Source organism: Capricornis sumatraensis, chromosome 22 (genome assembly GCF_032405125.1).
Source record: "Capricornis sumatraensis isolate serow.1 chromosome 22, serow.2, whole genome shotgun sequence".
In the NCBI taxonomy this organism is placed as follows: Eukaryota; Metazoa; Chordata; class Mammalia; order Artiodactyla; family Bovidae; genus Capricornis; species Capricornis sumatraensis.
Genome location: NC_091090.1, coordinates 41,018,710 through 41,307,067, shown reverse-complemented (window position 1 = coordinate 41,307,067; position 288,358 = coordinate 41,018,710). Strand labels below are relative to the sequence as shown.

Below are 288,358 nucleotides of genomic sequence, written 5' to 3'. Positions count from 1 at the left end.
ATAGACATATTATATTCTGTGGTTATGTGTTCATCAACTCATTCAATCATTTCTCTACTAACGACAAGTGAGGTTACTTGTACTATAAAAGGGCTTCCAGTCGCTCAGCAGTAAAGAATCTGCCTGCAATGCAGGAGACAAAGGACACATGGGTTCAATCCCTGGATCTAGAAGATCCCCTGGAGGAGGGCATGGCAACCCACTCCTGAATCCTTGCCTGGAGAATTGCATGGACAGAGGAGCCTCTTATGGGATCACAAAGAGCCAGACATGACGAAAGCGACTGAGAACACATGCACACACTACAAAAAATACCACTATGAACAGTGTTGCTGAAAAATCCTTGTTTCTGTGTCCTTAAAAGCCGAATTTTGTTTCTATAGAATAGCTTCCTAAGAATGGCATTCCTAGGCCAATTACATGTATTTTAAAGTAAAAGTGATTAGTATGTATATTTAAAATGATATATTTTTAAATGCATGTAATTTTAATCGAAATAAATATTGTTAGATTGTTTTCCAAAAAGGCTATGGTGTTTCCCAGTCCCACCAGCAATAAATGGAATGCCCCTTTCCCCATTTTCTAACCAGCACTGAGTTTTAGCGCTATTTCTTAACTTCTGGCAAATAGTTGAGTGAAAAAAATTTTAATTACACTGGCACATCAGTTTGCATTTTCCTGATTACTAAGAAGATGGCTCATCTTTTCACAAATTTATTGGCCATTTGGACTTTTCCCCTATAAATTGTCCACTCATGCGTGCCCTTTGTCCATTTTTCTATTGAGATATTAAATTGTTTTTGCAAGTGAGTATGAGCACTTATATATTTTGGATGTTAACCCTATGTTATGTTTTTCACAGCATGTAATCTATCATTTGCCTTTCTTTTGTCTTATAAGTAAAGGTAATCTAATATATGCTCACCTTTTCTTTCAAAGCACTTAGTTCCAGGTACTATTCTAAATACACAAAAACCCAGGAGATGGGTAATCTTTCATTTTCACAGGAGCTCAGTGAGGTAGATAGAGTTGCTGTACAGAGAGGCAAAGTGGCTTGTCCCAGCCATACATCTGTTAAGTAATAGAACAGAGACTGGAACTCAGGCAGTAGGGTTCCAGAATCTTCATTTCTCTGTCATCCGGCCTCTTCTGCAGTTTTTACTTGGAATCAACCATTTTCTTCATTTCCATCTGACCCATTTCTGAATACCCTGCTTTTCCATTTATCCCCAGGGGCTGCTACTGGCACTGGGATGGAGGAGCCTGGTGGGCTGCCATCTATGGGGTCGCACAGAGTCAGACACGACTGACGCGACTTAGCCGCAGCAGCAGCAGCAGCTACTGGCGTTGTTGTTGGTACAGTTCTTCCTGTATGTGTCTTATGTGTATCACAAGTTGCTTTTTGCTATTTGCTAAGAACCTACCATGTGCCTTGGATCAGTCAGTGCTTTACACGTATTGTCTCATTTATTCTCACAACATCCGTATCATGTAGGCACTCGTGTTACCTCCATCTTTCAGCTAAGAAACCCAAGGCATAGATACAGTGTCAGGGCACACAGGTAATAAGTGGCAGGGAAAAAAAAATTCAAACCTAAGTCAGCCTGATTCCAAAAACTGCTCTGAGCCAGGCCTGTATACTCTCCCAACTTGCGAAGCTAGAGAATGCTCTGATTAACATCTGAAAGAAACTTGGCAAAGGCAGACCTGAGCCTCTCTTGTCAACCAGCTTCCTCACCCAAGCGAGCAGCATTGCACCCTCATGTGCCGCCCAAGCAAGAGGCCTGGGGTGACTCCAGGATTGCTCACCGCCTCCTGTCTCCAAGTGCACCGCTCATGTGCCGTGAAAGCCCTCTGCTGTTTTTTCCTCTCCTCTCACGGAGCTCAAGCCTTGGTTCCAGAGCCTGGTGCATCTGCCCTACATGGTCACAAGCTACCTCTCCGTGCAGTTACCTAAGAAATGTTTTTGTTCATGATGGTGCTGTATGACCAAGTAATATTTATTTATTTCCCTAGTGGCCGCTTAGGCAAAAGTACTCTACTATCTTTTCACTGGCATGATTTCCCAGGAAACATTTTATTTCACAAGTAGCAAAACTGGAGGACAAAGTCTCACCTGGATGAGACATTAATCCATAATTTGGATTTCTTTAGTACTTAGCTAGTTAAGATAATTTTGTAAAAATTACTGAGTCTTTCAAGAAGTTACTCTTCTCACATAGCACGTATTGCAGTTAATTCTATAAATGTGTGCAATCAGGACACACTGATTTTTAAAAAAATCTCAGAAGCACAAGCAGAATAGTTTTCACATCTCTTTATCACTAGATGTCCTTTTTTCTTTCTACTTATCTAGAGTCTTATACAAAAATTCATAAACAAATACTTGAAAAGTCCCAATGGAAGCACATTAAATGGTTTTACACTGAGAACTTGAACAAACTGGAATTTACACCCATATTTTCACATCCAAAAGTTCAGTTGTTCTGAACAAATTCCAACAATTGTAAGAACTTTGGAATGAAAGGAGTCAAAACTGAAACCTTGGACTTACATCGTCTGCATTCAATACGGATTCCCTTAGACTTGAAAAAAAAAAAAAAAATCCCACTCTATGCATAACGGCCCCATGGCTTTTATCTGATGCTAATCAGAAGGGGCATGCCTGGCAAGCCCATGCGTATGACCCTTACACCTCAAGGACAGGCCCAGTGACTTCCAGGCCTTCTCTAGGCAACTGGCACAAACATGCAAAAGAATGTTCTTTTCTGGACCTGTTTTTTAATGTATAGTTTTACTTATTTATTTACTTTTGGCTGTGCTGGGTCTCCCTTGCTGCACGGGCTTTTCTCTCGTTAGGGAGAGCATAAGCTGCTCTCTAGGTGTGGTGCCCGGGCTTCTCACTGCGGTGGCTTCTCTTGTTGCAAAGCTCAGGCTCCAGGGCTCAAGGGCTTCAGTAGTCGTGGCACGTGGGCTCAGCAGTTGCAGTTTCCAGACTCTAACGCACAGGTCCAATAGATGTGGTGCACATGCTTAGCTGTGGGGTCTTTCTGGATCAGGGACTGAACCTGTGTCTTCTGCACAGGCAGGCAGGTTCTTTACCACTGAGCCACCAGGGAAGCTCTAGACCCTTATTTTTTTTTTTTTTTAATGGTTCATTTTTTAAAATTTATTTATTTTAATTGGAAGCTAATTACTTTACAATATTGCGGTGGTTTTTGCCATACATCGACATGAATCAGCCAGGGGTGTACATGTGTCCCCCATCCTGAACCCTCCTCCCACCTCCCTCCCCCTCCTTTTTTGGATAAGAAAGCTGTGGTACATATACACAATGGAATATTACTCAGCTGTTAAATAGACCTATTATTTTTGATTTGTGTTAAGGCTAAATATACATGCTGCTGCTGCTGCTAAGTCGCTTCAGTCGTGTCTGACTCTGTGATCCCATAGACGACAGCCCACCAGGCTCCCCCATCCCTGGGATTCTCCAGGCAAGAGTACTGGAGTGGGGTGCCATTGCCTTCTCCAATGCATGAAGGTGAAAAGTGAAAGTGAAGTCGACTAGTGAACCTTAAAAGTAACAAAAACCAACTTGAATGATAATAATAAGCAGTAACCAAACCAATAAAATTGCTAGTTTATTCTCACTCACAGGCCTTTAGAAAATGACATTGTTGTTTGCATTTCAGGTTTGAATGTCAAGTGTTATATTTTATACCAGAAGCTGAAATGAATGAATGACTGCTTTTGTGATGGAATCCACTCTGCATTCTCCCTTCTGATCCTGAAATCCCCTCTATAGCTCTTTGAAGAGGTGGTCTCTTCTTCGGGTGGGCTTGAATTCTTCTAGTGACAGAGAATTTGTGTGACAGGCCTCATTATTTGTCACAGTTTAGTGAGTTACTATTTACCTTCTCGTACTCCTGTTGTTTAGTCACTAAGTCGTGTCCAGCTCTTTGAGACCCCATGGACTGTAGCCCACCAGTTTCCCCTGTCCTTGGGATTTCCCAGGCAAGAATACTGGAGTGGGTTGCCATTTCTCTCTCCAGGGGATCTTTGTGCCCCAGGGATCGAACCTGCGTCTCCCACATTGCAGAAGTATTTACTGCTGAGCCACCTCAGGGTTAAAAAATAGGCATAGTCTTTCTCCCACATGAGAGCCGGCATGTACAGGTATGTTCAGCTGTGTCTGACTCTTTGTGACCCCATGGACTGTAGCCCACTGTAGTCCCTGGGACTCTCCAGGCAAGAATACTGGAGTGTGTTGCCATGCCCTCCGCCAGGGGACCTTTCCGACCTACGGATTGAACCTGCATCATCTGCCATCTCCTGCATTGCAGGCGTGTTCTTTATCCACTGAGCCACTGGGGAAGCCCAAGAGCCTGCATAACTGGTACCAAAAGAGAATAGCAGCATTTATACCTAACGATGAAAAAATTTAATGGGCTTGTTTAAAGTTATTTCGTGAAAAAACTGAATGGGCTTGTTTAAAGTTATTTCATGGTAATGTCTTAGAAAAACAGAATATGAGGCCATTAGTCCACAAAGATGAACAGAAAGTTCACAAAGGTCCTTAAAGGTCCACAAGGACCCATGAAAGCTTTATTTGTCTCAGGATGTGGCTCCGCTGGTGTGTTTTGCTCTGTGATGGATATAGATGCAGGCTCTAATGTCTTTTCTGTGGCTCGGACTTTCTCTTCCTGTCTCTCTTGCTTTTCCTGAGACACTCTTTCTCTACTCCGTTTTCCTCCTTTTTCTTTCCTCAATCTTGAACTTTTAGGAAAACTGAAATTTAACATAAAATTTTAATTAATTGCGCTTAGTGACTAAAATTTACATAGTCTGATCTTAATGTCTGAGTGATTTTCTTCTTTAACAAGTTAAATTTTTAAAGGGTGGAAAATAAAGTCACAGATTTGGTTTTGTTTGTAATTGCACAAAGAAACTCTATAAATACACCTTAAAAATTACTCTAGAAATTCAACTACAGTGGGCAAGATGGAAAACTAAGCAGATGTGGGGAGAGAAATGGGCACAAGAGTTTCCACTGAAAATTTTATTTATTTTTTGGCTGTGCCGGGTCTTTGTTGCTGGGCTGGCTTTTCTCTGTTGCGGAGAGTGGGAGCTCCTCTCTAGCAGCCCTGGTGGCTTCTCTTGTCGTGGAGCACAGGCTCTAGGCTTAGCTGCTCCCCAGCAGGTGGAGTCTTTCCAGACCAGGGATCAAACTCATGTCCCCTGTATTGGCAGGCGGATTTTTATCCACTGTACCACCAAGGAAGTTTTGCTAAATTCTTTAAAATATTTAATTATCAAACTATACAAATGTATTCAAAAAAATGAAGTAGAAATATCAAACTAAGTAACTACACTTTTTCCTCTTGTCATTATGAACACCCTAAATAAATAATTCCCTACTTCTTGCAGACAGTCTGATTTTACATAGCATGTCTTTTTAAGAATCAGAATTGAAACAGAAGAGAAATCTATTATTTCCCTGATATCAAAATTTGCCAGTCTTATTTTTGCTAGAATATTTGCCTAGGTAAAATATATTGCAGCTAGATAAATATTTCCTCAATGAAAGCAATATTTTCGAGGTTGCCTAGAAAATAATGTCAGTGCCTATTAAACTGTAGTTAAATCAAGTGCGATGATTTCATTTTATGCGATGATTTAATTTTATGTGTCAATTTGTCTGGACCACAGTGCTCAGACATTTGGTCATTGTTCTGGATGTTTCTATAAGAGGGTTTTTTGTTTTTTTTTTCCTGTCCCAAGTCTTAGTTGTGGCTCTTGGGATATTTGTCACAGCATGTGGGATCTAGTTCCCTGACCTAGGCCCCCTGCACTGGGAGTGTGGATTCTTAACCAGTGGGCCACCAGGAAAGTCCCTACAAGGGTGTTTTTGAATGAGATTTACATTTAAACCAGTGAACTTTGAGTAAATCAGGTTGCCCTCCATAATGAGGATGGGTATCTTGAACAGAACAAAGGCTCCCTCTCCCAAGCTAAAAGCATTCTGCCAGCCTTTGGATATGAAATGCAAGTCTTTCCTGAGTCTCCAGCCTGCCAGTCCCTTCCATCAGATTTTGCACTTGCTATGCCTCACAATCCCATGAGCCAATTCCCCCACACTCTCCCCTGTTGGCTGTTTCTCTGGAGAAGCCTAACTAACACTTTAGGCTACTAAATGCATTTATTCAACATCTGTGATTCGTGTGCCAGGTGCTGGGCTAGGGCCGGGGCAGAAAGATGACTAAGAGAACCCCTGCCGTCAGGGAGCCCATGAGTCAAGTGAGGGAACGGGTTAAGAAATTGATAGGATGTTGCAGGTGCTACCCCTGTAGGGATTCCAGGAAGGAGCGGTTGGTTTGGGGGCTGGGGTTAAAGGAATGCCTAGAGAAAAGGACACTGAATTGATCTCCTTTTGCTCCTTTTTGGTGCAAGGCATGAGCAGTAATGATCTGCAAGGTCCAGAACCCCAGCCTGCTGACCTGGATTCAACTGCCTGCTTCATGCCTGTGGCCTAACAGCCACTCAGGAGCACTGTAAGGATAACCAGGGACCCACCTGCTGGGCTTTCAGTTTATCAGATAGGAGAATTCCTATAAATACCAAGTAGAAGTAGAATGAATAAATCACACTCCTTTCCTGTTTTTCTGTTTTCTGCAAAGTTAGTGAAAATTTTTTGCTAACTATCATGTCCTTTATATTTCTGGAAATCCAGCTCATAGTATATCAGTGCAATATTTATAAAGTTCATTTATCAGATCTATACATTTAGAAATAGTCACTGAAACAATTCATTAATTTTTAAACAGAGACAAATGGTACTTATTCATTATTCATTTACTTATTTACTTTATTAAAATTTTAAAATGAAAAAAAAACTACTATTTTTTTCTTTGCCGTAATGCTCTTATAAATCTAGGTGCCACAGAGGATGTAAAATATACACAGGGTGTGTATTTTCATAGATTATTAGCTGAGACATCTTGTATCTTTATAAGAAATTCATGAGAATGTACAGAGATCTTTACCACTCATGAGACAATTCTGGCCTAAATCTGTCTTCAGTACCCAAAACCAAAATATTTCCCCAAATCAAAATTCAGTTTGTGAAGGGAGATCTGGAATTCAAAGCAGAGTAAGAAAACGGAAATATGTAAAATGCGTTGAGGCTAAAAATCATTAAAATGGAGGGATTTTGACGACAACAACAAAAAGATGTGGAAAACAGAAAGCATAAGCTGTTTGATAGCAGGCTTTGATGCTGAATTTATAGGATGCAAACTGCCCGGCACATAAAGTTAATGAGAATAAAATATTCCCTAAGCCACCCTCTGAGAGTCATCGGTGAAACAGGACTGGGAAAAAGCAGAGCAGCACCAAACCAGCCTTCCAGGAAGTATGGAATAAGTCAGAGATGAAATGAAATACCTGCTTTCCAGCTGTCTGGTTCCTGGCTCCACCAAGAGAAACAACTCTTTTTACCTCAAAAGGCCCAGCCGGCTGCAGGATGAGCAATGCCCAGCTTCTTTCAAGCCAGAGCATCCTTCGGGCCGCCTTGACCCTCTCTTTCCAGTTAGAACTGGAAATGCACCGGGCATTTGCTTTGCTGATACACACTGCTTGGTGAGGTGTCCAGACCCTGAGATGGAACCAGGCAGGCGATGGATAAACTGTCGCTGGCTGCAGGTAGGCACATCTTTTTATCACAGTGAGTTGTAAGAAGTGTTCCGTTGGTGTGTATGTGTGTGTATTTAATGGTTTAACTATACTAAAACTAAGTATTTCCCACAAATCTCCAAAATGAAATCAGACTCATTAAAATAGTAAAAACAAGAGATAAGAACATTCTATACCCTTCAGTCAGTCCAAAAAGGATATTAACACTAAATATATATATATATATATATATATATATATATATATACACACCATGTATATATACATATATACACCTATATTTGTATATACCATGTTCAGATTTACAACGTTTTAACAAAGTAGATACTTTGATAAATTTTCATTCTACAGAGCTTATGGTTGGTTTGACTTTAAAACAGTGACATCCAATTTTAGAACCATGTGTGAAACAGCTTCTTTAGACCAGGTATGTGCTCACTGGTACCCTCTCTGCACTGCATGCTCCACGAAGCTGGGGGCTAACCTTGCAGATCCAACCTCTGGTGGGATGCTTAAAGAACCAGTCACTCCACTAGGCGGTCAGTAATCATTTATCTCACTTCATACTCATAAGGCTTTAAGTAGGTGGCTTTTAATCTCCCTTTTATAGATAAACAAGTTCAAAACAGTTAAATGTAATTAGTCACACAGCCAGTCAGTAACTAATGACACGGACTCCCCTGGCACAACCAAGGGTAAGAATCCACCTGCTAATGCAGGGGAAACAGGTTCAGTCCCTGGTTCAGGAAGATCTCACCTGCCTCGGGGCACTGAGCCCATGAGCCATAACTCCTGAGGCCATGAGCTACAGCTACTGAAACCCATGTACCCAGAGCCTGTGCTCCGCAACAAGAGAAGCCACTGCAATGAGACGCCCATACAGCCCTATAAAGAGTAGCCCCTGCTCGCCGCCACTAGAGAAAGGCCATTCACAACAGCCACACAAAAAGAGCAGCCAAAACTGCAATTAATGACACACATGACCATCTTTCTTCAAAATGCCAAACCCCCAGTGAGATTCAAATCCTCACATGAATTGTCCTCACCATCACGCGATCCTTGCCTTGGTGGGAGTTAATATCAGATCTTCACCTCGGGTGTGCTTAGTCGCTCAGCCGCGTCTGATTCTCCATTAGCCCCGTCGACTGTAGCCCACCAGGCTCCTCTGTCCATGGAATTTCCCAGGCAGGGATACTGGAGCAGGTTGCCATTTCCTCTTCCACGGGATCTTCCCGACCCAGAGATTGAACCCACGTCTCTTGCAGCTTCTACGTTGGCAGGTGGATTCTTTACCACTAGCACCACCTGGGAAGCCCTTCACCTCGAGTGATGGGCACCATTATAGGAGCTGTTGCATGTTCTGTGAATATTCTTAGAAGGAGAGATGCTGATGGCCCCACCAGCATCCTTGCTGCTCTGAAACCAGTGTGGTTTCAGGGTATTTACCTTCCTGAGCCTCTGAGGCCTTGTTATTATTATGATCAAGTCCAGATTGAGCAAAATCCCTGCTGGAGATATTTCTGATTGCTTTCACACTTCTAAGATTATTTGGGAGGAAATTAGGAAGCAGTAAGGAAAAGGATGGTTTTGAACTGCAGTCTTGGAGAAGACTCTTGAGGGTCCCTTGGACTGCAAGGAGATCCAACCAGTCCATCCTAAAGGAAATCAGTCCTGAATATTCATTGGAAGGACTGATGCTGAAGCTGAAACTCCAATACTTTGGCCACCTGATGTGAAGAACTGATTCCTTGGAAAAGACCCTGATGCTGGGAAAGATTGAAGGCATGAGGAGAAGGGAAAGACAGAGGTTCTGATGGTTGGATGACATCACTGACTTGATGGACATGAGTGTGAGCAAGACCTAGGAGTTCGTGGTGGACAGGGAGGCCTGGCATGCTGCAGTCCATGGTGTTGCAAAGAGTCAGACATGACTAAGCAACTAAACTGAACTGAAGGAAAAGGACCTAGAAAAAAAAATACAAATGGGAGAGGGCCAGCCCGCACATGGTAGCCAAATACCTAAAGACTATTGTCTGCCAGAAGATTTACATGAATCAACAGAGCTTTCCTGACATTGATTAGAGAGGTGAAAACTGGACCTCAAGGAAAGATTAAGTGGATTATTGTATCTAGGGAAGAAATGGTGAGGAAATGGAATAATAATAGTCTTCAGTTACCCAGGGAGATAAGTCTTCATTTCCACCAACCACAGAAAAGATAGAAAATAAAAAAGTGAAGTAAATCCATGCTGAAGCAGGAGGCATTGAGATTGCCAATAAGAAAACCTAATTTCATCCATACCCTGGTGATTCTCAACCTGTTTGGGCTTGTCATTCCTTGTTTTTGTTTGTTTTTGCAACAGAGTTTTGAAAATCACCCAAGGGGAGAAAAGACTGGGTGACATATGTACACACACATTAAAATTAATGGGAATTGAAATTAATTTTGTTGCTAGTGACCCAGCCAGGGTTTTACCGCCACAATCTGGCCGATGGGGCAGGCAGGCAGGCTTGGTGGGGGAAGGACATTTGAGATAAGGATGTCCTACCACGTTCTTGTCCGTAAGCTGAAACATTCAGACTGGGGCTTTGGGGACAGAAATTTCCAGATTTCTCTTTGCTTAAGAGTGAGTGGAGGCAGCAAGGTGCTCATGAAAGAGCACTGACGAGAGCTGGGCAGACCCAGCTTCGGATCCCTGCTCTTTCTCTTTGCCGTAAGACCTCGAGCAAATTATGTCGCTTCTCCGTGCCTCAGTCTTCTCAACTATAAAATGGAAAGATAGCCCCGGCCTTGTTGAGATGTGAGAATTGTATGAGGCCGAGCACAGAAAAAGCTAGGTACGCAAAGGACACTCAGTTATTAGCTACCTTCCTTGACCCTCCCCAATCTCTACTAAATTACCCCTGGGATGACCAGGCTCTGGGGACTGCCTGAGCAGAAGACAGGATCCTCATGACCCCAGGATCTTCATTTGTCTCTTGAAAATAGGAGTGAAATACTTGGGTTCTGCTTTGCCAACCAAGAAGGTGAAAAAAAGAATCAGTCTTTCTTACAAAAGACAATGGCTTAATGCAAAATACACATGGTTGGAGGGCGGTAATAAAAAAGCCTTCTCTGATTAAGGTTGGGGACCCACTAGTACCACAGGCTACTCACCACCCCACCCGAAGGAGGAGGAAGACAACCCAAATCTTAAGCTTCCCCACTAGGGTACTGGAGGTGTTTTGGCAGAAAATGAATCTGGAATTTGACTTCAACCTATCTCTGGGAATGCTTGTGAGGTTACCCAATTTCCGCCTCATAGCCAACTCTGCACACGTATGGATGTGCATTTTCACATGTGCATTAAGACGGGGACTTAGTCATGGATGAAGGCACTTTCATCGCACAGCTTCCATAGGTAAATCTTAGCAATGATTGAGTTGCATAAGCATCTCTCTCCCCAGATCCCTACAAATGATGCTATCTCATCTACTGCTACCTACCATGGCTGTACCCCAAATCAGTGTGCTGGTCCCTGAGACCAGCATCCCTGACCTCTTGTGAGGATAAGTAATTTGATTACTCACCAGATATTTGTCCAGTACAGATATACCATTTCCTTCAACAGGCAAGGGCTTCATATACTTTCTGATCATGAGCGTGTGTGCGTGTTCAGTCGTGTCTGACTCTCTGACACCCCATGGACAGTAGCCTCCCAGGCTTCTCAGTCCGTGGGATTGACCAGGCAAGAAATACTGGAGCAGGTTGCCATTTCCTCCTCCAGGGGATATTCCTGACCCAGGAATTGAGCCCACATTGCTGTGTCTCCTGCATTGGTGGGCACGTTCTTTACCACTGAGCCACTTGGGAAGCATTCTGATCATGAGGCCTCCTTCAACAGTTTGTAAGGATCACCTCCAGGACAGCAGTTATACTTTTGTTCTCTACTGAGTACGACTAAAAAGGACAAAATATAATCAATTTACCTAATCACAAAAGCACCTACCTCACGGAACCAGCCTTTAAGGACACTGTGCTGGGTCCACGGGGAATGGTGATGCTGCCCCCCTTACTGTGCAAAGCAAGTAACAGAAGCCTTCGTGACTAATGGACATAGCGAGCATTTTTAAAAATTAAATGTGATAAATTATCAGTTGGTTCACAATGATGTTAACCTGACATGAACTCAGCATCTCAACTTTGGTTTCAATTTGGCTCTTATTATCAGTGTTTCTAGGCAGCCTGATTGAGTTTAGATATTTATTTTTAATTTGGTTCTATAGAGCACTGTGGGATGAACATATTTCCCAAAAGGCAACAAATAATGTTAATTCCATGGGGCTTCACACTCAATAGCAAAGCGTTCTCTAAAATATGAGATGATAAAGGATACTGAAAACTTGTGTTCCTTTCTCCTGTCTCTCTGTAAAAGCTCACAGTGAGATGTGCTTCAGGCTCTTTTCTGGACTCACAAAGCCCTGGGTGGTCTGGCCTCTGCGGGTCGTTACCCTGCATTTCGCTGTTTATTTATACTGTTGTGCCGTCTTCACTCTTCACCAGTTTTCTCCACCCCTCATGTATACAGAGTGTCCCTCCCACCTCAGGCCCTTTCCGTATGCTCTTCACTTTACCTGGAATGCCCTTCTTTCCCCCATTTCACCCTGTTAAATCCCCTAAGAACTCAACTCAAAAGCTGGTCTCCAGGAAGATTTCTCTGATATCCCTGATGTGAAAGTGTGTGTGTGTGTGTGTGTGTATACTTCTGTAGGGTTTGTGGATGGAAAGAGTAGGGAAAGAATAGTTTCTCCTAACACCTGTATCTCTCATTTTCTTTGCACTTTTCACAATATCTACATTTGTTTCATAGCTGTTCTATTTTTACATCTCTGCCACTAAACTCTAAGACCAACATTAATGGAAATCATGTCTGTATTTGTTCACTAGTTTCTCTAATACTAGGAATGCTGCCCAGAGCATAGGAGAACCTCAGTAACATGAGACACCTCATTTGTTGAATGAATGAGTGAATATATTAAATATAATTATTCTCTGTATTTTAAAAATCATAATTGATAAGGGGAAAGGGAGAAAGTCACACTGAGATATCCTGGTTTAACTAAAGGCAAATAGATTAAAAAGCAGGAAAATGACTCGGGCATTTTCCAGCTGTGTGATCTTGAACAAACTATTTAATCTCTCTGAGCCTCAGTTTCTTCAACTGTAAAATTGTAATAATGTCAACCTCAAAATATTGCTTATAGCTTTAGTCTTTATAAGACTAAATAAGTTACCTATGAAATAAAAACTTATTGGTTCCCATTCCTTTTATTATCTTCTTATATTTGGCTTTGCAAAGACCAGGTGTTAAACTCAGCACCATGATATGCTCAAGGGAACCCGTTCAACTGGTCAGTGTTTAGAGAGCCCCTGTTGTATTCTGCTTCTCTTCACAGCTGAGTGGGCAGATTGTCAACAGAGCAGGACACAGAACAGAGTTTCTAAAGCCAAACCAGCCTTAGGAGTCAGAGACCCATGGTGGATGACTGTCTCCAGTTAAAGACACTTTGAAACCAGAGCTCTTTGTATAGATAACTCTTGTGGATTTGAACAGCACGTCTCATTTACCCCTGGTTTCCCTCTTTCCAAGTTAGTGTGTCCTTTTGGGAAAAGCTTCAAAACAGCTTTGAAAATAAATTTAAAATAGCATCCAGCAATATCATTTATTTTAAGTACACAAACAGGCAAAACCAGGCTGTCAGAAATGAGGGCAGTGGTAACCTTTGGGGATAGAGGGTGGTGGCTAAAAGGGAGTGTGTAGGGTGTTGGAAGGTTCTCTGTCCATGGAATTTACCAGGCAAGAGTACTGGGTTGGAGGTGCCGTTGCCTTCTCTGCCTGTCACCCTACCTCACTCAAACACACACACACACACACACACACACACTCCATTCACGCACAGAACACAGCTGGACAGTTCCAAGTATCAAGTCACTCCACTATGGACCGAACATCTGTGTCCCCCCCAAACTCATGTGTTGAAGCCCTAACCCCCGACATGATGCTCTTCGGAGGTAGGGCTCTCAGGAGGTAATTATACTTAGATGGGATCAGTGTCCTTATAAGAGGAGAAGAGATCAGAGCTCTCTCCCTGTGACACAAGGACAGGACAAGAAGGCAGCCGTCCATACACCAGGCAGAGGGTCCTCACCAGAACCCAAAGTTGGCACGCTGATCTCAGGTTTCCAGCCTCCAGAACTGTGAGAAATAAATGTCTATTCCTCTAGAATCACTCTTGGTACCAAAAGATGTCCCCCCCCCCCCCCGCCAACTTCAATGACATTCCACTTTTTTTAGAATAAAATTCAAATCCCTGGCCGCATCCCTCAGCTGGGACCTGGCCCTTGTTCCCTGGGTCATCCTCCAGCCCGGCACAGACACTGTAGCCCTCCTCCCCGGCCAGTCTCCTTGCTATTTCTCGCTGGCCTCTGGGCCTTGGCCCGTTTCTTCTGCCTGGACTCGAATCTCCATACAGATGGCCAGATCCCATCCTTGCAGGGGCAACACCAAGGGTCCTTCTGCTAGGCCTTGCTTACCCATCCCTGATGGCCACGTTCACCATTCAGTGTTCGTTTTTTAACAGTGCTCACCACTATCTGGTATTTTTCTGTTTTTCAGCTTTATTGGGGTGCAGTTAACAAATAGAAGTTGTATGTATTTTAGGTGCACAATGTGATGTTTTGATTTGGCTGATATTTTCTCAGTCATTGATTTGTCTGCCATATGCCTCTTTTTGCTAGAATGTGGGGGTCCATGAAGTTGGGGATCTTTCTTGTCATATCAGCCCTCCCCACCACCTCCCCTCTGGCCTGGCAGTGTGTCTGGCACACACCAGGTACACAACTCACATTTATGGAATGAGGGAACGACTGGGTAAACATCAAACCCTGTTTTATTCTTGCCTCTGCTTTTTCTCCGTAATCAAGTCCCCACCCTGTAACCCGGCTCATTGTCTGACACCCCCACGTCTGGGTCTCTGCCCTGAAGACCTACCCTGTTCTCTCAAGCCTGGCGGGGCCCACCCATCAGCCCTCCCATCGGCAGCCAGTCCAGGGAGATGCCTCTCGCCTGCCCCTCTCTTCCTGTGCTTCACCCCACCTGCTCCAGCCCTGCCCCTTCCCAACGCCCACCACCTGCCTCTGCTTCCACATGCCACCTGCCTCTGGATTCCTGCACAGCCAACCCCGCCCGCCAGCCTGCACGCTCCCTGCAGCCTGGCACTATTGGGTGCGGCCAGTAGTTTGGTCAGAGGTATCCTCATCCTGCAGTTCAAAGGACGTAGGGCTCCAGGTCAGACCATTTCCACCTGCTGAATGTCGTTCCACCAGCTCCCTCATCTCCCACGGCCACTCCCTTTATTGAAACCCCATCACTCCCCCAGGACTATGGCAATCACCTCCTCACCAGCCTGACTTTTCCTGTATCCACTCTTTCTCGCCTGCTCATTGGATGGCTTTCATAATTAGAAAAGCCAGCCATGAAAACACGGATTGAGCATGTATTTTGTGTCATGTACGATCAGACACTAGAAACTGGACATGATGGTACAAGAGATGGCTCTGTGCCACCACGGGCTTTGTGGTCTAGTGGGGCTGATGAACCAAGTGTACATGGAGTGTGCAAGTGAAATGTGGTGAGTGCCATGAGGAGGGAAGTAAGCAACACCTGCAAATAGAAGATTCAAAAAGGAATACACTGGAGACTGGACGAGTCTCAGAGACCAGAGAGGATGAGCCTTGGACTGAGAGCCCAGCATGCCGAGCCCTGGGTCCTCCATATGCTCCCCAGTGGCTCTGAGACCCAAACAGATTTTCTTGCCCCAAGTAGATGCTCAGTTTATTTTAATGCACGTGGAATGAGTAAGTGACTCTGGAGATGCTTAGTGCTGACTCACTCAGTCTTATCTGACTCTGCGACCCCATGAACTTTAACCTGCCAGGCTCCTCTGTCCATGGGGTTATCCCGGCAAGACTACTGGAGTAGCTAACTATTGCCTTCTCCAGGGAATCTTCCCAAGCCAGGGACTGAAACTGTGCCCCCTGCATCTCCTACAGGCTGGCACATTCTTTACCACTGTGCCATCAGGAAAACCCAAGTGACTCTAGTACAACCCACTTATTTTATATAAGAGGAAACTGAGGTCTCCAGGAATTAAAGAAGTTGTTAAAAAGTCATAGAACTGATTAGCGTTTGACCAAAGCCCACCCTTTGCTCGGCTCCGCCCTCCCCCGGCCCCACCCTCCCATAGCTCTTTGGTCTGCACTTGGCCTTTTCTTCTCTGAGCAAATACGGCCAATTTATTTTATCTTTTCTTTTAGGGTCATTTTTATATCCTCTTAAACATCTCCTGTAAGAGAAGAGCAGAGTAGGTAATTCTTGACATTCAAAATAAACTTTTCCCATGTTTGAAAAATTGATCATAAGAACACCATGCTTTACTTAGCATGTTGCTGATGTGTTTGATTATTAAATATGAAATAAATAGAACTGCATATGATGTCACCTTGCTGGAAAGAACACACACATTGATGCTCTCCTTTTGCCTTTTATCCTCTTGGCAGGGTGTCATGAACTAAAGTACAGCATTTCTCCAGAAGAATTCTATATCTCTAAAATACTGCATAATCTGCATCTTGTACGCTTTCAGAGAACACAAATATGGTTATGTGGTGTTTATTTTTATTGTGGTAAAATATACATAAAAATAAAATCCACCAGTTTATCCATTTTAAAATGTACAATTCAGAGGCACTTAAATACATTGACAAGACAACGGTGTACAACCATCACCACCACCCATCTCCAGAACTTTTTCATTTTCCCCAGATAGAAACTCTGTATCCATTAAACAGTAACTCTCCATCTCTCTTTTCCTCATCCCTGGCTACCACCATTCTACCTCCTGTCTCTATCAGTCTTAACTACTCTAGGGACTTCCTAGAATATTTGTCCTTCCTGTATGGCTTATTTAACATAATGTCCTCACGGTTCAACCATGTTGTAGCACATGTCAGAATTTCCTTCCTTTTTAAAGCTTGAATAATATTCCATTGTATGTACAGACCACATTTTGTTTATCCATACATCTGTGGAGGGACTCTTGGGTTGCTTCCACCTTTGGGCTAGTGTGAATAACGCTATGACTATTGAAGTCCCAGTATCTATTTGAGTCTGTGCTTTCAATTCATCCGTTTTGGATTTTTTTTTTGGCTTTTTGTTTTTAATAATTATCATCTTAATGGATGCAAAGTGGTATCTATCTCACTACAAGGTTTCGATTGCCTCTGTGTGTGTGTGACTTACTAAAGATGGAAAGAGAGTAACTTCCTCTCTTGGGGCCGGAAAAGACCTTTGTCATTAGATTCCAAGCCCCACGCTCTCAGTAAGGCCAGGACAGCAGTCCCCAGAGAAAGGACATAGCTCTTGATCTCAGCCCAAAGGCTGTGAGCAAGTTCACAAGCATGTTAGGCTGAGGCGCTGGCATCTTTCCATATCTTTTCAAACTCACTTCCTAAAGATTCTTCAGAAACTTGGAGGGAGAGGGAGTGGGATGGAGGGAGAGGGAGTGGGGTGTGTAGGGAAGAAGAGACAGAGCAAGATCATACATCAGAGCCCGGTGTGGCCCAGCAGAGGGACACACAGGCCTACGAGAGTCTCTATTAGGACACAGGATTGGGCCTTCTCACTGAGCTGCTGGAGCTGACTGTAGGACAGGCAGAGTCCAGCTCGAACTCCAAGATAGAATCAGATACGAACAGGGGAGAAATCAAGAATCCGGGTAAGGTTACCGGAGAGGTCAGAACCTCAGAGATTAGGATCTGGATTAAAGTAGAGGCAAAATAACAGGAAACAAGGTCAAAAAACCAGAAGGTCCAATTTGAGCTTCTAAATTGGGATCAGTTACACAGGAAATTAGAGGCAGGAAAAAAAAATGAGGTAGTAGGGTTCAAGGTCACTGACAAAGACCTGTTAAGCACAGAGAAGCAGATTTCCAACATGGCTTTGAGGTCCCCCAACTCCCTGGCTGTGCCTGGTGGCATGTCTTTTTCCACCCAGTTGACAGCTATTCTCATGAGCTCATCTTCTGTCCCTGTGCTCAGCAGCTCAGTCATGCCTGACTCTTTGCAACCCCATGGATCGTAGCCTGCCTGGCTTCTCTCTCCGTGGGATTTCCCGGGCAAGAATATTGCAGCAGGTTGCCATTTCCTACTGCAGGGGATCTTCCTCACCCAGGAACTGAACTCACGCCTCTTGCGTCTACCTGCATGGGTCAGTTGGTTCTTTACCACTGTGCCACCTGGGAAGCCCCTACTCACTGGACGGAGATAACACCCTTGCAGTTATTCCAAAAAGCTATTAAGCAAACCATTACATATATTTCTTATTTCTTCAGTGGAGTGAAGAGAGCACACAAAAAAGAGTTCTCCCCCTGGTCAAACTGGGTCTGCCCCTACCACCAAACATACTGGAGAAAGATGCTAAACCTGGTTATGGGGGGGGACGGGTCCTAGAGAAAAGCCAGCAGAGAATCTGGAGACTTGGGTGGTAGGTGGGATTCTAAGATGCCCATCTCCTGACATGCATATATAAACCTCTCCCTTTGAGCAGGGGTGGGACCAGGGAACATGATGGGCTATTATCCTAATATAAAAAGAGGGATGTCCAGGATGGGCTTGACCTAATCAGAGAAGCCTTTAAAAGAAGAGGAAGCCTCACAGAGATCTTCTTGCCATGGCCTGGAGGGAAGTGAGCACTGTGTTGTGAACTGCCTCGGGGAGGGCCACACAGGCAGGCACTACAGGCAGTCCCTGGGCACTGAGAGCCAGCAAGACGGGAGCCTCAGTGTTACATCCCAAGGGAGTGAATGCTGCCAACAACCCGGACAAGCTTGGAGGATGACCCGAGTCTCAGATGAGATCACAGTCCTGGCTGACACCTTGCTTTTCACCCGGACCAGAGGACCCAGCTAACCCATGCCTGGGCTTCTGACCCTGAGAAACCATGGTCAGAATTTGCAGCGGTAAAACCTGAATGCACCTTGCCTACTGAATGGAGGACATAAGTAGTAGGTGTAACCAGGACCTTGAATGTCTTTGATTCGCTCCTTGTAATGCACGACAACAGATCAGTCCTCACTTCATAGCCTCACAGCGTCATGTGAGGCCACACAGAACATCATTTCCAGCCCTCAGAGAGGCTTAGATGACTTGCTCAGGCCACTCTGCAAGTTAGAGGCAACTGCAGTGGTCAGGTTTCAACATGCCCTTACCTGGAAAGATCTGTTCCCAAATGGGTCAAGAAGGTCAAGAATGCAGAGTATTAGAAACTGCAAGAGTCTTCATCTGGGTGAAGCTCCCTGCATTTGAGACAGGAGGAAACTGAGGCCTGGAGAGATTGGGGGATTTGCAACATTCTTTCCAGTTCAGGAAGCTGTGGCAAAGCACAGGTTCTGCCACCTAACAACTAATGGCACGTGTGCCACTGCCCTTCCAGACAGAAATCCGTGGCATGTGCAAACAACTGATCTCCAAATTAATAAACAGCAAATAAGATGCAAAAGAGACACTCCAACTCCTCAGACAGCCAAGTTGCTCCAGCTCATACACAGGACATCGTTAAATGGTCACTAAAATGCTCAGGGCTTTATCCTTTCCAGGAAGCCTCAACTGCATTGAAAGAGAAAGTGGGGAGAAACAGGGACGGGCTTGTTAGGCCTTTTAATTTTTTTTAGAAGCTTAGAAACGAAAGTATTGCTGCTCTGCCAGTCAAGGACCTTTTGTGGAGGTTGATGTACGTCAGTCAGATTTGGGTGCATGTGTGTGTGTGTGCGTGTGTGTGTGTGTGTGTGTGTGTGTGTGTGTGTGTAACCGAATAGCCTGTCACAGCCTCATTTTCCACAAGGCAAGTCTCCTCTAACTGATAACACTCTAAATAACAGGTGAGTGACTCCTGGCTGGAAGGAGATTGTCTGACCTCATTGTTTGCCTTTTCCCCCCCTCTTTGTTCTTCACAAATAAAGGTTTTTTAATAAACTGAAAGGTCCTCCGCTCTTGCCTGATGATAAAATGAAAGGAACCAGTGAGGTATGGTACAACGTGGCAGCAAAAAAGGAGAAGCTCATCAGAAAATAACAAAGGTGCAAGTTAAAGATAAGGCAGCTGTCAGAGATTAATCCTGCCCGCCTGATTGTTTTCTTTAATACCAAAGCCTGCAATAGCAAGCGATAAGTTTGCTGAGTAATTTGGTTTTTGGTGAGGAAATAAAATTCAGGTAGGCCCCATAATTGATTTCCCTTTCTTTAGTTTTCTAAACATTAAACAACAACAACGAGCCTGACTTGGCTACACTTTCTTTCTTCCAGCTGTACTGGCAACGCCGTCCTCAGGCTCGGGCCCACCTTCTTCATCCTGAAAGCTTCCACAAAGAGGGTAGGAGTGAGCAGGAGACCTTCCCCTTGCCCAGCGACACGAGGTGCCATTTACATGAATCCTCACGCTCAGTGTCCGTCAGGGTCTGAACTGTGCCATTCCTCCCAGAAAAGATGCCGGAGCCCTTACCCTCAGAATGTGACCTTATTTGGAAAGAGCATCTTTGCAGAGGTTATCAAGGTAAAATGAGGTCGTTGGGGTGCACCCTAATCCAATCTGCCTGCTATTCTTATAAAAAGGGAACGTTAGACCCAGACATAGGTCCAAGGGGAGAATGCCACCTGGAGATGAAGGCATAGATCTGTGCGCTGCATCCAGATGCCAGGAAACCCCATGGTATTGGACAAACTGCAGCAGCCAGGAGAGAGGCAGGGGGCAGCTCCTCCCTCGGGCTCCAGAAAGACCCAGCCCAGCTTGATCTCAGACTTCTGGTCTCCGGGACTGAGAGAGGATACATTTCCGTTGTTTAAGCCACCCCATCAGTGGTGCTTTGTTCGGACAGTCCTAGCAAACGAACCCAGCATCTACCTCCAACACACCCAGGCATCAAGGAACCCTCACGTCTACCCCGAATGTCTCCTTAATCCAATTCCCCTCAATGTCTTCACATCCCCGCCCCTCTCCCCACGGTTTCTCATCACTTTAGGTGAAACTGTAAAGAAGGCAAAGGAGGGAAGGAAAACCCTGAAGGCCCAGCGCTATCCCCGCTTCTGAGGGTATAAGAGGCTCTGAGCCCTCCCACCTAGCACGCCAGGGCATTTATGGGTACCAGGTGCCTAGACCAGGGCTCTGGCACGCGTGCACACATGCAGCCGCTTCCCCTCTGTGGTCCCTGTTTGGTGCGAGCGCAGAGCAGCCACCCAGGGCCCATCCTCCAGAGGGACCCGAGGAGGGGAATGCTGCTTGGAAGCCCCGAACAATCAGACAGGATGTTGTATCTCCAGGTCCTCAGCTCCGGGATTTGCATTTGCGCACTTTCAGATCCGAGATCTTCCAACTTGAATGTGCGTAGGAGTGACTCGCCCGGGGATCCTGTTGAAATGCCGCCTCTGACTCAGTTAAGTATGGGGTGGGGCCCGCTCAAAGCTGCTTTACCAACGAGCGCCCGGGTGATGTCCACGCTGCTGGCGCGTGGACCACGCCTGGGGTGCAGAGTTTGGACTCTCACAAGGTGGAGGTGTGGGAAGGGGGCTTAGGACAGGGGTGGTCCTTCTTGGTGGCCCAGAGGCAAAGCTTTCAGTGGCCACAAACCTCTGAGGATTCCAATGTCTCTGGGCTGGAAAAACCTTCAGTAGGGTCAGAGGGGGAAACACAAAAGGAAGCATCCGAGGGGGTGCAGCTGGGGGAGGGGGACCCCCAAACAAGAAACGTGACGCGTTCCCGTGCTCCCAGACGCACGCTCACAGGCGGCGCCCACAGCAGCAGTCTTCTTTATTGTGATAAAATGAACAGCCCCCTGGTTGCTCGTCCTGCAGCTAATTTCTCATCTTATCTATTATGTGAATGAGATGGGAAAACAGTTTCCTGTTTCTCACGGATATCACTGACAGGAGAGATACTGAGCGAATTCCCTGGAAAAGCCTGCAGTCCCATCCCTCCGCGGGCGCGCTCGGTTCACGAGGAGGAATCCATGTGCCGTCTGGGCTAGCCCTCAGACGGAGAAACCATCATCGCAGATGCCCCTCGCTTCCCCCGCGTGAATATCACCTTGGAAAAGAGCTGAGGGGCCCGCAGGTCTTTTTCAGTTGTATTTCATAGCAGATAGTCCCTGAGGCCCAAATGACAGGCCTGGGAGTGGCTGTGTGCTGGCCCAAGGACCTCCGTCAGCCTGCAGCCACCTCCTGTTCCTCCCACCTGCCTTCCCACCCTTGCAGGGAGCCCCCACACCCAGTCCCCAAGATGCACAGATCGCAGATCTTCCCCCTGAGATGAAGGACAACCCTGTCCTAGAACAACTGTCTTGCCAGCCGCTCAGCGTCCAACTCTTTGCGACGCTATGGTCTGTAGCCTTGCCAGGCTCCTCTGCCCATGAAATTTTCCCGGCAAGAATACTGGCGTGAGTAGCCATTCCCTTCTCCAGGGGATCAGGGATGGAACTGGGGTCTTCTGCGTAGGCAGATGCATTGTAGGCAGATTCTTGACCGTCTGAACCACCAGGGAAGCCTGCAATGGAAGAATCTGCCTGCAATTCAGGAGACATGGGTTCGATCCCTGGGTCAGGAAGATCCCCTGGAGAAGGGAATGGCTACCCACTCTAGAATTCTGTCCTGGAGAATCCCATGGACAGAGGAACCCAGCTGGCTACAGCCCATGCGGTTGTGAAAGGTCAGACAGGACTGAGCCATGAACACTTTCACTTTCAAGCTTCTTGGGGAATCACAAATTTTCATGTACGTTTGGCTCAATTCTCTCTTATCATCAGTGAAGAAACTGAGGATCAGAGTGGTACACAGATTTGGGGAACGTCACCCAGCAGGGATATAGCGGAGCCTTTTGGGTCCATGCTGTGGTCAAGGTATGGCAGAAGGGAAATCTTAGACAGCAGTGTCAGTGGAGCAGAGCCCATGAGATACCCAGAAAAATCCCCCTAACTCAGGTTGTTCCAAGTTTTGACCTGGAAACACAACGCATCTGAGAACAAGTTCTGACTGGGAGAGAGAGCAGGCCCCACACAGGAGGGACCCAACTTGGGCTGCTCATTGTAGTCATTTGAGGGTTTTTTTTTTTTTAATGCTAATGACTGGGCCACACCTCTGACAACTTGAATCCAAATCTCTCAGGCCTTTCAGTCCCTGTGAGCTTGTCAGAAATGCAGACTCTCAGCCAGCCCCCACCCACACCGCTACCCTGCCATCCAATGGCATCAGAATCTGGGTGGTTCCTGTGCATGCCAAGACTTTAAGAAGCATACTTGGGCTACATGTTGGAACCACCTGATGCACAGGCCGCAGTCCAGGCCAAAGCAGTTATAGTCTCTGAGGGTCAAGGCCTGCCATGAGTGGTCTTTTAGAGAGGCGAGGACCTCAGAGAGGACTGCAGGGCACAAACTGTAAGTTCAAGGGCCTCAAAGACGTGTTCATGTGTATTCCAATTTGCAGAGGCCCAGGTGTCTTCAGGAAAAGGAAATGTAGGCGAGGAAGTGGAGCCCAGAGAGGTGGTCCAGCGCAGCTCAACTTTGTGTTGTTGTTTAGTCCTCAGTCGTGTCCCACTCCTTGTGACCCTATGGGCTGCAGCACACCAGGCTCTCTGTCCTCCACCGTCTCCCAAAGTTTGCTCAAACTCAGGCCCATTGAGTCAGTGATGCCATCCAGTCATCTCATCCTTTGGCAACTTTATGACCTGGAGCCAGTCGCAGCAGACTCCTGTGATCTCGACAGGAAGGGTGATGATTCTGGGTTCACTTTGACACAGGGCAAGAGCGGCAAGATGGCTCTGAAGTCTCCACGCACCACCCTGGGTACGTAAGGGAGGGGAGGGAGGGAGGCAGGATGGAATAGCTGCTAGAGTCAAAACTAGCTCTGCAGCAGCTCTGTGGCCTTGGGCAAATTATTTAACCTCCACGCCTCAGTTTGATCATCTATAAAATGGAGAAGATAGCAATTCATTCATGGAGCCATTGTGACCTGTCAGGAGCTAAATAAGGCTGTTGACATTTTGGGGTACGCAGGTGCAAAAACAGTAGCTGTCATTAGTAGTAATTCAATTTCAGCTCCACGGTCATTTTGAGGAAGATTTTTATAAGTGAAAGTGAAGTCTCTCAGTCGTGTCTGAATCTGAGACCCCATGGACTGTAGCCTACCAGGCTCCTCAGTTCATGGAATTTTCCAGGCAAGAGTACTGGAGTGGGTTACCATTCAGCTGGTAAAGAATCCGCCTGCAACGCAGGAGACCTGGGCTCAATCCCTCGGTTGGGAACATCCCCTGGAGAAGGGAAGAGTAACCCACTCCAGTATTCTGGCCTAGAGAATTCCATGGACTGTACCCTGTGCGGTTGAAAAGAGTTGGACATGACTGAGCGGCTTTCACTTCACTTTTCAAGGAACATTAACTGTAACAAAACTGTTTTTAAGTTAAAGACAGATCAAATGTGAACAATAATCCTTTCCTTACAGAATGAAAAACTAACGTTGTGGTTTATAAATAACTCCCCTGGCTATAAAAGACCACTATCTCTGTCTCCTCCAGGCAAGCCTAGATAAATTCACTGCTGTGGTTTCCTACAAATGCAAAAAGAAGCAGGATGACAAAGAATATACAAGAGCACGTGGAGGGCATGGAAATCAACAAGACGTCAACTGATAGGGAACAGGGAGCAAGGAACTAGGTTAAAATTATGCGGAAGACCCTCTAGATAAATAGCAGAGTGAAAAGGCAGCTAATTGAAGAATGAGGGAGTTTTCTTAACCAGTGCTAGCTGAGTAAAAATATAATTAGCTTTGATTCATGAAGATTGCTACAATATGACTCATTTACCAAAACAGTTACTAGCAGAATTACATTTGTTACTGTGAGAAGACCACGTGGGAGGGAGGGCTGTAGTAAATACCAAGTAATGTTTCTACTTTCCGCAGTGGCACCTTGGAAAAGAGTTCTGTTTGCTCATCAGCAGCTTTCTGTGACGCTGCCGCTCTGAGTGGCGCCTTTGGTGACCAGCAGGAACGCAGAGACCTTTCACAGAGACAGGAGATGCCAGCATCACTGCTCCCAACCAGGGCCTTGGAAAGGTCTCACTTTCCCAGCCTGCATTCAGCACTGTCTGGGTCTCAGACTTCTTTCCGCCAAGTGACGTCACAGCTCCTCCGCAGCCGTGCCCTTGGCGTTCATGCCTTTGGTGCTGAGGTCCCTCTCCTTGGAGATTCCTCGCAAACCTCTAAATCAGAAGACCTTCCTTCTGGTTGATTGGTTGTCTGATGGCTTTGAGAAGGGAAAGCCAGTGTTTTTTCCATTTCCATATTTTCTGTTTATTCACTGTGCTTGGGTTGGGCGCTCCTTCCCCTAGCACACAGTCCTTGAAAGATTCAAACTCTTATAATCAATTACGCTTCAGTCAGAAAAAGAAGAAAACAGGTTTCCTTTGCTAACCCTGGAGACATACCATCCAGTCTCTGGGTTTGGAGCCCTGGGCCCAGGTACACCTGAGGCCCTGAGCACCCGCAATTCTGGTGCCCCAGTTCCTGTTGCAGGATACTTACCGGTAAATCCTTGATTCACTGTGTATGTCTCCCCCCACCTCTACCTACCTCCTCCTCCCCCTGCCCTCACCACCCCCCACCTGCAAATTCAGACCTTCGGTGATCTGTGTGTGCAGTTCAAGGAAGATGCCGGCTAGGTCAGGGCACTAAAACAGGTGGGAAGACAGATGCTGGGTAGAGGGACTCTCAAGGGTCACGGAGATCTTAGATCTTAGAGAAGTCTTGGCCCAGCCTCTCCAAGGATGGATGTGCACCCAGGGAATATGTGTGTAAGCAATGAGAAGAGCCATGTGATTTCTAAAAACAGAACGCATGGCACAGGAAGAAATAAGATGCATTTCTCACACGGAGAATGAGCACCGCAGGGAGAAATGTCCAGAAGAAGGCAGCGGCAAACAGGTCTGCAAGTACAAGGCTAATGAAAATAAATACAGCTTACAAGCCTAATGAAGAAAATCTCAGAGCAGGTTGAGCCCCTAACTGATACAAATGAGGACATTATCTTGCCTGGGCTCTCCTGTTCAGTGTAGGACAAGAATCGTGCAAATAGAAGGAGATGACCAGGCCTGTAATGGTAGAATTATAACCCCACACCAGACCAGGGCCTCTTAATAAGAAGAGCCATTTTCATCCAGACCCAAATCCACTTGAGGGCCTGAAGACCATCAGTGTAAATGATGCTTAGCTGTCCTCATTGTAGGGTAATTAGCATTTGAAGAGTCACTCACATCTCTTTCCTCCAAATGTATGTCAGTGCGTCAGTACTTCCCTAAAGCCCAGAAGCTAAAAATGATTCCAGAGGTGATTCTCAGCCTGAGACCCACCACCACACTCTTTATTAAGTGCCACTGTTTTCTAGGCATGGGCTAAGTACTTCACATGCATTGTTTTATTAATCTCATCCACAGCCTGGGGGGTAGGTATTATAAAATACCCTTCATTATTTCAATTGAAGTACAGTTGACTTACAATGTTGTGTTAGTTTCTGGTGTACAGCAAAATGATTCATATATATTATGTATAAATATTCTTTTTCCATTATGGTTTATTATAAGATATTGAATATAGTTCCCTGTGCTATACAGTAGTACCTTATTTATTTACAATGGTTTCTATCTGCTAATCCCAAACTCCTAATTTATTCCTTCCCCACCCCCTTTCCCCTTTGATAACCATAAATTTGTTTGCTATGTCTGTTTCTGTCTCACAAATAAGTTCATTTGGGTCATATTATAGATTCCACATATTAGTGATATCGTGATATTTGTCTTTCTCTTTCTGACTTAACTTCACTTTAGTATAATAATCCCTCGATGCATCCAGGTTGCTGCAAGTGGCATTATTTCGTTCATTTTTATGGCTGAGTAGTATTCCATTGTGTGTGTGTGTGTGTGTGTGTGTGCGCGCGCGCGCACACACACACCACATCTTCTTTATCCATTTGTCTGTCAATGGACATTTAGGCTGTTTCCATGTCTTAACTGTTGTAAATGGCGCTACTATGAATGTTGGGGTATATGTATCTTTTCTAATTAGAGTTTTCTCAGGATATATGCACAAAAGTGGGATTACTGGATCATATGGTAACTCTGCTTTTAGATTTTTGAGGACTCTCCATACTGTTCTCTGTAGTGGCTATACCAATATACCTTCTTAACAGCAGTGTAGGGATTCCTTTTCTCCATACCATCTCCAATAGTTGTTATTTGTAGACTTTAATGATGTCCTTTCTGACCAGTGTGAAGGGGTACCTCATTATCATTTTGATTTGCATTTCTCTGATAATTAGTGGTGTTGAGCATCTTTTCATGTGCTGATTGGTCATCTGTATTTCTTCTTTGCAGAAATGTCTATTTATGTCTTCTGCTTATTTTTCAATTGCATTGTTTGCTTTTTTGTTATTGAGTTGTATGAGCTGATTCTATATTTTGGAAATAAGCACTTGTTGGCCTTATCATTTACAAATATTTTCTCCCAGCCCACAAGTTGTCTTTGTGTTTTGTTTATGGTTTCCTTTGCTGTGCAAAAGCATATACGTTTCACTGGCTTCCATCTGTTTATTTTTGCTTTTATTTCAGTTGCCTTGGGAGACTGACCTGAGAAACGTGGGTAGAATTTATGCTGGAGAAAGTTTTGCCTATGTTCTCTTCTAGGTTCATCCTATATTTAAGTCTTTAAGGTAGTTTGAGTATCAATGCTCTCATTTTTAAGAAACGAGTAACTGAAACTCAAGAGAGGCTGAGTAATCTGCCAAGGTCAAATAGTAAGTGATAAGTCAGAGATCGGAACAGAAAACCAGCTTTGATAGGTTATTTTTAGGGTCAGCCTCCGTGAGGAAATGAGAGATAAAACAGGCAGGTAAAGTGCATGCCCTGGAGAGACGTGTCACCTTAGCTTCACATACCATTGGCCCTGAAATGAGGAGCCCGGGCAGCAGAGGCCAGCGTGGTGCTCTTTACAGCACAGGCGCAGAGCAGGGCCCCTCTTGCCCAGGTCTATGGGTAGAAGAGCCTGACAGCCTCCATTTTCTTGGTGAAACATGAAAGAAGCCGAAGTTATTTGCTCAGACAGGTTGGGTGGAAATCCACTTAGAGGAATCAATGCCACCTTGACTGTTTGGTTCTTTTAACTCTTGGGAAACATAGTATCTAAGCAGTTTGCCAGGAGAGTTTGTTTCCTAGCTTGAGGAAGAACCATGCTCCAGGCAATCAAATATTGATTAGAGTCCCTAAGGTGCTACAGTTTATAGGCATTCACTTGATAGATTTTTTTCTTCCTACCAGCCAACCTCAATCAGCCCATAAAGTTTACTTTGTGACAAAAGGAGGAACTAGAAGGGGGAAAGAAAAGTACACCACACCCCCTACTTCAAAGCCAGAGAGCTATTAGACCTGATTTTGGCTCAGGAGTCCTCCGCAGTGTTGCAGGCAGGTCACCTTGAAAACAATCTGTTCATAACAAAGACTACTGGGCTTCGTTTCAGGTGGGTCTTCTCCTCCTGCCTTAAAGGCAAGTCTGAGTTCAGGTGACATCAATGGTCAACAGAGACGGGGGCAGCTGAAGGTGGGATGTCCAGAGACCATTTTTTATAGTCTTAAAATAATATGAACTTTCAAAGAAAATGAAATGCTTGAAAAAGGAAGAAGACAGTGTGAATCAGATAACACAGCAATGACTAAACACCAGTCATCTACTTTTAAAAACATCTTTATATGTTTGTGAACTGTTCATATTGTTGCTTTGAAGGAACTTGACATTCTCTCCCTATATATTATACCTGGGCATTGGCCAAATGGTGCTTTTTTTAATTATAAATATTAGGATTTCAAAGACCTTTCTACTGTTAATTTCCTATAATGGCTGCTAACACCTTATTATCTGCACTTTATTGCTAGGAAAACTAAAATATAGAGCAGTTAAGTGACTACCCAGTGAACAAGGGGCAGAATTGGAAATAGCACCAGTAATTCATCCTACCTGGGAAAACATACTTCCTGCTAACCTAGAAGTGCCTGTTTGCACGCTAATCCGCTTCTGACTCATGGCTGGTGACATCCTGTATGCCGACCTTTTAGGACTCTGTAGGCGGTCAGCACCTAGCTGTGTATTAGGTTAAATAATTTCATTATAAAAATAAGGGGAGATCAGACTTGAAACTTTGTCTTTGAGGACAACATAACTTATGACCTGTCATCCAATGGACTGCAAGCCAATAAAAGGAAAGCCTGGTTTTGAAGGGGGTGGAAAGGAAAATGTCCAAGGATTTAGATTAAATTTATGCACAATGTATCCATAATTTATGGCCTTATATTAAAAATCTTGGTTGAACATCCCTCCCCCACTTTAATTTATCTTTTCTCATAGCAATTATAATTGACTACTTTACATTTAGGTCCGTGATACCCTAGAGGAGGAAATGGCAACCCACTCCAGTATTCTTGCTGGAAAAAAAATCCAATGGACAGAGAAGCCTGGCAGGCTACAGTCCATGGGGGTCACAAAGAGTTGGATGCAACTGAACACATACAAACATGCACATTTTATTTTCCCTACTAAATTCTAAAGGCAGTGATTGTGTCTCATATGTTGTTTGTCCTCCATGGTACATAACAATGCCTTGCTCATGCTAGTTGCTCATAAGATGATGCTAAATTAAAAAAGAAAAGAATACTTTGGATTACATCAGTAACCTAAGATTCACATCCTGTAGAACTAGTGAAAGTGAAAGTCGTTCAGCCGTATGCAACTCTTTGCGACCCCATGGACTATACAGTCCATGGAATTCTCCAGGCCAGAATACTGGAGTGGGTAGCTATTCTCTTCTCCAGAGGATCTTCCCAACCCAGGGATCGAACCCAGGTTTCCCACATTGCAGGTGGATTCTTTACCAGCTGAGCTGCCAGGTAAGCCCAAGAATACTGGAGTGGGTAGCCTATCTCTTCTCCAGCGGATCTTTCTGACCCAGGAATCAAATGGGGGAACTCCTGCATTGCAGACAGATTCTTTACCAGCTGAGGTGCCAGGGAAGCCTGTAGAACCAGACCTGCTGCTGCTGCTGCTAAGTCACTTCAGTCGTGTCCGACTCTGTGCGACCCCAGAGACGGCAGCCCACCAGGCTCCACTGTCCCTGGGATTCTCCAGGCAAGAGTACTGGAGTGGGTTGCCATTGCCTTCTCCAGTGCATGAAAGTGAAAAGTGAAAGTGAAGTCGCTCAGTTGTGTCTGACTCCCTGCGACCCCATGGACTGCAGCCTACCAGGCTCCTCCGTCCATGGGATTCTCCAGGCAAGAGTACTGGAGTGGGTTGCCATTGCCTTCTCCGAGAACCAAACCTACCCATAAACTAAATCCTAGGTCAGAGCCATGGGTGAGAGGAATTGCAGGTGGAAACCAGGCACAATTCTCACCCTTCACGATTACAGGCCAAATGAGGGATTGTACATGAGAGGAAAACTGCTGTTGGAACTTAAAAAGAAAATAGATACAAATTCTTCAGTTAGTTTCTATTCTGTCTGCAAGGAAGAGGATCCATGTATTTCTCATCAAGCCCAAAAGACTACCTAGGTAAGAAACAGAAATCTTAAGGGACGGATGTCCATTGCAACTGTACGGGGAACTCCTTGATGGCGAACTTGTACTCAGGGAAAATCTGTTTATTGTGAAATAAATGGAACGTCCCAAATAATGAGGAAGCATCCTGAACAGGGGAAGAGAGAAAGTCAATAACAGTATTCCAATGTGTGTTGTATCTAAACTAAACTACAAAAGTAGCTTTTTACCATTGCATGCAAATGATGTCTGGAAACTAGCCTAGTTTGCATAATTGCACAGCTGTGGGCAGTCTGGCTTCCAGAATTCAGGATGCATCTTGATAGCATGTGTCAGACCCATAAAAGGGTTAATTTTGAAAACAGCCACTTTCCTATACAGATGGAGACAGAGTGCCATCATCAATGTTTAATCAATCAATAGGCATTTATTCCTGTGATATAAAGTTTACATTATCCTCCGTCTGGAGCAAGTAGAGGAATAAGGAAGGAAATCTGTCAAAAGCAAAATTACTTCTTGTTAGCTTTGCCCCTGTAATTTCAGTTCAGCTCAGTACATGTTAATCTTTTTTATGACTTAAATAAAGCAATGAAAGTGATTATACTTTAACCCTCTTGTGCATTTCTTAAACAGTTTAATCTAAACCCAACAATTTAGACCAGGCTCGGGATGAGCTGTCAGATCTCTGTCTCAAAACATGATCAGATAATTGGCCAGTTACTCTGTAGTTTCCATTTGTTTCCCAATTCTGTTCAACCCTGTAGTTCCAGATTTCTTCTCAACCCTTCTCTTTCTGCGCAACTCTGCTCTCTGTTGTAATTTCTGAGTTTACATGAGAGTGGACTTTCTGTTCAAATAGACACACATTTGAATTCTGGTTCCATGGAATTGCCTGTATGAGTCCCTAAGCAATATGTTAATCCCCTTAAGACTCAGTTTCTCTATCTGTAAAATGGTACAGTAACGCCTGTCTTGTAAAGTTGTGTGCACGCATGCTCAGTCACTTCAGTCGTTTCTGACTCTGCAATCCTGTGGACTGTAGCCCACCAGGCTCCTCTGTCCATGGGATTCTCTAGACAAGAATACTAGAGTGGGTTGCCATGCCCTTCCCCAGAGGATCTTCCTGACCCAGGGATGGAACCCATATCTCTTATGCCTCCTGCATTGGCAGGTGGGTTCTTTACCACTAGCACCGCCTGGGAAACCCTCTTGTAATCTTGTGGTGAACCTTAAATGAAATAGCGTGTATGAAATGCCTGGTACAGGCAGACCACTTAATTCATGACTACGATGTTTCCTTGCTCTCAAATGGGATCACTTGTTTCCTCTGCCTTGAGAATAGTGTTTTGTTAGTGTTGTTTGTTTGTTTCATTTACCAGACTGTGGCTCATTAATTCACGTGGTCAAAGCACAGTGCAGAAGCAGCAAATTTATGTCTTTCATTTCTGCAAAGGCTAATTAGTAAAAGGGGGTGGGAGATCAAGCATGCAAATGTGCTTAGTTGATCCCCAGAAAGGAAGATTATTTGTATATTTTTATTGTTATGTGTGTGGTAATTATCACTGGGATGGGTGGTGGTCAGTGAAAGTCTACACCCTCCTAACAGGACAGGTAATACAGAGGAAGCCATAGTGCCTAAATGCATGTATTACCGCACATGTATGCTATTCTCCATATATCTGATCTCCTAAATTTTCTTAGTAAAGAAAGAAATGGATGGGGATTAATAAATTCCCTCTGCGCTACTAGGATTTCCTCATTCATGCCTATCTATTAGAAACTCCTAAAGGAAGGGTCTCCAGGCTTCCTGTACTTCTGGTGACAATAATCGTCTATTATGTACAGAAGACATCCACGTAGAAAATAGAGACCTGCCACCACTATGCTGACGTTCTCAGATCAGCGTTGGCGTTTACGGTAACACAGAGTTCTCATTTCCGTATATTCTGTCCAGGGTGACGTGGGCAGCCTTTGGAATGCAGCATAAAATCAGTGAATACTAATGAATAATGGATAAAGGTTTACTCCCAAACCAGGCCGTCAGATGGAAAGTCTAACTTGGTTTCACAATCCAAACCATTGTTCACCCACTTGTTCCGCTTCTCACCGTCTGTCCTACTTTTCTGTTCACAAGCTGCTAAACCATTAAGCAAACCTATCACACATAACAAGTTCAACCTGCTTCTTAGTCTTCTAACCTAGTCTTAGAAATTCTTCAGTAGTAAGAATATAGAGCCCAGATCCTGAATATTTGGTAATTCTTAAGTTGTGAGGGTCCCACAAGGCTGTCCATTGAAGATGCTCACAGCATGAAATCAAGGGGTGAAATTCAGCATGAAATTCACCTGTCAAGGTGAAAAAGCAGTGGTTTCATTTCTGATAAGCCTTCCTGGGGAGGGGGTGGGGTGGGGGGAGATTGGATAGAATGTAGCCAATGACAGAGTGCAAGGAATCCTGCATTTCCTCCTTTCCCTTTAAATCAACCCAAGTCAGATTCTAAATTCCAGACTCTGAGGAATAGAAAAGTCAAATTCAGTCACTATGGGAGTGTCCCAGCTTCAGGCCACACAGGTCATGGCCTGAAGTCTGTGGACATTGCCTGTGTGCTTAGTCACTCAGTCATGTCTGACTCTTTGAGACCCCATGGACTGTAGCCCACCAGGCTCCTCTGTCCATGGAATTCTGCAGACAAGAATACTGGAGTGGGGTGCCACTTCCTGCTCCAGAGGATCTTCCCAACCCAGGAATCGAACCCACATCTCTTGCATCTCCTGTACTGGCAGGTGGATTCTTTACCAGTGTGCCACCTGGGAAACCCCAATGGGGTCTTAAGTAGGAGTAAAGGCCTTGAGACGTTGGGGGACACAGAATACCCTTGGGGACTCCATGGTCCCAGCCCCTCGGGATATGGCCGCTCAGTTGCTTCTGGTCCACTTATGGGGCTGAGAAAATCTTTGATGACCTGGAACACTCCACCCTGAGTCCTGCTGTGTGCATTGGCAGACAGCCTTCTGATAGCACTTCTTGCTTAAGCAGCTGCCACTGGGGTCTATGCTTCCCGTTACCACTGAAACTCACCAGCCTCCAACCTCCACACAGTCCATGTGAACCATCTCCTGCCTTCCCTGCCAGATCATCCCCATCTTTTCTGGGGACACCTATTTCACCTGAGATTCGGTTTCTACAAAAAAAAAAAAAAAGGAAGAGCTGCTACTGCTGAGGAAAGAGAATGACAAACTTCAGGTTTCTGTTCGAAATAGGAAGGGCAGAAGTGACTTGGAAAGAGCAAAACTGAAACCTCAGAAAATTATCCTTTCCTGTTAGCCTCATAGTCCAGCAGCAGACAAGAGTTACCCTTGACTGCTTGGCCTGGGAACTGGGTGGACCAAATGTTCCTGATAGAAAAGTAATTGGAGCCACAGTTATACGCGCCAGCTCCAGGGACACTGGCGGAGGGTGAGAACAGAAATACCCACAGGTGTTTCAGGGCAGCACCCTGGGCACTTCCAGCCCATCCCAGTGATTCTGGGCAGAGGTTCACACGTGTTGGGAGTAGGAGTGGACTCAGCAGAAGCGGGAAGATGAAATGAAGGAGTCCCAATACCAAAAGCGCGGCAGGCGTCTGCAAACACAAGACCAGCCTACCTTTGAACCTAAAACCCAACTGGATATTTGGAAAGGGGTCACTGCATCAGTGGCCAAAGGAATGACCACATCCAGGCCAAGAGGGGTGTCCAGGAGGAGGGACCTTGGGCTCAGAATTGCCCAGAGCTCAGTCACTGCCCAGAGCCAGCTTGTAGGGCCCCTGAGACCCAGCTGGACAGAAGAAATCAGGTTTCTACTGAGAGACCTGCAGGAGACACACAGACGGCAGGGCAGTGGGACGGGAAGACAAGCCAGGCAATCACACCCAAAACTCAGAGACTCTGCCAGGGAACTGGGGCCCCCCATCCAGGGACCCCACTGCTGGAGGTTCTAGAAAAGTCCACGCCTCCTGCATTGGCCCCTGGGAACAGAGTCTTCTCTGACCGGGCCTTCGGAGACTGATGCTGCCAAGAAAACTCCAGCTGCACTTTCAAACACAAGTAAAAACCTCTTCATACTGTAAAATAAAAGCCAGATAATCTTAAATGACCAGGTATCTGGATCTGGTGCCTCTGTGATTTATTGAGACTGAACTTCAGCAAATATTTATGGGAACAGGAGGCTACGATGAACAAATTCATTAATTCAGTGACGGCACAGGGTAGTTCCTCAATAAATGGTGGTTGTTGCTGCTGCTGATGATAATTAAAATCCTGTTTATAGATGGGTTGTGATGTATAATCATTTCATAACTATCTAAGTCCTTATGCCTTGATGAGAACTATCATTATGTGTAAATATTGACTAAGGCTGAGCCTTGAGCATGCCGTGGAAATTCAAGTTTATCATCTCCCACTAACCAACAGTAATGAACTAAACTGGGATGTCTCAGTCCAAACAAACAACTGGTTGCGTTGATGGGGGGAGTGCAGACGTGATCCTAGGTCAATACATCTTGCAGTCACTTTTTTCTACATTTTACACACAATCTGGGCATTTTGCATGAGACTTTTGGTATTTCCTCGTCATTTGGGGACTTTTAGGACTTCTAGTGGGGAAAGTCCTCTCTCTGATTCAGCCTTACAAAGTACCAGGAGGAGGTTGGGAGGCTAGGAGCTCCTGGAAGTTTCCATGGACGTGTGATATACCCAATTTCACCCCTGGGCATTTCCCTAGAGATAAAGAAGAGTAGTAGCTTTTTCTTTAGGAGACTCTCTTGTCCCTGCTGCTGCTGCTGCTAAGTCGCTCCAGTTATGTCCGACTCTGTGTGACCCCATAGATTGCAGCCCACCAGGCTCCTCCGTCCCTGGGATTCTCCAGGCAAGAATACTGGAGTGGGTTGCAATCATTTCCTTCTCCAACGCATGCAAGTGAAAAGTGAAAGTGAAGCCACTCAGTTGTGTCTGACTCTTAGCGACCCCATGGACTGTAGCCTACCAGTCTAAGACAGAGTGGCTGGCCTTTGCTGCTCCTGGTTTGATGACCAGTGAGTCGTGGCTGGTTGCAGCCAGCTCGGGGCAGGGGGGCTGATGTGCTAGTATCTACCACAAGTTTGGGCCATTTGGCCCTTTCTGAAGGTCCCTCCGTCCATGGGATTCTCCAGGCAAGAGTACTGGAGTGGGTTGCCATTTCCTTCTCCACTCTTGTCCCTAGAATGACCAAAATTTATCTATCTAGATGTCATCCAAAACTGGTAAGAACTGAAGTGCTAAACTGAGTTTGGTTCCAGTCCAAACATGTTCCTCATGTTCAATAGGAAATCAAAGACTGAATGGATGTACAAATGGGATTCCTTGAGATACTTAGCCACACCCAACACCCCCCACCATACACACACACACACACACACACACATAAACTATTTCATAATTTACCAGATGGAAACGATTTACAGGATACTCTTTGTGAGGGAATTAGTGTAGTTCAGGCAGCAACTTTAAAAATCAATAAAAGCAAGCTCACATTTTGTCATGTAACCCTTCATCACCATCCACCCAGACAAATCAGCCGAGGTATTGCAGACAGGACTACTAGAAAGTAGCATTTCCTCTGCATGGAGCTTGGGGAGCACGTGCGGAGGAAATGGTCTCCTTTGTAGGCATGAGTGAGATTAGTATGAAGGGGCCTATAAATATTAATACACTCTTCTCTTCTGCATTTCTGTATACATACTTTCATTTGGAAGTTTCTACCGAAGGGTAGGGGTAGGATAGAAACATTAAGTTTATTCAAGCAGAAATTCAAAGAGAAAGTGTATTTAGCCTTCGGCATTCAAAACTGAGAAACACAATAGAGTGAAAAATGGACTTGGTAGAGAAGGGGGAGAGAGAAAGCAAATTTTCTAAATTGTTTTAGTATACTAGGAACCAAGCCCAGGGGCTTAGATCTTGTATTTTTTCTCATAACATAGATAAGATTCCCCCTCTGCTATGATCATTGGGCCATTACATTTGTTGCCCTAAAGTAGAAAGGAGGGTATGCCATAGTGGGAAATGTGTAGATGGAAGATTCTGAGCTTTTAAGAAAAATCTGGAGGTTGGATTTTCTCAGAGGGACTCATGGGAATTGTTGAGAGACCCCAAGAAAGCAAGTTTCAACATCAAGATCCCACTCGTTATCCTTGCTGCTGCTGCTGCTGCTAAGTCACTTCAGTCGTGTCCGACTCTGTGCAACCCCATAGATGGCAGCCCACCAGGCTCCCCCGTCCCTGGGATTCTCCAGGCAAGAACACTGGAGTGGGTTGCCATTGCCTTCTCCAACTCATTATCCTTAGGATGCAGGAAATCTCTTGAAATGAGAAAGGTGTGGGAAATCCAGCTGACTCTGGGCTAGTGGTCAGTTCCCAAGATGTAGCAGGGAGGGCTGTTCCCCTCACCCTGGGGTACAGTGTCATCAGTGGCAAGGGCAAGACAGGTCTTCCAACATCCCCCTGCCCCAGGGGTGTACATAGGGATTCCAGAAGAACTTGGTGCATGTGTGAAGATGCAGAGGGGAACAGCACAGGCTCTCAGGGGGCCTTAAGAAAGGGCCAAATGGCCCAAACCTGTGGTAGGTACTAGCACATCAGCCCCCCCACCCCGAGCTGGCTGCAACCAGCCATGACTCACTCGTCATCAAACCAGGAGCAGCAAAGGCCAGCCACTCTGTCTTGGAAGACAGCTGGGCTACAGAGGACCTCACTTCCAGGAGGGCACATGCTGTCTGGCTGAGGAGCAGAGTCAGGGATGGGAAATCTGAGAGACCCAAAGAGGCAGCAGTCAACCTGAACATCAAATAGCTCAGAGGCTCTTACGAAAAGGAGAAGTCCCCTGCTCTCCCTGCCTGCACCACCCAGCAGATAGGAGCTCGCGACACAATAAGGACCATAGAGAGGTCACCTTTCCCTTGTGTAGCGGGAGCTCCACAATTTGAGATTCGGTTCCACTGGCTTCAGGAAAAGTCAAAGTCAGCTACACGTATAAATGGAAGTTTCTGAGCTTCGGGAAAAGTCGACATCCCCGATTTCAAGAGCATAACAGTTCATTCTTTAACGATGTTATTTTGTATCGTGGTATTAGTTTTATAGTGTTACATGTTCATGTATAATCTAGACATCTTTTACAAAATTTTCAGATTGACAAGCACATGTGGCAGGACGTTTTGTCTCCTCCTTCTTCCTGCCGTGTCTAGGTCATCCAGACACGTACCCGCCCTGGGGCAGGTCAGAAGAGCGCTCCTTGGCTACCCAGGAAGAGGCAGGAATCGAACCACTGGAGATGGGGTAAGAGAGGGCCACAGAGAGAAGGGGGCAGTCAGACCTGCAGGCGAGGGAGGAGAGGGGCCCTGTTCAGGATGAAGACTCTTCTCCTGAGGTCCAGAAGGGAGGCAGACATGCAGGTGGCCGCAGGAAGAAAGAGTGAAGGTGTCTGTGTGTGTGGGGAGCAGATGCCATCTGAATACTCTAGAAGCCTCTGCCTAGTCTCTGACAAAGGGGAATTATGGATTGCATGAGCCTATAGTGTACAGCCTACCAGATACTCTGTGTGTGTGTGTGTGTGTGTGAGTGTGTGTGTAGAGAGAGAGAAACAGTAAGACTGACTAGTCAGGTATTTCCTGGGAAAGGACATACTGTCCCTCTTCCCAACGTGAAAGGCAAGGTCACAAGTTTACACCACACAAAGAATCCCTGCAAATACATTTTATGTTAATCTTTTATTATAATTTGGAGCAATTTCCGCAGTTAAGTAATATTTAACTCTCGCTTTCTTTTCTAATAGGGAAACAAAGTGTATGCCACAAAGATACTGCCGGTGAGAAACAGAAATAGTGACACTTTTCAAAGTTATTTTAGACCAGAGCCATTGGCTTGTAGGGATGTGTTGTGTGTTCACAACAGCCATGCTCCCCGCACAAAGTAAAATACACTGGAAATGGGGGAGTATGGAGTACGGTGGGGCGAAGAAGAACGTGGCAGTGTTTTCAGTTCCTGAATAACAGTCCCCGACTCGCCAGTGAGACACTAGACCACAAGCAGGATGAATGTTTGGGTCTGGACAACCGACTCCGTTGGCTGATTTTGCTACCTTGGGCCAAACAAATGTGTCCACCATCTTTCTTCTTGCTCCTGAATCTCAGCGTGATCTAGTATCAAGAGACAAGCAGCCAAATGGAGCAAAGAGAAGAGCTCTCATTGCAAAGAATTCCTGTGGGGTTCACTGGGGTTTTCAGAAAGTAAGGGATGCCCATGGTTGTGAGTGGACGTCTGACTTACCTGCTGTGGGTGAAGGTGGTTCTTCCTACAGAACTCTGTCTCCAGAAAGACGTCCCCTCTCTGGGACATGAGGTGGAGTAGAAGGACTAACCATCTAAAATTGTCAGCTATGTAATTTCTTTTCAGCATTAACTCATTTCAGCCTGAAAATCTTGACAATGTGAATTTGTTCTCCAGCGGGGGAGAGAATGGGAGAAAGAAACAATATCCCTCCCTTTAATCTGGGGAGAATAATCAGGAAGGATGGGTGAGAGGGACCACGCGTTCTCTGCTGTGCTTTTGAAACGAGAACAAAACACAATGTCCAGAGATAAACTGTCATCATCTGAAGCTCCAGTTTTCTTACAAATTCTTAAGGAAATGTTGCCCCCTGCTGGACAAAAAGTACAATAGGCAGTCACCACAGCCTTGCCATCCAACCTGTTTATAAACTCATCTACCCGGGTTAGTCAGGAAGGGTTTTGCTCTGGTGTCTTTTCTGTCACTATGCCTCCACAACACTAATTCACTTTTAAAAAGTCACTATACAAGCACAAATCATATGCATAAGAGATCAGAAAGCCCATTTTACCAATTAGGCAGATTCTTCAAAACAGGAATAATCAATCACGCTGACAAAGTTTACCAGATTTTTTCAATCTCATTCATAGCCTCCTTACCTCCTATAGGACTTGAGGAGAGGTGGATAGTTTTCATTTATCTCTCATTGTTTATTTTATCATTTAGTTTTAAAATTAATACTCTCTTTCAAAAATGGGTTCAAATTAGGCGTTTGGGATTAACATAGACACACTATATATATAACAGATAGCCAACAAAGACCTACTGTGTAGCACAGAGAATTCTGCTCAGTATTTTATAGTAACCTATATGGGAAAAGAATCTGAAAAAGAATAGACATATATATGTATGGATAACTGAATCACTGCTGTACTCCTGAGATTAATATGACATTGTAAAGCAACTATACTTCAGTTTAACAAGATGGAAAGAAATGGCTTCAGGTTTGCCTGAGCTAAATAACCTTGAATTTGATTTTTTCCAAAAGATTTTATTATTTTAAAGTCATATACTTGGAGCATTAAGCTGATATCTTGACCCGAGTTATAAGATGCCCATGCTTCACCTTTGTAGCGTGCCCCTCCTGGTAGTCACTGCTCACTAGCAAACATGTTGTCAATACACAAGGCAATTGAATGCACGTGTTTTTCTATTTGACCACCTATGTGTGTGCTCCTCTAAAGAAAAATCAAAATCAAACAAGGAACCGGCACCCGGCCCAGGACTCGCCACCACCCCAAAAGCAGAAAGTCATCTTTCTGCTGTTGAAGTCGCTAACATGAAGAAGCCTGCAAGCCCAGAAAGCTTATTTCTCAGCTGAGTGACCACAGCAGAAAGGACCCACGTTCCTGTCTAAGCCCTGTAACTGCAGGCTTCTATGTTAAGGCCAATATCTGCCTTCATGCAGAACTGCCAGAGGGGTTAGGGAAACGAGATACCATTTCTCTGAGAAACTCTGCTCATTTCTGTGAGCCCATGATTGATGGTGATTGACAACTCTGCACACCTGCAATCAAGGATGCCCCGTATTTACCCCAGGGCAACACCTGTGGGGAGGCCGGTTCTCGCTCCCTGAGCGCGGCCGGCAGGCGGCTGGCAGAGCGTCTCCTGGTCCTCCCTTCCCTAAAGCTCCGGGAAGGTGGCCAGGAGCCCGGTCACCTCACCCCTGCACGGCAGTCCTGTCTGTGCGAGCTTGTCTCTTCTGCGCTCAGCCTCTGGCCGGAGGCAACAGCGGGGTCCTCTTTGTGAAGGAGGTAAGTGCAAGGGGAGGAGAGAAGGTGAATTGCTGCGACCCCCGGGCAGGCGCTTCTGTTTGTCGCCCCCCAGACCCTGCCTGAGGTAACTACAGTAAATATCACCTGCAAGGCCAATGGTCAGGGTGTGTGTCATGATAGGCCCACTGGGGGGTGCTAAGACGGGCACAGAGAGGCGGCCCCGACTGCCTCGTATAAATTTCAAATTACTAGCTGCACTGGTGACTTTAAAAGCACTATCTCAAAGGGCGACTTGCAGCCTTTCAGTGGCGCAGCTCTCGCGGAGGCCTCGAGTGACTGCTCGGAAAAGCACAAAGGGAACGAAGTGGAGTGGGATGGTGTTCTTAGAAATCCTGTTTTGAATTGGGAAGTTCCTGGTGCAGAAATGTGTTTGGCGCGGGTGATATTCTGGGCCTGCAGGCGCTAAATTGATTCACTGTCCTGCAGACACCCGGGGGCTGAGTTAAGGCATTCATCATGGCAGGGCCGGTGTGCCAAGGCGCAATAAAGACCGTGCTCCCCGCGGCGGGGAGCGTGGGGACCTCGGCGCACACCACACGCGCTGGAGCTGCTCTCGGAAGTCTCATTACTAAATATGTGTGTATGTAGCGGGGGGTAATGGAGGGGGTTCCATCTGACCTTCTCTGAAAACATGCATTTAGAAATAAATGTATTTACACTTCACTTTATGTTTTCAAAAAGGAGGAGGGTGGAATCTTTGGACCAGAGTCGTTACAGATTAAAAACACACACACACGCACCCGAACACAGACACGCGCATACACACATGCACGCACGCACAAAAGCTTTCAGGGAGAAACAGAAAATAATGTTTAGCAATTACGGTCCACAGCTGCTGCGGTTCCAATGTGCGCGTACTACACAGGTGCGGCCATTATAACAATGAATAGCGCGCATTAAAGGTGCCATCCATAGGGGTAATAATACTGGGGTTGAAAAGGTATTTTCATTTGCGGCCTGATGTTAGGCAGAAAATAAAATAAGGCGTTTCACAGCCAGCCTGATGGCTCAGCTGCCACACGGGAGGCCTGAGCCTGAGATTAATCTAGGACTCTTATGTGAGCAGCTGACGGTGGGAACCTGGCAATGGGTACCTGGAGGGACCAGCAGCTTGCTCCGCGATTCTTCAAAAAGCCTGCTGATTGGGGAAACTGAGGCACCCCGCAGTTTACAATGTGAGCGGCATCAGCCCGTGTGAGATCCAGCCCTCCCTACCACCTACTAGTCTCTGGATGCTGGAAATGTTGGGGAAAATATTAGAGAGAGAACGTCCGAATGGATGGAGGGGGAGAATGAATCCCGCAGGGGAGCGGGGAGGGTTCTCTTCCTCGGGCCTCTTCATCTCTGGCTGCTGTCTCCTACCCCCAGAAACGCCCTTCCCAGGGTCCGGCTTCCAAGGCCTGGGCAGCCTGCGTTTCTCACTTCTCCCTTTGAATGCCCAGCAGCAAATGGGTACCATATTCTACAGCATTCACTTGCCAGAACGTCTCAAATTGCTAAACTTGTCCACCTGAGTGGAAAAAAAAAATGTCTTTAGGCAATTCCTGCAGATTGATAACTGGAAAGCTGAGGAAGGGGTGCAGGGGACTGGGGTTGGGGGGAGGGTGGTGATGAGAGAGTGAACTCTAGAATCTGGGGGGAAAAAAAAGACCAGATCTCAGTGCCATCACATAGGAGCTCTGTGACCGTGGGCACCCTATGTCAACCCCCTGAACTGCTGCAAAATGGGGGTTTTAGGATCTACCGCAGAGGACGGTAAGAAGTTCCAGTGAGACCAAGGATATGAAGACTACACCAAGCCCAGACCGATAGTTGGTGAGTAGCTGTCATTTCTCCATGTTTATTTTCCTGAGTGAGTCTGTGGATAACTTGAGTGATTTTTGGCAAGAAATGGAAATCTACAACAAGCAGAAACAAAGACATTAATAGCAGTGTACATATTACTCAGTACCATAATCCACTTCAGAGCAAACATGGTAGGCTGCCTGGAGGTGGCGGTTTTTCAAGTTTAAAGCTCAGTGAAATCATTGTTTTCATCTTGTCTACTTTCAACAGGGGGTAAAAACAAACAATAAAATAGTACATGTTGTGGGGTGAATTTAAAAACAAAATGCTCAGTTTCCATCAGATCCGGGTGGGCGCTGGCCCGGCTGCCATGAACAGGGTTGGCTTTTCCAGGGCCCAAGTGAAGAGTGGCCTGGAAGCCCCCAGCCTGGTTTGGGGGAGGCCCAGGGACATGTGGCCATCCAGCCCCCAGACTGAGTGCTGTCCTAGGGAACAGGAAGGGCCTTGGTTCACCAAGGAAGGCAGGAAAACAACCCTTTTTAGAGGCCTTAAAAGTGAGAACAGGATGAAAATTAATTTGAAACTTCCCAGGAAGCCTGCATAATGAAAACAAAGCTCGATTGCAGTGCTGGCTGGCGCTCTCTGGATCTGGAAGAGCTCACACAGTAGAGCTCAAACAGATCGCTGAAGCCAGCTTGGGGGAATCAACATCAGTTACAGTGGTGGTGAGGATGGTGGAGAAGAGAGTCTTAGTCAAGCTCTCATGGACCACAGTTCCCTGAGGCTCATTCGCAGTGTGTTCATTTATTCATTCAGCTCAAGTTGAGGACCACATAGTATGAACTGGCACCATCCGAAGTCCATAATAAGACACCAGACCCCCTATTGATGAAGCTGCCTGTCTGAAAGCAGAGACGGGAATATCAACACATAATTATTAGATAGTTTGTGAAAGTATTCAGCAGAGGAAGAAAGGGGTGCTGGGTGCTTAATCCAGACAGGGGGTTTAGGAGAGGCTTTTAAGAGGAGCTGATATCCAGATGAAAACTAGGCAGGGAAAGAGGGAGGTGTGGATGCAAGATGCACAAGAGCCTAAGGGTGAAAGTGTGAGCCATTCTGCAAACTCATAACTGAAGGTTGGACGGTGAAGGGGGAAGAAGAGAGGCTGTGATGGCAGGAGCTTGTGCAGCCCTGTGTTCTGGGCGGACTAAGGAAGGCTGAGGGTGCGGGGAGACCTTTGAGCCAGAGTTATTACAGATGAAATACACACACATAATGGTAGCTAGACTTCAGGGTGGGAGGTTCCCACCTCCCAGGATTCATACTTTGGGGTAATTGCTTGACACACTGCCAGAATGGGTCTGTGTAATCAGTGGAATGTGACAAAGCAATGGTATGTCATTTCTGAGGTTAGGTTATAAAAGACATTGCAGCTTTGCTTCTCAGATCGCTACCCTAGGGTCAGCCAGCTGCCATGCCTTAAAGCAATCCCATGAAGATCCCCATGTCACAACAATCTGAGGCCTTGTGAGCGAGCTTGGGAGGAAATGCTTCAGCCCTGATCAGTCTCAAACAACTGTAGCCCTGGTTAACGTCTTGACTGCAGCCTCATGAAAAACCATGAACCAGAACCCCCAGTGAAGGTGTTTTTCTGACCCTCAAAACCTGTGCAATACCAAATGCTTGTTGTTTGCAGCTGCTAAGTTTTGAGCTAATTTATGACACAGCAACAGATGGCTAATATATCTGATAACATGGGGAAAAATATATGTACATTACTATGTGAAAGAGCAAGTTATAAAGAAAACAAGTTTAATATCCTGCTTTTTATGCAGTACACATTTGTATGTTATATTAATAATGGTGTTTCTTTTTTACATTTTTATTGGTTTACAGTGTTAGTTTCTGGTATACAATTTAGATCTACAGGTACTTTTTCAGATTCTTTTCCGTTATGTTTATTCCAGATACTGAATATAGTTCCCTGTGCTGTACAGTAGGATGTTGCTCATCTATTTTAATAGGTAGTAGTTTGTATCTGCTAATCCCAAACTCCTGATTTATCCCTCCCTACCTCCTTTACCCTTTGGTAACCGTGAATTTTGTCCTATGTCTGTGAGTCTCCTTATGCTTTGTAAATAACTTCATTTTTATCTTTTTTTTTTTAAGATTCCACATATAAGTGACATTATATACTTGTGCTCTAAGTTTCTTTTTTATTAATTATTATAAAAAACGAACCACAAAAGTAATCCTGTCTAAGGCTCCATGATAATGTCAATTAAGGCTCATAAGCAGCATGAAAAGCAGAGCACCAGAGGCGTTTTGAAATCACAGGCTAACTCTGGAGTGTGGTTAAGCCATAGAGAAGTCCTGCCCACTTTCTGCGCCGCACCACATCAGCAGGTGTAAGGTGAGGCATGGGGTGGGGAATAGAAAGGAAGTCACCTTCTCACCATGGGGTGGAGATGTTAACCAGAAGAGTAGGGTTTAAAAAAAAAAAAAAAAAAAGGAAAGGGCAGCCAGATCATTTCCAAGGCAGTTTTGGGGAGCTGCAGGGCAAGACAGATACCCAGAAAGGCTCCAGGTTATCCATAGAAGAAAGTGAGAAGGGGCTGAGTTGATGAAAGAGGAAAAACATACCAGCTAAAGGATTCTGAAGCTGGGACAAAGGCAGCCCTCACCGGCTGGCCTCAGCAGGACCAACCAGAAGTCCCAGCAAGTAGAAAAACATTTTCTCATGTAAATCATCCTGGGGACACACCTCAAGGGTGGGTCTGAAGGTGGTCCAGCATGCCAGCCTCTGGGATGTTACTCAGAAGCTGCTTGCCTTTTGCTTGCCTAAACAAGCTTAGCCTGATTGCCTTTTCCACCATGTTGGGCATGACAGTTATCAGTGAATTGATTAAAATTACATTAAATAGTTGTTTTCTTGCAATATTAATATCTTATCTCCTTAACATTTTTGTCATATATTAAAGAGTTTTAGAAAGTGGTATTTAAGGCCATACCAGGTATTTTTTTTTTCTTGGATGGGCATGGAAACAGGAGGTTCTTAATATGTATTAGTCACAGATGTTTGAGGAACTCCCCCCAGCAATGCCTCTGAGTGAAGAGGGACTGGTCTCAGGGCATTAGGGTAACAAATTCGTCAAGTTTCCAGTGCAGAGTAGAACCAACTGTTCTCAGTGGACAGGAGGCTGCCACGTTGTGGGAGGGGGCGAGCAGACTGCCGTCCCACACCCTGCCCAAGCAAAGACATGGAAAAGTGAGGCCCCATTCTGGTCTCTTCCCTGAAAAAAGCCCACTCACCAGTGGACCCCCAAGGTCTTTGGGAGTTTGAGTGTAGTTCTCAATGATGATGTCCACAAGGAAGAAAAGGTGAAGGCATTAGTTAGACAAGCATTGAAGAAGTCATGGAAACACATGCCTGGAGAAGATTTTATTAAATTTCTTTCTAGTTAACTATGATTAGAACAAAGCCACATTTATCAAATTAACTGAATCAGTGCCTGACTTCAATAAGCATTTGTCCTAAAGACCAGGCACCCAATTCAGTGTGTTTAGACTTAGACATTTCACCTGCCTGATTCTTTCCCACTAAATAGAGCCCCACTTGTTAGATATAAAGATGGCATTTGTTTTTACATGTGATAAAGCTGTTATTACTTTCAGATGGTGTCATGCTGACTTTTCCAGGGTACTGGGGAAGCCCTTGATCCCTGTAGTCTCAAGTATGTGCCACCAAATTGCCGTCCTCCTTTTTATGTGAAGGCGTTCCTTTTAGATCTTTCCCTACATGGAAGAGGTCCTTTTGTTCCAATACCCTCCATAAAATAGCACACATACAGTAAAACACAGTTAAACCACTTAAAACTTCAGTAACTACTTAAACAACTACTCCTGTCAACAGATGAATCACTAAGAGAAAGGAGGTCTTTGGCAATGTTGGCTATGGAGTTAATAACCACTTGAGTGAAAAAACTGTTCTTCATTGTATATACTATTCCTTATAATTTTTCTTTGACATAGACACCATCACTCACATATTCAGCCTTTATCAAGTCACTCAAAATTGACACGAGATCAACAGTACTTTTTTTTTCCACGTGTGGATAAGCTTCCAAATGTTTTTACTTTTTAGAGATGCCTAAAAGATACTGATAACTTTATGTTTAAGTGAAGGATAATTGCATTACAATATTCTGTTGGTTTCTGCCATACATCAACATGAATCAGCCATAAATATACTTCTGTCCCCTCCCTCTGGAACCTTGCTCCCACCTCCCACTCCATCCCACCCCTCTAGGCTGTTACAGAGTCACGGTTTGAGTTCCCTGAGTCGTACAGCCAATTCCCACCAGCTATCCATTTTGCATATGGTACTGTATATGATTCCCTGCTACTCTCTTCATCCGTCCCACCCTCTCTCTCCCCCACCAATATCCACAAGCCTGTTCTCTATGCCTGCATCTCCCTTGCTGCCCTGCAAACAGGTTCATCAGTACCATCTTTCATAGATTCCATATAGAGAGAGTTAATATATGACATTCGTTTTTCTCAAAAAGATGCTGATATATCTTGGAATTATTCTGACAAAAAGCTTAAAGCAAAGGAGACATCTTGCTTGATTCCAGAAACAGGTTAGTGGTGGAAACTGACGTCTGTCAAATGGCTTTTTCATCATTTGGTGGTGATCGTGACTACAGCAGGAAGAGGTTTGGTTTTGTGTCTTTAACCAGCCTTTTTGACTTTCAAACCTGAAATGATGATGAACATTCAGCATGCTGATGTATATCACCACATCTCTCCGTCTCATGCCTACTCCTTTGTTTTCTTTGATTACTATACAGTTCTCTATTATTGGCAAGGATGTTTGAGATAAACCATAAAACCTGCAGACTTTGTTAATCTGACGTGACATAGCAACTACTGGAATTCCTTAAAAAAAATAAAAATAAAACAAGCCTACCGTTAGTATGCTTGAAATAGATTTAACTCAGCTGGTAGTGAATAATGTTGGAGTCTGAAGGACGTGGCTGGAATGAGCTAAGTCTCTGCTTCACAAATGCTGGCTGTTTCTGGGAGGAGGTGCTTACTGACTTCAGCGCTGCTGCCTTCTGACACTGGTTGTAGATGCTTCCTGAGGCTTCTTACTTGTGCTGTAACTTTTGCAGATGACCCATTTAACCAGATTCTCAGGGCATCTGGGACTCACTGCCTCCTTGTTATAAGGTCCATTGTAGGATATTAAATTTTGGTATAAGCAGTTTATCAAAATCCTTTCTATAAAGCAGGTTTAGCAACAGGCTGACCTTTCTCCCCTAGCAGAACCCACTAGAAAGGTGTCACCACTTCTGGGTCATTGGGATAAACTTTGTGGGAAGCTGCTTGCTACTTAGTATTGGTTTGATGTATGCCTTGCTTTGACAAGCTTGTGTGTGTGTGTGGTTTCATTTAAAGATATTGAGACTTAATTCACATTTATTCTAAGAGGGGGTTGGGATGCTTATACTTCTATACTTTTGTTTGAATTGGGGTATACCCAATTAACAATGCTGTGATAGTTTTAGGTGGACAGCAAAGGGACTCAGCCATACATACACATGTATCCATTCTCCCCCAAACTCCCCTCCCATCCAGGCTGCCACGTGACACTGAGCAGAGTTCCACGTGCATTAAATTTGGGCAAGTCCTTACTACAGAAACCAAATGCTGCGTAATCTTTTGTTCAGTAAATTTTGAGTGTCAACTGTGTTCTTAGCAGAGTGCTTACTCTTGGTGAGAGGCAATGTGTTCTTAGCAGAGTGCTTACTCTTGGTGAGAGGCAATGTACGATGAAAGAAACAGTCCTGTCCCTCAAACAGTTTATAATGTAGGGGCAATGAGTACACACAGAAACCCATTAACAGTGCATGCAATCTCTGACTTAGTGGCCGAATGAGGGTCAAAGATGAGTGATGGACAGGTCCAGTAGAGAGCTGCATTAGTAAGGAAGGCATCCTAAAAAAGACAGCACTTGAAAACGATGGAAGGTGAGGAAGAAAGAGGGGGAAGATGTCATAACTCAAGACAACCTAAGTCAATGCAGGAATACATCTCCTTCACTCACCTCTTCCAGGAAGTTCTCCCTGGCTTCCCGGTCGCCCTACTGTGCACCTGTAGCAAAGTCTTTCAACCCATCATATTTTTAATGATCTGTCTTCATATCTAGAAGCCTCTCAGAGTCAGGGGCCAAGTCTTTTTCACCACTGCAACCTTTGGGGAACATTTCAGGTAATAAAAATGTATAGTAAGTAACACCTGTGGGCTTCCTTGGTGGCTGAGTGGTAAAGAATCTGCCTGCCAACGCCGAAGATGCGGGTTCAATCCCAGGATCGGGAGAATCCTCTGGAGAAAGAAGTGGCAATCTGCTCCAGTTTTCTTGCCTTGGAAATCCCATGGACAGAGGAGCCTGATGGGCTACAGTCTGAAGGGTCACAAAGAGTTGGACACAACTTAGCAACTAAACAAGTAATACCTAGCACTGTAATACCTGACATGCAGTAGAGATTCAATCAGTGTTTGTTGAATCTCAGTGTTAGATTTGAGAAGGAGAGAGGAATTCGAGAGCCTTTGTCACCAGTATCTAGAATCATTATGTCACTATTCATTACGTCATTTAGCTATAACTGAAGTCTGGAGCTGGAGATTTCCAGATACTGCATCAGGATTTTATCCTTTCAGTCAATTGGCAAAATTTCACATCATTGCTCACCGTTCTTGCAGCATCATTTTCCTCTCCTCTGTCCCACAAATGCAAACACTTCAAGTGTCTCCATAGACCGCTGGACAAATGAAATGCCCTGTGATATGAAAATTAATTACCACAATAGTCTCTGTCTTTCCAAATGCAGGCAAGAGCCTTTGACTTTTTGTTCTTCTCATCATTTCTATGAAATCCTAGACCATTATTGCTGACTTTTTAAAATCAATTTTTATTGGACTATAGTTGCTTTACAATGCTGTGTTTCTGCTTTACAGCAAAATGAATCAGCCACGCATACACCTGTATCCCCTTTCTTTTGAACCTCCTTCCCTTTCAGGTCACCACAGGGCATTAGAGTTTCCTGTGATATATAGTATGTTCTCAGTGGTTATCCATCTTATACACGGTATCAACAGCGTATATGTGTTCATCCCAATCTCGCAGTTCCTCCCACCCCACCCCCCTCTCCCCTTTGGTATCCATATATTTGTTCTCTAGGTCTGTGTCTCTTTCTGCTTTGCAAATAAGATTATCTAAAATAAAAAGAAATGAAATTGGGTCATGTGTAGAGGCATGGGTGGACCCAAGGAGTGTCATACAGAGAGAAGCAAGTCAGAAATACTGTATACTAACGCACATATGTAAAATCTAGAAAAATGGTACAGATGGTCTCATTTGCTGACTTTTTTTTTTTTTTAAATAGGGCACCCAGATTGAGAATTCATAAACCACAACATTCTAGAAATTCACTGGAGCCTGGGGGCTTCCCATTCAGCCTTTGTTCTTAATACTGCTTCTGCCTTAAGTTCATTGAGAGCTGCTTTAAGACAGTGCCCATCTTACCTTTTCACTTCATTACAGTCTGGCAAATCGGTTTCAGCATCCAGTTTTCTGGGTTTGGTGGTGATGGCTGTGTTGTGAGCTTTGGCAGTGTCGGCACTGGCAGCTGAGAGCCCCTGATTCACAGTCCTGTGCTTTATTTGCCAAGTGTAGACATAACCCGAAGCTAGAAGAGCCCACAGGAGGAGGGGGGAACGCTGGTAACCACCCCCCACCGAACATTGTGTGCTTTGCAGAGAGGAAATGAGTACCCATGAGGCTGGCTTGTTCCCCTCACCCTATCTCTTCAGTGCAGTTTTTCCAATAATTTAATAACATTCACAGGGATATTAGATTAATTGGATTTTAATTCCAAATGACTGTGAAAGCAGAGAAATGAGTCACCAGCTCATACTAATGAGAAGATCTATTAAAGGGCTCTTCTCTGATAGACACATACAGCAGGGTTATAAATATTTCATATCCAATTAATTGAATTTTGGCCCCTATATATGACACTGCCCTGAAACATCAATCAAAAGGGACCAGAGAAAGAACAGAGGGACGGAAGAAACACGAAACGCTTCTTTGGAATAGCAACTATTTCTTGGGTCCTTGCCCACCCTCCCAGCCCCATGACGTGCTCCCCGCCCAACCCAGAGAACCCCTGCCATTCGCCCAGGGCCTGCAGAGAGGAGCTGGAAGCATTCACACCAACTGCAGCTGCTTCCATACGGCGGGGAAATTAATGTTAATTAATCAGACAGCAGTTTTATACAGGGCTGTGTGCAGAAGGTTATTCGAGTCCTGCTGCAAATAGATTTATAGGTGTAATTGCCATGTTGAATGACCCTCTGTAAATAGGCTCATTAAACTGGCCATCAGTCAAAAAGTCTAATTGAAGCCATGCAGTAGCCTGCCATCGGGAGCAAGCGGCTCCTGATAAACAGAGCTGGCCCACAGCAGCCCGCGCTCTGGACCGCGCAGATAGAGCTGCTGGCCAGCCTTCAGGTGGTCCGGCTTCTCTCGCCTCCACGGGTTCATTCTCTCGGCAGGAAGTCTCCTTCCTACCCTGCTTTACCCTCGTCCCCTCTCTTGGTCCCAGGAGACCCTGTGAGTCTGCGATGGCAAGCACAGGGTGGAAAGTGTGGGCATGGCAGGAGCCGTTACCACCCTGTGGTCTGTTACCTCTCCCGTGTGGTCACGACTGGGAAGGGACAAGCAACTGGCCCCACACAGGGCCCATCCCTGGGCATCCCCCGGCCATCTACCAGCTCCTTGTCGAACTCCTATTCTCCTTTTTTTCTTCCCATACCCCCATGTAGAAAGAATAAATACGAATTATTTTTCTCTGGTTGGGGGGGGGGGTGAACTGTACATTTAAACTCTCCTTGTTTATCACAGCATTTATTATAAGAGTAAAAATTAGAAGCAACCTAAATAGCCATCAACAGGAGTCTGAGTATTTCGATTGTGATCTTTTTTAGACAATAAAATACTAAGTAAATATTAAATATGACTTTTAGGGAGATCCAGATTTATTAATCCAGAAAGCTGTCCAGGATGTACATTTGTACAGAAGAAACAGATTACACAATAGTGAAAGAGTGATCTGACATGGTATATCATTATCTGTGGCTGAATATGCAGAGAAAATGTGATTTTTATTTTCCCTTGGAGCTCATCTATTCCTTCTCATAATCTCCCATTTAGTAGCTAGTGGAATAAAAAGAAAAAAAAACCATTAAGTCTCTAATCTTAGTTAAATTTAGTCCAGTCTGATCACGTAAACAGTCCTTTCATCTCACACTCTTTTAGAAAAACTTCTGCTTCTGGAAGGCTCCCTGTGATAATTTCATGTGTCAACTTGATGGGGCCACAGGGACCCAGATATTTGGCCAAATGTTACTGTGGGTGTGTCTGTGAGGGTGTTTCTGGATGAGGTTAACATCTTACACGGTAGACTGAGCGAAGTAGGTTGCCCTCCCCAGTGGGTGGGCTTCATCCAATCTGATGAAGGCCAGACAAGGACGTAAAGGCTGAATAACAGAAAATTCACTCTCTCTCTCTCTGCTGTCTTTGAGCAGAGCATCAGTCTGCATCTGCCTTCAGACTAGAATTATACCAGGGTCTCTTTTGGGTCTTCAGTTTGCCAGCTATAGACCTTGGGACTTCTCAGCCTCCCTGATCATGGGAGCAGATTCCGTGGGTGGGTGGGTGGGAGGATGGATGGGTATAGAAATATCTCTTATTGGTTCTGCTTCTCTGGAGAATCCTTACTAGTAAACTTTGCCTACTTCTCTTCCCCAGGTGATACCCAGGTGTGTGATCTGAGGGCTGTGTGTGATGGTACAGGGAAGAGTCAGGTCTCCTGAGAATGGGGCCCTGTCTCCTTTTCCTGCCAGATCTTGAGCCAGCTTCACGGGCTGCTGATCTTTCTCAGCTTTCCCAGAACCAGAGCTCCTTCCTACCCAAATTGGATTCACCTAAAATTTCATGGGCCTCAGACCCCAGGTCTCCGCCAAGGTCTCTATCCAGTCTGCAGGGCCTGATGGCCCATCCCAGCCTCTGCAGCTGAGTCATTGGACCCATCCTGGGGAAACTCCCAAAGCAGGCCCACTGGAACTCCATCCATTGTCCATCCCATGTGGAAACTCGGAGATCAGGAAACAAACTTCAGGCCTCCTTTGGTCTGACTGTACCCACTTTTGTGATGCTGCAGATGTATCCTGGCTGGGTCAGGGCTAACTGAGAGGAGATCCCTTCCCAGAGCCCTGAACCAGGAGTCAGGACAAGGACCTGTTTCTGCCTTTTACCCTCACTTATAAAACACATCTCTCCATACCAGGGCCCTGATCCACGGACATCAGGACAAAGTGGTCAGAGTCTTAATTGCCTCCTTTTATCGCCCTTAAGTTTCCTTCCCACCATCATCCAGGGCTGGAAAAAATTGTCTTCCTTCTACTTTCCCTGCAGCATCCTTCTTTTGCTTACAAGTTCCAGTATTGGGATGGCCAGGCCCCTTAATATATGGGAGGGAAGGAATCAAGTTACCTAGAAAGCTGAGAACAATAAGCTGTTTACTCTCCTACTCTGTAACCTATTTCTTTATGTCAGAAGCTGGAAATTCATTTGCTCTTTCCGTTGTATACCTTCTTTACTTTATCTTTTAATTAACATATAATTGACATGTAATATATTAGTTTCAGATGTACAACATAGTGATTCAATATGTTACAAAATGATTACAGTAAGTTAACATCATCACATATAGTTAGAAATTTTTATTCTGGCGATGAGAACTTTGGAAGTCTACACTCTTGCAGCTTTCAGATACACAATATGGTATGTTTAACTGTAGTCACCATGCTGTATATGATATCTCCATAGCTTATTTCTTTTATAACTGGAAGTTTGCACCTACACCCTCCTTCACCCACTTCCCCAAGCCCATACAACCTACCTTTAGGCAAACGGCCAATCTGCTCTATATATTTGAGTTCATGGTTTTTTTTTTTTTAATTCTGATTTTTTTTCTTTTTGAGGTTCATATATAGGTAAGATCATATGGTATTTATCTTTCTCTGATCTATTTCACTTAGCATAATACCCTCACAGTTCATCCATGTTGCTACAAATGGCAGGATTATCTTCTTTTTGTGGCTGAATAACATTCATTGTACATATATACCACATTTTCTTTATCCACGCCTCTGTTGATGGACACAGATTATTTCTGTGTTGTGGTTATTATGAATAAGGCTGCTATGAACATGAGAATGCAAGACAGTGATTTTGTTTCCTTCAGATAAATACCCAGATGTGGAGTTGCTAGATCACATGCTATTAATAGTTCGATTTTTCAATTTTTTTTGAGGAAACTTCATATTGTTTTTCATAGTGGCTTCACCAACTTACATTCCCAACAAGCATGCACAAGGGTTCTCTTTTTTCCACATCTTAGCCAACACTTATTTCTTGTCTTTTTAAATAAGAGCCATTCTAACAGGTATGAAGTGATATCTCAGTATGGTTTTGACTTGCATTTCCCTGTTGGTTAGTGATTCTGAGCACCTTTTCTTACAACCGTTGGTCATTTCTATGTCTTTGGGGAAATGTCTGTTCAGATCCACTGCCCATTTTTTAACTGGACTTTTCCCCTAAGTGATGTAAGTTTTTAAAAACATTTTGATGTTAACGTTTTATCAGATATGGTTTGTAAATGTCTTCCCATTCCATGGGTTGAGCTTTTCCTTTTTGGAGAGTTTTCTTTGCTGTACAGAAGTTTTCTAGCTTGATGGAGTCCCACTTGTTTATTTTGCTTATGCTACCTGTTCTTTTCAGGTCAAATCCAAAATACCATGCAAGACATACGATGTTAAGTTCACCCCCATGTTTTCTTCTGGGAGTTTTATGGTTTCAGGTCTAACATTCAAGTCTTCATCCATTTTGAGTTGATTTTTGTGTATGGTGTAAGATAGTGGTCCAGGTTCATTCTTTTGCATGTAGCTGTCCAGTTTTCCCAATACAGTTTAACTATCTTTTGTATATTCTTTGTATATTCCCCATTGTATATTTGTATATTCCCATTTTTAAAATTTGTATATTCCCCACTGTATATTCTTATCTCATTTGCTGTAAACTAATTGATCATATATGTGTGGGTTTATTTCTCAGTTCTCTGTTCTCTTCCATTGTTCTACGTGCATACTTTCACACCAATACTCTACTGTCTTAAAAGTACAGCTTTGGGATATAGTGTGAAATCAGGCCTCCCAAGTAGCTCAGATGGTAAAGAATCTGTCTGCAATGCAGGAGACCTGGGTTTGATCCCTGGGTCAGGAAGATCCCCCCGAGAAGGGAATGGCAACCCACTCCAAAATTCTTGCCTGAAGAATTCCATGGACAGAGGCCTCTGGTGGACAACAGTCCATGGGGTCACAAAGAGTCAGACATGACTAAGCAACTAACAAACAGAGTGTGAAATCAGAAGGTGTGGGTTCTTCTTTCTCAAGATTTCTTTGGTTGCCTGGAGTCTTTTGTGACTCCATACAAATTTGGGGGTTGTCTGTTCTGTTTCTGTGAAAAATGCTACTGGAATTTTCACATGGATTGCATTACAACAACATAGTATAGTATGAAGTCAGGAAGCATGACATTTCCAGTTTTGTTCTTTCTCAGAATTGTTTTGGCTATTTGGGGTCTTTTGTGGTTCCATGCAAATTTTAAGATTATTCTAGTTTTGTGAAAAAATGCTATTGGTATTTTGATAGGAGCTGCATTGAATTTATATAATGCTTTGAATAGTATGGCTTTTAACAATATTAATTCTTCCAGTGCCTGAGCATGGTGTATCTTTCCAACATTTATGTCATCTTTATCTTCATTGATTAACATCTTATTGTTTTCAAGGTACATGTCTATCACCTCCTTAGTAAATTTATTCTTAGGTATTTTTTTCTTTTTAATGCAATTATAAGTGCAACTGTTTTCTTAATTTTTCTTCTGGTAGCTTGTTATTAATATATATAAATGTGTCAGTTTCTGTGTATGTATTTTGTATCTTGCAACTCTACTGAATTCATTTATTCTAATAGTGTTTTGGTGGAGTTGTTAGGGTTTCCTCTACATGTGACGTGTGGCATCATGTCATCTGCAAATAGTGACAGTTTACTTCTTTCTTTCCAATTTTTTTGCCTTTTATTTCTTTTTCCTGGCAACTGATACAACTGGGACTCTAAATACTCTGTTTAATAAAAGCAACAAAAGTGGGCACCCTTGTTTTGTTTCTGATCTTAGAAAGCTTTCGCCTTTTGTTATTGAGTATGATGTTAGCTGTGGGTTTGTCATATGTGGCCTTTATTGACATCTATCATCACACCATTGTGATTAGAAAAGATGCTTAATATGATTTCAGCATTCTTAACTGTATTGAGACTTGTTTTGTGGCTTAACATGTGATCTATTCTGAAGAATGTTCCATGTATATTTTGTAGGGGAGAAAACATTTTTCTCTACCCTTCTAGTTGTTTAGGCTGTTTTAATGAAAATTAACATAAGACATGTTATGTTATTAAATTTTAAAAAATTAATTTCGTTCTTACGGAGGTTCTATAGATATGGAATCAAAAAAGTAACTGAAGCAGGATGTTTATACACCATTTTAGACAAAGAACCAATTATTTGTAAAGTTTTGACAAAACAAAGGGGTTATTGCTTGGGATAACAAGCTAATGCAGAAGTAGCAAAGTTTGTTTCTTTAACCTTCTCAATTTCTCTATCTCTGGGGACTAGGATGCCCTCCATCCCCCTGGCATAGGGAGGAAAACTTCCCATGGGAGTTTGCTGTTTTCAGGGGAGCAAAGGAGAGTCAGAGTGTTCTTTTTGTACTGGTTGTTTCTCAAGTAACTTTTATTCAAACCAATATGCTACTTTGGCATATTTGGAGAAACTCATCCTTGAACCCCATCAGTTCTCTCCTCTGGGAGCTTCACATGTTAGAAGCTGAGGGTGGTATATTGCTCAGTTATTTCATTTAATTAATTTCTTCGCCTTAAAAATAGGTCAGTTCAGTTAAACAGGAATGTCTCATTCTATGAGGTAATGATGCAGCTGGGCATCATTACCAAAGTTAGGCCTGTATTGTGCAAGAAATCAGGTATCAGGACTTCCCTGGTGGCCAAGTGGCTAAGACTTCATCTTGGAATGCAGGGGATGTAGGTTCGATCTCTGGTTGGGGAGCTAAGATCCACATGCCTCACAGCCAAAAAACCAAAACATGAAACAGAAACAATATTGTAACAAATCAAATAAAGACTTTAAAAATGGTCTGCATCCAAAAAAAAAAATCTTAAAAAAAGAATCATGTATTTAATAAGGTGTGCATGCTGCGTGCTCAGTAGCTTCAGCTGTGTCCAATTCTTTGTGACCCTATGGAGCTGTAGCCCGCCAGGCTCCTCTGCCCATGGGATTCTCCAGGCAAGAATACTGGAGTGGGGTGCCATGCCCTCCTCCAGGGGAGCTTCCCGACCCAGGGATGGAACCTGCATCTCTTAGGTCTCCTGCACTGGCAGGTGGGTTCTTTACCACTAGCACCACCTGGGCACTTAGGTGGGAACAACAGAAAAGCAATGGTTAATGATTACAGCAAACTATAAACCAGTTTCTGAGATCCAGGGGTTAGACAGTAGAGAAAATTACCAGATATTGCACTCAAAGCATTCCTCAGACTAAGGACAGGCAGTGAGGACTTGATAGGTTTTCCTGGTTTGCAGTTGAATGCCTTTCAGTTGGTCTTCTGAATAGCCCACACAGCAACCCGTATGAAGATTGTCTGTACGTGAGTTGTGGTGATTTCTCTGAAGTTTCTATCAAGTTGTCCAACTTTAGTTTGCATAGCTTTAGAAAAAGGGCAGTTTTAGTTCTTAATGATTTCAAATCAAAAGGGTAGAAGAAAAATTGGAAATATTAGTTTGGAGAGTTGTCGCCAAATTTCAAGGAAACTAGAAGAATTCATGTTCTAGTCCAGTTTACAGGTAGAAAACAAAATCTCAAAGATAATTAATAGAAAGTGAAAATGTTAGTTGCTCAGTCGTGTTTGAATCTTTGAGACCCCACAGACTGTAGCCTGCCAGAATCCTCTCTTCATGGAATTCTCCAGGCAAGAATACTGGAGTGGGTAGCCATTCCCTTCTCCAGGAGATCTTCCCTACCCAGGGATTGAACCTGGGTCTCCCACACTGCAGGCAGATTCTTTACCATCTGAACCACCAGGGAACTAGAATTCAATATCCATAAAGGTATATTACTGAAACATCATTTTTTTCTACGGACTCTCCCATTTCTATCAAAGATAAACCACAGTAAGATTAATTTGCTTGCAAATTCAATCGAGTTTTATTCAATTGAGTTTTATTAAACTTGGCTTGATTATTTACATAAGCACATCAAATATAGCAGCTGACCATATTTTAATTTGCTTTCCTGGAACTTCTCGTAAGGAATTGCAGATTGAACTTGTAAAAGCCTCTTGTGGGTAAAAAGACTTCCCCTGCAATATCTACATTTACGAGTGAGTCTGTCTTCTCAAGGCCTTCCAAATATCCTGAGGTTTTTGTACCTAACAAAAAGTAACCTTCTTTACATGGCAAGACTCTTAGAAACCCTGTAAGCAACATACCAGGCTTTTTTTCCCAAGGGCTTTATTGGCTCCATAAACTCAATTTTAGTTCCTGAAAGCTGTCTAGTCACATTTAAGTCAATGCAAAATCTTAAGTATGACATTTCAGTCAAAACCTTGGTAACATGACCAACATTTTCCATTGTGTCCTGTTACAAGGAGTTGTTCAGTCATTCAGTCTTGTCTGACTGTTTGTGACCCCATGGTCTGTAGCCTACCACGCTCTTCTGTCCATGGGATTTTCCAGGCAAGAGTACTGGAATGGGTTGCCATTTCCTTCTCCAGAGGATCTTCCCAACCCAGGGATTGAACCTGGGTCTCCCACATTGTAGGCAGACACTTCACCGTCTGAGCCACCAGGGAAGTCCATGTCCTTCACTGTCTCCCGGAAATTGCTCAAACTCATGTCCACTGAGTGGTGGATGGTGATGCCATCCATCCATCTCATCTTCTGTCATCCCCTTCTCCTCCTGCCTTCAGTCTTTCCCAGCATCAGGGTCTTTTCCAGTGAGTCAGCTCTTTACGTCAGGTGGCCAAAGTATTGGAGCTTCAGCTTCAGCATCAGTCCTTCCAATGAATATTCAGGACTGATTTCCTTTAGGATTGACTGGTTTGATCTCTTTGCAGTTCAAGGGACCCTCAAGGCTCTTCTGCAGCACCACAGTTAAAAAGCATCAATTCTTCAGTGCTCAGCCTTCTTTATCATCCAACTCTCACATCTGTACATGACTACTGGAAAAACCATAGCTTTGACTCTAGGGACCTTTGTCAGCAAAATGATGTCTCTGCTTTTTAATATGCTATCTAGGTTTGTCATAGCTTTTCTTCCAAGGAGCAAGCATCTTATAAGAAGAACAGTTTCTTATTGAACTCATGCAGACAATTGTATTGCCATGAAAATGATATTCACTGAGAATTTCTGAATGCTGGAGGGATTAGACAGAGAGAAAAGTAAATGTTTCATCTTTGTTTACAAAGTTACATTTCATCAAATTGCTGTAAATCATATCGCTTAAGAAAAAGTTTTCTTAAATCTGGAAAACATAAACATGTTTAAAAAACAGCAGTACTTTAAGTTAGAAAGTCGTAATAAATTACAATCACCTTTCTCAGTTCATTTAGTCCCATGTGATTAATGCTTGTTTGTCTTGATCTTTTGTTAGAAGTTTTTCAAAGCCATCAGTCTCTCCATTAGGATTCTGTAAATTGTTATTTAGTTCAGTGGTAATGTCTGAAAAGTTATCAGAAACCTGTATTGTAGAGTACTTGTTAGAATCCTCCATGAATACCTAAAGATGAAGCACTTTTGTAGGGACACTTGTAAAACTGTTAGAGTAAAATATTAACTGTAAATGACAAGACTTTAAAATGGCCATAGTCAAATATCTAATGAGGGTTGCAATTAATAAAGACTTGGATTATTTCTGTGCCACATAATACTTCAAGATAATAACAATAATTACAAATGATAACATATCAGGACATATCAGATTTCTAGGAATTCCATACAATTTCTGGAATACTTATAATAAAAACATAATCTTCATAAGTATAATCTAAGAAAGTTTTGCATTACTTATTTGCAAATTTCCTACGTGATTTAACATATCAAATAAGCTCTACTTTAGGGCAACATCATTTTAGAAGGAGAGAGAACAAATCTTTTGAAATGTTCCAAGGACCCTCTGAAAATTCCTAAAATTAATTTGAGGTCAAAAAGACTTTGTGTAGAATTGGATTGTGGGGGCGGCAGTGAGAAGTTTGTCAAAAATGTCAAAATATTTCAAAATATTTGGTCATGTAGGATCACAGGGCACTGTGAAACAGTGGCTAACAAAATAGTTAACTGGTTAACCAAAGTGACAGTCACAGACCTCACGGGGTGGGCAGCGCCAGCTCTGGTGTCATCTATGGGGAGGTGCTGCGTGTGACACCTGAGACCCCGGACGCAGCAGAAACAGGGGGTGCCACAGGGCTAGTCTCATCCCAGCAGCAGCTCCAGCTTCTGGGAGCTGGTGCAGAAGGAGGCACTCTGTGGCTGCTGTCAGCTGGGGTCAGCGTCAGCGAGGATGGTGGGAGACCCCTGCAGCAAAGGCTGCAAACGTCCACGTGGTGGGCCTTGCTGGGGTTCCCCTGCTCTCCTCCTCTGTGGTGAGCTTCCCCCAAGGGATCCCTCCTGGTGCTGAGCTGCTCTAAACTAGGGTATGGGATGACCCAAACCAAGTATGTTGTGTACTTTTCTATGCTGCCGTCCTTGGTTTTTGGATCCACAGGGAATCTGCTGGTTTGTAGTCCAGAGATTTCCCTGTTTACTTCCGTTTGTAGCTGCTTATATACTGTTCCTGTTTTGTGTGTGTGTACGTTGGACGGGGAGACCGATATTGGGACCTCCTTGCCTTCCATCTTGCTGATGTCATTCTCATCTCCTATAAAAGAGTTTTTAAAACTCTTGTGTGAATCTACTCTAGGTTTTTGCTTTGTGGTTGCCATGAGGCTTACTTAGAATATCTCATAAATGACGCAGTCTATTTTAAGTGGAGAGAAACCTAATTTTTATTGCCTACCAACACTTCACATTTTTGCTCCTCAGATTTTATCTTTTTTATGTCATTTTTTACTGCTGTTTATACTGCATATTCATTAACAAATGTAGTAGTTATAACTATTTTTAACACTCTTCTCCTGGAATCTTTGTCCTACGGATAAGTGGTTAACACACCATCTTGTTATAGATTTAGTTTTCAAAGTCTGTGTATTTACCTTTACAAGTGTGTTGTCTCCTTCCATCTTTTTCATGTCACTAGTTAGCTTCTTTTCATTTCAGCTTGAAATATTTTTTGCAAGGCAAAATTTTTTGCAAGGCAGGTCTAGTGATGACAGGCTCCCTCAGCTCTTTGAGAGAGTTTCTGTTTCCCCTTCATATCTGGAAGGTAATTTAGCTAGGCAGAGTATTCTTGACTGGCAATTTTTTTCCTTCAACACTTTGAATGTGTCATTTGACCCTTTCCTGTCCTGTAAGGTTTCTGTTAAAAGAAAATCTGTGGTTAGCCTAATGGGGCTCCTTTGTAGGTTATAACCTTTTTTTTTCCCCTGACTGCTTTTAAAATTCTCACTTTCTTTGATTTTTGACAGTTTCACCATAAAAATGTTTCTTGGAGAAACTCTTTTTGCATGGAGATAAGAAGGTGAGCCACTAGCCTAGTGAACTTGGATGTCCAAGTCTTTCCCCATGTTTGGGAAGTGCTGAGCTATTATTTCTGAGCTTTAAATAAAGTTTCTGCCCCTCTCTCCTGCTCCTCTCCTGATGGAAACCCTATTACTCTCATATTAATGGGGTTTTGATGGAGTCCTTTAGATCATGTGTGCTTTTTGCACTTTCTCATTTTTTTCTTTGTTCTATTCTGACTGGGTTATTTTAAATCCCTTTTCTTTAGTTCACTTATTCTATCTTTATTTGCTCCACTCCACTGCAGTTTTTTTTTCTACTGCCTTTTTCATTCAGTTCATTGAATTCCTCAGCTTTAGAATCTCTGTTTTTATGATTCCCATCTCTTTGGTAAATATCTCATTTTGTTCACGTATGTTTTTCCTGATTTCATTGAATTATCTTTCTGAGTTTTCCTGTAGTTCCTCGAGCTTCTTCCAAACCATCATATTGAATTCTTTATCAGTTAGATCACAAAATCCCACAACTCTGAACTTGGGTTTTGGATAATTATTGCTATCTTTGGGTGATAACACATTTCATTAATTTTTCTATGAATTATTTTTAATTAAATTTTTTTCATACAGTGTTTAAAGGTTACTTTCCATTTATACTCATTATAAAACATTGGCTATATTTCCTGTATTGTGCAATAATTTCCTTGGGCCTGCCTTACACCCAACAGTTTGTGCCGCCCACTCTCCCACCCCTGTAGTGCCCCTCCTCCTCACTGGTGACCTCTAGTTTGTTCTCTGTATCTGTGTCTGCTTCCCTCTTATTATAGTCACCAGTTTGTTGTATTTTTTAGATTGCACATATAAGTGGTATCATACAGTATTTATCTTTCTCTTCTGATTTATTTCACTTAGAATTATGTCCTCCAAGTCTATATGTTGCTGCAAATGAAACAATTTTGTTCTTTTTATGACTGGGTAGTATTGCATTGTGTGTGTGTATACATACACAATGTTGTTGGTGTATACTTTTATCATAGCCTCATATGATCCTTTGTATTTCTGTGGTATCTGTATAATGTCTCCTTTTTCATTTATGGCATTGTTTATTTGGATTCTCCCTCCTTTTCCCCTTGATTAGTCTAGCTAAAAATGTCAAAATTTTTGTTAGGTCTCAAAAAGCCAACTCTTGGTTTCGTTAATTTTTGTTTTTCTGTTCTCTATATCATTTATTTCTGTTCTAATATTCTTTCCTCATACTAAGTTTTGGGCTGAATTTGTTCTTTCTCTCATTCTTTAAGGCATAGAATTAAGTTGTTTATTTGGGATCTTTGATTCTTTTTTTTTTTTTTAATTGGAGGATAGTTGCTTTATAGTATTGTGCTGGTTTCTGCCGTACATCGACATGAGTAAGCCACAGGTATACATATGTCCCCTCCCTCTTGAACCTCCTTCCCACCTCCCACCCCTCTGGGTTGTCACAGAGCACTGGGCTGAGCTCCCTGCGTCACACAGCAAATTCCCGCTGGCTATGTGTTTTACATGTGTGTATGTTTCCATGCTTCCCTCTCAGTTCGTCCCACCCTCTCCTTCCCACACTGTGTCCAGAAGTCTGTTCTCTGGGTCTGCGTCTCTACTGCTGCCCTGCAAATAGGTTCATCAGTACCTATCCCTCTTTTTAGATTCCATACACATGCATCAATATAGGCATTTACTTCTATAAACTTCCCTCTTAGAAATGTGTTTGCATCCCACAAATTTTGGTATATTGAGTTTCCATTTTCACTTGTCTCAAGATACTGTTTTCCTTTGCCTTTAATGTTTTTCTTTCAATGTTTTGATATATGACCCCATTCTCTCCTGAATGTTTATGCTGACAAATCCTCTAATGGTTGTATGGTGGTTCCCTTGTATGTAACTTCTCTCTTTTCTCTTGCTTCTTTCAAAACTCTTTGACTTTTGACAATTTATTTACAATGTGTCTCCATATAGCCTTATTCTGGTGCAACCTAGGTGGGGTCCTTTGGGCCTCTTGGATCTAGATGTCTGCTTCTCTTCTCATGTCTGTGAAGTTTCCAGCCATTACTGCTTTAAATATACTTTTTGTCCCTTTCTATTCTCCTTCTGGAACTTCCATAATGCAAGCATCATTTCTTATAATTCTGTCCCGCAAGTACTGTGGGCTTTCTCCATTTTTCTTTCTGTTTAGTTTTTGTTCCTCTGTCTGAATAATTTCAAGTGCCATACATTGCTGATTCCTTCTTCCATTAATACATGGCCGAGTCTGCTTGGATGCTCCCTATTGAATCCTTCAGTTCCATTATTGTACTTTTAACTCCAGGATTTCTTTGTTCTTATAGATTCTATTTTGTTGTTGTTGAATTTCTTGTTTTGTTCATGCATTATTTTCCTAATTTCTTCTGTGTGTGTTCTTATAGTTCACTAAACTTCTTTAAAAGGATTATTCTGAATTCTTTTTCTGGCAGTTCATAGATCTGCACGTCTTTAGAGTCAGTTACTAGAAGTTTATTAGCTACCTTGGTGGTGTCGTATTTATCTGATGTTTCATGCTCTTTTATCCCTTACATGGTCTCTGACACTTAAGTATTCTCTTCCTTCAGGCTTTACAGGTTTGCTTTGATAGAGACAGTACTTCACCAGTCAGCAGAGTTTGGGTTTCTGGACATGTCTTCTGGCTAACATCCTTGGGCACATGGGGCCTGCCATTAGGGTCTATTTTTGTGAGCAAACTGTTCAAGCTCTGAGATCAGGGATGGAAGGTGCCACTTGTTATGAACAACTGTGTAGAACTTCTGGCTTGGTTCCCTGCCAAGTTGCCTGAATTCTCTCATCTGGCTTACTGGGTGGCCAGAACTGGGTACTAGAGTCAGCAGTAGGTGGGACAATGAATCCGCTTTCCTGTCCTGGTTGGGTGGGAGGATGAGCCCCAGCGCCCTACAGGAGTGCACACTGCGTATCCCGGTCAGGTGAGGTCGCTAGTTCTGCTCTGCAGACAGGGAAAGCCGCACGCTGCGCTGCTTGTCCACTGTTTTAAGCGCAGCTGCTGGATGGGTTTCAGCCGCCCATGTGCCCTGGGCAGACTTCCCTGGCCAAGAGAGCTGAAGTTTGCATTCAGCAATAGATGGGGCTGTGAATCATTTTCCCTGTCTGAGCGCAAAGAAAAGCAGCTCCAAAGCTCCTCAGGCTCTTCGTGCTCTTGACCCAAGCTGATCCTTCCCCCCAAGTTTCTTGGCTGAACAGGGCCACTGGCTTGGCTCTGGGGGCAATCACCTCTGCCTTCCTATCTCTCAGCTCAAGCGTTGCTGGGTTATGTAGCAGCTTCCAGGCATTTTCATGGAGCCCTTCCTGTCAAATAGCACTAGGTACCATGCTCCACAGTAGGTGGGGCTGTGAATTAACTCCCTGACCTGAGTGTAGCACGAAAGTGTTCATCGCTCGGTGGTATCCGACTCTGCAACCCCTCTGACCATGGGATTCTCCAGGCAAGAATACTGGAGTGGGTTGCCATTCTCTTCTCTAGGGGATCTTCCTGATCCAGGGATCGAACCCAGGTCTCCTGCATTGCAGGCAAATTATTATTATTTTTTCCATCTGAGCCACCAGGGAAGCCCCCAAATTATTCTTAATATAAGCTTAAGGAATTCTCCATGCAAGAAGACTAGAGTGGGTAGCCCTTTCCCTTCTCCAAGGGATCTTCCCAACCTAGGGACTGAAGCTAGGTCTCCTGCATTGTAGGTGGATTCTTTACCATGAGCCACCAGGGAAGCTACATCTGGGTGTAGCAGGTGAAACCTCCATGCTTGATACTGGCTTTGCTTTGTGTGTGATCAGCTCTGCCTGCCCTCCTCTCAGCTCAAGCATTGCCGGCTTATTTGTTCTCTGCAGCCCTCATGTCACATGGGGCTGGGAGCCAAGTTTTGTAGCAGAAAGGCTAGAACTTAGATCTCCTGCCTAGGCAGGATTGGAGGACCCACTTCTGGCAGTTGCCAAGTTTTCCCAAATAGTCTTTCTAGTCAACAGAGGCTTGAAACCTTGCTTCCTCTACAGTGGGTTTAACTGTGACTCAGCAATTCTGCCTGAGCAGGGGCAGACCATGCTTTAGGGCCAGCAAATCTCATTGAAGACTGAAATCAGGCAGGGTTGGGACCCACTGAGTTCCCTGGTCAGGCTACGTTGCTGACTTGGTTCTACAGATGAGCCAACCCACTGGTTGGGGCTACCCCTGGGCTCTGCAGGTAGGAACATGGCCTGCCAAGATCTGAATGATGATGTTGGAAGCCCAGCAGAGTCCCTGTAAGGCAAAACCAGAGTAGGGGCTCCTACAGAACAACTGAGGTGCCATAGTCACCCCAGTGTCTCTCTTTCCAGCAGAGGACATGTAGACTCAGGGAAGGCCTCTCAGCCTGGTGCTCCAGTGGCCTGGAGGGGGGCACTGTGTCTGGCTGGTCGTCATTCCTCTCACCCTCCCCATGAAGTCTGCTCTGGTCTCTGTGTTGCAGCGGGCATTTCAAACTCACTCCCACATTCTAGAATCCTCTCAGTGGTGTCTTGTCTGTGAATAGTTGCAAAGTCAGGAAAGACCTATGTCACCATTTTGTGATGTCACACCCGGCACTGTTGACTTCTGTGTCCACTTTAGGTTTACAGATTCTTGCATTACTGTGTCCTGCTTGTTGTTGTTGTTGTGTTGGAGTTTTTTTTTTTTTTTTTGGACACAATATGATGGTGGAATTCTGTGATTATAAATTAATTCTTGTTTGTTTTCTTCCAATTACATTCAAATCATTTCCTGTTTCTGAAACCAAAATTATAATACATATATTTATAGATACCACTGCTTATTAAATGGACTCATCTGGGTTTTTTGTTTAATTTTAACACATGTGAAGTGAAAATAACAAAGGTACAACTCAATTATATCACGAAGTGAACATCTATGTGACTACCATGTAGATCAAGAAACAGTGTTGCCAGCTCTCTATAAGGACCCGTAGTGCCCCTGCAGCCTTCCTTAAAGTAATTTCCATGACTTCTAATAATACACTTTGGGCATTTTTGCTTTTTGAACTATTTACAAAATGGGGTTCTATAATATGTATTTATTTGTGTCTAGCTATTTCCTTTTCTTTTGTGTCTTCCATTTGCTTTTGCTTTTCTGTTATCATAGAAATACTTTTGTATATAGACCTTGTACGACATGACTTTGCTAACCTTCTTTATCGATCCTAAAATTTATCTGTATGTATTTTCTAAAGATTTTCTGTTTATAAAAGTATAGCATCTGCATTTAATAAAAGGTTTACTTCTTCTTTCAACCCTTACATATTTCATTTCTTTTTATTGCCTTATTGAGTAGAGTAGGAACTCCTGTACACATCTTCTCCGGTTTCAAGAGGAAAGCCTTTAACATTTCACTACTAAGTATGACAATAACTATAGGTTTTTTATAAGTTTATTAGTCAGTTCCTTTCTAACTTCTTAAGACCTTTTTTTTTAAGTGGTTGAAAACTGGACTGATATAATTTTTTTATTCTAGTTTTATTTTTTTTAATTTTATTTTTACTTTATTTTACTTTACAATACTGTATTGGTTTTGCCATACATTGACATGGATCTGCCACGGGTGTATACGAGCTCCCAATCCTGAATCCCCCTCCCACCTCCCACCCCATATCATCTCTCTGGATCATCCCCGTGCACCAGCCCCAAGCATCCTGTATCCTGTATCGAACATAGACTGGCACTTCGTTTCTACATGATAGTACACATGTTTCGATGCCATTCTCCCAAATCATCCCACCCTCTCCCTCTCCCTCAGAGTCCAAAAGTCCATTCTATACATCTGTGTCTCTTTTGCTGTCTCGCATACAGGGTCATCATTGCCATCTTTCTAAATTCCATATATATGTGTCAGTAAACTGTATTGGTATTTTTCTTTCTGGCTTACTTCACTCTGTATAATCGGCTCCAGTTTCATCCATCTCATTAGAACTGATTCAAATTCTTTTTAATGGCTGAGTAATACTCCATTGTGTATATGTACCGCAGCTTTCTTATCCATTCATCTGTTGATGGATATCATAACACCTTATTTAAGATGTATAACATAATTATCTGTGTTCATTGTCAAATGATAATCACAAATCTAGTAAATATCCATCACCTTACATATTTATAGCTATTTTTCTTGTGATGAGAACTTTTAAGATTCACTCTCTTAGCAACTTTCAAATATAAAAAGCAATGTTAATAATTAGCCACCATGTTGCACTCTGCATACCCAGAACTTACTTATCTTACTTAAGAAGTTTGTGCCTTTTGACTACCCTTCACCCGTTTCCTCACTCCTCATCTCCCACCTCTGGCAACCACCAATCTGTTCTTTGTTTCTATAAGTTTGTTATTGTTGTTCCTTTTTCGATTCTACTTATAAGCAAGCTCATATGATATTTGTTTTTCTCTGCCTGACTTATTTCACTACTTAGCATAATGCCCCCAAATTCATCTGGTCACAAATAGGAAGATTTACTTTTATTTTCTGACAGAATAATACTCCATGATACGTGTGTATATGCATACATATGTATATATGCACACACATTTTCTCTGTCCATCCATCTGTCAATAACATTTAGGTTGTGGAAACATGTGTTGACTATTAGAAATAATGCTTCAGTGAATAAGGAAGTGCAGATATTTCTTTGGAATAGTGATTTCATGTCCTTTAATTATATACCCAAATGTGGAATTGCTGGATTATATGGTAGCTCTGGACATGGAACAACAGACTGGTTCCAAATAGTAAAAGGAGTACGTCAAGGCTGTATATTTTCACCCTGCTTATTTAACTTGTATGCAGAGTACATCATGAGAAATGCTGGGCTGGATGAAGCACAAGCTGGAATCAAGATTGCCGGGAGAAATAACAATAACCTCAGATGTGCAGATGACACCACCCTTATGGCAGAAAGTGAAGAAGAGCTAAACAGCCTCTTGATGAAAGTGAAAGAGGAGAATGAAAAAGTTGGCTTAAAGCTCAACATTCAGAAAACTAAGATCATGGCATCTGGTCCCATCACTTCATGGCAAATAGATGGGTAAACAGTGGCTGACTGTATTTTGGGGGGCTCCAAAATCACTGCAGATGAAATTAAAAGATCACTGCAGGCATTGAAATTAAAAGACCACTTACTCCTTGGAAGGAAAGTTATGACCAACCTAGACCGCATATTCAAAAGCAGAGACATTACTTTGCCGACAAAGGTCCGTCTAGTCAAGGCTATGGTTTTTCCAGTGGGCATGTATGGATTTGAGAGTTGGACTGTGAAGAAAGCTGAGCGCCAAAGAATTGATGCTTTTGAACTGTGGTGCTGGAGAAGACTCTTGAGAGTCCCTTGGACTGCAAGGAGATCCAACCAGTCCATCCTAAAGGAGATCAGTCCTGAGTGTTCACTGGAAGGACCAATGTTGACGCTGAAACTCCAATACTTTGGCCACCTGCTGTGAAGAGCTGACTCATTTGAAAAGACCCTGATGCTGGGAAAGACTGAAAGCAGGAGGAGAAGGGGACAATAGAGGATGAGATGGTTGGATGGCATCACAGACTTAATGGACATGGGTTTGGGTAAACTCTGGGAGTTGGTGATGGACAGGGAGGCCTGGCGTGCTGTAGTCCATGGGGTTGCAAAGAGTCAGACACAACTGAGAGACTGAACTGAACTGATGGTAGCTCTCCTTTTAAGATTTTTAGAAACCTCCATACTGTTTTCCACAGTGGCTGAGCCAACTTACCAAGAGTGTACAAGGATTCCCTTCTCTTGACATTTTGGTCAACACTTGCAATCTCCTATTTTTAAGTGGCATTCAAACAGGTAGAAGTGATATCTCATTGCTGTCTTTCTTGCTTTGCATTTCCCTGGTGATTAGTAATGTTGAGCATATTTTTACATACCTGTTGGCAATTTGTATGTCTTCTTTGAAAAAAAAAGTCTAATTCCTCTGCCCATTTTGTAACTCACATTGCTTACTTTGATGCTGTTAACTTGTTCTTTATATATTTGGATATTAACCCTTTATCAGATATATGATTTGCCAATATTTTCTCCCATTCCATGGGTTGCCTTTCTGTTTGATTGATGATTTCCTTTGCTATGCAGAAGCATTTTAGTTTAATAATGTCTTACTTGTTTATTTTTGCTTTTGTCTTTATTTTTGGTGTCAACTCTAAAAGATCCTTACCAAGGCCAATGTCAAGGAGCTTACCCTCAAAATTCCTTCTGGAAGTTTATGGTTTCAGACCTTATATTCAAGTCTTTAATGCATTTTGAGTTAATTTCTGTGTGTAGTATAAGAGATTGTTTTCATTCTTCATCCTTCATTCCATTTCATTCTTTTACATGTGACTGTCTACTTTTCCCAACACCGTTTATTGGAGAGAGAATTCTTTTCCCATTGCCTATTCTTGGGCTCTTTGTTATAAATTTTTTGACCATATATATATAGGTTTACTTGAGGGTCTCTCTATTCTGCTTCATTTGATCTGTGTGTTTGTTTATATGACAATAGCATATTGTTTTGATGAGTATGATGAAGTGTGATGCCTCCAGCTTTGTTCTTTATTCTCAAGATTGCTTTAGCTCTTGGGGGTCTCTTGTGATTCCATAAGAATTTTAGGGCCATTTGTTCTGTTTCTATGAAAAATGCCATTGGAATTTGCATTGAATCTGCATATTGCTTTGGGTAATATAGCCATTTTAACAGTGCTAAACTTTTCAGTCTTTGAGTATAGAATATCTTTTCATTTATTTGTGTCTTCTTCAATTTCTTTCGTTAATATCTTAGCATTTTCAGTGTACAGGTCTTTCATCTCCTTGGTTAAATTTATTCTTATATTTTCTTCTTTTTGATGCAGTTGTAAATGGGGGTGTTTTCTTAATTTCCTTATCTGATAATTCATTATTAGTGTGTAGAAACACAACCTTTTTTGTACATTGATTTTGTATCTTTCAACTTTATTGAATTTGTTTATTAGTTCTAAGAGCTTTTTTGGTGGAGTCTTTAGAGTTTTCTGTGTATAATATCATGTTATCTGCAAATAGTGACAGTTTCACTTCTGCCTTTCTAATGTGGATGATTTTATTTTCCTTGCCTAATTGCTCTGGCTAGAACTTCTAATACAATGTTTAATAAAAGTGGGGAGTGGGCATCTTTGTCTTATTCCTGATGTTAAAAGAAAGCTTTCAGCTTTGCACAATTAAGTATGACGTTAGCTGTGGGTTTATCATATATGGCCTTTATCATGTGGAGGTCCGTTCCCTCTATAACTCTGTTTGTTGAAAGTTTTTACCATAAATGCATGTTAAACTTTGTCAAATGCTTTTTCTGCACCTGCTGAAATGATCATGGCTTTTACCCTTCATTGTGTTAACATGGTATTTCACACTGACTAATTTACAGGTGCTGAGCCTGCCTTGAAGCTCTGGGATAAATCACATTTGATCGTGATGTCTGATTCTTTTAATGTACTGTTGAATTAGGTTTGCTAATATTTTTTGCAGATTTTTGCACCCATGTTCATCAGGGATATTAGCCCGTAATTTTTCTTGTCAGCCTCCCTTCTGGTTTTGGTATCAGGATAATGCTGGTCTTATATATTTGGGAGTGTCCCCTCCTTTTCCATTTTCTGGAAGATTTTGAGAAGGATTGGTATGTATTCTTCTTTAGGTGTTTGGTAGATTTTGCCAGCAAAGCCATCAGGACCTAGACTTTTGTTTGTTGAAAGGTTTTGATTACTAGTAAGGAGACTTAATCAGTAATCAGTTTGTTCAGATTTTCTTTTTCTTCCTGACTGAGTCTTGGTAGGCTGTATGTTTCTAGGAATGTATCCACTTCTTCTAGATTGTCCAATTTGTTGGCGTATACTTTTCATAGCAGTCTCTAATGATCCTTTGTACTTGTGTGACATTGTAAGGCTTAAGTCATGAGTAGATATGGAATGTTTCCATTTGCTTTTTATGCATCTGTTAAAACGATCAGTATTTTTTTTAATCCTTTATTCTCTAAGCATGTTAATCACACTGATTAGTTATTGAATACTGGATCAAATCAACATTCTCAAATATAACAATATGAGCAAGATTTACTATCTTTTTATATATTGTTCAATGCACTCTATTAATATTTTGTTAAAGATTTTTGAGTGGATTCAACTATAGTTTTTCCTATAATGTTTGTTATGTTTTGGTGTCAAGATTATTTAGGGATTGGAAATTACCTTTTTGTCATTTCCTAATCTCTGAAAGAGTTTTTAAAGTTTACCACTAACTCCTTTTTAAATGTATGGTAAAATTCAGCAATGAGAATTCTGAGCATAAATTTTCTTTATGGGAAGCTTGTTAATTATATGGGTTTTCCTTGTGACTCAGCTGGTAAAGAATCTGCCTGCAATGCGGGGGACTTGGGTTTGATCCCTGGGTTGGGAAGGTCCCCTGGAGAAGGGATAGGCTACCCACTCCAGTATTCTGGCCTGGAGAATCCCATGGACTGTATAGTCCATGAGGTCGCAAATAGTTGGACAAATAGTTACAGCATCGCTCTGATATTTCTGTTTCTTCTTGGACCCAGTTTAGTCAGTCACCACTAATAATGTATCGAGGAAAGTTACCACTAGTAATAAGGAAGGTGTCAGTCATCTAACTTACCTGACTTTAATAGATAGGTTTAAAGCTGTTCATAAGACACATAAACCCTTACAGCAGGATCTAGAGTGTTGTTTCCTTTTTGATTCCTCATATTGCGTTTTCTGCCTGTTCTTTTAACCAGTCTATGGGAGAGTGTATGAATTGGTACCAGTCCTTTCCCAGAACCGACTTTTAGCTTTACTGACCTTTTTTACGTAATGGGGACATTTAAACAGTTGTTATTTGTGCACTTGTTTTTGGCTCTGCTGGGTCTTTCTTGCTGTGTGGGCTTTTCTGTAGTTGCCGTGAGTGGGGGCTGCTCTCTATTTGCTGTGCACAGGCTTCTCACTACGCTGGCTTCTCTTGTCGCAGAGCATTGGCTCTGGAGCATTCAGGCTACAGTAGCTGCAGCACGTAGGCTCTGGAGTTGGGGCTCCCAGGCTCCAGAGCACAGTCTCAGCAGTGGTGGCTTAGTTGCCCCATGGCGTGTGGGATCTTCACGGACCAGGGATCAGACTCATGCCTCCTACATTGGCGAGTGAATTCTTTGCCACTGAGAAACCAGGGAAGCCCTGATCTTTTTTTGATTGTTTTCTGTTTCATCTTTTTTTTTTTCTCTTTCATTTCCTTCTTCCTACTTTTTTTCTGGGGGATGGGGACACTGCTATTTAAGCTTTTTTTATTCTGACTTGTTGAGATGAATTCTTAGGTCATTTATTTTTAGATCTTGTTCTTTTCATTTAAAGCTACAGACTTGAGGCATGGTTTTCACTGTGTTCCCCTCATCTGTTGTAGCAATAGTGCCTACGTATAAGCCTGTATTTTATCACTTATTTTTTAAAGTATTAGAACTACTTTTATTTACATTGGATCATAAGTCTCTAAACGATTTCTTTCCTTTTAAGCTATATCCATATAGTCATTTAATAAAAATGGGGTGAGAGGCTTTCAACTTCCTGTTATCTAGAGGACAGAGGAGAAATGGGTGCATGCCTGCCTGTGCTTTCCCTTTGATCACACCTTCAGTCTCTACCCAAATCCAAGCCCTTCGAGTCATTTTTCAGCAGGATTTTCCAATCTCTCCTTTCTCTGAATTCTTACAGTATTCGATCTCCATTTATTCATTTTGACACTTGCTAGTAAATATGAACTGAACTGAATAAGTACACAACTGAGCGACTGAACTGAACTCAATAAGTATCTTCTGGTGTTGTTTCAAGTGTGTGTTTCAAATTAGTCTGTTGTGATAGGTAGAGATTCTAGATCTTTAAATGTACTTTGTGTTTCCCTTACCACATTGCATGGTGCCAAACGTGCAACTCACGGTCCTGTCACCAGATACGGGAAGAGCCAGTGAAATTGACAGGGGCATGGCCAATGCCCACCCGCGTGCTCTCAGACCTACCTTTCCTGGGAGTGCAGCAGCTGCTTGCTGCAATCTCCCTGCATCTCTGCTGGGGACTTCCTGCTGAGCATGTCTGGCCAGTTTGCAGGCCCTGCCATGCGGCTGGGGAGTGGTCCCAGTGACAAACGAGTTAGTCCGTCAATACTTCAATCTCCTTGTTCTTGGGCAGGAGAACTCTGGGGTATGTTGTCCACTGTCTCCAGGGTCCCCAGCAGACTAAACTCCAGGTGCCCACAGTGCTCATCCACTAATGAGTGCCCCTGGTATTAGATTCTGTCCCTCCCCTCTCTCACTTCCCCATTCCAAATCCTTCCTGGTATCACTTCCCAAACAAACTACTCTTGCTCAACGTGACATCCCTGGCTCAAGGAAGGTCTGCTTCTGGGTAGACACACCCCCAGGCCGTCTGTGGCCTTTCTGCCTTTCTAAAGGGATCATCCTCATTTGGAAATTAACAAGGTTTCAAAAACAAATTCTAGCGACAGTTAATTCAAGCCAATAGCACAAGAAGTTTCATTTGTGAAATGAACCGACACAGTTTGGTGACTCCAGACCTAAGCCCAGGAGGACGGCCCAGGGTTCCAGTGCCAACCCCATCACTCACTGAATGTTTGCCAAAGGGAGGTCACTCAGTTTTTTCAGATCTCAGGTTCCTAACTTAAAAGTGGATACTAACAACGCACTCCAGTACCCTCACATTCTTGGTTTGGGAAGCAAAGGAGAGAGAGTGCATGGGAACGGGTTGTTATGAGCTGTCAATTACAAATAGCACATGAAGTAAAATGGGGTTGTTGTCTCTTCTCATGAGGGACTGAAAGTATTCTGGTAATGTGTAGAAAACTGATTGCAAGAAAGAAAAAGTGGGAAAGAGGTGGGGGAAGGAAAGAACAAATTTGCCCCAAATTCCTGTTGCTTCCTGATATTTTTCCCTCTGACAGTGAGGCATAAACTTGATTTGGGAATTTTATCCAAGTGCCTTGTAATGTTGAGAAACAAATGAGGAGGGAAGGGAGACCTAGAAAGAAAGATCCATGTGCTGCATTGCTCGGCCTGGTAATCCTGGGCCAGAGGGGCAGGTGCCCCTGACTTACCTGTGGGAACATGTCTATCGGACACACAGAGGAGATTTAAATGCTTGCCAAAATATTTACCTGTTTCTTTCTAAATTAAGAAACTCGCCTGACTGCCCTCACTATAATACTGGAATATCAGTGATGAGAGGGAATGCATGATATGCTTCTATTAATATTTTCCTTTCAAAACTGGCCACCTAGCACTTATTATCCAGGGAACAAAACACTTCCAAGTTATAGGCCAAAAATAAGTTAGGCCCGACCAGCACAACCACAGGCTGGAGAGCTTAATCCTCGAAACAGGGACTCATTAGGGTGTAAAGGAAAATACCAAATTGTAGACCATTAGAAGCAATCTTCCTAATCAGTTTGTTTAACACTCATCTTGTACAGATGAGAAAATTGACATCCAAAGAGCTTAGAGAGCCCTATGTCCCAATAACTTAATTCCACTATATCATCATTTCAGAAATCAGCTAGCTTAATAATTCACATTATGACTGAACTCATGTTTAACCTCCACAATCTGACTGGTACTCTACGTAAGAGGAAAAGTCCTGAGTTGGCCCACTCATTCCACGTTCACACAGCAAATAAAAAGCAGAAACATGTCTTAAAGCTATGTGCCCACAACATCTAAGCTTCTTTGAGTCCATACATCCTCTTGTTTTTGTTTAAGACAAGCAGAAGTCAGGGTAGTGTTTGACCCTACTGGAAGAGTCATTAAAAATCTGACCTTTGCTCTGAAAGATTGTCATTTACTACTTAAAAGGAACATCAGAGGTTAAAGTGGAAATTGTTATGTATTCACACAGTGAGTGAAAGAATGTATGAATGAACCTTAAAGAACTGAAGAACAGATGAACGAATGCTTGAATTTTGTCTGAGTTGCTTACAATTACCTTAACTGTCCACAAGATGTCACTACTTCACCCCACTTCAGAAAAGCCATCCACATTCAAGAATTTTTGATCTTTTGGACTCAGATGATTTCTCTCTTGTAATTGAAAGAAGCTCCGTCATTTCTAATACCTTTGGCTGCTTCCTTGTTTTCTCTTAAAGCTACTGTGAAAGAGTCTGAAAAAATGTAGATGTTAATTAAGGCCTGAGACTGAATGGGCTAATGCTGGGAATCTTTAACCAAGAAGTCACCCTCTCAGGAGGTTCCCAGGCTGCTCCAGGGCTGGGGACCTTGCACCAAGCCCTTCCTCTGCTCAGCTGCAAGGCTCTCATCAGCACTTTTTTGTAATTCTACCAGCCTCAGTCCTTTGGACTCATGGAAACAGTGATTTAGCAACACCCAAAAGATGGCACCTTGGGGTTTTAAATTGTGCTTCCTTCTTGAAATATTCCCTCTACTTTCCCTTACTGGGACTGAAGTTCCAATGCCTAGTGAGTTTGTGTGTCATCTATTCATACAGCACACTCATAATTCAGATCAGACTTGTCCTGTGTTCACTGGGTTTTTTTTTTTTTCTCCTATATAATTAGACTCCAGTTTGCAAATCATTATTTCAAGTTTTTAAAAGTTTTAAAAAGACCACAAATATGTTAACCAGGCTCACAATTTCCACTTTAGCTATACTGAGCATTGACAATCCTTAAGTTTATTTTAAATACTTTATTATTCATATGAAATTTATTGGTGCAAAAAGTGCTCGCAAATTGCAGATTTTTTAAAGGTCCCATCATGTTTCAAATTTTGTGTACTTCATTAGTGCTCACTACTGAGACTCTTTCTCCTAATCTCTTTTTTAAAGCTGAAATTGAGATGAATAATCTTCACTAATGGGGGCTTCCCTGGTGGCTCAGCAGTTAAAAAATCTGCCTGCTAAGGTAGGGGACACAGGTTAGATCCTTGAGTTGGGAAGATCCCCTGGAGACAGGAATGGCAAGCCACTCCAGTGTTCTTGCCTGGAAAATCCCATGGACAGAGGAGCCTGGCAGGCTACAGTCCATGGAGTCTCAAAAGAGTTGGACACAATTTAGTGACTCAACAGCAACAAATCCTCACTAATAGCAGTTCATGTCTGGCCACCCTGAGAAGGCAGTGAACTCATTTCATTAAAAAAAAAAATCCTTTCTGCTTGGTAGTGTTCAGAAGAGGGTTCCACTTTATAGAACAAGAAAGCTGTTTTGCTTTAAAGGCCCATATTTCCTCCACAAACACATCCTACTTACTGAGGAGCTCAGTGGGGGTCACTTGGCAGGCGGTGGGTTAAAAGTCTCAGAGAAGTTGGCCTCAGCCTCCGTGGGCTGATAAGCTGTGGGGTAAGTCAAAGTAATTTCAGACTAATCATAATTAAGAGTTCAGTTAGTAATTAATTTACCTTTTAGAAAATTATGAGCCAAGTTCAAGCCCACCCCCATTGTGGCCTCACTGGTTTTCATTCCTCAAAGTGTTTACTGGAGCAGAGGAGGAAGGCATGGAGGATTTAGCAGCTTGTAGACCTGCTCACATTGTAAAGTTAAAGAATACATAGAATTCCAAGCTCCATAAGAAGTCTTAGGCTTTTGTACAAATCGGTGCCTATAAGGAGAAGAATAAGAAAAGCATTTTATAACTACAGAAGAAAACAGGAATATAATAAAATGTCAGCAGGTACTGGGATTTATGGCTGCTTTATTCATTTTATGAATTTTAAAAATTCTGGGAGGAGTATTTTTAACAAAGCAACAACCAATGGCCAACAATTAGGCTGTTTTTCAAAACTATGACACATTCACCCACAGAAGAGTATGCAGCCATTTAAAACAACTTTTAAGTTTCTGTAATAACATGGAGATATGTGAGATATGCTCAGATGTTTCTAAAAAGTCAGATGTTCCTCTGAAGGGCTGTGTACAAAAGATAATAGTGGCCGCCTCCAGGGACTGGAACAGGAGTGTGGAGGACAGACCCAGCAGGGAGAATATTTTTTTCACAATGATCAGATTGCCACAAAAGTCTGGTAACACCAAGTCTGATGAGAATGTGGACAAAGAACTGCCAGACCCTGCAGTTCAGTTCAGTTCAGTGGCCTCCCCAAATTCTTAAGTAAAGTCTAACCCCAGTACCTCAGAATGTAACTTAGTGTATTTGGAAATAGGGTCCTTCAGTTCAGTCGCTCAGTCGTGTCCAACTCTTTGTAACCCCATGAATCGCAGCATGCCAGGCCTCCCTGTCCATCACCATCTCCCGGAGTTCACTCAGACTCATGTCCGTTGAGTCCGTGATGCCATCCAGCCATCTCATCCTCGGTCGTCCCCTTCTCCTCCTGCCCCCAATCCCTCCCAGCATCAGAGTCTTTTCCAGTGAGTCAACTCTTCGCATGAGGTGGCCAAAGTACTGGAGTTTCAGCTTTAGCATCATTCCTTCCAAAGAAATCCCAGGGCTGATCTCCTTCAGAATGGACTGGTTGGATCTCCTTGCAGTCCAAGGGACTCTCAAGAGTCTTCTCCAACACCACAGTTCAAAAGCATCAATTCTTCGGCGTTCAGCCCTCTTCACAGACCAACTCTCACATCCATACATGACCACAGGAAAAACCATAGCCTTAACGAGACGGACCTTTGTTGGCAAAGTCATGTCTCTGCTTTTGAATATGCTATCTAGGTTGGTCATAACTTTTCTTCCAAGGAGTAAGCGTCTTTTAATTTCATGGCTGCAGTCACCATCTGCACTGATTCTGGAGCCCCCCAAAATAAAGTCTGACACTGTTTCCACTGTTTCCCCATCTATTTCCCATGAAGTGATGGGACCAGATGCCATGATCTTCGTTTTCTGAAGGTTAAGCTTTAAGCCAACTTCTTTACTCTCCACTTTCACTTTCATAGGGTCCTTAAAGACATATTAATAGTTAAGTTGAAGTTATTGTGGCTGGGCTCTAATCCAATATGATTGTTGTCCTTTTACGGGGAGATTAGAACACAGACTGATGCTGAAGCGGAAGCTCCAATATTTTGGCCACCTGATTGCAATGAGCCAACTCACTGGGAAAAAACCCAGATGCTGGGGAAGATTGAGGGCAAGAGGAGAAGGGGGTGACAGAGAATGAGATGGTTGGATGGCATCACTGACTCAATGGGTGTGAGTTTGAGCAAACTCCAGCAGTTGATGAAGTACAGGGAAGCCCGGCGTGCTGCAGTCCCCAGGGTTGCAAAGAGACAGACACAACTGAGTGACTGAACAACAGCAACAGAACCCAGACACACACAGAGAGAAGCCCCTGTGAAGATGGAGGGGAAGACGGCCGTCTCCAGGAAGGGCGGGAGACCTCAGAAAGTCCACTCTGCCGACACCTTGATCTCAAACTTCTGGCCTCCAGACTGTGAGACACACACTTTCTGTTGTTTAAGCCACTGAGACGGTGGGACTCTGATGGCAGCCCAAGCAGCTGAAGACAAAGCCCATCAGCAAGGGATGGAGACGTGAAGACTTGGTTATGCAGAAAACAAAAGCACTAACCATTCAAAGAGTTGACTCATTGGAAAAGACTCTGATGCTGGGCGGGGTTGGGGGCAGGAGGAGAAGGGGACGACAGAGGATGAGGTGGTTGGATGGCATCACAGACTCGATGGACACGAGTCTGAGTGAACTCCGGGAGATGGTGATGGACAGGGAGGCCTGGCGTGCTGCGATTCATGGGGTCGCAAAGAGTCGGACACAACTAAGCGACTGAACTGAACCACTCAAATTGTAAAAGATCAAGATCCCAGCAACATGGAGCCCAGTGAGTGAACGGCCCCCAGGGGCTTGGTTCCAGCAATGGTGACGTTACCCCCATGGGAACGCCAGAGGCCAGGAAAGCTTGGTCCAGCACCCTATTCAAGGGGAAGCCTGGGCACTCAAAGACAAGGCAACTTGCTGCCTTTGGTTGTGACTAGTGCTGTTTATAGGAAAGTGAAAAGTGAAAGTAGTCATTAGTCATGTCTGACTCTTTGCCACCCCGTGGACTATAGCCCACCAGGCTCTTCTGTCCATGGAATTCTCCAGGGAGGAATACTAGAGTGGGTTGCCATTCCCTTCTCCAGGGAATCTTCCTGATCCAGGGATCAAGCCTGATCTCCAAGGGCCATTTCTAGGGCTGGTCTCTAAATGCAGGGGCTAGAGCCCCAACCTCACCCCAGGGAATCAATCCTGCCAGAGGGGATGGAATCCATTCCTTCCCTTGTTAGTTCGATGAACCATTGACTCCAGACCTTGCTAGGTAGGAAGACATAAATACAACATGGAGTTGTCAGGCAGCGGGCAGTCAGGTTGGGGAACAGACAAAGGAAACCAGTGTCACAAATTGTCATTGGGTGTCTCTGAGAAGAATCCAGAGGCCCGTGGAGGGTGACGGCCAGTGAAAGCAGCAACCAGCATCTGTTTTCTTGGCTGGAAAGGCCTGTCTTTTTTTTTGCTTTGGGAAGTGCCCACTCAGGCGGTACAAGATCCAGATCAGGTCACTGGGGAAGGGTGGGTTTACTGCTGTCCACAGTAGGAGACGACAGACAGTTTGCTGCAGAGAATGGGCCTGATGGTCCATCCAGGAAGTTTCTCTGGGAGCGGCTTGGAGAAGGATGGGAGGGAGAAGGAGGCTGGTGACCCAGCAGGAAAGTCCTCCCAGCCTTTGAGGTTTTTCTGGGCCAGCGCACCCACAGACAGTTGCACCCTGGGACTGCAGCTGGAAATGCTGAAAGGTCATTTTGCCTGTGAAACACAAGACAATGGACAGAAAGGCGTGCAATGAATGGATGATTGTAGCTGGCAACTGCTTAGACCGTGTATATTTGAATGTCAAAAGTGCTTACTCCGGATGAATTTGCTTTGGGAACAAAAGAGGCCATTTGATCTGTTGGGCTATGTGGATCTAGAAAGGCATAGGAAAAAAAAAAAAAGTGACGTACTGTCCAGAAAAGTGCTCCCCGTCTGCCTCCACTGGTTGGGTCAGCAGTTCCTGAAAGACTGTGAGGTGGCTCAGAAGCTGACGTTAGGCCACAGCACGCGGAGGGCCCCCTGGTACCCAGAAAGTAGTGTTCATCCGAGAAATGGTCACAGAAAACTAAGATAGCTCCTCCAAGCCCTGTTTGTCCATGCAAAGCGCAGAGCTGGGTGTCTGTTGGGGAGGAAGTGTGTACTTGTGGGACTTACAAGCTCTGCTGGAACAAGAGAATTTGCTTCTACCCTCAAATCTGCTACAGAAGAGCTTCATGATGCCTCAGGCAGGTCATGAAACGCCCTGGGAGTTACCGCGGATGTAATAGTCATAATAAATCAGTAACTCCCAACCCAGGAGTACTGTTTCCTGAGCATACCTCCAAACCAGCTGAACCAAAAGATCTGGGGGCTCCTCCTGGAGTCTGTTTGTAGCCAAGTGTCTCTTAAGGTATCTGTTCCCTGCATATCCCTGAGGATCTCTCACTTTATAAGAAACAAGTTTCTAAGTACAAGGGTAACGGGAAGCACCCCTGCCCCCCAGTAATTTAGGGGGTTCTCATGGACTTAGGTCGCTTCTGGGCTCTTCTTGCTCCAAGCTCTAGTGTCTATTGCATTTCCTCTCTCAGTCTGTCCTCTTCTCTCCTCCCAATGCCAGCCCCAAGTGAAGCCCGAGGGGTTCCCCCTTTCTTTAAGCTGGACAGTGTCCCTAGCTATGGCAGTAAGAGAGGAACCTTCCAGAACAGCCCAACAATTCTGCTCTGTTCTTAAATGTCACCCTGATCAGTCATCCCTCTGGGAATTCCTCTTCTCAGGTCCCAAATGTCTGCTGCCTCATTCTTCTGCTCCCAAGTAGGGATGGCTGATCCCCCCAAAGTTCTGTTCATTTCTCCAGCAAAGTAGTTTTTTTCCCCCACAACATACATCAGGCCCCAAAGGTCTAGGCCAACCTTTGCATATTTCACATTAAACAAAATGTCTCATAGCAGCACAAGCACAGACAGAAGCTTCAAAATGCCTTCTGTCTCTCTTTTTTAGTATTTATTTATTTGACTGTGCCAAATCATTTTTTTTTCAGGGTAAAGTCTCTTTATTATAATATTGCAAACATTTTTTTTAAATCCACAAATTTTAATAAATATGTCACTAATACTAGTCACTAATTTTTACTAAGTACTTACTAAACACTAGCCACTATTCAGAGCATTTTATGTATTCTCTTATTTTATTTCATGATAACCTAGTTGCTGTTCAGTCACTAAATTGTATCTGACTCCATGAGACCCCGTGGAATGAAGCATGCCAGGCTTCCCAGTCGTTCACTATGTCCTAGAGTTTACTCAAACTCATGTCCATTGAGTCGGTGATGCCATCCAGCCATGTCATCCTCTCTTCCCTCTTCTCCTCCTGGCCTCAATCTTTCCCAGAAAGAGGGTATTTTTTAATGAGTCAGCTATTTGTATCAGGTGGCCAAAGTATTGGAGCTTCAGCCTCAGTCCTTCCAGTGAGTATTCGGGGTTGATTTCTCTCAGAATTGACTGGTTTGATCTCCTTGCAGTCCAAGGGACTCTCAAGAGTCTTCTGCAGCGCCACAATTCGAAAGCGTGATGACCTAGTAAGGAGCTCCAGTTGTTATTCCATCTGATAGATGAGTAACCTGAAGCCCAGAGAGGTGAAGCAGCTTGCCGAGAGTCGTGCAGTCAGTCTAGAGTTGCGCCAGATCTTAGTTGCAGGACGTGGGATCTTCAGTCTTCAATATTGTGCAGCATGTGGAATCTAGTTCCCTGACCAGGGATTGAACTCAGGCCCCCTGCACTGGAAGGACAAGTCTTAGCCACTGGACCACCAGGGAAGTCCCTCAGTGTGCCTTCTCTTGACCAGAGTCCAGTGATTTGGTGTGGTTCCCACCCTACCAGTTTACTCCTTTCCTTCTAACCCATAGGGGCTTCCCTTGTGTCTCAGCTGGTAAAGAGTCCACCTGCAATGCGGGAGACCTGGGTTCGATCCCTGGGTTGGGAAGATCCCCTGGAGAAGGGAAAGGCTATCCATTCCAGTATTCTGGCCTGGAGAATTTCATGGACTGTATAGTCCATGGGGGTCACAAAAAGTCAGACAGGACTGAGCGACTCTCACTTTTCTAACCCATAGAGCCTGAGAGCAGAGCAAGGTTTCCATTAGCCTCCACTGATAGGATCTCTGCTGCTCCCTTAGACGGTGGCAGTCAGTGTTTTTCTGTCAACAGCAGATCCATCCTTCCCATCCTGCCTCTTTTGCAGGATCTCCAAGAGACAGGGCCAGCCTACCTGCATTCAGAAACCACTGGACAAGGTGACCTGTACAGTTACTTTCAGCAATAAATTTTTTTGTTAAAGGGCCTGTTCACAAGGAGGCAAGATGACTTCAGAGTTACCACTTGAACAAGCTGGGTGACCTGGGGCAAGTTACTTAGTCTCTGAGCCCTGGCTTCCACATTTGCTGAGGATATTAATGGCAAGTTTCCAGGCTGTCTTAAGTAATGAATATGAAAGGAATTGCCAATAACTGCTAGTTTTCTTCCTCTCAGAATATGGGAGGTAGCCGCACATACATTTTGGGTTCTTTTAATGCTATTTTTAAAACTGAAGTACACTTGATTTATAATGTCATCTTAATTTCTATGTAGCAAATTGATTTTTACATATTTAAACATTCTTTTTTGATATCGTTTCCCATTATGGGTTATCAAAGGATATTGAATATAGTTCTCTGTGCTATACAGTAGGACTTTGTTTGTCCATTCTGTATATTACAGCTGACATCTGCTAATCCTAGCCTCCCACTCCACCCCTGCACAGCCCCCTCTCCTGGGGCAGCCACAGATCTCTCCTCTCTCTTTACGAGTCTGTTTCTGTTGTGTGTCATATTTTAGAGTCCACGTATAAGTGATGTGATGCAGTGTTTGCCTTTCTCTTTCTGACGTACTTCAGTTCGTATGATAATCTCTAGTTGCATCCATGTTGCTGCAGATGCCGTTATTTCATCCTTTTTATGGCTGAGCAGTATTCTGTTGTGTATACACACCACATCTTCTCTATCCACTCCTCTGTCAATGTCCATTGAGGTTGCTTCCATGTCTTGGTTACTGTGAATTGTGCTGCTGTGCATACAGGATGCACATTATGTTTTTAATTAGAGGTTTGTCTGGATATATGCTCAGAAGTGGGATTGCTGGATCCTATGGTAGCTCTGTTTTCAGTTTTCTGATGAGCCTCCATTCCGTTTTCCATAGTGGTTGTACCAACGAAAATTCCTACCAACAGAGTAGGAGGTCCCCTTTTCTCCACATCCTCTCCAGTATTTGTTATTTGTAGTTTTTTGGTTTAGGGGTGGGGTTACATTTATCTTTGACTGAACCATACAGCATGTGGGATCTTAGTTCCCTAATCAGGGATCAAACCAGTGCCCCTTGCATTGGGAGCATGGAGTCTTAACCACTGGGCCATCAGGGACGTCCCTGTAGAGTTTTTAATGATGGCCATTTTGATTGGTATGAAGTGGTACCTCACGGTAGTTTTGTTTGCATTTCTCTAGTAATTAGAGATGTTGAGCATCTTTTCATGTGCTTATTGGCCCATATGCATTTCCTCTTTGGATAAATGTCTGTCTAGGTCTTCTGAACCCTTTTTTTTTAAATGGTTATTTTGTTGCTGTTGTTGAATTGTATGAATTGTTTGTATATTTGGAAATTAAGCCTTTGTCAGTTGCATCATTTGCAAATATTTTGTCCCATTCTGTAGGTTGTCTTTTGTTTTGCTCATGGTTTCCTTTGCTGTGCAAAAGCTTATAAGTTTGGTCAGGTCTCATTTGTTTATTTTTGTCTCTATTGCCTTTGGAGACTGACCTAAGAAAACATCATAAGATTTATGTGAGAAAATGTCTTGCCTATGATATCTTCCAGGAGTTTTATGGTGTCATGTCTTATGTTTAAGTCTTTCAGCCATTTGAGTTTATTTCTGTCTCTGGTGAGACTGTTCTAACGTCACTGATTTACATGTGGCTGTTCAACTTTCTCAACACGATTAGATGAAGAGATTGTCTTTTCCCATCATATAGTCTTGCCTTTGTTGAAGACTGGCTGTGGGTATCTGGGTTTATTGCTGGGCTTTCTATTCTGTTCTCTTAGTCAGTATGTCTGTTTTTGTATCAATACTATGCTGTTCCGGTTACTGTGGCTTTGTAGTTTCTGAAGTCTGGGAGGTTATGGCTCCTATTTTATTCTTTTTCTTTAGGGTTGCTTTAGCAATTCTGTGTCTTTTACGGTTTCATATAAATTTTAGGATTATTTGTTCTGGTTCTGTGAAAAATGTCATGGTTAACTTGATAGGGCTCACATTAAATCTGCAGATTGCTTGGGCAGTACGTTCATTTTAACAATACTAATTCTTCTAATCCAAGAGCATGAAATCTCTTTCCATTTCTTTGAATCATCTTCAGTTTCCTTTATTAATGTTTCATGGTTTTCAACATGTACATCTTTCACCTCCTTTCTCAGGTTTATTCCTAAGCAGTTTACTTTTGGGGGGTGTGATTTTAAAAGGTTTTTTTTTAACATTCTCTTTCTGATATTTCATTGTTAAAGAAATGCAACTGATTTCCATATGTTAATCTTGTATCCTGCTACCTTGCTGAATTCATTTCAGTTCTAGTAGTTTTTATGTGGCGTCTTTAGGGTTTTCTCTATATTGTATCATGTCTCCTGCATATAATGACAATTTTACCTCTTCCCTTCCAATTTGGAACTTTTATTTCTTTTTCCTGATAGCTGTGGCTAAGACTAGTGGGAAGACTTTCAGCTTTTCACTGTTGAATATTGTATTGGCTGTGTGTTTGTCATAAATAGCTTTTGTTATGTTTAGATATGTTCCATCTGTACCCACTTTGATAAGAGTTTTATCATTCATGGATGCTGAATTTTGTCAGGTGCTTTTTATGCATCTGTTGAGATAATCATGTAGGTTTTATCTTTTCTTTTGTCTATGGTGTAGCACATTGATTTGTGTATGTTGAAGCAAACTTGTGAACTTGGGTTGAATTCTGCTTGGTCATGGTGTATGATCTTTTTTATGTGTTATTGGATTCAGTTTGATAATATTTTGTTGAGAATTTTTCAATCTATATTCATCAAAGATATCGGCCTGAAATTTTCTCTTCTGGTTCTCTTTGTCTGGTATTGGTATCAGGGTGATGGTGGCTTCTAGAGTGTCTTTGGGAGTTTTCCCTCTTCAATTTTTGGAAGGATTTGAGAAGGTTCAGTATAGGTTCTTTGTGCGTTTGGTCGACTTCATCTGTGAAGCCATCTGGTACCAGACTTTTGTTTGTAGGGAGTTTTAAAATTACAGATTCTATTTCACTTCATGATTGGTCTGTTCAAATTATCTATTTCTTCTTGATTCAATTTTGGTGGGCTGTAGAAACTTCTCCATTTCTTCTAGGCTGTCCAATTTGTTGGCATATTATTGTTAAATAGTTATTCATAGCATTCCCTTATGGTTCTTTGTCTATCTGTGGTATTGGTTGTTTATGTCCTCTTTTCATTTCTTATTTTGTTTATTTGGGCTCTCATTTCTTCTCAGCAAATGTGGTGAGAGGTTTGTCAATCTTATTTACCCTTTCAAAGAACTAGCTCTTGGATTTATTTTTCAGTTTTTTTCTATTGCTTTTAAAGTCTCTATTCATTTCCTCTCTGATCTGTATTATTTCCTTCCTTCTGCTGACTTTAGGTTTTATTTGTTTGTTCTCTTATTCTTTTAGGTTGTAGGTTAGGTTGCTTGAGATTTTTCTTGTTTTTTGAGGAAAGCCTGTATCACTGTGAACTTCCCTCTAAGAACTGCTTTTACTGCAACTCATAAATTTTGTGTGGTTGTGTTTTTATTGTCACTTGTTTCAAGGTATTTTAAAATTTCCTTTGATTTCATCACTGATCACTGATATTTTAATGACATATATTACTATTCTCCAGGTAATCACTATTTTCTCATTTCTTTTCCTGTGGTTAGTTTTTAGTTTCATGTCATTGTTAGAAAAGATGCTTGAGATAATTTCTATAATTTTAAATTTGTTGAGGCTTGTTTTCTGCCCTAATATGTGGTTAATCCTAGAGAATGTTCCATGTGCACGTGAATATGTATTCTGGGGTTTTTTTGGATGTAATGTCCTGAATATATCATTTAAGTCTAACTGTTCTATTGTATCATTTGGGATCTCTGTTACACCACTGATTTTCAGTCTAGAAGATCTGCCCATTGATGTGAGTGGGGTGTTACAGTAGTCCTGTCAATTTCTCCCTTTATGTCTGCTAGTATCTGGTTTATGCAATTGAGTGCTTCTATATTGGGTACAGATATGTTGATAAGTGTAAAATCTTCTTGCATTGACCCTTTTATCACTCGATAGTGTCCTTTATTTTTAGGATCTTTGTTTTAAAGTCTATTTTGTTTAAGTATCGCAACCCCTGCTTTCTTGTCATTTCCGTTTGCATGAAATATCTTTTTCCATCCCCTCACTTTCAATCTATGTGCACCCTCTGCCCTAAAGTGAGTCTTGTCTGCTGTTTCTTTTTTATCCAGTCCACCACTCATGTCTTTTGATTGGACCATTTAGTCCATTGACATATAAGGTTAACTATTGATAGATATGTATTTACTGCAATTTTAAACCTTGTTTTCCCCTTGATTTTGTATTTCTTTTTTGTCCCTTTATTTTTCCTTTTGTGGCTTGATGATTTTCTTTTGTAGTATACTTACGTTCTCTTCTTTTTGGTTATTTTCTGAATCTATTGTCTATTTTTGATTTCTGGTTACTTTTTCAGGCATGTGAACCGCTTCCTATATCTACTTGGTAGTCACATAGGCTCAAACATGTTCTGGGAAGTGAAAAAAAAAATCTACATTTTCTTACTCTCCTCTCCTGCACTTTATGACTTTGATGTCCTATTTTACATCTTCACATTCATCTTTTTGCTGTTCATTGTGGTTATCATCACTTTTGCATATTTTTTTTTAAATCTGTGTACTGGCTTATTTGGGCTTCCCAGATGGCACTAGTGGTAAGGAATCCGCCTGCCAATGCAGGAGACATAAGCGATGTGGGATGGGTCCCTGGGTGGGAAGATCCCCTGGAGGGGAGGGCATGGCAGCCCGCTTCAGTACTCTTGCCTGGAGAATTGCATGGACAGGGGAGCCTGGTGGGCACTACTGAAGCAACTTAGCACACTCTGGGTTATTCAGGTGGCTTGCTTTCCAATTGTGATTTTCTCTTCCTAATAGATGCTTACTTCTTTTCTATTTAGAGAAACACTTTCAATATTTCTTTTAGGATAGGTTTAGTATTGCTGTCCCATCACTTCATGGCAAATAGATGGGGAAACAATGGAAACAGTGAGAGGCTTTATTTTGGGGGGCTCCAAAATCACTGCAAATAGTGACTGCAGCCATGAAATGAAAAGACACTTGTTCCTTGGAAGAAAAGCTATTACCAACCTAAACAACATATTAAAAAACAGAGACATTACTTTGCCAACAAAGGTCCGTCTAGTCAAAGCTATGGTTTTTCCAGTAGTCATGTGTGGATGTGAGAGCTGGACAATAAAGAAAGCTGAGCACCAAAGAATTGATGCTTTTGAACTGTGGTGTTGGAGAAGACTCTTGAGAGTCCCTTGGACTGCAAGGAGATCCCAACAGTCCATCCTAAAGGAAACCACTCCTGAATATTCACTGGAAGGACTGATGCTAAAGCTGAAATTCCAATACTTTGGCCACCTGATGGGAAGGACTGACTCATTGGAAAAGACCCTAATGCTGGGAAAGATTGAAGGTGGGAGGAGAAGGGGACAACAGAGGATGAGATGGGTGGATGGCATCACCGACTCAATGGACATGAGTTTGAGTAAGCTCTGGGAGTTGGTGATGGACAGGGAGGCCTGGCGTGCTGCATTCCATGGGGTCGCAATGAGTCAGACACGACTGAGCAGCTGAAGTATTGCTGTATTCTTTTAGTTTTTGCTTGTCCAAGAAATTCTCTCTCTCCTTCTATTCTAAATTATAATCTTGCTAGGTAGAGTGTCTTAGGCTGTAGATTTTTCCCTTTCAGGGCTTTGAATATATCTTGCCACTCCCTTTCTGGCCTGCAAATGTTTCTGTAGAGAAACCAGCTTGACAGCCTTATATGGGGGTTCCCTTGTAATTAACTCTTCTTCTCTTCTGCCTTTAGCATCCTCTCTTTAACATTTGGCGTTTTTATTATAATGTCTTGGTGTAGGTCTGTTTTGGCTTATCTTGTTTGGGACCCTCTGTGCTTCTTGTGTCTGGATATGTTTTCTTCTTTAGGTTTGGGAAGTTTTTAGCCATAATTTCTTCAAATACATTTTCAACACCCATTTCTCTTTCTTCACCTACTGGAATGCCTCTTATGTATAGTTTGGCACACTTTATCCCATAGGTGTCTTATATTGCTTTCATTTTAAAAAATTATTTTATATTGGAGTATCATTGCTTAAGAATATTGTGTTTCAGGTGTACAGCAAAGTGATTCAATTATACATACACAAGTATCTATTATTTTTCAAATTCTTCTCCCATTTAGGTTATTACAGAATATTGAGCAGAGTTCCCTGTGCTATACTGTTGGTTATCTATTTTAAATATAGCAGTGTGTACATGTCAATCTCAAACTCCCAGTACCTCTCTTTCCTTCACCTTGCCATCTGGTAACCATAATTTGTTCTCTAAGTCTATAAGTCTGTTTTATAAGTAAGTTAATTTATATATATAATTTTCTTTCTTTTTTTTTTTTTTTTTAATTTGGCTTTCTGTCTACAGTCCTGAATGGGTGACTTCCAATATTCTATCTTCCAGGTCACTTATTTGTTCTTCTGCATTAATCATCCTGCTATTCATTGCCTTTAGCTCAGCTTTCATCTTGGCAAATGAATTTTCTAATTTTCCTTGGTTCCTCTTTTTAGTTTCCAGTTTCATTTTACAGTTCCTCTGCATTTCTGTCAATCATCTTTCTTAACTCCTTCAGTATCTTCATTATCTCCTTTTCAAAATTGGTGTCTATTAGTCTGAAGAGGTCTGTTTCATTGTTCTTTCAGGGGAATTCTCTTGGTCTTTCAACTGCGAGTGGCTCTCCTGTTTGTTCATTTTGCTTGTATTTCTCTTACTCTGTGAGTTTAGGAAAAACAATTATCTACTGTGGTCTTATAAGGCTATGTATATGTGGGAATGCCCCTGTGTAGCTGGTGAGGGTTTAATATATTTGGTGTGAGGGCTGTGTTTAGTGTGGATGCTTGTCTCCTCTTTTCTTGGCATGTGCTGGCCATCTTCCCCTTGATAGGGGGTATGCAGATGAGGCAACTGGTCCCTTGTCCTGGGGTTCTTGGCAGCAGGGGTAGCTTATGCATGCCTGCAGAGCATGTGATGGGGTCAGCAGTAGCTCCTCTCCTGGAGCCTGAGGGGTGGCAGGGACAGCAGCTTGCGATCATTCCTGGAGCTCTTACCCTAACATAAGTTTAGGGATTAGACAAAGCTCAGGTTGCCTGAGCCTTCTCTCAGCAAACACCCTTCCTCCTGGGCCTCATCACATCACTCACTGAGCCTGGAACTTTCCCTAAAGATCTTTCGGGGCTGGGGGCTGGATCAGCCATCCCACCACCTCTGTGGGCAACGGGGAATGCACAGTCTGCTCCTTTGGGCTGTCACTGCAATAAACGGTGCTGGTTTGTTGCAAAGGCAGCATCCAGTTTCAGAACAAGGGCAGGCTTCACTTCACCCAGACAAGAGGGTGCCGAGTGGTACTGTTGCTCTCCTGCGTAACCTTCAGGCACCAAGAGATGAGGTGGCTCCGAACTTACAGGAAAACAAGGACACAGCAACCAGTCACTGTGCCATTCAGAATGCTGGGATCCCTCCAACCTGCAGCACATGCTCTGGATCTTGTCTTTCTGGTCCCACTGTGAGCTCTTCAGGGGCAGAGAATGGGTCTTCAGCATCTTTTACCTGCATCCTTTATGTGGCCAGACCTGACATTTGACAAATAAGCGAATGCTTTAGTTAATGGATGGTGGGGCGGGGGGGCGGTGGTGGGTTCAGACTATGTATCTGCCTACCTGAGTGATTATTTCACATAATGCGCTTTGAGAATTCCCTGAAAACACATGCCCTTATTTCAAAAACTAATTCTGAAAAGTAGAAAAGATGTTTCCCAGCACAAAAGTGACTCCATCAAAACTGTCAAACCCAATGATGCATTAAATTAATGCATTCAATCCTTCATTCATTCAACAAACACTGAATCTTCATTACATGCCAGGCACTATGCCAAGGGCTGGAGACAAGAAGAGAAATAAGATACAGACTCTCACAAAGCTGGGCATCAATCACTTCTTTATAAACTTCCTATTGTGGTTGTAATGTGTGGCCAGTGTGGAGAAGGTCTGTACAGAATGGACCTCTGCTCACTGCCTTGAGCCTACACAGTCCAGGGGGCACACCCACAACCTGTTCTGGGACCACCCACCAATTCCTCTTTTCTCCCAATTTCTGCCTTTTTCTCTCTTAGCCTGTCAAAATCTCAGGCTGAAATACTTACTGAGTCTTTGCAACTAGTGAATAATGTTTATTTTTTGTACAGCAACCTTAAAACTAAAATAGAATTAACTAAAAGATTCTTTAAAGCTTTATAATTTTCAAAAGTTTTGCACACATGGCTTCATATAATCCCATAATAACCCCTTTCCCACCCTATTCCTGTGTTGATGCTCCCTTCCCTCTCCCTACTGGTAATCACTAGTCTGTTCTCTGTATCTATGAGTCGGCTGTTTTTCTGTTTTATTCACTAGCTTGTTGTATTTTTTAGGTTCCACATATAAGGGATATCATTCAGTATTTATCTTCCTCTGACTTATTTCACTTCACATCATGCCAAGTCCCTCCATGGTACTACAAATGGCAAAAGTTTCATTCTTTTTTTATGGCTGAGTAGTATTCCATTGTGTGTAAGCATATTCTTTATGTATGTGTGTGTACACTGTATCTTCTTTATCCATTCATCTGATAAGGGACACTTAGGTTGCTACCATACCTTAGCAATTATAAGTAAGGTTGCTAGGAACAAAGGAGTGCATGTTTCTTTTCAAATTAGCATTTTGGGTTTTTTTTGAATATATATCCAGAAGTGGAATTATTAGATCATATGATAGTTCTATTTTTAGTTTTTAGAGGAATCTTCATACTGTTTTCCACAGAAGCTTTTCCAATTTACATTCCTACCAATGGTATATGAGGGCTCCCTTATCTTCACATTCTTACCAACATTTGTTATTTGTGTTCTTTTTGATGATAGCCATTCTGACTAGCATGAGGTTGATTATCTCACTGTGGTTTTGATTCTCATTTCACTGATGACTAGATCTGGCCTTTAAAAAAAAACAAAAAACAACCCTAAACTGTATTTCTTTTAAATCTAAAGCTCATCAACTCAACACATATTTAGGATAACTCGAAACTCTTTGTTAAGTTGCTCAGTCATGCCTGACTCTGATCCCAAGGACTGCAGCATACCAGGCTTCCTTATCTTTCACTGTCTCCTGGAGTTTGCTCAAACTCATGTTCATTGAGTCAGTGATGCTATCCAACTATCTCATCCTCTGTAACCCACCTCTCCACCTGCCCTCAATCTTCCCCAGCATCAGGGTCTTTTCTAATGAGTCAGCTCTTTGCATCAGGTGGCCAAAGTGTTGGAGCTTCACCATTGGTCCTTCCAATGAATATTCAGAGTTGATTTCCTTTAGGATTGACTGGTTGGATATCCTTGCAGTCCAAGGGACTCTCAAGAGTCTTCTCCAGCACCACAGTTTAAAAGCATCAGTTCTTCAGCATTCAGCTTCTTTATGGTCCAACTCTCATATCCATACATGACTACTGGAAAACCCATAGCTTTGACTATATGAACCTTTGTTGGCAAAAGTGATGTCTCTGCTTTTTAATACACTGCTTAGGTTTGTCATACTTTTTCTTCCAAGGAGCAAGTGTCTTTTAATTTCATGTGCAGTTATCATCTGCAGTCATTTTGGAGCCCAGGAAAATAAGTCTCACTGTTTCCATTGCTTCCCCATCCATTTGCCATGAAGTGATGGGACCAGATGTCATGATCTTCATTTTATGAATGTTGAATTTTTTTTTTCAGGCAAGAAAAAGAAATTTGTTAGATGGTAAACGAGAGGGTGACTGGCCCGTAAGGAGAAGAATGTTGAGTTTTAAGCCAGCTTTCACTCTCATCAAGAGGCTCTTTAGTTCCTCTTCGCTTTCTGGCATAAAGGTGGTGTCATCTGCATACCTGAGGTTATTGATATTTCTCCTGGCAATCTTGATTCCAGATTGAGTTTCATCCAGCCTGGCATTTCACATGATGTACTCTGCATATAAGTTAAATAAGCAGGGTGACATATACAGCCTTGACATTCTCCTTTCCCAATTTGGAACCAGTCTGTTGTTCCATGTCTGCTTCTAACTTGCTTCTTGACCTTCATACAGGTTTCTCAGAAGGCAGGTAAGGTAGTCTGGTATTCCCATCTGTTCAAGAATTTTCCACAGTCTGTTGTGATCCATATAGTCAAGGCTTTCGCATAAACCTTCGCATAGTAAACAAAGCAGAAGTAAATGTTTTTCTAGTACGCTCTTGCTTTTTCTATGATCCAACAGATGTTGGCAATTTGATCTCTGGTTCTTGTCTTTTCTAAATTCAATTTGTACATCTGGAAGTCCTCTGTTCATGTACTAATGAAGCCTAGCTTGAAGGATTTTGAGCATTATCTTGCTAGCATGTGAAATGAGCACAATCGTGGGGTAGTTGGAACATTCTTTGGCATTGCTCTTCTTTGGGATTGGAATGAAAAATGGCCTTTTCTAGTCCTGTGACCACTGCTGAGTTTCCCAAATTTGCTGGCATATTGAGTGCAACACTTTAACAGCATCATCTTTTAGGATTTGAAATAACTTAGCTGGAATTCCATCACCTCCACTAGTTTTGTTCATAGTGATGCTTCCTAAGGTCCACTTGACTTCACACTCTAGGTGAGTGGTCACAGCACTGTAGTTATCTGGGCCATGAAGATCTTTTTTGTACAGTTCTCTGTGTATTCTTGCCACCTCTTCTTAATATCTTCTGCTTGTGTTAGGTCCATACCATTTCTGTCTTTATTGTGCCCATCTTTGAATGAAATGTTTCTTTGGTATCTCTGATTTTCTTGAAGAGATCACTAGTCTTTCCAATTCTGTTGTTTTATTTCTTTGCATTGTTCATTTAAGAAGGCTTTCTTATCTCTCCTTTGCCTTTCACTTATCTTCTTTTCTCAGCTATTTGTCAGGCCTCCTCAGACAACCATTTTGCCTTGTTGCAGTTCTTTTTCTTGAAGATGGTTATGGTCATCGCCTCCTGTACAATGTTATGAACCTCTATTCATAGTTCTTCAGGCACTTGATCAAATCTAAGCCCTTGAATCTATTTGTCACTTCCACTGTATAATCACAAAGGATTTGATTTAGGTCATACCTAAAAACTAGGAGCTCTACAGCCACAGAAATAGTCCCCATCTTCTGTCTAAATATGGGTCCTAAATTGAATTTTTTTTCTATGGATCAATGTTCTCGGGGGGAAAAGGTACGAATTGCTCTTCAATGTGTTATCCTTTTATTACTGAGTAAAGCCTCATAGTATCAAAAATGCGTCCCAGGTCCTAGCACTGTCTGACACAGACAATCTTTAAGCCCAGTTTCCATAGTCTTGACTTTATTCCATAATAAACAGTTGATTCTGGGTGGTCACTTAGGGGACCAGTGGTCCCCACTTGCCCAGGACTCAGGGGTTGGCAGAGTCCCTGCAAAGCAGAGGGATCCCTGCAAAGCAGAGGGACCCCTGCAAAGCAGAGGGACCCCTGCAAAGCAGAGGGACCCCTGCAAAGCAGAGGGACCCCTGCAAAGCAGAGGGACCCCTGCAAAGCAGAGGGACCCCTGCAAAGCAGAGGGACCCCTGCAAAGCAGAGGGACCCCTGCAAAGCAGAGGGACCCCTGCAAAGCAGAGGGACCCCTGCAAAGCAGAGGGACCCCTGCAAAGCAGAGGGACCCCTGCAAAGCAGAGGGACCCCTGCAAAGCAGAGGGACCCCTGCAAAGCAGAGGGACCCCTGCAAAGCAGAGGGACGACGAACTCTCCTCTCGCCACCGAAGTTCTTCTCTCAGAAAAGAAGACACTTAAAATACAGTGAAACCTAGACATAAATCACGTTGCAAGTTCAAGGATTTCATTGTAAAATGGATTATTCCACACACTCCATGCCAATGGCGATATATACCATTTTTGCTAGTGTACAAGATTATGCATTTTGGTCTTGTACCTCAAAATATTCCTGTTGGAGGCAGACTCTGACAGATGTTAGGCACCTACCTTTTTACCATGCATCCAGTAAGATTCCTTTCAGGACACTAAGAAGGGTTGCTAGAAGACTGAAAGAAGTGTTAGTCACTCAGTCGTGTCCGACTCTTTGCGACCCCATGGACTATAACCCACCAGACTCCTCTGTGCATGGGATTCTCCAGGCAAGAATACTGGAGTGGGTTGCCATTCCCTTTGCCAGGGGATCTTCCTAATCCAGGGATCAAGCCCAGATCTCCTGCATTGCAGGCAGATTCTTTATCATCTGAGCCACCAGGGAAGTCCCAGAAGGTTACCTGGTTAAATTGGGTGCGCTTCCTACCCTGGCCCACATGTGCTACTTCTTAACTTCCACTGTCTCACATCAGGACTAGAGCTTAGGTTCTGAGCAGCAGCAGGCCACCCCGGACTCTTTAAGGGACAAGAACATCATTTCACATTTCACTGTCCAATGAGAAGCACCAGCATGGAAATATCCCATGGCCAGCAGCCCTCCTGGGACCACCGTGAATTCCAATCTTAGCTCAACCATGAAGTCTGTGACTATGGGGCAGTTAGCAACCATCTTCCTGACTGTTTCCTCATCTATAAAAGGAAGTTAATCCTATCTGCACTTAGGGGGATGAAGATCAGAAATCCAACCAAAATCCAAAACCATCCATGCGCTTGACATAAAGTATCCATGGAGCGCATTTGTACACATTTGTTAACACACACGCACACAAAACGCGCACACATGCTTCAGAATGGCAAGATGCTACTGACAATACGCAATGCTTTTCAGAAATATTTCTTTTATATAGAAACACAATATTCATTTAGTAAGAAACTTTTTACCATCTTATTTGAACAAATTCTCTCCTCCCAAGGTTTTTGATTGAAAATGCAACATGATAGCATGTTTTATTATCATTATTGTTATTTTCCATAACATTTAATACCACATTTCCTCTCCCATGTAGAATATCACCTAGTAGAAGTTTCCCAAAGGAGCCACAGCACATTCATGACAAAGACAGAAAAGAAAACCATTTTTAATCTCTGCTTTCAGGCAGGATGATTCAACTCAAACAATGTCAAATTTAATCAGCTATGAAACTGAAAAATGGAAACCAGCCCAAGTGAACACCATGGCTATGATCATGAACACTCCCAAGATGTGAGGGAAGAGAAGAGAAATGTCTGCCTCTTCTTCCTAAACTTCAGTGTAACTTTATTTAAAAAAAAAAAAATGATAAAAAGGTATCCTCCTGCCTTCATGGTGTGAAATTTGGGTGTTTTCTCAGGACCACGTGTGGGCAAGTAGAAGGCATGTACTTGTGCAATGGGGAACTGTAACCCCTCTGAGACCTCTTTGTACCTGGACAGGAGACTTTGATTTTCAATCTTGGCTCATTGCAGAAGAAAGAAGGGTTACATCCCTCGGGGGCGGGGGAAGGAAAACACAGCCGCCTTCAGGGCACATGCCTGACTTTAAGTCCATACAGGTGTCCGTTCACGTTGGTGATCTTGGCTCACCGAGTTTTCAGTATTCTGCAGACCTCCCTCACACAGTCCCTCCATGGAAGTCTTCTGAGTGTAGTTAATGTGTTGGAGAACAGTAAGGTCACAAGTCAAAGGATTGGGGGCTTCCCAAGGCACAGCCATCTTGGGTGTACTCTGTATTCAAGACAAGTCATCTCAGCTTCCCCGTCTCACTTCGGGAGCAGACACTCAGGTTCCCAATATTCAGATTTCAGGGGCTGGAGATCATGCCAGAAAAACAAAGACCCAGATGCCCAGAATGCACTGTCTCTGCAAGTTCTGGCACTTTCTCCTCATACCTCCATGCCACCCAAATGTCCTATAAAATATTAAATCAACTGGGCATGGCTGATTTAATGGTACAAAAAGGCTTTATAAAAATACTCCCTGCACTTAAAAACAAGAAAAAAACGCATGTAAACATCGCCTCTAAGTCACTGGAGAACTCTGGAGTCTTTATCTTGTCTGTCCAATGATTTGCAGTCTTAAGTGTTCAGCATTTTTTTTTTTTTTTGGTGGAGGTATCAATCCATTTTTTTCTTATTAACAGAGTTCAGAGTCTGAGGCCGCCTTTGATTATGAGCTTGTGGTTTGATTGGTAGGAATAGAATGATCAGGAGACTGATGATGTGTAAGTAAAAGTACATAGACCTAGGAAGAAACATACACACTGTATTTCAAATGAGGATATACAAGGGAAATGTCACATGAAGCAATTACATCATCCTTTGGCACTGTAGACCTAACCACCCACAGGCTTGCCTTGATCTACTCCACAGATAACTCCGTACAGTGGCTGAGCAGGCCAAGGATGGACCAAAACCTCAGAGCTGGGCAGAGCAAACCAACTAGCCCGTCTGCAGACAGACACGTGGTAATATCCCACTGATGTTATATGCATATCAAGAGCATTAACCCCACAGCTAGAAACTCACCATATTAAAAGTATAAGGATGCATGGAATGCAAATTCAAGCCCTACCCTATGTTCCCCTAACACAAAAGCAACTGACACTTTAGCCAGTGTCCTCCACTAAGTGTCAGGGGTTCTTGTATACAGTATGAGCCCAAAGAGTCCAGATTTCAAAGCCTACCCCATGACTCAATGATTTTCATCCAAACTAGAACACGTTTTATTTTTGAGGTCTGTGGACTTACAGCCTAAGTGTGGTACTGGGCACAGTGTGGATGTTCAGTGAATCTGTACACATCAGTGAGTGAAGTAATTAATAACAGCTTTTATATGATTGCTGTATATCCGTTTGGAAAAACTGAACTTTCAGTTTCTCCAGTGCTTTTTGAAGAGGAGAAGAAAATACTGTTAAGGGGCAAGAGACCCACAGCTGATTTACATCTCATTCCCCAGCTTCTGTGATTATAAGGTCGGGTCAACAGAATAGTCGAGAGCTCCAGCAGAAGCAAGCATATCTTCTCTTCTTTCCGTAAGTATGTACTGTGTGTGCGCTCCGCTGCTCAGTCATCTTTGTGACCCCATGGACTGTAGCCCACCAGGCTCCTCTGTCCATGGAATTTTTCAGGTAAGAATACTGGAGTGGGTTGCCATTTCCTCCTCCAGGGGATCTTCCCGACTCAGGGATCAAACCCGCATCTCCTACATCACAGGGGATTCTTTACCCCTGATCTATCTGGGAAGGCCACCTAGAATGTAGGAAGGATTAAACTGGGATCTATAAAAAGACAAAGACTCCACCCCTTCTTTTGGGAATGGAAAACACCAGTACAGACAGAATAGTAGCAATTTAGCCAGCAGATGGGTGAACAGCCACAGGTGAGTGGTCATCTGACTTACTATTTAAACCAGGACATTACTGAGAGTGAAAAACAGTTCAACAAGGAAACACTGGCTCTGCAAGTATAAGCTGGGATTCTCATAGGCACATCCGAGGCAGAGACAATTCTAGCTTTCAGGGTCTGCTCTCCGAAAACAGACTTTGTTTTTGCCTTTTGCCTGAATCATTTACATGTGGTCAAATCTACCCTGGAGCAGTTATGTTAGATTACAATTGAATATTCTGAAAGTCAAAGGGTTAAAATTTCCTTTTCAACCTCCCAGGAAGGTTTGGTAACCTATTCTGACATTCCATACTTCTCTCCAGTGTTAAAGAACCCTTTATCTTTTTTTATTATGGACGAACTCAGTTAACATTTATATAGTGTTCTAGCACTAAACTAGATGTCCAGATATACAGATGAATAGGGCACAGCGATCTACAAAAACTCCTACACAAATTCTCACTTTCTTATACACTGAATTTACTAAGCGTTATCTAGTTAAAGACAACTTAGGAGATTTTGCTTTTGAAAATGATTTCAGAGAAGGGGTCTGCTCTAGACTAAATATTTCTGTCCTCCTTGAATACATATGTTGAAACCCTGACTTCCAATGTGATGGTATTGGAAGAAGTAGCCTTAGGGAGGTGATGTGGTTTAGAAGAGGCCATGAGGGTGGGTTCCCCATGACGGTATTAGTGTGTTCATTAGAAAATAACGGGAAATCAGAGTGTGAGCTGTCTCTGTGTCCTTCTCACTGTCCTTCAACCCATCTTTTCGCTGTCCCTGTCTCCATCGGTCTCTGCTATGTGAGGACATAGCGAGAAGGCAGACTTCTGCAAGCCAGAAAGAGCTCTCATTGGAAACCACATCTACTGGCACCTTGATCTTGACCTTCCCAACTTCCACCACTGCAAAGGAAAAGAAAAAGTTTATTGTTTTAAGTCACCTAGTCTATAGTATTTAGTCATAGAAGCCTGAACTAAGATAACTTCATTCTTTTTTTTTCTTTTATTGGATTATAGTTGATTTACAATGTGTTAGTTTCAAATGTGTGAAAAAGTGATTCAGTTATACATTATTCATTCTTATTCTGTCCTTATATAGATTATCACAGAATATTGAGTAGACTTCCTTGTGCCATACAGTAGGTCCTTGTTGGTTACCTATCTTATATATAGTAGTATGTGTTAACCCCAAGCCCCTGATTTATCCTCCATACCCCCACATTTCCCCTTTGGTAACCGTAAGTTTGTTTTCAATATCTGTAAGGCTGTTTTGACTTCATAATAAGTTCATTTGTATCATTTTTAAAAAATCAGATTCCACATGTGGGTGATATGGTCTTTGCCTTGGTCTGGCGTATTTCACTTAGTGTGATGATCTCCAGGTCCATCCATGTTGCTGCAAATGGCATTATTCCATTCTTTTTATGGCTGAGTAACGTGCTTAGTCGCTCGTCATGTCTGACTCTTTGCAGCCCCATGGACTGTAGCCCACCAGGCTCCTCTGTCCATGGGGATTCTCCAGGCACGAACACTGGGGTGGGTTGCCATGCCCTCGTCCAGGGGACCCACTGTTTATGCATATCTACGTGGACCACATCTTCTTTACCCATTCATCTGCTGATGGGTGTTTATGTTGCCTCCATATCTTGGCTATTGTAAACAGTGCTGCGACACACATTAGGGTTCCTTCCTCTGCAACTTTTTGGGAAGAACTGTTGTTAACTCCTCTCTAAATGTATGACAGAATTTGCCTGTGAAGTCATCTGGTCCTGAACTTTTATTTGTTGGAAGATTTGTAGTCACTGTTTCAATTTCAGTACTTAAAATTGAACAGGTCTGTTCTTTTTCTTCCTGGTTCAGTCTTGGAAGGTTGTACCTTTCTAAAAATTTAGCCATTTCTTCTAGGTTGTCCATTTTATGCGCATATAGTTGTTTGTAGTAGTCTTTTAAGATCTTTTATATTTCTGTGGTGTCAGTTTAACTTCTTTTTCATTCCTGATTTTATTGATTTGAGTTCTCTCCCTTTTATTCTTAATGAGTCTGGCTAACATTAATCAATCCTGTTTACATTCTTAAAGAAAAAGCTTTCAGTTTTTTTCCATTATTCATCTCTATTTCTGCTCTGATCTTTCTTTCTTTCCTTCTACTAACTTTGAATTTTGTCTGTCATCTTTCTTTCCTTTGCTTTAGGCCTGAGGATCACAGCTTCTCTTCTCATGTCTGCCCTCTAGTGGCTGATGTTGGTCCTGAGGTTTGTGCAGGTTTCCTTGTGGGTAGAGCTGGGTCTTGTTATTCAGGGGGTCAGGATCTTGTCAGTTCAGTTATGTTCGACTCTTTGCGACCTCATAGACTGCAGCACGTCAGGCTTCCGTGCCCATCACCAACTCCCAGGGCTTGCTCAAACTCATGTCCATCGAGTCAGTGATACCATTCAACTCATCATTGGATGGCATCCTCCGTCCCCTTCTCTTGCTGCCTTCAATCTTTCCCAGCATCAGGGTCTTTCCCAATGAGTCCGTTCTTCGCATCAGGTGGCCAAAGTATTGGAGCTTCAGCTTCAACATCAGTCCTTCCAGTGAATATTCAGGACTGATTTCCTCTAGGATGGACTTGCAGTCCAAGGGACTCTCAAGAGTCTTCTCCAACACCACAGTTCAAAAGCATCAGTTCTTCAGTGCTCAGTTTTCTTTATAGTGCAACTCTCACATCCACACATGACCACTGGGAAAACCATAGCTTTGACTACATGGACCTTTGTTGGCAAAGTGATGTCTCTGCTTTTTAATATGCTATCTAGGTTAGTCATAGCTTTTCTTCCAAAGAGCAAGTATCTTCTAATTTCATGGCTGCAGTCACCATCTGCAGTGATTTTGGAGCCAAAGAAATAACGTCTGTCACTGTTTCCATTGTTTCCCCATCTATTTTCCATGAAGTAATGGGACCAGATGCCATGATCTTCGTTTTTTTGAATGTTGAGTTTTAAGCCAGCTTTTTCACTCTCCTCTTTCACTTTCATCAAGAGGCTTTTTGGCTCCTCTTCACTTTCTGCCATAAGGGTGGTGTCATCTGCATATCTAAGGTTATTGATATTTCTCCCAGCAATCTAGATTCCAGCTTGTGGTTCATCCAGCCTGGTATTTCGCATGATGTACTCTGCATATAAGTTAAATAAGCAGGGTGACAGTAGACAGTCTTGACATGCTCCTTTTCAGTTGGGAACCAGTCCATTGTTCCATGTTTGGTTCTAACTGTTGCTTCTTGACCTGCATACAGTTTTCTCAGGAGGCAGGTAAAGTGGTCTGGCATTGGTTAGGATTGTGTCAAGGGGTGTGTTTAGAGGTGGCTGTGTGGCTGAGACTTTCCTGGTGGCTCAGATGGTAAAGAATCTGCCTGCAGTTCAGGAGACTGGGGTTCCATCCCTGGGTTGTGAAGATCCCCTGGAGAAGGGAATGGCAACCCACTCCAGTATTCTTGCCTGGAGAATCCCATGGACAGAGGAGCCTATAACCTTGGCGGGCTACAGTCAGTGGACTTGCAAAGAGTCGGACAACTGAGAGACTAACATAAGGACAAGGTGACCTCAGTCTGGCTGCTGATGGGTGGGGCAGTGTTCGTAGCCTGCTGATTGTTCTGTCTGAGGCATTCCAGCACTGGAGCTGTAGGTCGTCGGTTAGAGCCAGGTCTTGAAGCCAAAATGTCGACCTCTGGGAGAGGTCAGCATTCTCTGGGGGCTTCTGCTGCCACTGTCCTTACCCTTCCCCCGGCCCCGTGAGCCACAGCCAACCCCTGTCGCCACAGGAGAGCCTCTAGGACCCACAGGAGGTCCAGTCCCAGCTCCTGTGGAGTTTACTACTCTGGGCTGGCTCCCAGGGTGCACAAAACCTTGTCTGTGCTCTCCCAGAGTGGACTCTGTCTCCCCCAGACCCATGGAGCTCCAGTCCTGTACTCGGTCCCCACTGACCTTCAAGGCCAAATGCTCTGGGGTCCCTCCTCGCAGGGCTGGTCCTTCACGCTGGGGAGCGTGATGTGGGCTCAGCACTCGATCTTGTGAGGGAACCTCTGTGATGTAATTATTTTCCAGCCTATGGGCTGCCCACCTGGTGGACATAGGACTTGGCTGTGCTGTGCAAGCACCCCTCCTACCGTCTCGTGTGGCTTCTTTGAATATATCATTTGGGGTAGATTCCAGTCTGTTCGGTCGATGGCTGTTCAGCACTTACTGGTGATTTCCTGAGGGGATGTGAGCACAAATCCTTCTACTCTGCCATGTTTGTGGAAACACAAGTTCTTTCATAATACAGTCAAATGTTCACTTGGGGCTCACTTAAATTACAAGGGAAAAAATTAGACTAAAGCAGGATTTTTAGTCACTACAGATTGAAAAGTGACGAGACAGAAAACAAAGCCCGTCTGACACTTAAATGTCAATCAAGGAAGGGTATCCTGAGAAACGGATCTGCATACGACTGCCAGTCATCTCCACTTCCTGAGATTACCCCCAAGAGAGGAACAGATCTGGCCAGATTCAGAGAGTCTCTCCTACGAGTTTCTGAAAAAGAATGGTTTTAAAAAGATTCTGAAAACACTTTTGAGAGGCAATCTATAATAGCCATTGGCAACAGCTATGCAGCTGTTAATCTAATTTTAATTAATTTGAATTTTAAGTTGAAAACTGTTTCTCAGTCACACTACACACATTTCAAAAGCTCGGTGGCCACATGTGCTGGTGGCCAACCTACTGGATGGCATTTCAGTCACTGTAGAAACTTCTACTGGACAGAGCTGACCTAGGTAGGGAATTTAAATGATATACATAAGCAAAGAGGAGAACAAAATACCACTTAGGCTGAATTACTTGAAACTGACAAAAGTGACAGAAATGTCAATTTCACTCTAAACAAAGGTTTGTGTGCGTTTTAAGTAAAGTAGGTTGTTTTTAAAAGGAAATGGAAATCTCCTGAGAGTGATCTGGACTGAATGATTTCTTTCCCTAAAGCTCCTGCCTACATATAGAATTTGGCATGCTTAGTTGGTTAAATGCATGTGACCACAAACAAATCACCACTTGTGTGTGACTCCCAAGTGATAACATTCTTCCAAAGTATTTTCTCCTACAGAAACTTTTAGTGACTGCACTGCTCCTCTTGCTGTTTAAAAAAAAAAAAAAAACTTTGCAAGTGAAACTTGGGTTTTGCTGTGTGACATCTGTTAAATTACTCACCCTCTCTGAGCCTCCATGGCCATAAATAACAACAGGGATAGTGATACCTACCATTCTCTCCTCGGCTCACTGCTGTACCTCGGATTGGTTCTACACTCTTCCCACACTCATGTTTCTCAGGGCTTCTTCCTTACAATGGAGCTTCTCTGTGCTGCTCCCAGGGTTTGCAGCACAACCCACAGTGCTCCAGCCGCCCCCTCAGTACCCCCACACACTCTATTCCTGCTTCACACTCCCATGGTGCAGCCTCCAGGAAAGAAAGCTCAATGCTTTCTCTCAAGAGTCAGATTCTTGTTACATGCACCTTGTACATGGGACATGGTACAAAATCTTTGGACCATTCACTCAAGGGTCTGATCTTGGTGGGTATTTAAAAATCTGTCAGTTATTTCCTATCACTTCTATCAATCTATCTCCTCCACAGAAGTAGGAATGAGCTCTGTCTTTCGTTCACCCTCCCAGTCCCAGCGTCTAGAGCAGTGCCTAGCATGCTGTGCTGTGCCAAGGCGCTTCAGTTGTGTCTGTGCAACCCTATGGACTGCAGCCTGCCAGGCTCTTTGGTCCATGGGGTTCTCCAGGCAAAAATACTGAAGTGAGTTGCCATGCCCTTCTCCAGAGCATCTTTCCGACCCAGGGATTGATTAAATGATATTGAGTTGAATACAGGCACTTCTGCTATAATATGACACACATATTCCTGGAAAAAAATATTGCATCTAGCAACATCATGTGCTTAAAATACCAGGGCTGGGGTGGGTATGTTTCGCCTCTCCCCAGTTTCTTTATCTGCATAGTGACTTAGATTTTCCAAACACTGGGGGAACCCTCAGCCCTAGCCATCTGACTTAGGAATGCAAATCAATGTGTGTCAACGCCTGTTTAAAAAAAAAAAAAAACTGTTTAACATAATTCCTTGTTTATTTCACGGTTCCACTTCTCTATAAAAGGTCATCTCCTCACTAGCAGCTCTCTCCTCTTTCTTCTCTCCAAAGAAATGGGGGAAAAGGACCCAGGATTACCAGTTAGAAGCAGACACCTCAAAACCTATGAGACTTTTTGTAACCTGAGCACTAACAAAGACAATTAGCACCCAAGCCCAAAACTTGGACAGCCCAGCAGAATAGCTGGACTGGGCTTAAAGGCTGCTTCAGAGAGTGTTAAAATGTACAAGATAATAAAGGGCAAATGCTGGCTGGAGGGCACTTAGATAAAGTGAAAGAAGTCGCTTGGTCATGTCCAACTCTTTGCAACCCCATGGACTGTAGCCCATCAGGCTCCTCCATCCATGGGATTCTCCAGGCAAGAGTACTGGAGTGGTTGCCATTGCCTTCTCCAGGGGATCTTCCCAACCCAGGGATCAAACCCAGGTCTCCCGCACTGCAGGTGGACACCCACCAGGGAAGCACTAGATAAGGGGAAGAAAAATAGAACAGTGAGCAAGTGGGGCTGCTCGGAGGGAGGGGGCATCGGAGGGAAAACCAAGGTGGTGCAGGCTTCGGGGGTGGGTGCCTCTGGGAAAAGGGAGCCTAGTGCAGATGGGACGGCTCATGGCTCCTACCTCTGTAGCAGCTGAACTGAGGGTTTTTTGGCCGAAGATTATAATTCTTTTCCCACTATTCCTGCATCCCTTGTCTAGAAAAATCTTTATATAAACCAGTTCAACTTCCATCTGGACATAACTCCTACGACCTAACTGGAATTACAGAAACAGACTTCAACCTGGAAACCCTGATGCCTGTACTGAGCAGTGAGAGTATCTTTGGTCAGTCCTAACCAGTGTGTCCAGTCTCTGATGTACCATAAGGCACCTTTGCATGTCTATTTCCAAGCCACTTTTCTGACTGTAGCTATGGCCCAAACTTAACCTACAAAAGTCCCTGCAGATCAGTAAACGACGCAAGTCACTATTTATCAAGTACAGACTACAACCTCAGACACTGGGCTGAGCCCTTGCACGTCTGCCTTATTCAGTCCTGACAAAGGTGATGAATTCTATTCTTACCTTCATTTTACAGTTGAGAAAACACAGGTAGAAGAGGTTAATAACTTGCCAGAGGTCACATAACCATTTCTCTGAGAGTAGAAAAATATGGCTAATTCAACAGGGAGTGAAACAATACAAGTAATCAAGAAGAGGTTTGCAGTTCAGCAGGAAGGCTGGTGTCTGAATACAAGGACCTGACATCCTTTCCCTAAAGGCCTCGTCCGTGGGGTGAATCCAGTTGCTGCCTGCTTCTGTCCCTCCTGGGGTGCCCCACGGCCTCCAAAAGCGCCTAACCCCAGGAGAAACAGGTAAGGGCAGTGAACTCACCCTCTGAGCTTGTAATCCAAACAAATGCCTTCGGATAAGCATCCCTTACTTACATCAGGAATGGCTCGAGGGCCACTCTGCCCCACCTGCATTACTGTTTGTCTGTTGGCATCTCCAGGACAGACACTTCCTCCTAAAGCTTTCTCTAGGCATTTTTCCATCGAAACCGCACATAGAAACTGTCAGTACTGGCTGATTCAGCTCACCAGCTCCTAAGTCAAACACAGAGGTTACCAGACAAGTTTTCTACAGAGCAATCGTGAACAAGCGACACTTACTTATATAAGCTGATGGTGGGTTCCACGGCCAACATAACGAAGGGGGCCACCGTGTAAGAGACGGCCAGCTGAGTGACAGCCCAGGTGACTATGTCATAAACAACCTTGAGGGCTTTTGAAGAAAGGAAGTAATGTCTGTAGTTTTTCCTCACCTGCTTGCCAAGGAAGTCGTGGGGGGGGGGGGGGTGGCGGGGTGCAAAAAATAAAAACTTTTATTCCATGCATGCATGTAGTATACTTCAGGAACACAGGAGATAAAAACTACCAACCGTCTGAGTTCTATTTTCAACCAAAAATACCATTATAGTTATTTTTAAAAAGTACACATCCATTCATTGTAGAAAAATGTTTAAAGAACAACTAAGCAGAGTCAGATTTTTTTTTAACATCTCCCAGAAAAGCATTGTTGAAAAACCCTTTGAAGTCTCTCTTCTATTCATACATATTCATATTTACATTTCCAATGGCATCACTAGATGGTTAGCCTGTTTTTTCACTTAGCAACATAGCATGGACTTTTTTCTATGTCAGTAAATATTAATCTGACACAATTTTAATTATGGGAAACTCTGTAAACAATTCTGTGATGTATATCCTTGTAGAAAAGTCTCTGCACTGTGTCTTATTTCCTTTGAATAATGGTGAAATATAATAGTGTAATAATGAGAGCTGCCATTTATTGAGTGCTTACAGTATGCCAGGCCTGTGCAAATTTTTTATGGGTATCATCGCTGACTCTCCCCACGAGCCTATCATGTAAGCATCATTATGCCCATTTTAGAGACAAGGAAACAGAACTCTTTGAGATGAAAAATGGTGGGTGTCAAAAGATTTGTAGGTCTTTGGACACAGAGTTGGTTCCAGAAAGACACCCGATTTCCAGATGCCAGAACCAAAGACAGAGTTGAAACAATGGCTGGTTTAAAGGCAGGTCAGCCCCAAAGCAGGAAAGCCATCCCAGGGCTGCCTAGCGGGGTAAGGACTCTTCTTGGCTCTAAGGTCCTCTAGACGGAGGCTGGAGGGCCATCCATGGGCAGTACTGAGAAGCACGTAAGAGATTTTATTACGTAACTTCCTGGGCCTGAGACACTTCATAACTGTTTGAGTTCATTCTCCCTTTGCGGGGTGGGGGCGGTGGGAGGGGAATGGAAACACTGTTCTATCAACCCTCTCTCCATCTCTTATCCGACTCTTTGTGGAAAACATTCCAAGGTCACCCAACAGGCTTTATATACTGGGTTGGCCCAAAAGTTCATTTGGGCTTTTCCAAAAGATGTTACAGAAAACCTCGAACAAATTTTTGGCCCAACCTAATAAATCAATGTTTTTATACCAATTAAGATCAACTGAATGAAAGACATTTTAAGAAATAATACTCTGAATGTATTAAAAAAATTCTAGCCTTTGTCTTTCCATCTATTTTTTAGTTTTATGACCCAAGTTGGTATATGAATGGGAAAAAAGAAAATGCTTGCTTTCACTGCACAAGTATGTACAATATATACTGTTATTGTTCCTGTTTAGTCACTAAGTCATTTCCAACTCTTCTGCGACCCCCATGGACTGTAGCCGAGCCAGGCTCCTCTGTCCTTGGGATTTCCCAGGCAACAATACTGAACTGGGTTGCTATGAAACTTTAAACTGTGCTAATCAGGATAATCAATTATCCATCTCGTTCACACAACAAACATTTATATAAATAAAATATTGGGTCAGCTAAAAAGCTGCATACAAATTTTTCTACAAGTGCTTAAGGAGAAACACGAGTGAACTTTTTGGCCAACCTAATAAAAACCCCATGGGTGAAGAATTTTGTTCACTGTAGTAGCCCAGCACCTACTGACATATAAAAGGGCTCCTAAAATATTAATCGAACAGATGAATTCAAGAATGAGTCAACAGCTGAAAGAAATCCTACTCTACCCGCTTTCTCCACTGAACAAACAGGAAGATGTTATCTGTTTATACGAGATGTTTCCCGTTTACACTAGATGTTGTCTCTATTCCCAGCAGTAGACCAGGAGTAGGGACCACATCCCTTCTGTTCTCCATTTTTCCCTCCAGTATCCATCACAGCACTTGGCATGTAGGAGGCACTCAATAAACATATTTTTTTTAAAATAAAAGAGTGAATAGCTTTGTTGGGGCTCCTAAACCCACATCTAAAATACCAGCTCAACAAATCTCATTAAAAGCTCTTGGCACCTGAATCACTATCAAGTACTGAAATGAAATAAAATTCAAAGCTCTGTATCTGACAGTTAGAATACACTGGCTTGTAATTACTTTGGTACATGTTCACCTCATTTTTGAGGACTTTTTTTTTTTTTAATTCTGTCATTATTCTTGCTCTGCAGCCAGCAAATCACAGGAACAGTCTAGGACAAACTGAAGCCTACTCCTAAAACCTAGAGAACTAAATTTATAAAATTCACGAAGGACTTTACACAAACTCAATTTAATTGGATCAAACATGAGAGGTTAGAGAAATCTTGAAGAGAACAGTTCCTGTGGCTGCAATTTTTACAATTGCTCAAAGATCAAATTATTTTTAGGTGTAGGATTATGAAAAGAGACATTATGTATAGTATAAGCAAAATGAAGTTTTATGGAATCTCCATGGATGAATAACAATAGTCACCTGTAATTAGTAGCCTTTAATGATTAAAAATATTTTCATCTCTTAAGGTACTAAACATTGTTCCTAAAAGTCCTTTTGCTTTGTAAACACTCCCTATAAGTAATATGAAAATGAAATAGTTAACCATTTTATGACCATAAGTTCCTATATACTGAAATATTTCTCTAATGGGAAGACTTCTGTTGATTTCTCAAAACATCACTCCCACCATGGTCCCCAATCTGCTGGGCCCTAAAAGACAACACACATACAGGCATCTGATTACTAAGGAATAACCAAAGGAAGCTTACCGTTCTGGCTGCTAGAGTGACAAGGATTCCAGTTAAGAAGGTGAAGTAGTACCCAGGGTAGACACCGTGCCATAAGGCAGACAGGATGAAGGTCAGCACCGTGGGGTACCAGGGAACCCGCTCGTAGCACACACTGAAGACAGGAAGGCACAACGAGTCACAGGTCAAACATGTCAGGGATTTTTACCGGCACCTGCATCTTTTTGGATCCAGTCAGGCAGAATCACTTGATGATCCATTGAGGGCATGCCTGCCTAACCCTCATCAGGGACTCACAGTGTAGCCCAAGCAGCCTTGAACTCTAGTTTTCTTAAACACTAAGAGTCATGTCCAACTCTCTGGTAACTCCCAAGGACTATAGCCCGCCAAGCTCCTTTATCCATGGGATTTCCCAGGAAAGAATACTGGAGTGGGTTGCCATTTCCTTCCCTAGGGGATCTTCCAGATTGGAAAAGTGCCCTTGGCTCTAAAACATTTAGAACCAGATAAGGGTCCTCATTTAGTGGAATTCATTTACTTTCCACACTGGCCCCAATGCCACCTTAAAAAAAGCAAAAACAAAACCACTGCAGCCTTCTCATCTCTCCTGGGCATGACTCCAGCACAAAATCAACACACCAGTTACAGGGCCTCTTCAGTTCTCAGTGTCCACTGGATTCCAATCCATGGATTTGCCTTAAAGAGTGAGGGCGTTATGAGACTCCAGGAACTGCCAGTCAATACCCTGGAGATCTCTGGCTTCTTGGTTGTTTATTAAAACGAAGTGACAGGGGACTTCCTCCCAAATCCAGTCTACAGGTTGACAGTGGTACCCTGGGGAGCAACTACATGGCTTCCTAAATGAGACAGCCCAGATGAAAAATAAATCCTAATAGTCAAAAGTAACCAAGTTAAAACCAAACTAAGGATCACGGCTGTCTCTTTATGGGAAGAAAGGGAATGCATTTGAGGAAAGAAACAAGGGTGGGATTCCATGTGAAATATTTCTTCTTGAAATGAGAGGTACTTTGTATGGGTGTTTGTTTCTTACCTCTCTGTACCTTCTTGAATGAATGAAATATTCCATTTTCTAAAATGATTTTTTAAAAATATTTCATTTTTAATATATATGTTCACATAAAAAATATTTATGTAGAACAAGCTCCTAGTGGAGACTATAGGATTCTCAATACATTGGGGTCATTCAATACACAGAAATAGAGGTTTATGCTAAACTGATTCACAAAATTAATAGCAATAATTTAAGGGCAAATTTTCAAAATGTGCATGTTCAGATTAATTGCATGAGTGTACTTTGGCAGAACTGTTATACTTTGTCTCTTCTTTGACCCCAGTGTTTTAACAAGATGAAAAATGCTACTTATCAAAAACAGTAGAACTGACAATTTAATATTTTTATACTCTCTCTGCACTCATGTAATAGGAATATTCATGAGCTAGAGTCTGCTGCTTCGAGGATAGCATGTCATTAGTTCCATAAGAAGTCATATTTCTAATTTTAGCATGTGTAGAAAAACAAAAGGACAGAGAAATACCGAAAATACAAAGTTAAAAAGCATCAACATGTGGGGGGCACCATAAAGTTTTCAATGCTAAACAGCAGTCTTCCGTGACGTGATGTTGACATTGACCCTCCTTGACACCTGAGCAATAGGCTGTCCTCCAGATAAGCAGTAGCACATCACAGAGGTTAAGAGCCTGGCTCTGGAGCTGCACTGGACTCATATTTATTACTCCTTAGCTGTGTGACTTTGGGCAAGTTACACACCCCCTGTGCCTCACTTTCCTCATTTGTAAAATGGAGATAATAAGTACCAACACCTCATGGGATTGCTGTGAGAATTGCTGGTACACAGGAATGACATTAGCAAGTATTTGGTACAGTGAAATAAATATACTACATTGTGAGCTTCTCAAATTATTCCTACTTTTTCGTTGACACAGCATAGATGTTAATACCAAACCAAAGTGCCAGCTGACATGACCCAGCAGACTACAGCTGTTCATCTAACGCTGCCCATCTAAACATATCCCAGCGCCATGAGTAACAAGGTCGTTTTTGTTTTCCTTACCGCTTTAGCCAAGTAGCTGTCTGAATATTCCAGTTTTCTACGTACACTTTGAAACTTGTGGCAGTCTAGAAAGGAGAAAATAACACCTATCATTAGCTTTAAATATCCCCAGAAACGGAAAGTCCTCCCCAGAATTTCCCTGGCGGTAGACTAGATGTACTATTTCCACGGTGATGACTGACTCAGGGGCAGCTCAGCTGCTCCACTGTACACAGTCAGACTTTATGGGCTTCACAAGATTTCCTTTGCAACTAAAACTTGGCTCGCAATTTCTCTCAAAATCTATTTTCAAATTATAGGATGACCGAAAGAATGTTTTGTGGGTTTTCCTTCCATTCTGGTTAAACACCAAACCCAAGTCATCTGCATTTTAAAACTAAACCCTCTAAAATGGGATTTGCCACAGGAAGAGCTTCATCCTGTGACTTTAGAGCCCTTCCGGAGACACCTTGAATTCAATTGTCATCGTTTCACTCTGGGGCCAGCTATAAACTAGGTCAGTCTGGTACAGTTACTCTGCAGGTAGCTACACAGGTTCAAATGCTTCCAATTGTATCTAGAATAGTAAGGAGATTTCACGCATGAAGGAGTCACAATACAGAGAAGAAAACAAAATATCACCCCGCCAGCATGATGCAGGTAGATCAACCATGCAGAAAGATTCCAAAATAAGTCATCAACTGGGTTTTCTAATTAAAAAAAAATTTAATAAAGGCTGGTTGTAGAAAGCACGTAGCAAACATTTAAGAACTAGAATTCCTAATGAACTTGGAAAATGTAGATGTCCCTGTTTTCTGTTTCAACCATAAGAAAATCTTAGGCCACACGTTGGCCTAATGTAATATGTTTGGAAGGAGTGGAGGAAGAGGGAGAATGCATCAATGATGGACAGACAGATTTCTGTACTATGAACTTTTAGTTTCAACACCCTAAGGCAGGGGTCTCCAACCTCCAGGATCTAATGCCGGATGATCTGAGGTGGAGCTGATGTAATAACAATAGAGATGAAGTGCACAATAGATGTAACCAGCTTGAATCACCCTAAAACCATTCCCCGCCCCTGGTCCGGGAAAAAATCGTCTTCCACGAAACTGGTCCCTGGTGCCTAAAAGGTTGGGGACCGCTGTCCTAAGGAGTTTTATTTATCCATTTAGCCATCTTCCATGGCTAAAAAAATGCTATCCTCACAGATCCAAGAGTGCCTAAATTAAATCAGACTTCCTTGGTGGCTCTCCTTAGCTCCTGGCTATATATCAGCTTCACTGGAAATACAAACTTTCTCCTCCTGGTGTTCTTTCATAATAAATACGACTCAGCATCACCCAGAACACATGCCCACAGTGAGAGGTCTCTGTCTTCGGGGCACAGTGGAGGGGTTGGTGGGCAGCCGGAGGTCCAGGGGACCCATTCTGAAGGCCCATTTACCCTCAGCATGCCAAAGTAGCCAGCCGAGATCTGACAGTTTTGAGGATGAGAAGAATTTCAGTGGGAAAAGGGAGGAAAGTCATAACACATTGCTCTCTGACATCATCTAGATAGAAAAACAAAAGAGAGGGGTTGTTCTGGAGGCTAGATTGTGTCCATTCAAGTGAAGAGAAGCCCCAAGTGTCAAGAAGGTGGAGGCTGTCCCCTGGGCCTCCCTGTGGGTGGGGAAACCCACCAAATGTGGGCAGCAGGGGGTCAGTCTCCACCTCCCAGGCTTCCTGCCCTACATGGACCGCCTCTTTCTGCCTTGACTCTCCAGTGGCATAGCCAACAGCAACCATGAGTCTCCTGGCTGGAGAACCAGCACTTCTGTACACTGAGAATCGTGCCCTCCGGCTGCAAGGGGGAAAAGGGCCAGAGGCTCGGCATTCCTTTCAGCTCTGACGGATGACAACGCCAAGGAGATCAAGGAGGAGGTGGCCCCAGAGAGATCACCTCTAGAGATGGAAATGATAATACCGTGAACTGTGGTCCAAGAACAAAGCCAGTGAAAGAGAAAACACCCCTCTAATTCTAGAGGCCCAAAAGCTGTGCACTGTTGCAATTCTTAAAAGCAGATGCATCGTTCCGAAAGGAACCACAGAAAACACTGGCAATACAACTGCTAGTCTGTATCTTTGCAGAAAGGAGAATGTCACCAAGAGAAAATGACATCTCCACTTTCTAGTTGGTACAACAGGAGTGTAAACAACCAAAAGATTTTCCTGGCTCTTTGGCAGGCTTTCTGTGTATCATTATTACTACTAGAACCATTAATACTGCCAAGAAAGTAGGTATCTTAAAATATATATATATAAGAAAAAAAGTTCTGAGATACAGAATGTTTCAGAGACTGCTGGAGCCAGCATTCCCTGACAGTGGCTTTTTTTTTGGACACTAACGAGGACCTCCCATGTATACCACACTCACAGCACACCACTTGCTTTATTCACAACGGCAGCGTCATTCACAAGCATGATACACTCACCTCAATTTTCCAGATGTTTAGGTTAGAAAGCAGATCCCAAGAGAAATTTCCATTCTTATCCACTCCGCTGAACCCAAAGCCAGCTGCGTTGTTCACTGCATCAGCTATGGTTTTTAAAACAACACATTAGGATGTGGGACAGAAGTCACATTGCTGCTTTCAAAGATAACTAAATGTCTGTCTAGCTTTAAGAGGAAGAGAGATGGCTGCAGTTTCCTTGAGAAAGAAACCGGAATATATTTACAGGATCTCCTGGTACCACCAAGAGTCAGAGTTTTGGCGCTTGGGTGACGTCAACTTTTATTCATTTTTATTCATTCACTAGCATTTTGTGAGCACCTGCTAACTACGAAGGAAGATGCTCACAGAACGTGCAGAATGAGAAAAAGAGAGATGGAGAAACAAAACAGAGAAACAGGAAGATTTCGAGACCAGCTAGATATGAGGGGGGAAAGGAAAAAAGGTGGAAATATTTACATAGAAGCTCAGAAGACAGAAGGACCTCCATCCAAGAGCTGTCATTAACGATGGCAGGGCACAGGCTGATAGCATCGCATCTGGAAGAGAATCAGCTCTGAAGGAGAAACTGAAGCTCATTCTGGACATGTTAAGCATGGCGTGTCAGTAGGGCTATTGGTTGGGACGGCCAAGATACACTTAGAACCATTTAGAACTTACGAAAAAGAACAGTACCAGAGCTGTGAATTTGGAGGCAGCTGCCATAGAGGCCACACGCATACACGCTAAGTCGCTTCAATCGGTGTACAACTCTCTGCGACCCCTTGGACTGTAGCCCACCAGGCTCCCCTGTCCGTGGGATTCTCCAGGCAAGAATACTGGAGTGGGCTGCCACTGCCCCTCCTCCAGGGGATCTTCCCGACCCAGGGATCAAACCCACATCTCTTATATCTCCTGCATTGGTAGGCGGGTTCTTTACCACGAGTGCCACCTGGGAAGCCCGCCAAAGAGCCCACACGTGGACACAATGACCAAATTCACCCTGCCGACACAGTCAGTCTAAAAGCTCCTGTGTCCACCTTTATTTCACTTCACTGAACTCTGTGAAGCCATCCCCTGCTGTATTTCATTTCTGATCAGTTCCTTCATGATATTTTTTACACTCAGAGAGAGACCTGATGAAATCAACACACTTGTATTACGATGGCCAAGATTATTTTCTTTCAAGTTCACTGTTAGGATATTTCCTTAAAAATAATCAAATGAGCTTTTTAACAGATTAAAAGGAAAAACATGGTCATATTAACAGATACAGAGATGACATTCCACAGAATTCATCTTTTCCTAATTAAAAACAAACATCCGCTCACCAAAACCCCTAAATCTTTGCAAACAAAGAAGCGAACTTAACTTAATACAGCAATCTACAGAGGACAAATAAACAAATAAGCAGCTAATGTACTTACGTGATGCTTGTTCCAACTTTTGATAGTTATGAGTAAAGCTGCTATAAACATAAAAAAATCACACTAATGAAGTTGTAGAGCCTGAGATCTGGGGGAGATCTCAGAGAAACCCTTCCCATAGCTCTGTTCATTCCGTTTCCAGGGGAGTTGAGGTCCAGCTTCACGCTAGACTTCTGAAGGGCTAGTGGGAAGAAAAACCACCCCCTCAAAGTTTGCCTGCTTTCCTTTTGGCACCGTTGATGCGTTAAAACTGCTTATCTTACGCTTAGCTTTACTGTAAAATGACCTGGTTTCTTTCAGAGAAGGGAGGAAAGAAATGAGTCCTGAGATCTCTTTCTCCCATGCCGACTGGAGGGAAACTCAGTGGAAAAGGAGGAGGACACAGCCAGGGTGCAGCAGCTAGAGATCAAGAATTTACACTGTGTGGTCACAGATGGCGAAGGACAGAATTAAACAAAACCAGGAGAGGACACGCTCTTGAGGGCCGGGCTGATGCTGCTGGGACCAGCACAGCAATCCAGGCACACCCTGTCCCATCTCCAGCCTCAGATCTAAAACACACAGAAGAATAACAATTTTTTTTTTTTGGTCCTTAAATATTTTCCCAGGATTCTGTAGAGCATTCCACAGACATTTCTCATTTACTGTTCACAATGATGTGAAGATGGTGGTTAACACTACCATTGGCGTGGAATGGTGATCTCCTGGGTTCCTTTCTCCACTTGGGAGTGGGGTCAATTCATGGCCTTGGGAGAGCTGTCTAACTTCTAGGAACCTGTTCTCATGAGTGGATGTCATAACAGTACCTATTTTAAAGGGATGCTGAAAGGATTAAACCAAATTGAATATATGTAGAGTGCATAATCGGAGAAGGCAATGGCAGCCCACTCCAGTACTCTTGCCTGGAAAATCCCATGGATGGAGGAGCCTGGTAGGCTACGGTCCATGGGGTCGCTAAGAGTCGGACACAACTGAGTGACTTCACTTTCACTTTTCACTTTCATGCACTGGAGAAGGAAATGGCAACCCACTCCAGTGTTCTCGCCTGGAGAATCCCAGGGACGGGGGAGCCTGGTGGGCTGCTGTCTATGGGGTCGCACAGAGTCGGACACGACTGAAGCGACTTAGCAGCAGCAGAGTGCATGATACAGGGCCTGGCCCAAGTCAACAGTCAAGAATGGTTAGCTGCCACCATCATCATTATTACTGCCACCCCCATCTTGCTAGTAAGAGGTCTAAAGCTTAGAGATGTTAACATTAAGATCACTCAGTCCCGCCAGGTGTGCAGGTCTTCCCTGGTGGGCCAGTGGTTAAGACTTCGCCTTCCAATGCAGGTTCGAGTCCCTGGGTGGGGAGCCAAGATCCCACATGCCTTCGGGTCAAAAAACCAAAAGATAAAACAGATGCGGTACTGTAACAAACTCAATAAAAACTATAAAAGTGGTCCACATTAAAAAAAAAAAAAAAAACAGAAAAGATTGCTCAGGTGGTAAACAGTGCCAGACTCTGAACACTAGGACTCTGATTCTTCCAGCCTGATTGGCTAGGAGCCATCTAAAAGATAAGTGTAAGAACCAGAAGAGGTGGCTCTCAGAACTGCCGCATTTAGACACGGTCGGAATTCCCTACTCCCTTCAGTGCACCCTGCCACCTTTTATCCAAGACTGATCTTGCCTTAGAGCAGTTAGAATCTCTAAGTTCACCAGTCCAAAACTGGCTTCCCTTACACTGCACACGGCTCTAATGTATAACGGAAGATAAATTCATTGGACACCCCTATTTGGGCATCTGTGATCTTTAGAACACAGCCTGGGCTATAATTGAGTCTCACTAATTAGTACTAATTAGTAGGAGAAAAACCACTAGCCTCATATGCTAAGTCCAAAGAAAATAGCTCTATTCTTTCAATAGAAACGGTAACTACAACTAGACGTACACAGCGCAAGTGAGCAGAGATTCATCAAGAGGCCAGCTTTAAGGATTAAATTTATAATTGTGTATAATTAGTACATCAATTATATGTAAATGGTGTCTGAAGGAGCTGGATAAAACAATTATTCGGTTAAGCAGTTTAAATATTCCCTGTTACACTATTCATTGCATCTTATAAATAATACAAAGGTTAATTTCAGACCAGCCCATGCGATCTAAACTAATACAAACTTCAAATTGAGGCCATGCAAATTAATGAAGCGTTTCTACTGAAGCTACCAAAAACAATGAAGAAAGGCTGGTAGGGAAGAAAAGACAAAGAGGTAAGTCCACAGAGAAAGCAATCCATGGGAAGGGTTATTTCTCTACTCTAAATATCTGGGGTCACTCCACAAAGGGCAGAGTGAGGCTGGACACCCCTGTGTCCTGCAACCGCCTCCCCGCCCAGATTCCCACCAGTACAACCCACCTCGTGTTAGACTTTCCCTACGAGGCCACGGAATGGCCTTTCTTTCCTCCTTAAATCAGGAGCCGATTTAGTCCAGAAGCCAGCCCATAAACCCTGGGGTACAGAATATGGGAGCAGGAATGGGAGGGAGAAGGGGGAAAGAAAGGGAGGAAAAGTGAAGACGTAGAAGTTAGGAAAGGAGTGAGATTCTATCACACACCCTCTCCAGGTTGGAGCAAAGGGAAAAGTCTACTTCAGTAGAAAAACACACCCAGTGTTCCGAGTAGCGCTCTATCCAGAGGACGCATAATGCCCACCTACTAAGGAAATGACTCTTCAATAATAAAGCATCTGCAGGAAAGGCAGTCAGATACAAGGAGACTCTGGAAGCCTCGCCCGAGGACCAATCCATACACGTCATCTCCTCTCATCCTGTCACTGGCACAGCTCTGGGGATGTACTGCCTGGTGGGTATACATGTCTGTGGCCCCACTGAGCGCAATGACCATGAGGGCTGAGATGTCCTACCTTTGAGTTCCTCATAGCACAGAGCCTGGTACTCAAGAAAAACTCCTTGCATTAAATTGAATGGGACCGGGAACAAACTTTCCCACACAGCAAATTTTGGAAAAGCTCTTACGTCTCTCTCCGGGCAAGTGTGGCATAAATTCTGCACTGCACTGCACTTGCCTCTGAACACTGTGACCTTTAAAAAATCATTTGGACCAGGAGCAGGGAAGAAAGAGGAATGGGGGGATCACTGCTCTGTTGAAAGGACAGCGTTTCTGTCTCAGGTGATGGAGAAAGTTCTGGAGATGGATGGTGGTGATGGTTGCATTGTTGTGAGCGAACTCAATGCCATTAAGTTGTACACTATAGGGGGATAAAATGGCAAGTTCTACATTATGTATATGTTACCACAATAAAAAATGATAAATGAATAAATCAGTAGTTATAAACTTGAATTGGGTGCTAAAAACTTAAGAGTATGAAATGAGAGAACTCAGTTAAGCGCCGCACCCTTATGGAATATGGTCTACTAGGAACCGAGTTTAATAATCTACTTGATTTCATAAACCAAGTCACTGTTCCCTGACATCAGGCCCCCAAGTCACTTGCAGCTAAGGTGTTAAACTTCCCCTCCTGAAAGTCTTCCAAGTGCGAAACAGATATTCCTTATGGTTACCATGCCTTATCAAAATACTTTACCATTCTTGGTATGTAAATAGAAGGTTTATTGCTCACCTTAGCAAAGGTTTAAACTTTTCTAGTGTAAAACTCTTTAAAAGGAAAAACATAAAAGCTTAATATTGACTAAAGTTACCTTACAGGGGAAAAAGAAAAGTGTGATAATACCCAATTAAGCTTAACTTTCTACCTTAAAATAAAATCACTTGAAATCAGCTTCTTTCTAAGGCATAAAGCTTAACCAGCCATTTCTTAAAAAGTGCACCCTAAATGAGCACATGTATAGGTAAAATTCAGTGTGTATCCTATATTACAGACAACCCAGAAAAATTACAAGAAAGCCAGATCACTCTGGAATTTTTCCTAACTTTCCATTGCCCTAAATAGCCAAGTTTGATGGGTAGAGGCAGTAGGTTCCGAGGTTTGACATCTGTTAATAACACTGGGTTTAAACAATAGCCAGACTTCTTTTCCCCTTATCACAGATAATTGAGAGGAGGGTTACTCTGGAAAGTAGAGTCACCCTGGCTCAACCGCCTTCCATGAGACACCGGACTTTTTTTTTTTTTTTAATTAAGTGATCCAAATATTGCTCTGGCCAAGCCCTCCAAGGAGTAGCATTATTTCCTCATGCACTCAGTGCCCTCCAGCAAACTCACCTAACGTCCAGGCAAAGTAATACTTGGGCTTGGAGGCTTGCATGACGACATATAAGTAGCAGAGTCGGGTCAGAAAGTTTGCTTCATGAACAAACCAGTCGTCAACCAGGGAGGCGACAGGGAAGGTCTTCGTCAGCGTCAGAAACAAAAGGAGAGATACCAAGGTCATGCTCAGTTTGTGCATCACGGCTCCCTGGAAATGGGGGAGAAGAATGAAGTAACTATTCAGAAGACACTGGTGCGTGGAAAACAATTTCAGCAAAGGCATGCTAAGAATAAAGCTGCCCCATGGCTGCTGTGGTAATAGTCTCTAGAAGGAGAGGCAAAGGGCATTATTCCTCAGGGCACAGTTTCAGATGATGGGCATACATGCTGTATTTAGATGCAGGATTCGCCTCTGACACCCCAGGAAGGGATGGATCTTAAAAAAAGAAAAACTCTTACCAGCACATTCTACCATCAAAGGTCAGGTGGTATTATTACCCAAGTGAGAGACCACTTGCTCAGCTGGGTCTGACTCTTTGTGAGCCCATGGACCATATAGCCCACCAGGCTCCTCTGTCCATGGGGTTCTCTAGGCAAGAATACTGGAGTAGATTGCCATTTCCTTCTCCAGGGGATCTTTGTGACCCAGGGATCGAACCCGGGTCTCCTGTGTTGCACACAGATTCTTTACCATCTGAGTCATTAGCGAAGCCCCCAAACATATGCAAAATCAGTAACATTACAGGGTGGCAATCTTCCACCAGAAAGAAAAAGCCACTGGCCGCCTGGTCCTGCAGCCAGCAGAGCCAAGCGAATGGGTCTGAGTGGCCAGCAAGGAGCACAGAGGCTTAGTGAGGAAGGATTCTGGGCACATGATTCCATGTCTGAGGCAGGACGTGGGCAGATAGCCTTACAAACCCTTTCCGGATGGTCTCCATGCAGTCTGCTCTGGGCTTGAGATGTACTGAGGTTTTCAATTCCCCTGGATGGAGTCATTTTGCCCAGATCCCCTGATAGCCAGGAGATGTCAGCTAACACCCAAAGAATTATAGTCCCCAACTTTATAAAAGAGACTACTTTTATTTGTAACAGCGTCTGCCTCACAGGGTGGCTTGGGGTTTCAGCACAGGAATGTTTACAAGGGACTGAGAACAGTGCCGGATTCCCGACATCTCACAGTAGAGCGCATCATGCTTTTCTAACTATTCACCACTAGTGTGCGCCAGCCCCACACATCCATGTGTCTGGCTAAAATGCAACTTCAGAGCTTCATGCTCTCTGTGCACAAAAATGCAAGAGTCTCCTTGGAGGGTGACATGAAAACTCTCTGATAATATTATTTTCTGAATAATGTGACACAGAACTGTTGTGATAGACCCTGCATATAAGCACCTGTGGTTACTCAGATGACGCCCAGCCAGTGACCTCCCTCCTAGATTCTGTCCATAAAGGTCTCTGATTCACCATAAACTGCAGAGGACCTGACTGTGTCAAAACTCGGAAAACATAAGGCTTAATCAATCATTTAAATTTTCAAATACTTATTGTTGCCTGACAGTGGCATTTAAAAAGGATTTAAATTATCCTCAATTTCTCCCTTTCTAATATTACTTCATTCCTTCCATTAATTATAAATTTTCCTTAAATACAGGATATCTGATCTGGATACATTCAGCAGATTTGCAAAGTTCTGTGAGTTATCCTCATGTTGATTAATTTGAGATTAATACACTTCAAATTAAAACATTATTTCAAAAAAACACCTTTTCAACTCTCTACAAGTCAATAAGATGAAACTCACTGACTATAAGGCATGCCAGTATAAAGCTGGTTTCCCTTGCCATAATAAGGCTCTGCAATAAAAAGTACATTTATTTTGGTTCCCACTCTTTCCCCCTTCACCATTTATGACATAGTATCCTTTGGCTGTCTACGAATTTCTATTCATAAAGACACATTTGAAGGTTTTAACTAGCACAATTGTAGGTACATCATAGGCAGTAAATACTGGCTGGTTGGCAAGTAGATTAATTGCTGTAATATTTCTAGCCAATGAGCTTCTCTGTGAAATAAACTCCTGTTGCTCCAACATGGAAACTCCTGCAAATAAATACCAATGTTGATATTTTAAACAGGGGGAAAAGTTATGGGCCAAGCTTTCTGGTAAACTGTTTGGCTTTTTAATTAGAACAATTAAAAGTGACAGTCATCCCTGGCAGCAAAGCTCTACTTCCTAGACCTCTGGACAAATACTTGGCACTAAAAAACAACTTACAGTGGGAGAAGGTTCTGGCAGACTGCGGAAGCCTTTTTCCTTCCAGTTCACTTCCAGCAACTTCATGTGTGTGTGTCTCCCCTCAATGAAGGCTATATAGTCCTTGAAATTGTTACAAGGGCCTGCTATGATACTCATGAAGTTGAGAAGGTAGCTCACATATTCCAAAAAGGAGGGTTTTGCTCTGCAAAAATAAAGTGAAAAGTGGAAGAGTCTTCAGTCTTCGATTTTTCTTTCATATCTGCAAATATGCCCGTTGTAAAGACAGGTGTTGTCTCTGTCGCTTGTTAAATGCTACACGCTCGCTCTTTGTTCTGTTTCTTAAAAAACCCACCTGAGAGAGAAATGTAGTTGAAAGCAAGTTAAGGAGGTGAGTGGCTCAGAGATGGCACGGCACTCTATGGCGCCCTCTGCTGGCCAACCGCAGCTCTACACGCGGAGGGCCAGACCAGGACAAAGGGAGCCTTGAGGCTGGGGAACAAACATTCTTTCAGCCGTCTGTCCACCAGAGAAAATGAAGGTAATAAACATCACGCAGGGTGGGAGCCCGGCCTAATGTGACTTGGTCGAGATGGTGTGAGATGGGAAAACTCCCTCCCAACTGCCAAAATAAATACAAAACAAATGATGGGTGGAACTGGTTTCCACTTGAAGAGGCCACACAAAACTACTGCCGTAGCAGTCTCCCGTCCGCTTTGGCCTCCAGGCATGACGTCCCGGCCAACAGACGGGTAGTGGCAGGAGAACACTCTGCAGAGACCAGTTGTGTCTAGTGTGTGAATATTTTAAAGGGCAGGCTCAGGGCCCCCTTGGTGGTCCAGTGGTTAAGACTCCGCACTTCCAATGCAGGGGGTGCGTGTCTGATCCCTGGTCCAGAAACTAGCATCCCATATGTCTCGCAACCAAAAATAAATGAAGTGCTGGTGCTATTACTGTCTGAGTAGAGGTTCATTAAAAATCGTAACATTGGAAAGCAAAAATAAGTACCAAAGGGCATGCTCTTCTAATGACAGAATTGTGGGGAAAGGATTCCTCACAGGATTAGTCCTCCAGTGTTTACACCTCTATGATGCTCAGCAAAGAAGTTGGTTCATGAGACTCTTGTGATGGTTCTTTCTCCATCGCCTTCAAGTCCCGATTCCTTAATGAAGGAATGAAGCTGGGACCCTGTCTCATACATCCCAGTTATCTCCTGCTACTTTCTGGTATTCATTGGAAGGACTGATGCTGAAGCTGAAACTCCGAAACTCTGGCCACCTGATGCGAAGAACTGACTCACTGGAAAAGACCCTGATGCTGGGAAAGATTGAAGGCAGGAGGAGAAGGGGACAACAGAGGATGAGATGGTTGGATGGCATCACCGTCTTGATGGACATGAGTTTGAGCAAGCTCTGGGAGTTGGTGATGGACAGGGAAGCCTGGTGTGCTGCAGTCCATGGGGCCACAAAGAGTCAGACACGACTGAGCGACTGAACTGAATTCTCTGGTAGGAACTCTCCACCATGGCTGTACCACCCTCCCCCATATGCCATTTTACAGCCTTATCAGTGCTATTCTCCTCTTTACACGGCCTCCCTTCCTCTCTGATGCCCACCCCCTCTCTACGCCACATAACATTGGCCAAAATCCACCTTCAAACTTTAGCTTTCTCCTTCTTCCTCTTGCCCAGCCCATCTTTCTCTCTCCAACCCTATATCCTATCTTCCTTCATGCCAGCATAATCATACTGATGGGCACAGATAAGTGACTGTTTCTTGAGGATGCCCCCCAATTCCAGATAGATGCCCAATAAAAATAATTCTGGAATAAACATTACAACCGCAGTGAAGGAGAATCCTGGGAAACTAAGAAAATTACAAAGCCACCAACCCTTTAATCGAGGGAACCTATCCCACAACTACACCCAAATCCATTTAAAATGACCTATGAACAAGGTTATCATAGCTTACCATTTATAAAAGCCAGACAACCCAGTCTACTGATTGTCCATCAACAGTAGCTTCATTCCATAAACAATATTACATCCATATAAACAAGGAAGAGCTCTGAATACTGATGCCCAAAGGGCTCAAGAATATATTGTCAGACTTACTTTACAGCAAGTCGATGTTGCTCGCTGGAAAGATCTTCAGCCCTTCGACCTAGTCCTGTGAAAAGAAACATTTAGAAATAAGAGGTTTTGGGTGAAGTAGATCACTACATCCTAAAAGAGGCTGATAAAAACTCCTTTGAAAGAAATGATTCATTTTTATTTCATCAGTCATAAAGAGTCTCTGTTTTCCTGTTTTGTTTTTTTTTTTAAGTGCCCTGGATCAAAGAGCCACCAATAAGTACATGAGTGAGAAGGAAAGTCTTTATAGGTTCTTAGGAAGAGGGGAGGATTCGGAGGTTACCCTTATTTAATTCACCAGTATGAACAGGGACCTACACTGCATATATTCCTTATCACGCGGTATATGTTTTCATTGCTACATGAGACACACAAGCCAGCCTTGCTGCCTGCACTTGCCTAACTACCACCGAGATTATGCTGGGTACACACACCTGGTACACGCTGAGAATGGAATGGAATGGGAAAGAAAGAGGGGACCTTCCTCTTCCAAAGGGGAAAAAAAAAAAACCAAACAGGAAATGTAACCCTGAATGCAGGGAAAACACCAAAGAATTATCAGGAGTTTTTCTTCTTTTAAAACGCACCCATGCCAGAACTCCCAACCAAATCGCACTTGTGCCTCCTAGAAAATGCGTATGTTAACTTACAGTCAAGGAAACCAAACTGTCATCTTAAAAGCAAAAGAATTCAACTTTAAAACTGTATATTTAGCTAAGACAGATTATGGTCAACAACCACCAACACAACTCAAAAACATGCCTAAGAGAAGGCAGAGTGTTTCTGGAATTTACTTGTTCCTCCCACACACAAGAAAGAAAAAAAGGCAAACAAACATTTTGCTGTGTGTAAGGGATATTCTAAAAACAAAAAACAGGGTAAACTGAGAACGCTTTAAAAAGTAAATTTAGGCAAAAAGCCTATGTATTAAAAATGAAAACAAGAAGCAATGTTGATTTAACAAAATTACACTCACTTTTTTCTAAGATCTCATCAAATAGTCCAGCTCTGGCAATCTCAGGAGGGCTTCCCTGATAGTTCAGTTGATAAAGAATCCGCCTGCAATGCAGGAGACCCGGGTTTGATTCCTGGGTCAGGAGATTTGCTGGAGAAGGCATAGGCTACCCAACCCAGCAATCTCAGGAATTAAATTGATTTTAGCTTATTGACTTATGGCGCTAGTATGAGTCTATAACCACGATCAAATGGTTTTCAGGTACAAAAATATTGACCAGCTCACTCCATTTTGCCCAGGACTTTGCCAGGTGGAGCACTAAATATCTCCTGTCCTGGGAAACCTCTGGGTTCTGAGCAAACCCGGATAGCTGATCAGTGTAGACAGACTCCATCCTCAGAATAAAATTACTTGGTTCTCTAGAGAATGACTAATCACTAAGTATGAACTGGGAATAAACAGGGTCAAAATGAAATCAAACCAGTTCTCAAGCTTTAAGTAAAAACAAGAAGACTTGCTAGTGGGGACTAAATCTTCCCAATCTGTCAACACATAAAGAAGTTTCAGCAATCGGAAAGCATTTGTTAGAGCCCTACAAACCCAAAGAAGACATCCTTACTAATCGCACCTGCTTCTCTTAAGCCCATATTCAAACCTTCCTCTTGCGTGGAAATGCCACCCTCCTTTCCTGGAACCCGGTAGTAACGCTGGAAATAATCACATGTTCTGGCCATTATCAGGAAGGGCCCAAGTGAAGAATATGTTCAGTTTTTAGACAACCAGAAGATTCTTCCTCTTGCCAGCTTTTTATAGGTTCAGGCCAATCTCATAATTTTCCAACCCCAAAATAAAGGTAACTTAACTAGCCAATGCTGTTTCATCTTTTATTACCGTCTGAGCTTCTCAGAGATGAACCCAAAGGAAAAAGGATGCCATTTCTTCTTGAAAGATTTGGAAATCAAGGGCAGAGAGTACCGCAAAATTAACTGAAATTTAAAACATCATACAGCTAAACCAAAAACCCACTGTTCCTGATGCAAATGTTTCAGCAAAGGCTACAGATTCAGCAATGGAATAGTAGGTAATGGCTGGGAAAGTAGAAAGCTATGATTAATCTGAGTTGCAAAAAAAAAAAAATTTTTTTTTTTACAAGATATAACAAGATCTGCCAGCCCTTGTCTAAACGTTAGGCTGTGTATACAGTGGAAAAGAAGAACTCTGAAGGTCAGGCTCACTCTTAGACCCAAAAGGAGCGCTGCTGTGCTCACCGTCATGAACTTGGAATGCCAAGGTTGTGATCTTCTGAGTAACAATCATCAGAGGCCTAAAAGGAAGATAGAAAAAAATGAAGACTGGCCACCTCACCACGGGAGAAAATGTTTATTCCATCTCTGGCCCTGGTAGTTTCTCATCTTGAAGCTTATTAAGTAAAATACAAAAACCATGGAATTCAAAACAATTTTCCCCTTCCAAATCACCTTGAATAAGTAGAACAAGTGAACAGCAAGATCACCCGGAAAAGTCTGTCTTGCATTTTTATTTGAAGCTAAGTTCCAGAACCAACATTGCCAGCATCTCCTGGAGCTTGTCTGAAACACTGAAGCTTATGCTCCATGCCCGACCATAAAATGAGAACCTGAATTTTAACAAGATCTCCATGGAATTCAAATGCACATTTAAGCGTAAGCAGCACTAGTCTGGGAAACCCCCAATCCAGTGCCCTGGTTCCACCTGGATAGGTATATATTTTGACTTCTTTATCCTAATATGGTCTAACATGGTTTGTTCTATTTAAAGGCAATTCTTCCATGCACACGTAGTAAAGAAAAAGAAACACATTTGTAAAATGTAGCTTCCTGTAAATAAAACATTTAGTGACCTAAAATAGCAACAATCTTAATTTGAGGGAGGGGAAAAAAAAAGCTTAAGAAGTGACACCCATGTTAACAAGGGTGCCAAGATAGTTCAATGGAGGCAAGAAGAGTCTTTTCAACAAACAGTGATGGGATAACTAGACAGCCACATAAAAAGCATACCGGAAGTAACTTAAAGATGGTTCAAAGGCCTAAATGTAAGAGCTAAAACTACAGAACTCTTACAAGAAAACACAGGCATAAATCTTCATGACCTTCAATGTGGCAACAGCCTCTTAGCTATAATACCAAAAGCCCAAGCAACCAAAGGGAAAGAAAATTGATTAAATGGATGTCATTAAAACTTAAATTTTTTGTGTTTCAAAGGACACACACCATCAAAAAAAAAGTGAAAAGACATTTCACAGAATGTACAAACATGTGAAAATCATATATCTGCTAAGGAATCTGTACTAGACTACACAAAGGACTCTTCCGAATTAAAAATACAAAGACAAAAACAACCAGTTTAAATGGCCAAAGGCTCTGAATGGACATTGATCTTAAAGAAGAGATACACAAGCAGTGAAGAAGCACATCAAAACATGTTCCGCTGTCATCAGCCACCAGAGACACGCAAATCAAAACCGCGAGACACCACTCGGCAAGCACCAGGATGACCAGAATCAAAAAGACAGGTGGTTTTGGCCACGAGGCAGAGAACTGGAAGCCTCATACATTACTGGTGGGAATATTAAATGGTGCAGCTGCTTGAAAAGCAGTCTGGAAGCTTCTCAAAAGGTTAGACATAGAATTACCATATGAGCAAGCAATTCCTCTCCGAGGTATATAACCATGATGTGTCTACACATAAACTTGTACATTCATGTTCAAAGCAACATTATTCATAACAGCCCCAAAGGAACAACCCAAATAACCCAAATGTTATATAAATACATTTTACTTATCCATTCATCAGTTGATGGGTGTTTGGATTATTCCTTTCAGGCTGTTATGAATAGTGTTGCTCTGAACATGTATGTACAAGTCTGTGTGTAGACATATTTTTCTTTCTCATCAACTGATGGGCAAATAAAACATGATATGTCCATCCAGGGCTTCCCCAGTAGGCTCAGCAGTAAAGAATCTGCTTGCAATGCAGGAGATGTGGGTTTGATCCCTGGGCTGGGAAAATCCCCTGGAGGAGGAAATAGCAACCCACTCCAGTATTCTTGCCTGTAAAATTCCCTGGACAGAGGAGCCTGGTGAGCTACAGTCCATGGGGTCACAAAGAGTCGGACATGGCTGAGCACAGCACACACTCACACACACACGTGCCCATCCAACAGAATATTCGATAATTCAGTAAAAGCAACAAAGCACTGCTACATGCTACAGCAGTACGGAGACACCTTGAAAACATTATGCTAAGTGAAAGAAGCCAGACCCAATGGCCACATATTGTATGATTCCATTTATATAAAATGCCTAGAATAGGCAAATCCATAGAGAAATGAAATAGATTGCTGGTTGCTTTGGGTAGGAGGGTGATGAAAATGTAAAATTAACCACTGTAAATGGTTAGACTCTGTAAATTCACTCCGCATATTGCCCAAACCTGCTGAATTGTGTCCTTTAAATGGGTGAATTGTATGGTACCTGAATTATATCTCAATAAAGCTGCAGTTTGGTTTTTCCAATCATCTGGTCTAGCTCAGTACCTTTAACAGCTCTATTCTTGCCCCATAAGACAAGATAAAATCTCACCGCCTAACTACCATACCTTCCTCTAAACCTTCTAAGTTTAGCCTGGTTTTCTGATCTCCATCCTCATGGCTTCTTACTGAATTTGCCATCTATAACCCGTCTGTTCTGAGGGCTCATTTACATACAAAGCTGAGGTTTGGTCAATGTCCTTGAGATATTATCCTTGAGATAATATCAGGTTATCCTTGAGATAACCTTAGGGTGCAGCACAGCCTCTGGGCCCTGAGCTCTGGCCACGCCAGGTGTGGGAGGATGGGACTGGACACAAAGCATCCTTAGGCCAAAGCTGGTATGTCCACTGTACCCAGCCACCTCTCTCTGAGGTCATTTTCCTCTTTAATTCCTCTCGTTCCCATTTCCATTTTCCATCTCTTTAAAGGAATAAGCATGTAATATTTTCAACTACCAGTATAAACTAAGAAGATACACTGTTTTAAAGAGCATGTCAACAAAGGCCCTTTGAAATCTTAACACCTACACCCAGCTTTATATCTTATTTGCAAAAGCCGCACTGCCAACATTTGAAACAAGAATCCTCACACTGAAAGGTGAAGAGCAGGGGAAGTGAGTGGTCTGCCTGCGGAAGGGAGGGGCGGCATGCTCTCCGGGACTGGGGCGAAATGGGAGTGGTGGACAGGGGGCCCCCAGGGTGGTCAAGCTAGGGCAGCAAGACAGCTCACAGCTGACACTGATTTTGATTACACTCTTATTTAGTGAAAAAAAAAAAAATTACTGCTTCCAAAACACAGAGGTTTGGGTCCTAAAAATAATATACATCAAAACTTTCTATAAGAGCAATTTGACCTTATAGACCAATATAACCTCACAGCTCATCATCCTGATATTCTACCAGCCTTCTAACCCAGAATGTATAACAGATGCAGAGAGCTGTTTATCTTGAAAGGGACTCACTCTAAGCATCACATTCCAAGTAGTTGCCAAAGATGACCTTTTTTTCCCCAAAGCCTTTTTGTCCTGTAAGACTGTAAGTCTGAGGAATCAGTAATAGGACCTAAGCTCCCAGCCTTCTTTACACAAAGCCCAGCACAAATTATTTTGTATTCTGAGACACACATTCTGATGACCCATGCACTTTGCAAGCTTAGTTTCTACATTTGATTTAATTTATAACTTCATTTTAAAGGGGTTTATAACATTGATATATCCATAAAGAAAATGTGTCACAGAATTAGCTTGCTCTTCTCTCTCTACAGAAGACGGGTGGATAAAGAACAGTGTATATATATACAATGGAATATTACTCAGCCATTAAAAAGAATGAAATGACGCCATCTGCAGCAACATGGATGGACATGGACATGCTAAGTGAAGTAAGTCAGAGAAACACAAATATCATATCACTTATACGTAGAATCTTAAAAAACTGATACAAATGAACTTCTTTACAAAACAGAGTCACAGACTTAGAAAATGAATACGGTTACCAGTAGGGAAAAATGAGGTGTAGTGGGGAGGATAGATTGGAAGTTTGGGATGGACATGTACACAATGCTATAATTAAAATAGATAACCAACAAGGACCTACTGTATAGCACAGGGAACTCTATTTTATAATAACCTAAATGGGAAAAGAATTTGAAAAAATGCTACATATTTATAATTGAATCACTTTGCTATACACCTGAAACTAACATTGCTCATCAACCATATACTAATATAAAATAAAAAATTGTTTTAAGAAATGTAACATTTGTTTTCCTTTACCAGGGGTTAGATTTAATGTATTCCACAATTAGGCACACATTCAGCAAAGCATTTAGTATCTAGTCACAGAAACAATGGGCATGAGAAAGCAGCTCTCTGATTGGCTGCTGGGGATGTGTAATTGATCGGCTCCAGCTGCATCCTCTGGTTCCATCGCCTTGTTGGTGCTGAGCCCACAGCTCCTGAGGGTGTGTCCAGTCAATGACTGAGCACAGCTGGGTACCCAGTAGGGCCCTCCAGGCCAGGTATGGTGCTCCTCAGCTGGGGATCCGAGCTCGAAGACTTATCACTGAACTCGCTGAAATATTACGAGAACTGCACTGCAGTCCAAGACCTCAGTCCCCTCCTTTCCTCTCCATCTCAGGGGTCAGACGTGCATTTCCGTCTGATGGCTCTCCCAGATGGAAGAGCCTCCCTGGTTAGTTGCCTCCATGTTTTCCCTCACAGGTATTTCACCCAACAAACCTCATACTTCTTTTCCTACTTTGGCATCTACTTCTCACAGAACCCAGGCTAATAAAATGCAGAATACTAAATATCTGGATCAATGTAAATGAGTAACAGTTATTCCATATGAAATCTGTACCTTTAGGTCTATATAAGAATCATATTGTTATCATTCTTGATGAAAAATAATCTCCCTTCTGGGGGGTGGGGCAAAAGAAAGCAGCTATGGGTCAAATATTGTTACTCATCACCCAGACTATACTTTCAATAATATAGCATTTCTGTTTGAAGTATCTGAAGAAAGTTCTAGCAACTTAAATAAGAAACAACTCGCATGTGGGCTTATAAAACACACACTGGCAACCTGCAGGAAAGGAAATGGGGTAAGACTCCTCCTACATTCTTACTTTCCTGTGGGTGTAAGGAACAGTGCCATACGCTCCTGCTCAGAGGATGTCCATTCTGAACACTTTTTCATTCATCAATTTATTTAAGCCGATGGGTGGATCAGATGCCAGACTCAGACGGCACAGCTTACTGAGACGTCAGAGTTACTGACTTAAGATAAAACTCAAATACCATAGTACCGTCCATGTTGCATTTCAATCAAAAAGTAATATAATCTAAGACACAGACCCCACCTATTTGCACATACTGGGCTGATCAGTTCAGTGACTGGGATTATAATAAACCAACGGAGGAAACTACATCTCCCATGGAACAACAGGGCAAATGAGCTCTCCTACCCCAAGGGGTGTGAGTGAGTAGTATTTCTAGAATGCCCAACGGGATAACCAGGAACACAAACGGCTACTGTTACACTGGCGTAGGCTGCAGTTCACCATGATAAGCATGCAGTCTGCATTCAACTGTATTATATTTAAATGACATTTAGAACTTATTATATAAAATTTAAAAAAAAACAATTTTTGAAATCACCAATAAAGACCGCTCCCCAACCCTAGACAGAATCACGGTCTTAGCATTTATTTCCCGCCACTCTTTTTTCCCCCATACACGTCCACATTCATGAAAATGGACTCTCAATACATGTATTTTTGTGTGTGTGGTTTTGATTTTCCATTATATTGTAAGCATTTCCAGTGTTATTAGATACTCTTTGAAGACATCATTTTAATGGATGCATATTAGTACCAGAATTTTTTTTTTTTGGCCACACCATGTGGCTTGTGGGATCTTAGTTCCCTAACCAGGGATTGAATCTATGACCTTAGCAGTGAGAGCATGGAGTCTGAACCACTGGACAACCAAGGAATTCCCGTTTAGTATCATAATTTAACCGTTCACCTCTTTTGGACCATTTAGGATGTTTCCAATTTTGCACTATGATTGACAAGTTGAACTATTCATAAGTTGGACACACATATGAATAAATTTGATTTCCTTCAGGTAACTCAGTTCTTAGGAATTTAATATGATATAAACTTTGAAAAATTTCTTGCTTAAAATTTGTGGCTAAGTTGCCTTCCAGAACAGTTATACCAATTTATACTCCCACTAGCAGTGTATAAAAGTTCTCATTTCATGATGTTTTCAAAAAAACATGAGCAACTCAAATTGCCATCCTGATGACAGAGCAATTATCTGCCTGAATCTGGCCCTGTCTGCAAAAGGATTAAGGTTCCTTCTTGCTGTTTCCCTCAGAAGAAAAAACTCGGTTTGCACCCTTCTGTGAGCAAAAAACAATCAGTTCACGATCACAGACTTAAAAGGAATCAAGTATCAGCTTTATTACTAGCAACTGTTGAGCTTCCCCAGGGAGAACAGTTAAATCTTCTCATGTTTTTAATAACCTGCATTCACAGAGAAAACATGGAGGGCACTGGCCCCTGTGTGTACTGACACAAATGACATTAGCTTCACTAATAAATGTGAATCTGTGTGTCACGCTCACCATTCACACCAGCTTTGATTCCTTTCAGAATGATAAATTTTCAAGCCCCAGAATAATCTGAAGTACAAGTTTATATGCTCCCCCAAATTAGAAACACATATACATCATTGCTGGAGAAGGGAATGGCAATCCACTCCAGTATTCTTGCCTGGAGAATTCCATGGACAGAGGACAGTCCGTGGGGTTGCAAAGAGTCGGACACAACGGAGCAACTAACACACACACATCACTGTAACAACACGAACATAATCCAATCTTGGTCAACTCCTGTCTGCGCTCTTGCCCTAAACAACAGTGTTAAGCACATAGGTTTGCACGCATGCTCAGAAGAGAACAGCTATCACATCAGGCTGCTGCCTTAAAACACCAAGTATAACTTCAAATCACTGCTTGACTCCTCAACAAAATCCTAAATAAGATTCTTCAGTTCAGTTCAGTCGCTCAGTCATGTTCAACTCTTTTCAACCCCATGAATCGCAGCACGCCAGGCCTCCCTGTCTATCAGCAACTCCCGGAGTTCAGTGAAACTCACGTCCATCGAGTCAATGATGCCATCCAGCCATCTCATCCCCTGTCATCCCCTTCTCCTGCCCCCAATCCCTCCCAGAATCAGGGTCTTTTCCAATGAGTCAACTCTTCACATGAGGTGGCCAAAATATTGAAGTTTCAGCTTCAGCATCAGTCCCTCCAATGAACACCCAGGACTGATCTCCTTTAGAATGGACTGGTTGGATCTCCTTGCAGTCCAAGGGACTCTCAAGAGTCTTCTCCAACATCACAATTCAAAGCCATCAATTCTTCGACACTCAGCTTTCTTCAGAGTCCAACTCTCTCATCCATACATGACCACTGGAAAAACCATAGCCTTGACTAGATGGCCCTTTGTTGGCAAAGTAATGTCTCTGCTTTTCAATATGCTATCTAGGTTGGTCATAACTTTCCTTCCAAGGAGTCAGCGTCTTTTAAGATTCTTAGACCAACATAAACAGTAGTGTTAAACAAATTCCATTCTGAAAGAGAACTGCTGGTTGCTTGTATGTTCATAATGAGAACTGTTCCCTATTGGGGCTTCCCTGGTGGCTCAGACAGTAAAGAATCTGATGCACATTTGATCTCTGGGTTGGGAAGATCCCCTGGAGAAGCGAATGGGAACCCACTCCGATATTCTTGCCTGGAAAATTCCATGGACAGAGGAGCCTGGAGCGCTACAGTCCATGAAGTCACCAAGAGCTGGACATGACTGGCACACTAACACAATGAGAACAGACATAAGAATCTCTCCTACGGAGCATTGGTGATGTAAAACACTTTGTCAATTTCCAGTTAGTTTGCACCTCTCCATTCACGTTTCCGACATTACCCAAGAAGATGGATTTGTATCAGTGACACTGTGCATTTAGGGTGACAGGGAAAAAAATAATGCTGCTGCCTAAGAATGCCCTATAGTTTAAAAAAAAAAAAACATACCTTCCAAGAACTGAATAAAGTATGGTCACTTGCCAATTAGGGCTCTAAATCACCTTGAACGTACAAGAGCAGACACATTTTTGTTGTCTCCTTCCCCTAACAGAAGTGTCCTTTCTCATTCAAACAGTCTGCACTTTTATACATAAAGAAGAGATTTCTTAACATAAGCAGACCCAAAAAATGCCAGAGGATAAACACCACTAAGGGAATGTAGCACAATTTCGCCTACACCGCTGACAGTGGAGTGGACAGGAACTTCCATCCTCCCCTGCTGTCAAACCCCAAATCCACCCCGTTTCAAAAACACATGACTGTCTTCCCATAATGTGCCCTCTATCCTTCCCCTTTGGTAACTTTCCACAATTGCAATTATACTAAAAATGATGTAACAACCATTTGAGAGTTTTACGGACAAAACCACTGGAGGAGATGTCACCAGGGCAGGAAGGAATGTGGAGAGGGAGGCATTGTGTCCTGTGTGACCAGGAGCCAGGGACTGCGGTCAGCAGATATATATATGAAATCAGAACAATGGATATTCATCTCCTTGGGCCCCCATAACACAAATGGGTGCCTTAAAACAAACAAACAAAAAAAACTTACTGTCTCACAGTCCTGGAGGTCAGAAAGGCCACAAGCAAGGTGCTGGCAGAGCTGGGCTTTTCTGAAAGCTCTGACGGAGAACGTTCCATGCTTCCCCCTAGCTCCTCAGGGCAGACAGCAACCCCTGGGGTCCCTTGGTTTGCGGCTGCATCACTCTTATCTCTGCCTCTGTCTTCACGGGGCCGCCCCTCCCCCTGGGAATCTCTGTCTCTCCCGCGGACGTCTTGTAAGGACACCCGCCATGTGAATTTAGGGCCCATCCTAATCTAGCATGCTTTCACACTAACTAGTTACACCTGCAAAGGTCCTGTTTCTAAATAAGAACATATTCTGAGGCTCCAAGTGGACACGAATTAGGGGAACGCTCGTCAAACCAGTTCATGGTGACGCGCTCACATGTGACCTCCCTATGCAAACCTGAAATGGGTAACTGCGCATGCATCCTTCCTGAGTCTTTCCTCACCCCTGTCTCCTATAACTGTGCCTGCCATCTACAGGTTCTCAGTCAGGTCTTCTGAATGATGAATGAAGGTACCTTCCAAGGCAGAACCCAAGCCACTCCTTGGAGCGTGGATCTGATCGATGATGGCTTTGCTCTTACACAATCCCCATCCACTATCTCCGGAGTCGTTTTCTCCAATACGGATTGAGAAGGGAAGGGGAAGCAAAGATGCTTGCAAAGCAATCTTAATGCAAGATTTTCATTTTTATACTCCTGTCTCACCCCCTTTAGGCTTTCTCAAATACTAGAGTATTTAACTCATTCATTTATGACGTGACAGGTGTTCTTCCCTGGTGGCTCAGACGGTAAAGCATCTGCCTCCAATGCGGGAGACCCAGGTTCAATCCCTGGGTCGAGAAGATCTCCTGGAGAAGGAAATGGCAACCCACTCCAGTACTCTTGCCCAGAAAATCCTACGGACGGAGGAATCTGGTAGGCCACAGTCCATGGGGTCGCAAAGAGTCAGACTGAACAACTTCACTTTCACTATGACGTGCCAGAAGCTCTTCTAGGTATGGGGAACAGGGGACACAGTTCTGGAGTTAAACCAAAAAAACTGAAGTTTGTTGATGAAACTCTAAGGAGAGTTATGATGACCATTTTGAAATTACTTTTAATGTTATAACTTTGCGACTATGTTGCTAATCTTCGTTGCTCCCATATTTTCCATCTTTTGCTAGCCATACACATCACTGAAAACACAGAAAGAAGTTTGTGAATTTGTTTCAAGAAAACTGAAAAAATAGTGGTCCACAATCTGGGAGGAAAGGAATAAAGAAAGGATGCAACTCAAAGAGAAAAAGGCAAAACCCAGAGGACTGAGGGTAAGAGGAACTTATGCCCAGAAAGCCAGTCTGAGACCAAACTAGGGTTGTGGAAGTTTCAAGGCAACAGTTTTTGTGTTCCAAGCAACACTTTGCCTCCTGAAGCCTCGTCACAGTGGGAGAGTTTAGTTGCACAACCTGGGAAGCTCATACGTATGAGTGGTAAGTTGCAGCCCTTATTTCATTGATTAGTCTCCACCAACTCAGCCCATGAAAGGCAGGTCAACCTGAGGGGAGAACCCAGGCTCCCCCTGACCTCAGACTGCCTGCACAGAAGAGAAGCGAAACTCTAAGGACGTGAAGCGGAGAAGACACAACGTGTGAGGAGGAGGAACTCTCCTTTAGTGCCCGTTCCTCAAGATTCGCAAAAAGCTGTTCCTGAAAGAGCATCAACAGAGCACAAATTTTTCTCTGATCCACCGTCACCTTCACTAGGCGACCCACTAGGAGCGGGGATGGCCCCCCGGGTGAAGGCCACAGTGACAGACACAATTTTACAAGAAGGATGGAGACCCCTGCTATGCCAGACAGTACCCTTCTGGTTGCCAGCAGCCTGGGGGAGCTGCAGATAGGACCTGGGAAGAAGGCCAGAGCAGCCAGGGGGCACTCAATGGGGCTCACGGAGCAGCTGTTGGATTGGCCAAAAAGCTCATCTGGCTTTTCCGTAACAGCGCATGGAAAAATCCGAACGAACTTTTTGGCCAGCCCAATGTTTATCAGCTCCTATGGAAGAATTTTGTGTTATTAACTGTAAGAGATAAAACACCAACTCTGTGTTTGGGACCTTAGAATAGGGGTTGGCAGACTTTTCTGTACAGAGCATGATAGGAAATATTTTGGCTTCTGTAAGGTCGTATGGTTTCTGTCATAACTACTCAGCGCTACCACCGTAGTGCAAAAAGCAGCCGCAGATAACAAATACATGAGTAAGTGCCTGGGCATGTTCCAATATAACTACAGAAACAAGTGGCAGCCCAGACAGAGCCCACGGCATGTGGCTGGCGACCCTACCTTACGACAACGGCAGAGCTCACCATCCTACGGAGCAATCAAATCACCGCCCTCAACCTCACATGCATTGTCTTACCAAATGACTTAACTACGTCACTGACGACTCAGACCCCAGGGGACTGAGTCAAAATCAGCCACCCAACCACCCCAACGCAAATGAAGATACTCACCCAGAAAAATCTGTAGTGAGAATTCCATAGTGGAAGATGTAGATTCGACTGATGTGGCAGACTGTAAGGTAGCCCATTGCTACAAAAAAGGAGTATCTGGAACCAAAAAAACACACCGAGCATCAGATCATGTGCATGCACTCAGCTGGCTTTCTCTCCTTCATCCCCCACATGCAATTAGCCACAAAGTCCTATCTGGTCCACCTCCGTCCCAGCACATCCCTGCTCCTCACTTGCACACCCACGGCTCTCAGCCCTTCATCTTTCCTCATCTGGACCACTGCAGTCCTTCTCAACTCGGGCAGCATGATGGAATCACCTGGGGAGTAACTGGCCCCACCCCTGGATATTCTAATTTCATTGATAAGAGATACACATGGCAGGTGTCACTCCAACGTGCAGCCAGAGCTGGGAACCACGGACCTGTAAGGTCCTGCACTCAGATCCTCCTCTTCACAAACCATCCTGTTTACACAGTGATCTTCCTAAAATATAAATCATCCTATTGCCAACCACTCCCTTCCTGAAACACTTTGTTCCTTGGCTTCCATTCTCCTTGTTTCCTTCCCAGCTCTCTGGTCAGTTCTTCCAAGGCTCTTGCTCAGCCTATCTTCCTCCCTCTACTCCTTAGGCGTCAGCAGTCCCAGTGCGCTGCTCAGGATCCTCCCTGCTGATGCCTGAAGCTTTAGTTTCCACCTTCTCCTGTTCACTCCCTGGCCTCCTTCAGAGGATCATCTTATGGTAGGTATAAACCAGCAATGTACACACACACACGTACACACACACACGCATGCATGCCATTAAGAACATTCATCAGCTTGTACATATACAGGTATGTGATCACCTGATTAACCACTGTCTCCCTTACAAGCCGGAAAGCTCCATGAAAGTAAGGATGGTCAGGTGTGTTTCATTCACCACTAGCTGCGACTGTTGCCAGTGTTGAATGAACACACAATAAATGAATGTTTCTTGACTTAAAAGCCACAGGGTTCAATCTCTGGTTCGGGAAGATCCCACCTTCCCTGGGGCAGCTAAGCCCACAGCTACTGAAGCCTACATGCCCTAGAGCCTGTACTCCACAACAAGAGAAGCTGCGGCAATGAGAACTCCATCCACCCCAACTAGAGAGTAACCCTCACTGTCTGCAATAAGAGATAGCCTGGCCACAGCAACAAAGACCCAGCGCAGACATAGATAAATAAATAAACCCATTTAAAAAAGAGTCTTGTTCCTCCACCCCACGCCTACTCCCTACTGTCTAATCACATCAAGTCTCCTGAATACAGCATTCCAGGTGCTGCACATGCTAAGCTCTAGCTTAACAGTTCCTTTTTGGATCATCTCCAGCCACATTGCATGTCCATCATGTGCTAAACTACACCAGACTGCTCCCTTCCCACAATTAAATCCTGAATTTTCAGGCCAGATTTCTTTCTCCTTCCTCTGCCTGCAAGTCTTTGCTCCCTCCTATGATCTATCTGGACACAAATTATCTGACATGGCTGAGCTCTAATGTCATTAGCATAGTCTTGCTCCATCCACCCCACCCCAACGCCCAACAGAATTCACTGCTCAACTGCCTGTGTTCTCCAATGCCCTATGCTAACATGTCATCATAACATTAAAATTACATGTATCTGTTTCTCCAATTCATTGTAACCTCGAGCACCCAAACTCTTGGCCATCAAGAGGTTCACTTAACTGTTAGTTGAACTAAACTGAGAACATTAAACACCTTGGAAGAAAAGCTATGACCAACCTAGACAGCATATTAAAAAGCAGAGACATGACTATGCCAACAAAGGTCCATCTAGTCAGAGCTATGGTTTTTTCCAGTAGTTGTGTATGGATGTGAGAGTTGGACCATAAAGAAAGCTGAGCACTGAAGAATTGATGATTTCAGACTGTGGTTGTGGTGTTAGAGAAGACTCTTGAGAGTCCCTCGGACTGCAAGGAGATCCAACCAGTCCATCCTAAAGGAAATCAGTCCTGAATATTCATTGGAAGTACTGATGCTGAAGCAGGAAACTCCAATACTTTGGCCACCTGATGAGAAGAACTGACTCACTGAAAAAGACCCTGATGCTGGGAAAGATTGAAGGCAGGAGGAGAAGGGGACGACAGAGGATGAGATGGTTGGATGGCATCATCAACTCGCTGGACATGAGTCTGAGCAAGCTCCAGGAGTTGGTGATGGACAGGAAACCTGGCGTGCTGTAGTCCACGGGTCACGAAGAGTCAGACACAACTGAGCGACTGAACAGAACTGAACTGAATGGTTCAGGAGCCCATCAAAAACAGACATAAATGCACAAGGATGATTTTCAAACAAATGTAATAAAACTGGGAAGATGTATATTCTCATACCAAATGATGTTGAAATTCACAAATTCACATTAAAATAACTCATGAAGACTGGATCAACCTCAGGAATATTAAGAAGGGATAATAAACATTCATCTGGTAGCAGGATGCTAAGCCAGATACAGTAAAGCATTCCACAACTTTCTCTTCATTATTTGCAAGCAAAGATCTTACCACACAGAAATGATTTTTCCGTCCCTGGGTTCAACCATAACCCTTTCCAGACCAAGGAGATGGTGCACAAAGCAAATGTTTAAGAAAAAACTCCCTTATGAGCTGAAGTACTAGAATGGAGTTAGACCTTTTCCCTCTATTATCTGTTCCCCTTCCCAAGCCAGTTCACAAGGGTCAAGGCAGTAGCACAAGGATTCGAGAGGCTTTCCCAGAATCCTTTTGAATCAAAAGGAGCTACAACCAGGCCTTCTTGGGACCCTTCACCCAGAGAGAAAAGCAAGTTCAATTCAATTATTATAAAACGACCCACCTACCAAGGGTGGGGCCAAGTACTGAGTCCCCAAACAACAGAGAAATACATTCATTTCCCCTGAAAAACCTGACTCCAGGAGCAGCAGAAAGAGCGTGTTTTCTGGGCACAGACCAACATGAGTTCAAATCCAAGCACTGGCCAAACTCATCTGCAGGTGTGAGAAGTCAGGCTAGTAGTTATCTTAGGAAGGAAGGGTGTGGTAGAGATTGGAACATGCGTGATGGTAACACAATCCTCACTGACCTTCGTGGCAGTTGCAGGGGTGTGTTCACTTTGTGAAAACTCACTGAACTGCAGAGCCATTTGTATACCCGGGGCTTTCCAGGTGGCACCAGTGGTAAAGAATCCGCCTGCCAATGCAGGAGACACAAGCGATACGGATTCGATCCCTGGGTGGGAAAGATACCCTGGAGTAGGAAATGGCAACCAACTCCAGTATTCTTGCCTGGGAAATTTCATGGACAGAGGAGTCTGGAGGGCTACAAAGGAGCCGGACACGACTGAATGGCTGAACACGTACACCCATTCACCTCTCTGAACTTTCATCATTTTCCATCTCAGGAAATAAAAATCTATATCCTATAGAGTTCTTCTAGAAAGAATATATTTGCTGTAATGATAGGAAATAGTAAATGTAATTGTATACTGATACACTCAATAAGAGTTTATATATCAAAATAATGAAATATATTTAAGAGAGCTTGGCCTCAAAAGTTGGTAACTGCATCACCAAGTTCCGACACGAGGCCTTCCATCCCAGGAGGTACTGTATTCTGTTCCAGTGGGTTCATACAAGGTAAGTGAAAACCTGTGATTTTTGCCCAACAGAGGGGCCTGGGAAGGAAACAGAATCGGTACCCCATGAACTCTCTAGATAAATCCTGAATAACAGGCAGCTCTGCAGTGGGTTAGGTCCGCATGGCAGCAAGTTCCAGTCTTGCCCTCCTATTCCCAGCTATGCATAGAACACAACTCATAACTCAGGGAAAGGCAGAGGAAAACAATTCACAAAGAACCCAGCAATCTTGAAGTGAACTTAAGCTCAAACCATCCCCTGGTGGCTCAGTGGTAAAGAATCCACCTGCCAATGCAGGAGATGTGGGTTCAATCCCTGGATCGGGAAAATCCCCTGGAGTAGGAAATGGCAACCCACTCCAGTGTTCTCGCCTAGGAAATCCCATGGACAGAGGGGCCTGGCAGGCTACGGTCCATGAGGTCGCAAAGAATCGGAGAAGATTCAGCCACTAAACAACAAACACCAGGACAAACCCCACACCGCGCAGGCGGGAAGCCCGACAGGCAAAGAAGCCGCCTGGCTTTTCCAACCTCATGCCGCTGGAAACAGTCAGGTTTCCTGACCCCTGCCTGGAGTTCTTTCCCAGCAGCAAGAGGAAACAACTTCCCTCCACTGGGAAATGTGAACCACTCCTGACTTCGGCAGTCCTGGCAACCACACAAGCACAGAAAGAGGAGAAGAACTTGTTCTGGCATTTTTTTCTTTCCAGTCTTAGGACACGGCCCTCTGCTACCACAATGTTATCATGAAGAAGCAAACAGTCGGAGCCTGCCCGTGAAGGGCTCTCCCTCCCAAGGCCGGAGGATTCCACTCCTGGCTGGAGACTAACACAGCAAGCCTGGAAATACAGCTGGACCCTCTGAAAAATGGACCCCACCTCACCAGCATCACACAGATGCAGGGAGAGCTGACAAATTATAGTTTGTAAGGTAGCTGGAAACCTGCTTTAGAGATGTGACATTTATATTCATCATTTAATTGCTTCCAGTGTCAAGTGGAGGAAAAGCCACACATTTTTACCTCCCACTGAAAAAGAAAGCATTTTGTCATAACATGAAGCATTTCCCAAATCCATTCTTAACAAATTGTAGAAATACAGATTTCCTATTTCCCTTCTGAAGGAATGACTCTATCCCTTTAAGGAAGACATTTAGCAGAGGGATGATTCAATTCAGTTCAGTTACTCAGTCATGTCCGACTCTTTGCGACCCCATGAATTGCAGCACGCCAGGCCTCCCTGTCCATTACTAGCTCCAAGAGTTCACTCAAACTCACGTCCCTCGAGTCGGTGATGCCATCCTGCCATCTTATCCTCTGACGTCCCCTTCTCCTCCTGCCCCCAATCCCTCCCAGCATCAGAGTCTTTTCCAATGAGTCAACTCTTGAGAGAGATGATTAGAATTCAAATTTCCCAAGTTCATTTGAATATGAAGTTCAATGACTATCCAAGTTAAAAGCAGGCAAAAATATTTTCCCTTGCAAACCAAAAATGTATTGGAAGTAATTGCAAGATGATACACTAAAAAATTAAATTCCAGTGCTTTTAAGAAGTAAAACTATTGTGCTAATAGTCTTATTAATCAAAGAGTTTTCTGAGGTTGAAATAAGACATTTGCTTTTCCAGAGAAGTTATCAAAAAGGAAGCCATCGAAGCGTGAATGTATTTTCAAGTATATTCAGTCATTCATTCCATAAATATTTACTGAGTCTTTACTTGTGCCAGGTATTGTTCTAGGCTCTGAGGCTACAATAGTGGAGAGAAAAGTCTTTGTTTTCACAGAGCTCACATTCCAGTGTTACTGAGAGGCTGAATTAATTCTGAGGTTTCAGAAAGACCACAGGAATCAGAGACAGTGCAAGACAGCCACTCCAGGTATTTTCCTGGATTGTCCAAGCATGCAGCCTTCAAGGTAGAATTAAATTACTTCTGCACTTTGAAGTCAAAATATCATAGGAAGAATATTTCTTCCTTTCTTAACACTTCTTTGGGCATATTTAAAGTATCCAAAGTTTTGACACATCATACTCAGAAAATCAGAGCCAAGTTCAAGATAACAGACATATCCATCACCCCCTCCCCAGGCTGATTCACGCCTCTCGTGATCCCTTTCACATCTCCCTGAGCCATCTTGCTACCAGTTACCCCAATCTGATTTCTGTCACTACAGCTTAGTTTGCTTTTTTGAGAACAGAATTCGTGGGATCTCCTTCATCCAGTACACTGATGTTGAGATTCACCCGTGGCATTGTGTATAGCAATCATTCATTCTTTTTCATGGCTGAGTAGTATTCCATAAAGTGACCATTTTCCAGGTTGGTGCCATGACAAATAAGGCTGCCTAATTCTGATAAACTCTCTTTCCCCTGAATCTTAGTTCGCGTCACACTTTTTTTTTTCAAACAGCTTTCTCTGAAGACCCCCAGAATTTAAGGTTTTCCATCCTTCCCTTCGGATATCCCAGAGAACTTAGGATATACCACGTGTGGCTAAGGGAGAAGGCATCCCTTCATCCTGGAAACAGATTTCAAAGATCATGAAAAAGCTCACCTTGCATTGTTCATCCCCAGGGTCTTACCTGTGAATATTGGATATGCTTGCAGTGACCATGATTCCATAGCACATTAACACCAGCACAAATAGATGCACAGAATACCTGCAGGACATCATGGGGAGAAAGGGAGGACACCGAATGCATTTCATATTAACATACCTCTTGGCTGTCTCCACCTCCACTCCCACCAAAAAGCAAGTGATCAGTCAACTCATGTTTATTTAAGAGAAAATAAATCAAGCATTTTCATTCTATGCAAGTAAGATACCTTGAAATGACACTAGGAAGTCAGGACATAGATCTCCAGCTGCAGAGAAGAGAGTTCTTTCTAACTTTAAAGTATCAAGACCAAAACTGAGCTGACCCAGACACCAACACTTCGACCTGGGGGTAATTCAAAATACTTATCATCCTTTCTCAAATTTTCATTGGAGGAGGAGGAGCCATAAGCTACTATTCTGAACAAATTCCCTCAAGTTGAACTTCTAGAAATGTTCATTTCTAGAACTTCTTCCCCAAGAAGTATCCCTCCCAGGAGATCTGCCCACCTTACCTAGTAGAGAAAAGGCTTTCCCTGCTAAAGAAGGACACATTCCTGAAGACTGGCCCTAAAACTATTCTTCTACTCTAAGTGCAGGATTAATGTCAGTATCTCCAGCAGTGATGCAAGAAAAACACCAATAGCTATAACAGTTAGGAAAAGTTCCTTGCTGGGAAAATTTAACCTTAGAGCATTCCATTTACATGACCCTGGGTGAGATCAGCAGAAGTCTAATTTTAAGAAAAATTCACTGAATTAACTTCTATTAGAGTCAATTTATTGGTTTCAGTTTCTGGAGATTCCTGCAATATCCCCATTATTTTACAATAAGAGTAAATGTCATATTTTTTCTTCCTTAGTGTCTGGGAAATGCTAAGAATATCTCCACAAAACACTCAAATGATAAACATTTAGAATGTAGGAGGTTCATACTCACCAGCCAAAACAAAAGATGACAAAATAGACGCCAAAGATGGTGGCAAATGCATGCCGGACATCAGGACTGGTTTTCCCGGGACTCAGGTAGAGGCGGAACCAGAAAGCTGCACACAAAGCGAAGAGCTGGCAGGCCACAAAATTCACCTGGACGGGGAGAGTGAGAATCAGAACCTTTGCTGTTTGGCCTCTGTGTGGATTTTCTTTCCCTCCTTCTTGCAGATTCTACATCAAGATGTCTCTCAGACATGGATGTTTTGCTCGGTAGAGCACTCGTTTGGATGAGGTTAAAAGATAACCATACCCTCATCTGGTAGAAGAAATGACCAACCCAAAAGTTTCTTCTCCAATCCTTTGAGATGAGGCAAAGTTGCTTTCCCACCAACAAACTGGAGACTTTTTATTGGAAAGAGCCTTAGTTGACTGTGAGGTCACTTGGCTGAGCGTCTTCCCTACCCCCAGCCCTTAGCATTATCCTAAGATAAAGAACGTATTCTTTTTGAGGTGCAGATGAATCAAATCCTTGAGGCTTCCTCACAGTGAAGTGAAGTAACAGTTGCTCAGTTGTGTCCAACTCTTTGCAACCCCATGGACTACACAGGCTACGGAATTCTCCAGGCCAGAATACTGGAGTAGGTAGCCTTTCCCTTCCCCACTGCAGGCAGATTCTTTACCAGATGAGCCATAAGGGAAGCCCAAGAATACTGGAGTGGGTAGCCTATCCCTTCTCCAGAGGATCTTCCTGACCTAGGAATCGAACCGGAGTCTCCTGCATTGCAGGTGGATTCTTTACCAACTGAGCAATGAAGGGAAGCCCTGTCCCTCACTGGTACCTAAGAAAGCAAATGCTTCTCCAAAACAATCATCAGCTGGTTTGGGGAGGCTTTTTTTAAGATTTTTTTTTTTAAATATGGACCATTTTTTTGAAGTCTGTATTGAACTTGTTATAATATTGCTTCTGCTTTGTGTTTTGGTTTTTTGGCCCTGAGGTATATGGGATCTTAGCTCCCCGACCAGGGATCAAACCTGCAACCTGCTGCAGGGAGTGAAGTCTTAACCAGAGAAGTCCCTCATCAACTGTTTTCTGACTCTAATTTTTCTCATTTTAAATTAACACCAAATAAGAGATTGCCCAAATCCAAGGGGTACTCCAAAGATGCTCAGAAAAAGAGACAGCCCTGTATTAAACTTTCAGTATCAAGACTATCTAGTTATGTAAAACAGGCACTATATTTCCTTAGAAAAATCTCAATGACCTCTCTCTCAAAAATATTTTACCTAAAAGAAACTATAAAATATTTATAATTTCCTGATACCCTTAGGTATGCAGGGTACATCACGAGAAATGCTGAGCTGGATGAAGCACAAGCTGGAATCAAGATTGCTGGGAGAAATATCAATAACCTCAGATATGCAGATGACACCACTCATGGCAGAGAGTGAAGCAGAACTAAAAAGCCTCTTGATGAAAGTGAAAAAGTTGGCTTAAAGCTCAACATTCAGAAAACTAAGATCATGGCATCCGGTCCAATCACTTCATGGCAAATAGATGGGGAAACAGTGGAAACAGTGAGATACTTTATTTTGGGGAGCTCCAAAATCACTGTAGATGGTGACTGCAGCCATGAAACTAAAAGACACTTGCTCCTTGGAAGAAAAGTTACGACCAACCTAGACAGAATATTAAAAAGCAGATATTACTTTGCCAACAAAGGTCTGTCTAGTCAAAGCGATGATTTTTCCAGTAGTCATGTATGGATGTGAGAGTTGGACTCTAAAGAAAGCTGAGTGCCGAAGAATTGATGCTTTTGAACTGTGGTGTTGGAGAAGACTCTTGAGAATCTCTTGGACTGCAAGAAGATCAAACCAGTCTATCCTAAAGGAGATCAGTCCTGAATATTCATTGGAAGGACTGATGCTGAAACTCCAATATTTTGACCACCTGATGCGAAGAACTGACTCATTTGAAAACACCCTGATGCTAGGAAAGACTGAAGGCAGGAGGAGAAGGGGACGACAGAGGATGAAATGGTTGGAGGGCATCACCAACTCATTGGACACGAGTTTGAGTAAATTCTGGGACTTGGAGATGGACAGGGAAGCCTGGCCCTGGGGTCCATGGGGTCGCAAAGAGTCAGTCACAACTGAGCTACTAAACTAAACTGAACTGATACCCTTAGGAAAGAGCAAGGGACTTAACACAAAATATATTGAAAGGTTTAACCATTAAATTAACCCTAGAAAAGTCCTTTAGACTTTTCAGAGTATTCGGAATGAAAACTTCAGCATCAGTTTGCTTTTAGAAGGGATCAAGGATATAGTATCTGAATAAATCATCAACTTCAGCCTTGACAGTTTTTCACACTACAAAAAAACTGTGGCTGTTGATGAAATTCATCAGGGTTATTTTGCTCCATGGTAGGGCTGGAGGTAGGCGACATCAGCTCCATTCCAGCTTAACTGTTTTCACAATAAAAGAAAATAAGAATAGTCCTTATAATTCATAGGAAATACTTTCAGAGAATTTTATTTTGAATGATTGACTGTGCTGAGTTTCCACTCTATTTGGAGATTGTTCTCCACCAGTCTTTCCAAAAACGTGTTCCCACTACTGTCCCACCCTCCCTCTCTACCTTGAAAGACAGAGAGGAGGTGAAGTCTGATCCTCTCTTGTGTGATATGGTCGTATCTGTTTATAGACTAAATGTACCGCCAACAACTCACATAGGGACTTCTCTAGCAGTCCAGTGGTTAAGATTTCACCTTCCAATGCAGCGGGTGCAGGTTTGATCCCTGGTCAGAGAGCTAAGATCCCACATGTCTCAGGGCCAAGAAACCAAAACATAAAACAGAAGCAATATTAAAACAAATTCAATATAGACTTTAAAAAATGGTCCACATCAAAAAAAAAAAGTCTCTAAAGAAAAAAACCTCATGCACACACAAACAGAAAACAACTGTCTAAGCGAGGTTCTGAATGTAAAGCAACTAGCAACTAGAAAGTCAAAGTTACGATCATCTGTAGGTGATCAATCATGCATTCCTTCATTCTCTCAGCCCAGGGACCAGTCCACAGTGGAGCATAGTGACTCAGAAGTGCAAACAAGGAGGAATCTGCTCCATTCTTTCTGGGTGGCCAGTAATCAGTGAGCATCCCAGGCCACGATGAGTGATTCAGAAAGGCTACCCACTCCAGTATTCTGGCCCAGAGAATTCCACAGGCTGTATAGTCCATGGGATAGCAGAGAGTAAGACACGACTGAGTGACTTTAACTCACACTCAGGGGCTAGAATAGCAGTTCTCAGAAGTATGGCCCCAGCCCAGCAGCCTCACCTGCAAACCTGTTAGAAGCACACACTCTCAGGTCCCATCCCTGACCCATTAGAGATTTCCAGGGTGGGCCCAGCAATCTGCATGTATCACACACACACCCCCCAACCCCCCGCAAGAGACTGTGATGCACACTCAAGCTTGAGAGCCCCTGGGCTGGAGGAGAAAGAAGGCATCTCTGCCTGCGGAAGCTTATAGTCTACCTGACAACAGAACAGATAACCCACAAGTAATTGTAAAATGACATTAACACCCAAAGTAAATGAGAAGTTCATGGTTAAGGTGGGATGCGATTCAGATGGACAATCAGGAAATAAATGAAAACTGAGGAATGTTATGAACATTTTAAAATACTGTTGCCTAGGCCCTATCCTCAAGCATTCTGATGTAGATGGCCTGGCGACAGGACTTCTCAAAGCGTTCAGGTGATTCTTCTATGCAAGCAGGATGGAGACAACTTGGTTTAGAAGAATAGAGTCCTACAGAGGCACCCATTACGAGCTGGACTTTTCCAGAATGAAAAACACAAAACACAGGACCCAGAGGTTGGACTGTGCGAGTCAGGGGCAAGGATGAAGTGAAATAGATTTAAGAGTGATCAAAGCCTGGCATCCATCACTCAGCCAACCTCAAGTCTCCTGAGCTGGGCTGCTTGTCTTCAAGACCCCTCTAAACCTATCTCCAAGGAAGAGCAGGCCTCACTGTGGGAAAATCACATCTGACTTTGTTACCCTAGGGATTGAAAAAGAGAAGACGACGACTCACTTGGCCATGGGGGCAATCTGCTATTTTTTATAATAGTCAATGTAATAGCATGTGTAACCAACTGAATGCCCTAGTTCTGCCACTAAAAGGTCAACTGGGTGGCCTTAGGTAATTCATGGGTTAATTTCACAAACATTTACTGGTTGACTCTACCCATAGGATCCTGGGGACAGTGAGCAAGGCATTGTCACTACCCTGAAGTCGAGAAGCGGAGACTTACATGCTCTGGGTTTCAATTCCTTTTGAAGTGGTCTTTCATGCCTCTTCCAGCCCTGATGGTCTCTGATTCCACATCTGACCAGAATCTTTTCCCTGAACTCTTGGTGCCCAAATGCAACACTTCACTATGGATTAAGTTTCCCCCTATACACAAACACGACCCACCCCTCCACCTTCTTCCCAGCAATGAGTTTCCAGCCCAATCCTCAGATGGCTAGCGGAAGGTTCCAGAGCAAACTATTCTAAGGCAATGTGAAAACACACAATGGCAGCACTTGGTTCTAGCAGGAAGGTTCTAGCAGAATTACTTTCCAATTGCTAGAGGTACATCCGAAAAGGTACACCATGAACCGCAGTTAGATACCACTTCACACCCGTTAGGATGGTAATTATTTTAAAAACAAAATAATGAGCATTGGCAAGGATTCAGAGAAATTAGAATCCTTGTACACTGCTGGTGGGAATCGAAAATGCTATGGAAAACAGTACGGTGGTTCTTCAAAAAATTATAATACAGCAATTCCACTTTTGGGCGTGTACTCCAAAGCACTGAAAGCAGGGTCCTGAAGAGATGTCTGCCCACCAGGTTTAGAGCACCATTGTTCACAACATTCAACCCAAATGTTTACCAACAGATGAATGGATATGCAAAATGTGGTATAAATACACACAATGGAAGATTGTTCAACCTTAAAATGGGGGAAATTCTGACACATGATACAACACAGATAAACCTTGAAGATAGTATCCTAAGTGAAATAATCCAGACACAGAAGGACAAATATCTGATTCCACTTATATGAGGTACCAGGCTTCCCTCATAGCTCAGCTGGTAAAGAATCCGCCTGCAATGCAGGAGACCTAGGTTTGATCCCTGGGTTGGGAAGATCCCCTGGAGAAGGGGAAGGCTACCCACTCCAGCATTCTGGCCTGGAGAATGCCGTGGACTGTATAGTCCATGGGGTTGCAAAGAGTCGGACACGACTGAGTGACTTTCACTTCACTTCATATGAGGTACCTAGAAAAATAAAATTTATCAAGACTGAAAGCAGAATGGTGCTTGCCAGGAACTGAGAGGTGGCGAGAACAGGATTATTACTGAATGGGTATGGAGTTTCAGTTTTACAAGATGAAGAGAGTTCTGGAGATGGATGATTTGGTAATAGTTTCATGACAGAGTGAGTGTACTTACTGCCACTGAATTGTACTACATGCTTTAAAATGGGAAACCGTGTATCATATATACATTACTACAGTTTTAAAAATATACACAGGCTGGAGCACAATATCCATTTCTTTGTGTTTCCTAGTTCATATCAATACTGGTAGCCGGTAGGAATTATGACCATCTCTGCAGCCAAGAGTGGCCACCTGACAACGATTCATATACGAACATTATTAGATCTTTGCTCCTTTCTTCCCTGGTGGCTCAGAGGTTAAAGCATCTGCCTGCAATGCAGGAGACCTGGGTTCAATCCCTGGGTCGGGAAGATCCCCTGAAGAAGGAAATGGCACCCCACTCCAGTATTCTTGCCTGGAGAATCCCATGGACGGAGGAGCCTGGTGGGCTACAGTCCACGGGGTCGCAAAGAGTCGGACATGACTGAGTGACTTCACTATCTTTCACTTTCTCTGAAGGGTTAACAAAACCGGACGTTATATTTTATATATAATGTTACATTTCAGAAATAAATCCACAAATGGGTTTGATTCAGTCTATGGGATCTACTTCCAAATAATCTTACAGGGAGGGAGAGGGGAGTGAGTATAAGTCAGTGGCCCTCAACTCAGGAGGGTGTGCTCCCCAGGGAGCACTTCCGGTTGTCAAAACCAGGAAGCGGGGAGGGTAGTGCTACTGGCATCTAGTAGGTAGAGGCTAGGGATCCTGGTAAATATCCTACAAGGCACAGGACAGCCTCCCATCCAAAGACTTTTCCACTCTAAAATGTCAATAGTGCCAAGGTGAAGAACCCTGGTATAGACGAAACAAGGCTGGCCATGAGTTTAAAACTGTTGAGGCTGTGTGTTGGGCACATGAAAAGTTTGCTCTACTGATATCTCCACGTTCACCTTCATGTTTAACCTTTTTCATAGTAAATAGGGTTTTAAAATGACACAGCTCTGGGACTTCCCTGGTGGTCCAGAGGCTAACACTCTGTGCTCCCAGTGCAGGGGGCCTGGGTTTGATCCCCTGGTCAGGAAGCTAAACCCCACATCCTGCAATGAAGACCCCATGTATCGCAACTAAGATCTGTTGCCACCAAATAAATTAAAAAATATTTTTTAAAAATAACACAACTCTGGAAAACAAGTCACTGACCTGAGATAATGCAGATTTTAAACCCGAGTGATTCCAAGTAGGTGAAATGAAGGTTTCTTTATCCTCATCAGAGAAACAGCTAAGTTAGCGAGGAAATACATATTAATATACGAACAAACCAAAACAGTAAAGAGATGATGCCTTCCTAAATAGGAAAAGAACCACCTTTTATGAAATGATCAAACTCCTGAAAGAAGAAAGCCAAAAGGGTCACAAATACAAGAGAAAAGGATTTCCCTTCAATAATAATCAAATGAAGTACTTGTCACCTCCCAGTCCCTGACCAGAAATAGAACCAGGGCTTCCCTGATGGCTCAGTGGTAAAGAATCCGCCTGCCAATGGAGACACGAGTTTGTTCCTTGGGATGGGAAGATCTCCTGGAGTAGGAAATGGCAACCCACTCCAGTATTCTTGCCTGGAGAATTCTATGGACAGAGGAGCCTGGTGGGCTCGTGGGCTACAGTCCATGGGGTCACAAGAGTCAAACACAACTTAGAGACTCAGTCTTACTGGGCTGCAACACCCAGCTTCACCACGTACAGGCTGAAGAGTTACAAAGCTCATTTCATCTTGGCTCCGAGTGCATGTGGTGGAGATAATAACAGTAGTACTAGGGACTTCCCAATTGGTCCAGTGGTTAAAACTCCAAGCTCCCAATGCAGGGTTCAATCCCTGGTCAGGGAACTAAGATCCCTCATGCCACGTGGTATGGACAAAAAAAAAAAAAAAATAGTAGTTGTCCTTCTCAAGTTGTTTTGAGGACTAAAGAAGTTAATGTAGATCACTCAAAACAGTCCTGGCACTGACAAGTACTTGCTATTAATACTATTCTATATCCACTAAATTAACACAGGAGGAGAAGGAGGCAACAGAGGATGAGATAGTTGGATGGCATTACCGACTCAATGGACATGAGTTTGAGCCAACTCTGGGAGATAGTGAAGGACAGGGAAGCCTGGTGCCCTGCAGTCCATGGTATCACAAAGAGTTGGACACAACTTAGCAACTGAACAACAACAACAATATACAAACTGTGCATTTGATAAACTTAACACGCAGTCCCCAGTTAAGTCACAGCACTAAACTGCTGTGTTGTTAAGAATTGGCTTCCCCAGTCTCACTGTTGCCCTTGGACTGATTCCCTTTCCCACCCATCATTCAAGCAGCTGCCCAAGCCCTCCACATTCCTTTCTTCCCCAGGGACAGGCCATGCAGCCTAGGATGAGAGAGGCAATCCCTGGGTTTTCCAGTTCCTGAGTAGCGTTTTCTAAACCTAGAGCAGAGATAAATCTGAAAGTCAAAACAGTCTCCAGAAACTTAGGAAAGTTTTTCTTTTTCCTTTTTAATTCTGAAAGCTTATCTTCATAGCTGAAGAGCAAAACTGAAGAATTTAAAGCATGGAGTTTTACCATAATCCCAGAGGGGAGAAAAGCTCTTAATGATATAAGAGCTATTTTTCAGCACAAAAGCTGATAAAAGTGTTTGGCCAGCAGACTGAAGGAGAGATTCCATGGGGTTGAGCTGGCACTTGGGGCTTCCCCAGCGGCTCAGCAGTAAAGAATCTGCCTGTAATGCAGGAGCTGCGGGTTCAATCCCTGGGTCAAGAAGATCCCATGGAGGAGGGCACAGCAACCAACTCCAGTATTCTTGCCTGAAGAATCCCATGGGCAGAGGAGCCTGGTGGGCTACAGTCCACAGGGTCACAAAGAGTTGGACACGACTGAAGCAACTTAGCACAAAACCACACAGGACCAGCACTTAGACACAGGAACAAAAGGGTAAAAGGAAAGATGCTCAGACCGTTAAGCGGATGGGATTCCTAGAAAAGCCTAGAGGAGGCATGCAGGTATCACAGTAGAAGAGATGGTTGCCTGGCTTCTCAGAATGCCCCCGGGGAAGATGGCCAACAGTATAGAGAAGCTCTCTGGGATTTTCCAGGCAAGAGTACTGGAGTGGGTTGCCATTTCCTTCTCCAGGGGATCTTCCCGACCCAGGGATCAAACCCGGGTCTCCCGCATTGTAGGCAGACGCTTTACCCTCTGAGCCACCAGGGAAGCCCAGAGAAGCACTCTAGAGGAACACAAAGATGGGGTAGAGGCCAGCAAAGTCCCAGTGGCACAGGGGCCCGATGCCCACCAAGAGCACAAGAGCCTGCAACTCATTCCCAGGTGTAGAGGGAGGCAAACCTTCACAGCCTTAAACAGGAAGTGAGCTGACTAAAACTGGCAATTCAGCTTGAAAACCAAATTAAGTTTAGTAGGGAAAAATGTTTAAAGTTCTACTTTTTTGTATCATCTGTCTGTGGCTGTAAATCTTATTTTTTTTTTAATATTTTGCTTTATATTGGAATATAGATGATTAACAATGTTTTGATAATTTCAGGTAAACAGCAAAGAGACTCAACTATACATCATAAACATGTATCCATTCTCCCCCAAACTCCCCTCCTATCCAGTCTGCGTGACTGTAAATTTTAAAACCACAATTATCTATTAGAAATGTGCACCAAAATTTTAATACACACAAAAAAGACACCTCAATATTATTTCTAACGGCAAGAAGAAGCAAACTAAAAGTTCAACAATTAGTAAAGACACTGATTAACATGTGAAAAAAAGGATGCATCTGGCATTATAATCCTTTCAAAGGAATATGGTCATGTCAATGTATGACAAAACCAATACAATATTGTAACTAGCCTCCAAAAAAATTGAAAAAAAAATTTTTTTTAAAAAGGGGGAATATGGTAGATAGTATTTACTGCAAGTAACACTTTTGACCAACTCCTGGAAATTTATTCATTGGAATGATAAAAAGCTTAATGCCGAACAAAAGTCAAGATATTATTTACAAGACAAAATGAAGCAAAATCTACCTACATGTAGGATAATAGAGAGATAGTAATTAATGGTAAACCTGTTCAGTATAACAGTATTAAAAATGGGCCTTACAAAGCACCTATAATAAAATGAAAAACATTTGCTATAACTAATAAAAAGCAGAAGATAAAACTGTATAGATATGTACAACTATATTTTAAAAAATAGTAGCATGTGAAAAGGCAAAGACATGTCAAATGGAATATGGCTGTTTTATCAGGATGGCAGGAATCTTGGCAAATTCTTTGTAAATTTTTTTCCAATTTATAATTGCAATTTCCATATGGAATTTCTCATACACACACACTACACACAATTAGGGCACTTAAACTCACAACAATTCTTATTTAATTCTTCTTACTCTATCCTCAGGGCTGCATTTATTAGCCCTTACTATATATATCGAGTTTAGGGAGGAATTAGGCATAAATAGAAGTTAACTTGAAGAAAGCTTCGTCTTAAAGAAAAATGTGCTATTTACAGGCAGCAAATGTCAGGAGTTAACCATGTAGATGGGCAAAGATGAAAATAGATAGCTTTACTTTTAATAACCCTTTCCTGGTGGTTTCAGATACTAAAGAATCTGCCTGCGATGCGGGAGACCCAGGTTTGATCCCTGACTCAGGAAGATCAGGGGATGAGGGGATGGCAACCCACTCCAGTATTCTTGCCTGGGAAATCCCATGGACAGAGGAGCCTGGCGGGTTACAGTCCATGTGGTAGCAAAGAGTCGGACACGACTGAGCAACTAACACTTTCACACGTTCATATTTAAAAGGAAGGTGTGCCAAGTTTTTATTTTTCTACTGATGCCCTCCCTCTAGAGCAGGAAAGCAAGCTGCATTTCCATTCGTGATGTCCAACAGCACGCCCTTCACAATGAAAGGACTGCCCAGGCCCTTCTGCAGAAGGAAATGGAACGGCACAGCTGTGTTGATCAAACACAACCCGGATTCAGCAAGAGCTCAATTTCCACCACTCTCGCAAGATTTCAAAGTCACGGCAAGGAAATAAAACATGTGCCCTGGGAGGTGGGAGGGAGTTCAATAGACATATGAGTTCAACATACCTATGGCTGAGTCATGTATGGCAGAAACCAACACAATATTGTAAAGCAATCATCCTCCCATTAAAAAGAAAAAAAAAAAAAAACATGCCCACGGCACTTGGTGCTTAGTCGCTCAGTCGTGTTAGACTCTTCCGACCCCATGGACTGTAGCCCGCCAGGCTCCTCTGTCCATGGGGATTCTCCAGGCAAGAATACTGGAGTGGGTTGCATGCCTTCCTCCAGGGGATCTTCCCAACCCATGGATGGAACCAGGGTCTCCTGCATTGCAGGTGGATTCTTTACCAGCTGAGCCACAGGGAAGCCCAATCACAATGAGCTGCAATCTTCCAATGGAAGTTTTCGATCTTTCTGCTCTCATGCGCTGCTTGAAAGGCATTTCTTGGGGATTTATGTTCCTAAAAAACCCCCCAAACTTTGCCAGGAGCACAAAACACTGCCTTCCTCCTAATGAAGAGATGCAAGCTGGCTATTTTTAACAAACAGCAAATATTAACAATCCAAAATTATTTCCCTACCACAGTGATTTACCGGCGGCTCACCAATGAGACAAAGGCAGCTGTTCAGGCCTGGAATGTTTTTCTCAGCAGCACTGCCTTATATGCCCCAAGATGAAACCAACCTAATTAAACAATTCCTTATTTAAAAGCAAGCCGTCCCTCTTTCACAAACAGTGCTCTTTTGCATTGCCTCCTACAAATGAATGTGGCTGGGGAAGGGAACAAAAAATGCAATTCCTTTCTGTACCACAAAACAAAAAGTGGCTGTACCATACTCTTTAGCTATTTTGCACTTTCAAAGACATCCTTGTCATACTTTAATTCCAAGTTCCTGGGGAGGTCAGCAAGAAATGCCTTCAAATCTGTGATAAGCTATTTTCCAAGCTTGTAGGTAAGCAAATAGTACTTAAAAGTGATAATCAATGTGCAAATTTATAACCAAACTCCTAAGTTACATTCCGTCTCATTGTAACAACACTATCTTTTTGAGTGCTTACTAAGTGTCAGGCACAGTAATAAACTTTATACAGATGAAGTCCTTTCAGCTTCACAACTTTATAAAGTAGCTTACTCTCACTTTATACAGGAGGAAAAGAAAAAACAAAGGCTGAATTCACAAAGCCAGTGAGCAAACAGAGCCAGAATTTAAAACCTGGCCTAAGTCCCCACTGAAGATACTGTATCACTTCCTTCACCTTCAAATAGTCTGCCCAGAAATACTATCACCCGGGGGGAGAATTCAGTAGCTACCTGTACTAGTTTGCTAGGGCTGCCATGTCAAAGTATCACAGACTGGAGGGTTTTGCAACAGAACTTGTTACCTCACAATTCTGGAAGCCCCAAATTCAAGATGGCAGCAGGGTTGGTTTCTTCTGAGGCCTCTCTCTTGGCCTGCAGACGGCCGACATCTCCCTCCCAGAGGGTCTTCCCAAATTTCCTCCTTTTTATAAGGACATTGTCATTGGATTAGGACCCAAAAGAAAGACCTCATTTAACTCAGTGAACTCTTGAAAGATACCATCTCCAAATACAGTCGCGTTCTAAGATACTGGAGGTTGCTGTTCGTTGTTCAGTCACTCAGTCGTGTCTGAATCTCTGCGACCCCACAGACTGCAACACGCCAGACTTCTCTGTCCTTCACCATCTCACGGAGTTTGCTCAAACCCACCTCCATTGGGTCAGCAATGCCATCCAACCATCTGGGAGTTAGGACTTCAGAACTGGGTTTTTACAGGAACATAATTTGGCCTGTAACACTTCCCAATAAAAAACCCTCGACTCAAAGACAAGGAATGAAACAGACCTCATTTTCCTTGCACCTGCAGGTGGGAAGTTGGCAATACCCAAACCAAACTGTGAGGGATGCCGTGAGGCTCAAGCTGGGGCCCCCTCCTCGCCTGGAGGTACCTCTCAGCCCACTGCAAACAGCTACTGAGAGGGCTTCCCAGCAGTGCCCTGGCCTCCCTGCTCCTACTTAGGTCAAAAGCTCATTAGCCCACAAAGGGTTTACACTTGTTGAGAAAGTTCATGATCCGTCAGCCTTTTGTTTCAAACACACATGTGTAAGTAATAACAATCGGCACTGATTGAGCATGTATGTGTACTGAGCAACACAAATACTGGCTGCTTTTCTAAATGTATGTGTTCAGTCTCTCAGTTGCCTCCGACTCTTTTGCATCCCCATGGAGCCTGCCAGGCTCCCCTGTCCATGGAATTTCCCAGGCAAGAACATGGAGCAGGTTACCACTTCCTCCTCCAGGGGAATCTTCCTGATTCAGGGATCGAACCCTCATCTCCTGCATCAGCAAGGAGATTCTTTACTGCTTCACATCTATCATCTCACTGAATCTTCCCAACAACCCTCAAGGACTACTGAGGAAACTAAGACGTAAAATAAATGGTCCCAAAACACTCAGCTACAGGGCAGCTCCAGGAGTTAAAGCAAGATGCTTAGTCACTGCCTGTGGTTGTCTCCCAAGACCTCAGGCTTGTCCAGGGGGAGGCTTTAATTAAGCTGCTCAAAGTCATTTCCAACAACTCTTCAACTTGTGCAAACTTTCTCTCTGAGCTTTAAAAAAAAAATTAATATGGACTATTTTTAAAGTTTTTATTGAATTTGTTACAATATTGCTTCTGTTTTATGTTCTGGTTTTATGGCCCTAAGGCATGTGGGATCTCAGCTCCCCAACCAGGGATTAAACCCACACCCTCTGCATCGGAAGGCAAAGTCTTAACCACTGGACCACCAGAGAAGTCCTGCTCCCCAACTTTTTATACTCACTTAACAAGCCTCTTTCCACTAGTTCAGAGTAAGTCATCCAGTCCTTCTGGAATGAGATAACCCTCCCTGGTGGCTCAGCAGTAAAGAATCCACCTGCAATGTAAGAGACACAGGTTCGATCCCTGATCCAGGAAGATACTCTGGAGAAAGAAATGGCAACCCACTCCAGTGTAGTTCCCCGGGAAATCCCATCAACAGATGAGCTGGACAGGATACAGTCCATGGGGTTGCAGAAGAGTTGGACACAATTTAGCAACTAAACACCTTCTCAGAACAGTATCCTATATACGAGTTTAGAGTTTAAATTGTACAGGAAGACTCATAGCTGACCTTATTCTGTAAATATCATGCCATGTATTTATTATAATTTACAATGGAAACCCTTTAGAAACTGACTCCAGTGTATACAAAGGGGGAAACACTTAAGCCACCTCTTTAGCCATGGCAAAGAAAAACCTTAATATAGGTGGGTAGTATCTTTTAAGGATATCACTCTAGCTTGCTTCCCACCCCATAAACCACATCCTTATAAGCCCTGGCCAAGTAGACAAGGAAGACTGGATAGAATTCAGGATTATTTGAGGAATCCTGGAAAACCTTGTCCATAAGCATGCTGGCACCCACCTCCCTGGAGATACCATTTCCCCATTAGAATTAATTTCATTGTTAGTCAGTTAATGATAGCTAGTATTTAGAGTAGTCTTCCCTGGTGGCTCAGAGGGTAGAAAATCCGCCTGCAATGTGGGAGACCTGGGTTCAATCCCAGGGTCGGGAAGATCCCCTGGAGGAGGGAAAAGCAACCCACTCTGGTATTCTGGCCTGGAGAATTCCAGAGAGGCCTGATGGGCTACAGTCCATTGGAGACGACTGAGTGACTAACACTATCAGTATTTAGAGTGCTAACTATTGGGATGGCCCAAAAGCTTCATTTGGGTTTTTCCATCACATCTTACAAAAAAACCCAGATGAACTTTTGACCAACCCCATATATTCCAGCACTGCTCTAAGTCCTTCTGGCTGTAAGTCACAGAGAGATTACAAAATTTTCCTAAATATCACACAACTAATAAGTGGCAATATGGGGATTTAAACTTGGGGATACAGGGTTCAGAGTCCATCTGCTCAGCGCTCCCAGAATGATTCATTTAGTTCAATCTTCTCATGTAATTCCAACATCTCATTTTTCAGATAAGAAAAGCGGAGCCCAGAGATGGCCAATCACTCAGCTGGGTTCATAGTCACCAAGCAACAAACTGGCCTGACTCCAGTCCAGCGCACCCTCCCAAAACTCCCCACCAGCCTTGGGTCTAGGGGCTTCCCTGGTGGCTTGAATAAGTTCTAAGGAGGTGGATGAAACTGGAACCTATTATACAGAGTGAAGTAAGCCAGAAAAAAAAACACCAATACAGTATGCTAATACATATATATGGAATTTAGAAAGATGGTAATGATAACCCTGTATGCGAGACAGCAAAAGAAACACAGATGTATTAAACAGTCTTCTGGACTCTGTGGGAGAGGGCGAGGATGGGATGATTTGGGAGAATGGCATTCAAACATGTATAATATCATATGTGAAATGAATTGCCAGTCCAGGTTTGACACATGATACAGGATGCTCGGGGCTGGTGCACTGGGATGACCCAGAGGGATGAGATGGGGAGGGAGGTGGGAGGCGGGTTCAGGATGGGGAACACATGTATACCTGTGGCGGATTCATGTCAATGTACGGCAAAACTACTACAATATTGTAAAGTAATTAGCCTCCAATTAAAATGAATAAATTTATATATTAAAAAAAAAATCCACTTGCAACACAAAAGATGCAGGAGATGCAGGTTCGATCCCTGGGTCAGGAATATGCCCTGGAGGAGGGCATGGCAACCCACTGCAGTATTCCTGCCTGGAGAATCCCATGGACAGAGGAGCTTGCTGGGCTAGAGTCCACAGGATCACAAACAGTCGGACACGAATGAAGCGACTGAGCACACATATGCACACTTGGGTGTGGAGTGGAAATAAAACAAGGTGCAGGGGACCCGATAGGCCCATCTAGAAATAAGTTCTCAGTGAAGACACCTGAACTGCCAGGAAGAGGGGACACCAGCTGCTGAAGGCAACACCACTGAACACACAATGCAATATTTGCAGACTTTCAGTTCAGTTCAGTCGCTCAGTCATGTCCGAGTCTTTGCGACCCCATGAATCGCAGCACGCCAGGCCTCCCTGTCCATCACCAACTCCCGGAGTTCACTCAGACTCATGTCCATCGAGTCCGTGATGCCATCCAGCCATCTCATCCTCTGTCATCCCCTTCTCCTCCTGCCCCTAATCCCTCCCAGCATCAGAGTCTTTTCCAATGAGTCAACTCTTCGCATGAGGTGGCCAAAGTACTGGAGTTTCAGCTTTAGCATCATTCCTTCCAAAGAAATCCCAGGGTTGATCTCCTTCAGAATGGACTGGTTGGATTTCCTTGCAGTCCAAGGCACTCTCAAGAGTCTTCTCCAACACCACAGTTCAAAAGCATCAATTCTTTGGCACTCAGCTTGCTTCACAGTCCAACTCTCACATCCATACATGACCACAAGAAAAACCATAGCCTTGACTAGACGGACCTTTGTTGGCAAAGTAATGTCTCTGCTTTTGAATATGCTATCTAGGTTGGTCATAACTTTTCTTCCAAGGAGTAAGCGTCTTTTAATTTCATGACTTTAGGATATTTTAATTGAGATACAATTGACATATAACATTATATTAGTTTCAGGTGTACAACATGTATCAGTAGCTCAGCTGTGTCCGACTCTTTGTGACCCCATGTGCTTCAGCCCACCAGGTTCCTCTGTCCATGGGCTTCTCCAGGGAAGAATATTGAAGTAGGCTGCCATTTCCATCTGCAGGGGATCTTCCTGACCCAGGGATCGAACCTGCATCTCTTGCGTCTCCTGCATTGGCAGGCGGGCTCTTTATCAGCTAAGCCACTAAGACTCCTTACAGGTGTACAATGCAATGATTCAGTATTTGCATATACTGTAAAATGATCAACAGAGTAAGTCTAGTTGATATCCATCACCACACACAGTTACAACTTTTTTTTTCTTGTAATCAGAAATTTCAAGATCTATCCTGTAGTTACTGTATAACACAGGGAACAATATTCAATATTCTGTAATAACCTATAATGGAAAAGTAACCTGAAAATATGTATATATACATACATATATGGGTGTATGTATATATATATCATGAAGTGAAATATTAAGTATTACCCCGCTCACTCATGTCTGACTCCTTTGTGACCCCATGGACTGGTGCCTGCCAGGCTCCTCTGTCTATGGAATTCTCCAGGCAAGAATATTGGAGTGGGTTGTCATTCGCTTCTCCAGAGGATCTTCCCGACCCAGGGATCTGCACTGCAGGCAGATTCTTTACCACCTGAGCTACCAGGGAAGCCCATATGTATCTCATAGCAACTCTCAACTAGACATTCTTATATAATTAATAAACGCTCATTTGAACAACTGAACAATACAGAGAAATGCAAGGAAAAAGCTCAGTTTCCCCATTACCAAAACCTTCCACACACCATTCTTCTTAACAACTACAATATGTGTTTAAATACTTTTTTTTATATTTACAAAAATATACCCATATTCATGGTTTCTTCTTTTAATATAATCATGGTATAAAAATCACCTATAGCATAATTTTTCACTTAAAATACGACAGACATCTTCCCAAGTCTGCTCAACTGAGCTAAGTTATACTGTTTAACACTGCATGATATTCCAAAACACTGTGTTAGAGGAGAGGGGAACACTCCCCACTTTGTAGATTTCCATAAGGAAGAATAATCTCCACTGCCTTCCCTAGGAGGGAAAATACAAAAGGAGAATGTCCACCTCCTCTCCCCTGTGACTCCGCACTTCCTCCTCTCCAGGGAGGGAGGAAATGACTAGTCCAGCTGGTGAATCTGTGAGGAGACACTGGGCATGCTGGACTCACTCGGGGACTTCCGTCTTTGGTGGCCAGTCTGCATTCAGACAAGGACATTCTCTGCTCTGAGCTCCCTCCCCTGCTGCCCTTCCTCCATCACTACCAGCAGTTGGGGGCATAAGTCCATCTCATTCAAGAGTAAAGAAATAAGAAACACAGTCAATCACCTTTATCACTAATAAAGACAATATTTTGATCTCCCTCTGTCCCTTGGGTCTTATTTCCCAACTGGCTCCAAACTAGGAGAGGGCTTCCAAGGTGGCTCAGTGGTTAAAAAAAAAAAAATCTGCCTGCAATGCAGGAGATGCAAGAGACTCAGGTTGGATCCCTGGGTCGGGAAGATCCTCTGGAGGAGCAAACACAACCCACTCAAGTAGTCATGCCTGGAGAATCCCGTGGACAGAGGAGCCTGGCAGGCTACGGTGCACAGAGTCGCAAAGAACCAGACACAACTGAAAAACTGACCATGAGCATGCATGCATGCTAGCTAGGAGAGGAATTGTTGATTAGTTTCCCCAAACTCCAATGTTAGGAATGCAGCATAATTTATGCCAGCATTTTCCAACTGCCAAGTGGTTTCCAGTTTAGGGTCATTACAAATAGCATGATGAAAAAAAAAAAAAATCCATGTACATGCATCCTTATGTACTGGTGATCTTATGTCTACAAGATAAATTCCTAGGAGTTCAGTCAAATGAAATGTTTATTTAAAATTTTAAATAAAAATTCGAAGCAATTTTTTACTCCCACCCTCCCGCCAGTTACATATGAGTATGCGTCCTTACCCATCACACTTGGATGCTATGAATCTGTTCGATTTTTCCAATCAGGTAAAGGAACTAGTGGTATATTTATTTCAATTTGCATTTTCCTGACTACTGGTTGAGCATCTTTCCATTTATTATTGGCCTTTGGCCAATGAATTTATTAGCCACAGGACTCATTTTCATTACTGTAAAAACAGCATGACGCAGATGAGTTAAAGCACTCAGATTTTATCAATAAGACAGTGTTCCTCAGAATCTGCAGGGATTGGTTCTAGGACCCCAACAGATACCACAATCTGTGGATGCTCAAGTCTCTTATAGAAAATAGCCAAGTACTGCCAGCCCTCCTTATTCTCAGCTTCTGTCCGTGGATTCAACACACTGCAGATCTGTAGACAGTGCAGCAGACTGTAATGACAGCTAGTGGTGTAAAGAGTTAAGACCACAGGCTCTGGAGCCACACTGCTGAGACTTGAATACTACCCTAACTCACCCCATAGCTGTACAACTTTGGCTAGTTATCTAACCCCTACCCCCAATTCTTCTGTAAAATGGGGATAATAACATAGCTACCCTCATAGAATACTTAATATTAATACTAATTGAGTCATAGATTTAATGACTTAATACTTGTAAAGTGATTAGCATGGTGCCTGTCCAGCATGAAATACTGAGTGTGTGCTAAATGGCACCTCTCTTATTTGCCATCAGGCTGTCTACCTAATACAGCAACAAGGAGAAAAGCTCAAATATATTCATTAGAGTTGATCAGTTTCTCTGCACATCCTTCAGTAAAAAAACATATAAATGATGACCACCACCCTTACATCTCTAAGGACTTTCTAGCTGGCGCTCGTGGTAAAGAACCCACCTGCCAATGCAGGAGATGTAAGAGACAGGTTGGCCTGGAAGTGGCTTTTCCTCCTTTCTCCTCCATCCTGGAGTGTAGAGGTTGATAGAGAACTAAGTCAATCAAAGTCCTGCCAGCAGACCCACCAGGGCAGCACTGACTTCCTCCTGGGTTGGGAAAATCCTCTGAAGGAGGGCATGGTAACCCACCCCAGTATTCTTGCCTGGAGAATCCCATGGACAGAGGAGCCTGGCGGGCTATGGTCGATAGGATCGCAGAGTCAGACACAATTGAAGTGACTTAGCACAATGATGGTCTACCAAATGGATAAGTTCCTATATAGTCAGCAAGCGTGTTAGTTGTTCAGTTATATCCGACTCTTTGCAACCACATGTACTGCAACAAGCCAGGCTCCTCCATCCAAGGGATTTTCCAGGCAAGAATACTGGAGTGGGTTGCCATTTCCTTCTCCAGGAGATCTCCTGGATCCAGGAATCAAACCTGAGTCTCCTGCACTACAGGCAGATTCTTTACCCACTGAGGTACCAGGGAAACCCATGGGCATATTCAGCACCTGTCCTAAATGTAAAAATGAAATTAGTCCATCTTCACCCAAATGAGATTCAACTGAGTTGATGATGGTGCTTTAAAGAGGCCACATTCATTATTCTAACATTTTTTTTAAATCTCATTATTTAAAATTCTTAGACATTACACATTTGAAATAGTACAATCAATCAAGAAATATGAACCAAATCAGCATGGAGCATGAATCAATTATACTATGATCCTATAGTGTCATTTTATTAAAAAAAAAGAAAGTAACTACACACACACATATATACACACACTGTGTTTGGTTGCTTCATGTCACTAGGGAGGCAGTAACTACAAATATTGTCAGTGGTTTCCCAGCGGGTAAAATGGAGAGGTTAAATAAGGTGAATTTAACGAGAGAGAGGAAAACAGACTCCCAGATCACATCTATCCCCAATAACCTATTGCTGCCTCCTAAACAAAAAGCCTGGCTTGAACAATTTCTTTCATGGTGGTCTGTGAACCCTCCACCGTGCCAAAGAAAGTGCGCTCTACAGGTAGGTCCGCTTTCCCATCACCCATAAAACTATTTACTATTTAAGACATTACTGTGAATGAGATCTTTAGGGGAAATGAAAATGCAGAACTCAGAGCTATATTTTCTTATGCAATTTTTCCTAGGGTGTGACCAATTATCTCACACAGTTATGAAATTCTCAAATGTCTCGAAACAGAATTAATTTTCACTTCAAGTTGAAAATAAAACATACCACCATTTAGCTTTCATAAAATAGAGCTCTTGTGGGGACAGGTGGGATATAACACAAATATCACAATCCCCAGAGTGGAGAGACCCAAGCCCTAGTGGCCACTATACAACCAGGGAACATCAAGAAGGGAATACCTGTGATTCTGTCTGGTCACCAAGTCCTAAGCTATTTATAATTCCTATTAGGTAATCACCTTCTCTAAAATATGTGTTAATGATCAAAGGGAAACTCCAATTTGGAGCAAGAGTCAAAGGAACTGTGCATCCCTTATTTTAAAAGAAAAGAAAATGCCTTAGACTATAGCAAACAAGACAATGGTTTTCAAAGGCAGAAAACAAATTCCAACCAACTACAGGTTAAAAAAAAATTGCAAGTAGTAGGTAAGCTTTTCGTTGGTGCTTATTAAATTCTCCCACCTATAGGTCACAGGGAGGGACCTAGTGAGGGGGTCTGTATTTTTAAAAATTAATTACAGGGCTTCCCTGGTGGTGCCATGGTTAAGAATCCACCTGCCAATACAGGGGACACGGGTTCAATCCCTGGTCTGGGAAGATCCCACATGCCACAGAGCAACTAAGCCCGTGTGCCACAGTTTCTGAGCCTGAGCTCCTACAGCCCACCCTCTGCAACAAGAGAAGCCACTGCACAGAGAAGCTGGAGCACTGCAATGAAGACTAGCCCCTGCTCACCACAACCAGAGAAAGCCTGCACACAGCAGGGAAGCCCCATCACAGCCAAAAAAAATAACTCTTTTAAAAATTTAATTACACAGAACCCCTAAAATCATACTGTATTGCTTAATCTCCACTACATGCCATAGGGCCTTCCCTGGTAGCTCAGTCGGTAAAGAATCTGCCTGCAATGCAGGAGACCCCAGTTTAATTCTTGGGTCCGGAAGATCCCCTGGAAAAGGATAGGCTACCCACTCCAGTATTCTTGGGCTTCCCTGGTGGCTCAGCTGGTAAAAAATCCGCCTATAATGCAGGAGACCCTGGTTTGATTCCTGGGTTGGGAAGATCCCCTGGAGAAGGGATAGACTACCCACTCCAGTATTCTTGGGCTTCGCTGGTGGCTCAGCTGGTAAAGAATCTGCCAGCAATGAGGGAGATCTGGGTTCAATCCCTGGGTTGGAAAGATCCCTTGGAGAAGGAAAAGGCTACCCACTCCAGTATTCTGGCCTGGAGAATTCCATGGGTCCCTGGGGTCGCAAAAGGTCAGACATGACTGAGCGACTTTCACTTTCACGTGCCATAAATTACAACACTCTCTAACACTCTAATACTCTAAAACAACTGCTGTGATCAAGTCACCAACCATCTCGTCGGCCAAAGCCTGTGAGCAGGACCCAGGAGCTGCCATGAGCTTTCAGCAACTTTGACGCAGAGCATTATTCTCTGCTCTTTCTGCTTGACTCCCTGACATTCCTAGGTCTTCACCTTTGAGAGCTGCTCTCCTGCCACTCGGCTTGAGACGGTGCCCTCTGGGGGGCCATCCCAGGCCAGCTTTGCTTCCCAAGCCAAGTTATACAGCATAGGATCTCTCGCACTCCCATGCCTCCGATGACCAGCAGACGACTTCCAGATCTCTTTTCTTCAGCCCAGATGTCCTTCCTGAATCCCTAGGCATACACCGTGGTGTCTACTGGAATCCTCACTTGGATAAACCATAGACACCTAAATTTCATGAGGTCCATAAGAGCTTATCACTTTCCTCTTCACCTCAGCCTCCTCTCTTAGGGTGGGCCCTTCAACCACCCAACTGATTAGGCCAGAAACCAGAGAACCTGTCCTTCTCCCTTAAATCCCATAAATGGAGTCAACCTCCTGACTCTATTCATTCTACCTCAGTGTCGTAAATCCATCTGCTTCCCTCACAACTTCTACCTTAATTCAGGTCACCCTTCATTTCACCTGGACAATTTCAACAGCCACTGAACTCATCTACTGCCTCTGACCATGCCCACTTCCTTCTCCCTTCTTCCTCCAACCTTTTAATCACGGCTTAGAAGTCACCTCCTCCAGGAAGGCTTCCCTTTTGACATTCCTGCAGTATCCTAAGCTTCTGCAGTCACAGCACTTCTGGAACTGTGTTGACCTCATTAACTGGGCAAACAGGTTCAAGAAGGCAAAGGTTGTGTCTTTACTTTCGATCAAAGTATCCATTTTGTTGTTATTCAGTCGCTCAGTCTTGTCCAACTCTTTGTGACCCCACGGACTGAAGCATGCCAGGCTTCCCTGACCTTCACTGTCTCCCGGAGTGTGCTCAAACTATGTTCACTGAGTCACTGATGCAATCCAACCATCTCAACGTCTGTTGTTCCCTTCTCCTCCTGCCTTCAATCTTTCCTAGCATCAGGGTCTTTTCCAATGAGTCAGCTCTTCACATCAGGTGACCAAAGTATTGCAACTTTAGCTTCAGCATCAGTCCTTCCAATGAATATTCAATGCATCCATGGTGCCTGCTATATATTAGGTTCTCAGTATTAGAATGAATGAATGAACAAACGGTAGGCTCAGGAGCAAGGGAGGTTAGCCAGCATGTTAAGGGGGTAAGAAAAGACAGATAAAGGAAAAGGAAAGCAGAAAACAAGTAATAAAGGAATCTGGAGATCATGCTTCCTCTTTATTCTGTAAAGAATACAGTTTCAGACCTCTACCAAGTATTCAGAAACTGTTTGCTAAAAGGCTGATATACAAGAATGAACTGTTTTGGGGCCATGGGTGACTCTCCCAGAAGTATTCTTTGAGTTACAGGTGTCACTTTTTAAAATGACCAATGTTACTTCTTATTCACCTATTTATATGTAATTAATACAAAACAAACCTGATAATCTCTTTCCAATCTAATCATTCCTTTCAACTTCAACAGAAAACATCACAGTTAACCCCATCAATAAAAAACTGTGGAAAATTCTTAAAGAGATGGGAATATTAGACCATCTTACCTGTCTCTTGAGAAACCTGTATGCAGGTCAAGAAACAACAGTTAGAACCAGACATGGAACAATGGAATGGTTCCAAATTGGGAAAGGAGTACATTAAAGCTGTATGTTGTCACCTTGCTTGTTTAACTTATATGTAGAACACATGATGCTAAATGCTGGGCTGGACAAAGCTCAAGCTGGAATTAAGATTGCTAGGAGAAATATCAAAAATCTCAGATATGCAGATAATACCACCCTTATGGCAGAAAAGTGAAGAGGAGAGTGAAAAAGTTGGCTTAAAACTCAAAAAACAAAAAAACAAAAATGAAGTTCATGGCATCCGGTCCCATCACTTGATGGCAAATAGATGGGGAAACAATGGAAACAGTAACAGACTTTATTTTCTTGGGTTCCAAAATCACTGCAGATGGTAGCTGCAGCCATGAGATTAAAAGATGCTTGCTCCTTGGAAGAAAAGCTATGACCAAGCTAGATAGCATATTAAAAAGCAGAAACATTACTTTTCTGACAAAGGTCCATCTAGTCAAAGCGATGGTTTTTCCGGTTGTCATGCACAGATGTGAGAGCTGGACCATAAAGAAGGCTGAGCACTGAAGAACTGATACTTTTGAACTGTGGTGCTGGAGAAGACTCTTGAGAGACCCTTGGACAGCAAGGAGATCAAACCTGTCAATCCTAAAGGAAATCAACTCTGAATATTCATTGGGAAGACTGATGCTGAAGATGAAACTCCAATACTTTGGCCACCTGATGGGAAGAGGTGACTCACTGGAAAAGCCCTGATGCAGGGAAAGATTGAAGGCAGGAGAAGGGGACGACAGAGGTTGAGATGGTTGGATGGCATCACCAATTCAATGGACATAAGTTTGAGCACACTCCAGGAGATAGTAAAGGACTGGGAAGCCTGGCATGCTGCAGTCCATGGGGTTGCTAAGAGTTGGACATGGCTGAGTGACTGAACAACAACTAACCCCAGCAATACAATCCCCAGGAGCACTGCTGACAGCAGGAAATTCTTTTACATTCTTGAACTGAAGGAAAACAAAAAAGAAGGCAATAAAGATGCTGTACTATAAAGTGCTATGAAAAATTGATTCCTAGGGATGCCTCAATTTTCTGACACTATACCTGCAGAATCAAAGGAGGATCTGCTGCCTTGCTTTCTCAACTCTTGCTCTTAAAATCAAAAGGGAGGTGAAATTGGCTCTTTTGCCTTTCTGAATCTTTTGCCTTTCCAAATCTTAGTAAATGCCTTGTTTCCTTGTTCCAAGAAAAGTAAGTTCTCAGGAGAGCTATAGTGAGAAGTCCTGCAAACACATAAATGAAAAATACGTGTGTGTGGATGTATAAAATCTTGATGCACATCTATAATCATATACTTAATAAACTTTTCAATATGACAGGATGCACAAAAACATATGAAAAAAAGGCTAAAAGTGTAGAAACGTATAAATATGTTTTGGTTTCCTAGATGGACTCTGTGAAGAAAAGGTAAGTTCTCCATGTCACACAAAATTAGAATTTTGTGGTCTCTGAGTAGTAGAAGCTGGTCTTTTCTAGATCTCTGTTCCTATACAAGCAAAATGTCTTCTCAAAGTTAATCCAGGATTTGAATCTTTAAATTCCATAGAACAATCATAGAGATTCAAACTAGTGTTTTTTAATTTTTTAAAATTTAATTATTTATTTTACTTTACAATATTGTATTGGTTTTGCCATACATTGACTTGAATCCGCCATGAGTGTACCTGTGTTCCCCATCCTGAACCTCCCTCCCACCTCCCTCCTCATCCCAGTGCACCAGCCTCGAGCACCCTGTATGATGCATCAAACCTGGACTGGCGCTTCATTTCACATATGATATTTCATGTTTCAATGCCATTCTCCCATATCATCCCACCCTTGCCCTCTCCCACAGAGTCCAAAAGACTGTTCTATACATCTGTGTCTCTTTTGCTGTCTCGCATACAGGGTAATCATTACCTTCTTTCAAATTCCATATATATGTATTAGTATACTGTATTGGTGTTTTTCTTTCTGGCTTACTTCACTCTGTATAATAGGCTCCAGTTTCATCCACCTCATTGGAACTGATTCAAATGTATTCAAATGGATAAGTAATATTCCATTGTGTATATGTACCACAGCTTTCTTATCCATTATCTGCTGATGGACATCTAGGTTGCTTCCATGTCCTGGCTATTATAAACAGTGCTGCGATGAACACTGTGGTACACACGTCTCTTTCGATTCTGGTTTCCTCAGTGTGTATGCCCAGCAGTGGGATCATTGGGTCATATAGCAGTTCTATTTCCAGTTTTTTTAAGGAATCTCCACACTGTTCTCCATAGTGGCTGTACTAGTTTGCATTCCCACCAACAGTGTAATAGGGTTTCCCTTTTCTCCACACCCTCTCCAGCATTTATTGCTTGTAGACTTGGATAGCAGCGATTCTGACTGGCATGAAATGGTACCTCACTGTAGTTTTGATTTGCATTTCTCTGATAATGAGTGATGTTGAGCATCTCTTCATGTGTTTGTTAGCCATCTGTATGTCTTCTTTGGAGAAATGTCTATTTAGTTCTTTGGCCCACTTTTTGACTGGGTCTTTTATTTTTCTGGAATTGAGCTTCAGGAGTTGCTTGTATATTTTTGAGATTCTTTGTCCATTGCTTCATTTGCTAGTATTTTCTCCCATTCTGAAGGCTGTCTTCACCTTGCTTATAGTCTCCTTTGTTGTGCAGAAGCTTTTAATTTTAATTAGGTTCCATTTGTTTATTTTTCCTTATATTTCCAATATTTTGGGAGGTGGGTCATAGAGGATCCTGTTATGGTTTATGTCAGAGAGTGTTTTGCCTATGTTTTCCTCTAAGAGCTTAATAATTTCTGGTCTTACGTTTAGATCTTTAATCCATTTTGAGTTTATTTTTGTGTATGGTGTTAGTAAGTGTTCTAGTTTCATTCTTTTACAAGTGGATGACCAGTTTTCCCAGCACCACTTGTTAAAGAGATTGTCTTTTCTCCATTGTATATTCTTGCCTCCTTTGTCAAAGATAAGGTGTCTATAGATGCATGGATTTATCTCTGGGTTTTCTATTTTGTTCCATTGATCTATATTTCTGTCTTTGTGCCAGTACCATACTGTCTTGATGACTGTGGCTTTGTAGTAGAGACTGAAGTCAGACAGGTTGATTGCTCCAGTTCCATTCTTCTTTCTCAAGATTGCTTTGGTTATTCGAGGTTTTTTGTATTTTCACACAAATTGTGAAATTATTTGTTCTAGTTCTCTGAAAAATACCGTTGGTAGCTTGACAGGGATTGCACTGAATCTATAGATTGTTTTGGGTAGCATACTCATTTTCACTATATTGATTCCTCTGATCCATGAACACGGTATATTTCTTCATCTATTAGTGTCCTCTTTGATTTCTTTCACCAGTTTTTTATAGTTTTCTGTATATAGGTCTTTTGTTTCTTCAGGTAGATATATTCCTAAGTATCTTATTCTTTTCTTTGCCATGGTGAATGGAATTGTTTCCCTAATTTCTCTTTTTTCTCATTGTTAGTGTATAGGGATGCAAGGGATTTCTGTGTGTTAATTTTATATCCTACATCTCACACGCTAGTAAAGTAATGCTCAAAATTCTCCAAGCCAGGCTTAAGCAATACATGAACCGTGAACTTCCTGATGTTCAAGCTGGTTTTAGAAAAGGCAGAGGAACCAGAGATCAAATTGCCAACATCCGCTGGATAATCGAAAAAGCGAGAGAGTTCCAGAAAAATATCTATTTTTGCTTTATGGACTATGCCAAAGCCTTTGAGTGTGTGGATCACAAGAAACTGTGGAAAATTCTTCAAGAGATGGGAATACCAGACCACCTGACCTGCCTCTTGAGAAATCTGTATGCAGGTCAGGAAGCAACAGTTAGAACTGGACATGGAACAACAGACTGGTTCCAAATAGGAAAAGGAGTACATCAAGGCTGTATATTGTCACCCTGCTTATTTAACTTATATGCAGAGTACATCACGAGAAACGCTGGACTGGAAGAAACACAAGCTGGAATCAAGACTGCCGGGAGAAATATCAATAACCTCAGATATGCAGATGACACCACCCTTATGGCAGAAAGTGAAGAGGAACCAAAAAGCCTCTTGATGAAAGTCAAAGAGGAGAGTGAAAAAGTTGGCTTAAAGCTCAACATTCAGAAAACAAAGATCATGGCATCCGGTCCCATCACTTCATGGGAAATAGATGGGGAAACAGTGGAAACAGTGTCAGACTTTATTTTTTTGGGCTCCAAAATCACTGCAGATGGTGACTGCAGCCATGAAATTAAAAGAAACTTAGTCCTCGGAAGAAAAGTTATGACCAACCTAGATAGCATATTCAAAAGCAGAGACATTACTTTGCTGACTAAGAACTGTCTAGTCAAGGCTATGGTTTTTCCAGTAGTCATGTATGGATGTGAGAGTTGGACTGTGAAGAAGGCTGAGTGCCAAAGAATTGATGCTTTTGAACTGTGGCGTTGGAGAAGACTCTTGAGAGTCCCTTGGACTGCAAGGAGATCCAACCGATCCATTCTGAAGGAGATCAACCCTGGGATTTCTTTGGAAGGAATGATGCTAAGCTGAAACTCCAGTACTTTGGCCACCTCATGTGAAGAGTTGACTCATTGGAAAAGACTCTGATGCTGGGAGGGATTGGGGGCAGGAGAAGGGGACGACAGAGGATGAGATGGCTGGATTGCATCACGGACTCGATGGACGTAAGTCTAAGTGAACTCCGGGAGTTGGTGATGGACAGGGAGGCCTGGCATGCTGCTATTCATGGGGTCGCAAAGAGTCAAACACAACTGAGCGACTGAACTGGACTGAACTGAAATTTACTATATTCATTGATTAGCTCTAATAATATTCTGGTGGAGTCTTCAGGGTTTTCCATGTAGAGAATCATGTCATCTGCAAACAGTGAGAGTTTTACTTCTTTTCCAATCTGGATTCCTTTTATTTCTTTTTCTGCTCTGATTGCTGTGGCCAAAACTTCCAAAACTATGTTGAACAGTAGTGGTGAGAGTGGGAACCCTTGTCTTGTTCCTGACTTTAGGGCAAATACTTTCAATTTTTCACCATTGAGGATAATGTTTGTTGTGGGTTTGTCATATATAGCTTTTATTATTTTGAGGTATGTTCCTTCTATTCCTGCTTTCTGGAGGGTTTTTATCATAAATGGATGTTGAATTTTGTCAAAGGCTTTCACTGCATCTATTGAGATAATCATATGGTTTTTATTTTTCAACTTGTTAATGTGGTCTATTACATTGATTGATTTGCAGATATTGAGAATCCTTGCATCCCTGGGATAAACCCCACTTGGTCATGATGCATAAACTTTTTAATATGTTGTTGGATTCTGTTTGCTAGAATTTTGTTAATGATTTTTGCATCTATGTTCATCAGTGATATTGGCCTGTAGTTTTCTTTTTTTGTGGCATCTTTGTCAAGTTTTGGTATTAGGGTGATGGTGGCCTCATAGAATGAGTTTGGAAGTTTACCTTCCTCTGCAATTTTCTGGAAGAGTTTGAGTAGGATAGGTGTTCAGTTCAGTTGCTCAGTCATGTCTGACTCTTTGCGACCCCATGAATCGCAGCACACCAGCCTCCCTGTCCATCACCACCTTCCAGAGTTCACTCAAACTCATGTCCTCGAGTCGGTGATGCCATCCAGCCATCTAATCCTCTGTCATCCCCTTTTCCTCCTGCCCCCAATCCCTCCCAGCATCAGTCTTTTCCAATGAGTCAACTCTTCGCATGAGGTGGCCAAAGTATTGGAGTTTCAGCTTTAGCATCAGTCCTTCCAAAGAACACCCAGGACCAATCTCCTTTAGAATGGACTGGTTGGATCTCCTTGCAGTCCAAGGGACTCTTAAGAGTCTTCTCCAACACCACAGTTCAAAAGCATCAATTCTTTGGCCCTCAGCTTTCTTCACAGTCCAGCTCTCACATCCATACATGACCACTGGGAAAACCACAGCCTTGACTAGACGGACCTTTGTGTGTGTTAGTTCTTCCCTAAATTTTTGGTAGAATTCAGCTGTGAAGCCATCTGGTCTGGGCTTTTGTTTGTTGGAAGATTTCTGATTACAGTTTCAATTTCCGTGCTTGTCATGGGTCTGTTAAGATTTTTTCTTCCTGGTTCAATTTTGCAAAGTTGTACTTTTCTAAGAATTTGTCCATTTCTTCCAAGTTGTCCATTTTATTTGCATATAGTTGCTGATAATAGTCTCTTATGATCCTTTGTATTTCTGTGTTTTCTGTTGTGATCTCTCCATTTTCATTTCTAATTTTGTTAATCTGATTTTTCTCCCTTTGTTTCTTGATAAGTCTGGCTAATGGTTTATCAATTTTATTTATCTTCTCAAAGAACCAGCTTTTTTTTTTTTTTTTTGCTATGGTCTCTTTTGTTTCTTTTGCATTTATTTCTGCCCTAACTTTTAAGATTTCTTTCCTTCTACTAACCCTGGGGTTCATAATTTCTTCAAGCTGCTGTAGGTGTAGAGTTAGGTTATTTATTTGACTTTTTTCTTGTTTCTTGAAGTAACCTGTATTGCTATGAACCTTCCCCTTAGTACTACTTTTACAATGTCCCATAGGTTTTCGGTGGTTGTGTTTTCATTTTCATTCATTTCTATGCATATTTTGATTTCTTTTTTGATTTCTTCTGTGATTTGTTGGTTATTCAGCAGCGTGTTGTTCAGCCTCCATATGTTGGGATTTTTAATAGTTTTTCTCCTGTAATTGACATCTAATCTTACTGCATTGTGGTCAGAAAAGATGCCTGGAATGATTTTAATATTTTTGAATTTACCAAAGCTAGATTTATGGCACAGGATGTGATCTATCCTGGAGAAGGTTCCATGTGCACTTGAGAAAAAGGTGAAATTCATTGTTTTGGGGTGAAACATCCTATAGATAGCAATTAGATCTAACTGGTCTATTATATCATTTAAAGTTTGTGTTTCCTTGTTAATTTTCTGTTTAGTTGATCTATCCATAGGTGTGAGTGGGGTATTAAAGTCTCCCATTATTATTGTTAATTTCCCCTTTCATTCAAACTGGTTTTTAAAAGACACCACAACTGAGTGGAAACATTTCATCAAAAATGATTAATGACTCATTTTGGAAAATCCCTGAAATAGAGTCAAAATACATTTGGCTGTTCATAAGTAGGAGGACACAAAGGAGATTAGAACATTTTGTTTGACTTAGGAAGAGACAGACCAGAAACTGGGCAAATCTTTAAATCTGAGTACTACATGAAGAACTAGGCACTGCCAGTAAATATTTAGGAATAGAGGGTTTAAAAAACAGAGAAAGGAGGAAGACAAAAATGTTGCAGTAGGGAAATAAATAAACGACAAAGAGAACATGGTTTAACTGCTGCTTCTTACAATACGGGTCCCCAACCTCTGGGATCTAATGCCTAATGATTTGAGGTATAGCTGATGTAGTAAGAAATACAACAGAAATAAAGTGCACAATAAATGTAATGCACTTGAATCATCTCAAAACCACCATCCCCATCCATGGAAAACTTGTCCTCCACGAAATAGGTTCTTGGTGCCAAAAAGGTTGGGGACCACTGTCTTACAAGACGATTCTAAAACTCAGATGAGGTCCTAGAATTGGCAGAATAAACAATTCAAATGCTAGATAAAGTTTACTTTCCCAGTAGAATGTGAGGGTTTCATGGGCAGAAACTTAATGACATTACTCTTTGGATCCCTGGCACCTAGCACAGTCCCTGGCATGCAGTAAGTATTTAATCTCTGTAGAACAGATGAATAAATGAGAAAAGGCCCATAAAAGAAAGCTAGAGAAAATCTAGGAGAGAAAGGAGGAACACTAAGTCAGTGGCAAAGGTATCAGTCAGTGGCGCCCACAACTGGTGGTTCCAAAGAGTGACTCTAGTTTCTCTTCTTGGCTTTACAGTAGATCACAGCTAAGTGAGTAAAAGGAAAATTAAATCCAGGCTTTGCTAATTAGAAGACTGCTTGATTTCTTTTTTCTCTTGAATTGAAGAGCAAAGGCCAATCTACCCTGATGTTCTCACATTCCACCCACCTCTTCTCAATGCCCAAGGAACCTGTCCTACACATTGATATATACCAGGCCAAGTGGGGGGAAAGTGAGGATGCTGAAGCTGAAACTCGAATATTTTAGCCACCTGATGCAAAGAACTGATTCACTGGAAAAGACCCTGATGCTGGGAAAGACTGAAGGCCAGGAGGAGAAAGGGATGACAGAGGATGAGATGGTTGGATGGCATCACCAACTCAATGGACATGAGTTTGAGCGAGCTCCAGGAGTTGGTGATGGATACGGAAGCCTGGCATGCTGCAGTCCATGGGGTCACAAAGAGTCGGATACAACTGAGCGACTGAACTGAACTGAGTGGGGGGAGTGGGGAGCAGCGCTCTCTCCATCCTGCAGACCAAGCTCCACAGGCTACCTGGTTGGTCCCAATAACCTGGGGCCACTCTCTTACTCAAATGAAAAATGGGATTAATTATATCTGTCAGGACTTCTGCATGTAACAAAGAGCAAAAGGTTTGAAGGAACTCTTAGAAATGATAGCATGCTAACTAAACAAATCTGTGATGATACAAGTTGAAATACAGATGGTGCCCTCCAGATCCATCGTGGTCCAAGAAAGATACAGACATATACACACACACGTCTACATATACTTATATATACACACACACACACACATATATATATACACACACATATGTATCTCTTATACGTCATTTCTATAGATGTATACACACATACACACACACTTCCTGGTGGTGAAGAATCCACCTGCCAGTGCAGCAGACTTAAGAGACCTGGGTTTGATCCCTGGGTTAGGACGAGCCTCTGGAGCAGGAAATGGCAACCCACTCCAGTATTCTTGCGTGGGAAATCACATGGACAGAGGAGCCTGGTGGGCTACAGTCCGTGGGGTCACAAAGAGCCGGACACAACTGAGCACCAGCACCAGAGTACGTGTGCACACACACACACTGGGCACAGATGTCAGCGGACCACCTCGTCCAGGCGGTAAGGACATACTTGCTCTTAACAGTAAAAACTGAGCCTCAGAATATGGTTCCTGCTGTTTAGTATGCTTGAAAGAGGAAAATTAAGAGAAACAGGGAAAAAAAGTATCAGGAGTCCAGGAACCCAAGCCACCAATCTATAAAAGGGTGTGCTGCACAGCTTCACCAGTCACCTCCAGACGCCACTCCTGACACCACTCCTACCACCAGGTCCCCTGCTGTATGCAACACCGGGGGCTGACTCAGGGCTCAAGAAGAAAGAGTTGCTTCTTGAGAGTATCTTGAGGAAATCAAGAGTACTTGAAAAGAGTTCCAGTCACAGGATCCATGCAGAATAAAAATAATACCAAGCAGCCAGTGATGGAGGGGCTCCCAGGTGGTTCAGTGGCAAAGAACTTGCCTGCCAGTGCAGGAGAAGTGGATTCCATCCCTGATCTGGGAAGGTCCCCTGGAGAAGGAAATGGCAATCCATTCCAGTACTCTTGCCTGGAGAATTCCATGGACAGAGGAGCCTGGCAGGCTACAGCCCATGCGATTTCACAGAGTCGGACATGACTGTACGACGAACTTGCACTTTTCACACATTTAGAAACACTGAAAATTTTGACAGTCTAGCCTGTCATCAAGAATGACCTGCCCTTAGTCACTACCCAGATGAAAATACTAATGAAGACCCTACTTGTTGGTATTTTGACAATTAACAATAGGCTGGTGGTTAGTCACCTTTTGCCAGTGAGTTGGCCTGTGATCAGGCAGTTACCTTCTCTCTTGCTCCATGAGCTTGTTAAGCAGCAAACATAAGGGTTCAGAACTGCCTTGGGGACATTATAATAACAAGAAAGCCTATTAAAAAATCCAAGATATGTTGATATGGACAATACACCAAAGCACAACATTGGGAGTTCTCGTGAAACTTGGCAAATGTTTCTGAGACGTCATCCTAAAATGTCAGCTTTCTCTAAAACTTTCTGCTTATCTTCTCACTCGTTCCCCTCACCCAAAGCTTCAGCCTATCTGTTGCCACCGCTACCACCTGGCTTTCCTCCTTCCCTTTACTCTGATGCCAGCTTCCTAAGTCCCTGGCAGCAGGTTCACTGGCAACAGGGCAGATTAGCAGGCATCAAGTGTCAGTCACAAGACTCAAGTCCTGCAGTTGTCTAAAAGATTCTAAAGGTACAGCTGAGCATTAAAGCTACTTTCTCTCAGTGTGGAGGGGAAAGTCCTTTGGGTTTTACATGTAATCCATTCATCCTCTAGAGGAGGGGTTCCCAATCTCCTGGATCCAATGCCTGATGATCTGAGGTGAAGCTGATGTAATAAAAGAAACAAAGTGCACATTAAGTATCAGTCAGTTCAATTCAATCCTGTCCAACTCTGTGACCCCATGGACTGCAGCACGCCAGGCTTCCCTGTCCATCACCAACGCCAGGAGTTTGCTCAAACTCATGTCCATTGAGTCAGTGATGCCATCCTAGCATCTCATCTTCTGTCATCCCCTTCTCCCGCCTTCAATCTTTCCCAGCATCAGGGTCTTTTCCAATGAGTCAGTTCTTCGTATTAGGTGGCCAAAGTACTGGAGTTTCAGCTTCAGCATCAGTCCTTCCAATGAATATTCAGGACTAATTTCCTTTAGGATGGACTGGTTGGATCTCCTTGCAGTCCAAGGGACTCTCAAGAGTCTTCTCCAGCACTACAGTTCAAAAGCATCAATTCTTTGGCACTCAGCTTTCTTTATGGTCTAACTCTCATATCCATACATGACTATTAAAAAAACCATAGCTTTGACGAGACAGACCTTTGTCAGCAAAGTAATGTCTTTGCATTTTAATATGCTATCTAAGTTGGTCATAGTTTTCTTCCAAGGAGCGTCTTTTAATTTCATGCTTGCAAACACTATCTGCAGTGATTCTGGAGCCCAAGAAAATAAAAGCTCTCACTGTTTCCATTGTTTCTCCATCTATTTGCCAGGAAGTGAAGTGACAGGATCAGATGCCACAATCTTAGTTTTCTGAATGCAGAGTTTTAAGCCAACTTTTTCACTCTCTTCTTTCACCTTCATTAAGAGGCTCTTCAGTTCCTTTTCGCTTTCTGCCATAAGGGTGGTGTCATCTGCATATCTGAGGTTATTGATATTTCTCCTGGCAATCTTGATTCCCACATGTGCTTCATACAGTCTGGCATTTGGCATGGTGTACTCTGCATAAAAGTTAATAAGCAGGGTGACAATATACAGCCTTGACATACTCCTTTCTCAATTTGGAACCAGTCTGTTGTTCCATGTCTGGTTCTAATTGTTGCTTCCTGACCTGCATACAGATTTCTTAGGAGCCAAGTAAGGTGGTCTGGTATTCCCATCTCTTTCAGAACTTTCCACAATTTGTTGTGATCCACACAGTCAAAGGCTTTAGCATAGTCAATGAAGCAGAAGTAGATGCTTTTCTGGAACTCTCTTGCTTTTTCTATGCACAGTAAGTGTAAAGTGCTTGAACCATCTTGAAACCATTCCTACCTGCCCCGTATCTCAGTCTGTAGAAAAATCGTCTTCCATGAAATTGGTCCCTGGTGCCAAAAAGACTGGGGACTGCTGCTCTGGAGTCTATAATTTTTTCAGTGGTGTGAACATAAAAAAATTACTCACCTCAAAAGCCTATCAAGCCGAGATGCAACTTCCTGTCTCCTATTGTGGTTTTTCTATTTGTTTGACATTTAAGGTGGACCATTCTAGGGTACAAGGCAGAAGTTCCTGCCTCCTGCTACCGGTTTTCCAGGGATGTAAATTCCATGGGGAAGAGGAGGCGGCAGGCAAGGGGCACCATCACAGAATGACCAGGAAAGTCCCTCCAGTGTGTAGGTAATGTACACACAGTGGTTATTGTGTATTCAACGAATGGACTTCTAAGGCCACCCCCACATGACACCATTTTTCTTTAGAGCAAAAGCTGAGCCTGCCATGGCTACGTACTGTTAACACTATGAAGATTCCACAGTTGCAATACTTGGCCACAAAAACACGCCAGTGTTAGAAAAGGACCACAGGATTCCGGGAAATATTTAAAAAGCAGTCGTTGCTGTTCTTCTAAACGTGATATCCCTGCCAAGCACATATGGTGTCAGAGTGTGGATACCCAGTGCCTAATCTTGGACCAGACACAGACTAGATCTGAGACGGGCTCATCGCGGGCTGAAGTCAATGACGATTATGTACTGAACATTAGACAGTCATTAGCCCCTGAGGTCCTAAGCTTTCCAACTAGAAAAATCAGGAGATCATATTAATGATCCATAATATCCTTTCTACCTCGAAAATACTTATAAATGCTTTCTGTGCTTTGGCTGGATAAAGTGACTCAGCCTAAGGCTGACTGACATCTGACAGGTGGTGATGAACTGATCCACTTCATGTAAAGACTACACCAACGGCACAGGAAATAAATTCACTGTACTGACATCGAAACAATGAGTGGAGCAAGGTCATCCCAGCTGAATGGCCAGTCTTCTTAAAAGTGTAGCTCACCAAATCTACAGTGGGTGCCTGGTTTCTATCAGGGCTTTGCTAAGAGTTTGATTTTACTTTTTTTTTTTCCCTTGGCCACACTGCACAGCATGTGTGATCCTAGCTCCCCAACCAGGGACTGGGACACAGCTTCCTAACCACTGGACTGCCAGCGAAGCCCCAAGAGTTGGATTTTTTAAAAAAAGAAAAAGCCAACCACTTTCTTCAACAAATCAGGGAAACCAAGCACTGTATCTCTCCCCCTCCCTTTGGCAGCCTCTGCAGTTGCATCATGCCAGCACACTGCACCCATCACATCCCGTCTGTGTTCATGCCACCTCCACTCTGGACTGTTTTTTCCTTGAAGAGTGGATCCTTATCTGGATAGTTGTGGCACTGCTCAAAAAGTAGACACTTCTCAGGTTCTCTTCAATAAAACTCTGATGTAGTTTAACATCACTGAGCCTGCTTTAATTTCCCCCTCATTCCTTTTCCCAATCACTTCCAATCCCTCCATGCTCTCACTACTGGCCATCTTCCTACATTACCCGATTCTCCTGTCTTTCCCCATGAAAATGTCCTGCCATTTTCCACTATTTTCCCCTTCCTGTCATCTCTCCAGAGCCTCCCAGTGTGGACACTCAGGCCTCATGGGCAGCTAATTAACCCCTTGCTTGTTCCCATAACCACCGGTGGTCCTGGATCTCCTACACCCCACATTCTGCTCCCCCCACCCACAGAATCAGCTGCTCTGATATTTTGCTAACTAAACTCAAAAATCATCTGCACTTGATGAATCTGCCCACAAAGTTCCACTCTGAGCTACGCTAAACGTTATTTAAATTTCTAGCCTTTAAATAGGACACCAACGCTTCTTTCTACCACCCAATAAACACCAATTACTTGTTAATGTTCATCTTCTAACTTAAAAACCTACAGTGTATCCACAGACAAGTGAATTTAATGAAAACTTCTATTTAATAAATGGCATCGCTTATGTAAACTTGTGTTTTCCAACTAGACGTTTAGGAAGACTTCAACAGAAGTTAAAATTTAAGAATGAAAGAAACTGAAATGATCAGAAACCACTCTGATGTCACCCAAACTGAGCCTGTTCTTGTGCCTGCTAAGTCGATTCAGTCATTTCCGAGTCTTGGCAACCCCATGGACTGTAGCCCACCAGGCTCCTCTGGCCATGGGATACTCCAGGCAAGAATACTGGAGTGAGTTGCTGTGCCCTCCTTCAGGGAATCTTCCCAACCCAGGGATCGAGCCCTCGTCTCTTATGTCTCCTGTATACCACTAGCACCGCCCAAGAAGCCGTGAGCCTAAGGAGACATATAATGAAAACAGAAATAGTAGCAAATGACTGCCTTGAAATGATCAGTTTTAGGCAGTGTTAACGGCAGGCTGAAAATAGAAACCAGATAATTTAATCTTGTCTACTTTGCAGCTGCCAAAGGACTGGCCCGTTGAGGCTATTTCCCATTTTGGTGGCTGCAGCAGAGAGGTTTGAATTAGGGGTAACACTCTGGCCACTGCTGTGGTGACCCTCCTCATTAAGGACCGCTCCCCCCCTGCCCCCAAGCCCCGCAACACAAAAGTGATCAGAGCCACTCAAACAGGGCAGGACCATCTCAGTGCAGGAGGAAGCACAGGTCTCAGCCCTGTGTCACCTCTTTCTTTTTAAAACATTTCTTTTCTTTCACCTCTTTATTATCAGGTTCCCTCTGTCTTCCTTCTTCCTGCTCTGACTTTATTCTTTAGGTGCGGGGCCCACACTGCATGGTACAGGGGACTCTAGCTCCCTGACCAGGGATGGAACCCATAACCCCTGCATTGGAAGCATCATGGAGTCTTAACCACTGGCCCAACAGGGAAATCCTTGCTTCCATTTTATTCTATTTTCAACTGCTGGCCTTCTCTCTCCATCTTATTTTCTTCTCTCTTGAATTCTAAAATGGATGAAAAGTCATCACTTAAATGTATTCAGTTAAATAACTAGTCCCAGAGTTCAGGATGGTGCCATGGTAGAAAAAGGACAGGAGCCCTGGTTCCCACCTTCTAGAGAAAGGGGTAAAGCAAGTATCAATACAACAGACCAAAAAGCACACAGTCGTGCATGCTTGCTAAGACACTTCAGTCGTGTCTGACTCTCTGCGACCCCCTGGACTGTAACCCACCAAGCTCCTCAGCCCATGGAATTTCCCAGGCAAGAATGCTGGTGTGGGTTGCCATTTCCTTCTCCAGAGAAATCTTCATGACCTAGGGATCAAATCCATGTCTCTTATGTCTCCTGCACTGGCAGGTGGATTCTTTACCATCAGCGCCACCCAGGAAGCCGCTAAAGCATAAGGCATCATCTTGTCCTCACACACAGGAGACAGGAAGCCCACGGGCATCCAGAGGAGAGAGCTCACATCTCCATGGGGACCAGGTGATGAAGGAGGGGCCATCCAAAGTGAAGACTATGCTTCCAACACAGAGCATGACTCAAGGGCACAGGTGTATACGTTTACAGTGCCTCAGACCATTGAGAAACTATGTTCAGTTCAGTCGCTCAGTCGTGTCCTACTCTTTGCGACCCCATGAATCGCAGCACGCTAGGCCTCCCTGTCCATCACCAACTCCCAGAGTTCACTCAGACTCATGTCCGTCAAGTCAGTGATGCCATCCAGCCATCTCATCTTCTGTCGTCCCCTTCTCCTCCTGCCCCCAATCCCTCCCAGCATCAGAGTCTTTTCCAATGAGTCAGCTCTTCGCATGAGGTGGCCAAAGTACTGGAGTTTCAGCTTTAGCATCATTCCTTCCAAAGAAATCCCAGGGTTGATCTCCTTGCAGTCCAAGGGACTCTCAAGAGTCTTCTCCAACACCACAGTTCAATAGCATCAATTCTTCGGCACTCAGCCTTCTTCACAGTCCAACTCTCACATCCATACATGACTACTGGAAAAACCACAGCCTTGACTAGATGGACCTTAGTCGGCAATGATACACCTACACAAATTGAAGGAAGGGATTAACAACATACACATCTATCATCAGGATAAATCAGCTCAGTTCAAGTTGCAAGAGCTCTCACATTTACGGTCCCCAGCTCTGTTTGAGCTCTCTCACTATTAAAGACATTATCAAGCACTCTAGCTGACACCTGTGCACAAGTCTCAACTGATTCACAACCCACTGGAGCGGGCAAAAATGGAACTCTCAAACCCCAATATTTAGTATGGAAAATTATGGAGAATTCCTCACTGGTGGAGGAAAATTCAGATAACACAATGGAAACAGTTGGTATTATATTTATAAAAAAGAACAAATTGACACACAGAGCTCTCCAGACACTGAAAACCCCCCTGGCCTTATCTCCCACCCCTCTGCAAAGAGCCAAGGATACGACTGCAGCCAGAGAGAAATCCCTGTCCTCTGGACCCCTCTGTCACTCTCTCACTCAAGGGGCCTGCCAGGTGGTCCTTACCTCCAGGCTGGAATGTAACTAAAATAAACCGTAGTCTAGTCCACGGCTTGGCTTCCCTTGTGGCTCAGCTGGTAAAAAATCTGCCTGCAATGCGGGAGACCTGGGTTTGACCCCTGGGTTGGGAAGATTCCCTAGAGAAGGAAAAAGGCTACCCACTCAAGTATTCTGACCTGGAGAATTCCACGGACTGTATAGTCCATGGGGTCACCAAGAGTCGGACACGACTGAGCAACTTTCACTATAGTCCATAGTACTATGATCTAGACAGTGTGTTTACAGAAAGGAAAAGTCTGCCAGGATTTTATTAAACAAAGGAAAAAGGACAAAATAGTCGACTACATGAGCACCAAACAGGTAAAGAGGTGCTACAACCAGCCCATCCAGGTACAAAGGATGCAACTGGGCCTATCTGGTCAGCCTGGCTCAGTCACCGTGACCACGATGTCCACCATCGGACTCCATCTATTTCTGATTCAATTCTGAATTTGCAGAGAAAGTCTCCTATGTGGGAGATAAAGAGAATGACTACCCAATATCAGTATTTCTGTTCTGCTTACCAGTTATATTCTGTGTGTGATCAGTCACTCAGTAGTGTCTGACTCTGTGACCCCTTGGACTATAGCCTGCCAGGCTCCTCTGTCCAAGGAATTCTCCAGGCAAGAGTACTGGAGTGGATAGCCATTCCCTTTTCCAGGGGATCTTCTCAACCCAGGGATCGAACCTGTGCTTCCCATATTGCAGGCAGGTTCTTTACTGTCTGAGCCACCAGGAAAGCCCCTATACTACTATGCTAAGTCACCTCAGTCGTGTCAGACTCTGTGCGACCCCAGAGACGGCAGCCCACCAGGCTCCCCCGTCCCCGGGATTCTCCAGGCAAGAACACTGGAGTGGGTTGCCATCTCCTTCTCCAATGCATGAAAGCGAAAAGTGAAAGTGAAGTCGCTCAGTCGTGTCTGACTCCCAGCGACCCCATGGACTGTGGCCCACCAGGCTCCTCTGTCCATGGGACTTCCCAGGCAAGAGTGCTGGAGTGGGGTGCCATCTACTCACAAACATAACAGCTATGGAAAGTCACTAATTAAAAACTAGGTAAAGAGCTGCAGCAAGTAGGTATCTAATATTTTAACATAATGGCAATTTGTGTGTGAATCTATATTCTAGCTATGTTTGAGTTCTCTGTAGGCAAGGTACAAGTTTTACTCATCTCTGTAAGCCCAGCACCTAGGTTTATAATCAAAATTATACTCTCTATAGTCTTAGCATTTTCCCTATTTTTTCATTTCATTCCCTTAACAAAACTATGAGGCAGGTCCATTATCATTTCCATTCAACAGATGAAAAGTCTTAAAAGGCAGGGAGGACAGATGGCCAAGAGACACATGATTCAACATTGCTAATTATTAGAGAAATACTAGAATACAAAACTACAATAAGGCATCAACTTGCACCAGTCAGAATGGCCATCATAAAAAAAATCTACAAACAAGAAACGCTGGAGAGGGTGTGGAGAAAAGGGAACACCTCTATACTGTTGGTGGGAATATAAATTGGTACAGACATACCAGAATAGAATATGGAGGTTCCTCCAAAAACTAAAAGTGGAGCTACCATATGAGCCCACAGTCCCACTCCTGGGCATATATCCTGAGAAAACATGGTTCAGAAAGGATACATGCACCCCAATTTCATCGCAGTGCTGTTTACAATAGCCAAGATACGGAAGCAGCCAAAACGTACATCGGCAAACGAATGGATAAAGATGTGGGATGTACATACAATGGACTATTACTCAGCCATTAAAAAGAAAGAAATAATGCCATTTGCAGCAACATGGATGGACCCAGAGATTATCACACTAAACAAAGTCAGCAAAAAAGGCAAATATCATATGGTATCACTTATAAGCAGAATCTTTAAAAAAAAATGATACAAATGAACTTTTTTACAAAACCGAGATAGACTCCAGACTTAGAGAATGAACTTACAGTTACCAGGAGGTGGGATGGAGAGGGTGGAGGATAGACTGGGAGTTTGGAATTAACATGTACACACTGCTATATTTAAAATAGATAACCAACAAGGACAAGGACCTACTGTATAGCACAAGGAACTCTACTCAGTATTCTGTAATAACCTAAATGGGAAAGGAATTTGAAAAATAATAGATACATGAATAACTGAGTCAGTTTGTTGTATACCTGAAACTAACCCAACATTGTTATTTTTCAGATGCAGTGCTCCAATATAAACACTGAGCTCAGCTGGTAAATAATCCGCCTGCAACACAGGAGACCTGGGTTCGATCCCTGAGTTGGGAAGATCCCTTGGAGGAAGGAAAGGCTACCCACTCCAGTATTCTGGCCTGGAGAATTCCTTGGACTGTATAGTCCGTGGAGTCTCAAAGAGTCGGACGTGACTGGGCGACTTTCACTTTTTCACTTTCACTTATAAAAACTGAAAAACACAGGGAGTTAACACCAGCTCTGACTCCCTGTCTTTGCACTGTGTCACATCCATAAATGATTGAGATGACGGAAAACGGTGGGGTGGAAAGGTGAGAGGCCTGGAATTTGCTGGAAGCTTCCGCTCTGCCTTCATCTGTAGGTAATCTATCTCCTCCCTCCCACCAGGCTCACTGCCCCAGGGAACAAGAGTCCACGACTTTTCAATATGATCATGGGTATTTCAACATGGAGCCAGCTCTTCTAGATTCCACACATAAGTGAGATCATAGTTTTTGTCTTGTCTGTATCTGGCTGACTCATCCCACTTCGCATAATGCCCTCATGACAAATGGCAAGACTTCCTTTTTCTTGGTGGAGGAGGGTGGGGGGAGGGGCAGAACAGGAGGATGCGGATTCAGATATTTCTTTAATAGTGATCTCATTTCCTTTGTAAATACACTGAGAAGTGGGATTGGTCAATTATACAGTAATTCTACTTTTAGTTTTCTGAGGACTCTCCACACTGTTTTCCATAGTGGCTGTACCAAAAAGTCTTCCATCTCCAATGATGCTTCGAACATACCTCTTCCTGCTGCCTACATTCTCCAGGTCCAAGCAACTACAAATCCATGTGTCCTGAGTGTTACCACCCTTTCTGCAGCCCAGAGTAAGAGAACGAGAAACAGAAGGAGAAGCAATACTGTGACCCTGTGGGGAATGGATAAGCACCTGCTTCTTGGAAGCAAGTTTACCGGGCAAGTTATTCCCTGGTTGTTTGCTGGATCTGAATCTGGAGGGCCAATAAGATCAGCCTGAAACATCATCACTTTGAAGTAGCGACCTGATGAAATCTTTGAAGAAGTAGCACAAATTAGAATATCCTATCAAAGTACACCTTGAACAATGTAAAGGAGTTTAAACTCTGAGTAGGGGACTTAAGAAAGCCACAAGAGAAAGCAAGCAGTTACTTCCAAAAGTAAACAAACTAACCAGAAAGTCAGGAGAAAAACCATAGTGCCTGGAGTAATTCCCGATTAACTACTTTCCAGGTAATTAAATAAGCTCCACACTCCAACAAATGGAAAGCAGAGCATAAGCCATTCAGTTTTAAGCAAAACCTACAGCCTGTAAATATGGTTATAAAACTATTTACCAAGTTGGTTGGAAACATTTATTTCAAACTTAAACATCTTCAGGATAAAAATAACTTCCTATGTTTATTCCGCTAAGACATCTTTGAACATCACAACTTGCTCATTCAGATGTGAATATAAAGTCCTTCCCAGGACTTTAAGAGAGGATTCTCAAGATTCCTGGAATATTTAAACACAGATCAACAGCAACTCTGGGCTTCCCTGGTAGCTCAGATGATAAAGAATTTGTCTGCAATGTAGGAGACCTGGCTTCGACCTCTGGATCAGGAAGATTCCCTGGAGAAGGGAATGGCAACCCACTCCAGTATTCTTGCCTGGAGAATCCCATGGACAAAGGAGCCTGGCGGGCTACAGTCCATGGGGTCATAAAGAGTCAGACACAATTGAGTGACTAAGCGCAACAATGGCAACTCTGTGTGCAATAACCGTGTAATCCAGGGATCTAGTCTTTTCACCACGGTCATGTTTTACTAATTCTGAAGATACAAGCAAAACAGTCAACACGTCACACAGGAAAGAGCGTGGACTTTGGAGTCTGACAGCCAGTTCTGCCATGAGTTACCTAGGGTGTCCTTGGACTACTGCTGTAATCTCAAGGAACCTAGCCCTTCCTGTCTGTAAAATGAGGAAGTGGGAAAGATAACTGTTAGGATAACTGTGAAATTTCCAAAACAAAATATATGGCTACATCTAGTACTAGCATCTAAAGGGCTCTCCCACAACTTATGGGGAGTGTTCTCCAGGGCAAATTTTACTGCGGTTCTATAGAGCTCATTTTCATCTTCCTACTTCCCCTACAAAAACAGTTCCAACATATTTTACAAATTTAAAACAATTTAAAAAGCCAGAAGGGGTGAACAATCTCTATCTTCAGCAAAGGAGAGAAGGAATAAAAAAGAGTCATGAAACTAAGACTTAGGCTCCTGGATTAATTAATATATGAAAGAATAAGGAGAAAAAAAAAGAATTTCTGTAAGTCAGGTCAAGAAACGAAGAAACTTGGCACACTGGTTTTCTACCAAGTTTAGAAGTGAAATGGGAACACTATACAGGCATATCTCTTGATTGCACTTCACGTCTCTGTGCTTCACAGGTAATGTTTTACGAATTGAAGGTTTGTGGCAACCCTGTGTAGTCAGATGATGGTTGGCAATTTTTAGCAATAAGGTATTCTTTAATTGAGGTGTGCGTATTGGTTTTTTAGACAATGTGATTGCACATTTAACAGACTACAGTATAGTGTAAACGTAACTTTTGTGTGCACTGGGGAATCAAAATGCAATACTCGCTTTATTGCAGTGGTCTGGAATTGAACCCCCAATATCTCCAAGGTCTGCCTGTGTGGGGCATAAGAGGCAACCCTGTGAACTGGAAGAGTACCTAGAGAAAATGACCTAAGGGTGCTCAGAGAGGCTTCAGAATCTTTGTGGGAACATACACGGCAGAGTTAGAACAGTAAACAACACAACAGATATCCACACCTACAAATGCTCAGCCTTAGAAATAGCAAGGTGTCTGATCACCATGGGAGACCCAACATCCCCAAGTGAGCAAAATTTAGAACAAGTCCCCAGAGGAGTAAATGCTCAGACAAACCTATAGATAACACACAGAGTATTTTTCTGCCCCAGAAAGGCATTCTTCCTCTTCAGGACTTTCAGCATCCCAAGAAGCTCCTGGGGGTATGTTGAGTCCTTTTTTTTTTTTCCTTCCAGTTCTATTAAGATATTATTGACACACAGCACTGTGTTAAGTTTCAGGTGTACAGCGTAATGATATGACTGACATACATCATGAAACAGTTATCACAGTACATTTGGTGAATATCCATCACCTCTTAGAGATACATAATGAAATAAACAGAAAAAAAAAAACCTTTTTTTCCTTGTGATGAATCCTACACTCTTAGGATTTACTCAGCGAACAACTTTCATATATAACATACAGCAGTGTTGATTATATTTACCATGGTGTACATTTCATCCCTAGTATGTATTTACCTTACAACAGCAAGTGTGTACCCTTTGACTACTTTCATCCACTCCCCACCTCTGGTCACAATTCTGATCTCTTTTTCTATGAGACTGTTCGCTTGCTTTTGAAGCATAAATGACCTATAAGACTATGTAAGTTTCATTTACACCATAATAATTCCATATTTCCATATATTTCAAAACGATCACAATGAGTCTAGTTCCATCACCATACATCAATGTTACACAGCTATTGACTATATTCCCCATTCTGTACATTTTACACCTGTACTCACTTATTTTAGAACCGGAAGTTTGTATTTCTTCATTTCCCTCACCTATTACTTTCCCCTCTCCCTACTGGCAACCACCTGTTTGTTCTCTGTATCTATAACTCTGTTCTGTCTTCTGTTTTAGATTGCACAGATAAGTGACATCAAATAGTATTTGTCTTTCTCTGATTTATTTCACTTAGCATAACACCCTCTAGGTCCACTGTGTCATCAGAAATGGCAAGGTTTCATTCTTTTTACGGCTGAAAAATATTCTACTGGATTTATATACTATATCTTCTTTATCCATTCATCTATTGACAGGCACTTAGGTTGCTTCTCTATCTTGGCTACTGTAAACAACGCTTCAAAAAACATCAAGGTACATATATCCTTTTTTCTAATTAGTGTTTTTGTTTTCCTGAGTAAATATCCAGGAGAAAAATTGCTGAATTACATGACAGTTCTATTTTTTCCATTCTTTAAACAGTGGTTGCACCAGTTTATATTCCCATCAACAGCACATAAGGGTTCCCTTTTCTCTACATCCTTGTCAATACTCGTTATCCTTTTGAAATAGCCATTCTGGCAGGTGTGAGGTGGTATCTCACTGTGGTTTGGATTTGCATTCCCCTGGTGATTAGTGATGCTGAGCGTCTTGTCGTGTATCTGCTGGCCATCTGTATGTCTTCTTTGGGACGATGTGCATGCCGATTGCCGGCTCCTCTTCTTTGGCACCCAGACAGGGACATGGACATGTTCGCAGGTCACTGCGATGGCTAGCGACACGGTGGTGACTATCATTCCAAAACCAGATAGATGAATAGATGGAAGAGATGGCATTTTTATTTTTTAATCAAGACATGAGATCATAATACACATACTGTTCTGCAACTTGCTCTTTTCACTCAATATGATGACTATCTTTCAACCTGACCTCATTTTCTCTAATACATGCATCTAATTTCATAGCTTGAGTATACTAGAATTCAATCTAACTATCCTGCTATTGCTTATCATATAGGGATCTTTCTATCTTTAAAAAGCCCATTGAGAAAAGGCGCTCCTTAAACCATTCCCTTGTCAGCTGATACTAAAACTAGAACCACTGTGGACTGACAGCTGGATAAACAAAGAACTCAGAGCAAGCAGGGAGGGCTATCAGGAAGGAAGGGAGTAGATCCTGATGGTAGGAGTATCATCACCACACAGCCTCTGCTTGAACACTTAAAAACTGCCAGGGACAGAGTGCTCATGAACTTCAATGATGACCAATTCTTTTATCAACACAAATCTCATCAACAGGAAACTCTGTGACAAATTGAAGCCTACTTCCCTAAAGTTTCCACCCCTTGAGTTCAGTTCTGCTGAGGACACAGCATAATTACATGCATCAAATATCTGAACACGACTATGGGATCCTATCTAAGGCTTTTCTTCTCTAAGTTAAACACCTCTTCTTCCTTCAATAATCCTCTTCCCAGGAACTAGGTGCCAGGGCTCTCACCTTCCTTCTGCTCTTCCTGTTTTCCGGGGTCTCTCCTTTATAAGCCTTCATTGCATTTGTTACAATGTTGCTTCGGTTTTATGTTTTGCTTTTTTGACCACAAGGCACGTGGGATCTTGGCTCCCCAACCAAGGATCAAATCTTCATCCCCTGCCCTGGAAGGCAAAGTCTTAACCACTGGACCACCAGGGAAGCCCTTCCAATGTTGCTCTCAAAAGCTAACCTATAGCACTAAACACCTGAGGGGCTTGTGACTCAACCAGCACAGAGTGAACTGCTGTGACCATCCATCCCTCCACAGCATCACCGGCTATGGACAGGAGAGCATAACACATCCCCTGGGTCATTTTACCACATGCCACAAGCCAAAGAGTTCAGTTCAGTTGAGTCGCTCAGTCGTGTCCAACTCTTTGCAACCCCATGGACTGCAGCACTCCAGCCTGTCTGTCCATCACCAACTCTCAGAGCTTACTCAGATTCATGTCCATCACGTCGGTGATGTCATCCAACCATCTCATCCTCTGTCATCCCCTTCTCCTCCTGCCTTCAATCTTTCCCAGCATCAGGGTCTTTTCCAATGAGTCAGTTCTTCGTATCAGGTGGCCAAAGTCAAAGAGGACAGCTACAAAACTTGCTGTGTATTCTAACTCATTCCCAGACTTAGCAAATACTCTTTTGAATATTCTCTAATCAGCCCTGCTTTGAGGCTGCATTTGATGCCCTTAGGCTTAAAACACAAGAGTGGATAAGGACCCAAAGTTCCTGAGTCCCAATCCTGGCTCTACTGTAGGCCAGCCATAGGACCTAAAACAAGTCACTTACCACACAGGGAGGTTGTGTGGTTTAGATAATTCATATGGAGTGTTTAGCACAGTATGTAGGAAGCAATCATTACAAAAAGCTTAAGAATTCCATGGACAGAGGAGCCTGGCAGGCTACAGTCCATAGGGTCACAGAGAGTCGGACATGACTGAAGCAACTTAGCACACATGCATAGCTAGGTTAGCACAGAAACCAGAAGTTGAAAGCAGAATTCTTGCCATATGACAGAAAAAATATACATGTGGCCCATACCTCCTGAGGAATTAAGCTGTATTATCCTCTTCTTTGAAGAGACAGAAGTCCTGTCTTTTACATATACAAGTGGCTGATAAATAAGTAAATACCTCAGCTTCGGTGTCTGTTTCAGAAGACAGCTGATTTTTCCTAATATCCCACAGGTACAGCCACTCTGCTGGCTGTGAACACACCCAAACTAACTAACCCCGCCTCTTCGTTGATAAGAAGTAATGTTTATCTGATAAAGACTGGTTCCTATGAGAGGTTCTTTCTCACTTCCTGGGTATACTAAATTTACTTATATTTCAGCTTGGATCCACTCTTCCCCATTTCACTACAGTCAAAAAAAAAAAAAGTTTGTTTTATTCTTCTCCCTAGCTGTCATCCTTATCTTTACTCACTGCCTTCTTCTGCCCCATCTTTTCTGTCTTGAAGTACTAAATTTCTTCATCCCCTAGAATCCTCAAAATTGAGTCTTTTCTTACTCATCACCAGATACTAAGTGAAAACTCAATTTCCCCTCCAAACACCACCTACACCCACCTCAATCTCAGTCCTGTGACATGAGCACTGAGCATGTATTGTTCCCTCTGAGCTTCAAAAATGTGATGGAAGTGGTGACAGGGAAGTGACAGCAAACAGCATGCAGATCACTGATGAACAGTTTACTGAAATCTTCCCCATGGACCACCTGCCTCATTTGGAATTCAAACCACTCCTAATGTACCTGTAATAGCTCATTTTACAAATAAGGGATGAGGCTCAGAAGCTTAAATAGGTTGGCCAAGGTCATGTGCTCCGTCAAGTCCAACTCTTTGCAGCTGCCAGGCTCCTCTCTCCATGGAATTTTCCAGGCAAGAATACTTAAGTGGTTTGCCATTCTCTTCTCCAGGGGATCAAAGCTGCGGCTCTTATGTTGGCAGGTGGATTCTTTACCACTAGCACCCCCTGGGAAGCCCCAAAAGGTTACACATCTACAAAAGACTGGCTCTAAGTGAAAGAGGAGAGTGAAAAAGTTGGCTTAAAGCTCAACATTCAGAAAACAAAGATCATGGCATCCAGTCCCATCACTTCATGGGAAATAGACGGAGAAACAGTGGAAACAGTGTCAGATTTTATTTTGGGGGGCTCCAAAATCACTGCAGATGGCGATTGCAGCCATGAAATTAAAAGACGCTTACTCCTTGGAAGAAAAGTTATGACCAACCTAGATAGCATATTCAAAAGCAGAGACATTACTTTGCCGACTAAGCTCTGTCTAGTCAAGGCTATGGTTTTTCCTGTGGTCATGTATGGATGTGAGAGTTGGACTATGAAGAAGGCTGAGCGCCGAAGAATTGATGCTTTTGAACTCTGGTGTTGGAGAAGACTCTTGCAAGTCTCTTGGACTGCAAGGAGATCCAACCAGTCCATTCTGAAGGAGATCAGCCCTGGGATTTCTTTGGAAGGAATGATGCTAAAGCTGAGACTCCAGTACTTTGGCCACCTCATGCGAAGAGTTGACTCATTGGAAAAGACTCTGATGCTGGGAGGGATTGGGGGCAGGAGGAGAAGGGGACGACAGAGGATGAGATGGCTGGATGGCATCATTGACTCGATGGATGCGAGTCTGAGTGAACTCCGGGAGATGGTGATGGACAGGGAGGCCTGGCGTGCTGCGATTCATGGGGTCGCAAAGAGTCGGACACGACTGAGCGACTGAACTGAACCGAAGTCTAACACCCAGCTCTTCAAAGTCTACTGCAGCGTTGTTCCTACTACAGTTGAGCAAGGGTGAGTTCACAGGACAGAAGTCAGGAGGAAACACAAATGTCAATTACACAGCCTGGGTCTAAAATGTGGTCAGCTTTTTACAGCTTGCCCTCCATAATTCCTTGAGAAGAGTTTTTGGCATGAATTCTTTTAACTTAAGCAATAGACACTTAGAATGGTCCTGCTGAATGGACAGCTGAGATGCAGAATAGCATTTCCAAGGTCAAAACTTAATGAGGAAATACCCCCAATGAGCAATGGCTAATGCCTGGAGAATTTTGTTTGGAGGTAGAGGTGGGGGGTTGGGGAGGGGGGTTCTGCTGTTTTATGTTACAAGAAGAGAAATACTTGTCTTACTAAACAATTATTTGTTCATGAAAATCACCTGATGAGGAGCTGGAGGATTGACGATAAACCAAAGTTCTTTGTGTCTTTACTGAAAGTGACTTAGATGCATGCAATGATTTTAATAAATCTGACTTTAAAGCAGAAGTGAATGTAAACAACAAGCACATACCAGGGTAACTGTATGTTTCCTTTTCATTCTTCTGGCTAGAAAATTCTCTAAAACCACACTGGTCCCAGTGTTCACAGACATGGCACAAGTAATGATCCTTGATTAAAAACAAAAAGGCAGGGACTTCCCTGGTGGTTGAGTGGGTAAGACTCCACAATCCTCATGCAAGAGGTGTGAGTTCTACCCCTGGTCACAAAACTAGATCCCACATGCATGTCCCAACTAAGAAGTCTGCACGCTACAACTAAAGATCCCATTAACACCTGGCACAGCTGAAAATAAATAAATATTTTTTAACTAAAAAAAATTTTTAATAGCATTATGTTTTAAGTAAAAATTATTTTTCAGAACAGCTTTAAAGAAAAATCGCAAAGATAGTACAGAGATTTCTCATATAGCTTAACCGTATTTCCTTTATTATTAGCATCTCACATACAAAGGTTTCATGTGCCACAGTTAATGAACCAATATCCATACATTAGTATTAACTGAAGCCTGTTCTTTATTCAGATTTCCTTAGACTTGCCTAATGCTCTTTGTCTGCCCCAGGACTCAACATATATTAGTTGTTCTGTCTCCTGAGACTCATCCTGGTTATTAAAATGGTCACACAGCCTCATGAAGATACTAAAAAACATTGAACTGAACACCTGAAATGGGTGAATTGTAAGGTACAGAATCCCAGATTAGAAAGAGGACATTATTTGAAAACCTGGTGGAATTCAAAACGTCTGGAATGCATTTAACAGTTATCAGTGTTGATGTTTTACTTTTGACAAGGGTACCAAATGAGGAAAATTGGGGAAGGCATATACAAAAACTCTTTGTACTATCATTACAAATTTTCTGTACATTTAAAATTATTCCAAAATAAATTTGGGATTTTTTTAAAATTACCACAGAACGTGATCTATTATTATGAAGCAAAGAGCAAACCTTAGACAGTATACCAGTTGCTTCTTGAAATATTGGTGAGACTCTTAGTATTTTCACTCGAGCTAAAGAGAGAATACCTGTAAAGTGACATGACAAAGGAGTTCTCTGAGGCCATCAAGTTCAAGGCCTTCTTCAGGAAACGACATGCATCAGTGGCACACCCCACCTACGGTTACCAAACCAGCATTTTATGGTCCTCCTTGATCACCATTCCATAGTATGCAGCTTTGGCCACCTTCAGTCAACTCTACTCAAGTTCACTTTCTCTTGTTTAGGAACCTTCAATTCAGTTGTCCTTATAACCGTGTTTCCTACTCCTTTCTAACTGCACCATATCCTCTAAAACTTTGCAATAGAGAACCAATCTCGATACATACAACTCTAATAAATACTTGGGGGTTGCCAAGCATACAACAGACGGTGTTCCGGTTCTCACAAAAAAAAAAAAGTGGTCAATTTCTAAATCAATTTAACAGCTTACTATTGTCCTTCAGAGTCTCTCAAAGTTTCAAAGAGCTAAGGTACAGTCATAATTCATTATTGCTCAAGACAGTGAAACTGGGCCCCACCTGGTACTCTGATGAAAAGATTACTTTTAGTTTATAGCCTCCTTTCAGCCTTCTTTTAAATTAAGATAACAAACTAGCCATCAGATAAAGGTATCTATAAAGACACTCTAAATACCCCTATAGAAAGATAAAAGATTTGCAACTAGGTCAAGCTCAGCCCTACTCCAGTACTCTTGCCTGGAAAATCCCATGGACAGAGGAGTCTGGTAGGCTGCAGTCCATGGGGTTGCTAAGAGTTGGACACGACTGAGCGACTTCTCTTTCACTTTTCACTTTCATGCATTGGAGAAGGAAATGGCAACCCATTCCAGTGTTCTTGCCTGGAGAATCCCAGGGACAGTGGAGCCTGGTGGGCTGCCATCTATGGGGTCGCACAGAGTCACACACGACTGAAGTGACTTAGCAGCAGCAGCAAACTCACTATGAAACTGAGGTAAATGATAACTCAATAAAGCTGAGACTACAAAACAGCCTTTCATTACACCCTTTTTGTAAACTCCACCCCCAGAACCCAGTCATTAAAATAAAAAAACACATAAATTTTTTTGTTGTTCTTCACTCCACAGGGTAGAGAAAGTGGACCTCTGAATACAATTTCAAATCCAGTTTGATTTGCTTCCTTTTGAATCTGCAGGCAAGTTAACACTTACTGTTTGGAGATGAATGGGCAATTTTCTTTTGGGATAGAGAAGGGAGGAGAATCAGCTCAACATCCCTAGTAAACAAGAAATAGAAGCTCTTTTCACACACAATTACACCAGTATGTGTTTGCGCTTTAGATTCACTTTTACTTTAAAGTCAGATTTATTAAAATCATTGCATGCATCTAAGTCACTTTCAGTAAAGATAAAAAGGACTTTCGGTTCATCCTTGAATCCTCAGGCTCTTCATCAGGTGATTTTCATGAACGAATAATTGTTTAGTAAGATAAACATTTCTCTCCTCAAACATGTGAACAAGAAATAGAAGCTCTTTTCAAATAAAATTACTCTTATTTCCAGAGCAAAGCACACACATTTCTAAGGCATTCTGACCGAACTCTAACAAGGAGGTGGAAGCAAAGCAATTCCGGAGCCCTGAAGTTCTATTCGCTTCAGCCAACACGTGTGGAAATGCGCACATTTCATTGACAGAAATAAGAAAGGAACATATACAGGTGCAATCCTTTGAGCTACATCCCCTGAAAAGGAAAAAGAAAAGGGGGTCTTCACCCTCAAGAAGAGTTCCTTTAAAATCTGAAACCAAGCCTTCCCTCTACTGTTGAAGACCTTGGAATCACAGAATTTTAGAGCTGCACTGGACTTCAGGAGTATCGTTTCTGGCAGATGGAGAGAGCAGAAATTCTGGAGACGGGCTGCAGACATCACGTCTGTGAGAGGCAGAGCCATTTGAATCCCTGGGCCACAAGGGACAGAGGATCTTCAACATCCTCAAGCCTAAGTCCAGAGTGGATCTCTCTCCCTCCCAGCGGAAACTGAAGGCAAACCCCATTCTGCCCCCTCTCCTGAGCTCCGTGCTCAACCCCCCAACCTGTCCCACTGTAGGCAGTCCTCACACTCTCCATATTCCTGGGGACCATGCCAAGTGGAGGACCCCGTCCCAATTCCATCACCCACCCCCAGCAGCGTTTTTCAGCCTTGGCTAAAGGAGGTCACTCCTGGAAGCACAGAAACAGAACTCTCAGAAAAGGCAGAAAGGAAGTCGGCATTGCAAGAGCTCTGCAGACACAGATATGAATCAATTCCTAGGAGACACTGTTGTTGTTTTGTTTTTTTTTTTAAGGAGAAGAGTGGAGGAACCATACACTCTCGTTTATATCAGAAAAGACAAAAAGATTCCATATACATGGATGCCTCCCCTACCGCTCAAAGGATGCCACTGGCTGCCAGTGGAGAGGGAATCTGAGCAGCTTCAAACTAGGGGGATGGGGGATAAGGGGTGGGGGGAACACCACTGGGACTGACCTTTCATCCTACCCCCCTTTTCTGCCTTGTGATTTTGACACTAAATACATAAGCTACCTAGTCAGAAAACTCATTCCTTAAAATCTGTATTTACACAAAGTAAAAGCCCCCAAATGAGCTAATCAAACACAAATCATGTTTCATTAAAACAGATAAATATTTAAAATAAGAGAAATTCAACTTTTAGAAAGACAGAGCAACAAATACTGCCGGGGTGGGGATGGGTGGGGGAGGTCTTCGGAGGAAAGATGTCTCAACCCAATGACACTCACAGTTAAACCACTTCGTGACATTTCACAAGATGACTTTTGAATTTAGCAACTTCCTCTAGGCCTTAGCAACTTTATGCTGTATATACCTTTGCTGACTCTGTTTCAGATAAGAAGCACAGAATGAGGAATGAGACAAAAGCGAGGGGGGACAAACCACAGGATTTTTTAATTACTTGTTTGAAATATGAATTTAGAACTGAAGAAAACTTTTCCAGTAAAACCCTGCTCTTTTTTTTCAAATGAGACAAGAACCCAAGCTTTGTGTTGTTGTTTTGGTAAATAAGCTGGAGTATGGAATATTTTTAACAATAGGATGGTTGGGAAACCCTCAACACCAACCCCCTTTCCCACCCCCCAGAAATCCTAGTTCAACACTTAGAGACACTTTAATGCCGTGTGGACTTTCAAAAACATACTTCAAAGAAGATTAACCACTGACAACAGTTACACGCAGAGCCCTTCTAGTATAAGGAAGTTGGTAAATGATTCACCAAGTACATATTTTTTGGCCAAGTAAAAACCCATTACAAATGGGTTAATGAGTTCATTTTGTGGCACATGGTCATGTAACTGAGGCCTAAGGGATAGTGGTCTTTTAATAAAGCCTATTTTTAACCACTATAAACTATGTGAAGGTACTTTTCCCATTGATTGTTCTCTATCCTTTTGCTTTTCTGGCAAAACTACTAGAAATTGTCATTAATAGGTCTGCAGCAAGTTTTTCCTTTGTCTTATTTACTGAAAGGGTTGACTTACTTAAAATAGAAAGCTTCTGAAAAGCACACAACCAAATACTGCAATTAAATTACACAGACTGAATTCTTATTTTATAAGTTGCTGCCACAAAAAGATATTTCCAGATTGTATCTGCTTTGATATAATCTGTTCAAGAAATTTTTCTTTATGAATGTAATTCAGAGGCCATGCTTCAAAAATACTTGAGAGTACTGGGGTATACTGTACTTTTTGTATAAGTGACTTCAGACTGGGAAAGGAATTTCTACATATTGCCCACACAAACATGAGACATTCTGACCCCCCAAAAGATGATGATAATACCATCTGAACCACCAGGGAAGCCCATGATATGACCATATCATATAGTAATAGATCTATTACTATAGATCTATCTAGGGTAATCTATCAACTTCACACAATGAAAACAGGAATGGAGAATGTTAAACAATCCAAGATTCACATTTCACTACCAGCAACTGGGCCACTAATTAACTTTCAATCAGAAATTAGGCCTATTCGATCTGAAATGCAGGGTCCAAATAAGAAACAGGTAGGCCTAACCCAGTGATTAAAAAGAACTGGCCCCTGAGTTTCTCATCACTTAGTCATCCATTCCAACGCAAATATGTAAATAAAATTCCACTACAATGGAAGCAAGTTTATTTAGTTTTTACTTCATACTCCTAAGCATACCAAGATGGCCACGATTCAGCCTTAGTCACTGCCCACAGAGAAAGTTCACCTTTTCTCAGTACCTTTGCTCAAACAGTTTCTTCTTGCTGGTATATTCTGCCTGTCCCCCGGGTCCCATCCCTGCACTTTCTCTCCTCCTTCTAAAGCAGGAACTCCCAGGAAGAACACTCCCCACACACGTAATTTCCCAGAAGAGGCCCAGGGGTACTGAGGCCTGGGTGCACATATTTTCTGGAATAATTAAGCATACTGCATTGTAAGAGTACACTTGCTTATAGGTTTGTCTGCTAGAAGGCACAGGCCCTAGCTCATCTCTGTATCCCCCTTCCAGCCCAATATTTGGTAGGCGGTGTTCAATAAGCAACTACAGAAAGAAGCCTCTCAGAGTGAGGCAGGGCAGAAAGACCAATAAATATCTGAGACACAGGTAAGAGGCACCATGTGATAAAGAATGAATGAAATATTGCCATTTGCAGCCACTTGGATGGACCTAGAGTATATCCTACTAAGTGAAGTCAAAAACAAATATTATATAATACCATTTATATGTGGAATCTTTTCAGATTTTTAGATTGGTATTAGTATTTTTTAATAATACCAATGAATTTATATACAAAAAAACAGAAACAGACTCACAGACATAGAAAACATTTATGGCTACCAATGGGGAAAGGGTGGGGAGGGAAAAATTATAAGGATGCGATTAACAGATACAAACAACTATACATAAAATAGGTAAGAAATAAGGATGTACTGTACAATACAGGGAACTATATTCAGTATCTTATAATAACCTATAATGGAATAGAATCTGAAAAATATATATAACTGAGTCACTTTGCTGTACAGCTGAAATTAATACAATATTGTAAATCAACTATGAATTTTCTATTTAAAAAAGACAGAAACAGACACACAGAACCAATATCCAGACAAGTAGATACACATATTGCTGTTCAGTCGTTTAATCACGTCCCACTCTTTACAACCCCATGGACTGCAGCATGCCAGGCTTCTTTGTCCTTCATTATCTCCTGGAGTTTGCTCAAACTCATGTCCGTTGAGTTGATGATGCCATCCAACCATTTCATCCTCTGTTGCCTCCTCCTTCTCCTGCCCTCAATTTTTCCCAGCATCAGGGTCTTTTCCAACGAACTGGCTCTTAGCATCAGGTGGCCAAAGTATTGGAGCTTCAGTTTAGCATCAGTCCTCCAAATGAACATTCAGGGTTGATTTCCTTTAGATATGCATATACAAAGTCAATAAACATAACCCTTTGGATTACTGTCATAATCCTTCCTCCCCAAAAGAGGTACATGTGATATGGAGAGAGTGCTGTGGAGAAACAAAATAAAAGGGGGTCATTTGGCCCTGGGGGAGGGAGAGTCTATAAGGGAAGAGGGGAGAGCAAGGCCAGGGTCACAGAGAGCAGACAGGAGGGGGTGAAACAGGAAATGAGGATCAGGATGAGGGCTACTGCCTGCAAGAGGGGAAAGTGTGAACAGAAGCTGGAAGGTGTAAAAGACACAGGGGATCTGAGCCACAGGAAAGCACTGTCTGCTGCGCTGTCTACAGAACCCAGGAAAGCATGCTGGGATGCAAGGCAGTGACTACAGCAAAGCCTGCAGAGTCCCAGGTTCAAGTCCTGCCTCTGCCCTCACCCAGCCCTAGGGCTGCAGGCAAGTTACTGAAGACCTGTGTGGGCTTAGTCGCTTCAGTCGTGTCTGATTCTTTGTGACGCTATGAACTGTAGCCCACCAGGCTGCTCTGTCTATGGGATTCTCCAGGCAAGAATACTGGAGTGGGGTGCCATTTCTTTCTCCAGGGGATCTTCCTGACGCAGGGATAGAACCTGTGTCTCCTGCATTGCAGGTGGATTCTTTTCCATTGAGCCACTGGGGAAGTCCCACTGAAGACCTGTAAGCCTGTTTAAGCATCCAGCATATGGAGTTGCTGGTGTCTTTAGGGCAGACAGGTAAACTGAGGCCAAGTCGAGAAGAAAACACATCTTGTTCCATGACAGGCAGGCAGAAGCTCCAGGACCCACCAGGCCTCTGCCTGAAATGCCAGAAAGCATTCACCCCCCTTCAACTGTGGTCAAATCAGACCACCGGACTGTGACACCAGCCAGCACCACCTGGATCCATCCGAGTCCCTTAGGATGGAGTCATCATTGTTCCCACACACAGGGCTGGACTGAGGGACATTGCCCAACACCATCCACCCTGTCCTCTTTATTATATGGAATTTGGGGTTTATAATGTAGTCTTTCCCTCAATACATCTCACCGTTTCATTATGCTCATGCTAAGTCGATTCAGTCATGTCCAACTCTTTGCGACCACATGGACTGTAGCCTGCCAGGCTCCTCTGTCCATGGATTTCCCAGGCAAGAATACTGGAGTGGGCTGCCATGCCCTCCTCCAGGGGATCTTCCTGACCCAAGGAGTGAACCTGTGTCTCCTGCATTGCAGGCGGATTCTTTGCCACTGAGCCTCTGGCTATTTTAAAAGGCGCCTTCCATCTCCCAAAAGCAGTCTCTTCAGAACCACAAAGGATCTTTCCACTCTCTTTGCAAGCAGCTCCAGGAAAGACTGCAAGGCTCAGGGTCAGTTCCTGGCCATGGCCTTACCAGGCCCCTGGGCCCCCAGGAGGCACTTTCCCTGCTCTGCCAAGCACCCTGCCTCTCATCCCCAGCCTCCTGTCGGGCGTGCACACTTGCAGCTATGGACTTCTTCCTCCACTTCCATGATTCATGTTCCCACCACTGACCTCCCTCCCACTTTTGACCTCTGCTCTGCTCCAGAAACCTCAGAGTCTTCCCAGCTCCCTCCCTCAGCTCTCAGCCTGGTGGGAGAGCTGTCTGCCCCCAGCGTCTGCTTTACCGATTTTACCGCCACATGGGCGAGGAGAGAGAAGAAAAGTCACTGCTTGTCCAGACTCCCGCAGTGCTGCTCTGGACGATTTTTCTTCCACCATCCCCTGCCATTTAGTAATACACTTGCGGACTAAAAGCTCTAAGTGTGTGTAAAATCAGCCAATCATGTGAAAGTAGCATCTCTGCCCTTATTTGTTAGCCTGAATAGAAAGACCTCTAAAATGGACTTTTTTTTAGAAAGCGCTTGAATGCATTTTGTCTGGTCTTGTATTCATGAAGTGTTCTGTTGTCGTTCAGTCACTAAGTCGTGTCCGACTCTTCCTGACCCCACGGACTGCAGCACGCCAGGCTTCCCTGTCCCTCGCTATCTCCCGGAGTTTGCCCAAGTTCATGTCCATTGAATCGGTGATGCCATCCAACCATCTCATCTTCTGTCATCCCCTTCTCCTCCTGCCCAATCTTTCCCAGAATCAGGGTTTTTTCCAGTGAGTCAGCTCTTCACATCAGGGGGCCAAAGTATTAGAGCTACAGCATCAGTCCATCCAATGAGTATTCAGGGTTGATTTTTCTTAGGATTGACTGGTTTGATCTCCTTGCTATCCAAGGGACTCTGAAGAGTGTTCTCCAGCACCACAGTTTGAAAGCATCAATTCTTAAAGTGTTTAATTAGCACCAATTATGAACTGGGCCCCTAAGACGAGGCTGTTGGAGGGAACGGGGGTGGCAGGCATCAAAAGAACACAGCAAGCGTGTTCTGCTCCCCTCATCAGGCTCAGCCACTGCCTCCTTCTATAAAGGGGGTAGAAGAGCTCCTAACACCCTTCAAGAGAGGCACCATCCTTCCAGCCAAGAAGTACCTCCCCTCCAGACCCAAATCTGGCTCCTCCTAACCCTGGATAGGATGGGCCCTGCAGAGCAGCTGGCCGAGGGCCTGACAGCAGAGCCGGTCATCCCCTCTCTGGTCCCTCCTAGTTGTCAGCATCCACCAACCTCCACATTCCTGGAGAGCTTAGGTACCACATCTCACATCCCCGGGGAACCTGGGGAGCTTCAGTGTTTAAGAGGACAATCCCTCAAACCCCTCTAGGTTCCTGGGCTTGCTAAACTGAATAAACTTCCATCCCTTCTCCCAGGGAAGCTTTGCTAGGGATCTTCAACTTGAATACCCCGGCGCCTGGCTCTCTCACTTCCCCAGCACCTGCTCTTCAAAGTCCCTCCAATCTCCTAATGTTTCCCTTCTCACTGTCACCACCTCTAACTACTTGTCAGCATCTCTCAACACCCTTACTTCTTAATGTCTCAACAACTTTCCCTTCCAACTGTCTATTTCACTTTTGCTCCGAGAAGGCGCTGCTGAAAGAGAAAAATCACAGACTGGCACAAATCCTGACACTTTTGATTTTCAGTGGGTTGATTATAACCAGAAACCCATTCAACTGACCCCAGGCGGCTCCTTCTCTGCTCCCCCATAAAGACCACCCAAAACATCCACTCATCCTCAAAACTCCGGCTTCACTTCCATCCCTTCATCCCTCAGCCATGACCTCCCACCCCACTTCACAAGATGAAAATCCTTTCACAGTAAACCCTTCAACGCTTTCCCTTTGATGTGAGCAGTGCCTCTAAACTTCTGTTGTCAGGAGAATCACCTGGGCAGCCCCTTCACTCAGACAGGTATTTGGACTCACTAGGCCTGAATCGAATCCCAGAAGCATACAGTAGATTCTGATGCTGGTCCATCCACCAGATTGGAGGAAAATCAGTCTAGGATATGGATCTCAAACTCCAGCCCTCAGGCCAGATCCAGCCCCTGCCTGTTTTTGTGTGGCCTACATGTTAATTATGTGTTTTTACATTTTTCTAAAGGGTTGGGGGAAAAAAAAAAAAAATCAAGAGAATTTTGGACTTTCCCTTGTGGCACAGCAGATAAGAATCCAGCTGCCAATGCAGGGGACACAGGTTTGATTCCCTGGTCCAGGAAGATTCCATGTCCCACGGAACAACTGCTGCTACTGCTACTAAGTCGCTTCAGTCGTGTCCGACTCTGTGCGACCCGATAGACGGCAGCCCACCAGGCTCCCCCGTCCCTGGGATTCTCCAGGCAAGAACACTGGAGTGGGTTGCCATTTCCTTCTCCAATGCATGAAAGTGAAAAGTGAAAGTGAAGTCACTCCCCCATCCATGGGATTTTCCAGGCAAGAGTACTGGAGTGGGGTGCCATTGCCTTCTGCCACGTAACAACTATGCCCATGCAATTAAACTACTGAACCTGTGCTCAGGACAACTACTGAGCCTGTGGGCTGCAACTACTGAAGCCCACATGCCCTCGAGCCTGGCTCCACAAGAGAAGTCACGCCAGTGAGAAGCCCCCAATTAGAGAAAAGGGTACACGAAGCAACGAACACACAGCACGGCCAAAAATAAGGTTGTTTTTTTTAAAAAAAAGAAGGCAATGCCACAACCCCTGTAAATTACACAAAATTCAAATTCCAGTGTCCGTAAATAAAGCTTCAGGAGAACACAGCCAGGCCCAATGATTTACATACCGTCTGGGGCTGCTCTGAAGTGTCAAAGGCACAGTGACATGGATGCAACGAAGACTGCCTGCAAAGCTGAAAATATTTGCTGTCCGGTCCTTTATGTAAAAAGCTTGCTGCCCCCTGGTCCGCAGGATGAAGTGCAGACACCTCACTAGAGCCTTCCAGCTTCTCTGTGACGTAACCCCTGCCTCCCTCCCCAACCTACGGTCCCACAGTCTTCACAAGCGCAGCCCCACCGGCCACTTCAGTGGGCTCAGCACCTCAAACGAAGCGCAGTTTCACACTTCCCCACTTTCTGTACGTGCTGTTCTTTCTACCCACCTTGCCACACAAACACTTCTTCGTTCTTCCAAGACCCAATTCATGTTCCGCCCCACCCGTGAGATGCTCTCTGACAACCAAACCTCACCTGACCCCCCACTGCACTAAACTCATTTGTATCCCAATTATCTGTATACAGCAGTGATTCTCAGACTTCTCGCTCCCAGCACCACCAGGAGGGCTCATGAGACCACCCTCTGGCTGGGTCTGCCCTGCAGAGTGGCAGATGGGGTGCCAAGCAGAGAGAATGGACATTTCTAACAAGCTTCAAGGCTGACGCTGCTGGCCCAGGCACTGCACAGAAGCAACACCGGTTGACTTCTGTGTCCCTCGCCCCAATCGCCAGTGGATTTTTTGAGTGTGAAGTCGCTCAGTCGTGTCTGACTCTTTGCGACCCATGGACTGTAGCCCACCAAGCTCCTCCATCCATGGGATTCTCCAGGCAAGAATACTGGAGTGGGTTGCCATTTCCTTCTCCAGGGTTTTTGAGGAAGGGCCTAATTTTTTCATGTTTGAATCATCCCAGCCTCATTTGGTTCCAAGAATTCCTGGAATACGGCAGAAACTCAGGATTTGCTATCTGTGGTCTAACCGCACGAGCTTCCTCCTGGGAGTCAATGATTTTCACTCTCGGACAATGAAAGGGAAATTGAGTGGGGAGAGAAGATTTGGCCTTGAAGGAACCAGTGAGGCCAAAGAAATAAATGGAAGTGGCTCTTTGCAGGACTGACGTTTTCTGGCCTGCCAAATGCATCCTGAGCTGGGGTCAACTGGAAAGCCCTAGGGTGGAGAGCAGATGGTTCAAATCAGAAACCCGAGGGTATAGCCTGGAGGCAGCACCAACAGGGGGGATGTTCAGTGGTGGGCCCTTTCCCCACAAAGACCCATCCACTGTCCACTTGAAAAACAAGATTATCTATATCAACATCTGATCACGTACACCATTAGCATGGGCCTATACACAGTGTTCTTGCCTGGAGAATCCCAGGGATGGCGGAGCCTGGTGGGCTGCCGTGTATGGGGTCGCACAGAGTCGGACATGACTGAAGCGACTTAGCAGCAGCAGCAGCATACTGTTACTAATGATAAACATTTCTTGAGTACTTACTACTTGTTTAGAATACAAAGGGAAATAAAACCTGACCCTCAAGAAAACTTTAGTTTGAAACTCAGCATACAAATGTAGAAGGACAGCTAACAAAATAAGGTAACATTTATTAAGTGTCAAATACGAATGGGGTCAAAGGTAAACAGTAAATTCTACAGGAGTCCAAGGTGTCCTGCGGCTTTCCCATCTCCATTCCACTAAGCTACCATGCGTAAACCTCAATCCTAAAGGAAGGCAACCTTGACTATGCATTGAAAGGACTGATGCTGAAGCTCCAATACTTTGGCCACCTGATGCAAAGAGCTGACTCACTGGAAAAGATCCTGATGCTGGAAAGACTGAGGGCAGGAGGAGAAGGGCAACAGACGATGAGATGGTTGGATCTCACCAACTCAATGGACATGAGTTTGAGCAAACTCTAGGAGATAGCGAAGGCCAGGGAAGCCTGGCGTGTGCAGTCCATGGCATCACAAAGAGTCAGACAACTGAGTACTGAACAACAGCATACCTCTATTAGCACCTACACCAGTTCATCAGGACATAGTACTTGTATATTAATACTGATGTGGGTCTTTTGTCTCCTTTACAGGTGTATAAACTCTTCTAGGACAGAAACCTTGATTTTTTTTTTAATCCTTATATTTCTACAACCTGACCAAGTCCTTGGCATTAGAAGTATGAAATAAATATTTAATAATGACTGTGGAATGTGAGTTAAGCTTTTAACCAAGGGCAAGGTTTAGATAAGACAAGAATTGAGGGTTGGGCTTTCCACAGACAGGCAAGGGAACCAACCAGGTGACTGAAAACTCCAGGCAGGGAGAGAAAGTTTATGGTCAGAGGCTTCAGTAGTGTCAAACTCTTTGCGACCCCGCAACTGTAACCCACCAGGCTCCTCCGTCCGTGGAATTTCCCAGGCAAGAATACTGAGTGGGTAGTCATTCCCTTCTCCAGGGGATCTTCCCAACCCAGGGATTGAACCTGAGTCTCCAGCCCTGCAGGCAGATTCTTTACCATCTGAGCCACCAGAGGCGGGGGTAGTTGAGAAGCCCATGAGTTGAGAAGGCCAGGCCTTGAGAGCTAGTCTTCACTCATCTAGCCTTTTAAACTGTAATACAAGCCTACAGGAAGAGACCTAAACCTTGACTGCTTTAACCTCGGCAATCACTTCCTAGATTCTTATCTCCTGGTCTATTTTTCCTTTGTCCCTTTTTTCTGCTGATGCCACATTAGGGGGGAAAACTGAAATCCAGACAAAGAATCCTAATTTAATACTGAATTAATACTTTATGCAAATACAGACAAATTTGGGGGGGGGGGGTTCAGTTGGTTAAAAAAAAAAAGTCTTGGCACTCAGTTCGCCAAATTGCAAAGTCCTTAAAGCCAGGAATTCCTCCTCTTGCACAGCTCCTTGGATATGATCAAGTGACACACACATTAGGAATGTCAGCATTCTGGCAGCTGAGTCCATTTAGGACTAGTTGAGTCCTAGTCCATTCGAAGGCTGGGACAGTTTAAAGATGGATCTTGTCATAGCCCACAACCTAAACAGGGTGGAGAGGGTATGAACAGATGATTTAAACAGAAAAGCAGATCAGTTATCCTCCGCTCCCTGCCCAAGCTCCACATCTGCTCAACAGAAAGGAACTCATTCTAGAAACACAGTTTTCAACAAACTCATCTGTGAGGCACCTGTGAAGGCCCATACATCCTCCATTTCCTATACTCTGGACCTGAACTGCTGGGCTCCAAGTCTCTAATTAAATAAGATGATTTTGCATTTAACCTCTTTCAGGGGAGTCCAGGCTAGTCAAAGCCCCTGGAAACTAAAACCAGAGACTTCTCCTGAGTATAGTCGCAATGCACATGGGCTCCCCCAAAGAGCTAAGAGAACAGATAAATGGAAGAACTGGATGAAAAACAGAGCTCTTCACTCACATAGCAGAATGCTCAGCAGATATTTCAGGTGTTGCAAATAATAAATGACTTGACCCAGGGAGACCTAGAAGCCAAAGACATTCCCACAAGCGCAATCAATTCAGAAATTACAAACACACATGTGAAATCCAAAACATTAAGGAGAGGATTCACTGTCGTCTGTAAGTGGTATACAAGGCACTACTTGGGCAACTTGAGATATGTTTTATCATTCTTGGCAAATTGCAGGCCAATAAGAAGGCACTCTTTAATGGGCCAGGAGCAAATGTGTATCAAGGGCTGGGCTCTTAGCCTAGGTCTGTCCTCCAGAGCTGGCTCCACATTTCTTGTCCCCCCTGTGGCCCAGGAGAAGTCCCTCAGACCACTTCACCCAGGCGCTCTAGGCCAGCCACCCACCAGGGGCCACGGCAAGAGATGCAAAGGTCAGGGGATGGGGAGCAGAAGGGCCAAGTTCTCTGTTTTGCCGCTGCAGCCAGGCAACAGGACTTTCTCCCTATTCCCCTTCAGCACCCAGTCTTGGTACCTGAACATCCTTTATTGGCTCCTATAGTGCCACCCACAACTCTTAAGTAATTCAGGGAAGTTTCTTCATTATAAGCCATTGAGTTGAATTGTTTCCTGCCAGGCCCCTGTCTGATACAAGGACCGTACAGCACTTCACATCTATGTAAAATGTCTCAACTCCCAAAGGTAGGTCTTTTGCCATCTCCCACATTACGCGCAAGGACCCTGAGGCTCCAGGTTGGTAGAATACCAGCTGACGGTCACAAAGGAAGTTTCCTAGCAGACCAGGAATTACCCGCAAATCAGTCTAACATCTAAAAGGCCCTTGAAAGTGTGAGGGAGAAAAACACATCAAGCTTCCAAATCCTCAAGCCACAGTTTCGCCTCAAACCACATTGTTTATGGTTTGGGATTCTCCCTCGGCCTAAATAAGCCAGCTGGGGTATTGCCCTTTACGGGTGTCTTCCACCAAGAATCACTGTGATTGGACCCAGCTGAAGGGCAGCAGGGCTCCCTAAGATCTAAGATCACAGGTGTGCCTTTCTTGTCTAGAGCCCACATTTTTCCTTCCGTGTACCCCCAAATCCCTCCCCTCTCCGTCTTTTGTTCTTTCTTATAAATTAAAACCAGGATTCCTTTGCCAGAAATCCAGGAGACTCAAGATAATGGTGGAGGCAGTTACAGGGCACTTAATAACATCCATCCTAGGTGCCTCTTAGCGATCAATCTCGAGGATCTATTAACAATCTATCTCTTTCCATACAAAAAACAAAAAAACCCTGGATTGTGCTGTACTGCTACAAATGGAAAGTGCAATTAAAATAAATTGTGATGGAGGGTAAGGGGTTAAGTATGAAACAAACTCCCCAGAAAGGAAATTCGGCTCTGAGTTAGATTTCATTTCAAGGCTAGAGAATTTGCTATTATCGCTGCCTTTGCAGGTCCCTGGCAATCACTACATCCTCACTACAAGAACAGGCACGGGCAGCTGAAAAAAACCCCTCCTGACCTTCAGGATTTCACAACTGATGAGAAGGCAACTGTCGGATCAGGGGGAGTTCTGAATCAAAGCCTCAAAGGGGGCCAGGTAGAGGGTGGCTCAGAAAACAGCATCTGAGTAAAGCAAACATCCAGCTCTCACTTCCTCATTGCTGAAGGAATGGGAGTGGACAGTGCAGCAGGTATGCTCTCGTGTGAAGGAAAGAATTTTTAAAGTTCACTAGGGAACAGGCAGAGGAAGAAAACTGGATGAAAACTCAGCAGGAAACAGGAGTATGCGGGCCCTCCTCCAGAATGCCTTACCCAATTCTATTTAAATAACATACAGCTGTCCCTTCAACCACATAGGTGTTCATCTGCCTATAATTTACAGACAGCCCCTTGTATCCTCCGTTCCTAGACTCTGCAGATTTAAGCAGCTTCAGTACTGGTACAGCGCTGTAGTACTTACTATTGAAAAATATCCACATATAAGTGAATCCATGCCATTCAAACTTGTCTTATTCAAGGGTCAACTGTGTATTTACTGGCTTGCTACTAAACACAGGGCAGATCTAGCCTGTAGCATCTAGAGAGACCAAAAAAATGGGTTAAGAGCCTCAACGCTTAGAAAGATTTCTTACCTGGAATTACTGTTTGTTGCTATTTTCAGTTTCAGTCCAAACACCTGCAGCAGCCTCTCTCTTCTTCCAATAACCTGTCCTGCTAGGGAGCCTGGACCCTCGAGGACGGACTGACTGAATAAACCACGGCCCTCGGAAAACCACAGCATCCTGTGTCCCTCCTCCCTTGCGGATGGAGATCGCACAGGGCACAAAATAACTGTCAACCCGATTTTCCAAACCTCGCTGCCCGAAACACCCCGGTCTCTTATCCCCAAACGGTAGGCTACTGCTTAGACATCACTCAGGCTTACTTTCTAAGTAGGCTCAACTAACTTAAAAATAATGAAGACGAGTGCACTGACGGAACACGATTTCATTTATCAGAAGGCTTTAGAACTGGCTTACAGGAAAGGAGGCAACCCCAAAGTTCAAACAAGACCAAAACAAAGTTTATTCGAATCTGCTGTGCAGGGTATACCCTTCCCTCCCCGCCCCCCATTCCTACAGGAGAAAAACATCAACTCAAACAAACAAAACTCCACCTGTCTAGTCTGAAGCAGGGAAATCTGCATGGGGGCGGGGACGGAGGTAGATAACATCCCCCTCCTCGCCTCCCCCGGCTTCCCTCCCGCTCCGGCTCGGGGAGGGTGCCCGCGCTCACGCCCCAGCCGCGGCCTGGCCGCCCGCCCGCAGTTACCTGGTCCAGCGGGATGCCCAGGAGCTCGCTGAGCGGGTGCAGACAGGTGGAGCCCGTGGTGCGGTAGGACAGGCTGGACCGCGGCTCCGCTGCCATCCTGCATCTTCGGGAGGAGCCGCCCCCAGCTCCAGCCCCCGGCTCGGCGTCCTCCCGCCCGAGTGCGCGCGGGCGGCCGTCCCGAGGGCAGCGCGCGGCCGCCGGGCTCCCGCGGACCGAGCTGCGAGCCAGAGGACGAGACGCGGCGCAAAGTCTCGGGGCGCAAACTTGGCGTTCGGCGCTGCGGCTACGGGCGCGGTAGGAGGGCCGCGGCCCAGCGCGCTCGGCTTCCCGCTCCCCTCCTCTCGCCGCTCATTGGCCCGGCCGCCCGGCCCGGGAGGCGGAGGGAGGGAGGGTTGAGTGGGGACCAGAGCCCGGCCCCCCGAGCGCCACCCGGCCCGCCCTGCTCCGGCCGCGCGGGGCGGGAGAGCGCCGCCACGGGCGCCGCCGCCTTGCCCTGCGCCCGGCGTTGCGCAGCCCCGGGCGGGGGTGGGGCGGGAGGAGCCAATGCTCTTCCTTCTCCGGAGCTCCCCGTCCTCTCTCCCCGCCACCCGAAAACGACCTCCTCCCGGGTCACCAAGGCGGGCGCCTAGCACTCGGGAGCACCCTGGCCACACCCTGGTTCCGCCGCAGTCTCAGCACCCCCACCCTCCCGGTTCCCGCTCGGGTGAAGGTTTCCTGCGCTTTCCCTGCGGCCAAGAGTTCATCTGCTCGGGGGCTGGAAACCCAAGGACACCCCGATGCTCCCAGCCAGCGCCCCATCACTCACCCCCTTCTCTCTCTCTCTCCTTACATTCCTGCGGACACGCATAGCTTCCTACACCCTCGGTTCGTGTCGCAGAAGCTCAGACACTAGAACTGCTCGCTTCTGACCTCGGATGTCCGGCCCCCCCGAGGACTGTAAATTCTTTTCACTCCTGTAAGAAACGATGCTACTGCGGTACTGTGTGCTTTCTGATCACTTTCTTGCCAGCACCGGTTCTAAAAACGGGTTACCTGGCCCCTTCACTTCTTTGTCCTCAGAAGTATTTCACTGGTTCTTGGGAAACTTTTTCAGTTGATACAGAGATTTTGAGAATCATAAAAGTCTTGCTCTTTCCAGGAACTGCTGTAATGCTTGCTGGTGAAGAAGACTTTCAGGAAAGCAGTGTTGAAATCAAATGGGTAGAAAAAAAAAAAAAAATGAGTTGGTGTCAATCCCCAGGCTTCACCAGGTAACCAAGCTCAATACTTTGCATTGGAAGTTTACCTGGGAACGGACACTGAGCAACCCAGCCAAGGATTAGTTGGTGGAGAAACCAACCAAACAGGGGGGCAGTCCCTCTAGAACAGAACTAATTGTCCTCAATGTGACCTTCAGCTTCAAATCCAACTGAAGGCCTGTCAGACACTCCTACCACCTTTCCCTCCAAGGCTCAGCCTCACCCTGGCCTTCTGGAAGAGTTTCATCACCAAAAAGCTGCACAGAATTTTAGATGGTCAGGCCAGAGTTTCTCAACTTTTGTCCTCTACTGAGGAGCAAAAAAAAATGTCCCGACCACCACTCCTGGTCCCATGAAGATTTTATAGGAGGCCACTATCATCACCACTCTCCTTTACTCACACAGTGGACACACTCACATACACAGGCATATGCTTGAGGATCAGTGAGGCTGTGTGTATGCATGTTAAAGTCGCTTCAGTTGTGTCCAACTCTTTGCAGCCCTACAGACTGTAGCCCACCAGGCTCCTTTGTCCTTGGGATTCTCCAGGTGAAGAATACTGGAGTGAGTTGCCATGCCCTCCTCCAGGGGATCTTCCCAGCCAGGGATTGAACCCGAGCCTCCTGCATTGCAGGCGGATTCTTTACTATTAATGCCACCTGGGAAGCCCCAGTGAGGCTAGACAGGCTTATTAAATATCACACAGTTCTAGAAACTGACCAGAATTGAAACAATGTTCCTTTTATCTTCAGCAAGATGACAGCTTACATGAGGTATTTGAGGGCAGAAAGAGTTTGAAACCTCAAAAAAAAAAATAAATAAATAAATGTGAACTGCTAGAAAGCAAACATAGGCCAGTTTAGGTGGTGTTTATGAAGAAAACCATCAGACCACTCATAGTTCTCCACAAAGCTATATTCTTCAGACTTCAAAAAATAGTTCTCACATTGGCATAGGTTTAAAAACAGATTAGCCCTACCTGGATTTTCTTCTCAACAAAATACAGATGATCATCTAGTCTAAAATTTACCCTTAAAAAGGCAGGAACTATGCTTAGATCTTGAAAATAAAACATCACAGAACTTAAATCTTAATAATCCTGTCCTACTGATAACTGTAAGGCTTCCCTGGTAGCTCAGACGGTAAAGCATCTGCCTACAATGTGGGAGACCCAGGTTCGATCCCTGGGTCAGGAAGATCCCCTGGAGAAGAAAATGGCAACCCACTCCAGTACTCTTGCCTGGAAAATCCCATGGACTGAGGAGCCTGGTAGGCTACAGTCCATGGGGTCTCAAAGAGTCGGACACAACTGAGCAACTTCACTCACTCACTCACTCACTCACTCACTGATAACTGTAGTACAATTAATCCTCAAATAACTTGTAAGAAATGCAGCATCAAGAGAAGGTATCAGTTACACTGTTGGTGGTGGTGGTCGCTCAGCCGTGTCCAACTATTTGCGACCCCATGGACTGTAGCTCACCAGGCTCCTCTGTCTGTGGGATTCTCCAGGCCAGAATACTAGAGTGGGTTGCCATGCCCTTCTCCAAGGGATCTTCCTGACCCAGGGATTGAACCCGCGTCTCCTGCATTGCAGGCAGATTCTTTACCTTCTGAGGCACCGGGGAAGCCCCAGTTATACTACAGGTTAATTCAGTTGGGTTCTGGAGGATGGGCTATGATTCTAAGACGCACCATGGACTTATCATTCTTTTTTTCCTTCCCCTTTGTTTCCATCCTCTGTGAATCATACATTCATCATAATGATTATTATATGTTAGTTATATCTCTACAAAAGCTCTCTCATTTACCAGTGACAATAGCCCATGTGGTAGTTATTATAATCTCTATTTTACAAATGAGAAAACTGAAGTTGGGGGAGCTTAAGTGTCTTGATTGTGTTAAGGGAGGTTGAATAAAATATGTCTGTCTGATTTCAGAGCCTGGGCTCTCAGTCATTTGCCGTTTGCCTCTTAAAACATTTCTCTATCAGGAGGCCTACTCACATACCCGCAGGCTTGTCATTCCTATGGACAAAACACTGCATTTACTGTTCAAAAATGAGGTGGCTGGGGTGATGCTACAGGCACTTTGTCTCACCTGTCTTCTATCTGCAGTAAAATGAGGCTTTATATCAAGGTCAAGTTTTTAATCTCCTTTATGAAGCTATGCTCAGAATGTGAAGTCATCCAGAAGACCCAGCACTTATCCTGATGACTGGTCTAAAATTAAAGGCCAGACAAAAAAGACCTGAAAAAGAATCTGGCATGTTTCAGGAAGGCAGCTTGATGCTATTGACTGATAAAAATCCAACACCAGTCTCATGCCAACACAGACCCAGCCAAACATAAACAACAAAATTAAAATCACCCTCAAAATTTATGAAGGTATAACTCCCCCAAGAAGATAGACTGTTACGATTCCATAAAAAATAATTATCACAAAAACTAATTAAACCATCTAAAATGACATAACCCACATAAAAATAAATTGTCATGCTAATAATACCACATATTTGTGTATATTCTGTATTCACAGAGAACATTCATTTATATCATCCCCTTTGATCCTCCCACCAACTCTAGGAGGTTGAAAAGGCAGGTGTTACCACTTTTATTATGTCATCATCATCTCCATTTTTGTTCATGAAAATATGAAGTTTCTGGTAACTTGCAGCTAGCTTATCCACCTAGTAACCTGCAAAAGTAGGATTCAAACTTAGCTATTCCACTGTTCTTTTTTAATCACACAGAAATCTTTTATTATACTAGGAGTCCACCTTCAGGAAAACAGCAGAAATTGTTGCCTGCCAAGGGCATTAAACTCCATGCCTTAATATTTGAGATCGAATCAGGAGAATGGTCTAAAGTGACCCACGATGGGTACCACTCTTGCTTTTTAAGCTGTTTCCTTAAGCATCATCCACACGAAATTGTAGGGAATTTATATTTTGCAATCAGTGCTTCACTTCTTCATGTTTTTAGCTCCACCATTCTACATTGGCTTGGAGCATCTATTGCCACCTACCTGCCTAACTTATTTTCTGAGTTGCAATCACAGTTAAACATTATTTTCATATTTGTACATGTTCAGAAAATTAAGAAATTAATATAACTGAACACATGCCAGATTTTTCTCTTACTATTTCATAACCTAGCATTTTCCTCTGAGAATAGTGGTATCATTTAGTCATTCGAAATAAATCAACACAAATCCTCTCAGCCTGCTAATCTCTGTACTTACATCAGGGAGATGCTGTAAAGACAAAAGAATCCAAAATAATATGCCAGCCTCTGAGAGAAACCACTTATGAGAAATACAAAGCAGAAGTTAGTCACTGATAAGCAAATGCAGAAATAAAACCTGCTACAAAATGTCATTAACTGAAAGTACACAGAGCAATAAATATGCTTTTGTACAATTCCTGAGTAGGCAGGACTGGAGCCTAAAACACAGAAAAGGAACAAGGAATGAAAGTCGAAAGAACCCAGCCTTTAGAGCAAAACAAAACTGGACATGAAAACCAGAAATGCTTTTTATTGGTTTTGTGACTGAGCAGGTTAGCTATCATCATGTCTCAGCTTCCTGCTCTACAACATGAAAATAAGAATTACCGTCTCTTGTCACTGGTATAAGGACTGAGGGAAATATTATATGTAAACTAAATTGTTACCGAGTAATTGTTTAAAAAAAGATGCTAAAATTGCTCCGTAGAAGCATACCCTCTACAAGCTAACATTTTAGTTTTAACTCTAGTCTTTTGGGAAGAAGAGGTTTCTAAAATGGATTGCATGTGTTCCTGCTTACTTGAATGGAGTTAGTGATCATAACTGAATGTTTACTGATGAATCAAAAACCCCCTCCTGCAGTATAGTGATGACATCTTAGAGTCCACTGACTTGTCCAAAGTTTGTCCAGGCACTAAATTTCACCCAAAGAGAGAAACTTTTTCAGTTACTGTGTATACTTCCTAGTTTTTCAACCTCCTCTCGTAGTTCAGTTGTTGCTCCCTTGACGTCTGTTTTGGTTCTACTATGAGTTAGGAGCTGGAGAAGGAAAGGGCAACCCACTGCAGTATTCTTGCCTGGAGAATCCTATGAACAGAGGAGCCTGGTAGGCTACAATCCACGGGGTTGCAAAGAGCCGGACACGACTGAGTGACTAGGCACTTCACTCCTCGTTCTATTGCCTGATTCCCGGGCCCCGTGATAATACCAAGCACAACAGTGCTTTCAAATGATGAGATGGCTGGTTTCCTGGCCATCTGTGCAGCCAATGGCACTCATGACTTCTCACTTAAATCCCCATGACCCAGCTTGTTCAGAGCCTGTGTGGCCATCAGCGTCAGCACATCAGGCTGGCCAGCCCTAAATGCTGACTGCACAGTGTAGTCTCTTCTTTATAGAACTAAAGTAGGTATTTGTCTCTATTACCTAAGCCTTCCCTACACTCCGATTGTGCCATTTCTGCAACTTCCATTCTCTTCAAAACAATTTCCATCACTACTGGTCGATTACTTCAGAGTATCTATCCCCATCACATACTCACAGGTGCCCATGTCGGTGATCTCCAAGAAAGGACACCATAGGACATTTTCTGTGTTCACACTGCATCCTTCAGAACTAGCTTTCCCCAGACTCACTTGGGCAAACAGTGCCTTTGCTTGTGAAGACTGAGTTGACATTCAGTTCAGTTCAGTTCATTTGCTCAGTCATGTCCGACTCTGCGACTCCATGAATCACAGCACGCCAGGCCTCCCTGTCCATCACCATCTCCCAGAGTTCACTCAAACTCACGTCCATCGAGTCCGTGATGCCATCCAGCCATCTCATCCTCCGTCGTCCCCTTCTCCTACTGCCCCCAATCCCTCCCAGCATCAGAGTCTTTTCCAGTGAGTCAACTCTTCGCATGAGGTGGCCAAAGTACTGGAGTTTCAGCTTTAGCATCATTCCTTCCAAGGAACATCCAGGGCTGATCTCCTTTAGAATGGACTGGTTGGATCTCCTTGCAGTCCAAGGGACTCTAAAGAGTCTTCTCCAACACCACATTTCAAAGGCATCAATTCTTTGGCACTCAGCTTTCTTCACAGTCCAACTCTCACATCCATACATGACCACAGGAAAAACGATAGCCTTGACTAGACAGACCTTTGTTGGCAAGGTAATGTCTCTGGTTTTCAATATGCTATCTAGGTTGGTCATAACTTTTCTTCCAAGGAGTAAGCGTCTTTTAATTTCATGGCTGCGGTGATTTTGGACCCCCTGAAAATAAAGTCTGACACTGTTTCCATTGTTTCCCCATCTGTTTCCCATGAAGTGATGGGACTGGATGCCATGATCTTCGTTTTCTGAATGTTGAGCTTTAAGCCAACTTTTTCACTCTCCTCTTTCACTTTCATCAAGAGGCTTTTTAGTTCCTCTTCACTTTCTGCCATAAGGGTGGTGTCATCTGCATATCTGAGGTTATTGATATTTCTCCCGGCAATTTTGATTCCAGCTTGTGCTTCTTCCAGCCCAGCGTTTCTTATGATGTACTCTGCATATAAGTTAAATAAGCAGGGTGACCATATACAGCCTTGACGTACTCCTTTTCCTATTTGGAACCAGTCTGTTGTTCCATGTCCAGTTCTAACTGTTGCTTCCTGACCAGCATATAGGTTTCTCAAGAGGCAGGTCAGGTGGTCTGGTATTCCCATCTCTTCCAGAATTTTCCACAGTTTATTGTAATCCACACAGTCAAAGGCTTTGGCATAGTCAGACTCAGCACATGTTTATTGTTTATAATAAACTACTATTATTTAATAAAGCACCATTCTAGGTGCTTGGGATACACATCAACTATAAACAGACAAAAATCCCTCCCCTAATGGAGCTTATACTCTAAAAGGTGAAGACATAACAAAAGCATTCGAGACCCTACTTTCAATCTGTTAGATATGTACTCAGAAATGGGATTGCTGGATCATGTATGTGTGTGTGTACGTTAGTCACTGAGTCGTGCCTGACTCTTTGCAATTCCCCACAGTGCAGCCTACCAGGTTCCTCTGTCCATGGGATTCACTAGGCAAGAATACTGGAATCAGTTGCCATTGCCTCCTCCATGGTTGATGGATCATATGGCAATTCTATTTTTAATTTTTTGAGAAACCATCATACTATTTTCCATAGCAGCTCTGCCACTTTACAAGCCCACCCATACTGCACAAGGCTTCCAATTTTTCTCCATTCTTGCCAACTCTTTTTATCTTCTATTTTGTTTTTATTCAATAGTAGCCATCCAAATGGGTGTGAAATAATCTCATTGTGGTTTGGACTCACATTTCTCTGATAGTAACGTTGAGCATCTTTTCATATGTTTGTTAGCCATTTTACATCATCTTTAGAGAGATGTCTGCCCAAGTCCTTTACTCATTTTTTGGTGAGGTTATTGATTTTTTTCATTGTTGAGATGTAAGAGTTCTTCATTTATTCTGGATATTAACCCTCTTATCAGATATATGACTTGCAAGTATTTTCTCCCATCCAGTCCGTTGTCTTTTCACTCTGTTGATTGTTTCCTCTGACTCATGAAAGTTTTGAAGCCTGATGTAGTCCCATTTTTCCCTTTTTAATTTCATTGCTTGCGCTTTTTTGTTGTATCTAAAAAATCACTGCCACATCTGATGTCATAAAGTTTTCCCCCTCTATTTTCCTCTAGTTCTCTATAATAGTTTTAGGTCTTCTGCTTATGTTTTAATTCACTTTGAGTTACTTTGTGAATACAATATAAGATAAAAGTCTAACTTCAGTTTTTTGGCATATGGATTTCCAGCTTGTCAACAGTCTTATATTGTCCTTTTCCCACTGAATGGTCTTATCATCCATGTCAAAGATCATTTGACCGTATCTGTGAGAGTTTACCCGAGTTCCCTCATTTTTAATGTAAAACAATGGAACTATATCTTTATTTACCATCCTCTTTAAAAACACCCTATAAAGACATTTTTCCCCTGAAAGAGATTCTCCTACCAGTTGTTGAAAATTTTAGATTTTCCCTCAACTGTCATACCTACAAACCCAGTCTTCCTCGGCTACAGTTTCCACGTACATGTTTGAGAAATAAAACTGCCCTGCAAACATTATAGATTATTTAAAACTCTATTTATTGAGAGATACATCATATGGGTAAGTATAATAATATATTGTTATTATTATGTATATGTATGTATATATATTGGGTTGGCCAAGAAGTTTGGGTTTTTGCATAAGATCTTATAGGAAGCACCAAATGAACTTTTTGGCCAACCCAATATATATCTATACAAATATAAACTAAAAACAGACCAATAAAAGATAAATGCATGTTATCACAACTCTTGTAAGAAATAGAACATAGAAACATCATCAACAGTGCTCTCCAAACCAAGGCTTGCATGCCTCTCACCTTCCCACCCCTACTCAGGTACATAAGGACTTTTGCGAGTACCTAACCATCTACCACGGAGAAGGCAATTGCACCCCACTCCAGTACTCTTGCCTGGAAAATCCCAAGGATGGAGGAGCCTGGTGGGCTACAGTCCATGGGGTCGCTAAGAGTCGGTCTCGACTGAGCGACTTCACTTTCACTTTTCACTCTCATGCACTGGAGAAGGAAATGGCAACCCACTCCAGTGTTCTTGCCTGGAGAATCCCAGGGATGGGGGAGCTTGGTGGGCTGCCATCTATGGGGTTGCACAGAGTCGGACACGACTGAAGCGACTTAGCAGCAGTAGCAGCAACCATCTACCAGTTAACGTAAATTATTTCTAGATACCCAAATTTCATATATACTCTTGCTAAACCAAATTTACCTGAGAAGTCTCAAGTTCACAACAGTCCTTCTCCCACCTGATCAAAGCATCTACTGCAAATCTCACAGTGTACCAGGGTCCCGGGTGTGAACCCTTCTCATCTCCAAATGGGCCAGGTCTCCTGAGGATTAACCAAGGCTCCATTAACCCATAGGGCTTTCTTGGTTCCCATTTTATGCATATTTCTGTTAATGGCAGAGCATGAATTTTAGAGTTAACTATGTCAAGATGTTCTGACATCAGATCTATGGTAGTGATGAGAATGAAGGTGGCAATGATAATTTTCCACCTCTTCCCCAGCTCATTTTCCAAGAGTGAGGAAGACTCCTGGGAGAGAAAAATAAAGAAAGGATGGGTAAGAAACACTCAACACTAGGGCTTCCCTGCAGATCCAGTGGTTAAGACTCTGTGCTTCCACTGTGTGGGGGCATGGATTTGATTCCTGGTTGGGGAACTAAGACCCCACATGGTGCATGGGATGCCCAAAGAAAGAAGGAAAGAAAGGAGGGAGGGAGGGAAGGGAGGGAGAGAGAGAAAAAGAAAGCGTCAACAGTGAAAACTTGAGGCTTTTTTTCATGTGTTTAAAAACAAGAATTTCTTTTCAGCTATTTTCGATACTCTTTCCTAGGGTGTGTCATTTGCTGGAAATAAAAACATGTTGATCAGCTGAAGAAGCAGAATGACTGTGATTCTTTTCAATGTTACTGGAATGTTTCCTGGGACTGCCAAAATTTTCAGGATAACTTTGGGTAAGATCCAAAAAGAAAACTTTTTTTTCCCATTTTTGTATGTAGTACTCAGTGTGGTAATTAAAACCTATTTTATCAATTATATTCTTAATTGTTTGTAATTATAGTGATTCTTATTACTTTATCTTTTGAAATGTTTATTATTTTCTATCTCCTATCAATAAAAACAATATAGAAAATAACTTCTAGTCCCACCAGTTCTCACCAGTATAAATTGTTCTCTTTACTAAAAGCATAGAAAAAGAGCATGATTCTTCTTATAAAATTATTTATTTCTAAAATCAGCTATACTTCAAATTTAAATAAAAAGCAAGAAAGGATTTATTTCCAATAAATTTTACTTTTTATATTTAACAATATCAACATTTATAAATATATTTAAGAAGGGCTTCCCTGGTGACTCAGTGGTAAAGAATCCACTTGCAATGCAGGAGATGGGGATTCAATCCCTGGGTTGGGAAGATCCCCTGGAGAAGGAAATGGCAACCCACTCCAGTATTCTTGCCAGGAAAATCCCATGGACAGAGGAGCCTGACTGGCTACGTTCCATGGATCACAAAGAGTTGAACAGGACTGAAGCAACTGAGCACAATAATTACAAAGGTAACTCAATCTAGAAGAATTATTTTTTAGAAGGATTAATCTTAGAGCCTTATACCAGAAAATGAGATAAACGTTAAGATTACATTTATATGCATATTTTGTTTTGAATAAGTATGATAGGATAATTAACAGAAGACTTTCAATCATGTGAGGACAAAAACTTGTGGAGGGAGTCGAATAGAAATATTTTTCAAAGAGTTTACCACTGAGCCACCAGGGAAGCCACCCTCACAACTGTTTGTCTATTCAATTACTGAAGGTTATCTTGGTTAATTTTTAAAAAATTTTATTTTATACTTAACTCTGTCTCATCTAGAATTAATCCCTGGATATGATGTGAGATAGAATGTGAGGTTTCATTTTTTTTCCATATGGATTATTAGATGTTTCAGAACCTTTTATCAACCTGTTCCCCTTTTTCTGCTGATCAAGCTCTGTCATATATCAAGTTATCATTTTTGTGTTGATCTGTTTCAAGCTCACTATTTCATTCCACTGTTCTGTGTGTCTACTGTGGACCAATACCACAATGTCATAATTACAATCGATGTGTTAAAGTCTTGGAACCTGGAATGAGATGTTCTATCATATTATTCTTCAGGAGTATCTGGACAATCTGGGGCCTTCTTCCATGTAAATTTTAGAGCCAGTTTGTTAGTTTCATGAAAAACCCCATTGGGTTTTGATTAGAATTGTGTTGAGTCACTTTCTCAAGTTGTAGAGAAATTTTCAGTCTGCAGAGAACTGAAATCTTTATGATATGTAGAGTTTTTGTTCCATGAGTACAGTATTTCTCTCTGCTTACTCAGACCTTGAAGTTTCTGATTAAGTTTTTATTACTATCTATATAAATGCCTCAATCATTTTGATTAGATTTATTTCAGGTACTTTATATTTTCTTTTGCACTAGTAAATGTTCTCTCTTTTGTTTTATACATTACATATTCTGTTTGTTGCAATTTACTTTTGAAATTGATTTATCATCTTATACATACATAGCACTCTTTAAAATATTTATGAATTTTACTTATTTGTATATAGATTCAAATTTTCTAAGTAGAAAATCATATCATCTTCTTTACAAAGTTACAGTTTATTCCCTTCTCTCTAATCCTTGTATTTCTATTTCTTTTTCTTATTCTATTGAGCTGGCTAAAACCTCCAGGACTTTCATATGGAATTTGATAAGACATAGTCCTTCTCCTTGAAGTGCTTTATTCAGGGAAGTAATCAATATGATACATCATGACAGGACATAGGAATAGGTTGTATAGAGTATATGGAAATTGAGTAAGGCTACATTTAATTCCTTCATAGAAGACAGAGACCAATCCTACACTAATCACTGTAGCTTAAACATATACATTAATGTTTTGCTAACTGAAATCAAATATATAATCATTCACAAAGACTTCAGACAGATAGAACATTGTTTTTGAAGTGAGAATATATATTTTAAAAAATAATAACTTTGTTCATACATATATTGAATATATATTTATAATGCTTTTACCCAACATTGTCCCAGACCATTCAGCATACTGATGTACAGACAAACACAGTCTGCTCTTAGTTATTAATTGGGATAAGGGGAGGGACTCTATTTAAACAGTGAAACATTTTTGTGTCAATTGGTTCTTCCAAGAAAATAACAAACATATGGGGCTCATATGTAACCCATGACAGACACTGTGGAAACAGCATATTGGTTAAAATTTTCAATCATATTGCATTAAAACCTGCTGTCCTGAAACTCTTAACCACTCTTCCTAGTTCTGCCAAATAAAATAAAAAAATATTTTCTTCCATTTGACAGCAGTTAAAGACTGAAAAGAGTCTCTTTTCCTCCCCTCTTATAAGCCTTCATTTCCATAGCTAAACTATTCCTTCAATAATTTTGTAATTTTAAGATCTCATACTATTCTAATTACCCTGTTCCTGAGATTCTGTTGTTTGTCCCTGACTCTCTTAAAAACCATTACACAAAACTGAAAACAGTCTTCCAAGCAAGAGATGACCAGTGCAGTATAGATGGAAACTATTATCAGCTGTTTCTAGAAGTTAAAAATATCCCTGCCCATGGCTTCCCCAATGGTTCAGTGGTTGAAAATCTACCTTGCAATGCAAGGGACACCAGTTTGATCCTTAGTTCAGGAAGACCCCACATGCCATGATGCAACTAAGCCCATTCGCCACAGTTAGTGAGCCTGCACTCAAGCCCATGAGCCACACCTACTGAAGGAGCACTCTAGAGCCTGTACTCTGCAACAAGAGAAGCCACAGCAATGAGAAGCCCACACAACTGGAGAATAGTCCCCACTCTCTGCAGTTCGAGAAAGGACACACATAGAAATGAAAACCCAGTGCAGCCAAACAAAGAAAAATCTCTGCCATACTTAAGTAAATTTACATTGTTTGTTTTCATTTTTCAGTATAGTACCCAGACTTATTGTCATACATTTCAAGAAATCAGATTCCAAATTAATATGAATAAGAATTTCTCTAGATAACCAACAAGGAACTATACTCATTAGTCTATAATAACCTATAAGGGAAAAGAATCTGAAAAACATAGACATATATGTATGTGAAACTGAATCACTTTGCTGTACACCCAAAACTAACCCAACATTGCAAACCAACCATACTTCAACTAAAAAAAATTCTCCAGAGCCTCTTTCACACAAATAATTGTCAGGCCATGCCTCCCCAATCCTATCCTTGTCAATTAACTCTTTGATCATATTTTCATTATTTTAGTTTTTTTTTTTAGTTGCAAATGATAGACATGTCATTTCAAGCATCCTTAGGCAATTAAAAAAACAAACAAGGTGGTGATTTATTGGTTATCAAATTAATTAGTCAAATAATTGAAAAGTCCAAGAGTATTTGCACTTCAGATACACCTACATTCAGGATCTCAAGGTTTTCAGGATTGGCCTTCTAGTATCTCTGGTTTTTGTTTTCCTCTATGATGTTCCATCCCCCTGGGATGGCAAGATGGCTGCCTGCAGCTCCAGGCTAGTTTCCTGTCCTCTCAGTAACCAGAGCATGCAGTCCTCCCAGCAGGAATCCCGGGATTGAATCTTATTGGCCCTAAATGTGTCACGTGGCCATCTCTGAACCAAATAAAGAATGTACCATTCTGATTGGCCAGATCATTATCATATGCGCATCTATGGAACTGGAGGCTGAATTTGCATAACACAACCTCTTAACTGAAAGTGGAGGAGTAATTTTCTAAGAAAAAAAAATAGGGTTCTGTTATCAAAACAAGGAAAAATGGATTTTAGGTTTTCAAAAAAACCAAATGTCCACTTTAGCTCTAAAGCTCACATATATTTATCTCTATTAAACTAAACCTATATTTCTATATTCTGATGTGGGTGCCTTCACTAACTAGCTGCATTGTTTTGGTTTAATCACTTAACCCCTTGCTGTACTCATTGTAAAATGGAAAAGGAAAGGTGGTGAAATAATTGCTAAAGCTATTTCCACTTCTAATTCCCTCCTTCCATGATATGTATGTTGAGTGCAGGAAACAGGACTTTAAAAAGTATTCTCAAATGTGAGAGTCTGCTATTTGTAGCATTGTAGATGGGGACGGGGGAGTCTGGTGGGCTGCCGTCTATGGGGTCACACAGAGTCGGACACGACTGAAGCGACTTAGCAGCAGCAGCAGCAGATGGGTCTAGAGAATATTAATGCTCAGTGAAAAAAGTCAGACAGAGAAAAACAAATACTATATGTTATTTCAGTTCAGTTCAGTTCAGTCGCTCAGTCGTGTCAGACTCTTTGCGACCCCATGAATCGCAGCACGCCAGGCCTCCCTGTCCATCACCAACTCCCGCAGTTCACTCAGATTCACGTACAAATGATTGCATATAGCAAAACAGAAAGAGACTCACAGATATAAAAGAAAAACTAGTGGTTACCAGTGGGGAGAGGGAAGGGGGTGGGGCAAGTTAGGGGTATGGGTTTTATACAAACTACTATGTATAAAACAGATAAGCAGCAGAGATACCATTTACAGGGCAAGGAATTATAGCCACTATCTTGTAATAATTTTTAATGGAGTATAATCTATAAAAATACTGAATCACTATGCTGTACATCTGAAACGAATATATAATAATATTGTAAGTCAAGTATACCTCAATAAAAAGATGACTAAAAATTAAAAATTAAAAAATGTCCTCTCAAATGTAAGCAATGATAAAATTAAAATTCCTGTGGCTGTAAGGTTTATCAAGTATGCAAGCTCCATGGGAATCCTTAAATTAAATTCTAAAAACCTTCATTGAGTGCCTACCATCAATTAATCAGCAAGTACTCCTCTAAATGGAAAAAGACTCTTGGGAAGTATTCAAGAGAGGAATTCTGATTTCATAATTGCAAATGTTCACCGAAGTGGGTAGGGGAGGTGGGTATCTTTAAAAATAGTTGCAATCGCAGGCTCTATTTAAATCAGATTATTTGGGAAGAGTGGTCAGAGGGAGACAACCAAACACAAGCAAACTATGATATTGACCTATAAGAAATAACAGGAAGTCCAAAATCCAGAACTATCTGAGCCTTGCCTTCTGAGATATGGCATGCTGTAAGGAAAGAATCCAGGGACCTTGAACTCAGACAGAACTGAAAATAAAGGCCACTTCTGTACTTACTATTTACTGCCTTTGGGAATTTGAGCAATTTACTATCCCATCTATTCCCTTATCTGTAAAATGGAGAATCCTTGGGTAGGGAAGATCCTCTGGAGGAGGGCATGGCAGCTCACTCCAGTACCCCTACCTGGAAAATCCCATGGTCAGAGGAACCTGACTGGCTATAGTCTGTGGGGATGCAAAGAGTTGGACACGACAGAAGCAACTGAGCTCAGAAGACTGAGATTATGCAAATAAATTTCAGTCACCAAGGAGTCATTCAAAACATACTCTTCAGTTGTGTCCAACTCTTTGCAACCCAGTGGACTGTAGCCCACCAGGCTCCTCTGTCCATGGGATTCTCCAGGCAAGAATACTGGAGTGGGTTGCCATGTCCTCTTCGAGGGGATCTTCCCAACCCAGGAACCCAACCCATGTCTCATACATCTCCTGCCCTGCAGGCAGGTTCCTTACCGCTAGTGCCACCTGGGAGACATAGAAATTATATTAAATGAAAATCAAGATTCAAAAAGATTTCATGCTACCTTGCTATGTGATCTTTCAGTTAGTCAGTTCAGTTGCTCAGTCCTGTCTGATTCTTTGCGACCCCATGGACTGCAACACGCCAGGCTTCCCTGTCCATCACCAGCTCCCAGAGCCTGCTCAAACTCATGTCCATCAAGTCAGTGATGCCATCCAACCATCTCCTCCTCTGCTGTCCCCTTCTCCTCCTGCCTTCAGTCTTTCCCAGCATCAGGGTCTTTTCCAATGAGTCAGTTCTTCACATCTGGTGGCCAAAGTATTGGAGGTTCAGCTTCAGCATCAGTCCTTTCAAAGAATATTCAGGACTGATTTCCTTTAGGATGGACTGGTTGGATCTCTTTGCAGTCCAAGGGACTCTCAAGAGTCTTCTCCAACACCGCAGTTCAAAAGCATCAATTCTTCGGCACTCAACTTTCTTTATAGTCCAAGTCTCAGATCCACACATGACTACTGGAAAAACCATAGCTTTGACTAGATGGACCTTTGTCAGCTTTGTGTTCTTTGTAAAAGTGACCTTTGGCATGTATTGAACAATTAGAACTTCAGCTGCTTCATCTATACAATTAAGAGAATTATCTTTACCAATTTTACAGGTTACGTCTTTGGGGGATCGTGATTCTTCCCACACAGATTCCAAAGCCCATTCTCTTTTCTTACATCATACTCCCTTCTCTCTTTCTGTCCAACATCCTTTCCAGTTCTCAGTGAAGCTTATGGAAAACATGGGGGACAAATAAGACATGGTCGCTGCAGTTAAGGAGCTTCCAGGGGAGTTGGGGTGAAAGAAGAAATGTCAATTGTTGCATTCAATTTGGGTTTGGAAGTAACAAAGCCCATTATAGACACCGTGGTTATACTTCAGTTTACCAGTTCTCTGGATGTGGAAACCTACTGCTAACATTTAGCCATGAGAATAACTTTCTAATTTCCTGCACATGAGAGGCGCGGGCATGGAACTGTTTGGAGTGCTGGACACCATGGAAAAAGTGATGTCTCCAAACCAGAGGAAGCAGCAGCATGTGCTGGGGTGAAGTCACAATGGCAGTGAAGACCCAGGGAGGGCAGGTTGATTGAAGGAGAGGCCCTGTGGACGGAGTGCAGGAGGCAGCAGGAGGGGCTGGGTCACGAGAAACCGCTGTAAGGACAGGTGTCTCATGAGTTGGCCAGAGCCTGGACGCTACCTCATGAGCCTTCGCACTAGAAGCGGCCCCTCAGAATGCCTCTGCTTCATTCGTTGTGATGACAGCAAGTCTAGAGAAGGTGGAGAGCCACAGGGACCGAAATAGTCAAATTCTCAGTGAAGTGATGAGAACTGAAACAGAGGATTGTTATTGTGGTCGCTGAGAGGGAGCAGTTCAGGGCAGAAGCAACTTCAGAGAAAAGGGTCTGGAGAGGCAGCTGGGCACTCAGGAGAGCCTCTCACAGGGGGCTCCTCCAGCCATGAAGGAGCCACCTTCATGATGAAAGCCGCCACCTTCATCCCCGAGCCAGGTGTGCTTGAAAAGCATCTTTATCACAACCAGCCCTCTGCGACTCCAAACCCCAAAGCAGACTCAGACCCTGCCAGTTTCAGCACCTTCAAAGGTATTTGTCAAAAGTGCTGACTTGAGGGCTTCATGACAGACCTTCCAGAGCAGAATGGCTAACGCTGGGGGACCAGGAACCAGGAATCTTCCTTTTGAACAAAATACCCCAAGGAGATGAAGTTGAAAGCCAGGGAGGCAGGTGACGCAGCTCCTTCCCTGCTAGTGAGATCACTGAAAGCAGACGAACGCCTCACCCTCAGGTGAAAGTCAGTGAACTGGGCCAACAGGAAGACGACGGAGAGAAAAGCTTTCTGTTTCCTGGTACTGTGGTCACTGCAGAAAGCAGCCTTGAGAAACACAAATGGGATGGCTAAGAGACATTCAACCTCCTTAGGTATCTCTCCTCAGATACAAATTTCTGTGGTGCCAACTACTTGGTAATTTTAAAAGTAGAAAAAGAGCTGTATTTTGCTCTGGAACGGTTTTACTTCAATCATTCTGTCTTTTCTATAACTACGGGGGAAATCTGTATTAATTGCAGTTAGGGGAAGACTATCTGTCAATAGTGTTTAAAAGGAGGGAGATCCCCTCAAGCATAGCATCATTTATTCACCAACAGCAACTATAAATCACAGGCACATTGTCAGAAAAGTAATAACATTGATGCTCACTGGATACAACTAAGAAGGCTTTCAGTTAAAAGAAAAGAAGAAGGACAACAAATGTATGACTATGTCTGCCATTTTTAAAATTTCAGTCCAGATGAGCTTTTGAATGTGGCCCAAGAATCCGACTGCAGTGCAGGAGACGCAGGTTCTATCCCTGGGTTGGGAAGATCCCCTGGAGAAGGAAATGGCAATCCACTCCAGTATTCTTGCCTGGGAAATCCCATGGACAGAGAGGAGCCTGGTGGGCTACAGTCCATGGGGTTGCAAAGAGTCAGACACAAGTTAGTTACTGAGCATGTGCACAAGCAGGATTCAAAAGACCTCTGAATCCTTTAAAGTTTCAACACTTCTTTGTAGCACCATCCACACAGAAGAAAAATGCTTTCACATTACTAACTTGTACCACACCTATCTGTAGAGTATTTTGCCTCTAACAGCTGTGGTCTTGGCCACAGTCTTTTTTGTGTTCAAGCCAAGTGAGAATAGTGTGGCTGGAGACCAGCCATTTCCATTTCTGGAGCTTTGTCAAGATTAGTTGAGCTACTCTTTCAAACCTAGGCTTCCTCCTATTCAGATGGGCATATAATGGAGACAACTTGCAGGGCTGTAAAGAAATTTCTATTTCTTTCTCCTCCTTTCACTTCTTTAAATTTCACTTCATAGTCTCTTTCTCAGAAGATCCCACCTGTTCTTCAAACTTTTAAGCCAAGACTTGAATCATCTGCTCTCTAAGGGCAATTTTTCTTTAGATGTGTTTAGCTTTAAACCAAAGTTCACAACCTTGGCTATACATCAGAATCCCCTGGGGGTGGGAATATAAATTACTGATGCCAGGGCTCTATTCCAGGACAATTAAGGTGAAGTGATTCCCAGTAAGACATAGGCAAACGTGTTTTAAAATTGATATGGAAAGGCAAAGGACTTAGAATAACTAAGACCATTTTGAAAAAGAGATGTAAAATGGAAAGAATCACTACATATATTAAAACTTACATAACCACAGTGATCAGCATAGTGTGGTACAATGGAAAGATAGATATTGACACATAGATCAATGGAGCAGAAAAGAAGATAGATCCCCATAAATATGCCCAGCTTACTTTTGGACAAAGATGGAAGAATGATTCTAGTGAGGAAGAATAACCTTTTCGAGAGATGATGCTGAAACAATTGGATATGCATAGGCAAAAAAATGACTTTCAGAGTAAACTTCATGTCTTCTACAAAAATTAACTCAAAATGGGTCACAGACTTAAATGTAAGCTATGAAACTAAAAGCCTTTTAGAAAAGACATAAGAGAAAATCTTCAGGACCAAGGGTTAGATGAAGAAATCTTAGGCTTGAGGCCAAGAGCATGATCCAATGAAAAAAAATGGATCTCATTGAAATTAAATTTCTTTGCTTTGTGAAAGACCCTTCTAAGAAAATAAAAAGACACTACAGAGTGAGAGAACATACATATAAACCCTATATCCTACAAAAGAGTTGTTTCTAGAAAAATATAAAGAACTCAAGACTCATGGTTAAAAGCCAACAAGCCAATTTTTAAATGGGCAGAAGTCATGAAGGGGCATTTCACCTAAGAGGATGTACAGACAGTGAACAGAACACATGAAAAGATGTTCAACATCATTAGCAATTGGGGGACAGTAAATCAAAATCATGAAATATCACTATTAAGAATGGCTACTTAAAAAAAAAAAGTATCACCATCAAATACTGCTAAGAATGGAGAGAAACTGGACCACTCATATACTGGTGGTAGGTATGCAAAATGGTACAGCTACTCTGGAAAACAGTTTGACAGTTTCTTATAAAAGTAAGCATGTAGTTCCATTGTTGTTCAGTTGCTAAGTCATGTCCAAATCTTTGCAACCCCATGGACTGCAGCATGCCAGCCTTCCCTGTCCTTCACTATCTCCTGGAGCTTGTTCAAACTCATGTCCATTGAGTTAGTGACACTATCAAAACTTCTCATCCTCTGTCACCCCCTTCTCCTCCTGCCCTCAGTCTTTCTTGGCATCAGGGTCTTTTCTAGTGAGTCAGCTCTTTGCATCAGGTGACCAAAATATTGGAGCTTCAGCATCAGTCCTTCCAATAAATATTCATGGTTGATTTCCTTTAGGATTGACTGGTTCGATCTCCTTGTAGTCCACAAGACGCTCAAGAGTCTTCTCCAGCAGCACAATTCAAACTCATCAGTTCTTTGGGACTCAGCCATCTTTATGGTCCAACTCTCACATCCATACATGACTACTGGAAAAACCATAGCTTGGAATATGCAGACCATATGACCCATCAATTCCACACTTAGTCATTTATTCAGAGAAGTAAAAACTTGAGTTCACACAAAAACCTCTACATGATTGTTTATAGCAGCTTTATTCATAACAGTCCCAAACTGAAAACAACTCAAACATCCTTCAGTGGGTGAACAGTAAAATAGGCTGAAACACCCATTCCATATCGGATGAAGTGTTAGTCACTCACTCATGTCCAACTCTTTGCAATCCCATGGACTGTAGCCCTGTCTGCGGAATTCTCCAGCCAAGAATACTGGAGTGGGTAGCCACTTTCTTCTCCAGGGGATCTTCCCAATCCAGGGATTGAACCTGGGTCTCCTGCTTTGCAGGTAGATTCTTTACTATCTGAGCCTCCAGGGAAGCCCTCCATGGATACTACACAGCAATAAAAGGCAGCCATCTGTTGATACATCAACAACTTAGAAGGATCTCAAGGGAATTATGCTGAGTGAAAAAAAGTCCACCCCAAAACATCACATGCTCCATGATCCCATCGACATAGCACTCTTGAAATACCAAATTAAACTGTCAGGATGGAGATGAGATAAGTTGACAGGGGTGAGAGGTGGGAAAGCATGAGGGAAACATGGTGATGGCACAGTTCTCTATGTTGATTGTGGTGGTGGTTACACAATTCTACATGTGTGCTAAAATTGCATAGAAACACACACCCATGCACACAAACAAGACTGTACCAATATTGTTTTCCTGGAGTTGATATTCCACTATACTTAATGCAAGATTATCACGGGGGGAATGGAATGAAGAGCACATAGAATCTCCCTGTACATTTCTTCCAATTTCCTGTGAATTTAAATTATTTCAAAGTAAAACTTTTAAGCCAAAAAAATACATTAACAAAATGCTGATGTTTGGGCCCTATTCCAGACAAATTAGGTGAAAATTTCCTGGGGTAAGACAGACCATTAATACTTTTTAAACTCTCTCCAGATTATTCCAAGGTGCATTCAGGGTTGAATCACTGCTTTAGCCAAATATGGATTTCCAAAAATATGCAAATTACAAAAATGATAACTTGCTTTGTTAAAAATCTTTGCTCTACAATACTAAATTGATCATAAGCAATATTTCAAGAAGTGAGCCCTCTAAATCACTTAAGAAATCTAATTTACATGTTACCTTTTAGGAACACATATATGTAATGTCCATGCTGAAACATGTGGGCAGTCATAGGGGCTATTGCTAAAGAGAGAAAAACCATAAATTGAAAAGACACATGCACCCCTCTGTTCATAGCAGCACTATTTACAACAGCCAAGACATGGAAGCAACCTAGATATTCATGGACAGATGAATTAAGGATGAATGAAGACAGAAGATGTGGTATTTAAGCAATGGAGTATTACTCAGCCATGAAAAAGAATGAAATAATGCCATTTGCAACAACATGGGTAGACCTAGGGATTATCATACTACATGAAGTAAGTCAGACAGACAAATATCATGTGACATCACTTATATGTGCAATCTAAAAAAAAATTATACAAACCAACTTATACACAAAACAGAAATAGACCTGCAGACATAGAAAACAAACTTAGGGTTACCAAGAGGGAAAGGGGGAAAAGGATAGATTATGAGGTTGGGATTAACATACAAACACTACTACTATGCAAAAAATAAATAACAAAGAAGGACCCACTATATAGCATAGGGAACTATATTCAATATCCCATAATAATCTATAATGGAAAAGAATCTGAAAAAGTCCACATGCTGTGCTGTGTAGCCAAAAACAAATAAACAAACAAAAAAACAGAACCAAAAACAAACAAAACCCAGGAAACACAGGAGTTTTCTGAGCCTCCTCTAGGTTTTGCAGGGTGGTACACCTGAAATTAACACAACATTGTAAGTCAACTGTACTTCAATATTTTAAAAAATCCATTGCCTTCAACTCTCTGAGAACATGTGTTTAAATCTTAATGTCTACTGCTTGTAACCACCGGGCTTTCCAAAGCAGTGTCAACCAAGTCTCACTTCGCAATAGTCAGACATTTGCCTTATGTTTCAAGAATCTCGACAGAGATTAAGAAGCAGCTCCTGGGGCCTCGACAGTGTTCATAGAGGGCAGATGTCTTAAGGATATGAGTGTTACTGGACCAGCACTAGACCCTGAGTATAGAGACCCCATGGATTTTTACTTGTTAGTACATTTGTGACATACACAGGGCCCTCTCAATCATGGGCCCGATATCTGGGCTCCTCTTACCCAGACTAAGGTCAGTTTGGCGCACATCACATAAAATGTCTCATTTGATTGTTTGTATCTCAGTTGTGCATGTGACCCACTTGATAACCAACTTCATTTACCATCCTGGGATCAAGGTAACTTTTGCTCTAAATATTATGCCTATCCACAAACGATGGTCTTTTATCTTCTGAAGATCTCCAAAGGATATGCCAGAGACTCAAAAGAGGAATCCAGAACAGTTAGAACAGTGGCAACATTCCTGGAATATCTGTGTAGATTCTCATGGTAAAGCGCTACCAAATCAAAACACAGATTTATTTGTCCCATGTCATGTCATTTTTAAATCATATATTGAAAGCTCAGGAGCACCTGGCAAAACCCAGGTGAGGCTCAGAAAGCTCTTATGTTCCCTGTCTGGTCTTTTGTTTGTTTTTAGTTCTGTTTTACGTTTGTTTGGGGGTGGGGTTTTTTGGGCTACACCCCATTATGGGATCTTAGCTCCCCCACCAGGGATCACACCTAATGCCCTCTGAATTGGGAGCATGGAGTCTAAACGACTGGACCACCAGGCTGTGGATTCAGAAAGACTGAAACACTTCATCACTGCTGCCATCCTCCCTTCTGCATTCTGTCTATCATTTTTTGCTAGACACTATTTCACATAATTACGGTCAAAATATATATACCTAAAAATTGTATATTCCAACCATCAGCACAGTGAAAAGAACATCTACAGAAAGGGAAGAATGTTTGCAAATCATGTATCTAATAAGAGCTTAATATCCAAAATGTATAAAGAATTCATCAACTCAATAGCGAAAGCCAAATAACTCAACTGAAAAATAGGCGAAGGTCCTGAATAGACATTTCTTCAAAGAAGATACACAAATGTCAGCATCACTAGTCTTTAGGAGCGTGCAAGTTAAAAAGAAATATCACCTCACACCTATTTAAATGGCCCAAGAGACAAGAGACAACAATGCTGGCATGGATGTGAAGAAAAGGGAACCCTTGTCCACTGGTGGAGAAATTGTAAATTGGTGCAGCCACTATGCAAAACAGTATGGAAGTTCCTCAAAAAAACTGAAAGTAGAGCTACCTTACCAGAAATTCCACTTTGGGGAATGTATCCAAAGATAACAAAAACACTGACTTGAAAAGATATATGTACCCCCATGTATTGTATTCCACTGTGTTTGTGTGTGTGTATATATATATGATGTTTACTGAAATATATATATATATATATTGTATATACCACAACTTCTTTATCCACTAATCCTTTTTTGGACACACACACACACACACAATGGAATACAATATAGCCATTTTAAAAAAATAAGGAAATTCTACCATTTATGACAACAGGATGGACCTCGAAGTCACGTCCTACAACACCTCATACAAAGAGATCAGATTTATGGGAGAGAGAATTGGAAGAAGGTGGCCAAAAAGCACAAAGTTTTAAGATAAGCAAGTATTAGGGATGTAATAGGGACTTCCCTGGTGACTCAGTAAGTAAAGAATCTGCCTGCAATGCAGGAGACCCAGGCTCGATCCCTGAGTCGGGAAGATTCCCTGGAGAAGGAAAAGGCAATCCACTCCAGTATTCTGGCCTGGAGAATTCCATGGGCAGAGGAGGCTGGCAATCTACAGTCCATTGTGTCCCAAGGAGTCGGACACAAGAGAGCGACTAACGCTTTCACTTTCAGGGATGTAAAGTGCAACATGAAGACTATAGTTAACACAGCCGTTTGCTGCATAAGAAAATCGTTAAGAGAGGAAATCCTAAGAGTTCACATCACAAGGAGAAAAAAAAATTTTTTTTCTCAATAAAACTGGGAGGAAAAAACCTGTGATGCTGTTAGACCACTCCCCAAAGAAAACAAACAAACAGGACTGGCCGAATTCCTTGAGTACATAAAGGTTTCTTGCCACTGAAAATGCCCTGGCCCAAAACCATACAGTATCCTGATGCCCTCATTTTATTTTTAACGTAACCACTGATGCTAATTGGGTGCTCTTTCAAGCTGCCAGAATAAGATCCTGAGATTCCAAACTGCTGTCAGCCTCCTCATCTTTAGTTCTGAAGTGTTACTCTACGAGGAACTTCTCACACTTGACATATCCTTGCTCTCTGCAAATTATTTTCAATGATTTCTTAATTCAAAGAATCATCTCTCCCATGGCTAATGAAGCACGCGGGAGCTGCAGAGCCAGCAGGAGACAGTGATAGTTCTGGTTCCCCTTTTTCCTCTCTAACCCCTGCTTCTAACTGAAGTACTTGTGTCTACCTTTTAGCCAACACTGTATCTTTTTACAATAAAATGTCCGTTCTTTATCTCTGGGTTGTGGTTTTTACAGGCATCAGAAAATGCAACTCTAGCTATCCTTATTTTAATGTTTTTCTCTCTCTACCAGTAACTTCTGAAAACATAAACAAGAGGTTATTTTTTGCAGGAAGAATTATCTACATAATTTGTCTCTAACCCGGTAGATTGCTATATGTTTTGCAAAGGTATTGAGCAGTCAGACGTTGGGAAGACTTCCAGTGAGAACTCAGTAAGAAACCATGGCCAAATTCAAAACAAATCCTTTTTCCTATAGTGGCTAGGAAAATACATTACTCTGCCTACCTCTATTAAGAATTGCTTACCTTATCTATACCTCAATAAAAAAAAATGCTAAATTTAAAAAAAAGAAACATTTGTAAAATAAATGAGTGAATAATGGTACCATCCGAGTTAATTTTTTTTAATTTTGTTCAAATTTTTGTATGAAACTTTTGATTAATAAATTTCTTAAATTAAAAAATATTGTTATATTCTTATTTTCTAGTGAAGTTCTTTCTGGCTTTGCTCTGCTCACAGCATTTTACTTGTGGGAAAAATACTTTGTGGGCTACAGATATGCTCAATTATTTTTCTGAAAAAATTTTAAGGTATCTACAAGGAAAAACTGAAGAGAAATAATATATATATAATTAAAATTGAGATCATTACTCTGAAGATCACAAAACACATAAAAACAGAGAAAAATTAAAGGAGGTCAAAACAAAAGGAATTGGTGGTGCTGGAGAAGACTCTTGAGAGTCCCTTGGATAGCAAAGAGATCAAACTAGTTGATCTTAAAGGAAATCAACCCTGAATATTCACTGGAAGGATTGATGCTAAAGCTCCAATACTTTGGCCACCTGATGCAAAGAGCCAACTCATTGGAAAAGAGCCTGATGCAGAGAAAGATTAAAGCAAAGGTGAGGAGGGCAGTAGAGGATGAGATTGTTAGACAGCATCACCACTTCAACAGACATGAATCTGAGCAAACTCCAGGAGATAGTGAAGGACAGGGGAGCCTGGCGTGCTGCTGTCCATGGGGTCACAAAGAGTCCAAGATGACTTAGCAACTGAACAGCAACAACAAAATGGAGATTATACCTCATGCATCCAAGATTATACTTTGGATTAGAAAACTCAGTATTTGATAGCATGACACTTCTTCCCAAATCAATCTATATCTCTGCCCAGTTCCTGAATGGCCAATGACAGGGGCCTTGCTCATGTCAACTGGCTAGATGCATCTCCCATGACCCATATTTTCTGATGGGTATAGTGGTACAAACATCTTCCCATTTTGTACCCATTTTCATACGCCCAACCATAAGCCTCTGATCCAGACCTGTTTGTCACCAAACTTCCAGTCCCCTCCCTTCCAAGCTCCTGACCACACTTCCTGGATTTTTTAATTTATTTGACTGCACTGAGTCTTAGCTGCAGCATGTGGGATCTAGTTCCCTGACCAGGGATGGAACCGGGGTCCCCTGCATTGGGAACTCAGTGTCTTAGCCACGGGACCACCAGGGAAGTCCCCTTCCTGGAGTCTTATTTAATCAGTTTGAATTATATTTATTCTTCTGTGCACATCACATCACAGGCCAGAGAATTCTGCCTGCATGATGTAGAAGGGGCCATCCCACTAGCCGAGAACTTCCTGCCCAAAGGTTTATCTACTGTGTGAGAACAAGAGTCAGTTTTCCGGCAGTAGTAGTGCCATGCCCTAATAATATATGATCTGAATAGAGCAATCAAAGTAAAACATAAGCTTTAGAGTGAAAATAGCTTTAGGGAACACTGGATTAAATCAGGTTTTTAAAATCTCTCTTTTTTTTAAGCCAGATGTCGCAATGCTTTTAATGTGGTAAGTTACACTGTGAATCTCCAGTAAAGAACTAAGATAGTCACCATGTCCAAAACTTTTTTGATCACAGACCCCCTTGCTTTTCTTTTGTGAACAGCTCTCCCGATTAATGTTTTGTGGAACTCACTTTAGGACATGGCGTTCAAAAGTTATATGACGAAAACAGCACAAGCGGATTTTTGTTTCGCAGAACAGCTTCTGCATTTTGCTCTGCTGAAGCAAATTGCAATTACCATTTATTGCAAAATCTGTATCTCTTTTCAATCTTTCTCATCACTGGCCCATTTGTAGTACCAGCTGCTACATCTCTACTCTGCATCAGGAGTGTACCTTCATTTTAAATTTCAAATGTTTCTGCACTTATAGATCTACCTCTCAAGAGTTTCAGTGTTTAATAGAAGATATAAGACTTACAAATAACTATGACCGATAACTAGAAAATGACTTAGAGATATTATAGTAAAAATTAAAATGATCATATTTAAATGTATTTCTCAGTTATGATTCAATAGGTATGAGTTTAATTTGTGCTCTCTGCCAAAAATATTCAAATAAACACTTTACAATGTCATAGTGGTATACATAAAAAAAAGAATTTACACTGAGTATTGACCAATTAGATCGGTGATGTGTTTATGAGTAACACTAGATGACACACACTCTACAAGTGTACTACATTACTATGTGATGCAATGGTCGAAGTGAAATACAGCTCTACCAGAATGGTAGAGTTGTGTTTAATGGGAAAGTGTTTCACACTGCTTTAGGTTTCTAAGTTAAAATGAAAATTACTGAAAATGAAATAAAATGTAAAATATAGTTCCTCAGTTACTCTGGCCATATTTCAAGTCCTCACCGGCTGCATGTGACTAATAGTTACCATATTGGCAATAGTGAAAGGAAATGCAGGGTCATGGGAGAGCGTCTCAAAAGACAAGAGAGGCTTGCACAGATTGGACATGGAAGGGATGCTGCTGATTGGAGAGGGAGAGTGGGTACCTCACAGTGATGGACGAGGTCCCCAAGGAGATATGAGGACATAGGATCCAGAGAGACCAGACTTGAAGAGGAGGAACATATTACTCCAGCTCTGAAACTGCTTCTAGACCCTTGTACTCCATCTCCGTGTGCCCCATCCCTACTCCTCTAAGACCAGCGTATAAAGGAAGCTGAGAGCCTCTGAAGATGATTGTAAAGGAAGGGGTTTTAAAAAGAATGTAATCTGTGGCATCAAATAGACCTGGGTTCAAATCCTGGCTCTATCATTGACGAAGTGACTTTTATCAAGTCATTTCAACTTCTGAGACAGTTTTATTCTTTTTTTTTTTAAATTGAAGTATAGTTGATTTACAATATTTTATTAGTTTTAGGGGTACAGCAAAGTGATTCAGTTATATATATAGTTGTCAGATTATATTCCATTACAGGTTATTACAAGATGTTGAATATCATTCCCTGTGTTACGTATAAATCCTTGCTGCTTATCTATTTTAAATACAGTAGTCTGTGTCTGTTCATTCCAAAGTCCTAATCTATCCCTCCCTCAAATATTCCCCTTTGATAACCATAAGTTTGTTTTCTATATCTGTGAGTCTGTTTCTGTTTTGTATATAGATTCATTTGCATTATTTTTTAGATTCCACATTTAAGTAGTATCATATAATGTTTGCTTTATCTCTGACTTATTTCACTTAGTATTATATTCTCTAAGTGTATCCATGCTGCTGCAAATGGCAATATTTCATTCTTTTATGGTTGAATAGTATTCCATTGTGTGTGTGTATACATACACATCTACATCTTCTTAAATCAGTCAACTGTTGATTTGAGTTCGGGTTGTTTCCATGTCTTGACTATTATAAATAGTGCTGCTATGAACACTAGGATGCATCTTTTCAAATTAGAGTTTTCATCTTTTTGATATATGCCCAGGAGTGAGATTGCTGGATCGTATGGTAGCTCTAGCCTTAGTTTTTTCAGAAACTTCCATACTCTTCTCCATAGTGCTGCACCTGTTTTCTTATAATTAAGATAGGGACACTTCCTGTCTTCAAGAATGGTGTGAGAATCAAACAAGGTAATGCACACAAAGAAATGTTTCGTGTAGTAGCCACCTCATTAGAAGCACTGAATCCTTCACATCAGGCAGTAAGAACAACTTTCACCTATTTCTGCCTGAGACTGTATCTGATAGCTGTGGGGAGCCCCAGGGCTAAATGGCTGACGGCAAATCAAAGAAGAGTAGTGAGAAACCTGGACATTTTCTAAAGTACTTTCCCATAAACACCATCCTTTTCCGTGAGGCCTTCTGCAGCTAAACCTCCTGCCCTCTCATTCAAAGCATACTATGAGACAGAGGAAGACAGCTTGGTGATACCTAGTTGGATATCATACACTTGGCCCTTCTTTCCTGGATCTCTGACAACCTAAATGTAACACGACATTTCACAAAATACTTGAGAGGTTTCCTCCAGTTTTGTGGGCAGAAAACCTTTCCTAGACTCTTGAAAAGACATTCTTTAGTCCTCCACTAGCCAGATAGTCTCAGAAGGAACCTAACCAATGCCTACTGCCAAGGGAAGGGGACTCACAGAGAAGAACTCCTCCCCACAGATTCCTCCTCGCACCACCCGCACCGTGCACAACGATATCAACAAGCTTTGGTGAGGCTGCTAAGTTGCATCAGTCGTGTCCAACCCTGTGTGACCTCATAGATGGCACCCAACAGGCTCCTCTGACCCTGGGATTCTCCAGGCAAGAACACTGGAGTGGGTTGCCATTGCCTTCTCCATTGGTGATGCTAAGAATAGACAAGTTCTTGAAGAACTGTACCAAAAAAAAAAGATCTTCAGGATCCAGATAATCACAATGGTGTGATCACTCACCTAGAGCCAGACATCCTAGAATGTGAAGTCGAGGGGGCCTTAGGAAAAATCACTATGAACAAAGCTAGTGGAGGTGATGGGATTCCAGTTGAGCTATTTCAAATCCTAAAAGATGATGCTGTGAAAGTGCTGCACTCAAAATGTCAGCAAATTTGGAAAACTCAGCAGTGGCCACAGGACTGGAAAAGGTCAGTTTTCATTCCAATCCCTAGGAAAGGCAATGCCAAAGAATGCTCAAACTACCACACAATTACACTCATCTCACACACTAGCAAAGTAACGCTCAAAATTCTCCATATGTGAGCCATGAACTTCCAGATGTTCAAGCTGGTTTTAGAAAAGGCAGAGGAACCAGAGATCAAATTGCCAACATCTGCTAGATGATCGAAAAAGCAAGAGAGTTCCAGAAAAACATCTATTTCTGCTTTCTTGACTATGCCAAAGCCTTTGACTATGTGGATCGCAATAAACTGTGGAAAATTCTGAAAGAGATGGGAATACCAGACCACCTGACCTGCCTCTTGAGAAATCTGTACGCAGGTCAGGAAGCAACAGTTAGAACCAGACATGGAACAGACTGGTTCCAAATAGGAAAAGGAGTATGTCAAGGCTGTATATTGTCACCCTGCTTATTTAACTTATATGCAGAGCACATCATGAGAAATGCTGGGCTGGAAGAAGCACAAGCTGGAATCAAGATTGCTGGGAGAAATATCAATAACCTCAGATATGCAGATGACACCACCCTTATGGCAGAAAGTGAAGAACTAAAGATCCTCTTGATGAAAGTGAAAGAGGAGAGTGAAAAAGTTGGCTTAAAGCTCAACATTCAGAAAACAAAGATCATGGCATCTGGTCTCATCACTTCATGGGAAACAGATGGGGAAACAGTGGAAACAGTGGCTGACTTTATTTTTGGGGGCTCCAAAATCACTGCAAATGGTGACTGCAGCCATGAAATTAAAAGACATTTACTCCTTGGAAGGAACATCATGACCAACATAGACAGCATATTCAAAAGCAGAGACATTACCTTGTCAACAAAGGTCCATCTAGTCAAGGCTATGGTTTTTCCAGTAGTCATGTATGGATGTGAGAGTTGGACTATAAAGAAAGCTGAGCATCGAAGAATTACTGCTTTTGAACTGTGGTGTTGGAGAAGACTCTTGAGAGTCCCTTGGACTGCAAGGAGATCCAACCATTCCATCCTAAAGGAGATCAGTCCTGGGTGTTCATTGGAAGGACTGATGCTGAAGCTGAAACTCCAATACTTTGGCCACCTGATGTGAAGGGCTGACTCATTTGAAAAGACCCTGATGCTGGGAAAGATTGAAGGCAGGAGAAGAAGGGGACGACAGAGGATGAGATGATTGGATGGCATCACTGACTCAATGGACATGGATTTGGGTGAACTCTGGGAGTTGGTGATGGACAGGGAGGCCTGGCGTGCTGCAGTTCATGGGGTCACAACGAGTCAGACATGACTGAGTGACTGAACTGAACTGCCCCTCCAAATTCCCCACCCCTCTTCCAGTCACTTTCCCTACCTCCACTAATTGGTTGGAAGTTCTCATCCCTCTAGCCTGTCATTCTGGTGGTATAATTTCCCCAGTGGTAAATCAAAACACTGATTAAAAGAGTGGGTGTACAGAATAATTTGATGACTTTAAAGTGATCATGGCTTCAGAAAGCCTGTGTACAGGTGTTTTATTATGAGGTATTTCAAACAGAAAATAAACCAGGGAGAACAAAATAATAGGCTCTTAGTCACCAATATCCAGATTGTTCTCATTTCCCCGTGTTTACTTCAGATGATTCTGAGGAAATAAAATATCACAGATGCAGTTGAAGTCTCCTTTATACCTCTTTTGGAAGTTGCAGTTATTGTTATTCTTCAAACTTTATAAACACTAGGTTGTGAGCATGGTAGTAATAAATCTGAAAATAACATTCAAAGGCAAAGTGAAATTTTTCTTCTCCTGTTGCTATGGATTTTAATTTAACAAGTCTTAGGGCATGTTTTACTTCTCATTTGTAGGCCTTTTTTTTTCATTATTTTCCAAATAATCTCATACCCAGAATTAGGATTCATTGTGCTATTAAGCTGTAAACAAAAAACAGATTTGAATGTGCTTTGAAACTTTTCTCTGCCTTCAATCTAAGTTATTAAAGTTTAAGACACCCAAAGATATCATAAAAATCTTGTATAATTTCACAAGTTAAGATATTTGATTTTTATTTTATTTCCCTATAGAGTAGCCATTTAGAATTGCAAAATTTCCTGCAAAAATAACTGATTGCTGCTCTTGCCCAACTGAATCTCTTCCTATTCAAGTTTTTACTTGTTTTCATCAAAGTCTGAATGGTCACTTATCCATCAATTACATAACTCAGGGTGAGAGCCCAGCAAATGTAATAAATATGTATTTTTAGTTATTAATTAAATTTTAGTTAGTATTGAAATTTTCACATTCTAGAAGACAAGACTATCTAGAAATTTAGAAGCTTTTTTGGGTTATCTTCCAAGGACCCATTTGGAAAACCCAAACTTCCTTATCTTCCCTTCAAGTTCATTCATTCAAATTATTTTTCCTAGAAAACTGCCCATTCTCCTGGAAGGAAATCTCCATACGCATGTACTCCCTCTCTTTTGCCACCTACAGGTCAAAGAGCAAAACAACTCAAAATCTTCCCAAGATATTTCCACCCCAGAGTTCTTAAACCTTCTTAACTGTACAAAATTATCTTACTTTCCTCCACCATGGGAATTCCTGTAACACCTTCTACCACTTTTAATTTGTTCCTACATTTTACCCTATACAGTAGTTATTTGTGAACAACTCTTATGTCCCCTTACAGACACCAAATATCTTAAGGGGTAGGTATGTATGTTACCATTCTTCTTATCTTGCATAACACCTAGCTGTGCTTTACAGAGAGAATAATGAATAAAACAATGAATGACCCCATAAACAAACATATCAATTTTGGGACAGAATCTCATTTAGCCCCATTCTGTCTTGGGTATATAAGAAAAGATGGCAACCATCAGAAGACGCTCTCTGGAAGCATGGTGTCGGGTAGAGTGGTGTTGAAATATGGAAAAATATGACCTTGGGAATCAGATTCTTGCCTTCTCCAGTTCTAGCTCTGTCCCTAGCCAATCAGGAAATTGTTGGTTAAATGATATTTAGGCTTAGACTTGCTTTCTCTTTCTCTAAAATAAAGAAAATAATACCTATTTTGTAATGATGTATGAATACTAAGTAATACAGTGTAAGAGAAAGTGCCATGCTCTCATAATAAATAAACAACAATTATACATGATTGTTCCTGGAGAGGGAGCTTACTCATAGAAAGATAGATGATGTTTCCCGCCCAGCTCTGACACAGGCTGACCAGCTGTGCAACCTTGAGGAAGTCATCACCCTCTCTGGGATTCCCTTTTCTCATTTACGAAATTGAAAAGTACATATAATCCTTGAGTTGTCTCCCAGCTCTATGACTTAGAAAATAAGTGTTTAATGTATCAACTCCTTATCACAGTATGTCTGGGTTGAGGAACTCCATAATTCTCTTTTTAAAACAACACAGTTGACAAATTTATAGTAATCACCACTTCTAAATTTTGTTCCCCTCATGAGAAGAGTTAAGAATCCAACTTTAAAATAAAAAACCAACCTATGCATCTTTCAGAAAAGAATATTTAATTGGCTTTACATATGACACCATCCATTGAGCATATTTTTGCTTCAACATGGTTTTGCTGAATGAAGGAATGAATAATACTTTAGTGGGTGTTTGCCAAAAGTTCCAAGAATAATAATTCACATTCCCAACTAGGCTTGATTCTTTATAAACAGCCAGCTTAACTTTTTTTTTCTCCCCAAATTGGCTTTGAGTCACTGATATGATTCACAACATTAAAAAAAAAAAAAGGTTGAACCTGAAATTGCCCTGGCAGGCAGGAAATGAGCTTAAAGAACACAGTCCAGGTGAAAGAGAGATGCCACCACCACCCCCCAACCAGTAAAAATGATGTGTTCTTTTTTTATTTTCTAGTTCCCAAAATGAGATGACAAAATGTCAACACATAGCCTGATTCTCATCTCTCTGATCACACTGGTTGAAATAGTAAAATCCAATATGAAATACAGAGCAATTAAATGTCTAGGCACTTTTTTTTTTTTTTCAGATGCAGTTGGTCTTCCCACTCCTCCCCCAGATGAGTCACTCAACAGGAGGTAAGCAGAGGATGGTGAATCGACGCTTCTGCCAGAGGAAAGGAACATAACCAGGTCAGGTCTTGACCTACACAGAAACCACTGATGTCACACAGGAAGATACAGGTGGCAAGAGCTAAGAGATGAGTACCAGAGAGAGATGATGATGGTTGAGCACAGGTCGCCTGCTGACATCCTTGAAAAGGGAAGAGAGACAGCCAGCAACACAGGGGCCACTGGGAAGGGGGTCTGCCTGACCGAAGGAGTTCAGGCGCTTGTTTGTTTCAGGAAGTCTCCCATGTTTGAAGGAGGATCCTCAAAGATGAAAGGGTGGTTTCAGTTCCATTTTCTACATCCTCTCTGCAGCTCAAACTTCCGGTAATATCTGGATGCTCCTTTGCCTTCTCCTGGCCTATATATTCCCATGAATAATGGCATATCTTCGTGCTTGTCCAGAAGCTTATAAAAGCAATTATCTTAGGAAAGTAAACAAGATGGACTGGAGAGTATGTATTTTAGTAACACTGTTAAATAGGAGCGGGGTGGTTTAAGCCCTTAGGCAAGTTCCCGGAAGTTACCTGGTGCCCACCCTACGATGTGGGCAAGAAAGCTTCCTGCCCTGGACTCCATGCATAGAGAGCTCCCTCTGGCTCTTCTCCACCCATCACCCCTACCTTCATGGGCAAAAGGACGCACCAACTTGGAGCTCGTGACCTCTCTCTGAAGACCTTGGAGTTCCCTTCCCAAACGACCCTGAGCCCTCTTCCAGGGCTTGCCCTGGTCTCTTTTCTGGGTCTGGTGCAAGGGCAGGCAGAACAGCTAGGATACCCACTCCCAGCCCACGGGACAGCTGTTATGGAGGTGGCAGAATGTGGACAGAGATTCTGTGCAAGACTAGGGTGCCCACGTGTGCCAAATGACACAAGGAGCCCACAGTACCAGATGGAGCTGGTGATGGGAAGACAAGAGGGGTGGCTAGGGGCTGTGGACATTCAACACTGAGTGGTCTAAGAATTCTAAATCTGACCTTGACTTCCAATCATGAAAGTACATCAATCGATATAGGAGGATAGAATATATTTTGTTTAGCCAAGTCGCTAGTTTGGTTTAACCTTTCTAGGGATTGATCCCCAACCTCTGGGATCCAATGCCTGATGATCTGGAGGTATAACTGATGTAATAATAATAGAAATACAGTGAACAATAAATGTAATGTGACTGAATCATCCAGGAACCATCCCTGCCACCCATCCATGGGAAAAGTGTCTTCCAATAAACTGGTCCCTGGACCAAAAATGTCGGGGACCGCTGTTTAAAGCTATTCCATGTGGGTTTCTACTGTTGCTTTTGCCTAGGTCATGCAAGTGTTGGAAGTGGGGTGAGTATACCATGCACTTCAATCAAAGGTTGGTTATTTATTGCTTTCATGATGACAAGGATTTGAATTTGGTCAGTAGTAAATGGCTGTTTCTTTAATATGTGTCAATTTCTCATTCTGTTAAGGAGATTGGTATGCTCTATACCCTAGAGCAGTTTGTAACTTATGTCAATAATTCATGACAATACCAGAAGAGGGGCTATGGTTTTTAATGTAAAGGAAAATGAAGGTGTCAGTTTGGATTATGGTTTCAAGATGTTTCTAGTGACAGCTGTTCAATTTATTTAAATTTCTAGGCACTTTCTTCCTAGATGTCTTTATGAAAGGACTTTTTGAAGTCTGAGTACTTAGTAAATTAATGAATTTTCTGTGTTTTAGTTTATTTTAGAGAGAGCACCAGCAAAATATTTAAACATCTTTAATTCTAAAAAGTGTTTAGTAGCTCTCAGAATTTGCACTGGTTATTACTATAGTAACTGGCTTGGGGGTCGGGATCACTGCCTTGCTGCTCCACTCATAAAAATACCAAATAGACACCAAAGTCTTGTTAAATGCATCCTGACAAAGTACAGAATTGTGCTTTACAGTCTGTCTCTAACACTGTTTAAGGGACTAAGTTGCCAGGGAACCTCATTATCAGGGGATGGTATCTGTGCCCTGGCCCTAACAGCCATCTCGGGCAACAGCATGGTTGTAAACTGTCAATCACCATGAGCACAGAAGCTCTCAAAGTCTTGTGAAAAGGGGACAGGATTTTTGGTTTTGTTTTGTTTTTACTTTACTTAGCTCCCTTACCATATTTTTAGGCTTTGGGTATTTAATTAAAGATTTGATATAAGTATTAAATTCTATCGTCTTATTGGTTTGGTCACACAACATACAGTCCTGAAGAGAATATACTCAGTTGGCCAAAAAGCTCACTCAGGTTTTTCTGTAACATGTGGGAAACCCAAAGGAACATTCTGGTCAACCCAGGAAGTTCACTCACCACCCAGATGAAACTGAATCCTGTAAGGATGGTTCCCTTTCAAGTAACAAATGCCCATAACTCAATCAGAAGTCTTCAGGAAAAGGGGTCAGACTCTCTCTTACTTCTCCCCTTCCAGAGGAACGCATGGACCCCAGGTAAGTCCTTTTGCCAACCCCAGGTATTATTGTTCAGGTTGCTCTTCCTTGTCCTCTAGTGCCATGTTGCCTCTACTCTCTCTGCGGGCTCTCTTGGTTGCCAGTCACCTTGCCCTGTCAGCCACCAAGCTGGCACTTACTTCCTGACCGCTGGAACCCAGTCATGGCTGTGACAGCCAGCCTCACAGACATCCCCCTGCCAGTGACATTTCTCACTCTGTCCCCGGCCAGCCATCACTGGCTGTCATCACTGGCTCTGTTGACTCTCATATTAGTTCCTTGAGAAGCTGAGGAAAGAAGGGACATCTAGGCTGTAGACATTCTCTTGCCCAACGCAGATCCTCAGGGTCTCTCTTTCTCTGAAGAGGTATGAGTCAGGCCAACTACCTATTCTTTCACACAGATAGATTAGACAGTTCCATTCATGTTCTTTTTGCATTTCTTTTCCATGGGGATGGTTTCAAAAGCAGAGACATTACTTTGCCAACTAAGGTGCGTCTAGTCAAGGCTATGGTTTTTCCAGTAGTCATGTATGGATGTGAGAGTTGGACTGTGAAGAAGGCTGAGCGCCGAAGAATTGATGTGTTTAAACTGTGGTGTTGGAGAAGACTCTTGCGAGTCCCTTGGACTGCAAAGAGATCCAACCAGTCCATTCTGAAGGAGATCAGCCCTGGGATTTCTTTGGAAGGAATGATGCTAAAGCTGAAGCTCCAGTACTTCGGCCACCTCATGCGAAGTGTTGACTCATTGGAAAAGACCCTGATGCTGGGAGGGATTGGGGGCAGGAGGAGAAGGGGACAACAGAGGATGAGATGGCTGGATGGCATCACTGACTCAATGGACGTGAGTCTGAGTGAACTCCCGGAGATGGTGATGGACAGGGAAGCCTGGCGTGCTGCGATTCACGGGGTCGCAAAGAGTCAGACATGACTGAGCGACTGAACTGAACTGAACTGAACTGATTCATGTTCTTTGATTAGCAGGTGTATAATATCCTCTCCTTCAGGCTGGTCTTTTACCCTCCGTACGTCCCTTATCACAACACTTGTCTGAATCTCTTTGCGTTCACTTGTCCACCAGTGCTATATGGGCAGGATCGCACCTACCTTGCTAACTGTTACATCTCTCTAGCATCTGGTCCTCCCGCACCCCATAAATCTTCCTTAAACTGAACTGAACCTCAGAAACTTAGGGCAAAAACTGCACAGGCATCTTTCAACATGACAGCGTGTACCTCCAGAACTTCTTCTCCGGACATCACCCCCCCTTCCCAGCTCAACAATCAAACATTTTGATCAAAGAGGAACCCCCTTCTCTGGGGGGTCTTATCTGTCCTGGCGGCCGGGGGGGTGGGGTCCCACCCAGGGCATATGCTGAGCTATATTAGTCTAGATGGTTGGGGTGAAGTTTTGTCTCAGTGACTGAGGTTCCCAAATACCTCCTCAAAATTAGGGGTGTGACTAGTGACTAGGAGAGGAGGGGAAAGCACCTTTCTGTTTGGATCTGCAAAGGACACGGCATAATCTCCCTGCTGGGGAAGCCAGACTCTCCACTGAAAGCGATTCAGCCTCCGAACCACAGCCCCACCATGTCTGCCCACCTGTTGGTTGGTGAAACGGGATCAGGAGAGATAGGCATATAGAAATGGAATAGAAGGACATGATACAGAAAACGTATGCTCCCATCTTCATTCTTAGCCCAATAAAGTCACAATTAACTAAATTGTAACTTCATTTTCCTCTAACAAGAGATAATTCTTTTTAAAATTTTTATTTTGTATGAAGTTGCACAATTGGTATATAGCAATTACAGCAAGTTTATTCAGTAAATGTTATGATAGAGTTATATTTGGGCTTGTTTATTTAGTTGCTAAGTTGTGTCTGACTCTTTACGACCTCATGGACTGTAGCCTGCCAGGCTCCTCTGTCCAAGGGATTTCTCAGGCAAGAATATTGGAGTGGGTTGCCATTTCCTTCTCCAGAGGATCTTCCCCACCCAGGGATCTTGTGGGGTGCGTTGTCAGGTGGGTTCTTTACCACTTAGCCACCAGGGAAGCCCGTTCCTAGTATGCCTGATTGTAAAACAGGCAGGGCTTTGCTGGCTGCAGAGAGTCCATTTTCTCTGTAGCATCTCTCAAGGGTAGACAGCGGTCACAGCAGTGGGGTTCCTTGTGAGGATTAGGCATGCCCAAGTTAAAGGGCTAGTTCACTGGTTCATCAACGGGTGGGGAAGGGGAAGAGGGCTGGGGAGAGATGGGGCTGATTTTGCCCTCAGGGAACACTGGACAATGTCCAGAGGCAATTTTGCTTCTCATAACTGGAAGACATCTAGTGAGCATAGGCCAGTGACCCTGCTCAACACCCCATAGGGCACAGGACCGCCTGCCTACCACAAAGAGGTGTCTGGCCAAAATGTCAATGGTGCTCAATCTCCGCTCCAATTTTGAACCTCCAAAGGCCTTCTCTGTTCTCCTCACCCCCAGATTGGATGCCTAAGAAACTTCACTGATATTCTCTTACGACCCTCACCATCTTTTAGCTCATTTTAGCTATTGAATAACTTGTTTCATCTTCCCTGTCTCCTGACTAGTATTTGGAATACAAACCTCACCCCCTCAAAAAAACAGGACTTCCAATCTGACTGGGGGAAGTGGTATTAAGAGATGCTTCCAAGGTTGATGTTTAAGATGAATCTTGAAGGCTAAGTATGACATGGAGAAAGTGAGGAGGGAGGAAAGAGCAGGGGCATTCTGGGGAGAGGCCTTAGTACATGCAACGGCATGGAGGTACCACATCTTGGGATGTCCTGGGAACCATAAATATGGCTAGAGATAAAGGTGGGTTGCAGGATGTGGGAAGTGGTACTACATAAGTCACGCAGAGCCAGATCATGCTGTAGCTACTGTGCTAAGCTCAGTTTAGAGGACCACAGACTGGCTTAAGTTGTTTCCTGTACTGTCAATGCTACTAAGGGCAGAGAACAGATCTTCCTTGTACATTTCTATATCCTCGGGGCCTAGAACGGGATAGACTCTCAATAGGTGTGTGTTGGACAATTAGATTAATTTATTAATTAAACCCTGTCACTGGAAGGAGAAGAGTTTTTAAATCAGTTACAGGAAAGGACAACTTTTATTTATATTAGCATATAGTTACTGCAAAATTTTTTTAAATTTAAAATATGAAAGATACTTTCAGTTAAAGGTAAATAATTTTTTTTGTTTTTTGAAAGATAAAATTGGCAATAAGCTAGACTCACCAAGAAAAATAGAGAATTCAAATAAATAAAATCAGAAATGGAATAGGAGACACTATAACTGATACCACAAAAGTACAAAGATCATAGGAGACTACTATGAATAACTAGATACCAACAAATTGGACAACCTAGAAGAAATGGGTACATTCCTGGAAATATACAACCTACCAAACTGAATTATGAGGAAACAGAAATATCTGAACAGAGACTTTTCCATTAGAAGATTGGCTAGGTAGTCAAAACCTTTTCCGAAGGGCTTCCCTGGTGGCTCAGTGGTAAAGAATTCACCTGCCAATGCAGGAGACATGGGTTTGATCCTTGATCTGGGAAGATCCCACACACCTCAGAGCAACTAAGCCGACATACCACAACTATTGAGCCTGCACGCAGAGCCCAAGAGCCACAACTCCTGATGCCTGGACGCCCTAGAGCCCGTGCCCCTCCATAAGAGAAGCCACTGCAATGAGAAGGCCGTGCACCACCACCAGAGAGTAGCCCGTGCTCTCCTCACACAACCAGGGAAAAGACCACGCAGCAGTGAAAACCCAGCACAGCCAAAAATAAAAAAATAACCTCCCCCCAAACAAAAGTCTAAGAGCTGAAGTCTTCACTGTTGAATTCTATCCAATAATTGTGTGTGTGTGTGCTCAGCTGCTCAGTCATGTTCAAGTCTTTGCAAACCCATAGACTGTAGCCCACCAGGCTCCTCTGTCCATGGAATTTTCCAAGCAAAAATACTGGAGTGGGTTGCCATGGCTTCCTCCAGGGGATGTTCCCAACCCAGGGATCAAACCCTCATCTCCTGCACTGGCAGGCAGATTCTTTACCACTAACACCACCTGAGAAGCCATCAAGCATTTAAATAAAAATTAATGCCAATCTTTCTCAAACAATTGAAGAGGAGGGGATACTTTTGAACTCATTTTACAAGGCCAATTACCAAAACCAGACAAGGACTCCACAAGAAAAGAAAATTATACACCAATATCCCTGACAACCATAGATTCAAAAATTATCAACAAAATCTTGGTAAGTCAAAATCAACAATACAGTAAAAGGATTATACACCATGATCAAGTGGGATATTATCCAGGGATGCAAGGATGGTTTGATATCCACAAATCAATCAATGTGATAGACTACATTAACAAAATGAAGGATAAAAATATGATCATCTCAATGGACGCTGAAAACATTTTACAAATTCGACATGTGTTTATGGTAAAAAAAAATTTCAACACAATGGGTTGTTCTTAAGTGAATAGACATTTTCCCAAAGTAGGTGTGTAGATGACCAACAGATACATGAAAAGATGCTCAAAATCACAAATCATCAAAGAAGTGCAAATAAAACTCACAATGAGATAACACCTTACACCTGTTAGAAAGGTATAATCAAACACACACACACACACACAAGTTGCTAAGAATGTGGAGAAAAGGGAAACTTGGTGCACTGTTGGTGAGAATTAAATTGGTGCAGCCTTGATGGAAAGTATGGAGGTGCCACACAAAAATAAAAATAGAATTACCATATGATCCAGCAGTCCCATTTAAGGGTGTTTAGCCAAAGGAAATGGAGAAGACAATGGCACCCCACTCCAGTACTCTTGCCTGCAAATCCCATGGACGGAGGAGCCTGGTGGGCTGCAGTCCATGGGGGTCACTAGCAGTCGGACACGACTGAGCGACTTCACTGTCACTTTTCACTTTCATGCACTAGAGAAGGAAATGGCAACCCACTCCAGTGTTCTTGCCTGGAGAATCCCAGGGATGGGGGAGCCTGGTGGGCTGCCATCTATGGAGTCGCGCAGAGTTGGACACGACTGAAGCGACTTAGCAGCAGCAGCAGCCAAAGGAAAAAAACACTAACTTGAAAAGATTCTGGCACCCCCATGTTCGCTGTAGCATCACAGTTGACCCTTAAGCTACTTTAGTGTTGGGGCACTGGCCTCTGCTCAGTCAAACTTTACATTATAACTTTGTAGTTAACCCTCCACATCCAAGCTTCTACAACGGCAGATTCAACAAACTGATGATCTTGTAGTACTATACTACATATTTGTTGAAAAGAAATCCAGTACAAGTGGATCCATGAAGTTCAAACTCATGCTGTTCAAGGGTCAACAAGGGTCAACATCTTGGCATTTACAACAGCCAAGAAACGAAGCAATTTAAGTGTTCACTAATGGATGAGCAGATGAAGAAAAGGCATATATACACAATGGAGTATTATTCAGCCACAAAAAAGAAGGATTATCTTGCCGTCTGCAATAACACCGAAGGACCTTGAGGACATTATATTAAGTTAAATAAGCCAGACAGGGAACCGTAAGTACCATACAATCTTGCATGTATATAGAATCAAAAAACAAAACTCACTGTTACAGAGAAATTGGGGAGGGAGGCAGAAGTGAGTGAAGGTGATCAAAGGTACAGACTTTCAGTTATAAAATAAACATCATGGGGATGTAACATGGTGTATGGTGACTGTACTTAATAATACTGTATTGCATGTTTGAAGGCTGCTAAAAGAGTAGACTTTAAAGTTCTTATTACACACACAAAAAAGATGACAAACATACAGTACCTACCACAATTAATATAAAAAAGATTTAGATTCCATCAAACAGATCTCTTAAGCATGCATGGAGTTCTGGGGAGTGGGATCATTTTTCATGTCTCATTAGAAATACAGCAGAAGTATCTTTGAAGTTTACAGTGCTGGACAAGCTTCCCCCAGAATTTTAATTTCATATACTATGCCCCCTGCAATATCCTTTAATTCCTGTTTATCTAAAATTAATTTTAATGTTCAGAATTTCATGTGTCAAATCTATACTATGGCCTTATAAAATACTGATTTAAGTTAAACAAATATTTTTAAATGCTAAGCTTCACAGAGCCATTAAATAGGTTCTGGTAAATAATGTTTCTCTGAGAGGGAACTGAATGTGCAGTTCTTCTCAAACTTAACAGAAATTCATGTTTTAAGTGAACATCCCCAAGCTAGTCTGGAAGGCAAGTACTCAACTATCTCTGGAGGTTTGTTACCTTATTCACTGTTTCTATAATTTCTTATTGCATTCTGATCAAATCATTTCCCCATTTAATATTAGTAAACCATTCCTTCCAAGAGAAAGTCTGAAATCCTTAGCTCGAAATGCAGGGTCTTCCCCAATCTGTTACTCATCTTTCCAGCTTCACTGCTAGGTTTTCCTCAAACACATCCTACCTGCAGGTCCCACTGAGCTCCCCTCCACCCTCTGAACATTCCATATTCTTTCAGACCACTGTGGTCTTTGCACGTATTTCCAGAAATGCCCTTCTCTAGGCCCCTGTCTTCTCAGTGAACCATTAATCCCATAAATGAATGAAGATGTTCCTGACTCCTCGCTGAACAGTTAGTCATTCATTCCTTCTTCCTCGCACAACACTTGGTACATTTGTCTATTAGTACTAACCTTCCTGTGTTTCATTTATTTATAGGTCTGGATCCCCTCCCTCCCCCTCACCAGTAGAGAATCAACTTTTCCAAGAGTATCACTTTACACCATTCTTTTCCATTTATTTTATTTTACTTTTTGGCCATGCCATGCAGCATGTGGGATCTTAGTTCCCCAACCAGGGATCAAACCCACATCCCCAGCAGTGGAAGCATGGAGTCTCAACCACTGGACCGCAGGGAAAGTCCCTATGCCGTTCGTTTTCAAGTCAGGGGTTTTGACACATGTATGCTGGAAAACGATTTGGGAATTAATGAATAAATAGTAAATCTGATTTTTAAAAGAGAAGATTCAGGTTGTGGCATGCCTCTGGGCTCAGTCGCTTCAGTCATGTCCGACTCTTTCCGACCCATGGACTGCAGCCCACCAGGCTCCTCTTCTGTGGGATTCGCCAGGCGAGAATACTGGAGTGGGTTGCCATGCCCACCTCCAGGGGATCTTCCCCACCCAGGGAGGGAACTCACGTGTCTTACGTCTCCTGCATTGGCAGCTGTGCTACACTTCATGCCCCCGGGAAAGCCCTCAGATCATGGACCCTTTCTCTTTTCCTCAATCCTCTCTTCTGATTCTGCAGAAGACCTAGAATATCTTCCAATAAAATGACTACTTAAGAAATAGGTACCATTTTATAGAAATCAACTCAGAATTCTAACGCTCCCTCTGAAAAGAATAAGATGCAATGAAACTAGGTAAACGTCTCCAAACATAGTACCTATCTCTCTATGGATCCTTGCCTTCCCATGGATTATGATTATATGATTAAATTATTTAAAACCTGTTTTTCTCTAATTACATAGTTACATATTCAAGGAGTTGTACTGACATCCAATTAACCTGTTATCTTCTACCTGTTCCATATGTGAGGTATTATTATTTTCACTTTAAGAGGCATGAAAGTGTAAGAAGCCACACCTACATGAGAGGAAATCCTCTTCAGGCATTCATCTAAAGATCTTGACTGATTTAACTACCTTCAACAACCAATTAGGGGCTTCCCTGGTAGCTCAGACGGTAAAGAATCTGCCTGCAATGCAGGAGACCCCAGTTTGATTCCTGGGTCGGGAAGATCCCATGGAGAAGGGATAGGCTACCCACTCCACTATTCTTGGGCTTCCCTCTTGGCTCAGATGGTAAAGAATCCACCTGCAATGTGGGAGACCTGGGGTCGATCCCTGGATTGGGAAGATCCCCTGGAGGAGGGCACGGCAACCCACTACAGTATTCTTCCCTGGAGAATCCCCATGGACAGAGGAGCCTGCAGGTTGCAGTCCATGGGGTTGCAAAGAGTTGGACACGACTGAGCAACTAAGCACACACACACACACACACACACACACACACACACACACACACCAGCCAATTAGAGACCATAAGTGTTATTCAATCTGTCTGATTCAGGTACCTCTCCTAAGAGTATATGAAGGACAACTTCAAAACTCAGGAATATATAAATTCAACAAAAAGATTAACTAAGACTAATGAACCCATTATATGGAATGAACAACATGCAATTTACTAACTACAGATATATATTATAGATAAAAGAGCCAGGTGTATGTAACCTTTTCCCAATTGGAATTTACTCTCACATCAAGTCCTGATATGTGAAGATTTATTTTCCAATATATTTTCAACAAAAAGAGAGTTTTACTTCAAATATTTAAAAAATGTGCATTAAAAGTTGTGATTCCCTCTATGAAGGAAATTGAAAAAGAGAATTAAAGGCAGAAAAAAAGGAAGTAAAATGAGTGATACAAGCATGGCTGCATGCATGCTAAGTCGCTTCAGTTGTGTCCGATTCTGGGCAATCCTATGGATTGTAGCCTACCAGGCTCCTCTGTCCACGGAGTTTTCCAGGCAAGAATACTGGAGTGGTTTGCCATGACCTCCTCCAGGGGATTTTCCCAACCCAGGGCTTGAACCTATGTCTTGCATCTCCTGCATTGGCAGGCAAGTTCTTTACCACCAGCACCACCTGGGAAGCCCACAGGCATGATTATTGGTATATAATATTTGCTGACTTGAGTTCGATGAAGATAAGGACATTGAGGCTTATGTAATAAAGTGAAGAGAAAGATATATATATATTTTTAAAAGGCTGAGGGAAAGTAAATGCAGGCTTTAGAAACTCACTACTAGGAATGAGAAGCCTACGATGGGTAAAGGAGGATCTCACATTGATGGACACAAAGCCACCAAGGGCTGGAGGAAGCCTGGCTGCAGAGTCAGGGAGGCTGCTGAGAAACACGAGCCTGATGGGGTCAAGGAAGCTGAGCAAGGCTGATACAGCTCTGCTCACTGCCAGCTTTCAGTGATTATCTCAGAGGCCTCATAGGGACCCTACAATAAAAGTTTATTTATTTGAGAAGTAAACTGTCTGGGATCATAAAATGAGAAAGACATTCGCTCTGGGATGGAGGCCCAGAAAGACACAGAGCAGCCTCAGAGCCCCACTGAGCATCTGGCAGGACAGCTCGCACAGCTGCTGGTGAGCCAACGAGGATGAATGGAAAGTGACTCCGCGGACCTCATGGTCTGCAAAGGGCATGGACGAGAGATCCTGAAAAGTGTCCTTATTTAGTCCATTGTCTTTCTGGCTTTATCCTTAGGAAGAGTGACAACTCAGCTTTCATACTCCAGGCTTGTTCAAGTGGTTTCACATAGAAGCCATTTAATCCTATTAACAACCCCGTGGAGTTTGTGCTGTTATGATTTTCATTTTATAAACAAGGAAACTGATACATAGAAAGATCTCTTGGCAAGTAAGTGATGGAGGGAGTAGCCACTGGAATCTCGTCGGTCTGACTGCACAGGTGTGCACGTGTACCCCCAGGGTGAAGGTTTCATAGCAACTATCCAGCCATCCTCCTCCAAGTTGTGCTGGGAATGACCAGGGTGGTGACTGTCAGGGTGCACTGTAGGGGCCATCCCACACAGACAAATGCACCAGTGGTCGTGTCTGTGCTAAGCCAACACCCGATACAGAAGCTGCTCACTCCAACCCCAAGAAGGATTTGTGACCCCTCTAGGTCAACAGAGGTCTACTTCCCTAGTGGCTCAGATGGTAAAGCGTCTGTCTACGATGTGGGAGAGCCGGGTTCAATACCTGGGTTGGGAAGATCCCCTGGGAGAAGGAAATGGCAATCCACGTCAGTACTATTGCCTGGAAAATCCCACGGACAGGGGAGCCTGGTAGGCTACAGTCCGTGGGGTCGCAAAGAGTCAGACACAACTGAGCAACTTCACTTTCACTTTCACTAGGTCAACAGACAGCCCATTCCTTGGCTACTAGTCCAATAGTCCTAGCGGTGGGCATCAGAATCCCATATGAACCATCTAAATCCTTCCACAGGATCTTTGCAACTGAAATTCAAAGATGAAGAGACATCTCTAGCTGCAGATCTTTCAGGATGTGACTTTGACAGTTGCTGAAGGCCATTTATCCTATTGCGCAGAGAATGTCCATCTCTATTAACAGAGAAGGAAGCTTAAGTGGAGCAGATGAGAGAGAGACAGAGAACCAGCGAGCGAACATTTGGGTTCTAGTCCGTGACACTCCAGAATGGCTCCAGGTCTTGTGACGGTCCTTTGAGCTACTTCTATGCTCTTCCGATAAATTGCTCGTTTCGTTCAGCCTAGTTTGAATTGGTTTTCCGTCCCTTGCTATTCAAAGTGTCCTCGCTGAAGACTCTCCTCTCATTTTGCATCTCCGTCATCACATCCTGTTTCTTCATCAGCTGAGGTGCTTCTCTACGTGGATCACATCCCATGGCAGTCCACCTCCTATGCTGATTCGCATCTGTCCACACCCTCTGCAATCTGATCTGTGGGCTGCAGAGGAGATTTCAGTCATTTATACCCACAGTTCTCAAAGTGTAGCTTCCAGACACATATGTATAATACTCATATTGTCATCTCTTTAGATATCCCCATTTTAACTGCTATTACACAAATTAAGTGGAGGTTATTACACTGATGTCATCTTAACTAAGTACATATGCAAAGACTATTTCCAAATAGGGTCACAGTCTAAGGCTCCAGGTAGAGGTGAAGTTTAAGGAGATACTATTTAATCCACTACAGGAAATGACTGCTAACTGGTATAGGGTTTCTTTTTCAAGTCATGAAAATGTCCTAAAATTGACGATGGTGATGACTGTACTAGTCTATGAATATATTAAAAACCATTTAACCACATACATTAAATGAAAGAACTATACGGGATGTGAATTATATCTCAGAAATAAAAACTATCTTAAGAAGCAAAAAGAATTAAGATTCAACCAGCTTCCAGTAATGGAACCTCTAAAAGATGTATAGAGAGAAGAAGAAAAATGATCCCAGGAAAAAGACAAGAAGTGTAAAAAAGTTGGAAGTTAAGTCCCTGAAGGTCAGAGACTTTGTTTTGTTTACTGGCTGAGTCCCTAGGTTTATAGTTGATGTTCAAAAATTACACATTGAGGAACTTCTCTAGTGGTCCAGTGGCTAAGACTCCGTGCTCTCAATGCAGGGGGACCCAGACGATTCCTGATCAGGGAAGTAGATGCCGCTGCCACTAAGAGTTCGCATGTTGCAACTAAAAATCCCGCATGCTATAACTAAAGATCCTGCATATTGCAACAAAGATTGAAGGTCTCACATGCTATAACTAAGACCCGTTGCAGCCAAATAATTAAATAAATAAATATATATATTTTTTAATTGCATATTGGAGAAATGGCTGATGAGCAAACAAATTGGTAAATGGGAATATAAATCTAAATAATCATTTTCATTAAACAATAAATTCTAACTTTTATGGTTAAACCAAAAAAGAAGATGAAAATAGTGGACAATAGCATGTAAGCTGGGAGAATGTGATCAGTTAGAGCAAGGGAATGCCTTGGCATCTTTGAGGCCTGGGTTAAAGCGACTGATGGATGGCAGACTTTGTAAATTAAATACGCATGAAAATATTTCAAAAGGAACCATTACAAGAATAAAGAGGGTATAACTTCCTAGCTAATTGAGCAAAAACTTAAAAAAAAGAGAAAGGAAGCTCAGTTAATCCACTGGAATGTTGGAAAGGAGGAAAGAACAGATAATGTGGGACAATTAGAAAGCAAAAGAGACAGAGGGCAGAAAAAAAATGCACATACACCAGAAATAGATGCAAGTGGACTCAGCCTTCCATTTAAAAGACATATTGTTATATTAGATTAAAAGTAAATCCAGCTATGTGTATTTCTTTCATAAATTTTATAAATATTACTTTACATCTACTCAATATATCCTGAAAATATTCTTAAAAAATTAAATCTAGCTAAATGCCACCTAAACGTACATTTCTAAAATAAGAACATGGGGAAAGATAGACATATAAAGTATATATTATATATATTTATATATGCAACTATATAAAATACATCCTATATAATTTATAAATATGCTTATTTTATATTGTATTTGTTATATAACATATAATGTGTATTACATATTTTGTATATTATATAGTTTTGTATATTTTATATGTTATAAATATTTTGTATCATATAAAAATGTATACACACACACAAGTCTTTGATCCAAACCCTAGACCAAAATGTTTCCAAATTCATATTAATTTTAATTTATTAAGAAATTAATAGAGGTATATGTTATATCTACATGACACCCCCAGTGGAGTTCAATGCAGCACCTCTTAATCAAGCACAATAATACTTCTGAAAGAAACATTACTATTCACTCTAAGTGGAATAAAGACTGAAGAGTTTCACATCAGCACAGATCAGGATTTGCTGCCAAATGAATCATGGAAGAAACCTTTTTCCAGAGCTTTTCGATCTTCAGAACGGCAGATAGGTATATTACTGAAGCAGGCAAGTATTAGGCAGAAGGACTGGTATACCTGCAGTAATAGCAAACCAAAGAAGTTCTAAGGCAAATAACTTTATCAGGGCTTACCAAATAATATTTCTAGAAGCTTCTGTTCACCAGGAGGGTATAACAATTCTAAATGTATATATTCTTATTGAGAGAGCCTCCAAACACAAAGAAAAACTAATAGGACAGAAAGAAAAATCTGGTGAACACATGAAGTCATTTCAACATATGATATATTCTGTTCAGTATTTCAATGTGTGTATTGTCACCCCAACTAGATTGCAATAAATCAGCGGTGAGTGGGTGTTTTCCTTCCCAGTGAAAGGCCCTTTGTACTCTCGACCTCCTTTGAGCTTCATGCCCCTATGCAGTAGGAATGGTGTGGCCTTGCTGTAACAAAGGAGATAAAGTAATCTGTCCAAAATCGCGCTGCTAAGTATCAGAGTTTGGATTTAAATTTAGTTCTGTTTGACTCCAAAGAGCCAAGACCTTTACAGTGAATCCTGAAATAAGCATAAGACATCATTCCCTTTGGACGCATGCCTGTGCCTGCTCAGTCGTGTCCAGCTCTTTGTCACCCCATGGACTATAGCCCCCCAGGCTCCTCTGTCCATGGGATTCTCCTGGCAAGAATACTGGAGTGGGTTGTCATTTCCCTCTCCAGGGGAATCTTCCCAACCCAGAGACTGAGTCTGCTTCTCTTGGGTCCCCTGCATTAGCAGGCGGGATTCTTTACCACTGCACCACCTGGGTTACCATCCCCTGAGTTAGCGAAATTGAAATGGCACTCATCGTATAGAAGAATTTCAATTGACACTAGCGACCTATACATAACATCTGTCATTTTTCCAAGAGGCATATTATCAAGAGTCCACGGGCAGGAGACCCCTTCTAAAGTCGTGTACAATCAGTATCCTCCTACAGCTCCCCAAATCTTGTCATTTTCTCCCTGACCTTCAGATAGCTTTGAAATGAGCTGAACTCACAATCCCAAGACATTCTGAGATTTCTCAGCCTTAAAATCACATTATCCCTGTAACACAAAAATGCACAGTTGTATGGGTTAGGAATGAATTCATAGTTTAAAATGTAAAGCCTTTTAAAACCTGTTTAAAATGGATTTTCTGCTTTCATTCAGCAATTATCCTCCATCAAACAGAGAAAATGAAAACTAAAACCGGTGATAGTAGCAGCAGTTGGCAGAAAAAGAAACAGAAAAAAATAAAATCTAGAAATAAAAACAACATATTTGTCCTTATGTTTCAAGAACCAGAGACCTCTCAAGACGGGGCCTGCCTCTCTTCACCAGGATGCTCAAGACAAACCACGGCTCATCTCATGTCACAAAGAACCCGGGAGCAAGATGGAGACGTGCATACTGACAGTCCACCACAAGAGGGCGCTCATCAAAAGGGAGTGAAAGGTCATCCTGCCCTAAATATGCACCGGAAGAGTAAATCCCTGTCTGAAAAGCCTGAGAATATTTTTATCATCAGGCGCTGCTGCTAGATGGTTTGGTAACACAATGATCCAAATTAAGATTTTTTTTTCCCCTCCAATACCATTTTTGTGTCGTCAATCCCATTTCTTAATGAAGTCTAAGAGACATTCTATAAAGAATGAAAACAGTTTGCTGTCTGTATGGCAAAACAGAAATCAAATAAACTGCTCACATAAAATAATTACAGTAAGAGTCAGCATTAAGTGAATTTTATTTTAGATAGACTTAGTAAAAAAAAAAAAAGGGAGAATAAAAGGGATTCAGCCTGCATTTCCTTTTTAGAAAGGGAGGGAGGGGAGATGTGAATTTAAATTTCAATTCCTTATAAACCATTGAAGAGTGAAAAACTTGAGTTCAAATTCCAGTTTTATCTTCCAAAAATGTTGTTCGCAGCTGTCTCAGCCTCACTGATCTCCATATCATTGGTACAGGGTTTGTCTTGGATGACTCTCCTTCAGATGACTTCCACTAATAAAGCCATTGTTGTTGTTCAGTCCCTCAGGACTTTTTTGAGACCCCATGGACTGTAGCCCATCAGATTCCTCTGTCCATGGGATTTCACAGGCAGTATTACTGCAGTGGGTTGCCATTTCCTTCTGCAGAGGATCTTCCTGACCCAGGAATCGAACCGGCTTCTCTTGCTTGGCAGGCAGGTTCTCTACCACTGAGCCACCTGGGAAGCCCAACAAATCCATCCTATAGATCTAATTTGTTAACAAGAATCTGTTAGGTTTCCAGGCGCCCAGCAGCCGAGAAGTGGTGTGTGCCCTACAGGCCAGACAAGCTCTTTGGTCGGGCGTTTCTGTGTTTGAATGCTGGCTCCACTTCTTACTAGATACTTATAACTTCAGGTTAGTCTTTCAATATGCCTCAACCTGATTCCTTATCTGTAAAATGCAAATAATAATAGAGCATAGATAAGGATTGAGAATTAGAGGTCTAAACTACTACATGTAAAATAAATAAGCTGTAAGGATATACTGTAGAACACAGGGAATATCGTCAACCATTTATAATAACTATAACTTTAAAAATTGTGAATCACTATGTTATACACTTGAAACTTAGTTCAGTTCAGCTCAGTCGTGTCCAACTGTTTGCGACCCCATGGACTGTAGCACAGAAACTTATACAATATTCATCAACTATACCTCAATTTGAAAACTAATAGAGTATGGAACAATTGTAAGGACTCAATGAGATTAAATGATAAAAAGAATATAGTAAAGTGCTTTGTCCAAAAATGTGCTTGATAAATGTTAATTATTAGATGTCAATTACTCACAAATATTTATTGATTGCCTTTGCTGTGCCAGGTATATTCTGAGAGCTTGGGATACATCCATGAACAAACATACAAATGACCCCTGCCATTGGGAGTTAGTATTCTATCAAATGAAGGCAGACAGTCAACAACAGCCATTATAAGTAAGTAACATATGCTAGAAGGGAAGAAGGTACCCAGAGCTATGGAAAAGAAAACTTGTGGCCAAGTAGTGCTAATGTTAAATAACCCGCCAGCCAATACAGGAGACTTAAGAGACGCTGGTTCGATCCCTGAGTCGGGAAGATCTCCTGGAGGAGCGAATGGCAACCCACTCCAGTATCCTTGCCTGGAGAATCCCTTGGACACAGGAATCTGGCAGGGACAGTCCATAGGGTCGCATAGAGTTGGACACGAATGAAGCGACTTAGCACGCACACAGGCAAGATTTTCTCTGCATGGTGTACAATTCTCTGAGCTTTGACAAACGCATATGGTTACTTCGCCACTGTCATCATCAAGATACAGAACAGTGAGGGCACTCTACTGAAACATTCCGTGTGTCCCTGCGTAGTCAGCCTCTCTCTCTGCCCCCGGCAATCATTGATCTGTCTCCTGTTCCTATAGGTTTTGCTTTTCTAGCATGTCATATAAATGAAATCATTCACTATGTGATCTTTTGAGCCTGGCTTCTTTCACTTAGCAGAACGTATTTGGGATTCATCCATTTTGTTGCGTATACTAGTAGTCTGTTCCTTTTTCTGTTTTATGGGAGAACCAGCAGTGTGTAGAACATTTAAACTGCTTTCAGTTTCGGGCAATTATGAACAAACCGTCAAAATCAGTCATCTGCAGGTTTCCGTGTGAACATTATGTATTCGTTTTTCTTGGATAAACATACAGAAGTGAAATTATTGGAGCAGGTAGTGTATTTAACTTTTTAAGGAAATGTCAGACTGTTTCCCAAAGGGACTGTCACCATTTTACATCCCTGCCAACAATATAGGATAGTTGCTCTAGACCCTCAATAGCACTTGGTATTATCAGTTTTTTCTTTATTATTATTTCCCCAATTCCAGTAGGTTTATTTCATTGTGGTTTTAATATATATTTCCCTAGTGACAATGTTGAGCATCTTTTCACATGCTTACTTGCCATCTATATAAGTTCCTCAGTGAAATGTCTATTCAAATCTTTTGTTATTTTTAATTGTTTTGCTTGTTTTATTATTGGGCTTCCCTGGTAGCTCATATGGTTTTTAAAAGATGCCTGCAAGGCAGTAGATACAGGTTTGATTCCTGGGTCAGGAAGATCCCCTGGAGAAGGGCATGGCAACCCACTCCAGTATTCTTGCCTAGAGAATCCCATGGACAGAGGAGCCTGGCACGGGTTGCAAAAGAGTCAGACACAACTCAGCAACTAAACAACTATTACAACATATACACCAAAACAAGTAAAACCTAGATCAGACAGAATGTTCAGAAGCCATATTAAGGGAGAAACAAGGAAAACATTCAGCTGCAAACTTGCAATGGATGCTTATTTGTTCTCTGAGCTTCCTATATTATCTTCCAGGGCAAAAAGAAAAAAAATTCTTTTGGTTGTTAATTGGAGAAAAATAATTTTTTCATCAGAGGAAAACGCTTTCCTTCACTAATTCTCAGACAAATTTGTCACATAATTTCTTATATAAAAGATCCATAAGAAATATTGACTAGCATCATGAAAACCACAGTTTTGCAGGAGATGCAAAAATTTCTTCGTAGGCAATTGCATTGCATTCCACCTTCCAAATAATCTATCAGAACACAGTGTGTAGGAAAAGTCAATGTATTCATATCCAGTCTCTCAAACATGGTCACTGGTACACGTGGGTCAAAATCACCTGGTGTTATTTGTGTGTGTGTGTGTGTGTTAGTCAGTTGTGTCTGACTCTTTTCAACCCCACAGACTCTAGCCTCCCATGCTCCTCTGACTATAGAATTCTCCAGGCAAGAATACTGGAGTGGGTTGCCATTCCCTTCTCCAGGGGATCTTTCCAACCCAGGGATCAAACCCAGGTCTCCTGCATTGCAGGCAGATTCTTTACCATCTGAACCACTGGGGAAGCTGGTGTTAGTTGATACACATACAAATTCCTAAACCCTATCCCAGAAAAACTCATTCAAAATTTGAGTAGACAGGGCCCAGGAACCTGGTACATTAAAGTCTGAAAAACCACCCCGATTGAAAAATATGGCTACTTTTAGGTCCCAAAGAATGCAGAAACAGAAATGGAAGGATTTGGGAAAATGAATAATTAAGTAACATGCCCTTTAAACCATCTCTCGATATTAATTGCTTCCACTGTGCTTTTGGCAGCCAATTAAGCTCTGAGTTCTTTGGTAAGTGCCTGGGGTGCAAACCTTCAATATTATTGACTGACCCTTGGCAATTTAAATACTTTGAAGTGTGTAAGTCTACCAAAGAAGCCGTACTATAGATCATCTCTTGAAAAAAAAAAGTCTCGATAAACATTTCAATTTAAAAAAAAAAATGAGGTGGATCATATTTTCACTTCTATTTGCCCAAACTACCAGCTGTAAGCATGTTAGCACACTGCACCACCCATCACAAATGGGACATAAATATTTTTGAAAGTGAAAGTGAAAGTTGCTCAGTCATGTCCAACGCTCTGCAACCCCCTGAACTATAGACGCCATGGATTTCTCCAGGCCAGAATACTGGAGTGGGTCGCTGTTCCCTTCTCCAGGGGGTCTTCCTAACCCAGGAATCAAACCCAGGTCTCCCCCATTGCAGACAGATTCTTTACCAGCTGAGCCACCAGGGGCTTTTTAAATTTTACATATTTGTTTTTTGCTGTGCTGGGTTGCTTGGGTTTTTCTCTCGTTGCAGCAAGTGGAGGCTGCACTTCTTTGCGGCAAGCACTGGCTTCACATTGCAGTGGTTTATCTTGTTGCGGAGCACAGGCTCTAGGATGCTCGGGCTTCAGCAGTTGTGGCTTCTGGGCTCTAGAGCACAGACTCAATAGCCAAGGCGCGCGGGCTTAGGTGCCCCGAGGCATGCGGGATCTTCCCAGGTCAGGGATCGAACTCGTGTCTCCTGCATTGGCAGGCAGATTCTCTACCACCGAGCCACCAGGGAAGCCCACAGATGGGACATAAACACAGAGCAGGAGGCCCTTAACTTGGAAATACCTTGCCTAAAGCTTTAGTTCACGTATGAGCCAGAAAGTCACAAACCATGGTTCTTTAAAACTATTCTTAAGTTTAGATTGTACTCCCACACTTCGTTGAGGTTACTGAAGTGTTACAGTCTATGTTTTGTGACCCTCCTCGTTCTTACTTCAGTAAACCACAGGAGGATTAGTCAATTTTCTTGTTAAAAACAGGATAAACAGAAGAGGCGAACCAGTGAGAAATAGAAATTTCAAGTCTAGAAAACATACTGCATTTATTTTATAATCCCATTTATATTGAGATCTAGCGCATGCCCAGAAGACCTTGATATACATTTATTTCCTTGGGAGGAGATGCCAGCCTGTATAACAATATCTGCAGTCATTATCTCTGTCTGGTAGCAGATCACATTTGTTAAGCCCTTGTGGGCATGTGTGAATGCTGGATGAGTTATAATTCCTCTATAAGTGTTTACATTCTAGGGGTAAAAAAAAAAAAGAAACCCTCCACGTTAACATTGAATGTTGGAATAACTTGGATTCCTAAAACCCAGTAGAAAACTAGGAAGACAACTCCCACTGAAAATAACATGCTTTTGAACTTTAAATCCACGCAATTAAACATAGCACTCTTTCTATCAGAATATGCAAAGAAAACCAATAACCACCACTCACTGTTTGCTTTGGAACGATTGGAAAAACAAAATATGTGAACATTATATTTGACTTATGATTAGATTTAACTTTCATTGCTATTTAACCCAATCCTTTTCACCTCATGAGCTGAAAAATCCTGGTTCTCATTCAATACAGACCATCCTTTCTTCTCCCCACCCCCAACTTGAGCTCTCAAGGAATGTATTTCCTAGAGGAATTTTCTGGTCTGTGTTCTCTCGGTGTTCTCATTCCTGCCCTGCACACTGTTATGCATACCCCTAAGTATATACTTTGTGCTGTTTACCCTTAAAGGACTGATGTGGATGGTTACCCTAACAGTTGATTCCTTTTCAATCATGCAGTTGATAATAGCTGGAAGTTCCCTTAGAGTTCCCCAATTTTTAAACATTAAGTCTTTTAGACTCATTCCAGGCCATTTCCTTTTCTAGTCTTTGACTCTTTCTTGAAATGACCCCTTTTAGTTCAGCCAAATGTAAACAGAACTGAATTTTAGCCCTGCTCTTACAGGGCTGTGTTTAGATTGTGATTTACTTCAGGCCAATGCTTTCCAAAGGAGGAGATTTTGATCTCTGGGAATCCTTGAAGGTGAATAATGACAAGGATCGGGAAGGCAAAATTAAAATTATATCTATATATTTGTTCATCATTCTTGTTAGAGGGGGAAAAACTAGATTTAGATGCAAGTAAAAAGCATCTAAGCATGAACAGACACTGTCATAATTCAAAAACACAGAACTTTTAACCATTAAAATAACTGTTTACTTATACCTCCATATTATTTCAAAATGGATTTTATTATGGTGCTCAGTCTCTCAGTTGTGTCCAACTCTTGTGACACCATGGTCTGTGACCCACCAGGCTCCTCTGTTCATGGGATTTCCAGGCAAGAATACTGGAGTAGGTTGCCATGCTCTCTTCCAAGGGATCTTCCCGACCTGGGGATCGAACCTGAGCATCCTTTGTCTCCTGAATTATAGGTGGATTCTTTATCACAGAGCCACCAGGGAAGCCCTTAATTTTATTATATGATTCCATTTATAGGAAATATCCATGATAAGCATATTTGTAGAGTCAGAAAGGAGACTGGCAGTTGCCTAGGTCTGAAGGGTGGAGATGGGGAGAAGTGGGGAGAGGCTGCTTGGGGTGCAAGGCTTCTTTTGGAGATGATGAAAATGTTCTGAAACCAGACAGTGGCGATGGTTGCCCAACTCTGTGCATAGACTGAAAACCACTGTATTGTACGCTCTGAAGGGGGGGAATGTTACGGCTTTGTGCATCAGATCCCAATAAAGCTGTTATTTTTAAAATGTACCTGGTTCCCATCCGACCATAAGAAGATAATAAATAACCCAAAAGAAAATGCACAAAGGATATGTATTGGGAACTCTCAGAAGAGGAACCAGAATTAGATGAATAAGTGGTTTCCCCCCACAAAGAGTTGGGGGAAATGCAGAGGGCAGACAACAAGGAGATAGGTAAGCCCATTATATTGGCAAAAATGGTAACAATTCCAAATGATATCAGGATGTGAAAGTGAAATTCTCACTTTCCCACACAGCTGGTGGGAATGTAAATTGGTACAAGAGCTTCAGAGGGCGATTTGGCAACATCTCAAAGTTAAAGATAAGCATACCTTCCCACCTGGCACTTCCGTTTCATTTCTCAGCACACTCTCCCACAGCAGCGTGAAGATATATGGACAGGGACATCCGTTAGCATCGTTTGTAATAGGGAAAAAAGGCAACAACTGAAGGATCTATCAATAATGGGGTGGGGAATTAAATTGTAGTACATGTTTACAACAGAATACCGTAATACTAAAGTAAATTAGATTCACTAGGGGAACCTTTAGCAGCCAATGCAAAACAAGAAAATTTGATTAATCACAGAATCAGACTGTGATGGAAAAACACACAACTCTTCCTGACACTAAGATCCAAGGGAAACTTCCCCCAGGGTCTTCAGAAAGCGACAACCACGGTAGTGGAGTAATTTACATCCTTGCCGTCATTCTCTCATTCATAAGAGACCCTCATTTCCACAAAGACACATCCCCGTGCTTCAGTCTCCAAGTGTCTGGCTTTGTCAGAAGATTCATTTTTGAGAGCAGGGGTTAGAAACTGGGTGCCAAAGTACTTTGCTTGGCCAGCACGGTGTTTAAGATTTTTTAATTTGAATGCCTCCAGGTGGGACATGTACTCCTTGGAGGAGCCTTGGTAAAAAAACTTTCTGCTGTGATGAACATGCTCTGTTATCTGCACTGTCCAGTGCAGTAGCTGACAGTCCAATGCAGCAACCTACTAAGTATGTGAAACGTGGCTGGTTTAGTAGAAGAACAGAATTTAAATTTAATTTAATTTTAATGTAAATAGTCATGTGTGTCTCGTGGTGACCCTACTGGGCAGTACAGCTCTAGAAGACCGCAGGTCCCACCATTTTCTACTTTATTAAACCTCCCGTGCTCAACATCACACATTTAGGTTGTCTGGCCCCTAGAAGTATTTTTGTGTGTCACTCATGTTCTAAAGTACCACGTTTTGAGGAAGGACAGATCGTCATTTTATTGTATATCCTCTTTTGTTCATTGATTCAGTACTCTTTCTACATATACCAGTCTGGGGCAACACAGCACTTACCATCTCGGGGGCAGCACAGACAAATCAATCTATCACAGCCTTGCAAGGATGGGTGATGTGTGTGACGGGGGAAAAGCAAGGTCCATGGGGGCCACACAGGATGGAGATGCTCTGTAACGGAGAACTAGGGATAAGCATAAATCAGCTGTGGGGAGGAGCACTTTTCAGAGGAGGAAACAGCATGGCCTCCTCTACAGATTCAAAGAAATTCACTAGAATTTAGAATGTGGGGGTAGAGGATTGTGAAAGATTGTCAAAGGGTGAGATCATGCAGGATGTTTGACCTGACTTTGGACTTTGTCCTGAAGGCAGCGGAAAACCACTGAAATATTTTACACAGAGAAGTAGATTCTTATGATCTCTACAATCAAAGAAATCCACAAGAATTACCATGTGATCCATTAATTCCACTTCTGTAGATACCAAAAAAATTGAAAGCTGGGTCTTGAATATGTATTTGTATGCCCATGTTCATAGCACCACTATTCACAACAGCCAAAAGATGGAAACAACTCAAGTGTCCATCAAGATGAGTGGATAAATAAAACATAGTCTATACATACAGTGGAATATTATTCGGTCTTAAAAAAGAAGGAAATTCTGGCACATGCTACTATATGGATGAATCTTAAAGACATTATACTAAGCGAACAGGTTAGAGACAAAAAGAGAGATAGTATATGATTCCACTTATATGAGGTAACTAGGACAGTCAGATTCATAGAGACAGAAAGTAAAACGGTGGTTACCAGGGACTGGGGGGAGGAGGGAATGGGAAGTTACTGTTTAATGGGTACAGAGTTTCAGTTTGGGAAGATGCAAACTGTTTCAGAGATGGATGGTGGTGATGGTTGCATAACAATATGAACATATTTAATGCCAGTGAACTGTATACTTAGAAGTGGTTAAAATGCTAAATTGTCTGCTATGCATATTTTATCAAAGAAAGGCAATGCCAAAGAATGCTCAAACTACCGCACAATTGCACTCATCTCACATGCTAGTAAAGTAATGCTCAAAATTCTCCAAGCCAGGCTTTAGCAATACATGAACTGTGAACTTCCAGATGTTCAAGTTGGTTTTAGAAAAGGCAGAGGAACCAGAGATCAAATTGCCAACATCTGCTGGGTCATGGAAAAAGCAAGAGAGTTCCAGAAAAACATCTATTTCTGCTTTATTGACTATGCCACGACTGTGTAGATCACAATAAACTGTGGAAAATTCTGAAAGAGATGGGAACACCAGACCACCTGACCTGCCTCTTGAGAAATCTGTATGCAGGTCAGGAAGCAACAGTTAGAACTGGACATGGAACAACAGACTGGTTCCAAATAGGAAAAGGAGTATGTCAAGGCTGTATATTGTCATCCTGCTTATATAACTTATATGCAGAGCACATCATGAGAAACGCTGGACTGGAAGAAGCACAAGCTGGAATCAAGATTACCAGAAGAAATATCAATAACCTCAGATATGCAGATGGCACCACCCTTATGGCAGAAAGTGAAGAGGAACTAAAAAGCCTCTTGATGAAAGTGAAAGAGGAGAGTGAAAAAGTTGGCTTAAAGCTCAACAGTCAGAAAACGAAGATCATGGAATCCGGTCCCATCACTTCATGGGAAATAGATGGGGAAACAGTGGAAACCGTGTCAGACTTTATTTTGGGGGGCTCCAAAATCACTGCAGATGGTGACTGCAGCCATGAAATTAAAAGATGCTTGCTCCTTGGAAGGAAAGTTATGACCAACCTAGATAGCATATTCAAAAGCAGAGACGTTACTTTGCCGACTAACGTCCATCTAGTCAAGGCTATGGTTTTTCCTGTGGTCATGTATGGATGTGAGAGTTGGACTGTGAAGAGGGCTGAGCGCCGAAGAATTGCTGCTTTTGAACTGTGGTGTTGGAGAAGACTCTTGCGAGTGCCTTGGACTGCAAGGAAATCCAACCAGTCCATTCTGAAGGAGATCAACCCTGGGATTTCTTTGGAAGGAATGATGCTAAAGCTGAAACTCCAATACTTTGGCCACCTCATGCAAAGAGTTGACTCATTGGAAAAGACTTTGATGCTGGGAGGGATTGGGGGCAGGAGGAGAAGGGGACGACAGAGGATGAGATGGCTGGAGGGCATCACTGACTCGATAGACATGAATCTGAGTGAACTCCGGGAGTTGGTGATGGACAGGGAGGCCTGGCGTGCTGCGATTCATGGGGTTGCAAAGAGTCGGACACGACTGAGCGACTGAACTGAACTGAACTGAAATAAACTCTTCATTATTTCTTGCACAAACTGCAAAACCCTCCTTACTGATCTCTTTCGGACCATTCTTGATCCCTTGTACAAAGTTTATTTTCTACTCAATAGGGCAAGTGATGGATGAAACATGAGTCAGGTCACCTCCTCTCTGGCTAAACAGTTTTCAGCGGCTGGACAGCCTCTAGATATCTGCTCCCTCATCACCTCTGTGGCCTCCTTTCCTCCACTTACCAAAGGCTGACTCCACTCCAACCTCACTGTTCTCTTTGAGCTTTAAGAAAGCTCTTTACTTTAGGTCTTCCTCATTCTGGAACATCCTTTCCTCTGATGTTCACCTAGTTTTCTTTCTTACTTCATTCTGAAGGTAATATTACCCTTGAACACCTTCCTTGACCTCCTTACCTAAAAATATGGCTACCTTGCTTTCCTTCATAGCACTCAACCCACCCATCATTTTAGTGTATATCCATTTGTTAATTTCCTGTCTGTCTCTCTTGCAATGTTAAGTTCCATGAAGACTAGGACTTCGTTTTGGGTGCTACTGAATTCCAGCCATCGGAACAGAGGCAGTCATGCAGGAAACGTTCAATAAATATGTGGTGAATGAAAGAATAATGATAGTTCTGTTTCAGCAAGATTGTGAGGATGGATTGCAATGGGGACTAGAATGGGAGAAACCAGGTTGGGTGGCTGCTTCTTAATCACACAAGTGGTTAAAGCAGCCAGGATGGATGATGGTGGGGGTGGTGCACAAGAAGATTCGGGGAGACAGATATTTAGAAGAGGAAATCAAGAGGCCGGATGGTGGGTTCTCTTAATGAAGTAGAAGAGTCAGAAAGAGGAACAGGTTTCCAGGAGAAGTGAACTCCATCTTGAACTCAGAGTGGACTTTCTTCATAGAAATATTCAGTGGGCAGTTCAATTTCTTCAACAGAGAAATCTGGGTTAGAAATGCAGATTTGGCAGTTCATAAATATAATCTCAGTGGAAATTTTGATAACTGTTGAGCAGCAGTTAGTTGGAGGTTATACTGTTTGAATTAGTATTTAAATGTACATATTCACTGCTGCCAATTAAACAGACTCATGTGCTCTCATAGTCAGCCAAGCTGGTCATATTTTTTAAACTGTAAGGAATGCAGGAAATGAAACTTCTATTTAAAAAAAATTGGGGTAATGCTACTCTTTTTTTTTAATTGCAACTGAGTCAATTTTAATGGATGATATCCAATCTTAAACCATATATTCTATAATCCACCTAATTAAAAATACAGATTAATGTTTGGCCTTTATGGGAACATCGTTATCCTTTATATTTAAAAAATTATCTCCTAATCCAACTCATCATTTCACTTATGTGGAAATAATATCCTTTGGATGTTAGTGACCCACCCATCTGAAAGTGAAAGTGTTAGTTGCTCAGTCATATCCGACTCTTCGTGACCCCGGAAACTGTAGCCCACCAGGCTCCTCTGTCCATAGGATTTCCCAGGCAAGAATACTGAAGTGGGTTGCCATTGCCTCCTTCTTTGACCCAGGGATCGAACCAGCATCTCCTGCACTGCAGGCAGATTCTTTGCCACTGAGCCATCAGGGAAGCCCAACTCACACAGTTGGATGTATCAAAATAGAACTGGAATCCAGAGGTCGTACTGTTTCTCAGTAGTTCGTAATTGTGGGCACAGTGTTTTGATTTCTGTTTCGGTGTATCCTTGGAGGATTTCTTCAAAACTGCTCATCACAACTGTGTGTGGTTTACCAAGACCAAAGGTACCCAGAGATCCTACAGTTACTGCTGTCCCACCCAGGGAACCATTGTTAGACACCAAGTCTTCACTCTTCTTTAGTTTTCTGCAAAGGTGAATATGTACAAGAACTGCCTGAACATAGAGATATGGCCTCCAAGACACGCTCAGGATTTCACATTACTAAAAAGGACAAGGCATTTCTGCCTTCTTGATTCAAAGTCTGGACTTTGCAACCACTCCAGGCCTCTTCTCTGGCGTATTTCTTACTTCATGGAAATACACTTTTAGATGATGTCCCTAAGGATCAAAGTTCAGTGCCCACATCTAGCAATGAAACCTTACCTTAGAAGCAGAATAAAGAGCCATCTCGATTGTGAGGGTCACTCAATCAGAGTTGGTCATTTTCTGACCATAGTGGAAACTAATTACGGCAGACTCTTTTATCACATGGGTAATTACAAAGGCAACCAACTTTATTTTTTTAACTTTTTGTTTTGTATTGGGGTGTAACTGATTAACAATGTTGTGATAGTTTCAGGTGAAGAGCAAAGAGACTCAGCCATGCATGTATACGTATCCATTCTCCCCCAAACTCTCCTCCCACCCAGGCTGTAACTGCAGCAAACTCTTTAAATGGCCACCCCAAGCCTCCCCCACTTCTCCTTAGACCTTCCTACTACAAATTCCTCACTGAAGTGCAGATACCCAAGGGACTCAATTCAGATCCATGATACATAAGCAGAAGTCTTCCCAGGCAGATGCTGGTAGTTGGCATGATCCTATTCCCACTTCCCTTTCCTCCTTATGGATGTGATGGCTTGAGCTACGGCAGCTTTCTTGCATTTATGAAGGAAAGGGCTAAGCAAATCACACAATAGGGGCCCTCCCATTGTCTCCCTGCTGAACCAAAACCCACCAATCCCAGATCTCTCAAGTGAGGAAAGTTATTTTCTTTTCGTTTAAGCCACTAAAGATGTATTTTCTGTTTCCCACACCTAAATGCAATTATATTAGATTATTCAATCTAATTATGGGGAGGTGGTGGTGAAGCAGTAGAAGAAATGGGAGAATTGGGTTCTTTTAGTTTAAGTAAGTTTTATTATTTTAATTTTTAAAAATAAATGAATTATAAATAAATACAAGTATAGCCAAAACAGTAATGAAACAAGTTGAAAGGGTTGGGGACGGGGGTGGGATCTATCAGAATATTTGTAGTTGGAAACTAGTGTGTATATGAGTATACACATTATAACTATGTGTGTGTGTATATATGTGTGTGTGTGTGTGTGTGTGTAGCCCCCAACACCTTCTCTCCCAATTGGGAATTATTTGTGTATAAGGTTTTCTTATGAGGTCCAGTTTTATCCCTTTATACCACCATAATCAAGCATCAAAATAAAATTTAAAAAAATTTTAAAACTGACCTAGAAAGTCAATATCTGAAGACAACTTTCATACACAGGGAAACTTTCCTAATTTGTTAAAGACTGAAAATTGCCCCTAAAATTTCAGAAAATATCCTAGGAGTATGAAATTGTACAAACCATTAGAGATCCTCTGAGGCCATTTGTGAAGCTCTCTAGGGCTGCACCCGCAGGACCATGTGCTGAAGAGATTAGGGAAAATCTGCTTTACTCAGCCTGGGACTCGGGCTCCACGCATGTCCTGACACGACCCTGGGACAGCCCACTCCCTCGTCTGTGCAGTACGCAGGGCCTCAGCTGACTAAGGAACTGCGAGCCCGGGGCTCTGTTGCTATCAACGCCTTGGCCACATCACTGCCAACCATCTGCTGGTTTTCCTTGCCTCCATCACTCTGCGAAGATCACGGTTCAATCTGTTCTTTCACACCGGGGCCAAAGCTTCCTGATTGACGATGCTAGTCAACCCAGAAGTCAAGATCTTGTCAACAGTGGATTTTTTCTTAGGTCCTGGGTGGTTTTCCACCCAGTTCTACAAATAACAAGGGTAGGAGGCCTTTGAAATCCAGAGGCATTTTCTTGGTTCTCTGACTTTGCAGGTAACTGCTGAGGAAGTGTCTCAGCATTATGTTGTCATCCTTGATTTGATTACCAGGCTAGAAAACAGTGAAACGGGTGAAGTCAGCCCACCCTGGCTCTGTTAGGACACCTGCTGGCACCCTCAGAGCTTCTTCTTCTCCCAGGTGCCACCTGATGACTCTCTGCCCACCCAGAACCCTCCCCAGCCAATCACTTGCCACACCGGGGACAGAGGCCCTTCATGAATAACTTAGCCTAGACTTTTGTATGCCTTGTGGCCACTGGCTCTTTAACAACCACCCCAAATCCAAAGGCATGAATCCGGTGGTACTATTTCAGGCACCAGTTGACAGGCTGCTGGGAGACATTCTTCAGCAGCAACAACCCCAAGCATGTCGAGATCCAGCCTGCCTTCATTAGAAGCCTCTGCATTCTCACTTGTGAGACATTTTGATTACTCTAGCACTGACAAATAGCAAAATAAAAAAAAATACAATCTGCACACGTTTTATGTGTCTTCTTTCTACTATCAGCTATTTCTTAAATCATCTTTTTTTATTAATCATAGGAGTTGTAAAACAGTGTCAATGTTTGCTGGAAATCCTAGAAGCTCACCAAACTAGCAAACCTGTAGGTATACCACACTGTTGTAACCATACACAGGCAAAACTTGTTCAAACAAGGCAGAAAAACAGCCCATTGGGTCACTTTCCTTCACATTAGTGGCATTTTCCAGGGGCCACTAAGAGTCATCTTGTCAGCTTCTCTAATCACGAATGTTCCCTATTGTGGTGTTGTTGTTGTTCAGCCGCTCAGTTGTATCTGACTCTTTGTGACCCCATGGACTGCAGCACACCAGGCTTCCCTGTCCTTCACTATCTCCCAGTTTGCTCAAATTCATGTCCATTGAGTCAGTGATGCCATCCAACCATCTCATCCTCGGTCGTCCCTTTCTTCTCCTGCCCCATTCTTTCCCAACATCAGGGTCTTTTCCAATGAGTCAGCTCTTTACATCAGGTGGCCAAAGTATTGGACTTTCAGCTTCAGCATCAGTACTTCTAATGAATATTCAAGGTTGATTTCAAAGTCTATATTTTTGTTTCATGAATTAATTTCTTTGTTTTTCTAGCTAATACAAATGAAACATCACCTGATTTTTCTTTCATTCAATGCAGCATAGACTCCCCCACTAGCTCTGCAAATTATTTTTTTCAGTGGTGTGTGGAAGCTGGCAGAATAAGCGATCTGTTATTTGTCCTGCTGCAGTGGCTTATGAAGAAAAAAGCATGACAATTACAAGAGCAATGTTTTGAATACTTAAGATTGATGTAACTAATTTTAAAAGTCCTTCTGATCATCGTAAGCTCCTCCCCTACCTTCTGCCAGATCTTTTAGGTCCTGTTGAAAGAGCCTCTAAAATCATGGGAATTGTGTTCAAAGTAATTTAAGAAAACAAACTTTACACCTTTGCAAAAATAGTCCACTGGGAATTATTGGTGTCAGTTTTCAACCCCAGCAGACTGCCTGGTGTGAATTTCACCTGCCATTTGTTAAGGATCCCAAGGCTTGATTCAAGGCAGCCGGGGGAGTCAACAGGCAACTCCTCATAACATAATTAGAAGGGAACTCTTTGTCCCAGGAGTATTTTTCTCTTTCTTTCCTGCCCTCTGCAGTATGGGCTCCAGATCTAAAAATGCCACTTCTTAGAAGAAGCATAACAAGCAACAGGCAAATGCATTCTTGTCTGTGATGGAAAGCAAGCCTGCACGGCTCATTCTTACTGGGATAAAAACAAACCAACATGGAGACAAAATGCATTACAAGGCATACGAGCCCATGGGTGGAAGATTTCACCTCAGAGGCTGTTTCTGTCATGTGATGGGCAGGTGCTCAAAGGCACCAGTTCTGTTAACCAGTCCTGCTGTGTGTGCCCTTCTCTCTCCCTACTTCCCTGGGTGAGACATCACACGAAGCCTCTGTTCTCCCAGGTGTGAAACAAGCACAGTGATAACCTCACACATAGTACCTCCGTGAGGCCTGGGCTCACAGTCATGCCCCTGTCTACGTCTGTGTCACTTTCCTTGCCTGCACCCGCAAAACCCCCATGAAAATCTGCAAGGGGAATTTCTGTTTCTTTCTCTGTCTTTATCACAGCCTCTTTTTCTATTCCCACTGTTGACACAGTCTCTCTAGTTCTACTCACTTCCATCTGGCTGCCAATTCATTCCCACAAAGCCAGATGGAATTACAACCCAACACTGCACTGATCAAATGTGGATTTCCTCCTTGTCCCATACATCCTAGCTGTACTTTGATAAAATGAGACTCTTTGGACATCATAAAGTGATGATTACTTTGTAGTGTTACATGTTCAAAGGTCAGAAAGAAATACGGGAGGGAGAGTCTTAAACAGTTTATTTCTTTAAAAAATTTTTTTTTTCTTTTTGACCACACTGCACAGGATTTTAGTTCCCTGACCAGAGATCAAACCCATGCTCCTTGCTTTGGAAGCACAAAGTCCTAACCACTGGACCACCAAGCAAGTCCCCAATTTCCTTTTTAAACTGTATGTTTCCAGTCAATCTGATGGGATTGACTAGTGAATTTGTATAAGAAGTAATTTTGCATCTATTGCCTGCTAATCTGCAAAAAAAAAAAAAAAATAGGGGGAAGAATAGGACTATTGTGCAATGAATTAGCTCAGTTTTAACAAGTTTTGTTAGGTAAATGATATCCTCAAATGGTTTATGGATTAGAAAATCCCAGCACAGGAAGTACAAAAACATATCTGTAAAACAACGCCAACCCCATCAGCTGTTTTCCTTACCTTTGCATCTGAAGGGAATGGAATTCAGTATTAATTTCATGACAATTTTTTTCTAAAGCTTGGATCAAATCATGGCTCTTCAAAAAACTTTGAGAAGGAATGCATTTTTAGAGGTAGGGTTGTGAAAGTCCCAGAGTTATGTCCGACTCTTTGTGACCCCATGGGTTGTAGTCTTCCAGGCTCCTGTGTCCATGGAATTTTCCAGGCAGGAGGCAGGGTTACCTGGAAGTATGTAGAGGCTGAGAAATGACACTTTAGACTAACGTAGGTTCAAATTCCCACTCTTCTACTCATCAGCTATGTAACTTGGACAGATTACAAAGCTTTGGTTTTCTCATCTCAAAAAGAGGAATGAGAGCATTTTTTGTAAGATTTGTGGCATTGTGTATATAAAAGAGGCTGAGCACAAATAGTGGAGTTTTCGACTTGGGATTGGATCCTGGCATTGTTATGTGACCTTGACCTTGCTATGTATTCCAGCACCATTATAGCTTAAATGGAACCATGATACATGTCTTACAAGACTGCTGTAGAATTAAATGAGACTCCAGTACAGGGGTCAGTAAACTTTTTGTAACAGGGTAAGATAATAAATATTTTAGACTTTGCAGGCCTTGAGGTCTTTGTCACAACTATTCAATTCTGTCCTGGTCACAAAAATGCAGCCATAGATAATGTTGAAATGAATGCGCATGGCTGTGTTCCCACAAAAGTTTACTCATGAAAACAAGGCATGAGCCAGATTTTGTTTATAGGCTATACTTTGCCAATTCCTGCTCTAGAGATGATTAATAAAAGATTAAAACTGTAGTAAGGAACACAATCTTTTTAATTCACATAATGGATAATAGATGAGAGAGAAAGAGAAAGAACTGAAGATTCAGTCTTTCCTTAGACATCAATATGCTTTTACATAATTATTCCATGTTATGGTAGCTCAGCTGGTAAAGAATCCACCTGCAATGCAGGAGACCCCAGATAAATTCCTGGGTTGGGAAGATCCCCTGGAGATAGGCTACCCACTCCAGTATTCATGGGCTTCCCTGGTGGCTCAGACAGAAAAGAATCTGCCTGCAATGCAGGAGACCTGGGTTCAATCCCTGAGTTGGGAAGATTCGCTGGAGGAGGGCAAGTTAACCCACTCCAGTATTCTTGCCTGGAGAATCCCCATGGACAGAGTTGCCTGGTGGGCTACAATCCAAGGGGTGGCAAAGAGTCAGACACGAGTGAGCAACTAAGCACAGCACAGAGTATATCCATATGAATTCTATGAACAATAATAGTGCATATGTTGTTGTATAGCAGAAACGAACACATTATAGACTAATTATATTCCAACTTAAGACAGTTTTAAAGTAGTGCAATAAACAATAAAAATACATGTACTCCAGTATTCTTAGCAGCACTGTTTATAATAGCCAAGACCTGGAAGCACCCTAAATGTCTGTTAACAGATGAATGGATAAAGATGTGAAGATGTGGTGTGTGCGTGTGAATATATATATATATAGGACTATTATTCAGCCATAGAAAAGAAAGAAATAATGCTATTTACAGCAACCTGGATGTACCTAGAGATTATCACACTAAGTGAAGTAAGTAAGACAAATATCATAGGATATCACTTATATGCGGACTCTAAAAAATGAACTTATCTGTTTTGTAAAACAGAAACAGACTGACAGATATAGAAAACAAATTTATGGCTATCAAAGGGGAAACATGGACAGAGTGATAAGACAGGAGTTTGGTTTTAATAGAAACATACCAGTATACATAACATAAAATAAACAATGTCTCACTGTATAGCATGGGGAACTATATTCAGTATCTTGTAATAACCTATAATGGAAAAGAATCTGAAAAGAAATATATATATATAACTGAATCACTTTGCTGTGTATCAGAAACTAACAGAACATTATAAATAAACTTCACTTTAAAATGATTTTTAAAGTATTTTCATAGGCTGAGTCCAAATAAAGCAAGGTCATGTGGGTTACGATATATATTTTGGGATACACATATTCCCTTCATCCTGAGGGAAATGGGAGACCTACTATGGGGTTTGAAGCAGGACAGTACCAGAAGTCAGATTTGTGTTTCAGAAGACATGGTGGCTATAGTGTAGAGAATGGACCCATTAGGAATCTATTGCATAGTCCAGGCATGATGTAATGGTAGCCGAGACAGGATTGGTAGAAATGGTGGAGAAGAGTGAATGGACCAGAGAAATATTTAAAAGGTACAATTGACACAGTTGTTAGATTGTTAGATTGGTTTCTGAGAATCAGAAGTCATGGGAAAGACTACAGTGAAAAGAGGATAACAGTCTGGGAAAAGACAAGGAGTGGATAGATGGTCACATTATCTAGTGAACTAGGGAAGAACAGGTTGATTTAGGGACAAGATGCTTTCGTTTTGCACTTGTGTTTGATGGAACCATGAGATGCCCAGTTGGAGAAAGCTTTCTCCACACCTTCTCGGCTGCCCACCTCCCACCATGCGCCTCTGACCTGCTTCCTTTCTCCTCCTTGTTCTCTTTCTTTCCTGAGTTTAAGGCCTCCCAACCTCAGGTCTTTGAATTCCCATCAGAGGAAACAAAAATAAAAACATATTTATGAGACGGACTCATAATTAATTCTCCCTAGAGAAGACATTTGGAGAAGGCAATGGTACCCCACTCCAGTACTCTTGCCTGGAAAATCCCATGGACGGAGGAGCCTGGTGGGCTGCAGTCCATGGGGTTGCTAAGAGTCGGACATGACTGAGCAACTTCACTTTCACTTTTCACTTTCATGCATTGGAGAAGGAAATGGCAACCCCCTCCAGTGTTCTTGCCTGAAGAATCCCAGGGACGGGGGAGCCTGGTGGGAGGCCGTCTATGGGGTCACACAGAGTTAGACACAACTGAAGCAACTTAGCAGCAGCAGCAGCAGCACAGAAGACATTTGACAATCTCATATCAGAGTCTGATGCATATCCTTCCATTGATTGGATGGTATTCACTGGTCTGGAACTTCCCCACAATAATGGTTAGTTATATGGTTCATCTCATATCTGTTGATTAAAAGTGGTCTCCAGTGGCTTCTTTCTCAGAAGACAGTAAGATCACTGAAATATGAGTTCTAACTTCTTTCCTAGAACCACCTGGGATTCCACCTACCCTGGTAGATGTCTCACAACGTATTTATATTAGAGCTGTGATTTTTACCCAATATCTAGTTGTGGAACCCTTTTGTCTAAAGAAAGTTTTCCTAGAATAGAAGTTCCCTAGCACAGTGATTTATGGAGGAAATGCTCTTGGAGAGGAGGAATAAGAGAAGGATAGGGAAGGATGAAAAACCTAAAAAAGGACAAGGATGCTGTCTCAGCTGGAGCCTAGCTTCAGTTGGATCCCCAGGGAGCCTGGGAGCCTACACCAGAGTCAATTATGCATCAGGCAAGGGGTCAGCCTTTTGTATCCCACCAGTTGGTCATTGACTGGGGGTGGCTGAGAGGGGTATAACCTCCAGGCAGCTCCATACCAAGGGCAATTCTTTGGACCAGGGGGGCAGCAGTGGGTCATAAACAGTCAATGTTCCCTGCAGTGAGGGGATGGGTGCACCCATCCCCCTAGATTACCTGGGAAAGGTAACACAGACAGGGAACTCATGGCTTTCTTCAAACAAGATCTTATCAGGAAGCCCAATGTATGTAGAAGAAAACACATGCTCACGTACACTGCTGATGCATGGCACCTTCATGGAAAACTTTCTGACTCCTTGTCACCCCCAGAAGGAGAGAAAGCTCACCAGTTTGTATGAGAAGCCTACATAAGTAAATAGTAAATATTGTGTTTAAATACTTAATGTTTAAAAATGTGAGAAAAGTAACCAAATTAGATAAGACAATCATCATCTCAAGATATAACAAGCTTAAAGCACATTCTAAAAACCCGATGAATGAAAGAAGAAAGAATAGCAAAATCAAAGATAATTTTACAAGGAGATGCAAGAAAAGTGTGTGACTAGTTTGATTATTGAACCCAATCCACACTGGGTACTTAATAAAGATTGGCTGAATTGAATGGTTGAATTGAGTATCTCCCTCAAAACATCATCCTCTGAATGTTTAATGTTTTAAATTCATTCATTGAAGTCTTAACCCGCAGTATCTCAGAATGTGACCTTATCAGGAGACAGGTCTCCACAGAGATAATCAAGTTAAAATGAGATCATCAGGGCGGGCGCGGATCCGGTATTGCTGGTGACCCTATAAAGGGGCAAATGTGGACACAGACACACAGAAGTAAGACAGTATGAAGAGAGATTGGGAGAAGACGCATGTCTGCAAGCCAAGGAGAGAAGCCCGGAACCACTCCTTCCCTCACAGCTCTTAGCAGCCACTGAGTCTGCCAACACCGTGATCTTGGACTGAGCCTGGAGAACTGTGACTCAACAAACCTTTGTTGTGTAAACCGCCTGGTCTGTGGCCCTTTGTTAAGGTAGTCCCAGGAAACCAATACATGTGCCAAGGGACACGTCTGGGGAAAACACTGAGGGAGGGCTTGACAAGTGGTCTAGTGGTGAAGGCTTCAGCTCCAAAGCAGTGGGTGCCGTTCCGATCCCCGGTCGGGGAGTTAAGAGTCCCACAGACAAAAAATTGAAACATAAAGCAGAAGCAATAATGCAGCAAATGCAGCAGACATTTTCAATGGTCCCTGTCAAAAAAGAAGAAAGGAAACTGAGAGTGGCTATCTCACTGCTTGAAAGAATAATCAAAGTTATAGTACACAGCACAAAGTCTAAGAATACCAGCATACCTTGCAAGGAAAATGTAGACAGAATAGAATTGCACTTTGAAATGATGGTGTTCCACACGACAAATCCGAAGGATCGAGACTGAACAAAGAAAGTGTGGGATTGATTATTATAATAAATTAGGTATAATTAACAGACGTAGAATCACAGAAGTCAAACTTTGTTTTAGTACAGTGGGTCATCAAAAGTATCAATCAAATAAAGCACAAAAAATTTTCTTCACTTGAATAACAACAAAAAAAGAGATTCTACACACCACATTCCCAAAGTAAAAAATAGTGCAACTTGAAAGAATAAACAATAGTAGAGTTGATTAAAATTTTAAATAATAACCTACATCAGAGAGGAAATCCACTATATAATTCAGTATATTTTAAACAACACATCCGTTTGGTCTAATACCCACGTGTGGTCGACAAAGCTTATACATGACTGTCACAAAATTTTGCAAATGCAAGTAAATGCATCAAAATAAACATAGTTGTCTTTGGGTTGTCAGACTCAGCCCTAATTTTCCTTATTTAATGAATTTTCTAAATTATCTGTTTTCTAAGAAGAAAGAAAATCATTAAGAAAAACTAGGGAAAGGAGAACTAATAAACTAAGCATAAATAAAGAAGCAAAAGCTATAGAATGAGTAACAGGAGGTTCTTTGACAATTTTTTAAAAAGTGTTTATCAATGAAATAAAAAGAAAATCCGGATTAATAATATTCAGTCCAAGAAAAATAGCTATCACAATTCAAACCCCAATTTTTTATTCCACTAAAATGGAGGACTATTAATTTCTATTGTATTTAAAATATTTGATAACCAAAACAAAACAGATGAGTTTCCAAAAATAGAAAAGCTAACAAAACTTGCAGAAATAAAAGGTCTCATTTTGATTAGTGTACTGTCCTAAAGAATACCTCGTTAGGTTTTCTGAGAATGTCTTCAAAAATCAATCTCCAAGCACCAAGTACCTTTGTTACTCCACCTTAGAGTGAAAAATTAACAACAGGAGATGATTTATTATAACACACTTACTATATTGAGTTGGCCAAAAATTCCGTTCAACTTTTCTGTAACATGTTACAGAAAAACCAAGGCAAACTTTTTGGCCAGACAATAGCAGAGAAAAAAACGCCCCAGCAGAATTAAATAGAAGGGGGAAAAAAAGGAAAAGCTTTTACAATAAAATGAAAAGAAAAGGAGAAAAGGCAACTGACTCTGCTAAATTGGCAGATCTTTCCAATAATAAATAATTCTGTCACATATTGTTACAAAAATGGAAAAAAAAAAACAATATGTTTCTGACCTGACTTTATAAGTTAAACATGAATTTATGGCCCAAACCTAAGGCCAGTAACAAAGAAGAAAACTATAATTATCAGCATAGATGCAAAGGAAGAAAGGGCAAAAGGAAGGAAAGGGGAAAAGGTGAGGGAGTAAGCGAGGTAGTAGGAAGGAGGAGAATGAGATTGTTCCAAACATCTAAACACAAATAATCACTGATGACTGAGTTTGGTTGATTTTGGGAATGCAAGGTTAACATAACAAAACATGATCAAGACAATCATCATATTAACAGGAAAGAGTAAAGATCATATAATTACATGAATAGGTACAAAGAAAGTATTTCATTAATTACAAAATATTTTCTTAAAAGTTTAGGAATTTTTCTTTCTTAATTTGATAAAGAGTTCATTCTTCAAACTGATAGTAACTATTAACACATAGCATAGAACTTAGCATGAGAAATGTTCAACTTCAAAATAGGAAGCTGACAAATTTCCCTTTGTCATTAATCCTACTTAATATTGTACTAGAAAAGTTGTCCATTGTATTCTAAATTAAAGAGATGCAAATATAGACAAAGGGAAAAATAATCTATGACTTTTTACAAAATATTATATACGAGTTGCATGAAGAAGCAGGTTATAAGGAAGATCCATGCATCTTAATTGGATTGTCATAAATTAGTGACATGCCTTAAAAAAACAACCAGTGAAGTGGTGGTACTAGATGTTTTGTTCTAGAAACCAGGAAACAATGATTAACCAAAAAGAACAGAAATCAGGAAAAGAGTCACTCATTAATGAGTATTATTGGGATAACTAGATATCCATATCAAAAATTATGTGGATTACTATGTTATGCCATACAATGAAATAAAGCCTATTTTAAAAATAGAAGCTATAAGAGTATTACAGCTATGGATGGCTGGTTATCACTGTTGTCAATCAAAGAAAAGATTTCAAAAGAGATGAACGGGTAGGATGAGAAAATACAACAAAACAAGGCATACAAAATTCACAGGCTTACCATTCATTATGAAAATCAAAATTTAATAATTCTAGGATCCACCTTTTAAATCACCTAAAATTGATTTATATAGCAAAAATCCAATACATTGGGACTGCATGCAGAAGGGCATACTAACAGCTACGTCGGGACATGTCTTTCCAGAAAGCAATCTGACAATATTTAAAAACATCATTAAACTCTTCTGCACCTTGACAAATCTATTCTCATTCTCCTCCAAACTCCAAATTTTAGGAATAATAGTTTACATAAGAATGTTCATGGCAGCCTTTTAATAGCAAGCTATTATAAACAGCCTAAATGCCCAACCAGGAGTAGATGCTTAAGCAGATGAAGGCGAGTGCTGTGTGAAGTGCTCGCTTTTCTCCTTCACCCCCTCTCTCAGTGAATGACAGCACCGCCCACACAGGAACCCAATAGAGAAACCTAAGACTTCTTTCTTTACCATATTCCAGCCCTCCCCCCATCTGTTAGCTTCCTGACTGGTCTGGGCCTCCAATCTCAGACTCCTCCAGGTCATTTTCCGCAACAGTGCCAGAGTGCTAATTCTGAAACTCGAGTCTACTTTAAAGTCCTATAGCGCCCATCCCCCTCTCCCCAATCGCCCATAAAATTAAAATCCAAACAGCATGGCATCCAAAGTTCTCCCAGACCTGACCCTACCTACCCGGTTTATTTCTTCACACCACTCCCCATCCCCCACTCCCTACACACACACACACACACACACACACACACACACACACACACCCACGCATATACCCTGTTCCTAACCATCTGGACCATTTTCAGTTCAGCAAGTTCATCACGCTGTTGACAATTTACAATGCTGTTTCCTTCGCCCGGAATGCTCTCCCCTCCCCTCTTGTCCTCCTGACAAACACGCCTCACCTTTTAACCTTCACTCAAGCTTTACTTCCTTATAAGTCCTCGGTCACATAGCTGGGGTAAAATGTGTGCATTTTTGTCTCAGATAGGCAAAAATGCATTCCTACGTTGATTTCCCCTTTGTTGGATTACTCCTGCTAGTGATAGGGGCAGTACCAAAATGTATTGATAATTCCGGCTCTTGGGGTTTAAAACTGTTAACTTTCAGGAAGATTGGGAAGGTTCCAACACCTCATGAGTCAATTTCTTCTTTTTCAAAGAGACTCATGCACCCCCACCACCCCCACCCAACACTGCCTGCAGGGACATCCCATATCTTCACCACTTTCATCTGAAGATAGGAGTCTGAAGATACCAGTCTCCTTCCTGGCTTTGCTGAGATGGCACCTGCCTTGTCAAGTCTCTGAACATAATGAGCTAGTAGTTGCTGAGATACGGTCGACCTGGTCTGAGGAGATTGTAATAATAAGAAATCCATGACCTTTGGCATCATGCTTATATTCTAAAGCCTCCTCAGTCTGAGCCCAGGAGTCTTTCCAGTCTCCTGGCTGAACGAACAGTCCTGCTCTGATGTGTGTGTGGAGCTTCTGGAACCCTCATGCCACGTACAGGCTTCGGGCACCTGGTACTCTGCCATCAGGCTCATCCATGGTCCATCCTCTGCCAGTGCCATCCTGTTGTTCTTGAGAGATACAGGGTGGGATGATGTGATGAACTGCCCCCAAATAAACACCCAAAGAAACAAGGGATCTGCCCCAATATAATACCAGACTGTTTCAACATCTTTTCCCAACCCTGAAGATGAAGTTCAACAGTTATAACTCAACCCTGGCCCTTCACCTCCTCTCTCCTGAGTGCCTTCTCTTAGTGCTGGAATGGGTTTCTGATGGCCCTTCCCAGCTTAACAGGAATTACTTACATCAGTGCTTCTCAAACGTTGATGTGAATATAAATCCTCTGGGGATGCTATTAAAATGCAGATTTCTAATTCAGTAGTTCTAGAGTGGGACCTGAGGAGTTTCCAGGTGACACCAAGCAGGTTGGTCAACTGCCAGTTTTTCAGGAACCAGGCTGACCCATCCTCGTTCACTGGATTGTATTTGTTTCGCCCACTCCACTTCCCTGGGACAATAATAGCAGAGATGGCTCAGGGAAAGAAAATAGGCGCTCAATGGGAAAATGTCTCGGAGGGTGTTCCACAGATATTATCTCAGTCCACCGCCTTTTCCTCTCCCACTGGAATCCTCCTGCTTCTTATCTGCTGTACAAATTTCAGCCGCTGCTCCTGTATCTGATTCTCTGCATTTCTCTAAGGTTAAGTTTCTTGCAAGTACAGAACAGAATTCCCAAACTGGTGGCAAAGGGCTGCATATGGTCCCACAGATGTTTTGTTTCACCATCACTGTTTTTAAAATATATGAATGGGTTGCCAAAGGCAAAGCACTGATTCTCAACCCCAACTGCACATTAAAATCACCCGGAAAACTTTCAAAACGTGTCAGTGTCTGAATGCTACCCTCTGAGCAATTCCACCTTAATTTAGTGCAAACACATCGGTGCTTGTTTTTAATAAACTTCTTTTTTTCCCTTGTCATGCCATGCAGCATACAAGATCTTAGTTTCCTGACCAAGGATCAAAACCCTTGTCCCCTGCGCTGGGAGTGTGCAGTCTTAACCACTGGACCACCAGGTAAGTCCCTTTAATAAACTGTTCATTCTAGAACAATGTGAAATGTAGAGAATTATTGCAAATGTGGTGGTTTAGTCGCTAAGTTGTGTCCGACTCTTGTGACCCCATGGACTGTAGCCCACCAGGCTCTTCTGTCCATAGCATTTTCTATAATAACAGGCAACAATTTTTATTCTAGTCACAACCACATTTCCTAGACTCCCACACAGCAATCAGGGGAGGGTGGTCCTGACAAACTTACTTTGCCCAACTTGGAAGGAGATATGAAGCCACAGAAGGAGAAAGTTGGCCACAGGGAGAGTGGTTTTTCTGGCCAGCACAGTCGTGGAGAAACATTTGGTTATTCAGAGACCGGCAGACCTGACTGGGGCCTGGAAGCAGCAGCCAGCAGAGCAGGCCAGTCCTCAGTGTGGTTCTGGGAGCTGTTCCCCCAAACACAGCCCCCTCGATCTATTCTTGCATCTTCCCAACAATTTCTCCCTAAATTTACAGCCTGGATTCTGTCATCTTCATTTATTCCTCTTGAGTGATAGAATAATTGGTCCGAAACTGCAAATTGCCTACCCTGTATCTATTCTCTTCTTCACTAACTTCTATATTTGGGAGGTGTAAATATGTCCTGCTTTAAAAACATATGCTTCATCTCCATATCCCTTTTGCAGAATGAATGGCCAAGGAGATGAAATGAAGAGTCTGGACAGCGCTTCTGGGAAAGGTCTAGAGGCAAGACCTCAGAGATACTGCAGGGTCGGTCCAGACCACCGTAATGAAGCATATAGCACAATAAAGCCAGTCAGGCCCATTCGGGGGTTTCCCAGTGGATCTAAAATTGTGTTTACACTATGCTGTAGCCTCTTAAGTGTAGTCTATGAAGTGTGTAGTCTGTTACGTCTATACTGCAGTCTGCTAAGTAGTACCATGTCTTAAAAAATGTACAGACCTTAATTTTAAAATACTTTATTGCTTAAAAGCATGAGTTAACCATCATCAGCTCATCCTGCTGAGCCTTAAGCAAGTCATAATCTTTTTACAATAGTCATATCAGAGATCGCTGATCACAAATCACCATCACCCATATAGTCATCGTGGACAAGCTTGAAATCCTGCACAGAGGTACGAAGTGAGCAAATGCTGTTGGGAAAATGGCACCGACAGACTTGCCACAAACCCGCAATTTGTCTTAAAAAAAAAAAAAGTCCACTATCTGTGAAGGACAATGAAGAGAATCGCCACAAAACGAAGTATGCCTGTCCTCGCTGGCAAGCACTCATTTGTCC

At 42.7% G+C, this 288,358-nt stretch overlaps 1 protein-coding gene across 1 annotated transcript; it reads right to left on the bottom strand.

Moving 5' to 3' along the window:
- Positions 1–95,766: 95,766 nt before the first annotated feature.
- Positions 95,767–210,655, bottom strand: MBOAT1 (membrane bound O-acyltransferase domain containing 1). Its single transcript, XM_068960676.1, has 13 exons — positions 210,560–210,655; positions 143,825–143,970; positions 142,872–142,949; positions 136,646–136,741; positions 125,630–125,685; positions 123,389–123,443; positions 121,297–121,480; positions 119,037–119,229; positions 113,386–113,489; positions 110,934–110,998; positions 108,862–108,994; positions 105,931–106,082; positions 95,767–96,973 (listed from the first exon to the last, which is right to left on the bottom strand). Exons 1-13 carry the CDS (start codon positions 210,653–210,655, stop codon positions 96,847–96,849), a joined length of 1,485 nt encoding a protein of 494 aa, XP_068816777.1. The 3' UTR covers positions 95,767–96,846.
- Between the last annotated feature and the right edge of the window lie 77,703 nt (positions 210,656–288,358).

What these genes read in the sequence shown, in the direction of transcription:
- MBOAT1 (XM_068960676.1), bottom strand. Translation starts at nt 210,655, where the DNA reads ATGGCAGCGGAGCCGCGGTCCAGCCTGTCCTACCGCACCACGGGCTCC. An exon ending in TGCCAGAACCTTCTCCCACT is followed by an intron (nt 119,230 to 121,296) that starts GTAAGTTGTTTT and finishes CCCCATTTCCAG; the next exon opens with GGAGCCGTGATGCACAAACT. An exon ending in TCACTCTAGCAGCCAGAACG is followed by an intron (nt 106,083 to 108,861) that starts GTAAGCTTCCTT and finishes CTTGGCAAGCAG; the next exon opens with GTGAGGAAAAACTACAGACA.